The 217,245-nt window shown below is 52.2% G+C and overlaps 16 protein-coding genes across 23 annotated transcripts; 6 read left to right on the plus strand and 10 right to left on the minus strand.

Moving 5' to 3' along the window:
* Nucleotides 1-20,310: 20,310 nt before the first annotated feature.
* Nucleotides 20,311-28,437, minus strand: wdr3 (WD repeat domain 3). 2 transcript variants are annotated; one of them, XM_052082001.1, is made up of 27 exons: nucleotides 28,154-28,293; nucleotides 27,310-27,512; nucleotides 26,909-27,118; nucleotides 26,587-26,705; nucleotides 26,409-26,487; nucleotides 26,144-26,239; nucleotides 25,959-26,054; nucleotides 25,784-25,885; nucleotides 25,060-25,160; nucleotides 24,847-24,939; nucleotides 24,545-24,775; nucleotides 24,315-24,408; nucleotides 24,134-24,235; nucleotides 23,539-23,621; nucleotides 23,280-23,418; nucleotides 23,137-23,193; nucleotides 22,960-23,060; nucleotides 22,780-22,891; nucleotides 22,558-22,692; nucleotides 22,430-22,480; nucleotides 22,076-22,141; nucleotides 21,910-22,002; nucleotides 21,742-21,792; nucleotides 21,314-21,357; nucleotides 20,895-21,023; nucleotides 20,591-20,684; nucleotides 20,311-20,513 (listed from the first exon to the last, which is right to left on the minus strand). In XM_052082001.1, the coding sequence occupies exons 2-27, from the start codon at nucleotides 27,481-27,483 to the stop codon at nucleotides 20,358-20,360; spliced, it is 2,808 nt and encodes a 935-aa protein (XP_051937961.1). In that variant the 5' UTR covers nucleotides 27,484-27,512; nucleotides 28,154-28,293; the 3' UTR covers nucleotides 20,311-20,357. The 2 variants fall into 2 exon arrangements, with proteins under 2 accessions (XP_051937961.1, XP_051937960.1); XM_052082000.1 differs by having other exon boundaries at nucleotides 20,312-20,513; nucleotides 28,292-28,437.
* A 504-nt stretch (nucleotides 28,438-28,941) lies between these two features.
* Nucleotides 28,942-34,769, minus strand: zgc:136439 (uncharacterized protein LOC678627 homolog). Its single transcript, XM_052082050.1, has 8 exons — nucleotides 34,450-34,769; nucleotides 34,002-34,091; nucleotides 33,671-33,750; nucleotides 33,462-33,577; nucleotides 33,281-33,378; nucleotides 33,034-33,102; nucleotides 32,896-32,954; nucleotides 28,942-32,479 (listed from the first exon to the last, which is right to left on the minus strand). Exons 1-8 carry the CDS (start codon nucleotides 34,639-34,641, stop codon nucleotides 32,359-32,361), a joined length of 825 nt encoding a protein of 274 aa, XP_051938010.1. The 5' UTR covers nucleotides 34,642-34,769; the 3' UTR covers nucleotides 28,942-32,358.
* asnsd1 (asparagine synthetase domain containing 1) lies at nucleotides 29,311-32,788 on the plus strand. Its single transcript, XM_052082012.1, has 5 exons — nucleotides 29,311-29,358; nucleotides 29,444-29,519; nucleotides 29,730-31,257; nucleotides 31,328-31,509; nucleotides 32,040-32,788. Exons 2-5 carry the CDS (start codon nucleotides 29,512-29,514, stop codon nucleotides 32,284-32,286), a joined length of 1,965 nt encoding a protein of 654 aa, XP_051937972.1. The 5' UTR covers nucleotides 29,311-29,358; nucleotides 29,444-29,511; the 3' UTR covers nucleotides 32,287-32,788.
* Nucleotides 34,770-35,208: 439 nt separating the features above from the next.
* sympk (symplekin) lies at nucleotides 35,209-43,438 on the minus strand. 2 transcript variants are annotated; one of them, XM_052081981.1, is made up of 26 exons: nucleotides 43,326-43,438; nucleotides 43,000-43,117; nucleotides 42,805-42,870; nucleotides 42,527-42,580; nucleotides 42,374-42,447; nucleotides 42,146-42,272; nucleotides 41,669-41,918; nucleotides 41,222-41,392; nucleotides 40,896-41,135; nucleotides 40,576-40,727; nucleotides 40,346-40,496; nucleotides 39,982-40,192; nucleotides 39,749-39,899; nucleotides 39,386-39,621; nucleotides 39,228-39,309; nucleotides 39,041-39,154; nucleotides 38,733-38,880; nucleotides 38,474-38,634; nucleotides 38,143-38,251; nucleotides 37,968-38,068; nucleotides 37,724-37,814; nucleotides 37,266-37,367; nucleotides 37,001-37,188; nucleotides 36,604-36,780; nucleotides 35,948-36,295; nucleotides 35,209-35,623 (listed from the first exon to the last, which is right to left on the minus strand). In XM_052081981.1, exons 2-26 carry the CDS (start codon nucleotides 43,060-43,062, stop codon nucleotides 35,324-35,326), a joined length of 3,867 nt encoding a protein of 1,288 aa, XP_051937941.1. In that variant the 5' UTR covers nucleotides 43,063-43,117; nucleotides 43,326-43,438; the 3' UTR covers nucleotides 35,209-35,323. The 2 variants fall into 2 exon arrangements, with proteins under 2 accessions (XP_051937941.1, XP_051937942.1); XM_052081982.1 differs by having other exon boundaries at nucleotides 35,948-36,291; nucleotides 36,600-36,780.
* Nucleotides 43,439-44,803: 1,365 nt separating this feature from the next.
* On the minus strand, nucleotides 44,804-46,214 carry gpr39 (G protein-coupled receptor 39). Its single transcript, XM_052082020.1, has 2 exons — nucleotides 45,395-46,214; nucleotides 44,804-45,307 (listed from the first exon to the last, which is right to left on the minus strand). Exons 1-2 carry the CDS (start codon nucleotides 46,173-46,175, stop codon nucleotides 44,856-44,858), a joined length of 1,233 nt encoding a protein of 410 aa, XP_051937980.1. The 5' UTR covers nucleotides 46,176-46,214; the 3' UTR covers nucleotides 44,804-44,855.
* A 1,336-nt stretch (nucleotides 46,215-47,550) lies between these two features.
* LOC127611475 (solute carrier family 35 member F5-like) lies at nucleotides 47,551-53,600 on the minus strand. 2 transcript variants are annotated; one of them, XM_052082018.1, is made up of 14 exons: nucleotides 52,800-53,600; nucleotides 52,382-52,531; nucleotides 52,246-52,308; nucleotides 51,918-52,002; nucleotides 51,657-51,850; nucleotides 51,419-51,500; nucleotides 51,254-51,341; nucleotides 50,947-51,011; nucleotides 50,771-50,875; nucleotides 50,530-50,689; nucleotides 50,329-50,419; nucleotides 49,953-50,107; nucleotides 49,687-49,774; nucleotides 47,551-48,963 (listed from the first exon to the last, which is right to left on the minus strand). In XM_052082018.1, exons 1-13 carry the CDS (start codon nucleotides 52,935-52,937, stop codon nucleotides 49,699-49,701), a joined length of 1,452 nt encoding a protein of 483 aa, XP_051937978.1. In that variant the 5' UTR covers nucleotides 52,938-53,600; the 3' UTR covers nucleotides 47,551-48,963; nucleotides 49,687-49,698. The 2 variants fall into 2 exon arrangements, with proteins under 2 accessions (XP_051937978.1, XP_051937977.1); XM_052082017.1 differs by having other exon boundaries at nucleotides 52,373-52,531.
* A 561-nt stretch (nucleotides 53,601-54,161) lies between these two features.
* Nucleotides 54,162-66,591, minus strand: LOC127611454 (nck-associated protein 5-like). Of its 4 annotated transcripts, XM_052081986.1 has the most exons (13): nucleotides 66,373-66,591; nucleotides 63,729-63,819; nucleotides 63,486-63,638; nucleotides 63,256-63,324; nucleotides 62,876-62,914; nucleotides 62,667-62,786; nucleotides 62,108-62,281; nucleotides 59,571-62,026; nucleotides 59,317-59,431; nucleotides 59,156-59,213; nucleotides 57,195-57,566; nucleotides 56,840-56,935; nucleotides 54,162-56,258 (listed from the first exon to the last, which is right to left on the minus strand). In XM_052081986.1, coding segments are annotated over exons 2-13 (3,744 nt in total). In that variant the 5' UTR covers nucleotide 63,819; nucleotides 66,373-66,591; the 3' UTR covers nucleotides 54,162-56,256. The 4 variants fall into 4 exon arrangements, with proteins under 4 accessions (XP_051937946.1, XP_051937947.1, XP_051937945.1 ...); XM_052081987.1 differs by lacking the exon at nucleotides 57,195-57,566; XM_052081985.1 differs by lacking the exon at nucleotides 54,162-56,258 and having other exon boundaries at nucleotides 56,384-56,935.
* A 1,968-nt stretch (nucleotides 66,592-68,559) lies between these two features.
* On the minus strand, nucleotides 68,560-73,338 carry ftcdnl1 (formiminotransferase cyclodeaminase N-terminal like 1). The gene is made up of 6 exons (XM_052082058.1): nucleotides 73,223-73,338; nucleotides 69,899-70,017; nucleotides 69,623-69,718; nucleotides 69,391-69,546; nucleotides 69,128-69,316; nucleotides 68,560-69,023 (listed from the first exon to the last, which is right to left on the minus strand). The coding sequence occupies exons 1-6, from the start codon at nucleotides 73,309-73,311 to the stop codon at nucleotides 68,587-68,589; spliced, it is 1,086 nt and encodes a 361-aa protein (XP_051938018.1). The 5' UTR covers nucleotides 73,312-73,338; the 3' UTR covers nucleotides 68,560-68,586.
* Nucleotides 73,339-73,516: 178 nt separating this feature from the next.
* Nucleotides 73,517-74,671, plus strand: c12h2orf69 (chromosome 12 C2orf69 homolog). The gene is made up of 3 exons (XM_052081879.1): nucleotides 73,517-73,525; nucleotides 73,811-74,049; nucleotides 74,194-74,671. The coding sequence occupies exons 1-3, from the start codon at nucleotides 73,517-73,519 to the stop codon at nucleotides 74,669-74,671; spliced, it is 726 nt and encodes a 241-aa protein (XP_051937839.1).
* Nucleotides 74,672-76,608: 1,937 nt separating this feature from the next.
* On the minus strand, nucleotides 76,609-81,777 carry stk17b (serine/threonine kinase 17b (apoptosis-inducing)). Its single transcript, XM_052082037.1, has 7 exons — nucleotides 81,192-81,777; nucleotides 80,048-80,260; nucleotides 79,399-79,537; nucleotides 79,182-79,308; nucleotides 78,874-78,922; nucleotides 78,623-78,802; nucleotides 76,609-77,901 (listed from the first exon to the last, which is right to left on the minus strand). The coding sequence occupies exons 1-7, from the start codon at nucleotides 81,320-81,322 to the stop codon at nucleotides 77,658-77,660; spliced, it is 1,083 nt and encodes a 360-aa protein (XP_051937997.1). The 5' UTR covers nucleotides 81,323-81,777; the 3' UTR covers nucleotides 76,609-77,657.
* A 4,044-nt stretch (nucleotides 81,778-85,821) lies between these two features.
* On the minus strand, nucleotides 85,822-97,567 carry hecw2a (HECT, C2 and WW domain containing E3 ubiquitin protein ligase 2a). Its single transcript, XM_052081977.1, has 29 exons — nucleotides 96,485-97,567; nucleotides 96,015-96,122; nucleotides 95,669-95,763; nucleotides 95,461-95,527; nucleotides 95,091-95,260; nucleotides 94,505-94,644; nucleotides 94,302-94,402; nucleotides 93,281-94,080; nucleotides 92,736-93,030; nucleotides 92,511-92,603; nucleotides 91,787-91,937; nucleotides 91,276-91,382; nucleotides 91,076-91,200; nucleotides 90,597-90,782; nucleotides 89,885-90,019; nucleotides 89,170-89,275; nucleotides 88,991-89,087; nucleotides 88,824-88,907; nucleotides 88,677-88,762; nucleotides 88,462-88,582; nucleotides 88,243-88,356; nucleotides 88,006-88,158; nucleotides 87,839-87,937; nucleotides 87,354-87,483; nucleotides 86,987-87,133; nucleotides 86,782-86,896; nucleotides 86,511-86,596; nucleotides 86,075-86,187; nucleotides 85,822-85,970 (listed from the first exon to the last, which is right to left on the minus strand). The coding sequence occupies exons 1-29, from the start codon at nucleotides 96,861-96,863 to the stop codon at nucleotides 85,859-85,861; spliced, it is 4,515 nt and encodes a 1,504-aa protein (XP_051937937.1). The 5' UTR covers nucleotides 96,864-97,567; the 3' UTR covers nucleotides 85,822-85,858.
* A 2,241-nt stretch (nucleotides 97,568-99,808) lies between these two features.
* LOC127611447 (lactase/phlorizin hydrolase) lies at nucleotides 99,809-111,645 on the plus strand. 2 transcript variants are annotated; one of them, XM_052081975.1, is made up of 18 exons: nucleotides 99,811-101,812; nucleotides 101,893-102,246; nucleotides 102,588-102,655; nucleotides 102,785-102,862; nucleotides 102,951-103,044; nucleotides 103,319-103,403; nucleotides 104,074-104,746; nucleotides 105,233-105,878; nucleotides 106,365-107,915; nucleotides 108,112-108,380; nucleotides 108,634-108,924; nucleotides 109,093-109,291; nucleotides 109,608-109,810; nucleotides 110,015-110,121; nucleotides 110,193-110,324; nucleotides 110,415-110,638; nucleotides 110,712-110,948; nucleotides 111,236-111,645. In XM_052081975.1, the coding sequence occupies exons 1-18, from the start codon at nucleotides 101,575-101,577 to the stop codon at nucleotides 111,448-111,450; spliced, it is 5,664 nt and encodes a 1,887-aa protein (XP_051937935.1). In that variant the 5' UTR covers nucleotides 99,811-101,574; the 3' UTR covers nucleotides 111,451-111,645. The 2 variants fall into 2 exon arrangements, 1 of the variants encoding a protein (XP_051937935.1); XR_007965327.1 differs by lacking the exons at nucleotides 109,093-109,291; nucleotides 110,415-110,638; nucleotides 110,712-110,948; nucleotides 111,236-111,645 and having other exon boundaries at nucleotides 99,809-101,812.
* On the minus strand, nucleotides 111,641-114,918 carry faima (Fas apoptotic inhibitory molecule a). Its single transcript, XM_052082055.1, has 5 exons — nucleotides 114,814-114,918; nucleotides 114,171-114,379; nucleotides 113,719-113,947; nucleotides 113,345-113,394; nucleotides 111,641-112,630 (listed from the first exon to the last, which is right to left on the minus strand). Exons 2-5 carry the CDS (start codon nucleotides 114,282-114,284, stop codon nucleotides 112,481-112,483), a joined length of 543 nt encoding a protein of 180 aa, XP_051938015.1. The 5' UTR covers nucleotides 114,285-114,379; nucleotides 114,814-114,918; the 3' UTR covers nucleotides 111,641-112,480.
* A 7,636-nt stretch (nucleotides 114,919-122,554) lies between these two features.
* Nucleotides 122,555-128,954, plus strand: gjc4b (gap junction protein gamma 4b). The gene is made up of 3 exons (XM_052082021.1): nucleotides 122,555-122,865; nucleotides 126,581-127,760; nucleotides 128,010-128,954. Exons 2-3 carry the CDS (start codon nucleotides 126,614-126,616, stop codon nucleotides 128,021-128,023), a joined length of 1,161 nt encoding a protein of 386 aa, XP_051937981.1. The 5' UTR covers nucleotides 122,555-122,865; nucleotides 126,581-126,613; the 3' UTR covers nucleotides 128,024-128,954.
* Nucleotides 128,955-129,814: 860 nt separating this feature from the next.
* esyt3 (extended synaptotagmin-like protein 3) lies at nucleotides 129,815-138,147 on the plus strand. Its single transcript, XM_052082006.1, has 23 exons — nucleotides 129,815-130,339; nucleotides 130,991-131,032; nucleotides 131,218-131,352; nucleotides 131,744-131,820; nucleotides 131,886-131,955; nucleotides 132,125-132,214; nucleotides 132,316-132,371; nucleotides 132,454-132,574; nucleotides 132,642-132,818; nucleotides 132,981-133,063; nucleotides 133,133-133,181; nucleotides 133,285-133,374; nucleotides 134,531-134,593; nucleotides 134,723-134,779; nucleotides 135,487-135,558; nucleotides 135,824-135,910; nucleotides 135,995-136,144; nucleotides 136,274-136,566; nucleotides 137,042-137,140; nucleotides 137,257-137,388; nucleotides 137,482-137,587; nucleotides 137,727-137,776; nucleotides 138,046-138,147. Exons 1-23 carry the CDS (start codon nucleotides 129,917-129,919, stop codon nucleotides 138,095-138,097), a joined length of 2,574 nt encoding a protein of 857 aa, XP_051937966.1. The 5' UTR covers nucleotides 129,815-129,916; the 3' UTR covers nucleotides 138,098-138,147.
* A 1,200-nt stretch (nucleotides 138,148-139,347) lies between these two features.
* Nucleotides 139,348-192,792, plus strand: tns1b (tensin 1b). The gene is made up of 34 exons (XM_052081880.1): nucleotides 139,348-139,549; nucleotides 142,025-142,147; nucleotides 153,201-153,315; nucleotides 159,047-159,084; nucleotides 166,930-166,968; nucleotides 170,940-170,981; nucleotides 172,184-172,233; nucleotides 173,490-173,661; nucleotides 173,758-173,808; nucleotides 173,873-173,995; nucleotides 174,361-174,425; nucleotides 174,544-174,627; nucleotides 174,973-175,085; nucleotides 175,177-175,237; nucleotides 176,104-176,179; nucleotides 176,299-176,428; nucleotides 176,834-176,899; nucleotides 177,003-177,119; nucleotides 181,651-183,030; nucleotides 184,588-184,766; nucleotides 185,109-185,247; nucleotides 185,485-185,580; nucleotides 186,239-186,396; nucleotides 186,429-187,395; nucleotides 187,485-187,571; nucleotides 187,637-187,765; nucleotides 187,854-187,946; nucleotides 188,027-188,104; nucleotides 188,780-188,848; nucleotides 188,945-188,971; nucleotides 189,636-189,804; nucleotides 190,079-190,147; nucleotides 190,282-190,311; nucleotides 190,397-192,792. The coding sequence occupies exons 1-34, from the start codon at nucleotides 139,424-139,426 to the stop codon at nucleotides 190,533-190,535; spliced, it is 5,400 nt and encodes a 1,799-aa protein (XP_051937840.1). The 5' UTR covers nucleotides 139,348-139,423; the 3' UTR covers nucleotides 190,536-192,792.
* The last annotated feature ends 24,453 nt before the right edge of the window (nucleotides 192,793-217,245 follow it).

Consider the following 217,245-nt stretch of genomic DNA (forward strand, 5'->3'; position numbering starts at 1 on the left):
CGTGTCTAAATGAGAGAAGTCCGTTTGGCTGGGCGTTGCCCCGCCCCAGAGGTCCGGCGGATAGTCTGACCGAGCACGCAGGTGACCCGGATAAACCCCAACCCCCACTCGCAAACAAGGTGACACTTTGGAGCCGGGCTGCCAGTAGGAGTTGCTAGCTTGGAATGGCGGTCGCACTTCCATAAATGCGCTTGGAACCAAATTGGCCGACTTGCTGTTGCATTTCACTCCTTGAGAGTTTTTCCGTGCGGCCCCTTTTGATGGACGCGTCAACCCAATTTCAAGTCTTTTGGTTGAAACGGGTGTTTCAGGAATTGACGCTCAAAATGAAGCGAACCGAAACGGGAAACCAACCTCGTCCTGATGATTTTCCGGGCACGGACGGGTGCTTGCGACGTCCCGTTATGATAAGCAGGTCCACCAAATTTTGGAGGGCTCGATGAAACTGGTAGGCTGGGGGGCCATCTGTTTATTTCTCTCGTTTATTACTTGTCAGGAACTCCCGCCGCTGTTTTCGCACACCCGGCTAACAAAGCGTCTCACCGAAGTCGGTGTCTCGAGGGGCGTTAGCTTTGTGGGGTGCGAGCAACGGTAGCCGGCTAGCGCCCGTGTAAACCTCACACCTTAAGAGACGCGGCGGCGACATCCGCCGGTGCGGCCGCCGGCTTTTAGCCGCCTTGTTAACAACCACCCTGGCCCAGACGCCCGCAGCGCCCACGTTATCGCCTGGCTTTTCTCTTCATGCGCCAGGGTGCAAGGCCAACCGCCAACAGCCAGCAGGAAGGTTCGGATGCGAACGGCGCAGCCCACGGACAAAGTCAAATGGGTAGATTCCTGCATTTGGGGGTAGAGCGAGGGCTGTGGGGGCCACCTTGCAGAAAGTGCCCAAAATGGCCCTGTTACAAGGTCACTGCTCTGGGTGACCAAGGTGAAGCCGCCAATACTGCGCAGGAGTCGCGCTTTGGTCGTTATTGTTGGGCCTTCGGTTGGACTGCCCCATTCCAGGTCACATGCGCGCACGCACGAACGCACGCACGTGCGTATGATCCCCTCATCCTGCGGACAGACTGAAGGGCGGGCCGGGGGCCAACCAGGAAACAGGCGAGCGGTTCAAACGCGGCCGACACACTCTGCGGTCCAATTTTACGTGACAAGCGTTATAAAAGTGATTGATGCCGCGCATGTGTGCGCTCCTTCATTATGCCGCAATTTGTAACCGTCGGGGGCGCGGGGCTCGCTGTTGGCGTTGGGGCGACGCTGCGCTCAAACAAACTTCCTGTGATCATTACAAATGTTTTGAAGGTAAAAGCCCGAGCTGCCTCGGAGACCGCTTTGTTCGGCCTCGGATTCCTACGCGCCGCGGCCAATCGGGAAGACCGACTAGCCAAAGCCACAAAGCAAGCGACAAAGGTAAGCGACCACGGCGACCGAATCGAGACCAACAAACCCGCAAACCAAGCGCGAAAGAACTGAACCGAAACCAGAGCCAACCAAAGTAACAAACGAAACCAAATACTGCAACAAACTACCCAAGCAAAGTAGTCAAGCGACCTTTCAAGTCGCCTAGCAACCAAAGTAACAAGCCGGCCAACTTGCGAAGAAAAGTAACAAACTGAGCGAGCAAAAGTAGCAAACCAAAGAATGAAGGCCTAACCGACCGACCAAAGTAACCAACTAGTCCAACCAACCCAGGGAACCGACCAACCAAACCGCCATGGGAATGACCCCAAGTAACACAACCGGCCGACGAGCCAACCAATCCACCCCCCCCCCCCCCCCAAAATAAAAACTAAGATTCTCGTTCTACCGGCGCAGGAGGGCCCGATGTGTACTTGGATTGACTGTGGGCGAACAAAGGCAAGCGCCGGCTACCCACAATGCAGCGCAAGCGTTGCCGTGGCCGCGACGAGCAGGTGGCGCTGGGTCGACGTCTTCCGAGGACGCAGTTGTCGTCCATTTCTGGGCCAACGTCTTTCGGTGCGCCCCTACCACGTGAATATATTTATACGAGCGATGTATTTATACGGCCGGCCTTTTCTACCGTTCGCGGCGACCTTTGAACCCAGCGCGAGCCCCCCCTCCGCGTCACCTGCCACCGCCCCCGCGTCCTAGCGCTCCACGCTAATCCCCCCCACCTGCTGCGCGGCGGAATGTCAAGTTAAATTTACGAGCGCCTCAGAACGGCTTTTCATTTGGGGCGGCTAAGTAGTACCCCGACGCTTTAGTGGCCTTTGCACTTGTTCGCGCCGCTGCGGCGTAATCGCTTTTTCACGCAAGCGAGAAAAGTTACGCGCTGACGGACGGACCGGCATTGAATGACGAGCGACTCGGCAGCTCGAGACGGCGTGCCAGCTGAGAACTCCTGAACATAAAGATCAACAAGTGGAATGAGCGCGCCGAGCAAAGTCGGCCATCGAGCGTTGTCAGAAAGTTGCAAAGCCATCGTTCCCCCACTGGGGGCAAAAACGACGGGATTTGTTGTCATTTGTCGAGTGCAAAAGGGCCGCGGCGTTTGCCCGTGACGACATTTTTTGGCCGTGACGACATTTAGCGCCAGGCGATGACCCCGCCGCCCCCCCCCCGTTTCCCAGCACGGCCGCCCGTTACGGAGATGAAGCCCTTGCGGACGCCCTTCAACAGATGCTCAAAGGGGACAGCGACCGTTTGTTTATTTTTTTGAACGTTTTGCTCTTTTGACTCCGAGAGAGGACCCCCCTGACCCCCCCTGCACCGACGCGAGAGAAATGCCAAGTGGAATTCGCCGAGGCCAGAATTGTCCCTCGGAAGGAGCACGCGAGCGCTCGGATGGCGAGCCGGGCTGACAGCTGTGATGTTTATAGGCCGGCTTCGATGACAGGCCCGCTCGGCGGGGGCGGGGGCTCTCTCGGGGGGCTCTCGGCCCTTTTCCGACGGGAATTAGCTTTGTCGTCAGATTCGACAATCCGCCTGATTTATGACGTTTCCAAACGCCCGGCGGGGGGAAACCCGACACGTTTGGACAAATTGTTTGTTTGTATACTTTGTGGACTTTGGCCAGCCGGCCGCCGGCCCCCCCCAGCCCCAAAACGGCGACACTCAAGCAATGAGGCAACCGTCGCGTTAAAGCAGACAATCGTACTTGACACATAGCGCAACCGGGGAAGTCACAGATTAAGCAATCAAAGTCAAGGAAGGGTCCAACGAAGTCAAAGGAGGGACGGCAGATTTCAGACCCCGCTCCAAATATTTTCCAAATCCTTTACACAAAATTGTTCTCGACTCCAAAGAATATTCTGGGAAAAAAGGATAATGGCAATAATCACAAAAGAATGCAAAAAAAAAAAGGATCATTTTTATAAGGCTTGCAAAAGCAACTTTATACACTTCTATCTAAAATGTACATGTGGGTGTGTGTGTGTATATGTATTTGTCGTGCGTCTTAGTAAAAAGACCTGAAGGACTTGGAGTGCGAGTGGAATGGTGGGCTGCGTGTTTTTTTTTTTTTTTTTTTTAGGGGGTGCACCCTTCTAATTTTGTCTTTTTATTGGCGACTTTCAAAAGTTTACAAGCGCTGGCCTGCAGTCCACTTTTATCAACGGACCGTCACCGGCGTCGAAGAAGTGACGGCGTTCAGAAAAGCGACAGCTGTGTCATGTCCCCAGATGCCCTCCATTTGCGCCCCCCCCCCCTCCCCGGCTGGCCCCCCCGCCTCGTTAGCAATGTTACTAATTTAACACATCAAGCTGCGGAGATGCAAAGTGTTTTTTTTTTTTGTGGGCGTCACGTGCTGACTGAGCGCACGCCGTCCGTTTTTGCAGCCGATTTTCAAGCCAACGGAGTCGCTCGGTCCGCGTGCGTTCTTCCGCTTTGTGGTGGCTTGAGTTTCTGCGCACAAAAGTAGACGGCTCTCCCATGCGGTATCTGCACGAACGGAGGGGGGCGCCCGGTCCAATCTGCCGGTGACTATATTCTCCGTGGACGAACCGGTCTTGGGGGGGTGGGGGCATCCGAATCTGGCGCTGGCTCGGTTGCCGCGACTCTAGCTCAAGGGGGGGCGGGAGTGTGTGAATTTTGCGACCCGTTTGGTCATGGTCAGGAAAACCCTTAGCGGGCATGCGGGCATTTATTGCCGCCGCGTTGTCACGCCCACGCAAGCGGGCGACAGGTGCGCCCGTCCCTCCGCGCGCCGACCTTGGCGGACCCGCGGCGCTCTTCGTTGGTCTTGCGCAGCTTCGTAGAACCTCCGCGGCCGTCTTGGAATAAAGGGGGGCGGCAGGTGGCGGCCCGGCCCGGAATGCGGGAGGCGGGGCGGCTTTACCGACGCCGGGTTGAGGGGCAGGGGGGCCTTGAGGCCGAGTCGCTAATTATAGGAGCAAGTCTGACAGAGAAAAATTAGAGGGAAACGGGACAGCTGCGGCTGGCCACTCAGAAAAGGGGATTGAAAGGGTGCTGCTGCGGGGGAGGGGGGGAGGGTGACTCACCAAATCTGATAGCGGGACGTCTTGTCTTTTCCCTGAATCGATGGCAATTCCTGAGAGAGCAACGCCCAAGGGTTAGCGACGGCATTTAGGCTGGCGGCTAATCGCAATCAGGAATTGGCACCGCGGAGCAGCATTTCATCAACACAAATCGGGAGCCGCCGTCAATCGCCGAAACGTCGCATCTTACATCACGTGCAAAGCAAAGCAAAGCAAATGGACCATCACAAAAGTGCTTTTTCCAGCTCCGCATGCGCTTATTAATTGCGCCGCTGCACGCAGAACGGGAGCCCGGCGTAAGCCGACGCCACTTGGCGGTGGGGGGCAACAACGCCTCGGTTCACGAGTGGCTAGTCGGGGGGAGCCAAATGCTGAAGAACCGAATGACATCACAAATATGATGAGATGAGGCCACAAAATTGTCCTTGCCGTTTTGCTCAATTTGGTCAGCATCGGTTGGAAATGTGTTCAAAGCAAAAGTCCAAATGGATTCACGTGGGAAGTTGCACCGGAAACTGAAAATAGAACATTCCGGTCGAGGACAAAACAAATCAATAAATACACGAGGAAGCTGGTCCTTTCGCAAAACTAAGTTTGCGACCCCGACGGGGTGCGGTATTGTGGCGTAACCGATGCTAACGGTCGGTCCGAATTTATGAGCCGTCGGAAGGAAGCGGATCGCTGCGGCCTCGGGCGGGCCCGGCAAAGCCGCGCATAAAACCTAAAACCAGAACGTAACATAAAAGCCACGTGCTTGGACTGCAGGTGCCAAAGACCGTTGTTGTTCTCAACCCTCCAAAGCGGGGATGGGCGAGCGTCAGCAGGCGGCAGCGAGCATGCCTGAAAATGGCCCCCGGCTGGCGGACTTGTGGTGTCTTTTGGAGCACCACCAAGCCAAATTTGACCAAGGAATCACGTGAATTGATTTTGCGCTTCAGCTGAATGGAATCCAAAGGGCAGATCTGCGCAGTCTTTTCAGGAGACTTTTGGGGGTGTCTGAAAGTCAAAGTGACCTTGGGGGGTCTGGACTTTTGGACCCCTTCCATCTGGCCTCAAGGGAAGCGGCGGAAGCGCCGCTAGCGCACGCACTTGGGACTCTTGCGTTAGCATCACGCGGCGCGATCCGGTTTCCGTGAGAATGTCACAAGACGTCTCGGGCTCGGAGCTTAGCCGCCTTACAGCTGCGACTTCGCTAGCCAAGTGTGGAGCATTCTCCCCCCCGGCCCCCTTCGGGCCTGATTGACAGGTGTCTGCAGATCCCCTGGCTTTGCGCCGGAGATCCCGGGGCCCGGGCTGGCCCCGCTTGGCTCATCAATTGCATTCATGACTCCCAGGCTGAAGGCGACAGGTGCTAAGGCCCCAAAAAGTTGCCCCGGCCACCCCCGCGCCCCCTCAAGGTTTGAAATCCCGCTCCTCATTTTTTATTTGATTACCCCCTCTCGCCCCCCCAAACCTCCCAAAATGCGCCGAGCTTCATTAGCCGAGCTTGCCGTTTGCGCGGGAAGACGACAACGCGTGGAAAATTGTTGGACACCAGGTGAGGCCTTTGATTCTCTCGTCGGCACGTTCCCCCAAGGTGCCTGCGCGGCTTTTCTCCGGGTACTTTTCTCCCGCATTCCAAAAACATTCACGGCAGGTTGCAATGGTCCCTCGAGCGTGAATGGTTGGCGCCTCTTTGCCTTTGGGTGGTGCGGGACGGCCTCCCAACATCTCGGGGCGCCCGGTTACCTCCTGCGCCGAAGCCCGCGCGCGGATTGGATTCGACGTTCGGGTTAGGCGCGTCCACGTCGCGGGCGCATGCATGTGCGTCGGCGCGCTTGCGACGGTCGCAGGGAGATTTGAGAAGGCTTATCCCGGGACAGCTCGAGTGGCAGAACGCAGCTGCGCTGAAATGGTTTATGAGGGCAGACGCATGCACGCGGGACACCCATGCTTGGGTGTAAAATTGATTTGCACATTTGTCTGTGACCAGGATGGAATGACGTGAGCCGCTCGGTGTGGAAAAAGAGCCTTTGCCCTTTGCCACCCACTGGATGCGGGTGAGGGTGTTTTTGTGCACGCGCGCTCAAGGTTATTTCAGCTTACGAATGAACTCGGAGCCAAATTCAAATGAAAATGCTTTCGACGACGAACGGCGACCGCTCGTGACCTTTGCAAAACAAATTGAGAAAGTCAGACTCATTTTTGTCAAAGCTCGAATGAATACTCAAACAAATCCAAAGAGGAGCACGCGGCGCTTTTGCGGCACGTTGACCTTGCGTGTCTTGAGGCGGGTCGGCGTGACACAAATGCAAAGGAAAATGGCTTCCGTCCCGCGGCTGATGTCGTTGGCAGATGCGCGCGTCATTACGCCGCCGTAAATATCCCGCTGACGTTTATCGTCCTCGCAAGGGCTCGTGGCGCTAAAGCCGTCGGATTCGCGACCCTCAACACCCACGCCGGGCTTCAACCCCACGAGACGACCGATTAACTTTGTCCCCGCAGCGGTGTGGGAAGCGCCAACAAAAAAGACCACGCCACAATTGACCGGTCGGAAACCAAAACAACTCGGTTTTGATCAAAGCAATCCCAGCAAAAAAAAAAAAAAAAACCCAAATCAGACTTTTTCCCAGGATGTAGAGACCTTGCGCTCGCGACCTTTTTGCTTTGGTGGCAACGTATCCGAGGATAACGCCGGCCAAACGCGGGCGGCCACCGCGCGGCCCGTTTGCTGAGTGCCTTGGTGCGCGGGTCTCAAAGGGAGCGCGGCGACGGCCGCGGGCCCGGAAGGCCCCAAATAAAGGCGACAGATGAGACGTGAAAATGAAGCCGGGCGGGCGCGCTTAAAAATAGGCGCCGGCCGCCGTGTTGTTAGCGCGGATGCTTTTGCGTGTCAGGTGTTTATGTGCGGACAAGGCCGCGCCTCTCGCCGCTCTGGCAGCGCTCGCCCCTTGCGCTTCTTCTTGTCGCCTTGCGCCATTCCCGCTTCGTCTTCTTCGGCGTCGCTCACGTCCTCCTTCGCGCACTGATGGGGTTTCCGTGTCCTCGCGCGCCTTTGCTGGCGTGGCCTGCGTGGGTGCAGGCGCGGGTTGGCGTGTGCGCGAGGGGCCAAGCGTGCCCGAAGCATGCCCACCGCCCTCATCGGGATAGAAAAATGGATGAATATCCCCGTTCTCGCCGTCCGTTTGCCTCCGACGGGGTCGCCCGGGTCGCCTATCTCCGGGCGGAAGTCGGACTGCGCCTGAACACATCGCACACGCGCAGTCCAACATCGATTAGCTCAAAAATGACATGGGAAAGAAAGCTGGCAGCATTTTGGTGCGACTGCCTCGTTTCTTTCCTCGGCGGTTAGGACGGCGCGCACTTTGTTGAGCCAGCGCGGCGCGCGATGTCCTTCCGGGCCTCGTCTCCCGCGCTGAGCGAGCGCTCTGCGTTGATGGCTCCGCAGGGAGCGGCCTGTCATTGCCGGATTCCTTCCCGTGAAGTATGGCCGCGCTGATGTTCCCGCTCATCGGGGCCGACGGATCCGGCGCGGGGGCTCGGGCAGAAAGACGTCATGTCCCCCCCCCCCCCCCCCCGGTGTCCGCTTTGCCACCATCTGATTCGGGCTGTTGAATTGGCCCGGCCGCTTCAAATCAAAATGTCCCACTTCCTGTTCCGTTTGACACTTTAGCTTGCGTCGCGGCGTTTTGAGAAACGTGTCGAACGACCCGGTTTGGGGTACGCGGGCTAATTAAAAATTCCCTCCAACTTCCCAGCAAAGTACCAGAGCGAGAGTATATGAGGCTGCTGTTCTTGTTGTTGTTTGTTTTGTTTTTCCCAACCAGATCCGAGCAGCATCAACACACGTGACGGGCGGATAGTGTGACAAGCGCGCCACACGCGTGCACGCTAGTTGATTTACGAGGCGTTGCACCGTTGCCAGCCGGGCCCTCCGACGCTGCCTTTCTCTTTCATGTCCGACACGCGCGCGCCCGCGCTTGCCCTTTCATGTCTTGTGCAAGGGCAACCGGCGGGCCCGGCTGTTGAAGCCGATATCTTCAGCGCACGCGCACGGGTGACAACGCGGTACGGTGGTTCAAAGTCAGTTTGGACCTTTTTTTTTTTTTACTAGTATGTCCCCTTGTAAGGTTGTACGTGCGAAGTAGATGTCGAACATGCAAAAGGAGCACATTCCTCCGCAAGTACACCTACCAGCAGGCACACGCCTCTCAGCTCAGACTGTAATAGTGATGGATGAGCTGTGTGTGGATGCCCTTGTTATTCTTGTGTGTGTGTGTGTGTGTCCAGCAGGTGGATGGACGGTGGGCTTGTCCAGAGCAGCTGGATGCTCTGAATTGAGCTGCAGCAGGATGGGATCAAGCCACAGCTCATAAAAAACACACACACACACACAACCTTAGTAGAGGCAGCTCGTTCTGACAACTCTGTGTGGGTGTGTGTGTGGGGGGGGGGGGGGGGGGGTGAATACACTAAATGAAAGTGCAGCCCAAGGTGTCAGCCTCACGTCTGGATTTACTGCTACATGCCTTGTGCGTTTGCGAGTGTGTGCGCAAAGTCTATAAAGGTTTCTCACACAGGCCTGCAGCTGTGTGGAGTGTTGTGTGTGTGTGTGTGCGCCGCTGTGGACGCATGCCCCCGATTGGGAGGTGCGCACTCGGCCCCTCATAGGAAAAGTACAATCATGACAACAAAACAAACACGCCTTATCAATGGCCCGTCCGTCCATTTTGGACAGCGCTCATCCCGAAGAGGGTCGCCGGAAGCCGAGCCCGGCCGACTCGGAGCGGACGGAGGACTCCGCCCCCAAGCGCTCTCCAATCGGCAGCGGGGCGCGTCCGGAGAGTTGGGTAACGAAGCCGCGCTGCCCCGCGCGCAACTCGGGCCGGTGGACCACGAGATCACCAGCAAGACGGTTCACAATCAAACGCCAACCAAAGGAACAAAGCAACCAACTTAGTTGGACACACTCGGATGTCGACGCGGCTCTTTTGATGGGGTCGCCGTCCCGTGACGCGAGAGGTCGAGATGATTTTTGCTCATATTAAGACTTCATTGGAGCCAAAGGCTCACCTACTGCTCCCCTACTGCGCAACTCTGCAAAATCTATTTGCGGAATCCGCAGCCGAGGCCGCCCCGCACATGTCAAAGCCATCAGCCCGAGTGCACCCGCTTCGCCGTACCCGCCCGCCGTATCTGCGCTCCACTCCATCATGCCAAGTCGAGCGCACGCCGGGATCCGTGTCAGGGACGGAGCGGAAGATGGATGAACCCACCCCCCCACACCCCCTCCCGGCCCCCCTAACCCCGAGCGTCATGTAAAAAGTTCCCCTCCTGTAAAACGGACATGCCAGAGTGCCGCCGCCCGCCTTCAGCGACGTGTTCTGTCAAGTGACTTCAAAACGAGCTGCGCGTCGCCTCCGAAATGGCCTCCGGACGGGCCACCGGATCGGGTCGGCCTGCGCTAATGAGATCCAAGCAGCTTCTCCCAGGCCCAATTGTTGGCGAGTGTTTCTTTGATCTTGAAAGCCGGTGGATGGCGGGCAACGCTTTAGTTGAAGGGGGCACTGTAGCCTTCCCGGCTGAAGACCGCATTTGCCGAAATCCACCGACTTGACCCCAACGGCCAAACGGAAGCAACTGACCTGAGCAAACAACCAAACGAAACGGCCGACCGCCCATCTGGCCAAGCGAATAAATGAACCCACTCAAGTCACAAGTCAACCTAGCAAACACTCACCAATTCACCAATCAAAGTAACGGACCGAGCAAAATGGCGCAATCGATCGACCAACGTCACAAAGCGACCGAGCATGGCGAGCACACGTCGTCGGGCTATTTTCAACCGCTGTTCCCACAACGACAGCCACTGATTGACAATGGCGCGCCCGCTCTAAATCATCCAAAGAGGAAACCAGCTGCCAGAAACGGAAAGCATCCAAGGTCAACGACTCACCGGACGCCTTTACGGGACCGGTCGCCGCTTGACGCCCGGCCCGGGCGGGTCCGCCGGCGACCCCCCGCTACTCTGCGCCCCGTTTGGGAAAGCCATTAGGTGCTCTTTACACGGCTGACCTTCACGTGTCCGCGTGCAGTAAATAAAAAGTCTTGCGGGTCTCTGGATGAGCCTCGGAATGCCACGGGGGACAAGGAGATGGAGGTGTGGGTGGGGGGGGGGGGTAGTCCCTTGAAAGAACATCTGGAGGTCACGGCGCACGCTCGGCAATTGAGAGAGTACAGTAGCACCTTGGCAACCGACGCGCTGTCGTTGTTGAACGAGAATCTCCAACCAAATGAGCGTCCAAAGTAGCATAGCAAGCCATAACTCCAAACTAGCCAAGCAACGACTGACCAATAAGCAACCGGGGAAAGCGCCACAGCAAGCCAATTTCCACACCAATCCCTCCCCAGCTCCAAAACAACCTCGTTCACTTCAGATTTCACCTTGAGCATTTTCCATTCAATACAAAGCGCCCGTGCGGGCCGGCGACAAATCCGAGAGTTGATCTTGGAGTTAGATGGGGGGGGCTCACATCTTGGGCGTCCCCCTCGGCAAAAGAGAGCAGCTTGTTCGAATCCGGGAGCACCTGTGGAAACACGGCGGATCGAGATTTCCCTCCAAACAGCTGGACAAACAGCACGCACGCAAAGCCAAACGCACACCAGTGACCACAATTTGCTACACTAGGCACCGCGTGTGTGTGTGTGTGGGCATGAAGAATGCCATCACCCCCCCCCCCCCCCCATCCCTTGTGAGAGAGAGACAGACAAGCGCTCATCAGCTATCAGTCATTCACCACAAATGTCCTGGCCGAATGAGTTTCAAGTCATTAAACAAGCGCTATTCAAAACAACAACAAGTCAAAAAAAGCAAAAGTAGCAAAGCAATGTCGGCAAAGTAAGTGAGCAAGGCACGTTGCGCGCGCCACTGCAGATCGGCGAGGTGCCGAAACCTCGCGGCTTCACACGCTCGCGCGGAAACACAAAGCCGCTGGTAATGAACACATTAGCGTGCGTCGGCCGTGGCTCACTGGCTATTTCGGGGGCGGCTTTCGTCAACGCCCGCCGTGCGTGTCACTTATCTGAAAAGCGCCCGCTCGTCTTACAAGGTACGACAAGGTTGCCGAGCTTTGGGGAAGAATTCCACGCGAGGCGCGGCGAGCGCTCGCCTACCGCGCCGTTTGATTGTCTTGTCGTTTCAAAACATTTTTTTTCCCATGGAGGAATGAACCGAAATGAGCAGCGGCTCAAAGAGGACAGAACCCCCCCGCCCCCCTCCAAAAAAACATCCAATCGGGTCATCTGTTGTCAACATTTGCAGTAATCCTCGCTGGTGTTTCTCTCCGAGTGAGCAACTTTGCGGATTCAAGCTCAGCTGGTCGCTCATGTCTGTCAACGCAGCTATTACCATCCTCAAGCAACACACACACGCACGCGCATGTGTGTGTGTGTGTGTGACCTTGAAACTAATGCTTGAACATTACACCCCACACCTTGCCACATGCACAAACGTTAGCCCGAGCGAACGGGCCTCAGCGCGCTTCCAGCATCTGTAGCGCCGGCGACATGATAGGCTGCATATTATTTTTAACCGCGCAGAGCGAGCCCAGCAAAGTTTTTTGAGGCCTTTCTATAAACGGGGGGTTGTCGGGATTTATGCCCCCCAGGCCGCTCCCGGTGCGACGGCGGGCTCCCCCTCGCGGCAATCACCAGGTGGGATCCACTTTGGTGGCTTTGACAATTTAGCTGAGATTGAGCCACGTCAATACGTGCGTTTCTTTTCACGACTCGATGTCATCATGTCGTCTTGCCTCGTTGTTTGAATTTCTGCTCAGAAGCGGGCAAACGTACTTGGCAGCTTTCTTTAGTTCTCATCGCCGCGCAGTGTCACGGCGCTAACGCGGCTAGGACAATGCGCTAATGCTACAATGGCTCGCTAACGAGAGGGAGAGCCGCGCGCTAATTACCGCCTGAACAAAAGGGACAGCAGGTGTCTGTGTGTGTGTGTGTGTGTCCCACAGGCGCACACGCACGTGCGCCCGTGGGACACTTTTGCTGAAAAAGAATGCGCTAACTCAAAATGCTACCGTGCGCATAGCTGGCACGTAGCGCAGGGCGGTGCGCAAGTGTTAAAAATGTTGCGTATGACTTTTCATATTGGCGGTCAGCTCTCCTGTCGCGACGGCTACGACGGCTCGATAGACGGCAGATTGTCGGAGAATTCGAGTTCCATCGCGGGCGGGTCGTTCGTGACTTAAGTTGTTAGAAGCGTGATAAAATGCTAGATTGCCGGCATAGTCGGGAAGCATGTAGCGTAGCATGTAGATCGTCAAATCGTCGGAGAGTTGCGTCACGCCGCTCGGGTCGTTGCGAGCGGGCCTGCGAGAGCAAACGCATTTATTTTTTTTATTTTTTTTTTGCGAGCGAGGGAGATGTGGCGGTCTCCAGCTTAGCCCCCAGCTGTCACCCCCGACTCGCTCTTCCGCACGGACGAGGCGACCTTTCCCTTTCCGTCCCTCGGGACGGGCGCCCCGGCGGTCCGCCCGACACCCGATCCGCTCGACCCCCCGCGGGGCCCCCCCGCGGAATTCCCTCAACGCTCTGACAGGCCGGTGTCGTCTTTACATGGCGTTTATTTGTTGGCACTCGCCGATGAAAGGCTTGCCGTCAACTGCATGTTCATCTTGCCTTTTCCTTGTTGCCGCCGGGTTTTATTTTTTTTTTTTTGCCGGCCATCGCAAACCCACCTCCATAGTCAGCAGCAATCTACCCGCCTACGAGCCAACATGCGATCTTACCTGCTTTGAATAGCGCCAATTGCTCATGGCTAGCTACAGATCAGCCGTAGCTGCCTACCTTTAGCCCCTCTCGGAGAATATAGCTACTTAGCCGAGAGCCTTCCTCCCTCCTCTCGAGACGGTAGCAACCAAGCTCAATCTGCCCACAAAAGTGCCAAGGCAGCAGCCATCTAGCCGCCTCCACGCCCATCATATCATGACCGAGCTGAGACTCTCCTTCATTCCACTTCCCGAACGAGCAAGGAGCCGGCAATCCGCCCGCCTCCCTTCCCACTGACGATCGAGCGACGTCGATCCAACGGAGCTCCTTGCTATTGCGCTGCCCGCGCTCTCTAAAGCGCTCAAGTAGCATCAATGCTGGAGAGCTGGGAGCTTTGTGGCCTTTGTGGCCAAAAACCCGAACCGGGAGGGCCCGAGGCGGCTGCGAGGAAAAGAAAACAGAAGCGTAGACGCGGCGGGAGGCCGGCGCTTTCGCCCGCGGACTCAAAGATGCCCCAAAATAGGCCAATTGAGTTAGTGCGCTCGAGAGCCGACAGAGGTGAGGACAACGGGAGGCTTTGAACTCCATTCGAGGCTAATGCGAAGCAGTCGGCGCTTACACTTTGCCCGTTGTTTTCAAATCCTTTTCGCACCAGATCAATACACCCACTCGCCTTGGCAATGCAACGAACGTGTGCGTGCGTGCGCTTGTTTGATGTTGTCTTGTTTTGGTCTTTTAATGACACGCGTTTTACACGCCGTCTGGACCCAGACTACAGCGGGTCAGCGGGTCATGTTTGGGCTGAGCTGATGTTCAAAGTTTTCTGTGTGTGTGTGTGTGTGTGTGTGCATGGCCAGAAGGCTTATAATGAGGCCCGAGCTCAAGCCTGCGTGCTGACAGACAACTTTGCCCCGGAGACACACACACACACACACACAGGTGGTGTTTGTGCACGTGTGCGCCGCTCGCATGTGTTTATGAGGGGGGCCGCTTGAAAGCGGCTCCCTAATTCAATTAGCTCAGCTAAAAGTGCGCGAGGAAGCTAAAGCGATGCCGAGAGACGCACGCGGCTCTCGTCCATGGCAAGTCACTCGATCAAACCTTCAAATGAACAGCAAAACTAAGGCCCCCCCCCCCAAAAAAAAAGACTCATTCTGGGACTGACATGATTGACAGGCCGTGTCCTTCTGGGTGGTCTTCTTGTTTGTGTGCGCGCGCTCATGTGTGCTTCAATGTTCACCTCTCAGCTATTTATTGATTTTATCTTCTCACAAAGTCCCCCAAAATATATCGTCGCTGTCGGGAGGGATCCCCCACGTGTGCTTCTACGGTGACTTCTTTTTAGGATAAGGGGGGGCAGGGGGGCCTGAAGTCTTTTCTTTTCAAACATTTTGTCATTGAATGTGTGGAAAAGAAGCCGAAAACACGCCTGATTTGAGACGCGTCATCAAACTCCGCCTCGTCCTCGCTCGCCGCGCAGCGTGATGTCACCTCCGGATGGAAAGTGCGGGTGCTTTTTTTCAGGGGGTGAGGGGTGAGGGTTGAGGTCGGATGCATTGAAGTCAGCCCGCTTTGTCAAAAATGGATCCGCACTCAAGGCGTCGGTGGCGTCTGTGTCAGCGTCGCGCGCGTGCTGGAAAATACTCAGCTTGTTCGGGGCTTGACCAGGTGTTTGCAAGTGTGTGTGGATTATTGATGAGGTGCGCCCCGGCGCGCTTGACACAAAGCTGCGCCGACGCCGCTTATTCATTTTGACGGGAAATGATGAGTGTGTGTGTGTGTGCGTATAATTCTTTTTTCTTTTTTGGAGCGAGTGACAGCCGTCTGACATTTTTTTCCTGCGGTTGTGACAATGATTTTTGCGTGTCTTCTGTTTTTTGTTGCCGATTTTTTTCCTTGAAGTGTTTTCCGCTCTGCATGGATTGAGTGAGTGTTTTCTCGCACAGGAAATTGCAAGTCTGTCGAGGGGATCGTGGCGCACAGTCGCCCTCGTAAATCAAGACTTTTACGGCAGCCACTCTCGCGCATTCAAACTCGACGTGGAGCCGAATATTGGCGAGGGTTGTTGAGCTTCAGGCCTTCGGGTTGTGCCGCTTCGAATTACAGTTGGGCTTTCGCGAGGGGGCGGGGTTAGTGGATTGGGGCTCTTGCATGGAGTGGGAACTCGGGGTTTAGGGCTGAGCGACCCTTGCGAGGATAAGCGGATCCGAAAACGCACGGATGGACGCATGGGCTGAGTGTTGTGTTTTCAAAGAAGGGTTAGCCTTTGAGTGATTGGGGTTCCTGTTAGCGTTCCAAAATAGCCACGCTAAAATGATATCCGTGTTTTTAGTGCTGAAGACTTGGGTTTGGCTTTTGGGGTGAGTGTTTCAAACGAGTTGTCACAAAAACACATTTGACAAGCGTGCTGAAAACACGCATGACTCACTCGTGTGTATTTGTGCTTATTAGCATGCAACTTTTTCCCGATGTGGGGATTTTTCACCTTGGAGTCCGGCTCGAGTCAGTGCGCCTTCACAAGAATTTGAGCATCTTTGTTGACATTGGTCGGTTGCAGCGGTTGCAACGCGTGCTTATCTTGCTAGCTAAGCCCGCGTCTTCCCTTTAGATCACCAGCGGGAACGGCGGAGGCCCCAAAATGGAGCCCTGTGGAACACCGCGTGACAGTGGGGCTGATCGTGACTCAGGAACCAGCGCCAATGCCCAGCAGGTTCTGCAAAGGAGCCAAGAGAATACCGCGATCCACTGGATCCAATGCCGCCGTTAAATCCAGACACGCATCGTCTCCAGTGTCATTTTGCGTTGTCATTTGACTTCAAGGTTTGGGTTCAGCTCAATTGGTGGACTCTACTAGGCTCTGGTCTTCACGTTGGGCCTTGGCGGAGGTCTCTCGGCCTTGCGCTTCTGTGAAATGACTTTTTATTTTTGCTCATTCGCACGCGTGTTGAAGATATGCACCGTGGCGCAACGTTTGAGCCGGCAACTTGCTGTCAATTTGGCAGCCTCTTTTCAGGTTTGCAGGCTAGTTAGCCCGTCGCCGCCGCCGCCGCTGCCGCCGCCCTCGTAAAAAGTGTTTTTGGAGCAAGCGCGGGCCAGAACGCTCCATTTGCTGTTTATTTTTGCGTCTTTAATGGGCACAAATGAGCGGCATTGTGGGCCGGGAGCACATAGTGGCATTATTGTTTGGGCGAGAATAAACACAGGAGGCTACGGCGCGCGACTATAAAAGCGCAGAATAAACAGCCCCGGCTCCGAGGCGCGGATTGAATGTCTGTTTACGACTTGTCATGTGAAGTGCGGCGCTTTCAAAATCGCCAAATTGCATCGGCTATGTGCGGCCTAGTGTGCGGTGGTGGCCGGTCGCCAAGTTAGCGGAGCTCACCAGATTTTCCAGCGGATTTGTCTCCCCAAAAATCGAATCAAACCAAATCAAAGAAAAAAGGGGTCTGCGAACGCTGCGCTTGCCTGTACTTTTATTTTGAAGGGGTCCCTGCAACAAGAAGAAACACTGAAACCGTCCGGCGAATGTACAAGACAAGATGGCGAACGTTTCGCAAAGGTTTGCGTCTTTGAACGAACCCCGACGATGAGAATTTTCTGACAGCCGCAATTGTGGGATGCGGGGCTGAAAATTGTTGACTTCCTAGCCGTTGCGCTACGACCTTCATCTTGTCCACTTCACGCTTTGAGGTTTCTTTTTTTTTTCTTTACCTGGCTGACAGTTTTTTTTCCCGCTCTCCTTTTTTACAAAGTCAATTTGAGCGATGGAATTCTACTAACCGTGCCGCTTCAAAGCAAAATGTCAGACTTTGAGTTGAATTTTGGACATTGGGACCCGTGTGTGTGCGCGTTGAGCTCATTACAAGCCAGGAGAGGGGCGGGGGGGGGGGGGGGGGGTGGTTTCCTCCAGCCTGATCTGGGTCAAGTGTGCTTATTAAAACATGTTTCCCTCTTCCGTTCACATGAGGGGAGGTGTGACGGCCGAACCCCCCACCAGGACCCCAACACGTGTCGCGCACTGACCACTTTTTTAACAAGCCATCACTTCATTTGACCGGGGGGGGGGGGGGGGGGGGGGAGTTTGGCATTGATTATGCTCAAATAGGAGCGGATGCAAATTTGGATGTGCTTTTGTCCAATCCGCTGCGGCCTGCAGCAGTTGTGGTTGTTTTGCCTTTTGACACGGGAAGCTTTCAAATTCAGACTGGCCCTTGGAGTCCATAAAATGCGGTTTTCGCTCCAACAAGTCTCTCGGGGAGGAGGATGGGGGGTGGAGGGCAGAGGGCGGAGGCTCGGGTGTTGGTAGTTAGTGTCCGGCGCGCGACTTAGGTTAGTTAGGACCACTTGGGGGAGGTCAGTTCAGCCTTGCAAAGTGGCGTGAGGGTCGTGGGTCACGGTAGCCATCACCGGACCGGCTTTGAAAGGTGGCTTCGGGGCCGAGGCTTTTTGCGCTCGCCGCCAAAGAGTTACCATCGCGGTTAGTTTCCCGCTGCTGTTGGGACGTGGGGCTTCCAGTTGGGGAGTTGCAGCTAAGACTTGGGCTTGACCACTACCTGGTAACTGCCAGATGCGCTTTGCGGGACTCACCACGCCAGCCGCTCGACCCGCTCGCCCGCCCGCTCACTCGGTTTGAGTGGTGACATCAACATGCGTCCAAATGATAGAAGCACATTTGCATAAATGCTCCAAGGGCGTGGAAGAACGCCCTTGGAGTTTTTATGCCATCTCCTCGATCTATGCAGCTTAAGGTTGGACGAGGAGTGGGCCAAAGGTGATTTTTCAAAATGCCGAGAGCACCGGGAGAAATTTCAAAGAGGCCAAACTGGACAGATGGAGTGAAAGCCAAGACTGACATCTGCTGGTCAGGCGTGGACTAGTGATGGGATTTTCCGCTCTTTTCGGTGCTCCGTAGGACAAATTTAGCTTACATTTTGACAAATGACTTGGTGAACTAAACATTAAACTTTACTGACTGCAAATGGCAACAATTATCAAGCAAAGACATGGCTTTTTACTTATTTTATTGAACATTAAAAAGGCTCCAAACAATAAACAAGCCACAAAACTAAATACTTCAACTTGGAACACTTCAATTTGTCCAGTCTTTGAGAACACCCCCCTCTCTGACGGGACAGATGTTGCTGCAATGCACAATCTACTCTCCATAACTTTGATCACACGGGGGTAGACAGAAGCTCAGTACAGTAAGGCGTTTTTAGCCGAAAAAAGGACCATGTATAGTAAGCCGTTTTAATCCGAAAAAACCCCAACCATGTATAGTAAGGCGTTTTTAGACGACAAAAACAACCATGTATAGTAAGGCGTTTTTAGCCCAACAAAACGACCATGTATAGTAAGCCGTTTTTTGACGAAAAAAACGACCATGTATAGTAAGGCGTTTTTAGCTGAAAAAAAAGACCATTATAGTAAGCCGTTTTTTGACGAAAAAACCGACCATGTATAGTAAGGCGTTTTTATGTGAAAAAAAACGACCATGTATAGTAAGGCGTTTTTGGACGAAAAAAACGACCATGTATAGTAAGGCGTTTTTAGCCGAAAAAAAGCGACCATGTATAGTAAGGCGTTTTTGGACGAAAAAAAACGACCATGTATAGTAAGGCGTTTTGAGCCGAAAAAAACCGACCATGTATAGTAAGGCGTTTTTATGTGAAAAAAAACGACCATGTATAGTAAGGCGTTTTTAGCCCAAAAAAACGACCATGTATAGTAAGGCGTTTTTAGACGGAAAAAAACGACCATGTATAGTAAGGCGTTTTTAGCCCAACAAAACGACCATGAATAGTAAGGCGTTTTTAGATGACAAAAACGACCATGTATAGTAAGCCGTTTTTTGACGAAAAAAACGACCATGTATAGTAAGGCGTTTTTAGACGGAAAAAAACGACCATGTATAGTAAGGCGTTTTTAGATGAAAAAAACGACCATGTATAGTAAGGCGTTTTTAGCCGAAAAAAACGACCATGTATAGTAAGGCGTTTTTAGCTGGAAAAAAACAACCATGTATAGTAAGGCGTTTTTAGACGACAAAAACGACCATGTATAGTAAGCCGTTTTTTGACGAAAAAAACGACCATGTATAGTAAGGCGTTTTTAGCCGAAAAAAAACGACCATGTATAGTAAGGCGTTTTTAGACGGAAAAAAACGACCATGTATAGTAAGGCGTTTTTAGCCCCCAAAAAACAACCATGTATAGTAAGCCGTTTTTGGAAGAAAAAAAAATGACCATGTATAGTAAGCCGTTTTAATCCGAAAAAAAACCCAACCATGTATAGTAAGCCGTTTTTAGACGAAAAAAACGTCCATGTATAGTAAGGCGTTTTTAGCTGAAAAAAAAAACAACCATGTATACTAAGGCGTTTTTAGACGAAAAAAACGACCAAAATATATAGTATTATATATAAATATATAGTACAGTATAGTACGCCGTTTTTTTTCGTCTAAAAACGCCTTACTATACATGGTCGTTTTTGTCGTCTAAAAACGCCTTACTATACATGGTTGGGTTTTTTTCAGCAAAAAACAGCTTACTATACATGGTCGTTTTTTTGTGGTCGTTTTTTTCGTCTAAAAACGCCTTAGTATACATGGTCGTTTTTTTTCCAGCTAAAAACGCCTTACTATACATGGTCGTTTTTTTGAGCTAATTAGACAATATATTTGCTGTCACTGGACTGGCTTTGAACCTGCGATGCGTGGCCGGAAAGCCAGCGTTTATACCGCTACACTACCAGTGACTGTGACTTGCTCTCCACAACAGGCGTATTTGACATGCACTCAGGAGGGTTTGCAGGAAAAAAGTAACTGGTGTTGTATATTCACAAATCACTGAGCGGGGTTTGAACCAGGGTTGCTTGGGCGGAAAGCCAGCGTGCATACCTCTACACCACCAGTGACTGTGAGCTGCTCTGCACTGAAGTCGTATTTGACAGGCAATCTGGAGGGTTGCAGGTCGTTTTTTTCGTCTAAAAACGCCTTACTATACATGGTCGGTTTTTTTCGGCTAATTAGACCATTTATTTGTTTGTCCGGATGGACTCGTCTTAAGTGGGAACAAAGGGAAAAAAAACCGGTGGTACATATTTTATTGTTATATGGGTAGAATAAAAAATTTGCGATTTGCGTCAGGCGACGGTGAGGATGACCCTCTCGCGTTTCCGCCGCCGCTTCTTCTTGTCAGCCAGGCGTCCCGTGGCGTCGGCGAAGAACATCACTTCCTCCTTGCTCTCCAACTGGCGCTGGAGGAACTGCAAGGCGGCGCTGTTGAAGCCCATCAGGTCCTAGACCCGGGGAGCAGAAAAGTATGCGGATGAGGACGCGGAGGGGGCGGGGTGCGACCGGTCGTGGGTGGCCTTACGCGCACGTCCTGCACTTTGGAGATGGTGTTGGCGCGCAGGTCGTCCACGATAGGGAGAAGCTTCATGCTGCCGGAGATCCGACCGAAATGAATCCTGAGGGGAGAACGGTTGAACAAGAGGCCGTTCAAATACGCTGAAGCGGGGCCCTCGCTTTGTTGGTGAAAGCCCCCCCCCCCCCCCCCCCCACAAGCCTGCTTTTTGAATGACTGCGAGTCAGCCCATATTGTAGCTTCATCGAAAAGAGGTCACATTTCACAGTGGCTTGATGAGTGCAACGAAATGAGCCGCAGCGGTTGGACTGACTTGAGCAAGAAGAAGAGGCAGCGGCAAACCAGCTCCACCTCCAGACCCTGCCGGATGAAGTCGTTGAAGAGCTCCAACAGCTCCGGAACGTACGGGAAGGGTAACACCAGCAGAGACACCTCCAGCTCGCTGACGTGCGTGCAGAACACAGTGTGGTATCAGCAAGCATGCAATAAAAATTAAAAAAACTGACTTCAAGGTCTGTTTGTAGGTCTGGACAAATTTATCTTACAATACATTTCACAGAATCACTCCCGACACTTTTAATGTTCCTATCTTTAAGTGCAGTGTCAGTAATGTTCAAAGTGAGCAATTAGCAATTAGCCTACTCTGCTGTTGCGCTTTCATGTCTCTCTCGCTGTTGCGACATGGAGAGCTCCGTTTTTTTGTTTGTTGCGTTTTGGAGAGCGGCTTCTCACCTGGATCGGACTTTCTTGATGACGTCGAGAACGTAGCGGGACGGCTGGAAGTGCAACACACACAAAAGCGCGCAATGTCAACCCGTGGCTGTCGTCAAATCAGGAATCTGGCCCAGACTCAAAAATGAATCCATAAAAAGGGGACCAAAATACCAAGTAATAAGGTCAAAGAGCAAATGATGAGCAAAAACTGAGAAACAAAAGTTTGAAAAGCAATCAAGAAAAAAGATAACAGGAGGAAAAAAATAATAATAATAATCAAGAAATGGGGGGGGGGTTGGGCAAGAAATTCTTTTCATTCACTACTTGAGGAATGTGACGTCAATATTGGCCGCAAAGCTAACGCAAGGCGAGGATTTGACTCTGTCGGTAAAAAAAAACAACGGTTCCATTTCCATCATTTCCGCTTCGAGGATAAAAATACTTACCGCAATGTTTCCAAAGGCCACTAGGATGGGATTTGCTTCGGGGAGCGCCAGCTGCAAATCAAATGAAACGGCATCGACAACATTCCGCCTTCGCCAAGCTAACGCTCACCCGCGAACGGATCTCCCGGGAGGAGGCGCGTCCAGCCGACCTCTGGAAAACTCTCTCACCTCCTTCCCGGCTCGCTGGCAGGCATATTTATGTTCTTCCATCTTCCTGTTCTCGCCGCGGAGGAGCTCCAGAGCCTCCATGATGCGTTCGGCCTGGTGGCCAACACACGCGCGATCACATTTGGCGCCGGCGCGATGAAGAACGCTCGCCGTAACGTCAACTCACCGCTTTGACCGTCTCCACCGTCTTCTTGCCGGCCGGCGCCGCTTCGCTCGGGGTCTCTCCGGGCACCTGCGGTATGAGGAGGAAACGCACGATCGACTTCAGGCTACGAGAGAGACTGAATGCTAACGGCTAGCTTGAAGAGAAGTCAAGATTTGGCGCCATGCGGCTCAAATGGAGAATGGGGCGAATTCTAACAACCGGCACGCCGACGGCACCTGCGGGACGGCCCGGCCGGAAAGGCGCAGCTGCGCTGAATCCCGCCGAGAAGCTAACGTGCTAACAGTGGCTTTGCTCATCGGAGTCCGCAATAACGAGTGGAGGAGTACGAGTCGGAATAGCCAGATGGCAACTCACCACCGGCGCGTCACCTTTGGCCAAGCTGTCCTCAAACTCCGCCTCCCGCTCCTGTCACATGACAAAAAAGTCGCGTCGTCGGCAAGAACGTTGACAGCCGCTGGGGCTTCTTCCATCTTGCTGCTCACCATCTCGCGTTCCTCCTCCAGGATGATGGGCTCCCTGGTCCTCTCCCACAGGCGCAGAGACTTGTCGTGCGACGCCGACACCAGATGGTCGCCGTTCGGGCTGATGCTCAGACACCACACCTCGCGATGGTGGCCCTTGGGGGCGGGGGGGGGGGGGGGGGGGCGTGATTTTTACACCACGGAAAGGCAAACAAAGAAAACACGTTTGTAGAAGAGACTGACCTCCAAGGTCTGGATGTGTTCAAACTTGTCTGCGTCCCACTGCTTGATCTTCTTGTCCTTTCCCGCCGTGAAGAACAAATGCGTCTTGGGGACGAACTGCAGGAACATGACGCTGCGGGCGCACGGGAAGCGGCGTGAGGCCGCGGCGTCGCAGCGCCACCCGCCCGGCGCGCTACCCACCTGTCGTCGTGCGCAAACATGGAGCGATGGCAGTCGCCGAAGTCCAGGCCCCAGATCTTCACGTTGCGATCCGCCGAGCCCGTGGCGATCAGCTTGCTGTCCTGGGGGGTGAGGGGAGCATTTTTACAATTCCAGCGCTTGGTTTTTAAGTCTGCACCCCCCACGGCGGCTACTCACGTGCGTGATGTCCAGACAAAGGACGGGCAGCTTGTGGCCGTACAGCGACAAGAAGAACTGCAGAAGGACGACCACCGGACAAGAGAAATGAAAAGTCACTTTGCACGCCGGGGCTAACGGCAGGGAGTCCTCGTCTCCTTTACCTTGAGCGTGTCCACGTAGAAGACTTTGACGGTGCAGTCCAGCAGGGACACGGCTAGCAGGCGGTGATCGGGGGAGAACTTTACGCACAGGACGTCGTCGTCCAGCTGTAACGTGCGCCGATGCTTCAACGTCAGCCTCCTGCAATGTCAAACCGACTGTAATGTAATGTAATGTAATGCGCACGCCGGGCCACTAGATGGCGCACTCCCGCATCTTGTCCCAAATGGTCTTTGGAATCATCAGCGCATTTGAACTTACTTGTGTCCACTGGCCTCATCCTTCACCAACTCAAAGTCCCACAGCTTCACCGTCTTGTCCGCGCCTCCGCTCACGATGCCCCGCTACACACACACACACACACACACACACACACACACGATGTGGCAAACTACCAATGCCGTAGTAGCAGCTGTACTGACGTGTTGAGAAATCATTTTCATTTTCACCATCAGTGACTTTTGTGTCGTTCACTGACAAACTGAGAATGGAAGAGACAAAAAAGAAGGAAAAATGGAAAACAACAAAGGGGGGTAAAGAAAGAAAAACAGGGAAAAGAAAAAGTACAACAAAAGGGGGAAAGAAAAATCTTGAGTGAAAAGAGAAACAAGAACATTTGGGAAAAATGTCAAATAAAAAAAAAGGTTTAAAGACTGAGGGCAAATGTGGAAAAGGTACAAAGGGTAAGCAAAAAACAGAAAAAGCAACAAAAACAACAACCTAGAAAATGGCTTAAGAGAAGGAAGACGAGGAAAGATGAGTGAAAACAAAGGAAGGAAAGCATGGGAAAAAGAAAAATAGAAAGCAAAGCAAAAAGGGGAGGAAGACGGAGGGCGAGAAAGGGAGGACGGGCAACCTGGTCGGGCGCCAGGCAGAGGGACCACAGGGCCCCGTGGTGGGCGTCCAGCGTCTCCAGGAGGCTTCCCGACGCCAACTCGAAGATCTGCAGCTTGCCATTCTGAGGCCAAAGCCAGAGCAAAAGGTGAGTGGGCGAGTCCCCCCCGACCCCCCCACCGGTCCCAAAAGCCTCCCTTCACCTTGCTCCCCAGGATGATCTGCCTGTCGCCGGGCACAAAGAGGGAGCAGAGGGCGTACTCGCACGCCATGGTGCGCACCACCTGCAGCGTCGACCTGAAAGGCCCCAGCAAAAACAACGGTGCCCTTTGACCCTGAGCGCTCGACCGGGAAAATCATCATCATAATAATAATCATAATGATATCCATCCATCCATCCACGCGTGGAATGGGCACGGAAGGCGGCGCCAACCTGTTCCAGACTTTGACGGTGTCCCCCGACGCCGACAGCACGGCCAGGTTGTCGGAGCTGAAGGCCAGCGTGCGCACGTCGCTGCGATGGCCGCCCAGCGTCAGGCGCGCCGTCTTGCTCGCCGCCGCCGCCTTGTCCCGCGGCTTCAGGCTGTACGTCTCCACCGTGTTGTTCTGCAGCAGCAGCGCCACCTTCAGCTCGCCGCCGGCGCACGACAGGCAGTCGGCCCACCTGCGCGGATGAATCCGAGTCAGGTCGCCTGACCCGAGGGAGGGGGGGGGGGCGGGGCCCTGGGACGTCACCTGATCTTGGAGGAGGCCTTGATGTTGCTCAGGCGGACGATCTCGTCCCGCAGCGTCCTCTCCGGTGGCGGCTCCTCGCCCGCGCCGTCCTCCCTGCTTGCCCCCGATAAAAAAAAAAAAAATTAAAGAATCGATGGCCACTCGGATCACTGTCGGAGCCCCCGAACCGGCCGAGCGTTTGTCGACATGGACAACTCTTAGTTGGCAACTTACCTGGCGGCCTTCTTCTTGGCTTTCTTGAGCTTCTTGGCCATCTTCTTGCGCACTTCCTCCTCCGACCGCACGACAAACACCTCCAGGACGGCGTCGTTTCCCTGAACGGTCACCGCCCAAAATACATTTCTCAGCCGCAGCGTACCAAGCTGCAACTCAAGGATGGAGTTTCTCTTTTGGGACTTTTCAGAACACCACTTTTACCCCGGGCGGGGCAGGGGGGGGGGGGGGGGGGGACTTGAGCATGTGGAAAAGGGCAGCTTTGAGCAGGCTTCTGACTATGAGCGTCCTGTTTGCCCAATTGAATTTCAGTGGAACGATATTGCTGGGGCATTTGTTTTGGGGAGAAACACATTTGGGGGGAGCAAAATATCCTTTTTGTGGCGATTTTTTTTTTGGGGGGGGGTGTCAAATTTTCTTTCATTATTTATTTGAGAGCAACACTTCATGGCTGGATGTCGTTTCTCTTTTCCAAATTTCTAGTGCACGGTTGCCGGTTTTGGGACGACATGGTCTGATGGGGGTGTTATACAAATAACACCTTTTGTGTCCCAATTTGCTGTTTTGCCGCCTCGGCGGTACGAGAAGGCCTCGGAGGCCGATTTCAGATTTTTCCTGAAGAAACATGATGTTTTCAAGGCAAAAAAAAATCGTTTTGTGCAGTCTCATTATTCTTCGTATTATTTGAAGACGAGATGTGCCTCGGTGGCAATTTTGCACTCACGTGACAGGCGAAGACTCTGGCCTTGCTGTCAGCGGTCAGAGACACAACTCTGTCTCTGGCCTCGCGGAGGACGGAGCCCGCCTTCTCGCAAGTCAAGATGTGCTGAAAGATGGCGAGAAACGTCGGGTCGGTCAGCGAGTCGGTCGTCGAGACGCGAGCCCAACGCGCTCCTTACGTCTTGCGGATTCTCGTCGTCATCTCGCTCATCCCCGCGGCCGTCCTCCGGCGGACTCTTGGCCTTCTTGACCGGGGGCCGTCCCTCGGCCGGCTCCTGGACGACACGACACACACGGCGGCGTCAGCGAGCCGCGGCGGGGGGGCGGGGGGGGGGTTGACTTGTCGCCGAGCGTCCCGGCTCACCTCCAGCGGGTAGCTGATGTCCCAAGCCCGAAGCTCGCTGTCGGCCGAGCCCGTCAGCAGCCGTCGCTCCTCGTTAAGAAAGGTCATGGCCCACACCTGATCGTGGCGCAAAAGGTCAAGCGGAAAGCTGACGGCTGCGTGCCTCGGGCGTTTTGAAGAAGCAGCCAGTTGATAAGCGCAAGCGGCGGCCATTTGCTACTTTGGTCGGACGCGCTGTTCGACAACCGTGAAAATCAAGTGAGGCCGACACGGCGAGGACTCTCACCTCGCTGCGGTGGCCCACCAAGGTCTTGAAGCAATGCTGCGTGTCCAAGTCCCACCACTTGACAAAACTGTCCTTGGAGCTGCCCGCAAACACGTTTGGTTGACCGACGCGCACTCTCGCCAACACATTCATATGCGCGTAGAAGTGCTTCTGATAAAGTTCAGCTGTTCTGCGGTACCTGGTCACCAGAAGGTTTTTGTCTTTGAGGAAGAGCGCTTGCGTGACCTCGTCTTTGTGTCCCCGCAGTCGGTATAGGCCGCACTCGTTGATGACGTCCCACACGATCACGTCCGTGTCCTGCGAGCCAAAATGGATTCAACAGCTGCTTATTCCCATCCATATATTAACCTTGACTTTGTTTACGTGGCAGTCATGATCCAAATCAATCAATAAAACGAATGAATAAATATATACATTGACCCAGGGGAGGCCACACACAGGAATTGTTAAGGGAGTAAGAAGAATGACTATAACCCGACAAAATGTGTCGGCGGACTGACCTTGGATCCGGTGACGAGTCTGGCGCCCAGCGCGTCGTAGCACATGGCGGTGACGGCCGACTTGTGTCCATTGAAGCAAACGTCGCTCTCGCCGTTGAGCAGACTGAAGAGCCGCACGGCGCCGTCCTCGTAGCCCACGGCCAGGTGGACGCCGTCTGGCGACGGACGAAGGAAGGTCACCTCGTGTTTCTGCCCAGCGAGGATCAACACCTGCACCGGGAGTGGAGAAGGAAATATCAGATCATTTAGGAAAATGTCATAGAACAATAAAATGTGGTAAAATACTTAATACAGAAATATGTTTGTAGCGGAACGACCTCTGCCACAATTTGATTAAGGGAAAACCCCTGACTGTGGAAGTCATGAAAAGCATGTTTTTTTCCCCCCCTTCATCTGCTCACCTTCTCCGCCTTGCGAGTGTCCCAGATGAAGACGTGCTCGCACGCCGCCACGGCAACATAGCGCCCGCGCTCGCCGCCGCGTTGCATGACGTAGCAGATGTTAGCTTTCTGGCTGCCGATCACGCCAAACACGGCGCCGGCCACGTAGCGCAGGTACTGCTTGGTCAAGCCCATGACGTGCGTCCTTTAGGTGGCACCGATCCCTGCGAAGACAAAACACAAAGACACTTTTTGTCACCAGTTGTTGCATTTTTCTGGACCAATATAGCCAGCCTACTGTATTGGTCCTGAAAAATGAGCCAGCGTTGAGTTTCAATGCTTAACGTTGTTTTTTTTTTCCTGACCAGAGCAATGATTTGATCTTTGTGATGACAAGAATGCAGTATATAGAAATCAAACTGTGTTTGCTAGCAAAGAGGAAATATTTGTCAACAGCAAGGCAATAGTTGACGCATATGTTAGATAATTTAACTTGAAAAACATTTTTTTGTGGCCAAATGTTGCCCTTTGGAATCAAATTGCGTTTTAACAGCTACGTACTGCATTTCTGTGGGAACTAACCACCTTTTCATCAAAAATTCGGTGCGCTCCGTCTAGATATATTAATAGACGACTTTTAAACGTGACTCTCGCAAACAATTAATTCCACAAAATGAATTTTTGAATTCCTTGGTATATGCTAGTCTACCTTTAGCCCACAGACCGAGTGTTTAACTGTACACCACCTCCCGAAGGGGCGGAAACAGAGCATCGAGCCAAAGAAGCGCTCCTTTCCCTTCTTAACCCCGTCCGCCCGGGTACTACTGTGCAACAAACCACCACACAACGACACGCTTGCACCCACGTGTTGGCAATTCTGACTCTCGATAGATTCACAAAGTCACAACCACGTTGTGCATTTGTCTGTCAATGTAGCGCAGCAACCTAGGCGCCGTCGTTTTAATGAATGTCCTCAAGATTTCAGTTAATTCTGATGTCTTACCCCTGAGACGCAGTAGCAAGCTCGTTTCCTCTGGTTTCGTCGTCGGGGAATCGCTTCAGACTGGACCAATCAATCACAGAGTTACATCGGTCTCGTCGCAACTGACGCTGAGCAACGTTTTCCCCCTGTAAATAAATGTCATTTTCAGTCATATTAATTTCCCGATATTGTGTTTTCTGAGCAACGCACAATGTGAATTGAGTTTTAAACTGTGCGTTTGATAAGTCATCGCGTTCACTCGATTGCTTTTGACTGGGAACCAAGACAAACACGCCGATTTACTGCCGGAGCGAAACGTCATTAAAAACAAAAATAAGGATGGTAAATCAATTCGAGGAAAATAAATCGCCATAGAAATATACACATCCAACAATTTTAAACCACTTACGTTTCGAAAAGTCTGAAAAAATCCAATCCGGAATTGCGTAACCAGAGGTGTTTTCCTATTGCCCATATGTCGATAGTCGCTATTCACGCGGTGCTTCGGCTACTCTGACGCTCAGAGTTGTTAATTTGGGGTCCCAAAAATGTCTTCCAAAGTCAACAATAAAGACCACGATTTATCCGGACAGTCTACCGAACGCAAGGAGGAGCTAAACAAACAGGTACCATATCTTCCAAGTCAAGCACAAGAACTGAGAATACACAAACGTGTTCAGTATTCATTTATTGTACATTCGGAGCACCCACATGACTCATTTGATGGCCGTTTGTCGCAGAAATGCATAACTACATTAATTGGCTGATTACTAAAAGGCCGCATTCGTCCCCAAAGAAAACGGTATATATTGCACCCAAAACACAAAATGTTTTCAGTGAAATTATACTTACCCACAGAAATGCAACAATTAACCATTCAGTTTCCTCACATAAGGCTGTATTTGTCCACACAAATGTAATCCTTCACCACCGCAAGTTCGGTTTGGCCACAACACGTATTTATTGGGCCTGGAAAGTCATTTTTCTACTTTTTGTGACCTAATGCATTGGTACACGTTCCTCTTAACTGTCAGATCAATCAGCAAACGGTGGCTGTGGACGAGCTGTCTGGTTTGAAGAAGGACAGAGTGAGTTTGATTAAATGAATGTATTAGTTATCTGTGACTTAGATATTTGAATGAATTTCTGTTTCGGTTTCTGTTTTGCCTTTAGAAAGTGTACGTCCAGCAGAGGAACAGCAACATATTGTTCTTAGCGGACAGAGGACAGACCTTGAGTTCATGCAAGAGTAAGTTAATCCACAAGAGTTATTGTACTCCCCCCATTTTTGAGACGGTTTAAAACGGTTCCCTTTCCTTAAGAGTTTTTGCAACGTTCTAATCCTATTTTCAGAGCCTGGCTGAAAATGTGTCTGTTTTGAGGGGCAGTTCTGTCTCATGTAAAAGAACCAGCTATCACCCCACACCCCTCAAACGACAGCGGCTTTTCATGTCCACAGAGAAGCTGGACAGCCTGACGAAGGAGTTACAAGACCTGTGAAGCGGAGCGATCCTGCAACCATGTGCGGCATCTTCTGTCTTGTGAGTCCAGCGTCCTCTCGGTTCACGTGGGACAAAGGCATTTACGAACATTTAAAAAGAAGAGGCCCCGACTCCAGCGAGGATTTCATTGTCTCGGGCTCCGATCCTCCTTACCGCTGCTTGTTCTCGGCTCATGTTCTCCACATGAGAGGTCTCCTCACAACTCAGCCGCTCCGGGACCCTGCCGGCAACGTCCTGGTCTGGAACGGGGAGGTCTTTGGTGGTTTACAAGTCCTGCCACTTGAAAACGACACCGCTGTTGTTCTGAGGCATTTGTCTTCTTGCAGCGATCCGTCTGACATTTTGTCTGTCCTGTCCACCGTTCGAGGTCCCTGGGGGTTTGCGTACTACCAAAAGAGCCAAGATTGCCTCTGGTTCGGGAGGGATTACTTTGGGAGAAGGAGTTTGCTCTGGAAGTATGACCAAACACTGAAGGCCTTGACCCTCAGCTCTGTGGGGGCCAGCTCTGAGGGACCCGGTCAGTCCAGTCCCTGTGAACCCGGGCACCCTGACTCCTTTCGATCCCAGCAGTTCGGCACCAGTGGATCTGGCCAGTCCAATGCTTGTGGACCGAGTCAGTCCAGCCCTGATAATCCTGGATTGTGCGTATGGCAGGAGGTCCCTGCGGCCGGCGTGTACAGAATCGACCTGAAGTCAGTTGTAGAATCCGGCTCACCCACGATAGAACTTTATCCCTGGTCTCAGGGTGGAGATGATCGGGTTTCCGCTTGCCTGGAGACGACTCGGCTTCCTGGCCCGGGCACCTGCGTCATACTGAAGAACCCCCCGGGCCTGCTTCGATCACCCGTCGGTCCTTTGAATACGACGCTGAAAGAGCAGCGCGAAATAGAGCCCATCGGGGAGGATCCGGAAGAACTTCTGGAGAAGATCAAGAAGGATCAAGCGGTGAAAGGTCTGATCGATGTTCTCAGCGAGGCCGTCAGGAGACGCGTGCAGTCTTTGCCCAATGAATCACAAGTCGGCGACCATTCCAGCATTGGCATCCTTTTCTCAGGCGGCGTCGACTCTATGATTCTGGCCCTCTTAGCTCACCGTCACGTACCCGATTGTCAATCTATAGACCTTCTTAACGTGGCTTTTCCACACCGCGAGGCTCAGAAAGCCTCTGCCAAGAAACAAAAAGCCAGTCAGAGTCAGTCCGAAACCCAAACACGCATCACATTCAATGTCCCGGACAGAATCACCGGCAAATCCGGCCTCAAGGAACTACAGGCCTTGGCTCCGGAGAGGCGATGGAACTTTGTGGAAGTGGACGTGACGCAGGAGGAGCTGCAACAAGCGCGACGCCAACGCATCAGTCACTTGGTACACCCACTGGACACTGTCCTGGATGACAGCATCGGCTGCGCGGTGTGGTTCGCGGCCAGAGGCAAGGGGTTCCTGGACCGGGACCACGACCGGATCGGCTTCATGTCTTCGGCCAAGGTAAGCCAGCTCTGCTTAAAAACCGGGAATAGTTTGAGGGGCCGGATACTAATTCTAAGCCTTCATCCAGGTCATTCTGACAGGAATCGGAGCCGACGAGCAGCTGGCAGGTTACGCGAGACACAGGGTGAGGTTCAAGACATCCGGATACCAAGGACTGGTCCAAGAAATAGCCATGGAGCTCGGCAGGATCTCCTCCAGGAACTTGGGAAGGGATGACAGAGTGATTGCAGACCACGGGAAAGAGGCCAGGTTGGTCTTTTTTCTTTTCTTCTTTTTTTAAATAAGTACCGTTGGCGCGTACAAACCTCTGCAGACCTGCTTCGCGAAGCCAGTCTGTCGGACGCTTCCGGACCTGGTCGTCAGTTTGACATTTCTGGTCCTGGCCGAAAATTGAACTGAGCTGAAATGCAACTCTTGTGGTCCTACCGTCTGTAAATCTGGTCAGATAGGTACTGATGGACCCAGCTGTTATGAACCTGGTCAATCGCTGAAAAGACCAGGACCCCTCGTACCGGACTGACCTGAAATATTGACCAGGTCCACAAGGGCTGAATATTTGCAGACCTTTCATTTCTAAGACAACTGGGTGCTGGGCTAGCCCGGTGTGGTGTGGGGGATAAATCTAAGCTTCCATAAAGATTTAGCGTACTCTCCTTTATTGTAGTCTCGATGCGTCATTTGTTCATTGTGATGGTGGCACTCGGCGAGCTAAGATATTTTGACAGTAGTGCAAAAAGTTTGATATTTGTCGGTATTAATAAGTGCCTTTCCGCGGTCAGGTTCCCGTACCTGGATGAGAGCGTGGTGAGCTACCTGAACTCTCTGCCCATGCGTGACAAGGCCGACCTGACGCTCCCACGGGGCGTCGGCGAGAAACTGCTGCTGAGGCTGGCCGCCCGCCGGCTGGGCCTCGGGCCGTCCGCGGTCCTGCCCAAGAGGGCCATGCAGTTTGGCTCGCGCATCGCCAAGATGGAGAACGGCCGCGAGAAGGCGTCGGACCGCTGCGGCAGGCTGCTCGCCGAGTAGGCGGAAGGATTCGTGGTGTCTGTGGATCAAGTTCGCCAATCAAATTTGGAAGGATGTGCTCCGGTGCTCTCTCTACATCATGTATGCGGGCATGTTTTGGAGTTTGTCCTTGAAATATTGGTCGCAGTCCACGTAGGACCGCAAGTTGCCCACGTCGAAACGCCCGCCAATCTCGTGTACGAACACGGGTTTTCTGTGAAATGGGGAAAAAAATGTATTAAAAATCTGCCTCACAGAATACTGTCCTCAAATTCACGTTTCGACATCTCAAATTTCATGTTAGATCGAGCAATTATTAAATCCATTTAGATTACATCGAAAGAAAGCAGTGTTTTCTAGCATAAAATTAAGATATCTTTGTTACTATATTAAAAATGAATACATGATTGAAATGGACTATTTGTAATGCATTGGTTGAATATTAAAAGCCGAACTGGGTCCCTCATCGTAATTGATCAGGAATATTTCCGGAATACATTTGATTCTAATTCGTAACAGCAAATGAAGCATGTATTGAATTTAAATGTCAATGATAAGGGCTAAAGGGAAAGTATCCAGTCAATCAAGCGTCGTCTTTTCATGATTCTTACAAGTGTGTCTGTCGTTTACCTCGGAATGAGCCAAGACACAAAGTTTCCGGGGGCATCTTTTTCCTGGATAGCAGCATCCTGCCACCATGGAAATGATTCGTTCAAATCATAATCCTCGTTGATATGGGCCAGCGTGGATGATTAGCGAGAGCGCTACCTTCTTTTCCAGGAGGAAGGTGTCCAAGAGAGGGAGGCTTTTCTTCGACAACACGTAGAAACAAGGACACTGGGACAGCAAAACAAAACAAGAAAAGCTGCCGTGGCGAAGGGAAGTCAAGAGGCAGTCAATTTTTCTCCTTGCTTTTAAATGGCCAGTTTTTGTAACAGACAAACAAAGCATGTCGGCGTTTCACCTCCAATGCTCGAGACGGGCGGGTGAACGTCCGCTCGAGGAGTGAACTTACCGCTCTTCTTGACGCGGTCTGCGACGGCAGCGGCTTCTCTTTCATACAGACGGCTCGAAGCTCGTGATCGACTTCCACTATTCCGTATTTGGGAGTTTCTGTGCCACAAAGAAGCACGAGAAAAATGACACACTTGTTTTTTTTTTCACAGAATGGAGACCATCAAACGCCCAAACCTCACCGTCATCTCTGCACCTGTAGGACAAGACCACATTGTTGTCCTCGCATTCCGCTTGGAGTTCTGAAAACCTGGACTGGATCTGAGCCAGGCTGAAGTCTTCTTTGAAGAGCGTGTCACTTGTTAACAATGCGGCGACGACGACAACAAAAGAAACCCACCGGTCAGCGTTCCCTGAGCCAAAATGTTGCTGATAAATGATGTGAGCTCACCCTCCAATCACCATGACATGGTCCTGGATCTGGAAGTGCTTCACTGCCAGCTGAAGGCAGGCCACGGCACCGAGACGCTCCTGGTAAACAAAAAAAACAAAGGATTGACAATGGGAGAATGCTAACTCCCATTTTTGAATCGAGTTTTCTGGGTGCCGTCACGAGATGTGCGAAATGGGCTCTGTGATGTCAATTTGAGTTGCCAGCAGGTGGCAGTATAAAGGGTGCATTTTGCTGCAGCCTATCCCAGCTGTCCCAGGCAGGATCAACCTCTGCCCTGTGACGCCCTGTGAAGCATGTCACGAAAGAAAAAGATGCTTTTGATATTTACGTCATTGTTTGTGGTCTGGTCGCAGACAATCTTGACGTTTGGGAAGTGTGAGGCCCATTCTTGAAATGCGGACAGGTAAAGAGCGTTGCACTGTGGAAAGAGCGAGGACAAAACAAGTCACCATTTTAACACACCAAATGTCGGTGGGCGTGTCAATCACGAGAGGAGAAATGGGAAAAGTCTCAGGAACCCGAACGGGAGCTTGACCACTTTCGGGTGGGGACAGAAACGTGTCAAATAAATAAGTCGCCCCCCGGACTTCGCTTTCAACGCTCCGTTTGAAATAATGTTCGGGGCGCGTCTCCGTCAACGAGACTCGGCAGAAAAGGGGCATTCTGTCTTCGGACAATCGGCGGGTGTCCGACGCTACGTGAGCAAAAACGCTTTCTGTAATGGGAGCAAAGTCCATTTCCTCGAGTAGAAAACGGGACGCCGGTCGTATACTCACCACGACGTATATTCCGTCCGGCCCGTGGGAGGCGGACAGCGCTCGGATCCAGTGGCTGAGGAGCGCGCGGTTCCCTACCGGCAGCAGCGGCTTGGCCAAGCCGACCAGGTGAGCGAAGCGCCCGCTGCGGTCGGCCGCCACGTCCCGCTGAAGCCTGGTGCCGTAGCCGGCGGCGAGGATCACCGCCTTCATCGATACTCTCTCCGCGGTTGACGGTCGCTATTTTTTTTGGCGCAGGAGTGGCGCCTATCGGGAAAAAGTCGTCAAGTCGCCCGTTGAAGCGGCGGCCAAGTTGGAGCGCGACTGCACCACTTCCGGAATGCCTGTCACGTGTGGCTACAATAACCACGCCTCTTTTGGCAACGAGGGTGTCGATCCTTCGTGATAACCGAATGTAACCGGGCTGCAAATTGGTATCGGTGCCCTTCGATGACGCCGGGCTTGAAATCGTCTATTTCTGCAAGACATTTCTTTGCCTCTGTTGCTCAGTCGCAAGCAGTTGTACAGTATTTATATGTGCCGAGTGTCGAAATAGGAAAGTTTAAAAAAAAATGCTGTTGAAACGGGAATGTTTCGTGGCTTTGGGAATCCAAGTCTGGTTGATGGGTGGTCGGAGGGAAAACATGGACACGTGTTATTCGGCAAAACAAAGTACAATTTTGAAGGTTCAAATGCGACAGCCGGGGGCTGATAAACATGGCGCTCGTATGGCGAAAAACACGTTAGTCACAGTAGAAAGGAGTCGTGGGACGATGAATGTCTTGTGTTGTTCATTTATTGTCGCCTGCCGTGGCCCATGTGTGGAAACGTTCCCCAATGTTCAGCAAATACAAAAGAGAAGGAGCGGTACGACCGGCAAACGTTGTCACGCGCTTCATTCCGCTGCTTCACAGCTGCTCCCAATGTCCTGAACGGGGTCTTCGTCCTCATCCTCTTTCGGTGTCTCCCGGGAGTCCGACGGTGGCGCTTCAGAGGTCTCCATCGGCTCCTCTGCGGGTTCAGCTTCTGGCTTGGGGTTGGCTTGTGGTTCAGGATGCGGCTGAACATCGGGCTCAGGTTCAGGTTCAGCTTGCTGTTCAAGTTCCGATTCAGGTACAGGGTCAGGTTTGGGTTCTGCTTCAGGTTGCGGTTCCCCTTCAGGTTCGGGCGTTTGATCACCTCTCGCCATCTCCACCTCAGGGAATTTGAAATAGACAACGCGGGTCAAGTTGCGCCATCTTCACATGACTTCAAAATTTCTCATTGGACAAAACCAGTCTTTGCTCTGAAACGGTTGGTCCCGGTGTTCATGAGGGAGATCCATTTTCTGGTTTTTGACACTTGCGCTGGATTTGGCCCAGGGCACGACGGTTAACCATAGCAAAGTTTTAACGTCCAAATAGGGGACTTCAACTATTTCTTTTGGCGATGTTGATTGTATTTGCAGATTGGAAAACGACCAAACTCGTTTTTGTCTTTCCAACCGTTTGTGAAGAAAGCCACGTTTAGCAGACCTTACCTCCAAGGGGACTTGGACCGTCTCCTCACGTCTCACGATATCTGCTTGCTCCTGCTCCATGGCTTGCTCCTGGTCCTCCTCCTCCTCCAGCTGCTGCTGCTCCTCCTCCTCCTCCACATCTTCCTCCTCCTCCTCCATTGCCGCCGCCACCTCCCGCTCCTCCACCAAATGAGTCGTGACGGTGCGCGTTTCCTGCTGCTGGGCTTGGGCTTGCGCTCGCTCAGCGGCCGCAGAAAGGCCGTCTCTCTCCGCGTGGGGGGCGTCCTTCTTCGCGGGCTCCGCTGGCTTGGCTTCGGCTTTTTTGCTGGCTTCCAGGACCGCCATGATGGAGGCTGGGATGTGAGCTTGCTGTCGGATCAGAGCGCAAGAAATAAACGAATACTCATTAAATGGGCCGTTTGTCTCCTTGTGCCCCGACGACTGCATTTGAATTTGAAACTGGTCTCGGAGGACAGGCCCTCCATGCATTGCGCAATGCAAAACAAAATCATACATTGGACAATACACACAGAACAATAAGTGCCATCTATATTCTGGCTGGCAACCCGGCGAGGGTGTACCCCGACTACTGCCTGTTGAGTGTGTGTTAAAAATGGTGGACAATGGTGCAGTTTGAGGCCTTCCTAGAAGTTTCGGCGGGGACGGACGGTACTCGCCTGGTGCGGCGTGAAGGACCGGACGTGGTGCAGCAGGGGTTCCCTCATCTCGGGGCAGCGTTCAAAGACGCTGGCGAGCTGCGCGTGAGGCAGCTGCAGGAGGACGCTGTAGGACTGCGGTTTGGTTCTCTGGCAGCATTTGACGAAGCCCTCCCACACCTTGGGGTACTTCCACACCTTCGGGGGGTGAAAGACGCCGTCACGTCACCTCTCATATCATCCGCTCGTCGTCGGAAAGCTGACAATGGCGAGCGCGATGCCCCGATTGGGCTGGGGCGCAGCATCCGTCTCAAGATTCTCCATTGTCGGCGCGAGGCGATTCCGGGAGCCCGAAATTGAGAAGCGGGCCGAAGGAAAGGGAACAATGACGGCGGCAAAGGCGAGAGGCGACGTTGACCTGCTTGACGATGAGCCTGGCCAGGATGTTCATGACGAAGCCGCAGAGTCGCGGGTACATGGTGAGCGACTGGATGACGGTCCTCATCAGCAGGATGGGCAGCGGGCTGTGCTCCATCAGCTGCTGCATCACCACCGCCAGAACCTCCGACGTGTAAACGTTCTTCTCGCTGAAGCACAGGTTGGTTGCTAAAGGTTGAAGAAAAAAAAATGAAGGGGGGGGGATTTCAGAAATTTCGGGGTTGAACGTTCGATCAACTTTGAACCTTTTATGATGGACTTCATGTCGCATTTGATGGAGTCGATATTGTGCAAGGCGATCAGCAGGTCTCCTGGCGTCAGAGGGGACACCGATGAGCTGCCCTCACCTGAAGAACCACACACACACACGCGCAATGTCAACGTCATATAATAAGATTTTTTTTTAAACTTTATTTGTCTCACAATGGAGAAATTCTCAAAGCAGCTTCACTGCACTGCCAAATAATCTTGATAAAAATAAGATGCAATCCATGTGCCGTAACGGTGCAGATTCTCCAACTTGTGTGCTGTCCTGTCAATGACGCCATTTCCTTCTCTTCTTCTTGGGCTGGAGGCTGACCGCCGTGTGTCACACGCTCCTTGGGCGTTGGGCAAGATGCTCGCCAAGACAACTAAGCCGTGCCCGTTTGCCGCCGTGCGGAAGCGGGAAACTTTCCCCGTCGTCTGCGGCGCGAGCTCTTACTGTGCTGGGTGCCCAGGAGGCGGTTGAAGACCTCCTTGACCACGATGGGGTTGAGTTTGATCAGCTTGGGAAGCGCCTGGACGACTTCGTTCTTCCACCGCAAAACAAAGCAAAAAGTTGCAGTCGCGCCCGGAAACGGAACCATTTTGCACCCGACTCATTGAAGAACATCATGAGCGAGTTGAGGAGAAGCTGGTGTCCCTTGAGCGGCGCCGTATGCGAAGCCTTCCGTGGCTGGCGTTACCTTTTCAAGGCCGTTGATGACTGGGATGAGGAAGCGAACGTCCGGCACGCGCTTATGGTAAAGGTCCCGCACCCGCTCCACCAGCTCCGGAGACGGAGGCACTGCGCGCCGGGAGGGCAGACTCGGTCAATTCCCAGTTTCGCCCCATCCGACGCGGCGGCCGTCGGAGGCTTACCTTTGTCCGTCAAAATGTGCAGGCAGCGGGTGACGAGCGTCTCCGCGCCCTTGGGGCAGTTTTCCACCAGGAGCAGAAGCTCGGGAGAGTTCATGCCCATCCCGCGGATCTGTCGTTCAAACAGACGTCTTGCGCGCTTAACAGGAAATAACTTCACCGTCGTACGTGGCAAGTCTGTCTCGGTGACGTCTTGGGGACACACTTTGAAGGTTTGAAGCGGTTGCCACTCGCCTTCGCCGCGGGGGGCCAAAGACGAGCGCGAGCCGCCAACCCGTCCGCCGTTTGCGGAGTTGCCAAACACTTGCGAGGACTCGGACGGAAAGCCACTTACGGGGAGCTCGATGGCTCGAAGCACGCTGCGCTTGATGTCGGCGATGGCCTCCGTGTAGACGGACGCCAGCTCGTGCACCAGCTTGTGGTTCAACGGCAGCAGAGACAAGTAGAGGAAGAGGCACTGGCGCACCGTCTCTTCGGTCCAGGGGGACGCCACCTCTGCGACCCCCGAGCAAACAGGTGGCGCCGTTGAGTTTAGAAGCGCGCAAACGGGCCCACCTTGAGGAGCGGCGGCGGCGGCGGCGTCTGGCCCCCACCTGTGTCTTTGTCGGCCCCGAAGAGCAGTGACGGGGGGTTGGGGTGGACCAGGAGTTGCATGTAGTTCAGGGCAAACTTCTCAATGTAGTCCCGGAGGTGGTCTTTCTCGTACATGCGCTTCAGAAAGGCCAGGGCGGTGGAGCGCACCTGAAAAGAGGTCCAAAACATCTCCTTTCAAGTCAAGCGTGCTGCGAAGCGCGGCTGCCATTTTGTTTTTGTTTTTTGCCCACAGTGGCCAACAAAACAGCTCGACTTTGTTGACGGGCGGCTTTGAAAGGAGAGGCCGTTTCATTCAATCTGTTGCCACCTTCTCTTTTTCATGCGAGCTGAGATCCAGGAGCACGTGCAGGTACTGGAACTGCCTGGAAGGCCGCTTGACGATGAGTTCCTTCAGCGTGGTCATGCCTAAATACACCCGCGACTGCAACGAGAGAGGAACGGGAAACAGCTGAGTGCCACGCCGCCACGCCGCCGTCTTCCCGTCGGCGACGCACCTCGTCCTCGCAGTAACGCCGGATGACTTCCAGCGCCGACTCGGTGATGATGGGAGCCTCCAGTACCAGTTTGGTGAAGAGCCTTCCCCCCCGTGACAACAAATGTTGACTCCAGAGTTTTGTGAGCATTTTGTAGCGAAGGAGGGGCGGCTCCTCACCCGTCCTTCTGCTCGGGCTTCTCCTGCAGTCCGGAGAGCAGCGTGTACAGACACTGGTCGTAGCTGTCCAGCAGGCCCGAGGGCAGCTGGCTCAGGTAGGTGTTGTACTCTTGATAGAGCAGCGAAAAGGCCAGCTCGCTGCGGCTGCGGATGTCCTCCAGAATGAAGTGCAGCACGTCCTCTTTCATGATGCCCTCAAACTGCGTCACCAGCTTGGAGAGGAGCTTCACTCGCACCTGATGACGACGACGACAAAATCGCATCGGCTTTTCTTTTTGACCCCTTTGTGTGACTTCTACTGACGACCTACTACACACACACACACACACAATGGTCCATAAGAAATGGGGAGCGGTGGCTTACGTGGGACATTCCGCTTTGCGTGATGGTCTTTTCAGAGTGAAGGATGCGCTTGACGGTCTTGGACGTTAAGCGTTCAATCTGCGTCTCGGATAGAGGCTGGATCACATCCGCCAGCCTGAAGACTTTCTTCCTGCCGGTCAGGCCCGCCAATCTGCTCAACGGGGAAGGGGAGAAGACCGAGACGGTCGGGAGGCGGTCGGGAGGCGGCGATTGCCGGCGATTGCGGATCTGACTTGGTTTGCGCCGACGGAAGGATGGGCTCGGGAAGCCTCTTGACGGCGGCGAGGCTGGGAGCCTTTTCCTTTTCCGAGTAGCCGCCCACTACGGAGATGGCCTGGCCCACCATCACTTTGCGCTTGATCAGCGAGTCGCCGCTGCCCGCGTCGTCTTCGTTGGCGCCCTCTTTGCCCACCTCGTTCTCTCTGGCTTTGCACTCCTCTAGGCCTGCAGAGAGGGCGGGCGGGCAAAAAAGAAAAAAGAAAAAAGAAAGCTATGGCATATTTCCCAGAATCAAAGCTGTCCGACAAAATTCGACAGTTTTCTCCACGGGAAAATCAAAGACTTTCATTGCGGGGTTTCTAAGATTGGCGGACCGACCTGGCCCGATCCCGGCGGCGGTCATCTGCGTGGCCATCAGCCGGGCCAAATGCTTGATTTGCGCGTCGGTGCCGGCCGACTCCACGGGCGTGTACGTGGCCTGGAAGGACGCCGGCATGGTGTCGGGCAGATACACCATGCTGATCAGCACCTGCGCAAAGAGGCGGACGGGCGTCAGCGTCGGCTTCGGCGCGTGCGAAAAGCGCCCCCCACCCCCCACCCCCGCTCACCAGATTGGCGACGTTGTCGGCGTTGAGGAGCGGGCGCAGGAAGTCGGCGGTCAGGTCAATGGCGGACTGCGCCACAGGAAGCGCAGCGGGCTTGGGGGCCGAGAGAGGAGCCGGCTCCTCCTTGTCCTCGTCGTCTTCCATCAGGGTTTGCTCTGAACGCGCAGCAGAGGCCAAAGTCAGGAGTACGAGACGCACACACGGGGCCACGCCGTACAACGGGGCCGTGCGCATCCAAAGAAATGGTCGCCGCGCGACTGATGTCGCCCTGCGCCCCATGACCTCGCCGCACCGATGGACTCTCGCGTTTGCGCGGCGCTCACCCAACTTGACCTTCTTCCCCTCCGTGTACTGCTCGTGCCGCGGCCTCTTGCGCAGCTCCCTCGGCGGCGGCGTGCAGCGCGTGATCTCGCCCTGGGGCATGCCCAGGTCCAGCAGCAAGGTGCTGATCTGGCCCTGGAACTCCAGACTGGACGGATGCTTGAGCACGGCCACCAGGTGCAGCTTGAGGTTCTTTCGCACGCTGCTCACCTGCGACTTGGCCAGCGTAGGCGGAAGATTAGCTGCAAAGAAGGGAAAAAAAACACATCAACAACAAAAGGTGACCAAATGGAACCGGATGGTCCACGTCGGCCGCTTGCTGACTCACCGTGCAAGGTCTCGTACGCCTGAACCACCTTGGACATAAACATGGGCCTCTGGCGGGCGATGGTGGCCAGGGAGCCCAACGCGGTGGTCAGGTTAATGCTGGAAATGGCGGGATGCACCATGAACTTCAGCAGCTTGTCCAGAGCTGATTTTCCCTCCTCGCACAAAACATCTGCGCAGGAAAACGTGGACAATTGAGTCGTTGACGTCAATTGAGAAGACACGACTCCACTCGGGTAGACTTCTAACATTGTCGTTTGAATAGCACAACAATGGCAATATAAAATCAAATCAATCGCATCGGTGGGCCAATTGGAAATGTGACTGCTTCAAGAAACTGTCCCGTTGCTCATCTCGTTCAAGTTACGGGGGGGTCAATTCATGGCCCGATATGTCGGAATTGAGCCGTCAGTGCTTCGGGCCATGTTTCGCCTTCTCGTCTTCCTACCGTAGCGGATGTACGCGTGGTCCTTGGGTACTTTGTCCAAGCTGATGTCGCTCTCCTGCCGCTTGGGCACATCCGAGTCGACCACGCGAGGCGACAGGGTGACGATGAGCGACTCGGTGAATTTGATGGCGTGAGTGCGCACGCCGTCGTTCTCCGAGTCCAGCAGTGCCAGGACGTCGCCCTTCATCTGCGTCACCATCTCCCAGCAGGCCTCCTGCATATCTGACACGGCTTTGGCCCGCACCAGCCACTGGTGCCCAAAGATAAAACATGTTGTGGACAACTTTAAGTTCGACAAGGTCTCTCACCAATCAATCAATGATCATATATAGATATATAAATTGTTGCACCTGCTAAAATGCAAACATTTCCACCAAGCTACTCTTGCCTGTAAAGATTTTTAGTTTTTTTTTTTGGTGTAACCAGAGAGACATCTATATGAGTCTTTGTTTGTTTTTTTTTTTGTCGAAAACTTACCTGTAGCGTAACCTTGTACATCTGCGTGAGTGTGAGAATGGCTTTCTTCACCACGTTAACGCTGTCATCCTTGAGCAGCATGTTCAAGTTTGCGATTAGCCTGAGGAGCAGCTCATTGTCTCGCTTACTGGAAAAACAAAATATTAAAAAAAAAATAAAAATTAAAAAGAAAAACATGAGCAGAGCGCAAAACAATCGATCTCTGACTGGAGCTCTGACTGCACCCACCATGCTTCCTCGATAAAGCCGATGACAAACTTTCGTACTTCGATGGATTTGTCCGTCTGAAAGGCGATTATCTCCTGAAAGGTAAAGAAGAAGAAAAAAAGCTTCAATGCATGATGGCATCATGATATGATGCATGCTCACGTGCACCCTTACATCCAGGAAATTGTCAAGGAGAGATGGATCTTTGTTGATGATTAGCTCCTGGACCTGGAAAATGAACACACACACACATAAATTTTCTTATTTTATATATACACGGCTTTGTGCAAGCACCATTCATTTGCAGTTTGGACGCAAAAGGGTGCATCGGAATTGCAGAGAACACCTAAAGGAAGTTGCTCAGTATGGTACAAGTCACTTATTCTCAGAGGACCGGGTGTTCAAATGTGTGTAGCACCGCACCCCACTCTACTTCCCAGGGAAGAACAGACCTGTTTGAGCACAGCCAGCTTCGCATCTGTGGGAATCAAGGCAGCCTGGTTCAAAAGATCCACGACCTGAAAGCAGACAGAGTTCATTGCATGCTCCGGCTGCATTTTAGTATTCTAATCCTATGGACCAGTGTTTCCCAACCCTCTCTCACGGCACATTGGTTGGGAATCACTGCGAGAGAGACTCATGTTTACCCTTTCACTCGTGGTCATGTCGATGACATTGTGTGCGTCTCCGTCTTCTGCGGAGAACTCCATGATGCCGTCGGGCTTCCTTTATTTACTCGGCGTAGAAAACACCATAACCCCAATTCTGATTACAGGCACATAAAACTGACAGCCGTGAATCAAAGAAACACAACCACGAATAGGAAGTGACAATCTTGTTTACTGCTAACACGCTAACTAGCGCCATGCTAACTACCGAACACACTTAGCGATACAATTGGAAGAGTGTGACAAATGTGGATCCCTAAATAACACGCGCGTATCCTGACACATTCATTCAAAAGTTTGAATACCTTAAAGTCAATGAAAGCGAAGCTTAGTTGGCCGTCAGTGAATGAAGTGGCTTCTGGCAAGCAGCGGCTTTTTTTTCTTCTTCTTCGTGTTTTGAAAACGTGAAGTGCGCAGCCACACACTGCCCCCAGCGAGACTCGTTGCGCATTACAGGAGAGTACTTTGCATCGCTTGTTCTAGTTTAGGAAACTGTGAGAGCGGCCTCCTCTTTCCCGCGTGTTCCTTGAATTTCGGACGAGGAGAATGCCTTTATTTGGTTCTTCATATAAATGGAATCGATGAACAGTTTCTTCAAAGCTTTTAATAACAGAATATTCCGGGCACCCGCGAATTATAGACAATGTTGCTGTGCGTCACGAGTGCGAAGCAGGAAGACATTCACAGCATTTTTATACCATCAGAAGGGCGGCACCGGGGCACAAAGTGTGATAGAACTTTTGTTCCTCCGAAACCGATTCTCAGCTTGGCGCATTCCAAAGTTTGCGCGTCTTCAGTAGGAAGTATTCCAATTCTAGGTGATGATTGTTGAAAGCTACACTGCGGGCACGGGAAAGTTATACAGCATGAGCAAATATGAGCGCAATACAGACTTCAGTAGCTACACCCCATTCCGTTTAGCTAAAACCGTAACCCCCAATCATTAACACTCTGTAGAGCAAGCAGAGCGCCACTTTACCGCCGAAAACAGGGGTGGGCAATTATTTTTTGCATAGAGCCGCATGAGAACCAGAAAATATTATGGAGGGCCGGATCAAAAGGGTGAACTAAATTCAACATAATATTAAGATAAGATAAGATAAGATATCCTTTATTCGTCCCACACTGGGGAAATTTACAATTTATTAATTGGATTTCTTAATTTAAAAAGCAAGATTTCGCAGTTTTTGCCACGTTTAACAGACTTTAAGAGTATATTATTCCGTCGTATCGAACAGGATTTGCTTGACTTGGCGCTACTGCGGGCTTCCGTATCGTCTCCTCCTTCCTCCCTATGCTCTGCAACTTCAAGTAACTGTGCCAGCTGGCGTTGAAATGCCTGTCATCACAAGTCCAAAAGAAATGAATGCAGTCATTGACTTCGGACCTTGTGGACCAACCTTCGGGGGGCCGGATTAAAAAGACAAATGGGCCGGATTTGGCCCGCGGGCCGTAGTTTGCTCACCTCTGGCCTAAAAGGAGACTCAACAGAGAAAAATAACATAATCAGAAGGGGGCGGGGGGCAATCGATCGCGTTCGGCAACAAATGGAAATTTGAAGACCAGTCAATTCCGAGACTTTACCCCATTTGAGCAGCAAAAGATTAAAAAGAGTTGACGGCCCTTAACGGACTTTTTGCCGGTGCGGGAGGAAAGCCGAGCGTGAAAAGCGGGCCTGCTTCGTTGTACTTTGCTTTTGCCCGAGTGGCAAGATGCGGAGGCATCACCGGACCTTCTGCCCCCTTGTGGCAGAGCGTCCGATGGGTGCGCCTGTTCCAATGAATGCTCATCTTTGGACGGCCGAAGCCAATCTGGGTCATCTGCCTGCCGCCGCGTCACGCTTCCGTTGCTGACGGAATGCCCGTCTGCCTTGCGGAATCCGAGTCCTTGTTTTTGGGCCCTGCGCGCGCCCCCGAGTGGCTTTGCTCCTCTTTGGTTGCGCCGGGTCGGGTCCTCTTGCTCGGCCGCAGCGATTTGAGCAGCAGGGGCCGCAGCGAGCGGACGGATCGGGCGCCGGAGCTCGGCGCGGTTGGCTCGTTGATGTGCCGGACGCTCGGGCGGCAGCGCAGCGCTTGGACGAAAACCCGTCGGAAGTGGCGGGAAGACACGTTGTACAGGAAGGGGTTGAGGGCCGAGCTGAGGTAGAAGAAGGTGTCGGCCACCGGGTGCAGGGCCACGTAGCCGCGCAAGTAGGCCGCGCTCCAGCGCGACTTGGGCGCGCCGGCCATCATCAGGCGCCGCACCTGGCTGGGGAACCAGCACAGCAGCAAGGAGCCCACGATCAGGCCTGAGGGCACACAAACGCAAATGGCCTGTCAAAGTGAAGACGAAACGGTTTTCGGACTCCAAGGCTGAAGAGCGTGCCGAAACCTACCCAGGAAAATGATGGTCTGCTTCCTGGCCATCTTCATCTTTGTACTTTCATGCTTGGACGTCTTTGCATCTAGGCCACTTCCTCGGTCCGAAGAGCCCCCGGATTCCCTCAGGACCAGGATCATGGCCCGACACATGAAGGCCACGCTGGCCAAAACCAGCATGTAGACCACGAAGGCGAAAAAGACGCTGACTCGGTACATGAGCCAGCGCTCCCTCAGGTTGGTGCAGAAGGTCAGGTTGTGGACGGGCCCGTCCGCCGACGCCGGGATGTAGCCCTGGGTCCCCGTGGCCACCAGCAGCGGCAGCGCCACCAGGACGGACACCAGCCAGGCCGAGGCGATCAAGGCCGACGTGCGCCGCCCGCCCAGGGCTCTGAATCGGAACGGGTGGCAGATGGCCACGTAGCGCTCGAAGCTCAGCGTGGCCACGTTGAGGATGGTGGCGTAGCTGCACGCCTCAAAGACAAAGTTGTAGACCTTGCAGGCGGCGTCGCCCCCGGACGCCGAGGTGAAGGGGAACCAGATGGTGCTGTAGAGCTCCACGGGCATCCCCACCAGCAGCACCAGAAGGTCCGAACACGCCAGGCTCACCACGTGGTCCGTCACGTTGCGCTGAAGGTAGCCTTTGCGCCGGAGAAGCCCCGCGGCGCGGATGGTGGCGGAGTTGCCCACGATGCCCGTCGCCAGGATGAGGCTGTACAAGACGGTCAGGAAGACTTTGATGCCGGGGTTGGGCTCTAGCCGCCTCCAATCCTTCTCGTCGGGGATCTCCGCGTCCATGTGGCCGCGGGTCGTCTCTCGTCGGCTTCGGGGTGGAAAAACCGGGACCCAAGGCTTCTCGAGACTTCTCGCTCGAAGGGAGCGCAAAAGAAATCCTCACGACCTGGTTCCAATGCTATCCGGACCTCCGCAATTGACCGGCGACCTCTGCGAGGATGTGCCCGGCTTCTTCCGCCAAAGGTCAACTTCGCTAACCTTCGAGACTGTAAATTGTTCCGATTTTCTTCTCTCCTCTTTTCCTATCCGAATTTGAGAAGCTCAAATTCGGATGCCCTCCAGTTGACCTGGTCCAAAGCGCCAGCTACCCGCACGGATGGGATCTGGCAGATGTTTTATACGGCAGCGTGGCGGAAAGGTCTCAGGACTGTCAGGAGACGGAATTATCCGGATAAGAACCTGGTTGTGGAGTTGCAGCTGCTTCCGGTCTTTCTCATGGGCCGTCTCCTTTTCCGCGCCGGTTTGGATTTTGCTCATATCGATTGCGTCTTATCAGTTCCCGGCCGCAGTCGCTGCGATTAGAAGCGGGACCCGAAGGATTCCAAACCGTCTTTCTCTGTGAAGCCTATCATTCGTCTCTTCTCCAGAGAGAGCCCCCCAAGAGAGTCCTCGACACGTCCGCCGCCAAAGTCGACTCCTGTGAAAAAGCAGTGTTGAAACGTGCAGAGCGGAGGGGGGGGGCTGCGCTTAGACAAAAGTCCTCCGCCCCGCCACAAAGGCAGCCCAGTTAAACATTAAACACCATGACAGAGGTTTGCTGTCCTTTCTTATCATTAGCGCTAATGGGCTTGTCGCAGTCCGTGCGACGGGGAGACTTCTCTTCTACATGACTCCGTCGCGGTTTCATTCCCAACTGGATTCAGGTTTTTCCTCAAAAAGGCTCTAAAAGTGAAGCGCCGTCAACACTTTCCAGATGCAGCCATGTTGTACCAAGTGTCCTGAATTCCACCGAAAAGAAGACAGAAGTGATGGAAGTTTGGTGGCCTTTGTCCATCCCATCGTGTCTCCTTCTCGTAAGGCAACAACAGTCTCCGACTTGGCTCCCGCACTGGACAGCGATTTCAAATTGGACCGGCAAATCGGTGGCGTTGTTCAATTGCAGCCGGCTCAAGTCCAGCCTCACTTTGAAACACTCGCGTCATATTTGGAGTCCGACGATCCTCCATCAAGCGTCTCCAGTTGGTCCGAAATGCTGCCGCTCGACTGTGACTCGTAGAAAGAGGGAGCGCGTCACTCCGGCTCTGGCAACCGCTTCACCAGCTCATTTGAGACTTCTTTTTCAAGACTTCTTTGTTTTTAAATCGCAAAATGGCCTGGCCCCACCTCAGCCCTCTGAGCTCCCGCCCGCTGACCGTGAGCAAAAGCCCATTGACAACAATTTAAAAAGATATCTTTAATGGTGTATTGACCCCAGGGCAGGAGAATCTGTCCACTCAACATTTAAAAACCGCACAAATGACTTTTTTTTTTTTTTGGACCAACAATCAAGCCAAAGTACCTGAGACGTGAAACAAAATGGCCGAACAAACAATGAACATTCTTAAAGATAGTGTTTTCTTTGATTGTACCCAAAGCAAATAACAAACAAACAACATTGGAAGCCCCCCCCCCCAAAAAAAACAGGACTTCAGTACACCAAGTCACAAGAGCGGACGCGTTTTGTCTTTCAAGTCCTGAACCGACGCTGGCAGGTTCATTTAGCGAGCGCAACAACAGCAACGTCTGACATGTTTTCTTCTTCTCCTTACTGGGAAGTCACCGGCTCAATATTCATTCACAGAAGAACCCCCCCCCCCCCCCCAACAAAAACACCCGATTTGGCTGGTCGTGGAAGTGCTCAATGACAGCGACACCGAAAATCAAACAACAGGAAAGTATCTTCACCTTCAACGGACGTTTCTCAAAAGCGGCCGCGTAGCTTATCGTGGAAGCGCGAGCGACACAGTTCGGCGTCGGGCCGAGTCGACCCACTTCAAAGTTCACAAAATACAAGTTCAAAGTCCTTTTTTTCAATGTGAAACTTTTTCGAAACAACAGTGTGATCTACCAAATATTGGCAAATATCGGTTGTCAATTCTTTTACCTTTGGGATGGGTTCACATGGAAAAAAGAAATCAATCCTGAGAAAGACGAATGATGTCCTCCATTTGGAAACGGCGCTTACACTTATTAGGCCGAGCAGGAGTTTCACACTGAAAAAAAATGTTTTCTAACTTGAAAATCGGACCATTTAACGAGTACCGTCTGTAGTCCAAAAGTGCAATCAATGAAACCCCCCCCACCCCTCAAACATTTGTGGCATGCGCTGAGTAAACAGGTTAGGCTGAGCAGAAGTTTGCTACTGTCAATTTTTTAAAAAAACCCCAAAACGGGCCCATTTGAGCCGCGATGTAAACAGAGGTGGAACATAGTCTTGTGACATCCTTTCCAAGCTGCTATTTTTCTATCTCATCAAGGCATGAGAACCAAAGGCAAAAAGCAATTTAAAAAAAAAAAAAGAGTTGTGGCAAATGTGAAAGACTGCACCCCTGGTCACTTCCTCTGTCGTCAGCCCGCCCAACTGGAAAGGTACCTCTTCATTTGGTCACACACATCGCAGCAGCATCATCATCATCATCGGCGTCGTGATTGGCCATGTCCAGCACCTTCAGTTGCCGTCGGTTTTTAGAGAGACAATTTCAAAAAAAAAAAACTCCACCACGCCCAAGCAAGCGGAGCATTCATATAGGAGGCACGGGGGGGGGGGGGGGGGGGGGGCTGAGTCTCTCTGTCCCTCAGATCTCTTGGACACCTACCAAAACAAGAGAGAAGCCAGAGCTCCAGAACACCTTTGCATGTTGTTGATTCAAAGAAAGCTCGCCGCTGTTCTTGTTGGTCACCGCGAGCCTCAAACGTTGCATGCGGATGGAAATGGAAGCACCCCGCATTCGGGGGTGGGGGGGACAATAGGGGCTCCCGTCATAAGAGGACACCCGAAAACGGCTCCGGGGCCCAAGGCAGATCTTGAACAGCGACTTCACCATTGGGGCAAAATTCTTTGATGAGCTCTCCCAAGCGGAATTCGGGAAGACTTTTGGGCATCCGCCATCTCGCGCAGACGCAGACTAGCGTCAAAGCTTTGACGAACCTCATCCTTCTGTTTCTCTGCATGCGGCCCTCACTGACAACCCCCCCCCACCCCCGGTTTAGGGCGCTCGCCATGAAAACGCACATTTCACGAATGCGAGTCACTGACCCGGACACGACCCGGACGAGCGGTCTGCGGCGCTTTCCCGGTTCCCGAAATGTTTCCGCGCTGACCACTCTTGCCGCCAAGAACGTCAGCAACGGCGTTCTCGGCGCTTTCCTCCCCGAACAAAGGCTCACGTGTCTGCTGGGAGCGTTCCGTGTTTGGACGTGCGCTGCTGACTCAGCGGGATGACGGATGATTGGCGGACACGCGGCCCTGCCCTTATTTGGAAGCCTCCTACTCATTTTTGGGGGACGGGCGGGGTCACATACGAGTCAGACTTACTTGAAGCGCAGATCATGAGCTTCCTTGGTTCAGGGAGACGGCGTGTAACGGTAGAAGGCTTTCACACAGCTCCTGGTCATCGGGGAGCCTTGGGGGGGGGGGGGGGGGAGAAGGCCCGTCAGTGGTCAGCGCAAGGAAGCAACTGCGAGCGCTCCATCATCATCATCATCATCATTGGGGTTAGAATTATGATGGCTTCCATTCATCGAGCGGCCTTCGAGGGACGCGATTTCACATTCTTCAACCCCCCCCCCCCTTGTGCGTACCTCTGAGCACGATGTCGTCTAAAAACAAAGGCGTAGAGCCTCCTCAGCCCCACCATGACGGGATCCCAGTTGTTGTAGTGGCACAGCAGCGTGGTGATGAAGAACGAGAGGAAGACGGGCACCGCCCCGGCAAAAAACGTCCACGAGAAACGCACCTGCGCATAAACAAAGGAAGACGACATCTCGTGTGTCATTGGCCATTGGACACGCCCCCCCCACCCCCCAAAAAAAGACGCATTGAAATGAGGCCAATGTAAAAATCCCCAAAAGTTGCAAGTCACGCCGGTAACAATAATCACACCAAACTAAAAACGCTCGTTTCCGGCCGCAACGCGACAGGCCCGGACGAGGAGAGCAAAGGAGACTCGCGACGCACCTTCTGCATGAAGATGTCGGCCAGAATGGAGAGCGGGATGGTGAGGCTGAGGGCCAGGGTCCCGATGAGCGACGACGTGAGGAAGCAGCCCCTGCGGAGCCCCGCCCCCGCCCCATAAATATTCAATACTCTTGTTTTTGTTAAAGAGGTCCACGGCCAGAGGTGCTCAGAAAAAAACAAATTAAAAAGCAGGCGACCCACCAGAGCCAGAGGAACTCGGAGAGCACGGTGCCGATGAGGCCGTTGACGAGGATGTAGGCCCAAACCAGCTGGCTGGGCAGCTCGAAGGCCTCGAAGCCCGTGTAGTGAAGCAGCAGGAAGCCCGGCCACAGCAGCAGCAGGTTGAACAGACCCACAAAACCTGACGCGCACAAAACAAAGCCGCCACCCGTGTGAAAGGGGCTCCCCCCCGAGGGGCGGGGCCGAGGATTGGGGGCGTTACCGAAGAACATGGGAATGTCCAGCTTGTCCTCCCGATCCACCCATCTCTTGATCATCACCACGTAGACGGCGTAGAGGACGGCGCCGGCCAGGGACCACAAGGAGCCTGCGGGGGCAGCGGCACATTGACACACGCGCGCGCCTTTGCTTCCCGCTCTCGGCCGGCCGCAGCTTTACCCACGGTGCCTTGCTCGTCGGGACGCTCCGTGCCGGACAGGCTCACCGTGGCCACGCCTCCCATGCTGGACAAAACAAAAAAAATCACACACGGCAACTTGTCCGCGCAATATTCACCACCCGACTCGGGTGCGTTTCTCCCGTATTCAAACGAGAAATTTTCATCATTTGTAAGTGAGGCGGCGGAAAGCGCAAAAACAACACCATTGAAAAAAAAAAAGCGATTCTTGCCACGTTAGAATTTGGCCCCGCGAGTTGGAGGGGGCGGCTTCAAACGGGGGACCGGCGAGTTTGCCACACGTCTCACCTGAGCGCCACCGCAAACAACTTGGACAGAGTGAAGCGGTCGCTGCTGCTGCTGGGAAATACGGCGGCCAGGATGAGCGTGAACATGCCTGAGGGCAGACGGGGGGGGGGGGGGGGGCGTTAAACCGGCAGCGGGGCGCCGCTCGTCTCGTTGACGGCGACTCACCTGACGTGGATGACAAAACGTTGACGATGGCCACTTGTCTGGCGGAGAGCGCTTCCTGATAGGACAGGTTGGCCAGGAACCACTGCCCGGGGGGGTGGGGGGGGGGAAAGAAAGGCCAGGAGCCTCCGTCACTTTGCCGTCTCACAAACGGTTTCCGATGCCCTTCCGCCCCAAAGGCGCGACCGATCGAAACGCCGAGCCGCTTTCGAAGGGCTGGCTCGCTCGCGATTGGACGCACCACAAAGCAGAAAAAGAAGCTGATCTTGGCCACGTCGGCGACGGTCAGCTTGCCGGCCGTGCGCAGCGCCGCCTCGTGGTCCTTGGCGGCCGGGTAGGACATGCGGGACAGTTTGGCCTCCAGCGCTTGCGTGGAGGGCAGCTGGCGCACCTCCATGATGTTGCTGAAACGCACCCGCTGCTTTTTACAAGCCGCTGGGACAAAAGCGGCAAAAGTTAAACCCCCTCGCTGCACCCCGGCGGATGGGCGACGCCCACTCACCGGCTTTGCGAGATGCGTCCATCAAACAGTTGGCCGGATCGGCGGGGACGTCCTGAAACTTGACGGGCACGTACAGCGGCTCGCTCTGTGTGAAAAGAAGACGCCCCCCGCCCGCCGCCCCCCCCTCACAGTTGGTTGGATCAACTCTGCCAAAATCCACAACAACACTCGCTAGCGACGGCGCTACATCTTTTTCTTTTTTTTGTGCCTGAACTGCATTTTGCATTTCCCGATTTGTGTGCGTGATCAAGAAGGAACTCTCAAAGACGCATCGGGGGCGCGGATTCGAACCGGTTGGCGGGCCGACAACTTTGCCGTGAATACGTACCAAGCGGTTGTTGACGGGGGCGTCGTTGGCGCAAGGAGCAAAGTAGGCTTCCGCATCGGCAAACTGTGGACAGACGGACCGGTTAGGCGAAAAATGCGACGCCGCGGTTTCGGGAGACTTTCCCCACCGTGCGTACAAGCGAAGCGCGTCGACGCTTGAGCGAGCCGGTGCACTGCCGTCTCCAGGGCCGCCACAGCAGGAACCCCAGCAGGTAGAGCACAAACATGGACGTCTTGGCGAAGGTGCTGAAGAAGGGCTTGTTGTACTCCTGTTGCCGGAAAATGTACTGCGGCGGAATCGGGAGAGAAGACGACAAATGATTCGGTGGGAGAACGATAATTCACTCTCGATAGGTGTCGCCATAGATAACAATAGAAAATGCCCTTGAGAAGATCAAACGTTGCTGATCGAGAAAAAAAAGGAATTGCGCATCGTGCGTGTTGTAAATCTGTGAATCGTGAGCGGAGAAACTGAATTTGGGGCCGATTGGCGTTCTTAAATCGTCTTCCTGAATGCAAACTGATGCTTTGGCTATCGGCGTCAAGTTGTCTTACTGCTGTCAGCTCGGAGGAGGCCACCCAGATGACGTCCACCAGCAGGAGGATGACCACCCCCAGGGCCATCCGCCTCCGCTGGGCCGCAGCCGAGCTCCCCGCGGAGCCCATCCGGTTCATGATGAACATGCACTCCATCGTCACACTGCGCAGACGGACAACATGGAGAAATGATGGGCGCAAACTTCGAAATAAACAGGAGCGAGCGGCGACGGCCAATGGCTTGTCGTTTGGCTACGGGCGGCTTCCTTCCGCCGAAATGCCGTTTAGAGCGAAAGCGTGCGGCGAGCTTCGTGGCAGCGAGTTAGCGGAGCGGCCGAGCTGTTGTAAACAAGGCGAGCTGCTTCAAGGGTTGAAAACAGCTGTTGGCGAGAGAGAGAGAGAAAAAAGACACAATCGAGCCGACCGCGACTCACGTTGCACGGCGCCTTCTCCTCGGCCACGATGGAGAGCAAATATTGCTTCCCCGGAGATTGACAAAATAAATCCGCTGCCACTTGGATCGTTAAAATCAAAGTTGAGAGATTTTTGAATTCCTTCCCTGGGTGATTATGGTCGCCATTTTTTTAAACCAGTGATGTGTCAAGGTAACCAATAGCGGTGTGATTTCCGGGATGGTCCTTCAGGGTACAATTAAACGTACATGATTTTTTTTTTTTTTTAGTCTTGTTGGCTCAGTTTTTCGTTGAATAACACGTACCTTCCTCAATAAATCGAGGTTAATATGGCAATTGGTACTATTAGGAATGGATGTGAAAATATTTCTTGGATGCTCAGCAAAAGAAGGATGTGGGAGTCGAGCAACAGTGACAAACTTCCGAAATGGTCCTTCAAAATAAAGCAAATATATATACAGTACTGTACCGTACTTTTCTCTATTGTTTTTGCTCATGGATTTTCAGTTTTTTTCAAATACCACGGTCACATATGCAAAAATATTGCCAAAAAACACCTACCTTCTGCAATAAATGGAGGCTTTATAAAATTATTATATGGTGCACGAACGGGTTGTTCCTGACATATATTACCATTGCCTAACTTTAACTTTAACTTTGGAGCTGGGCTCGGGCAGCGCACACTCTGGATCTCCGTTTCTTCCGCCTAGTTTATGGTGACGTCAGAGAGAGGCGACGCACTAAAGAGAGCGCCCGTGGTGTGGGTGGACGCAATAAAGGGGCGACGCTCCCAAATCGGTCCGAAGTTCTTATTATGGTTGGTGAGGTCTGATAAAGCCCCTCAACTCGGACGTTACACGTTGTGTACAAATGTACTGTCCTATAGTGAATGTTCATGCCGTATTTTCAGGATTTGACGATACTCAGGGTGTTGTTGTTGTTCCATTACAACGCAAGTGCAAATAAATTCAAGTCAAAAGGACTGAAATACTTTATTCCTATTTTTTCCCCACGCCAACATAAAACAAAGCAATATGGAATTGTATACAAGTGATAAATGCATAGGAATCAATCACGAAAAACAAAAAACGTCACTGATTCGCAGATTATTACATAAAAAACATCGACGTCAGGCAGAATCACAATAAATGTGCAATAAATAAAAAATATTCACTAATCAACGCGGTGTGTAATAAATACAAGGTAAATGTGAAAAAAAATACAATATGCATACTCATTATAATGAGCCCCGGCCCCTAAACACAACAACAATGTTCCATCTACCCGCATGTCATTGTTGCCGGTGGTTTCCCTGATCAATGAAAAACCATCTCACTTATCTATGAGACCTTTGTGTTGCTACGGGTACAAACGCCACGGCGATATTTTTTTTCCTCTATCAACATGCACATAGCAAGTGAGCATAGTTTGAATAAACATGGTAAATAAGTGGTCTAACGCTACAGTTTGAATCTTCTCTCAAAATATCCATATGGCCCAGTAGTGACGGGATTGATATGTAAACGACACGGTGCCGAACAAAGTGATTAACAAAGTGAGCGGTGGCTGCCTCAATGACCAAAAACCCATTTCTCAAAACCCATCCATTTTCTCCCACTCCTTTTTCACATTGAATCTAATTTTCGATTCACCGCAGCCCCCCCCCCCCCACAAAGCTCACTCAGCAGTACCCCGTGCAAAGTTGTGGAAATTGTTTTCGCGCCTTGCCGGCTCTCCAGTTTCAGGCTGGCTACCCCAGCCCCAAAAACTCAGATTTTTGCAAGCAAGTGTATTCTGGTGAAAAAGTGTTTTGTAGGTGCTACAGTTTTTATCATGTGGAGGTAAAAGGTGGACACAAACGGAGAGAAACAAAAAAAGGACATTTAAATAAACACAAAGTTCCCCCAGAACGAAATAGGCATGTATCAAATATACAAAACCAACAAAGTAAAAACAACGACAAACGCACAGGTAAAAAAAAAAAAAAAGAAACAACCCACTGAAACAATATTCTGAGGAAACAACATAACTAAAACATGCAACAGCAACAGTGAAGTGACAAAGCCAGCCAACTAAACAGAAGCAAAGTGACACGTCGATGAGGGACACCTGGACAAGCTACGAGTCGCTGGAGGGAGCCGATTGGCTGATTGGTCGACACATGGGACAGCACTGACGAGAACAGGTGGAAACAAAAACCCGACGAAAAGACATGACAGCAAAAATGGGACACAGGGAAACAAAAAACATCCCCCGCCCAAAAATGTCAACGTAAACATAGACACGTGGAACAGGAAGTGGGCCAATTTGGTACAAAGTAGCCATGTTAGGCCTCCTACTCGAAACAAACTCGGAAGTGGATGCGTCTTCTGAGGGCCCACCTCGAGATGGACTTATCACCCAGGAATGAAAAACCAAAACATATCCATCTACTGAAATGTCAACTTAAAAACAAAAACTTGTGCACGGCGCCGCATGCTTTCCGAACAAGATACTTTTTTGTTGAGCGCAAGTCAGCAAAACAGGAAGTGACTGCAAAGCCCATAAAAGTGGCCACGGCAGCGACAAAGGAATGTAAATAGGAAGAGCGAAACAGCACGAGAAAGGAGATGCATATGGACGGACGTCATCAAGGGAGAAAGCGAGCAGACAGCCAGCGGCGGGCGTGCTATCCTTTCGGATCCGAGCGCGCGGCTGACGAACCCACGTGAGGTAAATACTGACATCAAGTCGTCACACATCCAAATGTGTGTTAGGAGACATACAAAAGCGCCCCAAATCCTCTTCAGTGTCGATCAGAGACATTGACCACGTTTTCCCTGAGCGAGTTCCGTAACGTTCCAATGCGAAAACTGTCCTCACGTCATCGCTGCGGACCAACAACAACAAAGAACACACTGGAGACATTTGCACGGCCCCCTTGGAAAGTGACCACGACGGCGGTTGCGATGTGCGATAGACGCTCAAGAGAGCAGCACGTGTCACGCTGGTATTTTCTTGCGCTTGTGGGAAGGAAAGCGGTCCCGATGCCAAAGTTTCCCATCGCCAAATGGAGTCCAAAGCTCTGAAAGTGAAAGAAATGAAATAGGAAGTGAAAAGCATTCAGGCAAAGGCTCCATCCTCTCAGAGCCCCCGCTTATTTCTCGGGACTTCTAATAGTCTCCGGTCCGCAGACCTGAGGCACTGGGCAGGGGCCGGGCCAAATCAAAAGAGCTCTCAAATGAGCCAAGGAGGGGATGCCAGTCTAGGAGTGACGCGCTCCCTCTGTATACGAGTAGCAGTCAAGAGACGAGCAGCAGCATTTTGGACCAACTGGAGACGCTTCGTGGAGGACCGGCTGACTCCGAAGTCAAGTGCCGAACAGTAATCCGGCCGAGATGTGACGAAGGCTTACATTACAAAGTGCTCTTGAGAAATTGAGAAAGGAAGGGCTAGACTTTAGTGCCTTCTACCATTTTGTTCCCGATGTATTGTTTTGTTGTTACAACACATGTTACTTGATCCGTGCACGGCACTTTGTACGCGGCGACGGCTGTTTGAAAGCGCTCGAGAAATACACTCGAGTTGAGCCGGCTGCTGTGGTTTTCTTTCATGCGGGTCGCACAAGCGCAAATTTGGAACTGAACGTAGAGTTTTTGGCCTTACAGTTGGCCAGCTGCAGCCTGGTCTGCTCCTTCTGCTGGCTGGCAGGAGTTCTGGTCTTTGTCTTGATGTAGGTCAGCCTCTTTGGTTCCATTCCACCTGGGAAAAAAAAAACAAACACCCAACAGAGGAAATGTGCCGTGTTTATAGAACAATCACAGAAAATCTGTCGGACGCGGTCGGAATGCGCCAGTCGACAACAACAACTTTGGCGGAAATCCTCGAAGGACAAGATTGACTCCCGGCGATCCATTTCTTTCCATCAGACTCATTGGGAGCAAGGCCTCCCAATTGTCTGTTGGAAGCCCAAATCCCCTCAGGTCTCGTGGCTTCCCGGTCCGACTCTGCTGTACTTTACCTTGCGGGGGTCTCTGGGTCACGTCGCGGGGATCAGACACACGGGAAGACGTCACAAAGGGTCGAGGTTGGGGCGGGACGGGCCGGAGGAAGGCCACGCTAGGGAAGGGCAGCGGCCGGACGTGGGACGGAGAAGGAGGCGCCGCGGCGCGATCGTCCCGAAAACCCGAGGGGATCCTCCACCGGGGCAACGGGGACGCCTCCTCGCCGGAGAAGTCGGGAAAGCGAGCGACAGGCGGCTCGGGTTCAGGTTCGGGGGTCGATGACGGGGACTTGGGGAGGAGGTGCAGGATGGAGGAGAAGAAGGAGCAGGATTCGGGGAGGGGGATGGTCCCGATTCCGCTGTCCAAGGTTCGCATCTGCCGGCCGGACCCTGAGGCACAAGCACAACGGTTGGCGGGGATGCAAGCAGGGCGAGGAAAGGGGGGGGGGGGGGGGGGGGACACACACACCACTGGGGCTGTAGTGGCCCTGAAAACCATTTGGAAGAATGGCGGGCAGGGATCAGCAAGGGGGCAAAGTTTGTAAGTTAACCTTAAGTGAGACTCTTTTTTTTTTGAGGAGGGAGTGGGGGTAGGGGGTGGGGCGGTCATTCATCAATGTCATGAAATAATTTGTCCATCGAATTAGTGTCAGTCATGAAATAAATGTATCTGAATAATTCATCATTCATTCATATTAGTCAAATCAAATAACTTCCATTTGTCATTTGAAATTGCTTCATTCCTCGTCAACACAATCAAATGAAGCCTCTTTTGAAGCCCCGTTTTAGGGGGGAAAACGGTTCATTTGAAGCTTCAAATTGTAATCCTAATAAATGAGATCTATTTGGAATCATTTGTCGTATTTCCTCCTGGCTTTGCTTGACTATTGACGGAAGAATATATTTTCAATGCCCGGCCACGCTTTTCCCGCTCCAAAGTTTTGGTCCAATTCCCGCGGAGGCTGCCGCGGAGTCATGCGCCGACAAAACAAGTTGCGACAAACGAAAAGAGCAAAAGAGCCGATTGCAGGGAGTCCACTTGAAGCAGCGCTGTCAATGTCACAAAGCGGTTGACATTCAACAACCAGCATGCGTCCACCACACTGACCATGAAATGCATCACGGGATGGCCCGAAAATACGACCGCTGCCTGCGCGGATTTCATCTCATCGTCCAACGACTGCCTAGCGTTGGGTTATAATGTGAGTGTGTGTGTGTGTGTGTGGGGGGGGGGGGGGGTTAGATTGAGCCATAAATGAACAATCTGGTCCAAATCAATCATATTGTACAAAAATCGTACAATCGCTTGTCGTGAAGCGTCTCCCCACTCGAGCACGCGTAACCTATTCCAAAGGGTCAAAGCCTGGGAAGACCGAACGGTGACGCGCTCCTGGGATGAGTCTCGTGCCCACTTTGAGTCACCAAACATGACGCACAGCAAAACACGAGCATATAAACAATGACTGGAGATCTAATTCAGACAATTAGATCCAAAATGGGGTCACCCTCTCAACATATGAGGACAGCGGCGACGGCAGCGTGAAAGCATGCTGAGCCGACACTCACGCACTTACACACTCGGGGGGAGCTTTACCTTCACAACGCCGACTGTCCGTATTGGTCCGAGGAAGCTCCTGTCACGATCACGGTACATCTTTTAAAGTCGGCATCGTCCGCGCGATGTCAATGAAAAGAGCGCGGGCGGCCCGTCGGACACGAGCTATTATTCGTTCGGAGGTGACGATGTCACGTTGCCCTTCCTGCAAAAACCGCTTCCATCTGGTCTACACCATTTGGAACAATGCACAAAGTCGTCGGGAGAGGCTTCGTTGAGATAGTCCGGAGGCCTTTGCGGGCTCGCGCGTGCATTTCATACGCGGTCTTTGCGACTCTCCGCAAACTGTAAGCTGGCAAATCCCAACTCGACTCTGAAAAGATGGCGGCCGTCGGCCGAGGCAGGCGCAAAAGCAGAAGCTTACCGATGACGGCATCCTGGAGGGTGGTCTTGATCAGGGCTCCGTTTCCAGCGTCCGTTCTCTGGCGCATCGTCGATGCGGTCGGGGCACAAGAGAAAGGATCAGCATCGGCGCCCGACGAGCGCGGCGGCGACAAGACAACATGGGCGGTGCGCGGACTCCACCTGCACGTCCCCGATGGCGTGGATGCGTCCTTGCGTGTCGTGAAGCGACATTCCCGGGCAAGGCACGGCGATGCAGGCGCGCACCGCGTCGTGCGACTCCCTCCTTCCCGCCGAGCTGAAACAAAGCAGGCGTTCGAGAACAAATTGCGACGGTGGCTCGGAATTGTCCGCGGTTGGACTTATGAGTCTTATTCGACGCGCGGCGCAGCTGCCAAAAAGAAAAACCCAAAAGAGAAGCGCGGAACGGGTCTTACCAGTCTTTGGGGTCACTTTTTCTCCGGTCGCTCTTCTTGTCCGTCTTGGTCTGCTTGCCCCCGAGCAGCGAGGTCATCTTCTGATCCCTCTTCTCTTCTTTCGCCTTGGCCGCGTCCGCCTTCTTGCCGCCGGGCGCGGGAATCTTCCCCTTGCGAAAGCCGAACCAGTTGGCCAAGGCGGATCCGGATTTCTGCTTGACTTCGCCGCTCCTCTCCTGCTCCTGAGACTTGTGCAAGTTCTCCTCGATGCCGAGCATCACCTTCTCCTCAATGGTGGTGATGGTATTCTGCCTCTGGGGTTCTTCGCAGACAGGTTCTCCAAAGGCGCTGCAGAACTGTTGCTCGATTTGAAGGCGTTTGGCTTGTTCCCGTTGGAGTTGAAGACTCTGGAGTCTTTCGCCGGATGAGCCCGGACTCGGGGGAACCGCCAGGCCTTCCTCGATGAGGAAGTTGTCCAGGAGGGATCGGTTCACGGTGCAGCGGTAGCTACCGGAGCAGCTCACGCTTCCCGGGAGAAGGTCGCCCAAGGAGTTGAGGGAGCTCCCGGAGTGCGTTTTGATCTGCGTTCGCACCTTGCCGGACCGATTGAAGCCGGGGCGGTCCACGTAGCGGGCGCCGAAGCTCTGGCTTCGAGCCTTGGCCCCGTTGGTGCCCATCACCGGCCTCAGCGGGGGTCTGGTGGACACGGAGACGGAACGCTTGAAGAGCCAGCCCTCCTCGTCGAAGCCCCAGTCCGGCATGGCCCCGCCTCCCGGCGGCCGGCAGGGCTCGGAATCCAGGGAATTGCAACGGGTCTCGATCTTCTGCCGGGCTCCGCCGCCTTCATTCATCACGCGGGGGTCACAAACGTACGTCTGGTAGGTTTGGATGCCTTTCGCGGATGCCCTCGGCTCATCCCCGTTCTGGCGAGCCAGCGTGACCAACGCGCCGCTTTCTGTTCCCGAGATGGCCTCGTGGGATCTCGCGTTTGCGGGAAGAGACATTTTTGCGGCCCTGGACCCGGAATTTTGGCACTTGTGATAGTAGACGTTGCAGTACGTCTGAGGCGGGACTTCGGAAAGTTTTGGCTCGCTAATGCTCTGCTGAGTGCGTTGTAAGACATTGGGACTTGGTAACAAAGAGGCTGCGACCATTCCGCCGCGGTAAGCGACGGCAGATTCCAAATCCCGCGTTTCGAGAGCGGGGACGGCCGTTTGGACGCCGAAGACCGGTTCGGCGGCTTGATTGTCTGGCGAAAAGCCAGTCGGTTGACCCGACAAAGTCTTTCCCACAGTGGCGCTCTGAGGACGATCGGCATGTCCGGAGTCCGACACGGTTCCGAGCGGGAGCGAAGTCGGTGCGGACGGAGAGCCGAGTTCCGGAGAGAACGGGTCCGCCGGCCGCTCCCGGTGTCGGATGTCGGCGCGCTCCTCCACGCCGGACGCAATTCTCGCGGATGGCGGCTGTCTCGCCGGAACCTTTGAATCTTCCTCCACCTCGACGGCTTTGGTCACCGAAGCGCTTTTGACAGGCGACGCGAGAGGCGAGCGCTGTTGTACGCGCTCCAAAGACTTGCAAGTCGGGGATGCCGAGTCATTGTCTTTTCGGGCCTCGTGGCCCGAACTGAGCGTTTTTCCGCGACCGGGCCTTTTGTCGGGGCTCCCGGATTTGTGCCCCGGGATGAGGTTTTGGTGCAGCGGCGAGCGGACGTGTTTGTGCTGTTCCGGTCCGGCGTCGGCGCTCTTGCTGCGCAGGATGAACGCCTTCCTGGCCGAGTCGCAGAGCTGCTGTTTGGGTTTCCTTGAAAGCCCGCCGTCGCTTGGGTGAGAAACCTCCGCCGAAGAGCTGCGCTGTCTGGCTTCGCTCACGCAGCTCAAAGCCCCGGCGGCAGAATGCCGCACGGCCGGGGTCCCGCCCCCCGCTCGGGATTCCGAGTCCGTGAGGTCCAGCCGGGATTTGCGCTCACTGGATCCTTCCCGGTTGTTGTTGCCGTCGCTCAACGTGACGGCAAAGTTCTGGCTTTCTTCTCGCGAGTGGAGACTTTCTTTTTCCAGGGTCCCGGGTGGGCCCGCAGAGAATACGAAGTTGTCCGAAACGGTGTTCCCAAAAGATTCTCTGGACCCTTCTTCGGTCAGGACCCCTCCTGCCACGTTGTCACCGGATTCCTGACTCAGCGACACACGTGAGTCGTTGCCGCTCTCAACGGGGTCCGCCACGACGATCCCCATGTTTGCGTTTTTGTCCGTCTCGGCCGTCGTTCCCGGCGGCTTACTCTTGACGCCCGGCGAGTGGATGCCCTCGTTCGACATCGCTCCATCCTCGCGTGGCGTGGCGGACCCGGGGTAGGGTTTCTCCTTCGAGACGCAGGTCTGAAGACGCTCGAGGCCTTCCGGGACGCGGTCTCCCTCCGAGCCGAGGTCCGTCCGATGGCCGGAAACGGCGGCCGCGCTCGTCCTCTTGTCCCGACCGGCGGCGCGCTGCGTCGCAAAGGGGCGTCAACATCTATGAATCGACAAGCCCCCCATCCTTGAGAGTTTTGAGAGGAGTAGGTGGGTCACCTGTTTGGACAGGCCTCGTCCCTCGGCCCACGTGTGCGAGCCGCCGGAGTGTCGGTTACCGGCGCCGGACGGAGACGGATCGCTACCGCTCGCGCTACTGCGCGGGCACGTTAGACTCAAGAGACTGGGCCACCTCCCTGCATCCGTAGACACTTTTCCATTCCTTGGCATTTCCTGGACAGAAGAAAACCATTTTGCTTTTCGGGTAAATGCTCCACCGCCTGCTTCTGACTGGGCCAGACCTTTTGGTCTAAATTTATCGGTGCGAGTGGAGTCGGAGGGGATTTCATTTCCACCTTTCTGACCAAATACAAGCCCTCACATTCACCTGAATTGGCTGCGGATTGTCACAAGAACAGAAGACGGATTGGCAAGAAACCTTTGCATTTGGGCCACCCCGACTGGGCAAAGCGTGGCGCTGAGGTTGGATGACTGGAGCTTTTGAAAAAATTCCACCCCGATTTGGCCGTTTCTAAGGTTCCACCAGCGACAAACTCGTCGGCCAAGTACGACATTGGTAAAAAAGAAACCAAAAGTCGGGCGAGTTTGGCGCTCTTACCTGCGCCGCGGGACTCGGCGACATTCGCAGGCGTTGTTGGAACAAGACGCTCAGTATGCGGTTCTGCTGCTCCAAGTCAAAGACGCGCGTGCGCAGCTTGACACATTCTTCTTTCAGGTCCTGCCAAATCCACATCGGCAGAGAGCGGGGGAGGGGGTCAAACACTTTACCGACTCCGGCATTGGTAGGCCGAGAGGATGGCCACGCACCTTTTGAGTGAGCAGAGCCTGGACCACCTGGTTGGCCACCTGCACCAAGAAAGGAGCCGACAATGAAGGCGCCCTCAAATATACCCTCCAACAAAAAAAGCCCCGGGGGGGACGCTCCGTTTAGTTCTTGGTGCTTCTAATCATGTCCGGTCCGCAGACCTGACCCTACGTGTGTGCTCCCTCTTACGAGGAGCGGTCAAGAGGCCAGCGGCGGCATTCTGGACGGGAAGTCAGCCATTTTAGTTTGAGGCGTGGCAATCTCGGAGGGGTTTTTGGTGGCGCACTTTGACAAACTCCCCACTCTGGTATTTGGGCCGAGAAGCGGGACCCTTTTGCGGACGAGACAAAGACGAGCCAAAGTGTTTTTGCCCATTCCTTACCTCATCCAGGCAGCGTTCGTATTGCCTCCTCTGGTTGTCGTTTTCCAAGGACAGAGCCGAGTTCTCAGCCTGGAGGAGACACTTGATGAAAAAGATGGTGCTCAACGCGATCGGCGGATGAACCGGAGCGAGACGACACAACACGGACGGGCAGAGGGCAAAACTCGCAAAGTGCCAATTGCGCCTTTGACGGCCTTGAGCAGCGGCAAGGAAGGCGCCCGCTCGCCTACCTCCAAAGCTCGGAGTCGTCGGAGCACGGAATCGCCGTCGGCGCTTCCCTCCGGGCCGCCGCCGGCCTCCGGCGCTTTGGACGTCTCCGTTTCCGAAGCCGGCGGACCCTCCAAACTGTCCCGCTGCTTCCACATTTCCTCCAAAAGTTTGTCCTGCGACACAAAGCGGAGACGCGCCGGCATTTACCGAGAGGACTTGAACCCGGCCCCGTTCTCACGAGAGCTTTGCCGAGTCTTTGCTACCTTGTATGCTTTCATCAGGTCCAGTGGGTCCACCTCGGGGCCATCCAATGAGTCCTGCTTCTGGAGTAGGGATCGCACCGTCTCCTCCATCCTGCATTTTGACACAAAGACTTTTTTCAACAATCTGACCCCGAACGGACTCAAAGCAACGGCTTGTGTGACGGCTTTGGTGCGGCTGGACACTTTTGAAGCCGTCCAGAAATACTTTCCCCGCAGCCGGGTGATATTTTTAGCAGTTTTTGAAGACGGTTGACGTTGCAAAGGTTGTTACCCCGCTGAGACGACGTTGTACCGTTCTGTCGCTCTCGCAGTCTAATCTGGTGCCGCGGCTTCTTTCTTTATTTTTTTTCTGAGCAGACGAGTTCAGCCTTTGAGCGAGAGCTATTTATTGCCGGCGTGCTTTTAAAAATACACAAATGTGCGTGCGATCGTTGTCCTTCATCCTGACAAGAATCAGAAGGATTTCGGTCGGAGACGACTAAAGACGTCTGATGGCGATTTCATTTTTACTTCTACGAACAAGCAAAATATAGATTCAGAGCATCTGTACAATTTCAAGACCATTTCAGAGTAGGAGTGAGGCGCTCCCTCTTTCTACGAGTCGCAGTCGAGAGGCGAGCGGCGGCATTCTGGCCCAACTGGAGACGCCTGATGGAGGATCGTCGGACTCCAAAGTCAAGCGCGTTGCAGTCATCCCAACGTCCAATTTGAAATGACTGCGTTTCAGAGCCGAGCTTGAGACCGTTTGCCGGTGGACAACCCTCCCTCACTTGTAGATCGCAAAGCAAAGACAAATTGTGAAGACGCCGGACGGCGCGTCGATGCCGAGCCAGCGGAACGAAAGCCGCCCCCTTCCCCCTTTCGCCTCCGGATGGTATCCATTGAAATGGGCCGCGGTGCCGTACAAAGCCACGGGTGGCCCTAATTGCGTCCGCTTGCCGGCGGCTTTGTCCTCGCCACGTTGAGTGGCCAATGGAGCCGTTCGCCACGGAGCGCCGCCTTCGACGAGCTCCGTGACGTGGATTGCCTCCGCCTTGGTGGGATCCTCCAACCTCTGGGCTAATGCTGACCCCCTTTTTTTAAAAACGTGGCTGCACAATAGAGCCCAACCGGTCCTATGGAATCCATGCAAACTGTGCGCAGTCTACGCCGAGGTCACGACAAACCCACTTGGGCTCAACATTTTTCCTCGTCCGTGACTCATGAAGCCGTTACGCTGACAAGCGCGCAGCAGCAGCACCCCTCCCCCTCCCCCCCGAGCGCCCAAACTACATTTCAGTGCGCTACGGTGGGCACAGTGACAGAACAAAAAAAAAAAAATGGGGCATCCATAGGAAGAAGACGACGAGCTTTCGCGCGTTTTCCAATCTGTGTTTGGAAAAGTATGCGGCCTGTTAGCATTAGCCCAAATGGGCCGCTATCGGCTACACACACACACACACACACACACATTTACATATAAAATGTGTGTAACGAGATCAACACAAGATCAACTTGTCCGGACGCAAGCCGTCAAGAGTTGATTTTTCCACTGGCACGTCTCGCTGGCGCCAGACAGCTCTTGATCTTTGGGGAGCGAGTACGCGCTACTTATTTGTTGTCTGTCGGGGCGGCATTGCAACGCTCGCGCGAGCCAAAGCCTCCCCGGAGCCCCCAGGAGGGAGTCAATTATGGATGCGGGACTGGGCTTAGCCTAGTTTCTCGGCTCCTCGCCGATTTGCCGCGCGTGCCGCGTCTCCCAATGTTTGCATTATGCATGCGGGCGCTGCGCAAAGCACGCTTCGGCGCTTCGGTCCTCCGTCGCTAGGAAGTACGGTCGCGACGGAGGCCGAAGCCACGGCCGAAACCCTCAACCGGGAATGAGGTTTTCCTCTGCCACCCCACCCGATTGAACCATCCCAGCACCGCGAAGAGAATCTGCCAGGAGAATGAGCTCATATTTGAGTGAAGATCACCAGGAGAAAGGCACATTTTAGAGGTTACGCTCACAAATTCCAAAGCGTTTCAAGCGTGGCGACTGGTTTTCAATTGCCATCACCACACAACTTGGAGGCTTGAAAAACGTCCAATCTGATGACAATACGTGTTTATTTATGACAGTATGGAAACGAGAACGAGGGTTAAAGATATCAAGTGGTATCGTGATGTCCCGACTTTTTTCTTGGGGAAAAAAAAAAGAGCAAGTCTTTCGATTTTTTGGTTTGCGGGGTGCACCCTGAACCGGTCGCCAGCCAATGGCGGGGCACACGCGGAAATACGAGCAATCGCGCGCACCGTCGGACCATTTGGAGCGCTAGCGGTCATATTTTTGGAATGTGGACGCAAACTCCCCGCAGGGGACCCGTGACCTGTCGTGACCTCTGCGCCGTGAGGCGGAGGTGCTGACCCGTCTTCCGCCGTGTCGCTCCCCGATTGTTCAGTCGTGAAAATCACCTGCAATTTTTTTCTCTCTCTCTCTCTCTAAACAACGGGCACCTTTTTGCTTTGCGTGACATACCGGCACGCTAATGATGGCAAAAGCACGCCGGCATGTCCGAATTGCGCGCGGCGGTGTCTCCCTTCGAAATGACCCAAAGCTAAGCTAAACCGAAGCGAGGGGCCGAGGGCGTTGGCGCGCGGCTCCTCCTCGAGTGCCACCGCTTACCTCGCCGGGGAGCGACGTCGTCACATCCCTGGAGCGCCGGTGAGCGGTGCGGAGCGGGGAATCTGGGTCGGCGCCGGCCGCCCATCCATCCCGACCTGCCTGCGCGGATTCCGGCCTCAGGTGGAGCCGCCAGGTTCTCGCATCCTCCTCTCCTCTCCGCTCACACGCACACACAAAAAAGGAAAAAAGGAAAGGGAGCAAAAAGAGAGGATCTTGAAGCAAGCGCGGCTCTGCCAAGGACTCGGCAGGCAGTTTTCCTCCTCCTCGTCTCGCCCCCCCCCTTACCGCCCCCGCCGCCTGATTTGTCGCTTTATGGCTCTATTTGCGTCTTCCTGTGATGCTCAGCCGCGTTTCCAGCTCGCTGCTCTTGCTCTCGCTCGCCCTCCCTCTCTCTTTTCTCGCTCTTTCGCTTTCTCGGCTGGCCAGAGGATGCTGAGCATGTGTCGGGGGTGGGGGGTTGGGGGGGGGTTGTTTGATTTTGTTTGTTGCAGGAAGATTTTGTTTGTTGAATGCGATTGGCTGGCGAGCGGTTCAGGGTGTCCCCCGCCGACTGCCCGAAGACGGCTGGGATCGGCTCCGGCGCCCCCCCCCCACCCCCCTTTGTAATCCTCTTTTTTTTTTGTTGCTCTTTTTCCGAAGCCAATGTTTCCTTGCGTCGAGACGCGGCACACATTGCTTCACATTGGATGACTGCGGCAGAGGAGAAGTGCGCAATTATGAGGAAAAATTGGACAAATTGGGGGCGGGTGGGGGGGGGGTCTTTGTAAAGCGACAACAGAGAGCTAGCTGTGTGTATTTATAGAAGGCTTGGCGGAGGAAGACGTGAGGAAATAAGCTGCTCTATTTTCACTACGCCGTCACCCACGTGCTCGCATCTCGGATGATACGCTGCCAACAAGAATTACGTCAAAGCAAGCGCATCGCTCACGCACGCATGCGGCGAGCAAAAAAAAAATGCACTCAAGTGTCTCTTTTAGGGTGGACGATAATCACGGGCGAGTGCGCTTTGTCACGCGGCTCTTGTCGGCTCACCTCCAAGAAGGCGATTCATATCGAGCCGCTCGCTGCCGAACGTGAGCGTTTGAAAGATGCATTCATATGTGTGCGCGTTGCGCGGAGAATACCTCTGGGCTTCCGCTTTGACCTACTTTAAGTCGTGATGCTCGGCGCGCGTGCTCACGCAAAGGCCTTTGCCCGGCAATGGCAACGTTGGAGGCAAGACGAAAAGAAAAGAGAAGGCCGAGAGGCTGCCGTGCTTTCTGCGGGACTAAAGCTTCAGTCGGATGGCGTACAAAGACTTACCGAGCGATGAAAGGGGCCGGGGAAGGGGGGTGGGGGTGGGGGGGGGTCGTCATCTTATGTAACGTGAAAAGCGACAACGGAAGCAAACGATTTCACAAAGACTGACTCGCGGGCCGACCTTCAGGAGCGTTGGATGAACTCACCCTCCTTTATCTCGCCCAAGCGGTCCACTGAAGCCACGGCGCGCTTGACGCTGGCCCTCCTGATTGAAAGAGTCGACAACTCACCGTTTGCTTTGTCTTTGCGCCCTACAACAGAACGGACAAAGAGTCAATGCGCCAATCAAAGCGCGTTGGCAGCCTCACCGGAATCGGTCCATGCGTCGCCCTTGAAATCCCAACAGAACAACATCCACTCAAGTTGGCGTCGACGAGCAAAAAGCCGCGAAAGGTGCTCAGTCCGGCCATGTTGGATTTGCGCCGACGCGCGATGGATGACCAGCCGCCGGTTGACTCGTGAAACGTTCACAACGAGAGTCGCGCTTGTCTCGGCATTTCCCCGCCAGCCACGAGCCATTTTCGTCGGCATCTGCTCGGTCAAATAGCAAAAGTCGCCCCAGCGCGCGAGAAGGAAGGTCTGAAGTTGGCCACTGCGATGTCGAGCGGCCATTTGAAGTGGATTCTTCATTCCTCCTCATTTGTTTGCGATGAGCCTTAGACACAAGTTTCACGGTTCAACATTCAATTTGGCCAGATGTCGATTAGAATAAGATGCCCCCCCCCGCTACGCCCCCCAAATAAAGATATAAATACATAAATAGTATTTGGTTGGAAAAGCTTGAAATTGAACAGGGTGTGGCGGCCATTTTGTTTTGAAGCAGCCATTTTGGCGCACCTTCCAGGTCACGTTCGCGTCGGAATCCTTTCAAAACAGAGTCCTCGGTGCGAGGCGGTCTTGACTCCAAATTTATTTTCACATGCGCACGCCTTGCCGCTCTTTCCAAAATTCCCCAACCCCCCGAGACAGAGCCGACTCGGCCAAGCCCCGACACTCGATGGGGCTGAAGCCCACCAAGGCGGCGCGCCGGGTGGCCACGCCGTGCCCGGCCGCCAGCCGGGCGACCCTGGCGGCGATGACACCGGCCGGAACGTGACAGTACGGCCGCCCCCCGACGCTGAAGGACGGCCAGGGCGCCGCGGCGTCGCTCGGGCAGGGCCCGGCCCCCGGCACGCTCTCCACGTTGCAGGCGATCTCCACGGCGCCCTCGTGCGGCAGGGCCAAGACCCGGACCCCCGGGAGACCCCCCGGTGCGGATTCCCTGATGGCGGCGGCGATGCGCCGTCCTACGGCCAGATCCTGCGTGTCGATAGTCACGTTGCAGTTCATGACGTAGGGGCTGGCCCCGACGCCTGCGACCACAGCAAAGGAAGACTGTGAGCGCACGCACGCCGCCCGACCGTCAAGTCGAGCTTCTTTCTTATTGTCCTCTCCAAGAAAATTTTTTGGGACCTACCGGTGAGGCCGAAGCGTTGGCGTGGCACGGGCCCGACGCAGGGCCTCACGCCGTTCAAGTCGGGCGTCTTCTTGAACCAGCCCATCTCCTTCCTCCTCTGCGCCAGTGCCCGCTGATGCGGGGCGTCCGCCCACCCGAAGAGGAAGACGCTGGTTCCCGGCACTCGCCGGGTCAGGCCCACCGCCACCGCTGGACGAAGCCCCACAAAGTCAGGAAGGCGGCAAAGTCGGATAAAAAGAACCTCCGCGCCGACGGGATCTCACCGCGAGACTCTCGAGCACAGTCGTCGGGGCCCACGTCCTCCCCCAGGGGGTAGATGGGGACCAGGTCCACGGCACCCAAACACGGGTGAACGCCCGAGTGGTCGCGCATGTCAATCAGTTCGCAGGCTTTCTCGCAGGCAGACAACACGGCCTCCCCTGAAAGACAGAAAAAAGAATAATCATTATATCCTTTTTTGGGGGGGGGCATCAGTAAATGTGAGTCCGTACTTACCGATGCCTTCAACAGTGGCCACAATTGTGATAACGGAGCGGTTGTAGTCACGGTCATTGAAGATGTTCAGCACGGCGGTCCCGTCTCTTCGAACGCCTGCCCCATCGGAATCAAGACATCATTTGCTCAAGAGTTTTTTTGCTGCTTCAAAACAAAATGGCTGACCTCCTCTTCACTTTGGGCCCTGGAGACTTTTCTTCACATCCTCTATCCATAGACACGTCCACCCAATTATTGGTGTCCGAGGGGGTACTGGCGCTTGCGTTCCACACTTGCCTTGAGAGTCGTATAAGGCGGCCTTGGCCACGCGTTCCACCACGTCCTTCCTGCGAGCCTCCGACACGTTGAGCAGGCACGTCACCAGGCGTCGTCCCATTGAAGTGGTCGTCATGTTTCTGCAATAATAGAATAATTCCATCAAATTGGGGTCGAAAACAGAAGCACACCAGATGTACATTGGGATTATTTTTTACGTAAAAAAGAAGACATGTAATGACATTTGGAGTCAATTGTTTAAAAAAAAAACAAAAAACAGGCAGTGGTTACCGATTGAGAAATTCCATTTGTTAAGTTTAAGTCTTTCAGAAAGTACATCTGCCTTCATGCTAGGACACATGAAGATTTACTCATGTCGAGGGACATGGTTGAGTGTTTAGGTGAACTAGCATGCATGTTTTTTGGGGAAAAAAATTATACTTTGCCTTCTCTTTGGGAGATTGAAATACAATGTGATTTGTTTTCAGGAAAGTGCAAGGTCAATAGTTTGTCTTCCTTATAGGAAGTCGCAAAAGAAACAGTTTGTCTTCTTTGTAGGAATGTGGAACGTCAGTTTTTGGTTCTCCTTTTGGGTAACGGCAACATCAAAATGTATCTTCTTTTTGGAATAGTCATAAATGTTCCTTTTTTCCGGAACGGTCACCACCAATATTTTGTCCTCTTTGTGAAATGAGTGTCTTCTTTTTCCGAAAGAGCAACATTACATGTCGCTGAGTTATATGTGCAAAAGAGGCCGAAGTGTGTGATTTTCACTTGTTACATTTAACAGTTAGCGCGGGTTCTGTGTTCTCTTCCCCCCATGCTCGATGTGTTGTTTCGTTCACTCCTAGACCTCTTTGGAGACAGGAATTTTTGAAAGTAAATACAGTTTATTCTCCGTTTCAGACGATTTGCTAGTGCCCTGAAGGAAAACATTTACTCTAACGCGCCATGGTGCTGAGCGCTGGGCAGTTACACTTCCTGTCCCTTACCTACTATGGTCCGTGTTATAGTGATGGGAATTCCGGCTCCTTTTAGAGAGCCGGCTCTTTTGGATCGGCTCCCTAAAAAGAGCCGGCTCTTTCGGCTCCCAAATGGCTCCTCAGTTTTTTTTGTTGCTTAAATTAATTTAATACCAAAAATAACGTAATATTATGTGTAAAATGAAGTACTAATGCAACAAATAGACATTATATCAAATATTTATTATTTATATGACTTTATTTATATTCTTCTGAACATACTCAACATGGAGTGCTACAAAAATAAAAACAAAGTACAAAGACCCATCTCAAAACAAGGTTGTCAAAAAGTTCCAATCTCTGAATGTGTATATTTATAAGCTTTTAACTATTTACAGTAAAATATAAGTAAGCTTTGAACACCACACAACAAATTATAAATTAAAAATTGTAAAACAAAAAGAAAAAAAGCAGCATCCAGGTAAAGGTTTTAGCTTGTCTTTAGCGAAGATTGGCATAAAGAAAAACCAAGTGCCTCAGCTTTGAGGGGTTGATCCTGTTTCTCCTCTCTGTTAATATTAGCCCTGTTTTGGAGAAGATTCTCTCTGAGGGGACAGATGTTGCAACAACACACAGCCAACACAAAATGGATGAAAATCCCTTGCAATCATTTTACCCAGTTCCTCGTCAAATGTGTTCTGTTTTGGTGGTTTTATAGCTTTTTGCATAAAGTGGCTCATAGAGCTCTGGGTTGTACATCTAGGCAGTTGTGACATTGCAGCAGCAACAGTTGCAGACACACTAGCACCTTCATTAATATCTGGTTCCCTTGCTTGTCTTTTCTCTTCAAATTGTACTGATGGGTGGACATTTCTGATGTGCCTGTGCAGGTTATTTGTGGAGCCTGATCTATGGGATATTTTAACCTTGCACAGTCTACACGCTGCCTTTGAACTATCGATTAAATTGAAATGAGTCCACATTTCACTGCGTTTCCTATCCATTTTCTCACCTTTCCACTTTCCACCGTGTTGTTTTTTTTTCACTAACTAGCTCTCTCGTCTCCTCGTCTGTCTTGTTCGCGTGCTGCTCAGTGTGCTGCTGTGTGTGTCTCTTCTCTAACCCCTCCCCCTTCTCTAAACTGCAGCGTGTGTGTGCGTGCGTGCGTGCGTGCGTGTGTAACCCTCCCCTCCGGCTCCCCAATGAGGAGCCGGCTCCCAATGAGGTGGGATCCGGATCCCATCGTTCACTTCAAAGAGCCGGCTCTTGGAGCCGGCTCGTTCGCGAACGACACATCACTACCGTGTTAGAACTAGAGAACTTAAGTAGCCATTCAGATGACAATCTCGGTTAGCACTCAAATAAATGTTGAATTTATAGTCACCGAGCGCTTGAGAGTCACTCGCTGTATCTGATCGCCGCTGGCAGTGCAGAGTACAGCGATTGGGCAAAGTCCAATCTGTCGCTAAATCCTCTGAATGTTTTTAAATTGCCATTTTATTTTAGATAACTCAAATAAAATGCTCACAACATAAGTGAATATCAAATGTAACCGTTCCTGTATTATTGAAGGAGTGCGTTTGAATGTGTTTGGCGAGGCGAGTGTGGCTCGTCTCGCAAACGAACACGGAAGTAACCGCGAGGGACACATCTTGGTTTACGTGCGCGCTCGGCTCTGCTCCGGGTACAGGGGCGAATTATCTTAACTCGTGACAGTAGTGCCTTGCGTGCGGTTTATTGTATCTTCGAGGCATCGCATTAAAACTTTATTCGATGCGAATGCAGGTCGTCTCAAGTTTTGTCGCCGTCAAGCGAAAACGGAAGTACAAAAGAAGGAATCATCGTGAGTGGGAACTTGCCACCCCGCCATTATTGCGTCATGACGTTCGCGCATGCTCAGTTGTGGTGTTGCCACGCGCAGTCAAGTAACGCCGTATACCGCGGTGGCGCGATTTTAATCAACAGCGCCTCTCTGTGGGCAAATCACATAAAATTGATCAGGTAAACGCAAACTGGCGACTTTTTGGGGCGCGCCCTGGAAAAACAAGAGAGGCGACGTCGCGTAACGTGTAGGGTCAAGTGCAAAAGCTGAGGAAGCTTACATCAAGGCCAGCTCGGAGCTAGATTTGCTGCTAAATCCCCCCCGAGGTTGCTCCTATGAGCTCGCAGCTAAATACTTGTCTCGCACCGGACTGAACGGACCGAATGACTTATTCTCTTAACGACAGCTGCAGCCGAATACGCGACGATGACGACTTCGGTGCCGCCGCCCTCCTCTTCCGCATCGAGCAGGAGCCCGGTTGGACACTCCAAAGGTACGAGCGCGCCCAGGCTCCACAAGCTACTGGCCGTGCCCGGGTGCAAACCAAACGCGCTCAACGACCTGCTCCTCCTCCGGCCCGGAGATGGACACGAGTCACCAGAAGACAACGGCGGTAGTAGCAAGCACGTGGTGTTTTTCCACGGGGACATTCAGGTGAGCAAAGCTATCGGCGACTCTCGGTGGGAAATCAACAGAGGATCTTGTGCCATGGTTGTAGTCTACTGCATTGAATGGTCTTGGGGGGTGGAGGGTGGGGGGGTCACAGAGTTGGCAACTTCAAGAAGGGAGTGAAAGTAAGTGAAACGAGAAAACGCCACGCGACTATCATCGCAGTGAGTGAGGTCAGATCGAAAGATGTGGCAGGTGGTTCACACGTGGCCGTCAGAGCGGTAGAAGTGAGAAACGGGAGAAAGACGCCAATGTCCATCGTGGCACCGATGAAACTGAAGACCGGGAAAATGGCCATTTGCAAAAATGAACCGCAACAATGAGAAAATGTCACAAAAAGTGTAACTGCCCTCCGTCATCACTAAATAAAAAGAGCGAAAATGTTCTGAGCGGCCATTATTCAATTGCGAAAACGTACTCGGCCGTCATCCAAAGGAGGAAACTGCAAGTCGCGTCCGTTTGTGTTGCGCTGTGTGGCAGAACTTCCAGGAGGAGATGGCCTCGCAGCCCGAGTGCGCCCCCTGGCTGGCGTGGAGTTTGGAGCAGGTGAGCGTCACGCTGGGCCGCCGCTTCCCCGGGCACCACGTGTGGGTGGTGCGCGCCTCGCGCATGTACCTGCACAAGTTCAGCGGCTACCGCCACTTTGTGGACAGCAACATGTTCGGCGCCCCGCAACACGCCCCGTACTCGCCCGACGGCGGAGCGCTGCGCCACCTCAGGTTGGAGGAAACTCGCTTTCTTCGCCCTTTCATTGGCTAACGAGGGTCACGCGTAGAAATTTACGTGTCCGCCACAAGGACCGGAGAAGCTGTGAAAACGTACATTTAAAAGCATTTGTGGACTAACCTCCACTGCGGTTGCAGGTCCCTGCTGGTCCACGGGATGGAGCGAGCCGGCCTGCCAAACGCCATCCGAGCTCCAGGCGACGGCGGTGGCACACACGCCGGGTTCTCCCTGACCCTGGTGGGCTTCAGTAAAGGCTGCGTGGTCCTCAACCAGGTGGTCCACGAGCTGGGCGGCGCCCTGGCGGATCCGCGCATTTCGGACTTTGCCGGAAGCCTTTCGGACATGTTCTGGCTGGACGGCGGCCACCCGGGGGGAAGCGAGACCTGGGTGACGGACAGGAGGGTGCTGGGCCGGCTCGCCGCGAGCGGCATCGGGATCCACGCCCACGCGACGCCGTACGAGGTCCGAGACCCCACGCGGGCCTGGGTGGGCCGGGAGCACGCGTGTTTCGTGAAGACCCTGGAGGAGCTCGGGGCGCGTCTGTACGCTAAAGTCCACTTTGCGGATGAACCGCCTTCCATTGAAAACCACTTTCGGGTCATTCGGGAATTCTGAGCCTCCTCGACAGCGTTCGACATCATCGGGTGGCTCTGGATCTTATTCGCCAAAAACTTGTGACAGATGGTGTATGCGCAGGGGTGCCCCGGTCCGGTCCTGGAGAGTTTTACACTTCTCCCTCCCCCAACACTGAAGTTGTGACCGCGGACGGCCGTTATTCACGTTGACTGCAACAAAGCCCATCATTCCGTTTCCTTGCCCCGTTCGACGATCTTGTAGCAAGCTGAAAATGAAAACTGTCCTATCGCGCTATGGATCAAATTGACAACAGCAGAAAAAAAAACAAAAAAATTTAAACTGTGGAAAAATGTAAGCAATTAAAAAGGTGCTGAAAACTTGGACTGGCCTTGTTTTGACAGACGTGCTATATTCCACAACTGGCAGCCAGAGGCACCAATTTCAGCTACGTACTTTTAAACATCCATCCATCTTCCGAACGGCTTCCGACGTGCCATGTTTAAACCCGCCAAATGGCATCTCAATCCCTTTTGCAAGCGCCTCAAGGCAAAAATCAACCACGTGGGACAAAGGAGTTTCATCATTTCTCCAATCTTTAATAAGCATTATGAAGCACCGCGATGCCTGAATCGGCATTAGCTTGTGTGCGCTTGATCACAAAACATGAGCTGGTTGGCAATCACATTGCTGGTACGTTAAATAAGAAACGCGGTCCAAAAGAAACAAACGAGGGCCGCGCTTCGCGTCTCCCGACTATTTCTTGACAAGTACTTTTTTTTTTCTTGCTCCAAGTCAACTTGAAGACATGGTGCCTTGAGATACGACTTTCATTCATTCCACGATCAGGCTGGTGACCCAAAACGCTGACTCGCAATGCCATTAATCCTCCAGCGCTCACGTTTCAATGAGCATGTCAAAGCAAAACAATAAAAAAGGATGCATCTTTTTTTAAAATGCAGAATGACAGCTCATATCTGGAAAACATCAAGTTGGTCGGCACCGTCGCGTCAACCAACTGGAGAAGAGCAGCGGCACTTTGTGCCCTCCGAGGAGCGTTCCGGTCGTTCCGCCCGGACGACAGCATGACGCACGACAACGCGGCCGCTTCCGCGCAAAAGGCCACCGTGTTGGCCAGCCGACAGCACGAGATGACGTCGACGACAAAAAGAAAACGATACGCAAGCTCGCGGGGAAAGACGTCCTTCTATTTGACGCCACCCGCCATCCCCTAGTTGCCACCTTCTCAACCTCTCCTGCACCGTGACCACACCAAAAGTCCTTCCTTCTACCTTCTCAATTCCCCGAATTCCTCACCACTCTCCAGCGATCCAACTTTCCCCGCCTCTTCATGACTATAAATGCCTTAAAATTGTTTAAAAATAATGTCATGTACAAGTTCATCGTGCCGATAAAAACAATAGGAATGATGCTAAAAAAAAAAAATAAGAAAAGTGAGCAGTGTTTTTTTTTTTCCTTTTCAAAGAAGAGCTTTCCTGACACACAAAAACCAAGCGTGAATGCATAAAGCGCCGCGTCGATGAGGAAGTTAAGTGCTCGACGGCGGTTCCCTTCTCCGCAGGCGGACCAGAGAGCGAGTGGTCTGCGCAACCGTAGCGGGACAATTCTGCAGCACGCAAGAACCGCGGCGCTACGTTCCGAGTGCGGAACGCGTCATCACCTGAGAGTCGGATAAACACTGATACTATAGAAAGGCCTGAAAGCGGTACGATTCAAAGAGAGTTGCTTGGAAAAACCCTGAGCTCGATTTCAACGCTCAAAATGTGCTTTTGTGCCGCACGCCACCATTGACTGCAAAATCTCCACGCGCGCAGATGAAGCCCAGTACACACATAGCGACGCTCGGGACAAATTGGCGCATTTTCCCGTCGGCGACGGCCAGATTACACAGGTCATAATAGGCGTTATGACTTTAAAATTCAGCAAAGGTGAGGTGGAGTTTTTTTTTCTTTTTCTTAAAACGTCAGCTATAAATTTCTACGCACGCTAAAACCTGCATCGCACAAGCTTTTTGGGCTCACATTTACAACAAATGAAAATCTCTCCAAAACCTGACCTGCTCAGGAAATTATTATTATTATTTTTTTAATTAGAGTCAAAAATACTTTTATGGAGACACAAAGCCGTCTCTGAATCAAATTAGCTGTGACCGACGATCCTGTTACTTACGTTAAGAGTCATTTTCTCTCCCCAATCTGCTGGGAAAACGAGGACGACGTCAATGAAAGGCGGAGGTCCAATGGGCGTCAGATGTCCATGAAGGATCGGCCCGCCATCCGGCGCGCGTCAGGACTTATTGGTCCTCCTCTATCTGCTATCTGAATGGGCCACAATCAAACTCAACGGTCACGACGGCAAATCAGTGTTTGGGATCGAGCTACTTTCAACATCTTTGGGTGCGGGGACGACACCGGAAAAACGTGAACACGGTCCGTCCTCCGCGATCGACGGACGTGACACGGCACAAGCTAACGGTTGAGTGATTTTGACCTCCCCGATCTGATCGGAAAACAGTTGACAATCGTAACTGTTATGCAGGCCCCCCCTGTTTCTGACTGGGATTCTTTGCGGCAGTGCGCTCAACACACTTGACACCGCGGCGCCTTGCGTAGCCCAGTCTCGGGACGATGACAAATATTGTCCCACACTGGTGTGGGCCGTTACGAATAACGAATAAATAAATAAATAAACAACGGGGTTGGGCTGTTAACCCGCGGTATGTGTGTACTGGCTTAGGCAAAACTGCCATTGAGCAAGGCGGAAGCACGGAGGCCATTTTTTGCACCGCATTGATCTCCACAAATAAACAAACAAAGGGACCACAAGCCCTCATCTGGCACGAGAATTCCAGTTCAAGACAAACGGGATCGCCAAAGCGGATCACGGCGTCAGTCAAATGATTATCTTTGGCTTGTGTTAATCTCACAATAAACAAATTCAGCGGGGCGTAAATGAGTCGCCCGTTGGTCTTAAAACCAATTTAAAAGCCATTTCCTTTTGGAGTTGACTAGTCACCGTCGACGAGAAGCGCCTCCTCGTCCAAGCGCAAGCGTTTGGCGTGGGAATGCGGCGGCGGCGGCGGCGACTCCAGGAAGTTCTCCTTGTCTTCGGGCGGAGGCGCCGCCCACTTGGCGCCGCAGCTCCGCTCGCGGGCGCCGCGGCCGGACGCCGGCCCCGGGCTGGCGTACGACTGCTGCTGCTGCTGCCACAGCCAAGGGTGGCCGATGCACTCGGCGGCGCTGGGACGGTCCCTGTCGGCAACAGTTACCCGTTAGCGTGGTGGTGAAGCCCACTCCAAAACCATACAGTTATATTAAGGTGGGAGTGGGGGGAAAAAAGTGGGCGCGGGGGCCCAATATCATCCGAACCATGGCACTTGGAATGTCCCGGAGAAGTGATAGGATGTGAAATGCACATGCCGAGAGAGGAAGAGATATAGCGCCTCCCTAGTGGCGCTGCGCTGCAACTGCAGTGAAAATAACAAGCCGCCGCAGAGGGACCTCAATGGCTCAATCAGGCCGGCTTCATCTTTACGCCGTGTTGAGCGATATCAATCTGTCTGGCTGCGGGTGACGGAAAATTAGCCGGAGGCGGGTGCCTCGCCATTTTGAACGCGGGAAACACCCGCCTCGTTTCCCAGATGGTTCCATTCGTTCACGACACACACGCTTGCGCTAAGTATCCCAAGATATACTCGGAATTCTTTTCATATAGGATGTTCCCCAAATGAAGTGGGGGGGGGGGGGGAACCTTTAATGTGGTTATGGAGGATGAGCCATTGGCAGGTGTCCCTAAATAATAAATCACAAAAGAAAAAAAAACTGCTCAAAAATAAAATATTGCAGCGGACTGAGTTCCGATTTCTTTTTTTTGTTGCTCTCCATTGGGCCTGGATTCAAAAACAATGAGTTCTATTCTGGGGGTGGGGGGGCTGAGCTCACACGCGCCGCTGCCACCGTTGTTGTTACTCACTCGGGCGCTTTGACCAGCAGCTTGCGGATGAAGTCCACGGCCAGCTCGGAAACCCTGGAGAAGGCCTCCCGGCTGTAGTCCACGTTGACCTGGGAAACGTTCAGGTACGTCTCCTGCTTGTCGTCGCCGGCAAACGGAGACTCGCCCGTCACCAGCATGTAGGCGATGACGCCCACGCTCCTGAGGGAAAGACGAGCCGCGTACTACAAACCGAGGCACAAAGAGAACTTCCCGTTCAAATCGCCGCTCACCAAAGATCCGTGGACGTTGTGATGGGCTCATAATTGAGGATTTCCGGTGCTGAGTGAAGAAAAGAAATTGCAATTTGCTCAAGATGGCTTACTTCCTGTTCAGTTTTAGGGATGGGCACTCGCGAGTTTTGCAATAGCTTTGCGCCGCCGCGAGTTGCCATGGTACCATAAAGCGTACTCTGCTATTGCAAAACACAAAGCCCCGCCCACTGAAGCCTGATACTAAAAGTGGATGCAAAATTCTTGTTTCTTTTAAAATTGTCAGAATGAGGTTTTACAAAAGTGGCTTTTTTTTTTTTTTAGCTTACCCACATACTCAGGTGTGCCAAGAATCTCTCGGAGCTCCCCAACCGCGCCCAATCTGCGTGCCAGACCAAAGTCCACAATTTTGATGTCCCCGGGAGGGGAGAGGCTGGTCAGGAGGATATTCTGGGGCTGAGTGAGACAGAAAAGAGGCGCGCCGACATTCATCACTGTCAGGCGCAAAATGGCCGCCTTGGGCCTCGGGTCAGTTGCCATACCCACCTTGAGGTCCAGGTGCACCAGGTTGCTCTGGTGGAGGTGGTGAACTCCCTCCAGCGTTTGCCGGATCAGACGGGTAATCTGGGCCTCGGGCAGCAGCTCGTCAGACGCGCAGTGGTCGAATATCTCGCCGCCTGCCGCGCTGGGAGGGAGAAAAGTGGACGTTGTCCATCGGAACTTTGAAACCAATCGTAGGCTCGAGTCTATCTTGGGGGCGCCTTCCATCTAAAAAGATGTCATCTCATTCACATCACCCTGCCCCCGCACAGCCCACGACCTGGTAACGACATTTCCAAGCAACAAACGGACTACACTCGTGGAAACATTTGTTTTTTTTTTTTTTTTTGGGTGACCGGAATTACAATTTGCCGCCCTGCCCGCCGCATGAACCACTCTCAAACACACATCAGCAAATTACATTTTCTTTGGGTGAATAAATATTTGTTTAGTTGAGGCTGCGCGAAAGGGAACTTATCGCTTAAGTAGAGGACGTGCATATTGTTGAACGGGCAATGTACACACACTTCAGCTGAAGGACATCAAGTGCGTATTCAAGTCCTTCAGGGCAATCTCGGTTTCGGTCATGACGGCAGCAGAACCGAGCCGAGAAAGAAGCAAATCCTTTCCGGACATGACCTGGATTGCGACTCACTATTCCAGCACGAGGACGATGTCGTGGTCCGTCTCGTAAGCGGCGTGCAGGTTGACCACTCTGGGGTTGTTGCGAGCAGTCTCCAGGACGGCCATCTCGTGGACCACCTCGGCCCGGCAGTCGCGACCTCGCCTCCTTTTGCGAAGGAACTTGGCGGCGAACACCTTGCCCGTGGCTTTCTCCACGCAGCGCTTCACCACCGCAAACTTGCCCCTTGGACGATAGCAAAGCAAACATGGAGTGGAACGTTCGCATTCAATCATTCATTGGCTTTATCAAAACCCCCAAATGGCTGCTTGCTACGGCACGCTTCCTAAATGTAATGAACCTTCAGTAGAGGTGCAACCACCATGAAAAGAAGAGAGCTCTCTAAAACGTGAACAACACCACATTTGCTCAACTTTCGAGTTGGCACTCCCGAGCGAGTTGCGAGATCCGATTGATAAAGCGGTACGTTTTTGAGTGTTTTCAGGCAAGAGAAATTCTCCCACAAGAGTTGGTAAAAATGTGCCACTCAAAAGTACGTCAACGGGATAAGAAGGTGTTCCAATCGAGTTGTCGTGAGGGCAGACTTTTGACGACAGAAATAACAGAACTGAGACAAAGAGGAGGCAAACCGCTAGAACTGGTTGGACAAAGTTCATGTTTACCACTCAGGGACAAGAACAGAGCGTAAAAGTGACCTAGATTTGGACGACGGTAACATGAAACCACCGCGTACTGTACCGCGGAGACAGGGCAAATCCGAACGATAACAAAATCTGTTTTCAGCATTTCCGGCACAGACTTTAAGCTCCACGCCCTCGTTTAGCAAGGGCTCTTCAAACTACGGCCCTGGTATTCCTTGTGAGTCTCGCCCTGGGGGTCCACAATTTGTGTGCGTGTGTTAAATTGGCTCGCGTTGTAAACAATTCCCAGTCTTTTGCTTTCAGTGATCAAGAGTAGCTTCCTAAATGGTGTGGATTCGAAAATGGGGATGCTACGCGTCAAACGGAGAGGCTCGCTCGAATAGTTTCGAGTTCAGAATTTCTTTAGGGGCATCATTTTTACTCCTGTTTAGTTGGCATTGGGATTATTGTGGTGGTCCTCGGGTCAACGCGTCCTATGAAAAGTTTGGGAAGCTTGCACAAGTGTTGCGACTCACCTTCCCAGCTCGCCGGTGACTTCGAAAACGGCGTCCAGAGGCTCCGCGCTGATCGGTGTGTGACTTTCGGTCAGGAGTCCGCCGCCGGCGGCGGCTAACCCGCTACGGCTGTCCAGCCGCCTCCGAGACATTTTCACCTCCAGTATCGGTCGCGACGAAATACTGAACGGTGAAAGGAGACTCGAAAGTGAGCAAAGCGAAGCTAACAGCGCCGGCCGCCGGCTCCTGCTTCCATGCTAGCCCGATTAGCTTCCGCGGTCAGCTCCACTCGAGATTTGGTCAATTTTACGCAGAAGGAGGAGGAGGAGGAGGAGGAGCTCGCCTACCAAAAAGAGACAATCAAGCACACGTCCCTTCATCTATTAGCGCTTCGAGCCGCTCGCCCACGGCTCAAGTCAACCATTTCAAGTTAATTTGAGAAACCCTTCCGTCCATTTGCCCCTTTTCACTTTTTTCCTCCTTATTTTTTAACGTCCTTCTCGTTTGACACTTTTCTCCACACGTCACTGCCTTGCGCATGCGCACCTTTGTTGTGCTGGTTTCATTTGAAACTGGGAGGCGGAAATCAATTTGAAAATGAGGACTAACAACGGCATTGAAACATACTTGAGAGTTTTAAAAAAGCACAGTAACAAATCTACAATGAATTAATGATATTTGTATCGTTTGTTATTTCCATTTTCAAGTGGCAATCAAACTTGAATGCGATTTTGATGCGGGTACTTTGATATTTTAATTTGAAATATTTTCATCTGTCGAATGAATGTGACTGATGTGAATGATTTTGCGTAACCCAATAAGTACACTACTTGGTTGTTTTTTTTAAGTCATTGAAAATCACGAATGCATTTACTTAAAAAGTTGCCATGCCCCTTCTTTACGAACGCTCCTTACCAAACTTGAGTCATGTAAAGCCAACCGATAAAAGATTAAAATCAAATACAGTACTCTTTTGACATTTACTGTTTGAAACGAACTTACATTTTGAATGGCATAACCTACCGTTTTTTGTGTGTGTTCAACGACAAAACAAAATAATGAGTCACTTTTTGTTTTTTGTTTGTCAGGTGAACATGGAAAGAGCAAAACATAAATTAAGAATCAACCAATCCAAAGTACCTCTTTATGTTAATAAGCAATAGATTTCGTGTTTTTTTTTGTAAATAAAAACATTTCACATCATGCAAAAACAACAACAATAATACTATTTAAAAAAATTATTTCAGCTGCAAACATCAATGATCAGGCCTTGGCACGCCTGCGCTCATCACAGTTATTAGTTTCCTCTTTAGTTTTTTTTTGTTCTCCTGTCAAGTCGTCAAGCTTCACTGCCGTGCTGCACCCACACGCAATGACGCAAACTCAAACGTTTTGCAATTTAGCTTTTGTTTGTCCTTCTAGGACACGTGTCCAACCCGAGGCCCAAGGGGCAGGTCCGGCCCCGCACTTGATTTTATGTGGCCATCAGAAGCAAATCTTGAAAGTCATCTTTGACGATTGTCGCTAAACTCTTGACCAGAACTTCAAAATGTCATATGAAGATATCATTCATAATTAACCTTGCCACGTGATTACAAAAGTAGTTATCCATCAGTTGTTTTGTATTTGGAAGTACACGAGGCAAAATGTGTTTAGTGTCACAGTCAGGATGGCCCTCTACAGGAAACCGTAACTAGAATGTGGCCCTTGACAAAAATGAGTGACACCCCTGCTCTAGGACATAAGGTTCAAATTTGGTCACAACTGAACAAAATCCAGCAGACAAAGTCTTTGGAGAATGCCTGGAAATAACCAAATTGACTCAAAAAATGGCCACTTTGATTAAAAAATAAAAAGAGTCACATTGGAATAATATCCTCCCATCACATGTGGAGCGACCTACGGCACGGCGAAGGATTCGAAATGAAAGTAGACCCAACCAACGCGAGACCTCTTGAGCTCCTTTGGTACATTCAGTGCAAAATATATATTTGTACACACAACAGGACAGATAGGCTGTACATTTACAGTTCTATACAAATAAGAGACAAACATGATGACTGCACACATGGTCCACATATGTGTGTTTTTCTATTGTTATTATTTTGTTGTTGTTGTCAAAACAGCCCTATGGGTTCACCGCCATCTCGCTAGCGATAACCATCGACCTATGACTAAGATAGGCAGGACACGCGGGGGAAAGTGACGTTTTGCGCTAACGTGCCATACGAGACACATTCAAGCCGCATTGCACATTCCCACAGCTCATTCAAAGTGACTGAAGCGCGCTACCATGCGAGCACTCCTTCTCAGGTTCAACCCTCGAGTATGACCAGGTAAAGCATGAGGGACTCATGACCGAGATTTCCACTATGGGGAAAAAAAAAAAACCAAACACCCCAAAACAACAATTCATCTCCATCTCTCTCTTTTTTTTTCTGATAACAATATCGTCATGCAGAAAAAGCTAGTAAGGACAGTCGAGTAAGTGTCTTGCAACAGCGGCGCATGCAATATCAAGCTAGACCACAATGCCGTCACAGGTTTTAACGGCCCCCGGCGCAGCTCACAGAGCCGACCGAGAACCACTCACATGCATGATGGGATAGAAAAAATCTTGCCGCGGCATCTCGCGGCACACACGTTAGCGCTATTGGAGCCGGCACTCGGCCGCTGGAGCCCCACCGCACTCGTTTGTACACTAAGGTTTCATTTTGCATGCAGCCCCGTATAAAAAAAAAAAGAAATGATTTTTGCTAGCGAGGAAGTGTAAGACTGCGGCTAAGGACTTTTAGCTGTGTCTCTTTTATCGCATGCTGTCAAGGCAAACGTAGTGAGCGGCGTGGATTTAGAAGTCACACAAGTCGTAAGTTAGGTAGATCCTTTTGGCGGATTGAATGGGTCTTGTTGTCTAGGCGGGAACATGCAACTCGAGCCGGCCGGAAACCGTACGCTGCTTCTCACGCAAAGTCCACGTCGGGGGTGCCCAAGTCTGGTCCTGGAGAGGCTGTTTCGGTCTCTACTCCGACAAACGTGTCATGGGGCTTTTCACAAGCCCGATGACAACCCTGATCATTTCAATGACCGGTAGGTGTGTTTGGAGGAGGGGCCGAAAACCGAATCTTCAGGACCGGACTTAGCCACCTCCCAGGTTAACGTCATTCATCATTCTTCACTGAATGACACGGTCAAGCTTCTTCTGAGCAATTTGTAGGGCAATCAGGGGAAAGGCAAAGGGCAACAGAAGCGTCAGCAAATTTGGCACGAAAAGTAAATAATGGCCCAGACGGCAAGCCGAATAGTTTTGACTTTTTGGGACTTGAAGTGACTCGTCCGCCTCTCCCGATCGCGTACGGCTCCAAAGCTGTTTGTGAACTCCTCGTGGAGTCTTCGAGCGCCTCGCTTCGTCGAGGAACTTGTGAAAGTCATACACGGAAAAGCGGTCCCGTCCAAGCTCCACACCCGTCACGGCTTGGGATCCCGGCCGAACATTGCATCCCGTTTGTAAAACGTTCACGTCTTCCATCGCGTACCTTTGGCCGGGCGTCGCCCGTCTCTGCAAAGCGACCCGCGCGAGAGCGGACCGGCTCTGTTGAGAGGGATTTAGAATTTCTATGGGGACCGAGAGGTGTGTCAGGCTCGTAAACATATCCGTGCAGTGGAGCGTGCGCATGTGGCTTTGTGGCAAAGCACGCCTTGAGGATCGGGTGTCTCTGCGTGTCTCTGCGCTGTTGCGGGAGTTGAAACGGGCCGGCGCTTATGTCGGGATTACAATACTGGTTAGGCGGGAGCCTTGATTGAACCCTCCTGAGACGTCAACGCGTAGGCACGCGATGGTCGAGTGGGAGCCTATCGGAGGACGAGCCCTGGAATTTGCTTCAGATCGCTGTGCTTGAAACCAAAATGGCGGACTTTGAACTCCAAACGTTTTCACGCGCCCTGTTATGATGGACACGCACGCTTCATGTCTGATCACAGGCGCGGGGTTCGATTCTGGCGACTGGACACTCTGGGTATGAATGTGAGCGACATGTGCCCTGCGATCGGCCGGTCACCCGCAGAGGGTGTCCGCTGCCCGAAGACGCTCGGGATAGGGTCCGGCGCGCCCGCGGTCCCTCCTCCTCCTGAGGAGAAGCCGATTGGAAAATGGACGCATGGATGAAAACGGCGAGGCGGATTCTAACTTTGGCGGGGGCGCAACCGAGAGGGCAATGGGCATTGAGTGCAGGCGGGCGTGTTTCTGGGCCCGTTATGAACAAACTCGTTGATCGGGAAACCAAAACGGGTCTAGCCAATCGGAAAACCGGAGAAGGAGCGAGACCGTTCCAGGAGGGTTGCAAAGCACATCCACTACATTCAGTCTCGAAGCAAAAGCGCCTTTGGCCGTCTCTCCTCTTTTCCGCAGCAGAAATGTCATTCTTCCGTGCTGTTAAACACGAGCGATGCGACGACGTGTGAATTTAGCAGACGCAGTTGAGAGGTCCCAAGAGGCTTCTTCATTGTCTCGCTTTAAGGTGCAGGAGGACACAAAGTGAATCCAGTAAACCGACCGCACTTCACCGGAGAGAGAATAATACCACCGTGCCGCTTTTGAAAAACACACTGTGGGCTTTTTCTCTCTTGGTTGGAGTGACATGTCTTTGTGTGTGTGTGGGGGGGGGGGGGGGGGGGGGATGGAGGAGGCGGGCTCACTCCAAACCGAAGGTGCTAGTCTCCTCCACGGCTGTCACCAGCTTCTCGTAGAGCATGGAGAAGGATGGGTAGGGTGGCAGGTCCAGCCGATTGAAGCAAGTGTGTGCTCTGGAAGACATGCAGGTAGATGGAGGGTTATTATTTTTTTTTGGGGGGGGGGCCTCGAAATTAGAACATTTCAACTTTTTTGTGGCCAGTCTGGGAAAAGCTACCTGGGTAAGGAGGTGATCTTGCCCCACTTCTCCACACAGAACCTGCGGGGTCCGTTGCTTCCACGCAGCGAGGCGAAGCCCTCGTAAGGAATACTGGACGTACCTGTCACAAACTACACACGCGGGGGACATTCTTCTAAGAGCTCGACGCCATGTTCGCAGCCATTTGCAGGAGTTTCATTTCAACGTGTGCAATTTTGGCCGGCTTTAACGTGGTCTCATTTGTACCTGCGCAGTATGGGGACGTCGGGGTTATTTGCAATTGAAGCAGCAAGCATTCGCTGGCCGCATAAAATGACTCGGCGGGCCAGCCACATCTTGCGAATGCCAAAGCAAATGAGTTGTTGTTGTTGTTTTGTGTCAAGGCAGTACAGCCTCATGGCCAGGCGGTGGCAGCATGTGCGCATGTGCGCATGTGCGGGTCCACGTGCCCCACCTGCAGTAGTCGCAGCCTCTGCTCATTGTTGAAGCGCTCCACAGCTGCCCAGAACCAGCGTATCACGATGTGGTTGTCATGGTAACCTGCGAGAGGGAGTGGGGGGGGGGGGGTGACGGAGCTTGCGTCAGAGGAATAACAAGACCCAAGTCGCGCCGTCATTCGTCTGGATCGACCTTATGGGTGTAAAATGATTCTGCTCCCGCACGATATTTTCCTCCGGCCTGATTTTTCCCCGCCAAATGTGAGCATTGGCACTTGCCGCACTGACCTCCTCTGTACTCTGTGTTGTTCCTCCAGTCGGCCAGGTCGATCTCGGCCGTGCCGGCGATGACCAGCTCCAGCTCTCTGGCGTCGAACACCGACACCAGTCGCACGTCCACCACCTGAACGGATACCGAGCGCAGCAGAAAGGCCATGCAAAAGTTGCCATTTGGATGCGGCGAATTTTGCGGCTCATCGGAAGTGGGCGGCACCTCGTAGAAGCCTCGGACCAAGCTTTCGGTTTGCTGAGCCACGCCCCTCTCTATGCGCCACTTGACCATGCGCTCGATGTACTCCTTCTTGTTCTTCTCCGTCACGGGGATGCCGGCCCCGCCGGGCTTCAGCTCTCGCTCGGTGATCTGCACGGTCAAACAAGTACTGGAATGGAGTACACCGGACGCACTTTGGGGGGGGGGGGGAATTTCGATAAATTGGTCTGGACCGGCGCAACGTGCCGGAATTACAGATGACTTGTGCATTAACCCGTGTAACGTGGGTGGATTTTCCAGTCAGTTGATTTCAAACGACGCAACTTTGGAGAGATTTTTAACCGTGGGCTGTTGAGCCTCAAGTGCGCACCTGTCCGAAGACCTCCTCGTTGACTGTGAACGTGAGATCCAGCATGTCCTCGATGTCGTTGTCCTTCATCCACTGCAGGCTCTGGTGGAATTCCTCGTCCAGGAACTCCAGGTCGCTCAGGTCGCACGGTCTGCATGAGTAAGCAAGTAAAACATCTCCAAAGTAGTGCGGGATCAAGTCCAGCGCAAGTTGCCCGGGTTAAATGAAACCCCCATCCCCACAATTGCACAGATTTGTTATTCGACTGCCATCACTCTCACAAATGTTGGCTCGGGTCAAAATGCAGTTCATCAAAACCAGCTTAAATTCCGCAGAGTTGCGCAAGCTGAAATGACACGACTGTCAATTCCAGAAAAAGTGGCGCACGTGGCCTGCGAGCGCATTTCCCCAAATGTGGGCAGGATGAGATACCCTAAACGACATCAAGATTCAGTTCTTAAGTGCTGGCATGCGCTCGTCGCAAAGCGTCCGGTTGCAGGACTTACATGCGGAGCAGCCCCTTGTAGAAAGGACGAGTAAAGAAGGCATCCAGCAGATACTGATGAACCAGAGCCAGTCCCAGAATGCGCCCGCTAAAACGAAACCTTGGGACACCAAACACACGCGTTTTCCGAGAGCTGCGACAAACGCTCGTAAAAGCTCACCGCCTCACCATTCGTGGTGATTATCCACAAAGGCCGACATGGGGCTGATTTGGACCGTGTACGTGTCGTTGGCCGAGTATTCAAACAGGCCGTAGTAAGGGTTGAAAAGCTCTCTGGACACCAGGAAGAAGAACTCTCTCGACGGGCCGCTGTAGTCCAGCCTGCCCCCGGCCCCCAAACGTAATCACATCATCCGCCTCCATTTCCGCCGGACCATAAGTCAGCCTACGATCGCTTATTCTCACCCGTCCTCGCCGACGAAGCTGACGTAAAGTTTACTCCTCTGCAGGTCTTTGCGGGAGTAACACATGATTTGGTTGAAGGCGTCCTCCAGGAGGTGGTCCCGCCGTATGATGAGCCTGAGGGGCACGTGCACCGCGCTTGTTAGCGTTAACGGCGTGTCGCGGCGCGGCGCACTATCCGTCCATGCGTTTTCAAATGCGCCTCCCCAAGGTTGCACATACTTGACTTTCCCCGGTCCCTGTCCATATCCTTTCGTCTCCAGTTTCCGATAGAAGTTCCTCAGTTTAGCCTCAAAATCTCGCTTGTAGGGCGCCGGAGCACGCGCGTTGGCTCGTTGGGTGCCTAACAGAGAAAAACATACGGGAGACGGAGAGACAATGGTGTCCAAAGTCCACAGAAGCGCCCCCGGTCCAGGCTGCTAGAAAAATGGTCTCACCCGGGGAACTCTGAGGAGATGAGGACAGGCTGTAATTTGGGTGGAGCAAAGGTGGCACGTACGACATCACCTCGTCTTCAAATAAGCTGCGGAGGGAAAAATCTAATGAATCCAGAGAGATCTCACTCAAAAGAGCACAGGACTGACCTGAGCAGCATGACAAGGTCGGCGTCCCCGGAGAGACGCACCAACCCGACGGCGCCCTCGCTGCGGATGAACTGCACCTTTTCCCTGCAAACACACCACAGACTCACTGAGGCTCCCCCCACCGAATTCAAGGTGGACGATGCTGATGCTGAGACAGCGGGACCCACTTGAGTGAGTTGTTCCTGGCCAGCTCCGGTTGTCTTTCCTGCAGTACCTCAAAGACGTTGGGCTGCCTGAGGAAGGCCACAATCTTGTCATTGTAGGCTGCGGGACCACAACGAGAAAGAAAGACGACATCAAAGGGGCGTGGCCGTGGCCCGGCGTGCTGTTTTTTCCGCTCACGTACCCACGGGCACGACGTCGTGGGACTGGCCGGAGCGACTGGACCCGCTGAAGGTGCTGGAAGGTCGCGGCACGGCGGGCGAGTTGCTTTGCCGCGAGTCGTCGGCCACCTGCGGCGGAAGGAGGCGCTGAAGGCTCAGATCGCATCCGAGTTCTGACACCCATGCACACACTCGCTCATTTTGTTCTATCATTTTGGCGGGCTACGCCCTCGACTGGTCTCGAGACACAAGTGACCCCCGCTCATGATTTTTCGAGATACTAGCCGACGATCGGGCGTTTTTTTTTTTAGTATAGTGGCCGCTGGCTCAACTCCATTCACGAGAAGCGGGGAATAGGTAGACACCAGAAGTCGAGGAAATGCTGACAAACACTTTTCCTTTTTGAGTCGATTGATTTCTGCCATCACGGTTTGATTTTGTGAAATGTGACATTTTGGAGCGCTATTTTTCTCATGACAAAAAGACGACAGAAATGCTTTGTTCTGTGTTGTTTTCTGGAGGCTGGAACGGATTAACGGCAATGCCATTCATTTCAATCGGTGATGATGACTTGAGATATGAGCGTGGTCGAGGGATCCATTCGACTCAAATGTCAGGGCACGACTGCAATTCTTTTTAAGAAACAAACATCGTCAACCGGGGAGTGAAGCCCAGGACAAGCCGGCCGCGTGCCTGATGACCACCGGGCCGTCACTGCGGTAACGCGCGGTGACTCACCTCGCCGGCGCTGTGGCTGCGTTGGCGGCTCAGATGCTGGCGGTGGGCCAGCAGCCCGGTGGAGCGCGAACTCTGGAGAGGCAGCCGTGGATCGATAAAGGTTGTGGAACGACAGTTGTGATCCACAAAGAAGGGCTGAGGGGGCGAGACGCAAATACTTTTAGTTCCGTTCGGCGCTCGCCTCCCGCACCGCCATCCTCCCAAGAACTGGAATCGCGAAGCCTACCGTGACAAACGACCTGATCTTTGGAATCTGGGAGGAAGCAATTATCCTCTTAGAGACAACTTGACACCACACTTCAACAACTGCAGCATGAGCTCATTTTTTCAACGACCTTTGGTATCAGAGTGATGTGTTCCCTTCTAGAGGACGCGTACACAGCGTGACACGATGCCAAAATGAAGCTCGTAGAGAGGCCAAGTCACTCTCCCGACCTAAACGCTATCCAGCATGCATTTGACCTATTCTTAGGGGAGTAAACACTCCAAAACACGAACAAAGATAACGACCCAAACCCACAGAGCATGCAATTGACCTGCAATTGACAATAAGTGGAAGGTCACGGACCAGACATGTCACACCCCAGGCTTAAAGCATAGAGAGCACGGCGCAAGTCGTGGCTATCGGTCAGGAGGGGAAAGTGTGTGGAAACTAGCACGAAAGGTCATTACGGGGGTCATTGTCAGATTGCTGAAAATGGCTCCCACCCACCTTCCCGGTTTGGTCGTGTTTCATTTCCCATCCCCGGGGAAGCTCCAGCTGCTTGTTGGAGAACATGTTGAGGAAGGTGACCAAGTCTCGGTTGTGCTGGTAGCGCTCAAAGTAGTGAGCGTCTCGCCGCACCTTGCTGATCATATGCTTCAGGCAGGTGTTGCTCGTAAACATGCGGTAGGCACTCTGGAGAGGAGAGAAAGACTGAGCTTTGAAGGCTCACCCACACGCGTTTGATGCTATTTTCTTCCCCCTGCCGAGCGGAGGTGATCTAAGTCTGCCGATTTGTTTGCTGTGACTAGGCCTCGTCATGCACCAAAAGGCTCCGAGGGCATCGAAGTCCTATCAGGGGATTTGTTCAAACGGGGCCCGGGTTTGCTGCCATGACTTAAAACGACATCCATGCAGAACATTTGGACACAACTAAGGACATGATGGGACTCGGCGTGCAGGTGAACTAAGCAGCGGAGGTCACTGACGGGGTTAGAATGCAGCACAGTAAAGAAGTCGGGACTGCACAGGAACTTGGCGCTGGGCGACTGGAGCAGCAACGACAGGCGGGAACGACCGTTCGAGTGAGCGACGACGCCGTCTCGTCTGTATTCTACGAGAGAGCAAAGGCAAAGGCATGCTGGTCGAACGCAGAATGTCAGTCTACCGTAGGTGTGTTCAAACCGACCGGAAATGGAGTGAGGGATCAGTTCGGGTTCTGCTTCAGGGAGCAGGTCAGCAATGCTTTCTTCTGTTCTATCACTGTTGGTTATGGTCCTTCTGATGCTCTGGTATCTGGTTCGGGAAAGGACAAAAAATACGGTGTCGAGTTTGAGCTGTTGCGTTTCCGAAAGAAAGAAAGAAAAACAGTTCCTCAAAGGAGTTATTCGTACTATTGAGACTCTGTGGAGCATCCTTTCAAGGAATGTCCCTGAGCGACTCTGGGAGACAACTCTTGGATTCACAGGCAGAAAATAACAATGACCTTACCAGTTCAATCCACGAAAAAGGTTTTAAATGACATACCCAGCAAGGGTGGCTCCTCGGATCTGTTTTTTCTTTGTTTCTTTTTTCACTTTTCTCCAAAATGATTCGTACAAAATGACGCAAATATGACTAATTTGGAATCTTTTTTGGGGTGGGGAAGAGAAAACATGATGCCGATTGCTGCACAAGTTCACATTTTTGTCAACGCTCACCTGCGGTTGAGTTGCTCCATCTGCTGAATGGAGTTGGACCGGGTCAGGCCCTGCGGCGCTGGGGGTCCAGTTGGCCTCTGCCACGTCGTGGTCCTGTTCACGTGGTCCACAAAAAAGATCCTGCCATGGCTGTCGATCCGGGCCTCCCAGTCTGAGAGAACACACGCAGGGCTGCGTTCAGTGTCAACTTCCAAAAGGAGATCCCATAAGCTGCACTTCATTGAAGACTTATTGAACAAAAGTGCGCTAGAAGATACCCGACAGAATTTTACCAGTTGGATGGAAAAGAAGTGGAGGATTTTTGACCGGTTGAGTCAATCTCCAGACGTAAACCCTATTTTACCAGCTCAACAGAAGACAGAACAGAGTAACACCCAAAAAACAACAACAAAAACTTTAACACAGCAACACGAAACTGGGTGGACCTCAATAACTCTTGCGGAGCCATGCCTGCATGGGAACAGGAAATTGACCATTTTGCTTCAATTCTAGGGCTCACAATTAGTTGGAAAGTTGGATCCAAACATCAGGTGCAAGACACAAGTTTCACCAATCGACCAGTGCACATGCATGGACGGAAAAAGTATCTAGCCTGACACAGAGCAAGAAGTTGGCTACTTGGGGTGGATTCAGCCATTTTGAGTGAATTTCAGGGCTTGCACTCGACTAGAGGATCCACCTAATCAGAAGCGGGTATCCCAGCCATCGAGACATAAAAGCTTACTCGGTGGCAGGGGCTCGTCCACTCGTTGGTAACGGTGAATATCATGCCGTACAGACGGAAGCGACCGAACAGGGTGACCGTTGACAGGCGTGCCTGGGTACAGACAAACGTAAACTGAGGATTATGTCCCAGTACAGTTCTTGTGTCTCATTCAGCTGGAGTTCATGTGAAGTTGGAGCCTAAGGCTTGTCATGACTGCGGAAAAGTCAAAAGACCTCGCCATACCTTCCTCTCCATCCGTTTCTGTGGTAACTTGCTCGGACTCCGCAGATCCCGTCTCCTCATGCGGCTTAGACTCATCGCCGTCCGGTTCTTCGGACATGCCGCCCGCCGCCCGCAGACTCAGCTTTCTCACGACTATCTCCTGGGATTCCAGAGCCGACGAGGCTGCTTCTCCTTCAGCCTCGGGACAAATGCCAAGCCCGTCATCCTCACAGCCTACAGGCGGAGTGGACGGCGGGGTGCCACCGATCGCATCTCCCCCCGGATCGATGGCTGCATCGGCCCCTTCATCTGTTTCCTACAAGGTTAGCGGAAAGGGAAAAAAAGTAGGACTTTTTCATGGGTGGAGGGAGAAAAGTCCGATAAAGAAATCCCCCATTAAAGTACAACAACCTGAAAAACATACCTCAATACAGAATGAAAGTATTTGTATTTTGTTACTTCCCAACACTGAAGAGTCCACAAACGTAGAGTGGCACTCCCAAAATGGTGTGAACAACAGCGAAAGAGAAGGAGATCACTGGGTTGAAAGAGTACCAAGAACTCACCAGAGCTGTGGTCAACGTGATCGGACAACTATCTGAGGAAGACACGATCGTCTGTGGGGCTGTGGCCATGGAGCACGTGTCCACCTCTGAAGAAGGCTCCTCGGTCGGTCTTCTCCCCGCCTCTCCACCCTCTGGCAAAGGGGTGCGGGACGTGGCCTCTGTGAAAAGTGCTTCCTCTGCCTCGGAGAAGACCTCTGCCTCCAGAATGTCCTCCTTTTCCAGACTGGCCTGCACCTTGGGGGCCACCTGGGCAGTCTCTGGTTCTTCATTGGCAGATTGCTCCGGGACCAGCTGCAGCTCAGGAGACGGCACGTCGTCATCGGGACCGCTATTATTATCCGGAGGGTCCCCATTAAGTAGCAGCGGAGAGGGCAGCATGGGAGGCATCTCTCCAAACCCGGAGCGCTCATCATCCTCATCCGAGTCGATGTGCAACATGTCGCTGAGCCGCGTGTGCGTGGGGAAGCTGGAGCGCAGTTTTGGCGAGGCCGCACCTAATGGCCTTTCCCCGGGACCCTTGGGGGCCTCGATAGCATCCAGACCCTCACTGAGAGACCTCTGGAGCAACTCGCCCCGGTCGAAAAACCTCGCCCCGGCTCTGACGAGTAGCAGTTCCTTTTCCGGGGAGGCTGCCGCTGCTGCCCCGCCTTCCCAGATACCTTGAGAACTCTGCGATCCGGTGGGGGAGGGCTCAGGTGAAACCACTCCTGGAAGGTGATGGGGAAGGTCCTCGTCATCTGAAGGCGTCCCCGGAGCTCCATTGAAGGTCGAAAGGCCAATGATGGAATCTGGAGAGGCACCTGGACAGGAGGAAAATCGTCTGTGACCCATCTATTTTCAAGGGTCATGTTGTAAGATTAGTTTGACGTGACTTTCAAATGCTTCGCATCGGAGATTGTGGTACATTTAGAATTGAAGACGTAAACATCGGCAGTTAATATATCGGGAGGGTTTGGCACAGGTCCAGTCAATTGTTTTTTTTTCTTCTATTCGCGTCGTGTCTCAGTCCCAAATGCCTTACCATCGGGTCCTGTCGAAGTGAGTTCAACTTTGAACTGTAGCTGTCCGCTGACGTGCTCCGTGGGGATCCGTCGGCACAGGGGAAAAGTCACAGGCTGGACTCTGAGACACAGAAAAAGGTCGGACTTATCTATGTATTATTTTGGCATAGGCCGGTATTACTTTTCAGTTCAGTAAGACCACATTTGGCCGGAGATTACCTACCCGGATATTTTCTCAAGAAGCCGCTGCACGGGGATGGTCAACTGGCCAAGGAAGCGCTTGATGATGGGTCGACTTTTGGCAAACTTGTCCTTGACTTCGATGTACAGGATGTCTGTCAGCAGCGCTACAAATGTATATTTCTGGAAAGAGAGACCCACATCGACCTGGGTTAGGAGTGTAGTTGGGGGTAGGGCAGGTTTAGGAAAACAGGGTTGGGGCTAACGGGTAGGGGAGATGGTATGGTGATGAACTCAATTGCTCTTTGGGTGAAGGTTTTGGTTCAAAGGCATGAGGTAGGATTAGTGGGTTATGGGGTGAAGGTTAGGGAGTAAGGGTTCAGGCTAAGGCTCCCCTTATGGGAAATGAACTGAAGGGTTAGAGGTTACGGCTTAGGGAGGGATAGGGTGGGTTTAAGGTTTAGGGCTTCGGAGTGAAGGAATAGGGCCGGGGTATGGGTTCAGCGTTCGGCTGTCAGGTAATCGTGAGATTATCCTTTCGGTATCGTGATGGATGAAAGGTTTGGGCTTCGAGTCAATGTTGCTTTTAGGGTTTGTTTGGGGTTGATCTGAAAGAATGTCATAGTGACCTCGCCGTGCCAAACCGGATTGACGGTGTTGGCAATGATGGCCGAGCGACGCTCCTGTCCGTGGTGGCTGAACACAGGAAAGACACTCCTCTTCCCAGGGTGGATGGACATCTTGAGGTAGGGATCCGGATGGAAGAACATGCCTTTCTTCAGGCCGGTGGCACGCAGATCTGCGAGCGCAAATCAATTTGCAGAACTTGGGACATTTCAGTAGCACGCCGAGTGGTGTCGGTGGAGGTGCCGTAATCCAAACCATTGAACACTTGGACCGCAGTTTGGGGGGATTTACTGTACAGTCATCTTATTTTCACACATATTTATCTGGTTGTGGGTGTACAGCACTGAAACGTATGAAAACATGTCAACTCACCTGTTAACGTGAAGCTTATCAGTTTCCGAGGATGTTCGACACCCACCTGCTCAGCAAGACCCTCCACCTAAAAAAAGTCATGATGATTCAAAATCGTGGTTCTATTTGCACGTGGGCAAAACAATTGTGAACTCTTTCAATTCAGGGTGGCAGGGCGGTCGGGGTTGCGGGTGTGGGAGTGGGGGGGTTCTCTGCAGAAGTGACACACCAGGACAGCTGTATTCTTCACAGTGATGCAGGGGGTCGTTGCTCTCAGGGCTCCGCTCACTCCGTGATAGTACTTGAAACAGATCCTGGTCTCCGCTGTGAGATGGGTTGGAAAAACAGTTGGTGCTGTGAGCAGTGTTGAATGAGCCCCCCCCCCCCACCCCCCATGATTTCTTTTCTGCCTCTTTGTCTCATTTGGGTGAGTGCCCTCCTTGGAACTTGCCAAAGAGCAAACCCCGGGATTCGCCCGAAATGGCTGCTTTAACTCCAAATGTTCATTCGTGTTCTTACTTCATGCGCCCTGTTATGATGCAACTGGTATCCATGGCCTCATCTGAGTTACTCACGTTCCATGAAGTAGGGCCCCACCTCCAGCCTCCACACTATCTGACCCTTCTGGGTGCCGTTGATCCCTCGGTTCTTACAATCCCACACGTTTGATGGACTGGTCTCATCTGGAGAATAATGGGAGACCAGAACACAACCTGAGAGCAGTTGGTGCCCCGAATGCTGATTGTCCAGGAACAGTTGAAAGAAGACAAAAAACAGTCAGACACAAATACAAAACGTCACACCCATTAAAGGCGTACATCCAACACACGAATAAGACAATGTGAACACATTTTTATATATATATACTGTATATATGGTCAAGTCAACCCTGTCCCTGACTGTTATTTGTTTACTTTTATTCATGTTGCATATCTGATCATCCAAGGGCATTGTTTGTTTTTGTTGTTTTGGAAACAAAATGTCAAACTTCATTCCATGTCAATATATTCCTTTTCAGAACAAAAATCCACAATTACAGTCTTACCGATATGGTAGAGGCCAATCCAGTCGGTGGCATCCACTTCCTCCTTGATGTCCCAGGATATGACGAGGGTCTGGCCCCGGTTCAGCGTGAAGTCCAGGGTGGACGCTGTCAGCGAGGACCTGGTTTGCGAGCTCACCAGGTCGGTGTCGCTGTTGGCGCGGGACAGGCCGACGGGGCCGCCCACCACAGACACGGCATCCAGTGAGGCCCCGCCCCTTTCCGCCAGACTGCGGAGGTTCTCCGGGCTGAGAGTGTGCCGAAGGTTGGGGCTGCGTCTCCGGGGCGCCGCGAGGTGCTCGCGGCCCCCGATTGCCAAATTGGGTGCGTTGTGGGTGCGGGTCCTGGCTGGGAGGACGGCGGTGGCGAGGGACGGACGCATGTTGTTTCTTGAATGCTTTAGCGAGGGAGGCGGCGGTCTCTAAAGACGGGACGCATATCGGTGACTGCCATCGACGTGGGACGCTTTTCGGTAGGACGGAGCAGGTTTTCGGGAGGGTTTTATTGAGAACGTGAGTCCCCCCATTGTAACCCAAGTTCTGTGTCTCTCCGGTGTTCTGAAATATTTGGTCAGGTCCTGGAGGCAAGGGAGGACAGGAGAACTCACGAAATGACAGAACCACATTGTCTGAGCAATGTGACTGATTAACTGGACTGAATGTGAGGCAGGTTTCCACACAACAAACGAAATCGCCCTTTTGGGGACTTTGGAGTGTAAACGCCTGGGCAGAGTAAAACAACACAAAAATGAAAGCATTTCATATTTCGGTCCATCATCTCAGAAAGGAAAGAATAAAATGCAATCGTCCGTCATCATCGAAGTGAAACCGGAAAATGTCGCTTTTCACGGAAATACAACAGAAGAACACTCACTCGCGATGAACTCGCTAAACATTCTCAATCTGGACCGTTTCCACGTTTTAATCTCTGTTCCGTTGCGGATTACAGATCAATTCGGGGGAAATGACAGGAGGGTCTGATTGCTTTGACGGTCTGAAAATAGCACCGCTGCAATGATGAGAATCCCTCCACGTGACTGAGACACCTGGAAGCAAAGTCAGAAGGCCAAAATAGAAGCCTGCCGTGCGGCGGGTCCACCGTCAAATTAAAGCTGAGTGCCAGATCGGAACCAATGTTTCAACCGTGTGGAGTAGCCGCTTCAATCGACGCAACTCTCTTTTGCAAGTTGAAGCTGCGGCGTTTTGGACCATGCAAAACAATCGTTCTTCGCATCAAGACATTGAAGCGCATGGCAAAAAAATAATAATAATAAATCCACACACGGTCCGCATGTTGCAAGACGTTGAATTTCCTTTCTCTCGGTACATCCCAGACTACACACAAGTTTATCGATGCTATGCTAAGTTGCTAACAGGGCATGAGGCGCTCCTGGATAAACGTCGGCGCAAGCAGTGATGTTTGGACACTTTACAACGACGTGGTGATGTCGCTCCCTCTCGGCTGCCGGTGGAAAGGCCAACACATTTTCCGTAAGGACTTGGTTAAGCACCAACTAAGCAGAGCGCCGGCGGCTCTTCGCCCAACGAGCACCAATTTCTGGGGATGGAAAAGGGCTATGAGTGACTTGTTACATCAGACGTGCATAACATAGTCTTGAAATCCTACTTTTAAACTTGGAAAACTCAAACCCAGGTTTTTTACGCCCTACTTGGAAAGCCAAACCCTCAATGCTGTGGTGCACATGGAGACGAAGGATCCCTCTGTGCCTGGCTGCAGGTGACCGCGGCGGCACTTGATTGCACGGCAGAACGAGCACCTTGGGGAGCGACTCGGCTAAAGGTCATTGAACCCTGTGACTAGTGGCCATTGCATCAAAAGCGCACGGGGAAAGAAGAAGACCAAAGTGGCGGATGAAGATTTTCATGTGGCGCAGTGGCGGAGGGGCCGGAAGCTGCCCGGCGAAAGGCCGCGATGACTTATGACGACGATCCGCTTTCCGCTCATTTGGCTGAGTGGCTATAAAAGACGTTTTGTTTGTTTTCTGGCAGCCGACAGAGGCAGGACAGAATCAGGAAATATTCCAATTTGGCCTCAAAAGGTCCACTCAGCACTTCAGGGAGGTCAAGTGTTGGGAACCTGATTTTGAAAGGCTAACGCTGGCTTGAAAACTTACCCTCACTCGATAGCTTCATTTGGAATCCTGACACAAGGCTGGCAACCCGATTTGAAACTGGAACTTTGGCTCGAAAACCGACATTTCAAAACGGAGGCTGGCGCTTGAAACTCGAAACATTTGAAACTCCGACCCTGTCCGGAAAAAAAGCCCAACTGCGCAATTCTGACCCTCGCTCGAAACACCCAAATTTAACACGCCTCAAATGATGTGAAATGTCAAATTGGAGGCGGTGCAAGTAAATGTATCATCTACCAATTGTTTTTAGGAATATTTCTTATCGCTGACAAACGCTTGCTCAACACATCGGCCCCATTGAGCAGTATACGCGTCACCGTGTCACGTGACTCGAGCTCACTCCAGTAAACAACACCCACGGATATGAACATGGGACGCGCATGCTCAGCTCATTTCCATGCTTTCCATTCCCGTTGATGGGAAAGTCGCCCCTGCTAGCTAGACCGTTTTGAGTGTTCGGTCAACCTGTCATGCATATTTTGGGAACGTGAGAGGAAACCGCAGTACCCGGAGAAAAGCCACGCAGGCATGGGGAGAACATGCAAACTCCACACAGGAACACCGGAACCGGAATTGAACCCTGCAGCCTCTTCCAACGTGCTCATTTCCTGTTGCTCATTGGCTAACAATCATGTTAACTATCACAAAGTGTTTTTGAATGCTCTTGTCATCACTCGCAGCAAAACATTGGAGAAAAATCCGGCCAGCCGTTCGGCCTGCACAAATCCACTGTGGCGGAGCCGCCCACTCGATATCAAATTGGGGCCAATGTGGCCCCTGAACTCCACTGAGTTTGAAGGCATGAATGTTCCAGTACTATTCGGGAGCGGGGGCAGTAGGTTGTGGGGGTGGGCGGGCTCCTTCCCTGACAGCTCATCCACAGGTTGGCGACCCTGCCATCTTTATTTACCTTGCACGCACGCACGCACATTCCTACTAATGAATACAGAGCCACTTATGCAAGACACTGAAGGGAGAAGGTGTGCGTTGGGGATTAAAATGGTGATTACACAACGACTCGCCCCCCCCCAACTTTAATTATTCTCCACGCTTGTAGTGCCTTGCATGCACGACATGCATGCATCATGCATCATGCATGATGCATGCGTGGCGATTGGATTACTGTGGGGATTCCCTACGTCATTTTCCACGCTCGGTGATCAGCTTGCAAGGGAACGCGTGCACGCCAACGTCGACGACACGACACCACCGGGAGGCCATCGCGCTTACCTTTTGACGCAGAGGCAAAAAAAACAGACACCCAAATAGCAGCAGGAAGACGAAGAAGGGATCGCGCAGGTTCTTCTCCCCTGCTTGCAGCTCGTTATCCCCGCAGTCCAAATGAGGCGAGACGGGCGGGGTGCAGCGGCGCTTGGCGTGGGCCCCTCCCGCACCCACGAGCACATCCACCAGCGGTCGGGGAGAGTCACGTCGAGCCGGGATGGATGAATGACTAGATGGCCGGACGGACGGACGGACGGATGAGTGGATGGTGGTCCCCGACAAGCAGACCGCCAATCCCCAAAATATACCAAACAAGTGGCTCCTCCTACTGCACTTTTGCGGTGGTTCTGTGATGAGCAGGCATGCATGGAAACTTGCCCGCGTTTTTGAGTGGCCACATGACGTCTTCAGGGGTTCCTGTGCACAGAGATTTGGGAGGCGGGCGGGGGGGTGGGGGGGGGGAAGCTGGTGCTTGCCGCAGAGCGCGAGGGAGGACGATTGCCACTACAATGGCGCCCCCTGGCAGGCCATGTGGACGACGTGTAATCACTCCGTTTTTGGCTTTGATTATCATGATTGAGTTGGCAAGTGTTTCATGTATTTGAAGTTGTTATTCTTTTTTTTAATGATCATTTCTGATATTTCTTTTCCAATTATATTCTGGATTTTATATACTTGTGGCTGCCAAAATGTACAACCATGTGGACCGGTTACATTTTTTTAGGCACTTCAGACTGTGGGCGACCTATTAGCATGTCGGCCTGGCAGTGCAATGCTCGAGGGTTCGAACCCGGGCTGCCTGTGTGGAGTTTGCATGTTGTGTGGCTTTTTTCAGGGTGTTCTGTTGCCTCCCACATTCCAAAACCACGCATGCTCGGTTAATCAATCACCTCAAATTGACTTTCGGTGTGATTGTGACTGCAAATGGTTGTCTCTGTGTGCCCTGCCATTGGCTGGTAGCCAGTTCAGGGTCAGGGTGCCTACTGCCCGAAATCGTGATTGTTTTTGTTATGCTAACTACTTGAAAGTGGTCCAGCTTTGTGCAGAATAATGAGTTGTTGTTTTTTTTGTTAAACATTCATATGATAGTTTTCAGGCATTTGATTTTGTTCCATCAAAGCTCATCACGCAGAGATCATCAGTACAAAAACAATACTGAAAAATACTCACTGACAACATTCTTCATCATGATTAAAATATTACACGATAAGCAGGCGGGTACAATCTTAAAACGCATTTACAAGCAAACATTGGTCACCCTCATATCACGACATTCAGATATGCTAAGCAGATAAAGAAGCAAACAATCGTATATTTTATCAACTTGAACAGGAGACGAGAGAAGCGTGGTAAACTCTGGAATGGTCGCCAATCAGTCACTCGGCACATCTGGAGAAGCGACTATTCATTGTCCCGATGTAACGGGGCATGTTTTGGGCCCAAATTCAAACAGCCAAAATCTCGACTGAAGACGCCAGAGTCGAGGTGGCCTATAGACGTCAATGGTTGTTGGACTACACGTGCCCGGCGGCCGGTGCGGGGCGCATCCCGCTTATGTTACCAAATCAGCTGAGGTAGGTCAGTCTTTGGAGGTTTATCACACAACTGCAATAAAACAATCCAACCAACATGTGTTATTGAGGGTATTGCGTAAGTGGCAGATGGGAGGAAACCATGAGTGGCGCGTTACCTTTCAGTCCGTTTGTTTGCAGCCAGCATGAAGCGCTTGTTCCTGGCGTCTCTGTGCCTCCTGTGTTTGTATGCTAGCCTGAGCAGTGAGCTGAATGGGGAGGAGGGCTTGATGCTTCTCGCGGGACCACTTCAGTCCCAGGAGAACGTCTTTCACTGCGGTGGTCCCATCCCTCCCGGATCCGGACGCTACTTTGACTCCCTGCGGGGAAGAGGTCTCACCCATTTCCAAGTGCCCCTGTCCTGGCACCGACTCCTGCCGTCAGGTAGATTCTTCTTCCCTTATTTACCTTTGGTATGTCTTGGATGGGAGAACCGCAGCCAACATTCCCAATACGTCCCCCAGGCCACCCCAGGCAGCCCCAACGAGCCGTGGTCAGCTGCTACCGGACCCTGCTGAAGCAGATCTTGAGTGCGGGTCTCCAGCCTCTTGTCATCCTTCACGCATCCGCAGTGCCAGAAGATCTGAAGTCACAGTTTGGAGGATGGGAAAGCCCGGATCTGCGGGGGATGTTTGCCCTCTACGCAGAGTTTTCCTTTCGAGAGTTTGGGGAGTTGGCCCGCTCCTGGGTGATACTCAGCCATCTGGGTGAAGTTTGGCGCGATGGACCACCACCACCCGATGAGACTTATCGGCAAGATCTCATTCAGTTGATCCGGAATATTTACCAACTTTACCATCGTCGCTTTGGAGACCAAGGTGGGTCAGTAACCCAAACTGGTTGACTTCCTGTTCAATTGTATGCGCGGGGTGTGAGAAACCTTTTCCATGTTAGGAAAGACGTGTCCACCCAGGTAGACAGTTCGATGTCAGAATGTGCTGTGACACTTGAAGGATAGCTGAAGCTAACCCCTTAGCGGGGTCCTATTCCTAACCCTAAAACAGAGTCCTAATCCCAACCCATCACCCTTTCCCAGGAGCTCTAAAATCTCCTCCCCTCTCACACCCTGACCCTAAAGCCTAATCATAAGCCATTACCCATAACCTTCATTCCAAACCTAATCGTAACCACCTCAACCTCTCCTCTTCCATACTCACAGGGAAAGTTTCTGTTGGGTGGAGCGCAAGTGATAACGGGCTTCTTTCACCGATCCAAACTTCACTCACAGTAAGAGTCATCTGCTCTCTTGTTTGCGCTCATCCTCCAAATCAGTTCCAGTCACGGTGCCATTGCAGTGCGCTCGTGAGCTGAGGGACACCATTTAGATTGAACTTTTGTCTCTGCCGTTTTGGATAGATGGACTTCCTGTCACTGCGTTTCGAGTCCAACTGTGCCTCCACGTTTAATTTGACTGAGGAGCTGTCCAAGTTGAAGGTGCCGTCATTGTACAAAATTGTTCCTCCCGGACCTCTTTCCCTATAATGGTCTCATAAATGACTTTTTGTGTGTGCGTGTGTCGTAGATGACCAGTCAGAATGTGCCCATCCTCATACACAAGATGACACTCTGTGATTGTGCTGACAGTCGCTTGCAGGTGCTCGGAAATGTCTTACAAGGTAAAAGTCATGCAAGGCTCCACGAGTTGTTTTGTCGTCGCTGACGGTGTACTGGTCCACTCGCCTGCCTTTTGTCCGGGCAGCGTTGGATCGGTTCCCGCTCAGTGACGGTGCGGATGTGGGTGCGAATGGTCATTTGTCTCTATGTGTGCCCTGCGACTGACTGGCGACCGGGCGAGTCAGCTGGGAGAGGCTCCTGCAGCAACTCCCGGGTGTCAAGTGTAAACTGCTTTCGATCGGTCCAATAATCATGAATTTCTTGAACTCTCGACAGTACTCCGTGGCAACAGTATGAAAATAGAAGGATGTGACATGATGGACGTGTTAGGCACGATGGAGACGGAGGATCTGCCTACCAGGTAACCCTTTGTACAGACAGGGTGGCCCAGACGTTTCCATGCAATGTCATGTACTCTCCATGCTTTCAGGTTTCAGAAACTCGAGGTGTCGGGAAATACTTCTGGCCCATCCCGCGTTGCGGGATTGCTGTATTTATTTGGGGGCATTCATGAAGGGCCTTTCGGGGGCCTAAATGTGACCGACACCTCACAAACCTTAGCAGATGTCTGCATCCACCAGGGAATGAAAACTCAGTGGCGCCCTCTGAAAATAAATCAGCCACGGAGAGCAGTTTCTGCGATCCGACACAAAATTGGTCAGTCATGTCCATGAGAACAGCAGGCGCAATACAGGCTCAGGGGACCCGGGCTATCCGTGCCTGAAATTGGACAGGCAGTGGTCCACGTTGGATTCAATTCCAGACATCGTACATCATTACGAGACACACAAAAACCTCTAACACATTTGTGCAACCAAAATCCAACAGGATGTCAGCAGTTTGATTCCAGGCCTCATACTTGAACAAAATCCAATAATGACAGACAAATGCTGGACAGATGGGCAAGGCTAAAATGCCAAGCCTTTTGATCTGGGAACAGTATGCGGTCAAGGTTTCCTCGTTCAAAGGATCCAGCGTGAAAAAGAAGCCCTGCTTGCAGTTGTCAATGTCTTCTTTTGTGTTTTCTGTAGCCCCGGCGTTCTTGGCTATTCCAGCGGAAGGACAAACAGTTACCAGACTGTCTGGGATAAATTTGGGGTCCAGCTTGAATCCGAACGTGACCTTTTCCTCAACGGATCCTTCCCCTCGGATTTCCAGTGGGCCACCTCCAGTGAGTCCTTCAAAGTGGAAGGAGGCTGGGCCGAAGGTGGCAAGGGAGAAACCATTTGGGATCGCTTCGGCCACGAAAATAAAGTGTTTGCTAATCAGACGGCCGATCAAGCTTGCGACAGTTATCACAAGGTGGATTACGACGTCTACCTCCTGCGAGGTCTCCGCGTCAACACCTACCAGTTTTCCATCTCGTGGGCCCGTGTTTTGCCCTCAGGCTACCGGAGGAGCCGGTCTCATAAAGGAGTGCTCTACTACCAAAAACTAATCGATGCTCTCATTGAGTCGGGAATACGACCGGTCGTCACCCTGTTCCACTGGGACCTGCCCCAGGAGCTCCAGAATCAGGGCGGATGGACAAACTCTTCCATTATTGAAGCCTTCAAGGACTACGCCGACTTCTGCTACTCCGCTTTCGGAGACAGGGTCAAGACCTGGAACACGTTTAGTAGTCCTTGGGTGGTGAGCCACGCCGGCTATGCCGTGGGCAAGCACCCCCCCGAAGTCCAGGATTATGGGATGGCCTCCTACCAGGTAAGAGAGAATTTTCTTTTTTCTTTTTTACAATTTCAAACGGTTCCAAAGGTGTTGCGATGCACGGTTTCGGACAGTCAAAAGGTCAATAATACATAGTGGATGAAGAATTAACACACAATTTCATCCACTCGTCCAGCTCTGGCCTGAACCGTTGTGTCGCACACAAATGCCTAGTGTTGTTACGAGCAAGACCGGGGATGAAGCGGAGGTGTTGTGAGGAAGCCAAGACTCCTCAGTATTCCTAATTTAGAATCTTTTTCGTGTGAATGTGGCTCTGGATGTTTGTCCAGTGCGGGGGTGGTTGTGATGTCACAATCCGGCAACATTTAGACCAGCTGGCTCCCAAACACATTTTCTGAAAGCGGTTTTGGTTTGGTATTTGGTATTGTTGATTTTAAACGTGACGACGGGTGGGCAGGCCCTCCAAAGATGTCTCGGGAGCTGGAAACATTTGAAATCAGCTGTCTCTCCTTGCTCTTCCAGGTGACTCACAACATAATCAAGTCCCACGCTGAGGCCTGGCACGTTTACAATGACAAATACAGAAGCAGACAAGGCGGCGAGGTGGGAATCGCGCTCAACTCTCACTGGGCTGAGCCCTCGGACCCCTCCGGATATCGGGACGTGGAGGCGGCCTACCGTTCCCTGGAATTCACGTTAGGATGGTTTGCGCATCCCATATTTGTGGACGGGGACTACCCGGCAACTCTGAAGAGTCAGATTGACAAAAAGAGCAAAGAGTGTCCTCATTCCAAACCTGCCTTCCTGCCAGGTTTCACTCTTGAAGAAAGTCGACGGATCAATGGAACAGCTGACTTTTTTGGACTCAACCATTATACAATGCGGCTGATCAACAGCAGTGACGGAGGTTGCGCCGCAAGTCTGCAAGGGGTGGGTGACTTCCAATCCCGTGTGCACCCATCTTGGTCTCCGACAACTTCGGACTGGATCTACTCTACACCCTGGGGACTGAGAAGGCTGCTTAACTATATCGCTGCGGAGTACCTAAAGATGAAAAAAGTACCTGTGTACGTAACAGGCAATGGCATGCCAGAGTATGGAGGGGACCCCCTAAATGACACCAGTAGGGTAGACTACTTAAGGAGGTACATCAATGAAGCTCTTAAAGGTGGGTCGCAGGAATCTCTTGACATATTTTTCGATTTATTTGCAGGGAGGCGGCCTCCCACGAGCAGCAGCCTCCCCCCAAAAACAACATCCTCCCTCAAGCCGTTTACAATTGTCCATGTTTGGAGCTTAAACCGCAAAACCGTCATAATCATCTCGTGCTCAGCTGACAACCTGACACTCTCAGAGTCCAGGGACTCTTTACGGGGGGGAACATTTTCCAAGGACCCCCCTCATAATCCTTATGCCAATGATTCATAACCACATGTGCCACTAAAAACCATAGGAACTGAAAAAAGTTCCCCTGCCATCAGAAAAAAGGCAAATTTTCACGCTTTAAAAGGGTTGCTGTTTATTTGGGGGAGGGGGGTGGGAGTCGTACATTTTTGCAGTCATTTCGGCGTACACCTGAAAAGGTGTATATATACTGTATGTATTTTTTTACTATTATTTTAAAGTTGTCCACTTTCTTTGCCTCATTTTGTAGCAAGACTCCTTGATGGTGTGGATGTGCGCAGGTTCACCGTGCAGTCACTAATGGACGGATTTGAGGGGAGACAAGGCTACAGCCAAAGGTTTGGGCTGCACTACGTCAACTTTGAGGACTCAGACAGGCCGAGGACCCCGAAACAGTCAGCATACTTTTACTCACAGGTTATCAAACAAAATGGATTTGCTCTCAGTCTTCCAGATGGTTTGGACGTGAGGCCGACACAGTTCAAGCCTCCCTCAAAAGCGTTACCTCCTTCAGAGGTTCCGTCCAAGTCCAAGGTTACGTGGGAGAGATTCTCCCACCAGTCCAAATTTCACCGCCAGACCTACCATTATGGCACTTTCCCACCAAATTTCACCTGGGGAGTATCATCTTCCGCTTACCAGATTGAAGGGGCCTGGAATGCGGATGGGAAAGGAACAAGTATTTGGGACACGTTTGCCCACAAACCAGGCAGTATACCGGGTAACGCCAATGGAGACGTGGCCTGTGATAGTTACCACAGACTCCAGGAGGATCTCTACATGCTGCGAGCTCTGGAGGTGAAGTCGTACCGATTCTCCTTGTCCTGGTCCAGGATCTTCCCGACTGGTCTGCGAAGTTCCCTGAATCGAAAGGGTGTTGACTTTTACAACAGGGTCATTGATGAACTTCTGCTCAACGGCGTCACACCGATGGTGACGTTGTACCACTGGGATCTCCCTCAGGAGTTGCAAAACTTGGGCGGCTGGGAGAATTCAAGCACGACTGACATTTTTGCCGATTTTGCGGATTTCTGCTTCTCCACCTTTGGAGACAGGGTGAAGTTTTGGTTGACTTTCAACCAGCCGCACACCATCGCATGGTCAGGGTATGGACTCGGACGGATTCCCCCAAATGTTAGGCAGCCAGGAAGTGCCCCGTATAGAGTGGCACACAACCTCATAAAAGCCCATGCCAAAGCTTACCGTATCTACGATGAAAAATATCGCAAAGCCCAGGATGGCCTCGTTTCGCTCGCCCTCGGTTCTGACTGGGTAGAACCAAAGGCCGTCAACGTTCTTCGAGAAGTGGTGGCTGCCGACCGTGCTATGCAGTTTCAGTTGGGTTGGTTCGCCCACCCCATTTTTAAGAACGGCGACTATCCCGACGCGATGAAGTGGCAGGTTGGAAACAAGAGCGAACTGCAAGGTCTGGCGGAGTCCAGGCTACCAGAATTCACAGAAGAGGAGAGCAAGTCCATCAAGGGAACCGCCGACGTGTTCTGCTTCAACCACTTCACCACAAAGACAGTAAGCCACGCCACGGCTCGGCTTGCGCCTCCGTCCTACGAATATGATCGGGACCTGGCAGAAGAAGAGGTTGGCGATGCACCGAGCACGGCCATCCAAAACCAGAGGGCTGTGGCTTGGGGCTTAAGGCGACTCCTCAACTGGGTCCAAGCTGAATACGGAGATCCGGAGATTTACATCACTGACAATGGGGTTGCCACGGACTCAAAGACAAAGTGGGATGATGCGGCAAGAGTGTTTTACTTCAAAACCTACATTAACGAGGCTCTCAAAGGTAACGTCAGCACTTTTTTCCTTGACGTCGTTTTGGTAGTCAAAGAAAAGGATGAGCAGAATAAAATAAAAGTTGTATCGTTTTTAGATTGGTCGTTATTTTCAAGATCTGCAATTGTGTCGTTTCACCTCTCCGAGGTAGCATCTTATGTTTTCTTGAAATCTGGCTTCCCGCATAATTTCCTCCGTGTTGCCAGCGTACGATCTGGACGGCGTGAAACTGAGAGGCTACACGGCCGCCTCTCTCATGGATTCATTCGAGTGGCTGGAAGGCTTCAAAGTAGGATTTGGGCTGCACCACGTCGACTTCCAGGATCTGAACCGCCCAAGAACACCCAAGTACTCCGCTCATTTCTACCATCGAGTGATCAAGGACAACGGATTTCCCATGCCAGAGGATGAAAAAATACTTTACGGAAATTTTGCCAAAAACTTCATCTGGAGTACTGCAACAGCATCCTATCAGGTAATGTCAAAAAGCAATATGTAGAACTAACCTTTGGGTGTTTTCCACGAATGGGAAAATGAAGCTTCAAATTATCGTCCCGAACTAGTTGCTTTCTTTGTTTTTTTACTCCCCATGATGGCACTGTTGGTCGGTGTGCTCTCAGCTCCATGTTCAACAAAGCGTGCCATATCACGAAGTGGCGAAGGAAATTTGAAGCTTCATTTTTCTTAACGCTCGTGTTTTCCTGAAGTTTCATACTGACTGCTTCTAGATCGAAGGAGGATGGAGGGCCGATGGAAAAGGTCTGAGCATTTGGGACAGGTTTGCCCACACGCCTCTACGAGTGTTCAATGACGATAACGGCGACGTCGCCTGCGACAGTTACAACAAAATAGACGAGGATGTTTCCATGTTGAGGCAACTCAAGGTGACGCATTACCGCTTCTCCATATCCTGGCCGAGGGTTCTTCCCGATGGCACCACCGACTACATCAACGAAGCTGGACTGAGTTACTACAGTCGCCTGGTGGACGCCCTGCTTGAAGCCAACATCCAACCTCATGTATGTAGTACTGCAAGTCGAAATGATAGTATAGATTTATATATATGCATATTAGTCCGGTGAAAGGACACCTTCATCTCGCAGCGTCATTTCATTCCCCCTTTGAAGTATTCCGAGTTGTTTTTGGCTTTGAGTCAAGCCATCGTCTGTTATCGTCCGTGTTGCTAGGTCACTCTGTACCACTGGGACCTTCCTCAAGCTCTGCAGGATATTGGCGGCTGGGAGAATGAAACCATTGTGCTCAAATTCCGGGATTACGCCAACCTCATTTTCAGACGCCTTGGTCACAAAGTCAAATTCTGGATTACCATTAATGAACCGTACAACATCGCCAATGTGGGTCACGGGTACGGAGCCGCTGCACCGGGTAAAAATACACCCTACACCGAATGAAAAGACATTTCTCTCCTTAAGATCAATATGACAAACCCAGAAGATTCGATGCGGCGGCAACTCAAAAGCAAAATCTAAGCAATGCGGCGCTGCCATCTACTGGTGCCTGTTCATCACGACAGTTATGTAGACGCTTGAGCTTTACAGACGAGCTGGGCCGGAGCCTCTTCGATGCCAACCTGTTGAAAAAGGCACTTGCTGAGTAAACGAGTGGAGCCCAGTCATCCGATGAAGACAGGCTTTTAAGATATGTTTGAAATTGTGAAAATATAACTTCAATTACTCCCCAGGAATTAGTTTCCGGCCGGGCACATTGCCGTACATCGTGGGCCACAACTTGCTCAAAGCTCACGCCGAGGCCTGGCACCTGTACGACGATGAGTACCGCAGCAAACAGGGCGGGATCATCTCCATCACCATCAATTCCGATTGGTCGGAGCCCAGGAACCCGTACAAGCAGGCGGACGTCGACGCCGCCAGGCGTGTGGTGCAGGTGCCGCGTTTCCTTTTCTCCATTATTCTTTGCCGCCGATCCGCACGAGGGTCGCGGGCGCCGTCTTTGCGTTTTAGGCTCATTGAAAGAGTGGAAAATGTCCACAAGAGGTAATGTGTGTTTTCCCACGTGACCTGCGATTGACTGGCGACCGGTCCGGGGCATTGACCGCTTCACGACACAGAGACATTCATGTTATTGCAGTTCTACATCGGCTGGTTTGCGCACCCCATCTTTAAGGGAGACTACAGCGATATGATGAAGACCATCATCCGAAAGAGAAGCCTGGAAGCGGGCCTGCCCAAATCTCGGTAATCTCAGGGTCTTTGTTTCAAATTCATCAACATTTAGCAGGCTGATCGCTCGGGGTGTCTTTCTCCAGGTTGCCGGAATTCACCGCCCAAGAGGTAGAAAGAATCAAGGGCACTTTCGATTACTTTGGATTCAACCATTACACTACCGTGCTGGCCTTCCCCGTGGACTTTGGGAACCTTCAGCATTACGATGCCGATCGGTAACGCAACCCCGGCTTCGTTCTCCTAGGTTTGGCCCGCATCTCCCTTCTCAGGCGCTAACGTCAGAAAGCCTTGTCCGATTGTCCCAGAGGCGCAGGGACAATCGCGGATCGTACCTGGCAGGATTCTGGCTCATCCTGGCTCAAGGTCTCTCCGTTCGGATTCCGGAGGATATTGAACTTCATTAAGGAGGAATATGGAAATCCTCCGATTATCATCACTGAGAACGGTATCTCGGAGCGAGGGCCCGTGGATTTGAATGATCTCCACAGGAGCCACTACTACGAAAAGTACATTAACCAGCTTTTGAAAGGTGACCGGCCGTGGCAACCATCCACTTTGCTTTTCGGATCGAGAGAGCTCACGCAACCGTAACGTTCTCCTAGCTTATGTGCTGGACGGCGTGGATATTCGGGGCTACACGGCCTGGTCGTTGATGGACAACCTGGAGTGGGCCACGGGATTTTCAGAAAGGTTCGGCCTCTTCTACGTCAATCACTCGGACCCCAAACTTCCTCGGGTGGCCAAGACCTCCGTGGCCACCTACGCCACCGTCATCGCCTGCAACGGATTCCCAGACCCGGCCACCGGGCCCCACGAGTGTCTCGACCACGAGGCGGAAGGTGCGTTTGATTGTCGGCCGGGCAATTGCCGGGCACGTATCGGCAACTCGGCATTGACTCCAAGAGTACGGTATTTGGAACGGCGGGCTCCATTCCTTTGTTTGCGTCGTACACTGAACACATGTTCACATTCGATGTGGCCGAGTTGGCGGGCAGTGAGCCACATGGTGGTGGCGCCGGTTGGAGACCCAAGTTGGGCGGCTGGCGCAGAAGCGCTACCGTGACGGAGGCAAACAACCGTTCACAGCCGCGGGCAAGACTGAGGTACTTTGTCTTCTTCTCGACAGGGACAACGAGTGCGCCCGCGACGTCTCTTCCACCCGTCGCCCCCGTCAACTTCCTGGGGATCGCGCTCTCTGCTCGAGACGCCGAGATCGGCCTCAACGCGCTGCTTGCTCTTCTCGCCGTCGCCGCCGCGCTCGGTGCCGTTTGCGCATCGTTTTATTTCTTGAAGACAAGGAGGCGTTTCGAGGAAATTTGTTTGACACCCAATAATGAATAACATTTGTTATCTACCGCGTAGCAAGGAAATCACGGTTTCAACTTTGGAGCGACCGGTCGAGTACGCAGGTCGTCCTTCCCGTTAGTTTGTTTGGACTTCAAGTTCAAAGCTTGAAAACTTGGCCCCGAATCCGCGAACGGCTTCTTCCCAAACGTTTAGTCCTCAAATAATGAAACAAATAAAGCAATGGTAAAGCGCTGAGGTTTTTATTTCGTTTCTTAGCAGAAATACTTGAGAAACAAAGTTGGCTATGTATTTATTGCATTTGGCGTAACAAAAACAATTGCTGCTGGGCTACTTCGCAGTAATCGACTTGTAAAACAACGCTGGTCCCAAAACTTACACAGTATCTCAATCTCTAGCTTATGTTGACTGGAAACCAGAACTATCTTCAATTCAAGTAACGCCACAGAACTGCTGGAGGTCAAACTTTGACATTCCAAATTTCAAAACACGAAATCTCAAAACAACATATCCGTCTCCTATAGGTACTCCGAAATGGGGAACAATTCAGGGGGAAAGAAATTTCTCTCCCTCTCGAGTTTGGCTTTAAAGGTCCCCTGGAAATTGTCCAAATGGCCCGAGAATGGCAGCTTAAAACGAACGTGGCAGACTTTGATTCAGGAATGGCTTCTTGAAACTTTTTTATGGGTCTACTCACAAGAGAGGAGCCAACCGAATTTGATGTTGCCATGTGAAAGCGCTCTCGGGAGTTTGAAATGTTTTCGTTCAATCCTGACACTACATTCACTGGTCGATCAAACTAAAAAAAATGCAATTTCTCTAGAAAAATTGCAATGGATGAATTGCTGAAATGTGAACAATTTCAGATCGGGAAGGTTTAAATCCAATGAGGAACGTGGAGGGAACAGAAGGACAAAAAAAAGAAATTTAAGGGGTGGCTCTTTGGCATTCAGGCGATGATGTTCCTGTTCCTGTTGTTGTTGTTTTTTCCTCACAATGCAGTACAAGAGGCTTTTCCAGTGTTTTCAGAATGTCTCCTAACAGCAGATCCACGAGACGTGAAAAGTCACTCGGTGCATTCGGCTATCTCGGCTCCGTCCACGAGAAGGGTGTGAATGAGTCCGTCCCGTCGCTTGCCGCTGCTCACCGCCTTGACGCAGCAGTTGTGCTCGCCCAGGGTGAAATGAGTTTCGGTGCCGTCGTCCACAAACTCGCCCTTGGAGACGGCAGAGGACGCAGTGAGAAGATGAACGTTTGTCAGGGCGGCTTGCTGCCTGACCTCATTTGCCGAGCGACTCCGTTCCTTTGTTTATCGTCTCAACTCAACTCGAGTGTATTTCGAGAAAACAACAAAGGCCGACTACAAAGTGCTGCACGTGGAGCAAAAAAAATTCGCAACAAACAATAAATGAATAACGGTCGAAAGCACAATAACAATCGAGCCAAGTCTCAAAAGCCACAGAATAAAGATGACGAGGTTGAAAGATGGGACAGCCAGGAGGCTTGCCGAACGTTCTTTCCAAAGAGAGAAAAAGCTCCGCCCCCTCGGAGCCTGCGCTTAGCTCTCGGAAACTCCCCTAGTGTCCGTCCGGTCTGCAGACCTCAGGCACCGGACGGGTGCGGAGGAGCATTTCAGACCATTTCAAGATTTGAAAACAAACCAGAGGATCGTAAGAACAACTCGAACATGAGCCAGTGAAGGGACGCCAGCGTCGCACTGATTTGCTCCCTCTTACGAGTAGCAGTCAAGAGGCGAGCGGCGGCATTCTGGACCAACTGCGGACGTTTTATGGAGGATCGACTGACTCCAAAGTCAAGTGCGTAACAGGCACCCGGCCATGATGCATGAATGACTGTTTCAACGTGAGGCTAGACTTGAGCCGGCTGCCTAAGATGAAAGAAGCTTCGATTGAACAACAATGGCACTTACGGCAGTTTCAATCTTCTGTCCATTGCACCAAACATCCATGGTGTCTTTCTCTGCAAGGCAAAGAAAGCAGGCGGCAGAAGGCAAAAAACAAAGTCAGCGTTTCATGATCATGAAAACCTGACTCAGTTTTTTGAAATATGCATTACAATATTAATAACATGCATGTTGATAGACAAATTGTGTTGAGGTTTTTTGCCCCCCCCCCCCCCTTCCTTTTCTCTTTACACCCCTCGAGGTCAACTTGGAACCTGTCCGCGGGTTACCGGGCGATCGCAATCGACATACTGGGCACCCTTGGTGGAGGTCAATCATCGCCACAATTCAGTGATTTTTGTACGAAAATATGAGCAGTTGCGGTAGGAGGAGGAGCTCACCCAAGACCACCCTGGAATCCATCCCGTCCAGGTTGAGGAGCCAGGTGCTGGTCACCTTGGCCCTGTTCTCCAGGTACTTCTTGAGACTCTTGCCGTTGATGTCCAGGGTGTACTCGTAGGCGAAGCCGCTGACCGCGTCGATGTTGATGGTGGCTTTGGTGTCCAGCTTGCCCACCATGAACGTCTCCTTGCCCACCAGCTTGAACATCCAGTCCCGCCTCAGCACCTCCTAGGGCAGCCAAATTCAAGGGGCCTAATGACTGACGGGTAGCTCTTGAATCCGCACACCGAGTTGCAACACCTGATCGCCTGATTCGCCATTGGCCCTGGGTGAGATTGGACCGCCCCTTCAAAACGGGCCGTAATCCTTGATCACTATTTGACAAAAACAGATTCCGTAGACACCCGGGGGCGGGGGGCTGTTTTCAAATGCCAAAAATGCCACCATGTACCTTTCCGTCGACGTAGATGACCCTCTTGCCGGTGGTGGTGCCGTGCTCGAAGGCGATCCTGTGGACCCCATCGCTCAACGCGACGTCCCATACGGCAGCGAGGTCGCCGGACATGCTCGCTGCTGCCGCTGCCGCTACTGATGACGACCGCAACACAACCTTGGCGAGGGCTTCACTTCACTCTGGACGTCATAGAGCGAGCTAAGGAGCTAAATTAACGCCGACAAAAGAAACGCGGTGAACAGCAATAAGGATTAAGAATCCTGCGAGTGATTGAGGTTGGTTTTCAGTGTCATTTGACTTTCCAGTGTGGGATTTGTTTCCTTTAAAAATAAAAGCAACCGCCCCTCGCGCAAGACAATAGTAATCCGTACTGTTCTTTCGTTCATGTCCAACAAACTTAACAGTGGTACTGCCATAACTTTTAATATTAAATAGATGCGCATCGATCGGTTTTCGCTCCAGGCAGCCTATAAATTACAAATATTTTGAAAGAGAACCGGAAACACCACTGCATGAACAGCCTTCAACACCGGAATCTTTGTTGTTAGCTTTTACCGCTAGCAATCGTCAGTGTGCATGCCTAGAAATAGTTTTTTTAGAAACCAGAATTTGACTATGGCTTTTATATTTTGGAAATTACCTTAAATATCTGGCCAGATGGGCTCAAGCAAGTATTTTCGACTTTTCGACACTAGTTTGCGACGTGAGCTCGAGCAACATGCTATTCTGTAACCATAGCAACATCCGCCCACGTGTAAACTTGGCCCCGCCCTTGTCAGTGGAACGCGGGTTTAAAAAAATCGAATCTCGTATTTGTCCGTGGCTAATTTACATGTTGTATCGCAACAGTGTTAGTCAGCAAGTGGGCTTGGTTTTGTGTGCTGGACAGTACGGAAAAAACAAACTATGTTGCTTGGAGCGTTTTAGTGTTGCATTTCCTTCTTCAGCCAGGAAGGGGCAGTAGTAGATGCAGAATCGAGCAACTTGACCATTTTAAAAAAATCTCTCAACATTCTTACCCACAAAAATGCATTCGGGAACGGACGCTGTACATAAATGGTTGAAAGTCAAGCCATATCGCCAAAACCAACGACATATTGCTTCAAATGGCCTCAAGGATCAAGCCCAAAAGTGTGTCCGTGCCCTTGGCGTGTACTTGGAGTGTGGTTTGGGCGCGACTCAGCCAGAGCATGTCAACTGAAGGAGGGAGCTGCATGAATGTCACTGGATTATTTCGATTTTTTTTTTGTAACCCTCGCGCTCATTTCATTCCAGCACTTGGGACATGTCCACTTGTCTCACGCGGCCTCGGTGTTTTGATTGTACGAAGGAAAGCAAAGATCTTTGTTTGAAAACGGGGCCAAGTTACAGTGTTTGCTTTTGTGCTTTTGATGGCCAGAGATTAAGATTGTGGACACGGGGCAGAAAGGTCCTGCCTATGCATTGCGTCTGCTCGCTGGCGTTTGACAACAATTCCCGTTTTTCTCGGAGAAGGTCTTTGTCTTTGCGGCACCTCGCACTGGACATTTCGAGTGTCTTCTGCAAACGCTATCGGCGTCGCAACGTTGTTGTTTCCGATATGTGAAGCACACCGACTGTCCAGGTGCGTATGGTTGGGCTCATTTTCAGGGCCTTCATTCAGACGAAGGTGCAATGGAGACGGGCTGGCCGGTTTGCATGACACTGGCTTTGACCCCCGACCTCTCCGCTGCATTTAGGTGAGTCGCAATCAAATAAGACGAGTATAAAGCAGCCATGGAAATGTGCAGCGGAGTGTTCCTCCGTCCAAAACAGAAGACGGCTTGTGGCGGAGAAAAGCCCAAAGGTATCAGTGTCACTGGCACAAAAGCACTCTTGAGGCCCCTGCCGCTTGCCGGCGTTCCTGTCAAATCAGCCAAGGCGCAGCTGGCTCTCGCTCGGAAGGCCGCACGGACAAAGATTGGATAATCGCAGGGCAAAACGCTTCGTAAACGTTGCTCGCTCGTCGGGCTTGATTTGCAATGACGTCTTGATCATGAGCTCCCAACTTTCTAGTTGGGGGCTCGTTCGAGCTTTACGAGCAGCGAAATGAACGGCGCCTCGACGCGAGCCCGCTCACGCCTACGTCGAAATGTCGAGATCCGTTCTCGGCGAAGGAGAAGCCCAGTGACTTGAAGACGGATCCCAAACTCTCAAAGATTAAATGCGAGTGACGCAGGCGTATTAAAAAGTTCACTTCAACGGCGCTGTGGGCGGGGACTCCTTCGCACGCCACTAGAGGGAGCCTCGCTCCCATTTCAAGATGGCAGGCTGACACGTGAAGCTCAAGTCCGTAAAGGGCAAGGCGAAGAAAATGCTGCGCCCGTCCGGTCGGCAGCCTGCTCCAACCGGTACTTTGCGCCGAGTCATCTGGGCCCGTTGGAACGCATAGCGAGTCGCTAATCAACGACGTGCCGTAGGTGTGACGAGAGCAATTGCGAGTCACAAAGTGCCTCTTTGTCCCTGGGCTGGCTTCTGGTTCCTGGTTTTAAAAGCAGAAGTGGCACCAGTAGCCATGCAGATGAACCCTGAACCCTTTTTGTCCTTCTCTAGTGTGCGCGAATTGCCCAAGTGCCTCGAAACTGCATTCACGCAAAACGCTGAGTGGCCCGAATGCCCGCAAACGGCGCATGAGTGACGGCCGTCAAAAGCGCGGTCAACCGCCAATGAATGGTATTTTGCGGCGGATGCGTTCTTAGCCTTGAGCAATCTCGTCACGGGATGTGTCACCCAGCCCCCCCCCCCAAAAAAAACTAAAAACTTGTCTTCTGCGCTGCCTTCACTCCAAGAGATGAAGGAAGGCAGCAGACAAATGTTCTTGTTTGTTTCGTTTGTTGACAAATGGATCCAATCTGAATTGATTTCCCAAATTTGTCAATGACGAGACTTCTAGCAAGTCCAAATTGGACCCAAAAAAAACCAAAGACCGTGAAGAGAGTTTGAAAGCTGCACCTGTGAGGTTTTTATATCGTGTGCCCCCCCCCCCCACCCCAAAGTGGTCCCTCCCTGCCTCTCCAGTTGCATGCCGAAAGCAACAAAGCATGACGTGTCTGATTATTTTTTTTTCGGCGAGTGACTCGCCACTCGGCCTCGACCGAGCGCGTTTCCGGAGTCTGCCTTTCTTTGGGCGTGCCAGCGCCAAGGCTTGATCGGCACCAACGCGCCGTTGCTCCTCTCAGACGGGCGGGCCGGGCGCCCTGGAATGCGAGCCGACGCTATTTAGCAGCTGCGTGCCGAATAAACACGGGTCCAGGGGGGGGGGCTCTCTTTTCCAAGCCTCCCGCTCTCAAACGGACGGCACGGCGGCTCTCTGGGACCGGACTGGCCGCGGGTCCGCCGCCTGACTTTTTCCCTTTTTTTTACGGATGCGGTGGAACCTCCTAAGTGGTTCCATGTGTTTTGTGTGGGTGTGCGTGCGCATTTTGAAATGTTTCTCAAGCATCAAACATGGAAAAGGAGTCGAGTGAAAAACAACAAAACGCCCAACGTGGATTGGAAAAAGGGATTTCGCCCCCCTCCCACCCCACCCGGCCTATCCAGTTGGCCTGCTCCAGCACGCAGCAAGGCGGCTCCTGTTCTGTCCCGTCCCATCCCGTCCCGTCTTATCCACCACTTGGCGCACCACCGACCTTGTTCCACATCCGAATCAAATCCAAGCCCCGTGGGGGGGCCAAGACCTTTCACACAAAGTTTTGGCGGGCATTCTTTCAACAGCGGCCATGTTGCCCAATGGCCGTCCCAAACCGGACTTGTGTCAATGAACTCACGTGGACGGGCCAAAGGCTTGAAATTGATGGTCACCGGTGGCCAAGCGGCGTCCTCGGAGCCGTTTTCGGTATGCGGAGCCGGCGGGAACGGCGGCGGGGGGGGGCTGCGTATTTGTCGTGGTGAATGTTGGGGACTGTGGATGAGTTGCAGTCACTTTGTTGACTTTTGTCGCGCCGAACTGGCGGCATTCATTTGACAACATGGAAAAAGTGTGCAGTGGCTTATTTCTCGTCACCCCCTTTTTTTTCTTGGGGGGGTGAGGGGGGGGGTAACGTGAGTTGGAATTCTCTTTTTCCGCAGGGAAACCATGTGTCATTCTCGCCAAAGGAAAATCCATGTCCGAAGGGTGCAAAAAGCGCCAAAGGACACGGGCGGAACGGCCCGAAGCTTGACGAGCTCGCCGACGAGGCGGAGGCACGCGGGCCGACTAAGGGGAAGGTCCATCAGACGATGTTTTTGCTTTGACTTGCGAGATCTCGTCTCTCGGCCGTAAATAACCCCCCCCCCCCCTCCAAACGTCACTTGTGTGAGAGACAAGGGCTGACTGTTCCAGCAGTTGAGAATTTCTTCCCCGAATAGCGCCTCTCTCAACAGCAAAACAGCAAAACATTTTTTTTTTCCCCTTCCAACGGGCCTCGTGAGAGACGACAACAACTGAAGAGTGCAATGTTGCAAAGCCTCGGCGCCAGATGTGGACGGCTGCGCACTTGAGGAACGGACTGCTCACACACACACGGACAACTCTGTGTGTGTGTGTGTGTGTGTGTGTGTGTGTGTGTGTGTGTCAGAAATGGCAAGTTTCCCTTCATTCTTCTTGAGAGCCGTGAAGCTTCTTCTTCATTCCTGAGTGTTGGGGACGAGTCGTGTTGGAGTTCGGGGTGGGGGAGTGGGGGGGTTACAGAGGCAGCACTCAATCAACACACTTCCTGCTCCTTCAACTTTCCCTCGGTCCGCTTTTGAAAGGGCCGCTTTGTCTCGGGATGACGGCAAACGTCTTTCGAAAGAGTCGCCGAGGAAGCGCTCAACAAGTCGCTTGGCTTCCGCTTTGATTGAAAACGGGGGCCGCAAATCATGAACGCTTGGAGTAGGGAGGGGGTCGAAAACAGGCGGGAGAGGGCTCTCCAGGAACCCCAACGCCCTACCCCGGTTTTCGGGTGGGGGGGGGGGTTGTTTTTTAATGTGAATCATTTGTGGGCCCTTGCTTAACATTTCCAAAACCTCCAAATTTCTCTCAAGAGGAAATCTGTGCTTTTACTTTCTGACGATGCAAAAAAAAAAACATCAAAACAATAAAAAAATATGGATCGCTAAATTATTTTTTTTTCCCAATCGACAATTGAAATAGCGAGTCGCAGCCCAGCGGCGATGTCGGCTAAACTAAGCGCAGCTTTCTTGACATGCGGCTTATGGCTTTGTAGCCAGTAAATCCCGCCCCGTCCGCGCCATCGCCATCTGCTGCCGGACGGGGGTCGGGCTGTAGTCTGTTTCCACGGCAACACTGGACCCCTCCTCCCAAGAAGCACAGGAGAGCGGGTTTTCTTGTTTTTGTTTTTTTTTTTGAGGCTCCCACGTGCAGGCTCGCTTCCAAACTGTAACCCGAGCGCACTAGCGAGCGCCGCCGTAAAGCGCGCGGGTGGCGGCCGTCACGCAAAACTTTTACGCCGAGCAGGGAATTCACAGGGAGCAAGGGGGGTGGGGGGGGGGGCAAATTGCGGTGAGGTCGGAAGTGAAGCCCCGCCGAGCGAGAATGTCATCCCATCCCCCCCATTTTGGTGACCGAGCAAACGGAGCCCACCCGCGCCTGCGCCTGCGCTCGACTGGCTCCCGATAACCTTTGGGAGTTTGTTTGAAGAAGTTCCTGCGATTTGTTTTCAACTCTTTGGAAGCTCTCGAGCTCCTCTGCCACAAGGCACCCGCCCGCTGCCTGCGAGATTTCCTCAGTCGACGACGTTTGTGCTTTGACACCTTTCACCTCACGCGTCCCAAACGCATGGAGGATCATCTAAGCCACGCCCCCCCAGAAATTCCGAAAAGTGCACGCGCGCATCTCCGAAGGCTGGCAAGTGCAATGCAAAAGTTGTGATCAGACGATGCCAAGAATTCGCTGGCACGGAACTGCGTTTCCCCGTCGCGCTCGCAGCCAAACCGGAAGGTTCGGCTTACCTCGTTCGATTGCTTTTTGCTCGGACGAAAAAAAAAAAAAACTGACACGTGGAAGCGCCTTTTCGCTCCCGTTTGAAAGCTTGCGCTTTGTTTAGTGATGCCCCGGTGGACTGGTTCTCTTCAGTCCTGTTTGGCTGGCCCCCGTGTCCTGTTCTGATGGGAGGGGTCCACCCAATTCCAAGTTGATCTGCGAAGCCACTCTATGGGGCTGGTTCTTTTTCGGGCCCAGGCAGCAATGGCTGCAAGGTCGAAACCGAAACAAAAACATGGTGCAGGCGGTGCCCCCCCCCCCCCCCCCCCGCAGAGGTTAAACGGCGCCCTGTTCCCATACGTGAAAACTGGTGGGTAGCGCCCGGAAACGCATCAAAAAGTCTGGGGAAGCCATGGCTTCAAATGGACAGGAAGTGAGTCAAAGTCCAATTTTGGCCCACTTTTTGCACATTTATGGGAGGGGGTGGGGGGAGCGTCATACTTTTGTCTCTCCACTCTTTTCTTGTGGATTCCGGATTACATCCGATGAATAAAGGCCTGACCCTCCCCACCCCCCTCCCCTACAAAGGGGGAAGGGCACCGCATTCCTCCGCTGACCCCCGCTTTGCAGCGGCAATTAGACAAGAAGTGCGGCTTTTTACGCGGCCAAATAGCAGCCCTTGTGAACCTCGTGTGCTGTGCTCTCTGATTGCTCTCATTTCTTGATTCCAAGTGGGGGGGGGGCAAGGCCATTTTAAGATTGGAAAACAAATCAGAGGATCTTCAAAAGAACTCCGAAATGAGCCAGTGAAAGGGACGTCCGAGTCCGAGTGACTGGACTCTTACGAGTCGCAGTCAAGAGGCGAGCGGCGGCGTTCTGGGCCAAGTGACGAACAGAGGATCAAAGTCGAGACAATAATCCAGCCCAGATGTGGCGAAGGCACCAATGACCGTTTCAAAGTGCTCACCGGAGGAAAGTTTGACTTTAGCCAGCTGCCGATCACGAAATAAAGTGGGATGAACGCGGAAGAGGTCAGCGGCCGGAAACGGAGGCCGTCATCAAAACCACAGAAGACTCACTTAGAACAGCACCAGTTTTAGTTTTGGCAATATGTCGAAAAGGGCCACGGTTTGGCAATCCAGCAGATGAGTCACATGGCGGAAGCCCCCCCCCCCAATGCGAAGCGCGCTTGCTCTTTCACATCATTCGTCAGCTTCTTCCAAGTCTGAGGAGAAAGTGCCGAGTCATCCCCCCGGGAAGAAGGCCGGTGATTAGGAAGACGCTTACTTTTTGATGGAGTGGAGTTTCAGGCTTTATGTTATAGGAGATAGGGGGGCGGGGGGGGGGGGGTTCGGAGATGGCTGATGCCACTTTTATATTGTTCAGAGTGCTGAGCTAAGGCGTCCGCTCAACTTGTGATTCACGGTCCGAGCCACCCGACGTCGTCACGGGGCATAAATCTCGCCGTGGAAATGCTTCAAACTCCGCAAATGAGTTGGCGACGTGCTACGCTTCATTCGGAAGGGCCAATTACGCCCGAGCCGGGAGGGAAAGGGATGCGCAGTCATGGCATTCGCGCCATCAACCTTTCATCCCATAAGCAAAAAGACCAAAAGTTAGGGGGGGGGGTGTTACTTGAGATTTTGGCCTCTCTCTCTCTCTCTCTCACACACACAATGTGTGTGAACTTGAGCGGCTAGCGATGAATGACCCCCCCCCCCCCTGTGTCTCATTTTTCACGGCGAATCTTGGGGCAAATTACGGCGACCATCAGTCACCAGCAATGAATTCCATTATGAATTCGGATGTGGATTCTTTCACTCAGATTGGAAAAAAAAGCGAAAAGAAGGAAAAAATCAATTTGCTTTTCTCAATGAAAAAAAATGGACAGTATTTTCAAATTAAGAGTGCAGGAAAATGCACAACTGTAAAGTGAGTGTTTCTGGTTTGGTGTGTCGCGTGTCAGGAAATGGGCAAACATGTTAATTTCATTTGTTTTCCAAAACAAAAGCGGGTGTTGGCCAATGTCTTCATTGCGACGATGGCCCCCGCTTTCAATACGTACCGCCCGAATGTGAGAACTTTCGGGAACTTCTCGGAATTTGGCAAATTCAATTAAATTCTGCCTTCACAATGTAGCATGGCAGCAGTATTACAACTGCAAATGTAGAAACGAGACAACCCCCCCCCCCAACAAAACTCATTTGTGTTGAAGAAATCCTTTCGCCTCACAAAGTTTTTTTGTCGTGTCACGACTTTAGGTCATACCGTCACGTCTTCGTCTACAGTTATACGTTGGCAGTTGTTCAAGATCGACCACGTGGAGGCTTTCACTGGGTCTATCTTGCATGGGGGGGGGGCGCATCGAAAAAAGAGGTTAGTGTTGCATCAGGAGCAGCCGATGAGAGCGAGACGAGGGGGTGGGGTGGTGCTGCAGCAGCAGCAGCAGCAGCAGGAGGAGGAGGAGGCGAAACGGAGGAATGGAGAAAAGGAGGAGGGGGGGGGGGGACACCCACCCTGCGGGACTCCGCTCTTTGTCTGTAGCCCGCCGCGTCCAACGCGCACAACACCTCACGACGCCGCCGCCGCGCAAGCTTACGAGCTGCTCCGCCACCCCGACAACGGAACATTCGGCGAATGGCTTGAGCGGGGACTGGTGGCTGCGAGCTTTTCGGTGGACGACGTTTTTGTAGAGAGAGAAAAAAAAAGAGAAAGAAGAAAGCCGAAAGCCGGAGCGGCGAAGCGGCGAAGCAGCAGCATCGCGACCACAAGGTAACCGTTGAACTACTTGCTGAACAAAAGCAGCATCTCTGCAATGTGACCAGCAGATTTAACGCTAACTTTTCAGCCAGGTAGTTGGTCATTTGTGTCCAAAGCGACTTTTTAGTTCTGTGGTAGCGCGAAACCCCCCCCCCTACAGCCCCCCACCCCGCTCGCCTTTGACTACGTGTGAATGGCTACGCTCGATGTCTGGCACCTCGCCGTAATTCCGACGTGTGCGCTTTTTTTCAAACAAAAATAACCCGTGTACTTTTCCAATATGTCATATAAAGTGAATTAAATCAAAGTTTGAAGGGGACGTTCGGAGTTTGTGTCGTAAAATGCGATGAAAAGGCGTAAAGGGGGGCACCTTTTTGTGTGCCCCAACTTTCCGGCTAATCCACGTAAATGTCTTCGTCGTCTCGATGGCACTTTTTCGTCATTTTGTGGAATTCTCGAGTGCGGGTAAAAACACGCCGAGTATCCAAATGGACCACGAGGAACATTCTCGTGGATAGGGAAACTCGCCCCCCACCCCCAAAAAAATCATTTCGTTTAATACGTATGCAAGATTGTTTTAGCTTCGACTCGCAGCAGTAAGGAACACGAAGTAGCCAACGAGCTTGGCTTCCAAAATGCAGGCCCCCGTTGAGCCTCTTAGCCTGCAGAGGAATTCCTAACTAACATCCCAGATGTGGAAGCCACAGCAGCCCCCCCCCCACACCACCACCCCTTTCCGTGTTTACTTCGTGATGCCTTCGTCAAGGCTCTGAATGTCCACTTAGTCATATTGACTGTCATCCTGAAATGTTTCACAATGTGTGTGGGGGTTGGTAGGTGGGAGTGCAAGAACATATCAAGGGTTTTTTTGTGTGTGGGGGTGTGGGGGGGGGGGGCGATGTAGACTAAGCGCTAACTCTTATAATCCACTTTCCCCACATAAATAAACGGAAAATTCCAGCCATCTGTGCCAGCTTAACCAAAACAATTGTTCACCAAAATTGTTTTGGTGAAGAAAAATCCTTTCCCACTTTAGTTTGGCCTCATAAAAACTAAAAAAGAAAGAGTTTAATCATGGATCATTCTCATTTTTTTTTCAAATCCTCCTTGAACCAAATCATGAACATTTTATTATTATTACAGATGTACGGATAAATAAAATGGTCGTCTTTTTCTGCTTCCAGGTAGTGGTACTCAAAGTATGCTCCCCACACGGGACTCCCTCTCGTGCTCGTTGTGAAAAATGAACGTTCCAAAGATTTTTTTTTGTTTGAGGAGGTCAATTGTATTTAACCAGAAAATGAAATCCATTGAAATGGAGATTGCTTTTTCATGGGTGGACTGGCCAAGAAGGCAGAGCATAACAATAACTTCAGAACAAAAACAACAGAAGAAAACCGCATAGATGGATCAAAGAACAGACTCGGGTTACTTAAGAAAAAGAAAAAAAGCGACTGAATTTCTGTCCCTGTGGACGACTGCGCCCACAGTGGCATTGTAAACGCTGACTAAACGTGCAAAAGGCAAGCGCAACGGCAGGCTCTCATTATCACAACACCGTGTGGAACATCTACAAAGTCACAGAAAGCATGAAAAGCAACCCCCCCCCCAAATAAAAAAACGTGTTCTTTATTGGCCGGCGCAGCAAGTCACGTCAGCGGATAGGAAGAAAGCGGCGCTCTATTGCCGTATCTCAGCTTGGATCTTTGTCGCGTGGTCATGCTAAAGAAGCGCAACATCTGTGTCGCGGGCTTTCGTTTGAAACCCAAGACTCCATCTTTGGCTTCCCCGCCATCCTAGCTGATAGTTTTATACCCGCCGACTCCTGCTGAGGAGCCCCGAAGTAAGATTTGGGCTCTTTGGTCTCCAATCAAAGCGCGGTAAGGCGCTATTGTGGTCATCTTGTCTACCTCAAAGGTTTCTTTTTCTTTCCAGTACACCCAAAGTATGTTAAGTCCCAAGCTGATTGGAAAGCCTCCGGAATGGAAACCGCCGTCTGCCGGGTTCCGCGCAGATGTTTGGATTTGCGGTGTAAACGTGAGCTGAAGCTCGTACAGCCCAACGGAAACTTGTACGGTTCGCTTTAGCGAGGAGGGCCGCTTTCCGACACGACTGGTGGGAAAATGTCACATTCATACCTTGGGAAGCGGGCCAGGACAAACGGTTGTTTTTCACGGCGTGCGGCTCAAGCCGCCGAGTGGCTTTTTCCGTATATGGTCGCCATTTCGAGTTGATGTTGATCGAGTTCAATGAGCTCAGGCGCCGGCAATCTGCGCTTGCACTAAAATCACAACGTTGTCTGTGTACAATCTGCCCCCCCCCACTTGGCTTTGGGAGATTGAGCCCGCAGGCTGTGTTTGCGTTTGGCACGGTACATAATCAAACCGGTTCACTTGACTTGGGGGTGGCACTGGAATTTTTTTTTTTGAACTTGAGTTATTCAATGGGCTGTTTTGAAAGCAACATTACGGTTTTGTTACCAAACCTGCGAAGTTGAGATTTGGAGCGGCAGAGCCAAAGTGAGAGGCAGCATAGGAATCTCCCAGGTGGGGCATTTTATCATATTCAAAGTACAATTTCCTTTGATATATTTGAATGAGATGTGTCACACTCATCAGACGGCTGGCTTTTCTTTTTCTTTTTTTCTTCCTTCACCTTAACCCGATATAGGCGTGAGTATTGACGTTTGAGCGCGGGCGGCGACCGATAATTGCGAATCAAAAGCTTTCTGTCTTTCTGACGCACACGACGCCGACTCATCAAATGTGTCAAACGGCCGCAGCGTCGCACAAACTACCAGCAAGGAAGAACTATTCTGTCTGATCCTCCGCAAATACCTCAAAACTCGGCCGATATCGGCCTGATATACGAAGCTACTCGACCTTGTTTGGGTATTCGCCTGTCCCGGATGGTTTTTAATTAAAACGGCGTGACATTTGCATCAAAAGTAAATGCGCGTGTCAGCTGATCTCCAAACGCACTTTCGACACCTCCCACACACAATGGAATACTGTATTTAAAAACGAGTCATGACAAACGAAGACAATTTTTAAAAAAAAACGGAAAAACACAAATTTATTTGTGGATCTGAAAAACAGGGGGGAAAAAATCACGGATGTACTTGTGTGAATGATTTTGAAATCTCTCCCCATCCCCATTTAGAGCGGCGGCTGCTCCAAACTCTCAAACGTCCTCGGATGGCAACTTTTCCAGCCTGCTTTTCGCATCCTCCTCGTTATTAGTGCAGCGTGCTTGACAGTGTAAAAGTTACGAGCTTGGTCACGGATGGCGTGAAGCCACAAGATTTGCTCTTTCGTTTCTTATCTTTCCGCTTTTGCCCCCCCCCCCCTGCGGTCATTTGGCAGCCTCGTACAATGTCGAATTCAAGCGATGGTTTGGCGCAAGACGAGAAGCCGATACGCGGGTGAAACCTGTTGGAAGGCAAATCAAAACACGCAGCAGAAATGCTCTTTCAGCCGCAGGCGTGCGACAAAGTGTTGAGGCCGCCGCGGATGACTTCACGGCTCCTTTTGGGCGTACACTGGCGCCCCCCGGTGGCCGTCGTTGAAAACGCCGCAGATGTGCTCTCCCTCCGTACTCGGGGCTGGAGATGAACAGCGACAAAGTCAAACGATAAATGTATTTTGTGCACTGCTTTTTCCGTCCGTCGTCGTCGATTTTAGCGGATGTTTCATCCCGGCTACCCTTTTCCATTCTTTGCGGACAGATCTGAGAAGTTGGCCGCAGCCGGACCGGCGAGATGAGCTGGAGCTTCCTCACGCGTCTCTTGGACGAGATCTCCAATCACTCCACCTTCGTGGGCAAGATCTGGCTGACGCTGCTGATCGTCTTCCGCATCGTGCTGACGGCGGTGGGCGGCGAGTCCATCTACTACGACGAGCAGAGCAAGTTTGTGTGCAACACGCAGCAGCCCGGCTGCGAGAACGTGTGCTACGACGCCTTTGCGCCGCTGTCGCACATCCGCTTCTGGGTCTTCCAGGTGATCATGATCACCACGCCCACCATCATGTACCTGGGCTTCGCCATGCACAAGATCGCGCGCATGGACGACGCCGACTACCGGCCGCGGGCCCGCAAGCGCATGCCCATCGTGAGCCGCGGCGCCAACCGCGACTACGAGGAGGCCGAGGACAACGGCGAGGAGGACCCCATGATCCTGGAGGAGATCGAGCCCGAGAAGGACAAGGAGGCGGAGGAGAAGCCCGGCAAGAAGCACGACGGCCGGCGGCGCATCAAGCGGGACGGCCTGATGAAGGTGTACATCTTCCAGCTGCTGTCGCGCGCCGTCTTCGAGGCGTCCTTCCTGTTCGGGCAGTACGTGCTGTACGGCCTGGAGGTGGCGCCGTCCTACGTTTGCACCCGCTCGCCCTGCCCGCACACGGTGGACTGTTACGTCTCGCGCCCCACCGAGAAAACCGTCTTCCTGCTCATCATGTACGCCGTCAGCGCCCTGTGCCTGCTCTTCACCGTCCTGGAAATCCTCCACCTGGGCATCAGCGGCATCCGCGACTGCTTCTGCGCGCCGCGGCCGCGGCCCCCCGCCCCTCGCCACTCGGCGTCGGCCAGCCAGAGGTCCTCCATCTCGCGCCAGCCTTCGGCGCCTCCGGGCTACCACGCCGCGCTCAAGAAGGACGCCTCGGGCAAACTGGGCTTCCGGGACAACATGGCCGACTCGGGCCGCGAGTCCTTCGGCGACGAGGCTTCGTCGCGGGAGCTGGACAGGCTGCGCAGGCACCTGAAGCTGGCTCAGCAGCATCTGGACATGGCCTACCACAACGAGGAGCTCAGCCCGTCCCGCAGCAGCAGTCCCGAGTCCAACGGGACGGCGGCCGAGCAGAACAGGCTCAACTTTGCCCAGGAGAAGCAGACCGCCGCGTCCGACAAAGGTACCTTTCGCCGACTCCGGCCTCGCGTATTAAAAACAAAACAAAACTATATGGCACTCTGTTCTCCCGGTGAATTGCTTTATTCAACAAGATCTGTCCAAAAAAGATAAAAAAGCAGGAACATGATTCCGTTCCTGATCATGTTCTTCCTAGTAGTTCAATCCGTACGATTGTTTTTCTTCTCCATTTTATGACAATTTTTGGTGATGGGTGCTGGCTTTTTTCCCCCCTCGCTCTCCCCCCTTGCAGGTATGCGTGCATAGGCAGTGGTCAGCGCCAGCCCAGCTGACACTGGAAACTGGAGCCTGGCATCAGGATCGCTGATTGGACATAAGGGAAAGCAACCGGAATTTGAATGCGTGTATACGTTTGTCCGTATGAAAGAGACGCGGCGACCTTGAGGCATATGAAGTCGGCCCCGAGCGATCGCAGTGTTACAGCCGCTACAAGGTCCAAAAAAAAGGAGGAGAACAGTGGTCTCAACCTGACATTACTTGAGACAAAAAAAAAGGAGATCCAAAGTGCTTTTTGCGATAAACCGTTACCATGAACATCTCCCTCAGGGCAGCTACTTATTTTTTTCTTTCTTTTTTTTACATTTCTATATATTATATATCTTTTGTTATATGAGATTTAGAGCTAGTCACAAGTTAAGAGTTGCAACTTTGGGAAGTTCAGTCAAATGCATCTCAGAACTGGAATTCCACTTTTTTTCTCTCTTTTTTGGGTGGGGGTGTGTGAGAAAAACCAGGAATAGTGTGAATGGTGAGCAAAGTTGAATGGATGAGGCACCGCGCTTAAAAAGGAAGGTACTGGACCAAGGCTCTCGAGTGTGTTTTGATACTGTTCTTGTTTTCTTGGCAATGTTGCACCAGCTTTGCAAACGTTCTGGAGGTGCCTCCGCCCAAAGACAAAAACAAACCTGGGTAATGCTTGAAAAATGCCGAACTCTTAATATTGTTCTTTATTTTTTTTTTCGATGGTCTTGTAAAAAAAAAAAAAAAAAAAAGGCGCATTTTTTTATATGTAAATATAAATAACTGCTGTCTGAGCTCCCCCAATGCCTGATTGAATCTGTGGGATGGGGCACATTTTGACCATTTCTTTTGGTACAATTTAAATTTTTTTGCTTCTTCCTTTTTATAACATCGGTACACACAGCCCGCATTTGTTTGTTTAAAAAAAAAAAAAGAAGAGCAAGGGATAGTCTTGTCGATGTTGCTGAATGACTGGTTGTAAACCTCGCAATCATATCAATGTGAAGCCAATGCCTTTTGATTTTTGGGTATGTGAAGTACACCCACTCAGTGCCATTTTGTGCCGACTCAAAGACATCATCTCAGTGTATTTTTTTTAGAAGGATGCTTTTTGTACGTTTTATACCTTTTTTGTAATGATAGTTTTGTGGTCGTTTTTTAAATAAAATATTTTAAAAAACTAATGTGTCCCAAGTGGTTTTACTCAGCTTCGCAAGTTTATTTTCACAACTGAAGGACTGATGTAAAAGGACAAAAGCCTTTATAGTAGTTTCACCGACTGTCAAAAATAGGTCTCTCGTTACATGATGCATGAAAAAGCCTCAAGATCTCGTGGTTGATATTGAACAGGAAGTGACACGCTTTTGTTTGAAATTTGAAATGAATATCGGAAACATGAAATATTGAACAAACTATAGTGTACAATGAGGACAAGAAAAAAAACCATCAGGGGTTTTGCGCACATTTAAATAGTTTTACAAATACATTTTTCAAATATGCGTCACATTTTTCCCCCCCGAAAATGTTGATTTGGTCTTGATGGACGTCATAACGCTGTCACACTGAAGGCAGGTGCTGCCGTGCTGTCCGTAGAGGGCCGCGGACAACCCGAGTGCAGCATCCAATCATGTTGTAGAAGAGTGGAGGCAGTAGCCAATCATATTTCAGAAATGGACTAGGATTCTTCGTAACGTGAGCGGGGTAAAAAAAAATCAAGATGGCGTCCATTACACACGTGACGTGGATTAGACCAATGCGGAGAAGTGCGGTGAGTTCAAAGCGTGTCCGCACCGAGTCGTTTTGGCCCGGCCCCACCCAATCGGGCTCAGGTGCGTCTCCGCCCATCCCTCGCGGTTCCCCGAGTGCGGAAGCGTCTGGGTCCACAACTCCGCTTCGTCAATGGCGTCCTCTTCGGTTCTGACGCCCGACGGCGGAACTTTGACGCCTCCCAGAACCTCGCAGCCCGACGGGCTTTCGGACCGTCGCGAGATGGCGTCCCCGAGCCTCCCCGCGAGCCCGGTCGAGGGACTCGAACTCGGCGGCGATGGTTCGGAGAAGCTGAGCGCGTCCGGCGTCAACCGCATCCTGACCGAGTTCTTCGTGTACTTCCTCCGCTGCGTGGTGCTCTTCTACCCGGTCTACCTGACGGGCTACCTGGGCCTGAGCATCAGCTGGCTGCTGCTGTGCATGCTCTTGGTCACCTGGTGGAAGAAGAATCGCCAGTGGAAGGACTCCCGCATCGGGAGCGCAATTGACTTTGTGGACAACGAGAAGCAGGTGGTGAGCACGGAGCTGAAGACCTCCCTCCAGATGGCATCGTGGGTACGTCCAAAGCGCCCCAAAACCGATCAACAAAGTTACTTCTCCTCGTCTTTTAGCTAGAAAGGACAGCGAAAGTGCTCATTTGGGGCAAAGGCGGCCGTTTTCGTTTCTGAAGCACACGCATATTATTCCGGCTTCACCAAGGTGCACATTTGACACCTCATGGCGCGTCACCAAACCAAAAATGTCTCTCTCGGTAGACCTTCTGCCATCTATAACGCGAGACCTATTGCAAGAATGGTTGAAAACTAATTGAGATGAAATGGAACGAAGTGCCGCCGCGCGCTCGTTGCGAATTGCTTCAGTTGAAGGAAAAAATAAAAATAAAACCCGTATGCGGTTGTTTTGAATGTATTCGCTTGGCATACCTGATTTGGGCTGAACATCCGAACTATCAGTGTGGCTGCACTTGCACCACCACAGCTCACCAGCAGGCGGCGCTTGAGCGTGCGGCAACGTCACCGAAGGTGTCATTCATATTTCCCATTTTCAAATGGTAATGATGGCGGATTGCAAATGAAATCCTTACCCCAAGAATTCTGCATTCCTGCAATGCTTCTGTCAAGTTCAGTGATTTGTGTTGTGGGGAGGAAAAACACTTTGGACATTAACTGTAGTTTTTTTTTCTTCTCTCCCCCTGCCTTCCAAAAGATCCAATTTGCTGACGTGGAGAAAGTTGAATGGGTTAACAAGGTAGGGTCTTAAAAGCACACCTTGAGCTTTGTTCTTCCTTCCGAACCAGCGCCGACGACTGGCGAGTTTGGCCTCAAGTACCGCTTGAGGATCATTTCAAGACATGGCTTGTAGTCTTTGTGCTATTTTTGTTTGTTTTGTTTTGTTTTTTTGCATGCGTTTCTTGATCTGCTCCGGCGCGGAAGGTGTTGGAGCAGGCCTGGCCTTTCTTCGGGATGTTCATGGAGAAGCTCCTGCGGGAAAACATCCAGACGGCCGTCAGGCAGTCGAACTCCGAGCTCAAGACCTTCACCTTCACCAAGATCCACTTTGGACATGTGGTGAGTCTTTCAGCAGGCCGTACGTGGACGAGAAAAGCACAGCGAGTGGCTTACGTTTTCCACAGATTGATTATGCTTTGCGTCAAAAGGGCTCAGATCGCCCCCCCCTCCCAATTCAAACACTTGACGTGTAGCAGAGGGCAAAGCTATCCATCGTTGGAAAAGTAGCCACAGTGCAAGGGGAGAAAATGAGCAATGTCGCCCTCTAGCGTTTGGAGGGAGGTTACTCTCGCTCAAAACTACATTTTTAATGTAATCGCTTAAAAAAATGAACTGAAACTACATGTCATATTGAGAAATAAGTATAATTACTGTGAAAATGTCTCTGGACTCTGGGGGGGGGGGGTCTCTGGACCCAAGCACGTCAGTGACCGGATGTTCTTGATCGCAGCCACTCCGCATTGTTGGAATCCAAGCGTACACGCATGAGGTGGATCACCGGGAGGTGGTCCTGGACCTGACCGTCAAGTTGGTGTGGCACGTTGCTCCCGCGGGGGCCCCCGGCCGCGTTTCTGACCGCTTTTGCTTCGCAGTTACGAAGGCGACGTGGACATCGACGCCGAGCTCAAGTCGGCCATCACGGCCGGCGTCAAAGGACTTCAGGTGAGTCGGCTGTCCGAGTGACATCCCCCGTGAAATGCAATCCAATCAAAATGGCAAGACCAAAAGTCCTACCTTAGCCTTTGGGCTCAAGTGTCATCCCGCCAATCAAAGTTGACGCTCGAATTTTGTTTTGACGACAAATAACCTCCGGCGTCTTTGAATGCGTCAGCTGCGAGGGATGATCAGGGTGATTCTGGAGCCTCTCATCGGACAAGTGCCGCTCGTGGGAGGAGTCACCTTCTTTTTCATCCGCCGCCCGGTGAGTCCGCTCCTGAAAAAATTATCTTCTGGATCTACGGGAGTTTTACTCGGAAGGCCATAAGGCCGAGTCCTAACGGCCATGGTTTCCTCATCTTTCAGACCCTCGAAATCAACTGGACGGGCATGACCAACATTTTAGACAGCCCCGCCTTCAGGTGCCTTCTCCTCTCAGACCTTTGGGCGCTCGCCCCGTCCGTCCTCATCGATCGCCCGTCTCTCTTTTTATTTTTTTTTTAGCTCCTTGTCCGAGGGCACCATCATGAACAGCATCGCCTCCCTGATGGTGCTGCCTAACCGCATGTGCTTTCCGCTCATCGACCAAGTCAAAGTGGACCAGATGAGGTTTCCGCTGCCCCGCGTACGTCGCCCTCGCCGTCGCGCCCGCCACACGCCGCCGGTTTTGAGCGTCCCCGTTTGCTCCTCAGGGAGTGGTGAGGGTGCACTTGCTGGAGGCCAGGGACCTGGTGGCCAAGGACACGTACATGATGGGCATGGTGAAAGGCAAGTCGGACCCGTACGCCATGCTGCGCGTGGGCGACCGCGGCGTCAGGAGCAAGACCGTTAAAGAGAATCTGCACCCCAAATGGGGGGAGGCCTATGAGGTAGGAGAACGTTGCGGCCGCGACTCAAACTTCTTTGAATTTAGAGCGCTGCTCCCCAACCGGCGACCATTTTTTTTCCTCACCATTACTTTTAAAGCACCGGTACTGCCAACAAAGATAATTCAAGTATGTGTGTGTGTGTGTGTGTGTGTGTGTGCTCAGTTTGTTGTCCACGAGGCGCCGGGACAAGAGCTGGAGGTGGAGATTTTTGATGAAGACACGGACAAAGACGACTTCATCGGAAGGTAAGAAGGATCGGACGGCCAAGCCAGTTGTCTCGATGCCTTCCTCCAACGTGCGCTCACCCCCGTCAGGTATGACCTCGATCTGGGGGAAGTGAAGAAGGAGAAAGAAATGGATCAGGTGAGGCCGCTTTCACTCGTCATTGGAATCAAGTTGAGCCGTCTTTTGTGTCCGCCGCTTTGTTTTTGTTTTTCCCTCGTCTGCTCCCAACGGTCGGCGACAGTGGTTTCCCCTGGAGGGCGTCCCGAGCGGAGAAGTTCATCTGAAGCTTCATTGGCTTTCGCTCCAAGATGACATCACTCTGCTGAAGGAGGTACGAAGCCGCCGCTCTCGAGGAAAAAAATATTTTCGAGCAAAGCCGCCACCCGTTAAATAGCGCCGCTCAAGATTCGATTGTATTTTCATTGGCGGAGGCAGAACTTCACCACTAAGCGTGCCATATCGCACTTTGCGCGGCTTATGGTACACTGCGGCTCTGCTCGCTTTTTGGCTTTTTCTGCTTGAAAATGGCGAGTCTTCAGCCAGCGTCGCCTCCACACCGCGGCTGCAGAAACGCACCGCAAGGATTTAAGATAAGATAAGATAATCTATATTTGCGGACGTTGTATCGGTCTGTCGTGGTGAAGAAGGAGCTGAGCCAAACGGCGAAGCTCTCAATTTACCGGTCGATCTACGTTCCAACCCTCATCTATGGTCACGAGCTATGGGTCGTGACCGAAAGAACGAGATCCCGGTTACAAGCGGCCGAAATGAGTTTTCTCCGCAGGGTGTCCGGGCTCTCCCTTGGAGATAAGGTGAGAAGCTCGGTCATCCGGGAGGGGCTCAGAGTCGAGCCGCTTCTCCTCCATATCGAGAGGAGCCAGATGAGGTGGCTTGGGCATCTGATTCGGATGCCTCCTGAGCGCCTCCCCGGTGAGGTGTTCCGGGCATGTCCCACCGGGAGGAGACCCCGAGGAAGACCCAGGACACGCTGGAGAGACTATGTCACCCAGCTTGCCTGGGAACGACTCGGGATCCCCCGGGGAGAGCTGGAAGAAGTAGCTAGGGAGAGGGAAGTCTGGGCTTCCCTGCTAAAGCTGTTGCCCCCGCGACCCGGCCCCGGATAAGCGGTAGATGATGGATGGATGGATGGAAGATAAGATAAGAACCCCTCTATTAGTCTCGCAATGGAGAAATTCCCAATTCACAGCAGCAACGTTATGAAAGGAAGAAGTAGAACAACAAAATATAGGAGCTGCTGGAAAGGCAGCCACTCTCGTGGCGCCATTTTGAAGTCAAAACAACCCAAAAAAACACAACACAACACATAGGACACAAACCGTCATGCAATCTTCACCAATTTTCTGCAGACACTTTGTTGTCTGAAGCAGTTGTAGATGAAAGAGGAGAGGTTAAATGAGCCAGGTTATGTGACTCTTCATAATTGATTATCCATTTTCCATATTCCATAATCCATTTTCCTCTCCTAGTCGTCCGAGGGCTACGCTTGTGCCATGCTTGCCGTGTATCTGGACAACGCCTCCAACCTTCCCGTAAGTCACCCGCGGCGCGGCGTTTACATGACGGAGAGAGAGATTGGCAAGCTCAAATGTGCTGCGGGGATTCATCCAATTGGCGCTTCTTTTATTTCCTGAACCAAAGGTGTGAATGTCTGCTTGCAGAAAGACTTGAGTGAGATCGAGCATCACCATAAAAAGAAACACGGGAGAGAAGGTCGGGTAAGTGTTGAGCATGCATTGTCGTTGCAATATTTCGTCCGTCGCAGTAGCCGGTAATTCCTGTCTTCCAACTGCATGCCGATCGTGTTTCCTGGGGCTTCCGCTTCCTCCTCAGTCGTTGGAGCTTTGCTGGACGTTTCAAAACCAAAAACGCGTCGCTAGCCATTTGCAGCACGCGTATTATGCGCTTATTTGTTTCTTGGGATTTTGTTATAGTCAAAAGCCATTCAGGCGAGCGTTTTTGTTGATTTATTTTTGTTGCTAAGACCCTATGCCACCTCTCCTCCTCTCTTGCCCTGAAACACACACACACACACACACACACAAAAGGCAGAAGAGACGCAATTATCATTTGACATTCAAGTAGCCTGCCTGGTGAATCTCAGTGCCCTCTTTGTTGCTACTGCCGCCTGCTGGACATTCACTGTAAGTACAATCAAAAGCACAAAATGGGAAATGTGGACGCTGTGATCCAAGTTATTATGAACATGGGTGTGTGGGGGGGGGGGTCAAAACATCAATGACATTTTCTGTCAATGTATATTTCAACAATTATTTCAGCGTCTAGCATCGTGATAATCCAATGCGCAAGCTATCAGAGTGACGCTTTGACAAGAGTGCAATTGTTAGATGCAGTTTGATTCATTTGATGATTATTTTGCATACCTGCCGACGGATCGGCTTGATTTTTTTTTTTTTTTTCCCAGCTCACCAGGAAGTCTGCGGGTCCGAGCTCCTATGTGGAGTTGTCCATCGACGACACGGTTCAGAAAAGCAAGGTACGCCACAAGATGATCAAATTTCATTTGAAATAGATTATTCGGGGTGTGCCCCACCCGCCGACCCCGATTTCAGGTAGTGGAGGGAAGAATGGATGGAGGGTTTTGATTTTTGCCAAAGTAAAGCATTCACGGGAATCGGATGGCTAAGTGCACATGCAAGGCTAAGCTAATGTCGCTACGTTGCTTCGACTGGTAACGTTCCCATCAAACGGAACGTTATGGCCAACAAATTCGTCCGCGTCTCTTCTTAATGTGTCCTCAGGTTGCGTTTTCCAACAAAGACCCCGTTTGGGAAGAGGGCTTCACTTTCTTTGTGCATGACATCAAAACGCAGCAGCTCATTGTCCAGGTCGGAGAGGCGCCGCCGTGGAAAGTGAAGCCGTTCCAAAGCGTTGAAGGAGGAACCTGACCGTTATGGGATTTGGGTCGGCAGGTCAAAGAGAACGAGAAGAAGACGCAACTGGGCATTCTGCGCTTGCCCCTGAGCCGCTTCATCAAGGTCTCCAACATGATGCTGGACCAGCGCTTCCTGCTGGAGCAGTCGGGAGCCAACAGCCAAATCAAACTCAAAGCCACGCTCAGGGTGGGTGGAACGGCACGGCGTGGCCGCCGCTTTCGGCCGCAGAGACTAACTTACCGCGGGTCACGTCGATTTTTATTTTTTTTTTTAATGGTCTGCGGATCTTGAAAAGACTCTTGCTGACCCCAACAGGTTCTCACTGTGGAGCAGCCGGCACCCAAACCCGTCATTGAGAGCCAAGAAATGGCGCAGAGCAACGCCAGCGTGTCCTCCACAACCGCGTTTCCTTCCAGCAGTCGGGCCTCGTCCGCGGGCGGGCCGGAGGACTACACCACCCACCGGCGGGGTTCCTATTTGGCCACGGAGGCCTTGAGGACCTCCCCGTCTACCGTCAGCACGGGGCGCTACGACTCGCACAGCCTCTTGTCGGAGAACGCTCTTGCGGCGTCGCGCTTCGATCTGGTGGATGGGGCCTCCTATCCAGAGTGAGTTTCGGGGACGTTTCAGCTGCACCACAGCAAAAAAAAAAAAAACTAATCGTGGGTTACGTTGACCCACGGCAAAATCAAAAACAAACGGCAGGCATGAACATTTCTGGTTATACCAAAGAAACAAAGTCAGAGGGCCTGACTTTGATCAATCCAAACCAAAGAAACAAAAAGCGGGTCACAATGACCCACTGAGTGAGGTCACAGTGACCCCTACCAGAGAAATGAAATGACTCGCATCAAAGAAAGAGGCTAAAAACGGGTCACGTTGACCCTTGGATATTTCTTGCATACCAAAGGAAGAAACTAACAATGGGGGGGGGTCACATTGGCTCATAATGGACCCAAAAATCAAAATCCGCCCACCCCCCATCATGTCCTTTTTCCAATCTTCAAATATTTGTTTTATTTATTCTGATGCAAAAGTTGTGCGTTCCTCCCCTCCGGCTTGACCGTTTGTGATGTTCCGTAGGGCCCTCCGCAAACATCGAGGAAGCTTGGGGGAGATTTGCCTGTCTGCGCGCTACGCCACCCTGAGGAACAAACTGGTCATTACGGTCAACGGCTGCAGGTACTGTATTGTCGCGCGCAAAGGAAAACCCGCTCCGCACTCGGATGTATTTTTGTCAGCGAAAAGAACGGGAATGAGCAAATGAGGGCGCAACGGTCGCTGCGCTCTCGTCACAGGGACATCTTCGCCTGTAGCGAAAACGGAACCGACTCGTACGTGCGGCTGTATTTGCTTCCGGACCAGACGTGGAGACACCGCAAGCGCACTCACGTCAAGAAGCGGACCGTCAATCCCGTCTTTGAGGAGAAGTACACGCTGGCGCTTTGCTTAATGACGGAGCCATGGCACTTTCTCCATTGTGGCCTGTGTGTGTACGTGTGTCTCTTCCCAACCGACATCAGGTTTGAGTTTGACGTGTCCCTGGCGGAGGCCCTAACGCGCACCTTGGATGTGGCGGTGAAAAACAACAAGATGTTCCACATGCGCGAAAGGAAGGACATTGGAATGGTAGGCGGGAAGACGAAGAAAGCATTTTCACTCGCGGACGCACCGCTTCATATGCGTCTTGCCAAATACAAATGTTGTTCGCTTTGGGTCGATCGATAATGGTGCCGAAAGGAAGTGTTCGTATGTGTTCTGCCCACAGGTGCTGATCAGTCTTGGCCAGCTGGATCTTGTCAAAGGTGTCAAAGACTGGTATGGGAAACTTGTTGTGAATTTAGTCGCTCTACTTTTCATTGGATGTGGAATTGCCGTTTTGGGGGCCTCAAAATGTTTGCACGGGCAGGGGTTCGAACACGACAGTGGTCTTTTTTTTTGTGTGTTTGTTTTTTTGGGGTGAAGAGAAAAACTCTTACCTGGCTGACAGTTTTAGCTTCCACATTAGATCAAACAATACATTATTTGTAAAGGACTCTTTCTAAACGTATTTCGGTGTCTTTCTTTCTTTTTTTTTCCCTCACAAGGTACAAGCTCTCGTTACAAGGCCAGAAGCGTCAAAGCAGGGGCGAACTCTAACATGCTTCCAGATCAAGACCATCTGCTAAATAAAGCACGAGGCCATTGAAGCTGTTACTGTATCTTGATTTGGATTGAACAACACAAACTAAACTGCGTTGATGTGATCAATCAGAGGAATATTTGTTGTGATCGACAGTATTTTTTAATGTTTGTTTGACAAGCTGTTGTTTTGCATTGATAGGATTTTTTTAAAACAAGAGATTTATTTGTAATGTGGTAAAAGGGAGCTTGAAATAAAAAAAATAAAATAAAAAAGCAGCGCAGGTTGGTTGTGTCACATTTGTTCACACAGTTACACAAGAAAGAGACTGGAGAGTCTTGAAACGGTTCTGGAGTTTCCATGAGTGAGTCCACATTTGACTTTTGGAGTGGATGACTTTAAAGAGGTTGATAGATGCGTTCATTTGTTTCTTGCAGGAAAATAACTGGCGTTTTTTTTAGTGTAATCCTACTTTATGAAAAGGCATTTGAATTGTTATTTTATTTATTTTTTAATGAATGGTGACATGGTGAAAGACTAATAAATAGAAATGTGACACAAAAGCATCGATTTGGTGCATCACGATCGTCGCAATCCAGTTCAATACGCTCCGCCCACCTTGGCCGTGGGAAGGCAGTAGCCGCAGTACAGCATAATACAACAAACGGAGTGAGTGACTCACAAAAAATGATGTAAACGAGTCTTAATTTTTATTTTTGACGGAGAGGACAAAACCCCAATACCTCTCGTTATTGTATGAAACATTTAAACGCTGTCAAATATCTGTTACTTAAAGGAAAACCGTCTTCCTCTTGATGCTAACCTCCGCGAATGTTTCCATGTAGGGTAGCATGAAGCTAAACAGACCGTGAGACAGCGAGTGTTGTTTGTTAGCTAGTTTTGTTTGTTTGGCAGTTAAACGTAAACGAGTGCCGTTTACAGCTTTTCGAAGAAGAAGAAATGTTGGCTATTTGCCGAAGGGTTGCTTTTTGAGTTCACTCCCGCCATACAACACTCACATGTCAAATTTGAGCCGACAAATCATAAATCGGGTCACTCGTATCTCAAGGCACCACCCGTATAAAATAAAAATGCGTAATATGCCGCTTTTTGCCAGACCTCAAATTTCAATTTCAAGGGCCTTCTTAAAAGACACCAGCAGAGGGCAGCAGCAGCAACTCCAAAAGGTGAGCGAGCGAGAGAGCGGCATGAAAAGTTTGCAGTTTTCCCTTCTTCGGCTCCTTGTCCAAGTTGTTGCTTGCCGTGTATGTGTAGCCACGGAGGAGCAGCTCACGGATCAACGCTGAGAGTCCGTCAATGGGGTCGCTGGCTTTTCTGTCCGGATGGGATGCACACTGAGCTTCGTGCGCTGTGAAGAAGACTTCCTATCCATGCCGGTTGAGCAGCATGATGACGACGAGGAAGAGGACAAGATGAAGAAGAAGAGGAAAGACTGCAGCCTCCTCGAGGTGAGTCATTCGGAAGCCTGCTCATCTTAGAACCTTACGACTATGTTACGGGTCCAAGTTACCAGTTTTAAATGAGGACAAACAAATGTGTCTTCATTAAAAAAAAAAAATCTCTTTTTTTGTGTGTGTCCGCGCGTGTGTTGAAACGTGAGTTTCTTGCGGTGGCATCCCGAATCCCAGTGGGCGCTTCGGCACTTGGGCCAAACAGTGCGTCCAGTGTGCTGAGCGCATGAGGACGGCCTATCATTTGACTCCTACCTGCCGCTCGGCCAGTGGGCCGGCGCGGACCTCGGGCAGAACAAGAGCCTCTCTGTCTCGTCTCCTTCTTTGCGGCGGTGCCCGGCGTGTTCTCGGTCTGGGGAGAGGCGCGTGACGCTTGAGCAAACGCCACCGCTGTCGTTTCCCACCATATCACCCTTCGCGTGACATGGCGCTTTGACTCGGGGTTGATTTCTTGACAAATGGGATTGTCTTTGGTTCATTATGTTGCAAATCACAATGACCCGTTTTGCATTTTTAAAACGCAGAACATATAGATTTTTAAAGATAAAAAGTGTCATCTCTTGAAAATGTATGCCTTTCATTTTCAAGAGAATAAGACCTTTTATAAATGGTCGCTAAAATGCCGGATATTTCCAAGATAAGACGAACCCCAAAATGCGCAAGCTGTATATTTCAAGATTCAATTCATAATCTGGCGGCCCGGTAGTCCAGTGGTTAGCACGTGGGCTTCACTGTGCAGAGGTACCGGGTTCGATTCCAGCTCCGGCCTCCCTGTGTGGAGTTTGCATGTTCTCCCCGGGCCTGCGTGGGTTTTCTCCGGGTGCTCCCATTTCCTCCCGCATTCCAAAAACATGCGTGGCAGGCTGATTAAACACTCTAAATTGTCCCTAGGTGTGAGTGCGAATGGTTGTTCGTTTCTGTGTGCCCTGCGATTGGCTGGCAACCGATTCAGGGTGTCCCCCGCCTACTGCCCGGAGACAGCTGGGATAGGCTCCCGCACCCCCCGCGACCCTAGGGAGGATCAAGCGGCTCGGAAGATGAATGAATGAATGAATTCATAATCGTACAAGAATAAAGTTGCTTGCGTTCCAGATAAAATGTTGTACCTGTTGTACCTGTACCTGTGATGAGCCGGGGACCCCGGTTTGAGATCCACGACAACGAGTCGGGCCGCTACCGCGTTGTCGTTGTGTGTGGGAGAGCGGCGCAAAAGCGAAAGCCAATCACCCGGCTCGGATTGTCTTCCGCGCAGCTGGCCAAAATCACCAGCATGTTTTCGCACCAGCTGCCGGTCAAAAGCTTTTCAAATCCAGCTTTGATCCTCCAGTCGTGCTTTATTCCAAGTGTGCTGATTTTACAGGGCCAAGAGTGGCCCGCATTTTTATGTGCACTTCCCGCTTGAATCGTGTTCAAATGTTTGAGAAACCCAAAACTGTGGCGACTGAAATGGGGATTATTTGCACGGCTGTCTGCAAAAGGGCCGTCTCCGCCTTGGACCGGCGGTCGCTTCTCCCTCCTACCTCATTCCGAGTTTTTGCTCGCCCCGTTTTTGCTTGTTGAAGTGATTCGCCTCCGCCGAGGGAGACCAACATCTTGGCGTGTGGGGGAGGAGCCAAATGAAGTGACGCCTGGGTTGTTTATGGAGAGGCTGCGGCGCAAGCCGGTCGAGCTCAACATGAACCGGTCGGATGAGTTTGAAAACGCAGTCTCGTCTCCGTCTGTGCTCGCAAACTCGGACCGCAGGCATTCATGCGACGCCGATGCATAAATGAGTCCAGCAGGGGGCGGGCTGTCTTGGTTTTTGGAACAATGTGGGCTTGTGCAAGACGGGCCTCGTGTTGTTTTGCAGCCTTATGTAGCGCCAGCGGCGGAGCGCAGACATTTCAGAGCACTCCCGGCGGCAACGGGCGTCACACAGGCCTCCGTCGAGGCTTGGCGCTCACAACCGATCATAGCAATCCCACTGAACCACACACACACACATGTTAAACGCTAAGCACACAACAAGCACTTTGATGTCGCGGAAGGAGGCTTTGGCGGGCTCTGTGGAGAATGAAGTCTGTGTCACTGGCCGTCTGGTGTTGACAACACGCGCAGGCACGCACGCTACAACGATATGCGCAGTCACATATTTCCTGTTGGAGCGTTAACATGGCTATTTCTTTTCAACGTTATTGCACGTGAAAGAACATTTGTTGAATCGTGACACGGAGAAATTGCACGCGGATGCCGAAACGCCGGAATGGAATCGTATGGAAGCTCTCTGCTCGCCCATGCTTTGGAGTCCTTTACTTGTCCCCCCCCCCCAAAAAACCCCCCAACCCAAAACAAAAGACAACATTTTTGCTTTCCATGTTCTGTTCTCCTGACACAGGCTTTCCATAGTTGGTGTGTTTCCTCTCCTCTGGCTAACAATGCTGCTCAGGAAGCATGTCAGGATAAGGGCTCGCTCTCTCTTTTTTTTTTCCGCAGACAGAAGAAGATCGAAGTGGGAAAGGCTCGTGCGGTGAAAGAACGCTTTGGATGTGTCCAAGAAGAAAGGGAAATACAACTTCTGCCGTGTGTTCCGAGACGACGGCAATGTCCCTCTTGTTGGTGAGTGCCACTGACCTTTGTTTTTTTTTTTTTTTTTTTTTAACATATGTGTGGCCGGCGACTTGCTTCCAATCACAAGGTCCACCTGGCAGATTGCGCTCTGCCGGTGGACTTGAGTTGACTTTATTTTAACGCTCTTGTCATGTCGTGGCTCAACATGACCTCTTTATACCAAAAGAAAAAAAAAAAGGACCGCAGAAGGAAGGTGCTTTTGCCTTTTTCTTGTTTGGGCTGTGGGGGGGAGGATACTTCGACTACTTCTCCGCATTGTTTTTATTTCCATTTAAATGTCATCTGAATAGATTTCACGGAAATGCTGTGGTTCCATTCAATCTTCCCTCAAAAATGTTTTGTCAAACAAATTCTCGAAAATATTGTTCTTTCGAAACGCCGGCGCTCGTAAACGTCATGAAATAGAACCGCAGAGACCGAACCGCTTTGTGCACTGTCCTGGAATGACGTCATTCATTGTGGTTCTTCCCGGTGTGTGCGCAACTCGGCCAATAGGGGGCAGTGTAATGCAGTCGTGCAGGCGCAAATGAAGAAGAATTTCACACAAAGCTGCTCTAAGTCACCACAAAATAAACACAATGGAACATCGTGTAATGCGATTATTACTGCGCCCTTTGACGACATATTTATACCTCTGGACTCTTTGACGATGCAATTTTTGCCCCGATCAGCCGAAACGCGATTGGAGCCGGACTGCGTCACGCGATGGGATCCCATCGGGTCGTCCCTACTTTGGAGTGCAAGGCCACCTTCATTGAGCACAGCTTGCTCTCAAATTCTGCCACGTGTGCGTCGATACCTTTCATGCTTCAAATCGGCATCCCGTTTTTTTTTCCCATCCATATTTCATTTTGTCTTGCAAAATGGACGCGGGACAAAAAAAAGGCTCCCATCTGCTGACTCAAGATGGAACCGCTGCTTCTTCGCCGCGCTCGCTAATGAAATGAGCCTTGATTTAATCCCTTGTGGCTTTCTGCCACGCACTCGCTCCGAAGGGGAGGGGGGGGGGGGGTTAATGGATCAATAGCAGGAGGGGGGCCGCAGCCAACTGAAGCATTTAGCAGAGGGGTCCGCGGGAAACAAAAATCAAAGCCCAGCGGAATTATATCAGCCTGTGGGCCGCCCCAACCCCCCCCCCCCCCCCCCCCACACGAACCGGAATGCCCGTATCACCAGCTGTGACCGCACCCGGAAAAGCAAGAGGAGCCAATTGGCTGATTGCTTTCCAAGGACCAAGAGGCCCGGGCAGACGTTCCGCTCCGTGAGGCTCGGCAACAAGACGGTTCGGTCGGTCGGCGGCGGCGGCGCACTCTGCTCGTGGTTTGCGCGCCCGCCTCACCGGCGAGAGGTCCCGGCAGTCGAATCGCTGCCATGTTTGCATGTTCTCCCCAAGCACGCCAGAAGCGGGCCTCAGAGGTGAGACCTGCGAATGCCCGTTTCCCTTTTGGCTCTCGCCCGCCCATCGCCCAAAGTCAGCCGGCCGTTTCCTGGGCGGGAGGTGGTCAAACTTGGGGGCTGCGAGTCATCTTTTGGCTCGGGTAAATGGCGATCAGGAACCAACTCAGATTCTTCAAATTAAAAGCTGCGGCAATCCCAAACCCAAAGCGGTCGTCTGCGGGCACCTGGGGCAGCCAAACCTGAAATCCACCGACGAGACGCTCTTGAAAATTTTCACACGCCGTTGGCAGTTGGAGTTGACAAATGTCGCCGCCCGTGGCAAAACGAGGAGTTGTTTTCTTGAAGGGAATGGGGGTGACTTTGGAGAATTTCCCACACATTCAATACGTTGGAGAAGCCTTGGGCGCTTGTCCCTTTCGGCGTCATGGGACCTGAGCCTGTTCTGGCAGACTGCGCTCGGGACCGGTCGCCGTTCAATCATCGAGTGGGCGCTGAACTGGGGAAATCGCATGGCTTGCAATGAATCGCCTCATCTGGTCGTTGGAGTCGATGTGAGTGCGGAGGAGGAGGAGGCCGCATCTGTCTTGCGTCAACAGGAGTCATTAGCCTGAAAAGCCTCCCTCCCTTTTTCATCACGCTAAGTTCCTCCCTGATAAGACGACTGGCCCCCCGCCGCCTCCCACTTTTCTCGTCTGTCTTTTTCTCCCGCTGCAAACGGAAGTCTTGCAGCGTCCCGCAAAGTGGACGGACGGACGGACGGACGGATGGATGGCGAGGATGCGAGACTGAAGGGAAAAGGATGTAACGCCACTCGTCGGGAGTCTCCGTCGGCAACTGAAAGCAAAGCCGACACGCGTCTGCCGTCTCTTTGATTGGATCAAGCGCCGCTCCGGCTTTGTCTGTGCGACTTCTCCGCCGAATGCTTTTCAAGGAGACGGCGGAAAACGGCCAAGCGAGAGTCGCAGTCACACGGTTAGCGGGCGGCGGGAGGAGGCTTTCGCGATAGGATGGGCAGACTGCGCTGGTGTCTCGCCACCATCTTCAGTTGGGCAAGGTTGCTCTTCTGCAGCGTCTTCCCCTTTTGGAAAGGCAGGAAAAGCCCGAAGCAGGTACATTCACAAGTTGGCATGGTCACTTTTCAAGGATCCAGGTTTTACTCTCAGAAAAACGGACGCTCATTGCGGATCGTCCAGGTTGTTGTAATTCAGAGGTTGAATTTGAGTCTCGAGCCTTTGAGTGGATGACGAGAACCTCCGGACTGGTCAACTTTGCTTCTTCGTTACGAATTTGTCGCGTTGATGAATTTTAGGTGGCGATGTGAAATGGCTTATTTCGAGCCTGGGGTCACAATACGTCGGCCCCGCAATGAAGGGGTGCCGCTTGAGCTGTGGCTCACTTGCACGGGACGGGCGCCCCCTCGCCATCGTCAAAACTGGCCGACGAAGGCACCTGGGAACCGATTTTAAATTGCTGGTGTACCTTAGAAGTAAGAGCACATGGGAAATGTATAGCTCGGTTTTCAGTGTGAATGGGAAACACAGTTGGGGTGAAGTGGCCCGCGTGTCCCTTGGCGAGTGTGCTTCTCGAAGGGTGGTCTGCGGCAAATACCGATGGGATTAATGCTCTCCGCTTGCTGCACGAGTGTGCGCGTGTGTGTGTGTTTCTGCACATTGGTGGATTTGTGTATTTAGGGTATGCGAGAAAGACGTTTGTGTATGTTTGTGTACTTGATGTTCACCGCCGTGAGAGACTCCCACCCCACCGTCGAATCTGCGATCCAGTCGAAACACGTGCCTCGCCAGATTCCGTCCAATCGATTGAATTTGCTGTAGATGTCCTGAAATAGGAAGAGGCATGAAATCGGTCACTATTATGGCCGGCGATTGCACTGAAACCGATGGGGGAGGTGAAGGGCAACGGATGCTGAGTGGTACGGCAGGCGGGGAGGGGCTAAGGGATCAGGGAATGAAGGACGTTCAAAGAAGTGCGGCCGAGAGGGGTCGGGAAGGGGGCCGGGGTAGCCTGAGCGAGGAAGAGAAGGGGCAGGGGGCGATGGAGAAGAAGACGACGGCCCACCCCCTACGCTCCGCGCCAGAAGTTGGAGCTGGCCGACCCCCTCCCCGGCCGGTCCCCCCACCCCCTCGTTCCCCGAAAGCTTTGTGAGACTTTTCCCCGGCAGAGTGACGAGAGAGAGAGAGAAGAGAGGCAGCCGGGATCCGATGAGAGGACATTGAAGGGGGACCAAGCGAAAGCCTCCTGAACGTTCCCTAGCGGCTCTGCCCCCCCAGCGCATCCGCCCCGCGCACGCTCATGGCTCGGCACGCCGGGGTCGGGCGCCCCGAAGCCCCGTGAGCGCGGCCGCGGCATCCCGAGCCCCCTCCGCCGCCAAGCATGCCGTCCGTCTCCCTGGGCTTGCCGGCGCTGTTGGCCGCTCCCGCTCGGACCTGGGTCTGCCTGTCCTGCATGTTCTGGGTGAGAGAACCTCGCCGTACTTCGCTGTGTCCGTGGCAACGTTGCGGACTGACCGCGCCTTCCGAGAAGGAACACGCGTCGCTCGTCTCGATGACATACCAGACAGACATTCGGGTATCCGGTGTCGTCCCGGGTCCACGGTCCCGCTCCACAAAGCCAGGCAACGTTCCGAGAAGGAGCTCGTTTGCGTTGACTTGTGGACATACGTCGTGAAATCGAAGAAGCTGATGTCACATTGGGAGTCATGCAGCGCGTTGGCTTTTGGAGGGATTTTCGCGGCGGACCCGGGAGTTGTTGAGCCTCGGGACTCGTCCCACACCAGAGCCAGATGCAGCGAGCCAAAGGACCTATTGGGTGGTCCGCTTGTCGGGGGTTGTGTGTGGAGGTTAGCTCCCAGGCTGCGGGGGGCCTTGGCACCGTGACACTTTGGAATGAGGGGACGCACAAGTAGGGGCGACGTAGAGCAGCCGCACGATTGGGTCTCGACACCGTCCCGGTGGCCCTCGCGTCGCGCTCCGGTCGACTCCAGCAGTGCTTGGGACAAGCACTGCTGGGTCCTCCAAGTTGTTATGTGCAAGCCCAAAAAAGTTGATGCGACACTCTTGTCGCGGATGCCTTTGCTTTCCCAAAAATGTGTCCGAGCGACCCGCCGCAATTTTGCGGCGTGTTGAGTTGTGGGTCAAATTGAAGCATGTAGTGTCTCGCTCTTCATTTCTGCTATGATGAAAGAACATGACTGGCTATTTTTTCTTTTTCAAACAACAATCAACTTCTGCAAGTAAACAGTGCTCTCTTGTGTCTTGTGGAAGCGAGCGATGAAAGAGGGCAATCCCTGAATAGCTCATTCAGAATCCATCCGCGCTCATTCTGCGCCGCTCCTTTGGGACGCCACTGCGGCCCGGATCATCTTACAGAGCTCTTCATCAGTTAATTACCATTCCTCCCGAGGCGAGGTGAAAGTGGGGGGCCTGGGTTGTAAAAGACCTTCAGAGCGCTCAAGCCCCCCCCTGCCCCCCACGCTCCCCACACAGCCACCGGCATAGCTTTGGGTCACTGATTGACTGCGTCACAGCATTGCGGAACAAAGATGTCTGATGTTTTGGTAACATGCTCAGGATGAGGTCTCGCCGTTAATTGGCCGTTAATTGCATCGTTGTTGGACGACAACTCTGGTCCTGGGGCCCCTCGCTTTACCGCTGATTTCAGGTCTTATTTTGGTGACGTGGCCCCAACTTGGACGTGGCTTCCGCTCGACACAAATTCATCAAAGCCACCCTCAGTTATTGGCCGGCAAACGACGGCGTTTGCCTTTCCTGCGCTCTTTTTGTAGCACCCTAAGGTGGCGCCAAAGTCCAGGCTGAAATGAAAGGCGGAATTGGTGTCAAGGACGTCAAGTTGATTTCACGCAAGCCTTCAAAAGGCGTTCAAAGGCCACAGGTGACGAATATGGACGACATCTCCCGATCGAGGGAAATCTCAAAACCCCATTTTGGGGGGGGGGAGAAGGACGCTTGAGAAGGGACCACAGATGGTCTCATGTCAAGTCGAATGAAGCAATGTTGCCTTCAATTCAACCATTTCATGGAAAATATGCTCGCTTTTTTTTTCTTCTTCTTCTGTCATTAATCACGGCGTCCCTTCCGCAGATCCATCTGTCTTTGATCCATCATCCCCTGGAGCATTCTTTGTTTGTTTGCCTTGAAACCAGGCCACGAAGGGGCGCGTCGCGTCGTCTTTGCCGGCCTTCCCTCTTTGCCTCCAGTTTTCTCTTTCTTGTCATTCCTGTTGGAGAACGGGAGAAAAGACGCGGAGCTTTGAGTTTGATGCCCGCATGATCGCATCTGGTGCAAGGTGAACCGCTAGCCACCCCGCCCTCTTGTATTCCTTGCCCGATTTTGCCCTCGACACCCGGCCAACGCAAATCTGGGTGGACGTGGGTGCACGGAAAAGTCCCCAAATGTGTAGTTTTGAAGGGAAGCCTCGAGGCCAACGGCGTAAGAACGCTTTTGATATGGTCGCGCCACGGACAACCAAAGGCGCTTCTGCGATCACAAAGCACGGGCGTCAAACCACCCACGTCGGCCACGGGCGCGACGGCCCCCCCTGGCCGTAGGCCATTTTGAATCGACTCTTGCTCCTTCCACATGTTTGCTTTGGATGACTCGCATGAAAACTCCCCGACAACAAAAGGGGAAGTTCACCCTGCGCTCGGTTGATTTATGAGAGAGGTGTCGAGCTTTGTGTAAGCCGCCCCCTCCCGGCCGGCCCTTTCGGTCGCCAAGAACCAAGCTTTGGCCACGCTTGAGTGGCCCCATTGGCCTTCAAGCTCCCCCTGCTCTTTTGGCATTTGGACCGCGTTGGCTTTTGCCAATTTTTTACGCCGCCTGATCTCCGAGGCTGCTTGAGTTCAGTTCGCGCGCACCCGACTGCGCACGCAGTTGAATTCTTTTCATTCCTTTCTCTCGTGTCCATTCTGATCAAAATGTATTTTTAGGCGGGTGGGGCTGGGGGGAGTCAAATATTGTAGAAATACTGTGCCGTATACACCTTGGTTTTCCTGTTTTACTCAAGTAAAGGACGGATGGCTGAACGTCGCCCAAAGTGTCCCTGCTGCGAGTCGCTAATCACGTTGCTCCCGTCCGCTGTTTTTTGTTTCATTTCCCCTTCGCAAACACCCGTGGACAGGCTCCAGAACTAACATGTGAAGGGGTTACGGTGTCAAGGCCCCTGACTGAGCGGGACTATTTGGGCGAGTTAGGGGTGGAGGGGGGCTGAATCCATGCCAGCTTTCAAAACACGTGTTGCGTGGACATTTCAAGAAATAATTACACCTTGACTTGGGTTTCTTGGTGAGGATTCAGAGGTGGATTGCGGTTGACGAAAGAAAGTCAGCAAAAGTCCAACGCCGTCGTCATTTCTGCATCCGATGGCCCCTCCGTCTTTGCAACCTGGATGACCGGCTCATTTCCTTTGTGTGATCCCACTCACGGAGATGAAATGGATGTGGAGATGTTGAGGGTGGGGCGGGGTGGCAGTAAGGAAGGAGGCGAGGCTGGAATGCCTGGCCTGCATTACACCCCCCACCACCGACCCCCCAAATGAATAGCAGGTGACTTTTCATTGGGCGGTGGGAACTGGAGAGTGCAAGAAAGAGGAGGAAGGGAAATGTGCCTCTGCGCTCAATTGTTGTCCCATTCCGCTCGTTGCTTGCCATCATGGGACACTTCCTTCTTCCGATCCAAAGGGCTTTCGTCAAATTGGGCCTTGGATGCGGCTTTGAGAACAGGGAAGGAGCACAGCGTGCCGTGTGGGGAATGGCCCTGTTCCAAGAAATTGAGTGCTCATACGAAGACGGGCCACAAAGTCATCCTTCTGATCGGGATCTGGAAGGTGGTGAAAAACCAGGAAAAGTTGTCGGGTTGAAAAGGCCTTTTCCAGCGGACGTTTTCTACGTTTTGCATTGGACATATTGGCCGGTTAGTACTTTGTATGTGTCAAGCAAATTTCATTTCATATCTCGCATGCAAAATTAGGCCAACATTCCTTTGGGCAGTCAAAAATGACAAATCGCAAAGAAAGCCAATGGTGGTCAAGTCCCGCCAACATCCAGTCACTTGACGACAAGCATGAGGGATGAAGGAAAAGGACAAAAAAGAGAGGGGAGACGGCAGACAGAAGTGGAGAAAATGCACAGCAGGTCGCTTGCGTGGAGTGCAAAGAAACCCCAGAAGGACGGTCGCCCCCACCGCGTCTGCTTCGAATGTCCATCCATGCATATGGCGTCCCATATGAGAGACGGCGGCACGCTAACTCGCCGATTAAGCCGGACGACTGGGGAGGCGGGGCTTAGAGAACAATGGCGCGGAGGTCGGCCGCCCCGCTCGTTATTGACTCGATTACCTCGCTCAGACGGTCGGGAATGTCCCATGCGGGCGCGCCGCCTTCTCTCAGGGGGGGTTGTCTGTTCAAACTGCCCGGCGGCGACGGGCCTGATGTCATTTCCATCATTCAATTCCGAGCCAACGGAAATCAGTTCTTCTTCTCTTCCTGCGACCTCCTCGGGGGTGATGTTCTTCGTATTTGTGAACTTTGAGACTTTTCTGTGATTGAGGGCTAATCAACTCAATTCCACTTTGGTGTGGTCACCTCCAAGATCCATCCATCCATCCATCCATTTTCTGAACCGCTTGATCCTCACTAGGGTCGCGGGGGGTGCTGGAGCCTATCCCAGCCGTATTCGGGCAGTAGGCGGGGGACACCAACGGTTGCCAGCCAATCGCAGGGCACACAGAGACGAACAACCATCCACACCCACACTCACACCTAGGGACAATTTAGAGCGTCCAATCAGCCTGCCATGCATGTTTTTGGAATGTGGGAGGAAACCGGAGCACCCGGAGAAAACCCACGCAGGCCCGGGGAGAACATGCAAACTCCACACAGGGAGGCCGGAGCTGGAATCGAACCCGGTACCTCTGCACTGTGAAGCCCACGTGCTAACCACTGGACTACCGGGCCGCCCTACCTCCAAGATGAAAAACTGAAAAATGGAGTTGGAAGAGAAGTTTGAAAGATGAGCAATATGTGGAATCTTTCAAATCTATCAGGAGAACAGTGGAGGGATGCCGGTGTAGTAGTGATGCGTTCCTTCTTTACGAGTACCAGTCAAGAGGCCAGCAAAACGGCCCTCTGGAACAACTGGCGACGCTTCACGGAGCAAATTGTCATTTGCAATGCCGGTGCGGCCGCAGACCGGAGATGATGTCATGGATACTTTGATTGCATGAATGTGGAATCAGTCTTTTTAAGGGTGTGTGTGTGTGTGTGTGTGTGTGTGCTCTTACATCACCATGAGTCAGACTTTCGGGGTCATTTGAGTGACGAGGAAGAGTTGCGCAGTTAGGAAAACAGCCCTCGGCTGACCTCACGCTGCTGGAATGTGTGTTTTCAAAGTCCAATATGGAGTCGTTTATCTTTACGTAGCAGTGTAAAGATAGCGAAAAACGGAAACGTCTCTTGTCCGTATGAAACTTAAGAAACTTGAGTGGTGCTCGAACTTGAACTGGACAGTGATTTCGAATTGGACCGGCCAATTTGTGCAACGGGAGTTACCGAGAGCTAAGCGGAGGCTCGGATGGGACGTTGGCGCTCCCTCGCTTTGGAAGGAACGATGGTCAAGCCCCATTATTTCAATCAATCATCTGGGGGACATTTTGCAGTGGCAATCTCAAATGTATCCCGCAAATTCCCCAAAAGATATCCGTCCATTTGCAAGATACTCTTCATACATGATTAAGATCACTGAGATAAGGCGGAAACGTGCACTGTTCGGATGGGGGGGGTTGAGTGTGGGCACACTTTTAAAGTATGAAAGCCTCGTTTGTGCGCATGAATGTTTCTGTGTGTGTGTGTGTGTGTGTGTTTTCCGCATTTCCATCTTCTGTTTTGACCCATGTGCGCTAATGAATGCCAAGCGGGAGATTATGTATGCGTCGCTAGGGGAAGACCGTCTGTTCCCAGGAGCTGCTCAGCCTGAGAGCTCGGGGATGGGTCGGGGGGGGGCTACGCGTGCACCCTGACCCCAGCGTCGGAGTCCCGCCTGACCCGTTTCGAGCACTTGCCTGCTTTGTGGCTCTTTTTCAAGTTTTGGGGTCCGAGATGCCGACGGTCCTGCGACGTCTTGAATTAAAAAAAAAAAAAAAACATCGGCAACGCCCACTTTGTTTACGAAGGTAGTCAAAGAATTGCTTTTAAAGAACTCATTAATTCTCCGCTTCTCACCCCCCGAGGCCCCCTCCTGTCCCCCCCCCCCCCCCCCCCCCGCACACATACACACAAGCGACTCGCCGGCAACCCCCCACCAAAAAACAATAAACAAACTCCTCCAGTGCCAGCTGCATTGCGAATGGTCGGAAACAATTACGGGCTCACAAAAGGAAACGCGGCACTCGATTGGCCGGCGCCGTCGTTTCAGGTTCAACGTCTCGGGCCGCGTTGCAAAGAGCCCATCTTGAACCCTTTTGCCCTCCACATTTAGGGAGGATGACCAATGTGTACCTTGGCCAAGTGCCACACCCTGCCCCTACCCGCCCCCCTCGTCCACCCCCTTGCTGGGCATAGCCGCTGTGCGACTGACTGAATAAGGTCTTGGAGGCCGAGAAATAGACTCAAAAGAATTTGAGTTTGGTCGACCTTTTCTGGCTCACTCTACGCCAGTGGCATAGATAGACGAACAAAAGTACGGCCGGGCCTGAATGCGACTCATCTAATGACCCAACAAGCCTTCATAACGACCGTTTAGCTTCTCGCTAACACCTTGTGTGATTCCCGCCTTCTCCCTCGGCCCAAGAGACGTTTTTTGCTGGCCGCGCCGGGCCAAGACCTCCGGCGCCGGGTAGAAAAGCAAGCCGGGCGCTTCCAGCGCATTCACGGGCTGCTCTTTCGGCCAAACCCGATTAAGCTAATCACGTTAAGTCATGGTGGCCAGCGGGGAAGAATGAACGAAGGCTTGGCCGCGGCGCTGTTGCCATGCGCCGCTCAAATGCGACCAAGCGAGCTGTCACACACGCCTCGAGCCACTTTTTGGCAATCTTTTGTCAGGGGCATGCGTGTCCGACGTAGGCGGGATCTTGATGTTTTTTCAGCTCCTGCCCATAGGCCAGGGTGGGAACGTAAAGGATCGATCGAAGTCGATCGAGAGCTAAGCACGGATCCACCTGCCCTCCCGAGATACTTCAACTCTCTTTGGTGACAATGAGATGAAAAATACACAGCGGTCATGGGAAAACAAGAGCTGAAGCTATTTCTCCTTCTAAGAACAATATTTTGGATATTTAATCTTTCCGGCGGCACAGTTTGAGCCGCAACATAACAGGAGGTCTGATGAGCCAAAGTGTGGAGGAGCAGCTGAACAAATAGACCACAGAAACGACGTCAGCTTTCTCTTCGGTCAGCCCTCGGCGGGAAAAGGCATACACACCTCGCGGTTCTTCAAAAGAGCCCAAAGGAAGCAGACGGTTGGCCCCCTCCCCCTCCGTCTGCCTTTTGCGTCGCTCACTCTGAGCCACGTCGCTCGGTGTGCGGCGTGCTTAGAAACGTGGAAATTCCGACACTCATTACCGACCGACGATTACTGACCGGCCACCTGTTTGTTTTGTTTTGCGCTTTGCAGCCCGAGGAATTGGAAGCCGTGCATTCTCACACGTTCCGCGAGAAGACTTTCAAGAAGTCCAAGACCTGCGGCGTTTGCAAACTCATCATCGTCCACGACGGACTCGTCTGCAGAGGTCAGTCACGTGAGCTCAAACCGGACGTGGCCTAATCCTAAGAATCGGCCTCATTTGCGATCATGTGACCACCCCGTAATCTTTTTGGGAAATCGGGTCTGACGCCGATTGCAGAAAACGTGCAAACGGAGAGCCGCGTTAGGAGTCCGTTGTGGAGATGAAGCATCCAACTGTTTTTGAGAGTTTCGATGGCCCCGCCTCCCAACACTAACAACAAAACTGGTATCCCCTTGATACCGATGTAGGAAGATGTCACCGTAGCTGGTTCCTGAGTCAATGTTTCCCCAATAATGATATCCTGTCAGATGAAAGCGCTTTGGCCAGATAGTGAACGAAAGAACGAATAATGTCAGACTAAGAGACTTCCATCTATCCATCCATATCCGCTTCGCCTCACGCGGGTCGCGGGGTGTGCTGGAGCCTGACAAAAGAAAGATGAAAAGTGAAAAAGATACGAGGTGCTCGGCAAAAATGCCACGACGGTGGAAATGTCTGTTTTCAGTCCGATAACGCTTGCCGGAGGCCTGGCGGAAACGTGGCCTTGTTTGGTTTGGCTGCAAAAGTGGGAACGCGTTGGGGACCTGGCCCATTGAGAGCCGTTCCCGCTCACTGGGATTGTTTCCGTGTTTTCATGTCACAAATTTTCCTCGAAAAACTCACAAATATGCTGAAAGTCAGAAACCAGACCCAGCTGGAACTGAACTTATCATTTCACAATCTCCAATCCTGCCCGCGGTTCAACACCAGAGAATGGACCGAGAGCCTTGACTTTTAGTAGGCCTAAAAAGCAGGATTGAAAAGGAATTTCTAATCGGCTTCTCCTCACAAGGGTCAAGGGCGCGCCGGGACCTATCCTAGCTGACTTCAGGCACGAGGCGGGCGGGGGGACACCCTGAACCGGTTGCCGGCCAAACTTGGGGCCCACGGTGACGAACAACCATCCGAGCCCACGATCGCACCTCGGGACAATTTCGAGTGTTCAATCAGCCTGCCACGCATGTTTTTGGAATGTGAGAGGAAACCGGAGCACCCGGGGAAAACCCCCGTTTTTTAAGAAACCCGTTTTGGGGGCCATCCTTCGTAGCGTGCCCGTTGATAGCTCCCCTCCGCCGCTCTTGTTTACCAACACTGTGCAGCCACATGTTTCTCCCCGTGACGCAAGCCTTTGGACTTCCTCCCAGCCGCGGGTTGCCAGGATACAAGGTGTGGGTTACTCTCACAAGAGGCGTGTTGACGCAGGTCAGCGCCGTTCTTACAAAACAAGGAACTGTGTTTGTGTGTATTTAGGGAGAGCGGGGGCCTCCGGGGCAGGAAGTGACTTTTATTTTCAGCAGCGGGCTCAGTTTGTGTACGGGCTGGATGAAAAACACACGGCAGGAGTCTGCCTGTGTGTATGTGTGTGTGTGTGTGTGTATATCATACATGGTTTGCCAGCAGTTAAAATGATGGCAGATCACACTGAGGCACGAGCATTGTTGGTGTTCCATAGCAACAAGACAAGACTGCTGAATGACTCCATCGCCGACGTCGACATCTTTGCATGTGATGCATAGTTGGCTAAAGCTATCGCATTGCATTGCGTCTCTTTTGTTCACGGGCGTACTTCATAAAGTGTCCCGGGAGTGGAAATGGTTGAGCTCATACAGCTGCTATATATGTTGCTCTCACTGAGACACAAACACACACTGATACCGTTTCAAAAATATTTGTAGCTTGTTTTGATGGGGTGTTGAGGGGACGCGGGGGCGGTTCTCACAGCGGGGAAATTTAATGGGAAGAGCAACATGTTTCTCATCCAATGTTGCCATTCATACAACAGTATCAGGGCAATAAACGAAACATTTCACACATTTAAACTCTGAGTAAATTTATTTCAGGAGATTCAAGGGACGGTTTTGTTGCTCTGAGATTTTTCTCATGTCAAATATGGGCAGTGGCTCATTCTCACCTCGTGAATCCTGATCTGTAATGTGAGGGCGAGCACGCCATCTCGTGGCCATATGACATCAGTACAACCATTTCCACTGCTGGGACACTTTCCTAGTGTGTGTGTGTGTGTGTGTGTGCGTTGCAAAAGAGATGAAATGCAAAAACAAATGCTCGTGTCTCAATGTGATCAGCCATCATTTTAACTGCTGGCAAACCTTGTATGGTACACTCACAGACGCACACACGCGCACACGTACATACTGTAGTTGGGATGTCATCCACAAGAGGGCGCTGGAATCACTGGGTCGGTCACGAGGGCCACAGCCCGCCGTCCTTGTCTGCATGCCGACCGCGTTCGACCGTAGCAGCTGTTAAACACTTTGAAGAACGTCCCATGACGAGCGCATCAGCTGGCCAAAGGTGGAGCTTTTCCCCCCTCAAGGATTTTTGCAGCTGCGGGATGAGCGGCGGAATGATGAAGCCCTCGTATGACTCCAGGTCATCAATCATATGCCTCCAAATGTCTTTCGAGGCCTACGGTATGCAACCGAGTTCAAAGGAAAATGGACGCTTGCGTTCAAAAAGTTGGCTCGTCGGCGTCAGGGGTGAAATGAAGCGATTCAGTACGTCTCGGGCTACGATTCAAATCGCACTCAATGTTCTGATTCATTTCATTTGGCGACGCATTTGGATAATCCCACACAACGCGGATCAAATTGATGCAGGCGCATGAGGAGAACCTTGCGAGAAATCGTCAGAGGTGCAACAGAAAATGATCCAATTTCTCTCGATCGCGCCGGGAATGCTTAGAATCCGATCATATTCTTCCACTGGCTGGCAGAGCGTACAACGAACCCGCGTCGGAACAGTCCTTTTTTTGTGTTCACCTAAAGCAACCGGCATTTTACAATGAGTAAAATAAACTGAGACGAGATCATGATTATCCGCAGTTCTGACACGAGATTTTGTGAATGCCACGTGTCGGCCGCCGGGTTTTGCGGCGTGTGAAAATACGAAGCCGCACCATGTAACGAGGTTGCAAATGATAGCCCGTGAAACGCGAGCGAGACGCAGCCGGCCGACGCCAAGCCAAAACATTACGGCATGCGCGCGGACGCATAGATTGTGTTGGCAGTAAAACGAGCCAAAATCCAGAAGTCGGGGGGGGGGGGATCGCGCAAGCAGCAATTTGTATCGTCGTGCGAAGAGTGCTCAAAATAAGTCAGGAGTCAAAATGTCAACATTTCTCCAGAGTTTTTCTCCCCCCCCCTATTTTCAAGAGCCGTGTTGTCCTAATGTTTGCGACATACTTTAATACTTTGCATATTATGAATAGGCGGCCCGGTAGTCCAGTGGTTAGCACGTGGGCTTCACAGTGCAGAGGTACCGGGTTCGATTCCAGCTCCGGCCTCCCTGTGTGGAGTTTGCATGTTCTCCCCGGGCCTGCGTGGGTTTTCTCCGGGTGCTCCGGTTTCCTCCCACATTCCAAAAACATGCATGGCAGGCTGATTGAACACTCTAAATTGTCCCTCGGTGTGAGTGTGAGCGCGAATGGTTGTTCGTCTCTGTGTGCCCTGCGATTGGCTGGCAACCGATTCAGGGTGTCCCCCGCCTACTGCCCGAAGACGGCTGGGATAGGCTCCGGCACCCCCCGCGACCCTAGTGAGGATCAAGCGGTTCGGAAGATGAATGAATGAATATTATGAATACTGTATTTTTAGGAATCAATCCGCAGCAAATAGCTTGGAGCCTCTTTTTCCAACAATTGCCCACGACGTGGCAAAAAGCTCGCCGGCAACACAAAAGTGTCCAACCGATGGCTTGCATCTTCATTTGGGATTGTCGGGATCCATTTTGGAGGCTTGTGTACACGAGCAGCGTGTCGGTGAGGGCGCGCACGTGGCCTGCGTACATGGCTTGGCGCTCACGTGTCGGTACAGCTGAGGAAAAGGACGTAAGAGGGTTGGGTGGGGTTGTGGGGGGGGGGGGGGGAAAGAGGAAACGCTCCGGCCCTGCCCTCCAATTGTGTTCAGCGTTGTATGTACGGGGAGGGGTTGGGCCCAGCCCCGTGGGACTGCACGCTCGTTGTTGAAGGAGCAGCGGAAGGAAAGGGCCCGACTCTCCATCCATCATATTTTCCCTCCTCGCGCGCTTTGTGCTCAACTCCAAAGTCATGCGCCGAGCGCTCGGGTCGTACACGCCCCTCTCGTCTTGTTTCGGACTATTTCTGTCAACTACGCCGTGCGATCTCGGCAAGATTAGAATAGTCCGCTGCCGCCATCTTGTGTGCCGGCGGCGGGCGGCGCGATTCAGAACCCCCGGGACTTGAGTGAGCCGGGCGCTTTCCCCGCCACTTATCTCGCATACTTTTCAGCGGTGTCCATCTTTGCGCTATTTTCGGGGACGTGATGAAAGCCGCAACGCATCGACGCAGGCCGGACAGAAGCGTGCGGCGGGTAACGCTTCGCCGTGGGAACATGCCGACATCCATCAGCCTTCGATGCCGTCCGTGGCTTACAAGCGACTGCGCTCATGTTTTATTTTTTGTTTCAAAAATGAGCCGTCGCTATGCTCAATTCGATGGGGGGTGGATGGGTTTCTCTTATTTGTAAGGAGAAAAAAAACCCAAACTAACAAACGGCAAACTCAACTAATATATCATACATGTCCTGTGTTTGAACCGCGGGATGGAAAATACAAAGAAGTGTGACGCATTAGTTGCAAAATGAAGAGCATTGGAACAAAAGCCGCTGCAAGTCAAGCGCGTTTTGTTTCGTCCCACGACCAACATTGGCACTTTGCTCTTTGGCTCTTGTGTAATCTGTGCCACCATGTGAAGACCTTCGAAACGCGGCTGGGGTTTTTTTTTTTTTTTTTTTGCTTGGATTTCCCGCCGCCGACAACTTTTAATGGCCTGTAATTAACGAGTCCAAATGACTTTTAACCACCCCCCCCGAGTTCACGCCAGTAGAAGAATGTCTCTCGAGGGTCGAAATAGGAACCAAATGTCGGATGATGTCACGGCATTTCTTTTACCCTCTCCGTGCTGGGGCACACTTTGACCCATTTTCCAACTTGTAGCCGTCGGTCTGAAACGGAGGATAGGTTCTCCAGGAGATGTCGTCGTCTTCTGTTTTTTGCGCAATGTAAGGCTTCCCAGCTGTCTGGGACGTTCTTTTGTGGTCCAAGAGTCAAGAATGAAAGCACGCTCGTTTGATGACATTTTCAAATGGCACACGTCGGCTATGTTAGTGACGCTGCAAAATTGCGATCCGTGCCTGGCGTCGACTTCATTTTGGTCACTTTTGTTAATGTTGGGGGGGCCGTGGCGATAACGGGTCGATCGCGGGAGGTGGCTCGCTTGAAAAGTAGATCTTTGTTGGACACCCCCCCAGACAAAGAGTCAAACGGGGTTGCCCAGCGAAAGACTCTTCTTTCAATTTCTCCCCCGTTGTGTAAATGAGGACAAGCCGTTCCGCTCTTGCGTGGATGCCGCATTCCTCGTAGCGCTCGAGACGCGCGATTGTTCCGACACGTTCTCAAATTGGCGCATACCTCAGAAATAACGTCGTCCGTTCTATCGCGTGATTGCAAAATGGCCGGCCGGCTCGTTCCCCCCCCCGCAGCGCCGATCACGGATCCCTCTGGTGCGTTGGCACGATACAACGAGGCTCCCTCCAGTGGCGGCTTGCGGAACTTTTGTTTCAGTTGCGTCCGCTTTCTTGGGAACTGACAATTTACGATGTCGCCGGCCTTATCCGTCCTTTTTCTCACTTTCTCTCGCTCTCTCTTTCTCCCCTAGTTTGCCGAATTCCCTGCCACAAGAAATGCGAAGCAAAGGTAAGAGCCACACACACTCGCAAACGGTTGCCGTCGCCGTGTGTCCTGCCAGAACATTTCAAGCAAGTGTGATGCGTAGTTTTATGCCTTTACCTTGGCGCGGATTGTTCTCAGGTCAGGAAATGAAACCAAAAAAAAAGAGAGAGAGAGAGCGTGACACAGGCCATGTTTGTGTTGAGCTGTTTTTGCCCCTTTTCAGTTTTGACACACTTGGACACGGGGCCCGAGTTGAAAATGTGAACATGCGCGTCTTTGTTTGGCCCAACGGTTACCTGGTGCAATTGTGACTTGCCGATTGTCCAATTGAGGTTTTTACCATCGGTCGAGCTCCACCAGCGCCCTTTGAAAGCGCTAGTGATGGGAAAACGAAGCTTCATGAAGCACTAGATGGTGACATTCGCACAGATGCCGACACTAATTTGAAAGGATTCGCCATGAAACGCGAGTGCCACGGAGCCCGCTTTTTGGAAGGGGTCCAAAACATTTGCCCAGGCCTGTTGTTGCCGTTTGCAGAGCGCCGAGGCTGGGGGGTGGGTGGGGGGGGGCGTACTTTGAGCGGCTCTGTATACAAAAGTGAAACATTCCATCCCCAAAGATCACAGCGGCATTTCCTTTTGCAAACATTTCCGAGGAACGTGTCACGGCCTCGACAGGAAACAATTTGCTAACGAGGTTGAGAGATGACAAGCAAGGGAGGGGCTCTCATGGCCTCCCTCCTGATCGCTATCGCTGCGCAAGATGGACGGGGGGCATTCTTGGCCATCATTTGCTGACCTTACGTGCCAACTAGGCTCATTGGCAAGTGCATCCTGGCTTGCTGGGGATTTTTTTTTTTTGGGGGGGGGTAAAACAACATCTTGAGTGCTCTTCTGATGGTCATCAAATATGCGTGGCTTTCCTCTCTTTGGGAGTTTTCCCCAGACACGTTACAATGTTGTTGTTTTTTTTCACTGTATCGGATGTGCTGTAACGTCGGCGTGAGTCACTTGGCACCGCGCGTGTGAAAATGTTGCTAACACGCACGTGTTTATTTGCGAGTGGATGTGAAAAACGCCTCGGGCATGTCGCCAAAGTTTCACGCGGCGATGAAGACGCCGATGGAAGGACGGAATTGAGAAGGCGGAGAGTAGGCGTTGTTGCAAATGGACTCCTTCCCATCTGTGACTTTTTTCAGTCGTTTGATTGTCATATCTTCATCTTGGAAAAAATCAAACTTGACTTTTTCATGGACTTCAAACTTTCCACTTCGTAGTTTTGTTTTTACTTTCCTCCTCGAAAATTGCCTGCTTTGTAATTCCTACGGCAGAACATGGTTGGTATTTTTTTTTTTTTTTTTTTTAATGTGAGGTTGGATGTTGGCCTCCTGGCTCGTTTGCCGTGCTTCTCACGTGTACGTACCCATCGGCGCAGCTTTTAGTCCACTCCCCGCCCCCCCCGGAAGAAAGTAGGAGCCCACCGCCGCCCAGCCGGCGGAGCGAGTGGCCCGCGCGAGGCGGCCCCCGCGGTCATGTCCGAGTGACGCGCTGCGTGGATACGCTGGAGAAAACAAACGGGAACACCCACGCGCCAGCATGACGGAGTGATCGGGACTTGCTGGCGGGAAGAACGTCAACGCCGGCCAACAGGGCGGAGGAGACGAGTGGCAAAGATGAGGCCAGCGCGGGCCACCGGGCAGGGACGGACGGCCTTTGGCTGACAAAAGTCATTTCGCGGGGTCACCGATGCTTTGTCTTTGACTTCACTGGCAAAAAAACGTTTTCTTCGCTTCAGAAGTATTATGATTATTATTTTGATAGTGCCCCCCACTTATTCGCCGTTCGGATTGTGCATCATAGAAGCTCGGTCTTGTTGTTCCGTGACTGCATCTTTCATGGACGCGTTTTGGGTCGTGAAATAGGTGGACAGCTTCGTCCCAGAATGTGCCCCCCCCCACCCCCCCCGACAATAAAGCAGAAAGAATATTCACAAGGAGTAGCCATTCAAAAATCCATTTTGTGTTCGATGACACATCTGGTGTGTCTGTTGGCGAAGGGGCCTGTCATCTGCTTGTGCTGTTGCTTGGGAAAGCCTGAGTCAGACTTGTGAAAGTGGACCTCACCCTAGACCTGCTTTTCTCCTCGTCAAGGGGGGGGGGGGGGGGGCGGCCGTTTGTCTTTTGACGGCGGCAGAGAGACATTGAGACATTGAATTTTTTTTAAAAACATACGATAGCCTCTCCATGTTACGGCATGCAGGCGCCCGACCAGTCTCTGGATAATGGCAAGTCCATAAGACGCATGACTTCCTTGACGTTTGCCAGGGGGGGGCTTTGGCCAAAAGGGGCCTTTTTGGGCCAAAGGCCTGGCTCGATGAGGCGCTTCACTGGGCACGCTCGTCTTTTCTCCTGCTTTCTCAAGAGACGGGAGACGGGAGGGTTCCGAGTGGGGGCCACGCAGTGAGCCCCCCCCCCCCCCCCCCTTGCCTCCCACTTGGGGCCGACTTATCTGCCATAAACAAGCATGTTGTTTTTGGCCCAGAAAAGGCGCGCTGGCCCACTTTCCTCCGCGGCAGCCCCTCGCTTCCTTCCTGGCCCTCGGCGTTAACAGCCAATGAAGCAACACTTTGCCGCCTTAGCATCTGGCGAACACCAGCGTCAAGAGGACGCCTCGCCGGCGGAGCCGCCGCACCTCTCGTGGCCCCAGGGGGCGCTCCTTCCGTTCCACGTCGAGGCGCCGCACTTACCAACTGCCATCACGCAAAATGTCTGCCCGTGTATCGCCACCATACAAGAAAAATAATTTTGAATCAAATGGCCCACTTTTTTTTTTTTTTGCCCTTTGTTCTTGGAACGAGATGCTATGCTAACACCGAAAGGGGGTTGGGGGGGGGTGTACAAGGTGAAGGTTTTTTAGTTTTTCCCCACATTCCGTCCTCTATTTGCGCCCATTTTGGACCATAATGGCTGCTAGAAGCGGCTCAAGGACTTTCAAGGCTTCCAACAGGTGCAATGAGTTCTCTTGCCGTCCGTGGCGGCGTTCCTGCGAAGGTCGCGACATTAAGGCGAAAAGGTGACGTGATGTGTCGGAGGGCTACCGGGAAAGATACTCGCCGCGCTGCTGTCGCCGCTCTTCCATTTGGATCGTCAAGTTGATGGCCGCGCGCGTGCGTGTTGGAGAAAGAGAAAGTCAGGGAAGGAACTTGGGGGAGGGGGGTGGGGGGTCTTATATTTAACCTGTAACTTGAGATGTTGATAAGAATGGACGTTTTCCCCCCTCCCTCTTACCCAAGTCCAAGTCCCACCATGGGAAATTCAGTTTGAATCTATTTTTTTTCCCTTGACTCTCTCTCTCTCGCTCCGTTTCTCATGACTTGTACGTCTTGAACAAGAGGGGAGGGGAAACAAGAGGGGAGGGGAAAGCCCAAGCAGGCCAATTCACACACACACACACACACACCGAGGTGGAGGGGGGGGGGGAAAATCTGTAACCCCGAGCGCCAGACTTTGCTCTCTTCTCCAGCGCGGCGCGCTGCACTGCCATGTTTCCAGTTGCGGGATGTTAGCATTCGCCTCCGGACGGACTTTTTGGCGCTCTCTTCGAGACCGCTCGGACATTTTTCTGCTTCTTTTCCAGCGGGGAGAAGGGGGAGGAGGGGGGAGGAGGGAGACGAGAGCCAGACCTATTAGCCTGGAGCGCACACACACACACACACACACACACACTCCCCCTTCACTCAACATCTGTGCGCCGCAGCAAGGTAACACTGAGCGGATTTAGCCTCACCAGAGCGAGAACATGCAGCACTAAGAAGGGTGGCTGGGTGGGGGTGGGCGGTGGGGGGGTTAAAGAAGAGCATCGTACTCAAGTGAAAGGCGGGACAAGAGAGGATGGCGGCCACCGCATTGTTTCAGGTGAGTGGTGCCAATTTGCCCCGAAATGGGGGGGGGGGAAGAGTTTCTACTTGGCGGCGTCAACTCCGAGCGCTTCATTGGAAAGAAGGAAAATGCTCCCACGTCGCTTTGGCTCCGAGCGGCATCATCAGTTGTCCGACGGAACGGCAGGAATTTTTCTCCCGTCGTGTTCGGCCGGCGCGTCAAGCCTCGGTCGGTTTGGAATGGCCGTCACGTGGCCGCGCGCAATTACGCGGCAAATCCATCGGCGCGTTTGCGCGACTTTGTGTGTTGCCGTCCGATGGCCGTGCGTGGACTGGAGGCGCCTTTGCTGGGGTGGCATGAGCGGCGTCTCCCTCAGGTGATTGAAAACCGTCTTGCCACTCGAATGTCCTCTGGTGATTAATTTACAGTTGATATTTTCAACCCCAAGGAGCTCTGTGATTTCACGTTGTATTGTTTTTTTTTGGGGGGGGGGGGGGGAATACTGTCAGCACAGAATTCAGACTAAGAAATTGGTCTGCTCTTTAAAATGACTGCCATCGAGCCTTTCTTGCCACGGACGGAAATATTCGTCCGTTACCTCTTTGAAAGCGTCGGCACGTAAGAGGGTCTGAATCGCCGTCGTGACAAAGAGATGCCAGCAGATGGTGCCACCGCGCCCCGGGATTTGAGATGGCGCAGCTTTGGGTAGCGGCTTCGGCTCAGTCGCAACGTCGACTGCGTCGGAGTGATGAGATTGAAGCGCTGGTTCCGGATTAAAGTCTTGAAACGCGTAATCGACCAAAAGTCACGTCACTTCATCATATTTGACCGGCTCGAGCGTCGAGCTCTCTTCGCTCGCTTCCCCTCGTCGAGGGTTTTCTCGGTGTCAACGATGACGCTCTCCACCTTTCAGTCGCCAACTTCAATGTTGCCGATTCCAGCCGGCCAGATTGGGAGTCCGTTTGGATTCAAGGGTTCTCTTTGGAGCCGCGCCGTGATTGGACGAGGCGGCCCTGGCTACTCGCTTTTTGGCTTCAAACGTGTCACCGATTTGAGTGGATTTTGTGTCGCAAAATCGGCTCCGTGTAGGATGCGTTGTAGGATGTCGACGACAGTTTGATTGACATCATTCGGTCGGTAGTTCACGTGAGTTGGGTCTGATTGGCATTCGGACGACGAGGGCGTTGTGGGAAAAAGGTCCCCCCCCCCCCCCCCCCCTCCGCTCGCCGACGCAAAGGTAGTCCGTTGACATGTCTTCATTTCCCACGTCCTTCTTTCCCGTCCGGCGGCGTCCGCACGTTCCTTTCAGCTCGCGAGCAGCTGCCCCGATGACATCACATGGAGAAATGTTTTTACTGGCCCGAGCATGCAAAACGGAAGATGTTTAAAGGGCTTCTTCATTTTCTAATGAGGCCCGCAAAGGGTGAAATTTCCACCGGGCCGGCTCAGACGGTCACTCTTTGTATCGCTGAGCAAGCTTGCGGGTCGGACGGGGGCGCTTGAAACCCCCGGAATGTTTTTGGAGAAGAGCGCCGATCGACTCCAAATCGTCTCTTTCACCAAGTGCCAAAGCCTGATTGGCGGCGGGCGGCCTTCTGCGGATCCGCCCCCGTCCGGCCTTGGCCGCTTGGCCGGCTTCCAGAGAGAACGTGAGCGCCGCCGACTCTGGAACAAAAAGAGACCGGCGAGCGCCAAGGCGAGTGGCACGCGCGCACTTTGTCACGTGACCTGAGGAGATGGCAGGAGGAAGAAAATGCCATCTGGCTTACGTTACCAAAACCGCATGGTCGGTGTTGGTATTCCTGCCAGAGCACCCACCCCATCAAAAGAGAGAACTGATGTCATGCGCTCTTTTCCCCAGCAGAACCCCCCCACACCCCCCCCCCCCGAACAAAACATGGCGCTTTTTCCATTCGCCGTTCTTCAGTGGTAGAACGTTGGCCGCTCTCTCCCACCACACCGGTTTCCCCACCCATAAAAGTCGAATCTGTCAAAGAAAACCAGGTTTTGACACAGAAACAAAGCTTCATTTGTTTTGGAGCCGTATCGCGTTGGAGCGCCGCGCGTGGCTCCAGATGAGCGTGGTGCCCTCAAGGGGGCGTTGACGTCGCTCTCCCTCGTAATTGACACGACGCCCATTTCGCCGCCTCCTCCCAATCCAAAGGATGCAAGGCTGCCATCTACTGGCCTCCATTCGTCATGAGAGTTTGGAGAAGCTGGAAGTTGACCGCTACCCTCTGGCGGCTTCTTGGAAAACGTTGTCGGCGAGCATAGCGGGCGGCAGGCAACCGTCGCGTTCCATTTGACCAATCGAAACGTCCACGGCAATGAATGAGTGTCGTCATGATCTGACCAGTCGCGTCGCGTCGCAATTCGATTTTCTCTCACTGAATGCTCTTCATGTTAGTTCCGCACCCCGACCGCACCTTCCTCCGGATGTTTCACAAGTGGAATTATTTCGGGAGTATGAGCAAGGCTTTTCCGGTGGCCGTTATTCAGGAATTCTGCCCGCAAAACACAAAGACGTCGACACAAATAATTTAGGAGGCCGTACGCCGCGCCATTTCGAGTCCTTCTTTCAGCTTTCGGCGAACCCTCAATCGGCAGCCTCGCCTTCAGCGTGGCCGCCACTGCGTCCAGCCTGCTCGAGCTTTCGGCGAGAAAGGAGAACGCTCCTCACTCACGCCGCCATCAATCAGGAGCGAAGAAGCTCGGATTCCTGTTCTCTTTGATGGTCTCCTGTTAGCGAGCCAATTTGAACCTGGCGCCATATTCAGCGGACCCGATGAGCATCGAAGCGCTCCGTGCGTGTTTTTGCCAGCAGAAGAAGACCAAGACGACGACGGAAAGTTAAGCGGCTGCGCGCGTTTGGTCGGGAAAGCCACACGCCGGACTGAATTTGGGGGGCAAAGCAGACATTTGACGCTTTTTGTTAGCGGGCGAGCTAAGAAGCGAAAGGCGTGACGTTGCCGGTGACTGGTTGAGACCGACGGGCAGTGAGGCAACGCCAGCGGCGTGGAAAGGACGAGCCCGGGCCGCCAGACCCGGACCTTTATCTGCAGGAAACGGGGCCCCCCGGGTTGACGTCGTTAACGCAAGCGCGCACGGAATGCAGCGCCGCAATTATCCTTGAGTATATTCCAGTCATCTGAATACTCTCGATAGCATCAAGCGGCGCTCGGAGCGAGCCTCCTTCCCACGCAGCGCAAAGACTCTGCTCTTTGTGTGTGGTCGCATGCACGCGTTTTGCATTGTTTGGGCCGAAAGGAGAAATTCGAGTGGGTGCTTCAAAGCAAAATGGCCGACTGTCCCCTTTCATTTGGGCCGCGGGCTCCTTTTGATGGACATGTTTCACGCCAAACGACTTTGCCGAATGGATGCTCCATTGATTGGTTTTGCTCATCTTAGCGCCAGCCGACAACGTACCGCAAATGGGATGGCTGGCTTGGATTTCAATCGACATGAAAAGAAAAAAAAAAAAAAAAAAAAGATGTTTCCAGACGGGAAACGTCGCTCGCTATTTGTCTTGATCATCCCGGCCGGCCGACGTCTCCTGCCGGAGGCCATTATCGCCGCACTCTTCCTGTCCGTCAATCCCGAGAGTCGCGCGTGCGTGCGCCGTCGTGTGGAAGGACGCTCGTCGCCTGCCAGCTTGCTTCCTCTTTTTGGGGGGGGGGGGGGGGGGGGGGGGCTTGATCGGATTGCCGATTGGGTGCAAAAAGTGGGCCCTTGTGGTGGTGTTGTTCAGAACGTTCCCTGGCCCCGTAATCACGCTGCGCTGAGGACAACTTCTTTTAAAAAGAGGCCGCAATGGCTTTTTTTGGTCGCCGTTTCTCAAAGCCGCGCGTCTATGAGAATTTTGAGCGGGTGGATATTGTCAGCCGGACACCCCCCTCGGCAACTATTTGGGCCGCGAGCCGGCGCCGCTGCTTTGCGGACTGAGAAAGTCCAGATGTGATTTTTTTCTGACAAGGTCCTCTTTCTTGTTGTAGGTGTCTTCGTCTTGCGTTCCTCTCAGCAACTACGAGCTGGTAAGTCAACTTTTCTTTCAAGTCGGGCTTTCCTATGCGCCCAAATGGGCCCCCGGTTCGTCTTCCCCTCGCACATTGCTCGCACGTTGATCGGCTTCTTCGTGGCGCGACACGCTCTCGGGTGCTTCGCATTTCCGAACGCAATGGTAGGAAGGATCGACGCTTTCATCGGTTTTCAGTGGACGGGCCGTTTAGAAACACCGATGACCTCAACGGAGTCACCGGAAAGGACTTTTTGGAGTTGTGGCACTGCATGAAAAAAAAAACAAAACAAAAAAAAATCTGAAAAGGGTTCGATCCGACCAGCCTTGCGTTTTCAGCAGCCTTGAGATGTTTCGACGGGCCGCGTTGGATTGAAGGGAAATGCTCGGACAGATTAACCCCCCCAAAAAAGGCTCGAGAAGCCGCGGTGCCGAAAACCCATCAAGTCAGCCCCCTTTTTGCTTTGAAGCGGCCACTTCAAGCTCCAGCGTGTCCGGCGTGTCCACGTGCTGCGTCGCTCTTTGCCAAGAGCGACGCCGTTTTGTCGACAAAATTCCAACGGCACTTTGTAAATCTGTCTCGCAAAGCCGGTTTGACTTGAGCGCATGAAATTTGGCAGGCCTGTCTGCGTGAGTAGAGCCACAAAAAGTCAATATGGAGAATTTGTGTGGGCGCTTGCTACCAAATGACCCCCCCAAAATTTTTTTTGTCACCTCAGAGTGCAGCGACAAAAAAATTTTTGTGGCGAGCAGTAGCGCTGTTGGAGACGATGTTCAAGTCGCTGTGCCGTCCTCGCAAAACTTATCGAATCCGTCCAATATCCTCGTCAAGGCGCTGGTGGAAAGCTTTTTGCCACCGGCGGGCCGAGCCACCTTTGTGGCGCTCGCAACTTTGGCTTTGAGCCGAGCGCATTCCGGGAACGCGGCGTACGCCGCCGACGTGTTTTCAACTCACGCTGGAAGCGGGATGGAGTGCGAGAATCAAGCACATTGGAAAGGGAGTCCAAACCCCCCCTCGGCCGGCCACTTTTGCCTTTTTTGGTCATGGCGCGGCGGCGATGCGAACCGCTCGCCCTCTTTCTTGCGTGTTTTGCATCGGAAAGCTTTTGGATGCTTGACAAAGGCGAGCAAATCTAGCCCTCTGCAACAACAACACGCTCGAGCACCCGCTGCACTTTTGCTTTGCTCCCAGGGAAGCCGTTTCCCAACGCGTCTCTTGTCCAAATAGCAAAATAAAAATAAAAACAAAGTTCTTGTGCCTACAAGACGGACATTTGCTGGTTAGTGAGTTGACGTGCGCACATTTCCTTGAGGGGTTGTCGTCAAATTCCCTTGGCGACTCCTATGGGGCTTTTCGGTCGCACAAGAGGACGGCCGAGTGCCTCGGAGGGAGCAAAAACAATCAAAGTTATTTTGGGGTCGCGCGTCCAGCTTGCCGCACTCCAGTTTTTTCCCACAGAGAAGAAGGCTGCGCTCGGTGGGAGGGATTCCAAAGTTGAACTGAAGGGGATGGGAACCCGACTCATGCGCGCGCGCGCCCGACTTGCCGCGTGGACGTTTTGCGGCGCTGCGGACGCACCAGAGGGCAGCGGCTGCGTGTTTATTGCTGTGGCGAGGCCTTCTTCTGCGCACACTCGGACAAACCCCGAATTTGCCCCAGATCGCATTTAGGCACGGCGGTCTTATAAACAAGAAAATGTTGGGAATGTTGACATTACGCTGGGAATGTTGCCTCTGCTTACTCCTTTGCCTTTTTATGGACAAATCTTCTCCAAACATTGCACGGAATCAGTCCCACTCTGGCAGCGCTGACAATGTATTGTCGCTGTTAAGTTGCCCTTTATGCTGTGTTAGCCAAACGGGCTTTAAAAAAAAAAAAGCCCGATTAACATGAACATTGTCTGTATTGCCCCCCCCCCCCCCCCCCACCACCACACATTCCTTGTAAAGTGGCTCCTGCAGAGTTCGCATGAAGCTAAAGCAGCCATTTTGGTGAAACCTCTCACCAAGGAGCCGCCCGCAGGAACAAGGCCCACCTTTCCGGAACAAGCCGCAGTTGCAGCGGGCCTCGCACACTGCAGTTTATTTTCCGTCCACTATGGGGAGCTCTTGAGCGCAATCGCAGATCCATACGCCGCCTCCATTCGGATGGAAAATACTTGAGCGTTGTCTAACTTTCTCGGGGTGTTGCAAACCCTTCCCCCCCCCAGAAGTGCGACGACGTCATCACTGGAATCGCCCGGGAGGCCGGCCGGAGGAAAACATGACTATTAGCCGCGCCCTCGGACGTATTCATTCGCCCGAGAGAGAAATATGGCAACAAGGCTTCCTTTGTGCCTGAGCCTAAAAAAAAAAAAAGAAGAAAAAAATCACATCCAGCGTTACCGCCCGCCATTTTGTTCCGGTGGCTTGTTGTCTGGACCGCTGCGAGAGCGACGCCAAACAATCACATAAGTTCCTCGTGTGTGTTTTGAATGAAGCAGAGAAAGGGAGGGGGGATGCCACGGACCGCCCTTCACCGTCGCTCGGCTCGGTCGCGGCAGCCCGCCGCCGCATTTGTCTTTTTCTAAAAGCGGCGCGAGGTTCGAGTCCACGGCCAGAAGGCGCCGCGTGTGGCCTTGCGGCGCCTTCTTGCGATGACAACATGAAACGCCAAAGGAAAGGTGTCATTATATCTAGCCCGCATTTTATTTTGAAAAGTTGCGCGCCTCAAAAATGAACTCTTAACACTTGACAAAGGGCCGCCGTGCGCCAGCCTCGGTCACGCCCACGCGGCCAGGCCCAAAGAGGGGATTTGAACCGCAGCGCCGGCTCAAGATGAAACGCTGTATATTTAGCCCCCCCCCCCCTCTCCGCCCCGGCTTGGTGTATTCCTGCAGAAGTCAGGGAGGAGGAAACTGCCGGCGTCTTGCTGCTGCTTTCTGCCCACAAGCGGGCTGTAATTTGCCCGCTGAAAGGAGCTTCTGTGTTTGTGTGAAAGGAAGCGCATGGCGCGCCGGCATCGCAAATCAAGATGCGGTGGCTGAAAGGCGTTCGGGACGGGACCCCTCCCCCTCATCCCCCCCACCGCTGTTGGTGAAAAACAACAGGGGTGGCACCTCATGCCACCCGTTTCAACGGGATTGCTCAATGGCAAGGCGGCATTTTCGACCTCTGACCGGCGTTTAGTTGCACGCGGCCTCGCCAATGACGATGCAACGGTTGTTCCCGGCGCGCATCAGAAAGTGGGTGGGTGGACGGCACTTGGAAAGAAGCGACTGGGTTAACGGAACCGTTAACCCAGAGCAGACTTCGCGGTCTGCTCTGGGCGTGCTAAAAAAAAGGTGGATTCCCGGCCTGCCTCGGCCAGACTGTAATTTGGCTCCTCGGTTTAGTCACCAAAGTCCCCGGTCGCTTTTTACACAAACGGAAATGCCGAGCGACATCCTCATTCCGGCGCTGCTCTTTCAGTGCAACTTTTCACGGCTGGCGAGGGCGCCCGAATTGGGCTTTTGGCTCGTGGAGCAAAGGTCAACTGTGAGGTCAACTGTCAGCTTTGCTACAGTTTTTTTTTCCCTTTCCATCAAGCAGTTGCCCAAAATAAAATAGTCTGGATCCAGATCTATACTTTCGACATCCACTTAAAAAAAAAAAAGCACCTGAATCCAGATGATTCAATTGTGCGAACGATGAATGTCTGGAGTTCTGCAGCGGGTTCTCGCAGCTTCGGCGTCGCCGCGCTCTCTCAGCGCCCGTGTCTGTATATGGCGTTGGAAAGCCAGCGGGGGCCTTCTGGCTCGCGCAAGCGGCCTTGTCTCGTTGAGTAAATATTTGCGCAGCGGGCTAAGAGACGGGCCCGAACGTCCCGTTTCGCATGGAGGCCACATTAGGGCAAAGAATGGCGCGCGGGAACGGCCCCATGCCGCGGCGCCGCGTCACCTCGCGTCAGCTTGTTGGAATGGGAAGCCAATGGGAAGCCAACGGTGATGTCATTGGTTTTCTTCTCAACAGGCGCCCACCGCCGACCTGCCTCTCAAACATGTCGAGACCATGGTGAGTCGCTCACTCTTTACTTTTTTTTTCTTTGTTTGGGTTTTTTATAGGGGTGGGGGGGGGCAGAACCCAGAAAGGTGAAGACTAAGTGCCCTTGGTGTCAGCCACTTGTTGCAAATCAGGCGCTCGCATCCCATTTGGCTTTTTTCTCCTTTGGAATGACACCCGCCGCCGCTATTGATCAAAAGACGTGAAATCAATGGCAGAAGAATTTGCGGGCCGGTCCCATCGTGGATTGGCACGTTGCGACGCGGTTCACGACGATGGCGTCGCGTGAGCGTGGAAGCGAAGCAAAGGCAAACTGGCGGCGGCGCAACCGCGACCGACGGGCTCGCTAACGCCATCGCGATACGACACGCGCCGCCGTCTGCTTTCGACCGCATAAGTTGGGAAAAGTTCAGCCGAGTGTCAAAGCCAGTTACCAACGTTCAGCAGGAGCATCGGAGGGCTAGTTTTTGTTTTCCTTCCGCGTGGATGCGAGCGCGCCGGCGGGTGAAGAGATAAAGAGATGCGAGAGCGGAAGGGAGGGGCCGGAAAGCGAGAGAGCGAGAGAGAGAGAGAGAGAGCGAGGGGTGGGCGAAAGCACAAGGGGTTGACGAGGAGCGTCCGGAGGAACGGCAAAGAAGGACGCGCGGCGACGGCCGCAGGATGCGCAGGGAAGCCAGCAAAATGGGGGGGGCCTTTTATGTCGCGTGAGTAGCCGCCACTCGCCGGAGGAAAAAGTTTAGCGGCCGGACATGAGCGGAGAAGGTTCCTTGAGAAGGCGGCTCTCCTCCCTCAGAGGGGCATGGCGATGGAGCACGGGCTACGTATTCCGGAAGGTGGGCAGGATTGTTGAAAGCACTCTGGGTCAAATTGACCCGCGGCACTGAAATACGTTTTTTTAACCTGCTAGGTTAACAGTCATGACACGTGATCGATTTAGTATTTTTTTTTACCAGTTTTGGACATCGCGGGTCAAAGTGACCCGGGATTTTATTGCAATTCACAAGGAAAAGTGATGAGGCAGGTCCATTTTTTAATGCTGTTGTTGTTGTTTCTTATCATAGTGTGATTTGACAAATGCAACATAACGGCAGGCTTTCGACCCAAGTCAATGCAATTTTGTTCCGTCGTCGTTTTTTTTTTTTTGCTGTGCAACTGCGTTAGCGTTGATGCCAAGGAAGATTGACGTGCTTTTTTCTTGATTTTGTGCTTTCCAGGGCTCGACGAAATCCTCCAAAAGCACCGAGTCACGCCGCAGGGCTTCCAGGTAGCATCTGTATTTTTCTTCCCCGTGGTCAATGGGCAGAATACACAAAAGGTCGCGGGTCAAATTGACCCCGAAACATCAGCGCTCTTCCCGAGAAACAAATCATAGAAAAAGAGATTATTTTGGATTTATTGATCTCTTTTTATTCACCGAGGCCTTTTTAGAAATATAACACCCGGAAGTGGAGCTGCAATTTACACGCTTGACTTTACTCGATGGTTCCTCGTGAAGTTTTGTGCTGAACTTGACTCAACGTTCTAATCAATGCGTTATTTCGCGCTTGAAAAACAAAGCATCGGACACTTCATCGTTATGCTTTCTTTTTAAGAGGATTCCAACATTGCGCGATGGTTCCTATGAAATCCCGTCGATGGATGAGAACGTCGGACAGCAATTGAATGCTCACCGGCATACATTCTTTGTCCTCTCCAAAGAGCCACGATGTTCTTGAATCCATCTCTGTCTTGCGTTATACTGCCCTCTGGTGGCCAAAGAGCAACAGATGAAAAAAGTGTGGCCAAAAGCGCTTACATGCTTTACATTAAAGCGCACGTGCCAAACTCGGCTCCTCCCCGGCACACAAAGCTCGTCTCTCCGTCGAGATGCATCACGGCAACGATACTCCCTTGACACCGGTTCAGACTTTCTTCTTCTTTTCCGCCATCTTGTGGCATCCCAAAGAAAATGTCCACCCGGTGACGAGCCAAGCGCCCGCAGGCGGCGGTCGACTGCGATCCGGCGGAAGAAAAAAATTCGGAGCAAAGCGAAAGGCACGAGGGAGCAAATTGTACTCCAATTTTGTCTGGCAATGAAGAAGTTCCAGCCGGCACTCGGAGTGGCTCCAGATGTGCAGCAGGTTTTGTTGGACGGTAAAACCGGGAGCAGCAATTTCCCGCGGGTTGCTCGCAGATGACCGATGTGGGAAAGAGCGAGCTTTCCGAGTGCCAAGGGTCTCCTCTTGCTACGCGCCCGCCATTCCAGCGCCGTCTCCAATTAGCTCGACTTGTAAACCTTCACGGTGGACAATAAAAATCTGGAGTCAACATCACGTTCAAGAGGCGACTGCCAGCCTCCGCGTTGTTATTTTAGCCCTCCTGCAAAAAGCATATTTAGACAATATTTAGTTTATTTGTCTTTTTTGGGATGCTTAAACGGAGCGGGTCATGTTGACCCAGAAATATTGCTGGTTAAAAAAAAACAACAGCAACGTCCAAATAGCGTTGAAAGCGCTTCATTTTTTTGGGGGGCGTGAGCAGGAGCGTGAGTCTGCTGCAGTCCCTGGAGGAGAGCTACGAGTTGGACCTGCTCTACATCACAGAGAGGATCATCGCCGTCTCGTACCCCAGCGGCGCCGAGGAGCCCGGGTATGCCGCCAACCTGCGCGAGGTGGCCTCCATGCTGCGCTCCAAACATGGCCACAACTACCTGGTACCGCGCGACCGACGCAAGCCTCAACCTCCGTCCCCAGACACCCCTCCCCCCCCAAAGTGCAATAAGGGCTCACTTATCTTCTCCCCTCCTTAGCTCTTCAACCTCAGCGAGAAACGCTACGACATCGGCCAGCTTCACTCCAAGGTAAACCCCAACGTTGCCCTTGCGTCCGACGCGGCCTGACGCCTCGCCGCCGCTCGTTGGACAGGTGTTGGACTTTGGCTGGCCCGACCATCACGCGCCAGCCCTGGAAAAGATCTGCAGCATCTGCAAGGCCATGGACACGTGGCTGAGCGCGGACGGCCGCAACGTGGTGGTCCTACACAATAAGGTAAGGTTGGGTCATCGCCGCAGGTGGGGTCATCGCTGCCCCGGCCCCCCTCTCCGGATCAGGAGGACAATCCTCTGCCAATTTGACACTCTGACGATGGAGCTGACCAATATTTTCCCGCGTCGCATCATGTTCATGCGCCAAAGGCCGCTCGTTGAGTCTCTGATTGGAGGATGTCATCGTTGGCACCGACATGGCAAACCGCTGCTCCCTTGTTCCAAGAAGCTCCCCGCTACAAACAAGGCGCTCGCCGTGGCGACTGGCCACGCAAGAGGATCATTGCGTGGCTTGCGCCTTTCAACTTCCACCTGGTTCAATTTGAGCCGCCGCATAAAGCATCTCTCATCTGTCTGATTTTTTTTCAGGGCAACAGAGGCAGAACGGGAGTCGTGGTGGCGGCCTTTATGCACTACAGCAACATCTCCGCCAGGTGGGTGCCCTTCCTTCGCTTCTTGTTTGCTCCAAATCCGTTTTGCATTGTGTGTCATGGTGTGTCATGGTGTGTCATGGTGTGTCATGGTGTGTCATGGTGTGTGTGTTTGATGCAGCGCTGACCAGGCTCTGGACAGGTTTGCCATGAAGCGCTTCTATGAAGACAAAGTGCTTCCAGTGGGTCAGCCCTCTCAGAGAAGGTCAGCTTGTCGATGCCGACGGAGCCTCCCGCAAAGTCTGTCCGCAAAGCTTGCTGCTACTCGCGGAAACGGCAATCGCGATCGCTTGTCGAATAAGCTGAAACGGGTTGTGAAATATTGAACGGCGTGGAGCATTTGCACAAGTCGGTCCAGGGCGGTCGGATCCGCTTCCATTGCCGGCGTCGGTCACTTGAAAACGCGGGTCACTTTAACCGCGACATCATAACGAGGTGAAGTTAATTGAGGTCTAAAAATAGCAATGGTATGAGCAAATGTGCCTGCCCGCCTCATGTCCGACACGCGTGTCACATGTATCATGGCTAACTGCATGCGCACCCTGCGCAGGTATGTGGAGTACTTCAGCGGCTTGCTCAGCGGACACATCAAGATCAACAACAAGCCGCTCTTTCTTCACCATGTCATCATGCACGGCATTCCCGACTTTGAGTCCAAAGGAGGTACACGACTCCGGCGCCTTTGCATGGAAAAAGATTGCGCAAATGCTCACAAATGGCTGCCACGCCCTTTTTTACCCTTCCTCCCCCCCAGGATGCCGTCCTTTCCTGAAAATCTACCAGGCAATGCAGCCCGTCTACACATCTGGGATCTAGTAAGTCATAATCCCGTTGAAATGCTTTTCGCAAGAATCCAGCTTGGAATGGCTCAGTCATCAGACTAATGACCAAGTGCTCATTCTCACTTTGAGCATATGCCCTGACTCCCATGTTTCAGACCCCCCCACCCCCCACCTCTGACTGCATTTACTCTTCGCAGCAGGCTCTTGTTTCCACCATTTAAAAATCCTGCAGTCTCGTTACTCTCATTTGTTAGCGCGGCAAAGAGGCGGGGGCCGAAGATTGTTTTTGGGGCTGGGGAGGAGCCCCCGTTTGCGATTGAGATTGGAGGATTTGCAGTGACAGTGCATGTGATGATGAGACGCTTTGGAAAATCAAGCGGCACTTTGAACCGGCCTTTTTGGGGACGCTGGATTTCTTTGGCCACCGGGTGGCAGCGAAGCGGCAGGAAGTGCCGTTGACACATCTCTCAAAGTGCTCACCGGAGAAAGGAGAGCCTTCACTTTAGCCTCAGACCAAAGAAGCCGGATTACACAACAGCACCGTTTTGCCCGTCCAATTTCAAATAACTGTACAGCCCAAGACCCAAATTGGAGCCCGAATATGGAATTTCCTCCAGATGGGGGGCACCCCCTCCCGCTTTTCTCGCTCACATGCTCCCCATTAGCAGTCGTCGGCCTTTGATCCGCCGCCGCGGTTGTTCCACGGCCATGTCGACACTAATGCCCCAAATTAGTGCGACTGTGATGACGCCGCTTCCAAAGGGGGAGGCGATTGGAAGCAGATGACGCGGCCTCGCACGGCGCAAAACGGAGGCGCGATTCCGATTGAGCGTCTGCAGTCGCGGTGCTCGGCAAGGCCACTGTGACGTGCCTTTCCTTTCCTCTCGCTCTTTTGCAAGCAATGTTCAAGGCGACGGTCAGACGAGCATCTGCATCACCATCGAACCGGGCCTGCTTCTGAAAGGAGACATTCTGGTAAGAAGAAGCAAATATCGCTAGCCAGCCGCCCACCTTGTCCAAAAGTGTTGCCAACGACGACCCCGAAGTGGCAATTTACCTTGAGAGAAAGCTCATCCGATGACTTCCCGCCGCAGCTCAAGTGCTACCACAAGCGTTATCGCGGCCCGTGCCGGGACGTGATTTTCCGGGTGCAGTTCCACACCTGCGCAGTTCACGACTTGGGAATCGTCTTTGGCAAAGACGAGCTCGATGAGACGTTCAAAGGTAGGCCTCTCCGAACTCGGGCTTCATTTTCTTGCCTTCAAGGACTCGCCGTAACGGGGACTTCAAAATCCCGTATCGTATCCCAAATCAGCCAAAACGATCAATAAAAATCACATCTGACACCTGGTTGACTAATCAACAGGAAATGAGGCGGACGTGTCCATCATCACGGGAACGCATGATCAAAAGTGAACAGTTTTGGTTTAAAGCCGCCGTTTTAGGAAAGTTCCCGGACTCGTACGTACCCGAGTGGGTCGAAATCGGAAGCGGGTAAGAAAAGAAAAAAAAAATGCCATTGCTCATTCAGTCGCGCCCCCCAGAAACTTGGAACACAATCTGATGCGAGCGTCGGGTGGCGGATCCACGCAACCGATGGGATTATTTTGGATGATTTCCTGTTTGCAGATGAGAGGTTCCCGGAATATGGCAAAGTGGAGTTTATATTTTCTTTTGGCCCAGAAAAAATGTATGGTAAGAATCAACTTTTTGACCCTTGGGACACCATTGTATTTTTTTTGGGGCGGTGGGAGCGGAAGATTCACGTGTGCTCTGTGTCCTGGTACCTCTGGTCCAGGTATGGATCGCCTGGAGAACGGGCCGAGCGTCTCTGTGGACTACAACACGCAAGATCCGCTGATTCGCTGGGACTCCTACGAGAACTTCAATCACAATAACGAGGACACTGCAGAAGGTGAATGGCGGACAAAAAAAATGGACGGATGGCTTTGCCGTCATTTGTTGCCTGCAAATGTATTTTGCCACTGCTCAGTTTTTAATAATCATGGTAATATGCTCGAGTCACGCTAGACAATCGATCACTCGTCTCCCTCGTTTGCCGAGGCAATGCCAACTTTTTGTCTGTTCCAAATTCCACATGACGTTCTGTTTTCCACTCCGTCCTTTGAAGCAATGTACTAAAAGGACAAGCCGGTCCGAGTCGAGACAAAGTTACAGTGTTAGCGAGGCCAAGATTAAGTTAGCACAGAGTTATTGTTTACCCGGCAGTCCGGAAAGAATTTGCCTTGTCAAGAAGCCTACGATCGTCCTGGTGTGAGTCTCGCGATCTCCTTGGGGGCGGGAATCCTGTCAATGTTTCCTTTTTGATCCACAACACGTTAGTCAGAAGGACACGCCCTTTCCCGCGCTTTTATCTTACCCAGTCAAATGTCCAGAACTGAGCCTGCCGAAGACGTTTGGCCTCTTTGGCGTTCCCACGAGCGGATACCTGACCGTCCAATCCGACTGTGGCCTCTCTCGGGGTACATTAGCTCGGAGTAGACGCGACCTTCGGGGACAGGGAAAGGCCTTTGTCATTGATCTGGGCAATTGAGCCCTTTTCGCTATCTGGAAAGCAGGCGACGTGCGAAGCCGCCGTCTTCCGTGTTCAATGAGCTCTTTTGGGTCCACGGGTGTGGAGTGGATCGAGGCTCGCGGGACACAAACGGGCTTCTGTCCGTCGGCAGTTTGGAAGCTGGCCGCAGAGAGAAAAAAGAAGGACGCGAAGCCACCTCCGCCCCCGGCCGGGCCTTTCCGGCTCGTTTTGAAAGGAAAAAAGCCCCTTTTGTTCCTTTGTTCCCTGTCCGCCTTGACTTGATCAAGGTGAGCTTTTTGGGCTGCGGCGTCACACTGACTGCCTCAGTGTGCCGAAGGGGCAATGGGGTTGTCGTGCCAACCGCTCTGGCTCCTCGGTGTCAGGTCAGGGTCGAGGCCGTGACGTTCCTTTGGCACGAAAAATGCTCTGCGGGTTGTTCAATACGGCTCTTCCTGGATTGCGAGCGTGGCGTTGCCCCGGCGAAACGTCTGGCCCTTTGTGTCGGCGCTCAGATTTTGGGAGAGATTTACTCACTTCTGACTCCAAACATGTCGTCGTTGTGTTTGCATGTCTGCCAAGACTGTAAATGAAATGAAATATGGCGGGGCGGCACTCGTTCTTCCCGTCACCATGTTGTTGCGCTCAGGCAAGCACTGCTCCGTGATATTTATAGTGGGACAATGAAAAGCAACGCTCGCTCGGAGATCCTTTTTGAACGGCGTCTACGTTCGCTCTCGGCTCGAGCTTCCACTTGATGTACCAAGATAAGTATTTGTGAGATTGTCCAGGGTTCGCTGTCGGGAATGCGCGAGTGGTCTGCGGCTTCCCCGCGGACGCGCAGCTGCGGGCCAGACGCTCTCCACCTCTGTCGCTTTTGCCTGCCGGTGTTGTTTATCTGGCCAATCTGTCTGAAAACGGCAAAGCCGAGCCAAGAGGATCTTTGCGCTTTGAGGGGGAGAACCGCAGACGGCACCGTACACACCGCCGCTTGGCGGGACGCTTGGCAGGGCGAAGCCACTCAACATCGCACTCGTGGGACAGCAGATTTTGCATGTTTGGGTCGCTGAGTACTTGGCGCGCTCCACAATGTGGGAAAGTGAATGCTTCTTCGTCTATTTGGGCGCCGTGGTTGGCCGGCGACTCGGCTTCCCGCCTGCGGTTGACCGGGACAGGCTCTCCAGAGACCCGAAAGTAGCACGAAAGTGGCGGGATGGATTCACGGACTGTCGTTCAGGTCTTCAGTGTTGGTTCTTGATCGACAGGAACTTGTCAAAGCCAAGCATTTTGTAAAACTCTCTCTCTCGACTGAAGCTTCAACTCGCCTCTTGCAGCCGAGTCTTGGGAGCCACCACCCCCCCCATCCGCGACTCCTGCCGCTTTTTCAAAAGACTCGGCGCAGCGAAATATGTGCATATTTGACATTCCAGACAGAGGATGCAAATTTTGGAAACCTCCAGCCCGTAGCGAAGCAACGAGGCCTGCTTTTGCTCAACGCCGATCGGCATTTTTCTTTCTTCTCCTGCCCACTTTCCACTTAACCTTCATTCCGCCGGCGTTGAAATCCAAGTGCGCTCGGACACATTGATTGACTGACGAATCTTGATGCATATTTAATAAGCTAAAAGAGCCCATTGATGCGAGTGTACTTGACTCACATTTGCCAAGGACCTTTTGGTTGGTTGCCGTTGCTTTTGTTTTTTGGTCCACAAAGCCACGATGGATTTCAAAGCACTTACCGGTAACCTCCTTTTTTCGAGCATCTCACACAGTTGCACCATCGGACCCCCCCCACCCCCAGACAACCTTAAAATATCCAACGACGCGCCACACTTTGTGCGTGGTGTCGGCCTTTCATCCTCAGTTGCTTTTGTGCGAGCGTTTTATCCGTAGCCGTCTAGACGGGAGGATGTAGGAGCTTCCAGGTGGGACGGCTCATCGCGCATCTGCAGATAGTCGCGAGGTTTGTTTTTCTTTTTTGGAGCCGGATGTTTCTTTGCCTGTCTGAGAATGAACATTCATCACCCAGTGGTCACTCCAGCCAGAAGCGCCACCGCCGCCGCCGCCCCTCTCCGCTCGTCGCGTAATGGTTTAAAGCCACGAGGTCAAAATGGGAGAGATTGTCTGCTTAAATAGTGGAGCTTGCATTGTGCAGAGAAAAGAAATGTACCCCCCCCCCCCCCCCCGGAGAGTATGAAAAGCACTCTTAACACATGCCACAATCGCACGCCTGTGGTGCTTGGGTCTTGGCTTCACTGCCTCCGACAAGTAAACAGTAACAAAGAACATAAATAGTCTGGGCGGTGAGTGGAGAGATTTCCTCAAGTGCAAATGGAGAAAGGGGGGGGGAGGGTGAGGGGGGGGGGGGTTGAAAAGTAAAGACATGTGCCCCATAACCAGGAATGACTCAACTTGGGTCTTTTGCTTGAACTTTTTCTGGAACTTTTCTCTCCTTCCTGTTGTCCCTCATTATGAAAGCGACCCCCCCCCCCCCCACACACACACCACCTCCCTTGCAGGGGCGACATTATCTTGGACAATGACAAAGGCTCAATTGTTCCATCTTGTGTTGGTCCACACACACGCAAAGTTCCTGCATGCTGATGTGTGCAAGACGTGGACTCAAACATTGAACAGTAGGGCATTGACAGAGCTGCCCTCCTATGGCGGTGACATAACCCCGAAGTGGGGACACCTTGTTTGACCGGCGTTAGCGCATTACCGTATTGCCAAATGCCACGCCATAAGGAGATGAATCCATGTTTGTTTCGGGCCATTTTGGGTCAAACCGACCCAAGAACATGATTTCTGTTCCTGAGAATTCACATCATGGGCGGGAGGGTTGGTTTTATGTCCGTGGGTCTCGGGGAGGGCGGATGGCGTTCTCCCCGCTCCGGTTGCCGCGATACGAGCGGGCTCCGTTGAGCGCGCTTAAAAGCCAAGGGCTCGCTTGCGCAAATGTCACTGCCGACGTTAACGTGCGGTACGCTCCGAGTCCTTCTGTCCTTCTCTCCAGTTGTCGACACGCGTTGCTTTCTCCGTGCCACACTCGCGCTTCCAGAGTAAAAAAGCTGTCAGGGACCTCCCACTTAAGCGGCGGCGCAGGTCAATGAGCAGGAAGCGAGAGTGCCGGCGCTCTTCATCCACGCAGACAGACAGCGGGGGGTGGGGGGAGCGGAACGGAGGGACGGGGACGCGGGGAGATCGCGGCCAACTCCCAAAGACCGTCAAAGCGCCCTTTCCTGACTGGGGTTCGGGACCACTTCCGCAGGTAGGGGCACCCGCTTCCATTGAGGCATCGGTGTCATTCCGAGGACTTTGCCGTCGAAAAGCAGATGAATGCTCTCAATCGTTTGAACTCTCTGAGACACTCCGAGGGCAGTGTCTTATACTTTGCTACAACGTAATTAACTGCAAAATTGGAAGACTTGTTTGTGAAGAACCCGTGCAGACGCATGGATGTGTGTCAAACGTCCACCATACGCCTGTCGATTCTCACGCGCAAGGCAGGAATGGGTAATTATTGTCCCGGCTGTAACTCGTTTGTCATTAGTCAGTATTCCCGGGTTCGCTTGTGTTGCAACGGCAAAACGGTGTCATATATTAGGAATCCTCAAATGATATTCTTGAATAATTTGCTCACAATGTATGAAAGGGTTCAGGTGGCACCGATTTTTCTCACTGGCTCGACCAAGCACAAGACGAACGACTGCGATTACGTGTTTTGTCCACGGTGAAGTCAGCAGAGTAAGTGGACATGAGGCAGGATTCGACTTCAGCCGTTCTGGCAACGCCCTCACACTTTCCCTCCCTGCGGTGTGTACCGTTGCGCAGGAGTTGTTTGAAAAGGAAACGTTTGAGAACCTCAGCGCCGTCTGACCATGACTGTGGTCTCTTGTTCTCGGTGTTGCAGAAGTCATCCACACTCAAGGACCCCTGGATGGGAGTCTCTATGCCAAAGTGCGTAAAAAAGACTCCGTTGATGGGACCGTCACGGTCAACGGGCTCGCACCCGCGGCTGACGAACACACCCTGCCCGCCGTCGACCACGCCTTGTCAGTGAGCAGCGACTCGGGAAACTCGACGGCCTCGATTAAAACGGACAGAACGGAGGAAGCGGCGGCCGTCCATCCGGCGGTCAACCCGCCAAGTGTTCCCACCGTTGAGGAGGTACCTCAAGTCCATCACCGCGACCGGCAAGCCATCAGCCCCCGGGAGAAGCGGGAGCTGGAACAGCTCCTGGGCGGACTGGAGGGGCCCATGCATCGTGAGACCTACCGCGCCTCGCCGACGTCCGCCGTCGGCGGGATGCTCCGCCTCGTGCCGGCTCAGGTGCACGTGAACGGTCACGGCGCCGTGGTTCGGGAAACGGATATTTTAGATGATGAACTACCGAGCGGCCAAAAGGCCAACAGCGTGGACAGCCTGGGGACGTTCTCCTCCACCGATGGCCGAGCCACGCCGGCGGATCTCTACTTCCAGGCGGAGTCGGTCATTAACGGCCAGGACCACGTGGCGTACCTGGAGCGCAGTGTTGCGGAAAGCCCGGTTGAAACGGCGCAGTCGCAAAGTTGCTTCACAGACCAACGGAATGATTCTTCGCCGCCCTCCAACGATATGGCAACTCCGAATCTGTCCCGTTCGCTGTCCCTCGGTTCGGATTCGCGGTCAATGCCCCCGGCTCCCGCCCGGACCACCAGTAGCAGGGACGCCGTCCAACGCGGTCTCGATATTTGGCAACGGTTCGGCGTGCCCGAGGAGCCTGTGACCGAGGGGCTCACTTTCGGGACGCCGCCTGCTGCGGTCAGCGTGCCGGTTCACCAGAGCCTTCCGCGCTTCCCTCACGGCCGCAGCGCTTCACAGGAAGAGATTGAGCGATCCATAGAGACGCTCAATCTTCTCATGTTGGACTTGGAGCCCGGCCGTTCTTTCATCCCCAAGTCGCAAAGCGCTCCTCTGAGGGACACCGGCGTCGTCACCGCGCAGCCCTCCTTCTCTCCGAGCCCGAGCCGAGCCATCTATGAGGTGGATACTCCTCCCACGTCCAGCCGGCAGTCACCCGTGAAACCCAGCACGCCGGAGCCCGAGCCCGTGTTTGGATCGCAGGCCACCGGAACCGGTCAGCCGCGGCCCCGGGCGGTTGACACCTTCCGGCCGAGCGCTTCGCCTCAGTCCGCTGAGGTCTTTCAGCAGCAAAGACGCGCTGGCGCTGGAGCGACTTTGCCCGCTTCAGGGGACGCCGACCCCGATGAAGTCTTCAACGTTGAAGGGCTGGTGGCTCAAAGAGTTGCAGGTAAGAACGCAAACGAGTATGTCTTCCGCCGCCTCCGGTAGCTGACCGAGCCATTCAAGATCGGCAGCGAACAAACAGCCAAGCAAAATATTGCTGTTCTAATCTCTTTTCGTAAAAATGACACTTGTCTCATCGGTCGGGGTCCGGCCGAGTGCACCTCAGGCATCCGGAAGGCAAAAGTGCCTGTGTGTACATATATATATGTAAATGTAGAGCACTCCCAACTTCACTTTGCCCATTTTCTAAGGACTTTGTCAGCATTTACTTTTTCATCGTCTGTTGCCTTTTCATTCATGTGTTTGCCCAGAATACTCGGCGCGTGCCCAACGGGTCACCTGCGGAATTTCGGGTTTGTTCTCTCGTCCTGTTGCGACAACTTTCTGGAGTGTTGCTGCAAGCTTTCGTCCGTCCATCTGCGTTTGAGTGTCGTGTTTGTTTCTTTGGAATTGCTTTTGTCTCCTAAGTCCTAACGTCTGAATGTGCGACGCTGCGGACGAAAATCATTCAAGTGTATTTCGAGAGCACTTCAAAACAAAGCGCTGTACACGGAGCAAAAAGAATAGAATCCATTCAACAAGAAACAATAGAACAATAAATTCAACAACCAAGAAAGGAGAACGAACAAAAAAGGTCAAACCAAAAAATCGAGTCTCTTGCTGAGTCAAAAGCTAAAGAAGAAAACTAAAACCGAGTTTGAAAGATGGGCAGCGAGGGGGGGGCTTGCGCAACGTTCAGCGGGAGGTCATTCCGGCAAAGGCTCCGTCCCCTCGCTGAGTTGGCGGGACCTCTAATAGTGTCTGGTCGGCAGATCTGAGGCACCGGGCGAGTTCGTCGGAGCTCCGAGAGGTCAGGCGGTCCATTTCAAGATTGGAAAACAAACCATAGGATCTTCCAAAGAACTCTAAAATGTAGCCAGTGAAGGCATGCCAGAGTAGGAGTGATGTGCTCCTTCTCACCAGTACCACTCAACGGACGAGCGGCAGCATTTTGGACCATCTGGAAACTCTTCGTGGAGGATTGGCTGAATTTATTGAGATGATTGCACACTCCTCTCTAGTGTACTGAATGTATCACACGCACACAAATGTAACACGTAACTGGTTTTCACCCACCATTTTAGCCAAAGAACCAAGCGCCACAGTCAGCTTTGCCGTGCCGCAGTTTGGAACTGAAGCTAACACTCACAGCAGCGCAGCGTCCGAGTGGTTGCTATGTTCACCCCCCGTGCTGGTGTGGCTTTTCCCCAGCCTCTCGGATGACGACGTGCCTAGTAGGTTCATTGACGACTCAAAATTGTCTTCAGCTGTCAATGCGAGTGGGTAGTTGCAGCGCCTGAAGGGCTCCCGCTCACCTAAAATTGGATGGATTAACTACTTTGTGCGCGTGTCGGTGTCTTGATGAAGCAATGGCGGACAGTAGTGTTGGCCACCGGTGTGTCTGCGGCAGCCTTAAGAAAGCAAGGAGTGCTCCCAAGAACTAACGACCCTCTGTGCATTCATGAGGCCCCAAGTGGGCCCTTGCCGAATCGTCTCTCACTCCGGGTGCCTCCCTTCCCAGGTGTCCACTCGCGTACGACGTCTCCGGACGAGCCGACGGTCGTTCCCTCCCGTCGCATCGCCAGCGAGGGCCCAGAAGACGGCACCTGCGCCGACGTCCCAGTCCGTTCTCCTGTTCGTTGCGTTTCTCCCGAGTTCGTCAACGCCATCGCCATGAACCCCGGCGGACGGCCCAAGGAGGTACGAACTCCGGTAGATGCGCTCGCTTCATGGATGGCCCGAGCACCAACCGGGGGAAAAGGCCTTCTTGGAGTCGTTGAGTCGATCGTTCTCAATCACTTTTCAACGTGCCCCAAAAGGCCCCGGTTTTTGCAATTCGAGCAAATGACTCCCAATGAACCCTGATTGTAAGCGGACATATTGTCGACGAGGCGGAGGAAAGACGGCAAATTGCAAGGACCTTTTGTCTTTGTGGATCATTTGGAGGCTTTGCGATGATTATGTGGGTGCGAGGGGCCGTTGGTCGTTGCTTGATTTCTATTTCCCGAGTCCATTTGTCTGTCTGGTCATTTGGCTCCTCAGAGACACATGCACAGCTACCGAGAAGCCTTCGAGGAGATGGAGGGTGGGCCCAGTAGCCCGACCCCCACAGTTGGTGGCGAGGCGCCTCCCGCGAGCCCCGCCTTCCCCACCTCGGCGCAAACCCCTTACTTCAACCTGTGTAAGTCTGCCCTCTGGCCGCCGCCGCGGAGCTCGGGCGCCGCTCGGACGTCGCTCGTCTTATTCAGGTCGGCGTGTCAAGTAATGGCAGAACGATAGGTCACTCAAAAACGCTTTTTCCTTGGAACTTTGCTATTTTTGGGTTTGTTTGAGGGTTTTTTTTTTGTTACTTTGAGCAATCCGCAGAGCGTGCGAGGCGTCTGCCGCTAAACGTTGATTTCTTTCCCTTTGATTTCAGGTCGCTCCCCTCCGGGTCTGGCCAAGACGCCACTGTCGGCATTGGGCTTAAAACCCCACAACCCGGCCGATCTCCAGCTCAATCAAACGGGCTCAGGTTTGTCCTCTTACAATGCAAACGTCACGGACGACGCTGACATTTCCAAGCAATCTTAAATCCGTCGACTCTTTAGCGTACACTCTCACGAGTTAACCGCTACCGCGCTCAAGCTTGAACTTGAGCTTTAAGTCTTAACTGACAGGCTAACGCGAGGAGAGGCGTGCTTAACATGTCTGCCTCACGCTAATGGGTTCTTGCTTTGACTGGAGCTTCAGACGGACTTTCAACACGGCTGGCAACAACCCGTCCCGTCTTGCCATTTTCATTTTTGTCAAGAATGTTGCAGGAATTAAATATGTGAAGCGCTCCCCCACCCTGCAACATCGTGCGAGACAATTGGCGCCGCTTCACTCCTCAAATTTTCATCGTCTCTTTTCAAGCGTTCAGACTTGGACTCGTGGAGGATTCCAACTCCCTTGTTTGACCTCGTACAATGTTTTGTTTCTCTGAATTGTTTCCAACAATGCCCCCCCGTCCCCAGATGATGAGTGCATTCCGGAGCAAGACGGTAAGCCTCTTTGACGAGGTGCGAAAGTGATCACGCCATTTCAGCCAAACGTCATTCGCGACTCGGTCTCCCATTTTTCCACGGCGTGCTCTTCTCCAAAGGCAACCCAAATGGACGTTAACCACGCCCCCTTTCTGTCACGTCCAGCACCCCGAAGTTACGTGGAGTCGGTCGCGAGGTCGGCCGTCGCCGGCGAAGAGCAACCCGCCGCGGCCCGCGGCCTTCCCGAGCCGCAGAGAAGTCCCAGTCCCGTTTCCCGCGCCCTCAACTCGCCGCCGTCCGGTAGCGGCCCCGCCCGCGGCCCACGGAGGTGAGTACGAGACACGCCTTCTGCCGGCGCGTCTGTCTGTCTGATGACAAAAGAACCATCTTTCAATTGGCTTCCAGCGATCCGGCCTCGGCAGAGAGCGACTCCGGCGCTCCGTCCCAAGCCGCGAGCGATTCAAGTTTGCACGCGCAGGCGGCAGTGGGCGCTTACTCCACCCCAACGGCCTCATACCACGCCGCTCTCGATTCCCTTTCCGCCACGTGCTCCTCCTACCTCGGCATGGCGACTCCCGGCGCCCATCCGAGGGGCGGCGTGGCGTCCTGCCCGGAGGCCTCCGAGACCGCGGCCAGCCCCGGAAGTCGGCGGGCTTGCGTCCCGACCTCGGCTGACGGCGCCGCCTCGGACGAGCACCCGGGCGCTCATCGGGAGGGCCGCTCGGTGGCTCACAACGGGTTTGAGACGGGCGCAGCGGAGTTCGGCGGCGGTCCCGTCCTCGGACGCCGTCGGTCTCAGGGAAGTCCGAGCGCTCAAGGGCTCGTCCGACAGGCCTCGACGGATGCGTGGTCTCAAGGGAGCCCGATCCTCGGCGGACGAGCGTCCTCGGGACCGAGCGTTCCCGTGCTCAGCAGGCATCCGTCTATTTCCCAATCGGGCGGCAGTCCCGTGCCGGGCCGTCACCCGTCGGTGTCGCAACAGAGCCCCTCCGGCTGCGCCACCCCGGACGAGTGGCACGGCGACCCGTCCGGGCGGCGCGGTTCCTCGGGCTGCCGGGGACCGCCGACCCCCTCCTTCCCCGTTTTCCCCGCGCTGTACCAGGACGCGGGGCCGGCGGGCGCGGCATGCTTCCGACAGGGAAGCGCGACGCCCGCCTTTCAACCTCAGCTTCCGGAAAAGAGGCGCATGTCGAGTGGCGACGGAGCAAACGCGACGCCCTCTTACGGCTTCTTGAACGGGAAGGTGGCGTCGCCGGCGAGCCCGGGAAGCAATCGCGGCTACTTCCACACGCTCTCGGACTTCTCGCGCTTCAACATGGCTGGTAAGGAGGCGTCTCTGAGCTCACCTCCTTCTCTTCCTTACGTCTTCCCACGTCCACAAAGACCGAGACTGTCACGTGTGCGTCGGCAGATGGCGGTCCCGAGAGCAGGCTGAACGTCAAGTTTGTCCAAGACACGTCAAAGTTCTGGTACAAGCCCGACATCTCCAGAGAAGAAGGTAAGCCACGCCAAGGGACGTCCAAAGAAAATCTCCAGACGTCAAAACATTCGCCTGCGTTGTAGCGATCGGCGTGCTGAGGGAACGCCAACCCGGGGCCTTCGTCATCCGGGATAGCCACTCCTTCAAGGGGGCTTACGGCCTGGCCATGAAGGTGGCCTCTCCCCCACCGTCGGTGCAGCCCAACAAGAAAGGTCAGCAAAGAGCAAAGCCGGCGGGGGGTTTTGCGCCGCTCGCGGACGCCGCCGGCTCTCAGCGGCCTTGTTGCTGTCGGTCCCGCAGGCGACGCGGCCAACGAGCTGGTGCGCCACTTCCTGATCGAGAGCAGCCCCAAAGGAGTCAAACTCAAGGGTTGTCCCAATGAGCCCTACTTCGGTGAGTGCCAACGCCAACGCGCTGGCTTGTCCAGAGGCGTACGGCGGCGCCCTAAGTCCGATGTGGTCGTCCACTTCCAGGTTGTCTGTCGGCCTTGGTCTACCAGCACGCCATCACGCCTCTGGCCCTGCCCTGCAAGCTGCTCATCCCCACCACAGGTCGGTGCTGGCCAAGTCGGCGGTGGTGGATACCCGCCGCCTGGACTCGGGTGGATTCAATTTCAAAGACCCCCCCCCCCCCTCCCCATTTCTCTAATCGCCTTCTGCGCATCGCCGCCACCTTCTTTCCGCCAGCTGCCGAAAAAGAAACGGAAGGAGACGCAGTCGAGCGTGACCGTTGGCGGCTGCTTTCTTTTTCGCATGCTCCACAAGGGGGCGGTCATGCGCCAAAAGTACACTCCTGCTGCTCCGTACTACTGCGGAGTGACGTCCACCCCAAAATGCGGTCATAGAACATTTGTAGGATTTTCTTTTTTTTTTTTTTTCTTTTTTCCGACGACCAATCAATGACCAATTTGGGGGCTTCCACAAAATGCAGCACGTGTTGTCGATCCGGGTGGAAATTTGTGCTTTTGGGGCTCCCAAATTGCCCTGGCCTCGAACTCGTTCAGGAGCGCAAAGTTTGCCCCCGTCATCCGTCCCCACCAATTTGTGAAGAAACGAGCATGCCGCCTCAAAAGCCCGTTTGGCTTTTGAGTCAGTTGTCTCCGCCCAATTCCAGGGTGCGTGTACCTCGGGGAAATTTGCCCAAATGCGGACTTTGCACGGATGACCGCCACGAAAGACCGAGAACGCCAGCCTCCGAGAAGCTAACCGTTTGCTTCTGCTTTGCAGATCTCGTTGAGGAAGAGGCCGACGTCGTGCAAAGCGACCCGCCGGCTGAGCGACTGAAACACGGAGCAGGTAGACCTCGGACACCCGCTTTGACACTTGCGCTTGGAATGCTTGCCGCCGTTGCTTCGGAATCGCTCTGACAAGCCGCCGTCTTTGTTCTTGCAGTGCAGACGGCCCCGGCCGAGTCCCACGGTAAAATCTCGTATGCCTCCGGTGCATTTGGAAACGTCCGTCCGTCCGTCTGGAATGTGCATCCTCCGTGTCTGCGCTTTGTACACGTTTTTCATTGAGGAATGCTTCCGTTCAAAGCACTTGACTTTGGATGGGGTCTTGTCGAGCAGGGCTTCTTCGCAAAGGGTTTTTTTTCCCCGGACCGATACCTCGGCAACTTCCAATCGGTATCGCTAGGAGCTGATTGGTATCAGCTCCTAGCGATACCTTCAACCATCTCGACGCTTGGGCGCTCGGGTATGATATGTGACTTATTTTCCACTTCTTGACGTCATTTAGTGGTCCCAAAGGCAAAGGAGGGAGGCGTCGTTGCTTTGGATATTTTTGGGGGGGCGGGTCTCAACATGTAAAAATGCAATTTTACAGGGGGTAGGTCACACAGGGGCCTGGGCCCAGTTTGAGTGGCACCTTTGTCTAACTCTTTTGTGGTTTTATTTAATTTTTTTTGGAGGCGGGAGCTGGGGGATAGAGTGGGGGGGGGGTTCCTTCTTGACAAATTGTCTTGTGACCTGAGCTTTGTCCCACAACGCATGCGCAACTAATGGCACGCAAGGCACAGGCGGCATGTTCAGATCCCGGCTCGGGAGCCGCTTTTCACTCCTCGCTGTCCTTTTTCCACCGGCAGCGTGCAACGTGCTCTACATCAACTCGGTGGACATGGAGTCGCTGACGGGCCCCCAGGCCATCGCCAAGGCCATTTCCCAGACCCTGGCCGCCGCTTGTCCGTCCGCCGCCACCGTCGTGCACTTCAAGGTGTCCTCGCAAGGCATCACCTTGACTGACAACCAGAGGAAGTACGCTCGCCGCACGTTTCCATTCACAGTTCAGGGTGGGGAGGGGGATCAGGGGGGTTCATTTAAAAACTCTGTTTACAGTTTGGGTGCACCCCCAAATGTGATGCTACATTCGCCCCTGACCGAAAATTCACCAATCACTGTTGTTCAATTGGTGCTCACTACGCGATGCCGACCCGCGACCATTTTTGGACGTGAAAAACCAACCCCGAGGGAGCGCGGGAAAGAAATTAGCTCGGTGACGTCATTCCGTCGCTGACGTGTTTTTTTGCAGGGTCTTCTTCCGGCGCCACTACCCCTGCAACACCGTCACCTTCTGTGATATTGACCCTCAGGACAGAAAGTGAGTACACGTTCTAGTTGGACCCGCACCAAGCGTCCGTCCGTTATCCGAGACGCTTTATCCCGACGAGGGCGGCGGGCGTGCCGGGGGCCTCGCTCGCATGTACGAGTCGGTAACATTTGCAATCCTTCCAGGTGGAAGAGGCCAGAAGGGGGCGCAGCCAAGTAAGTGATGGAGACGGATTTCTTTCTTTCTCCCCCCCCCTAGCCCCCCGAACGCTCTGTCAGCGGCATCCGTGTGTGTTTGCAGGTTGTTTGGTTTTGTGGCCCGTAAGCAGGGGAGCACGACGGACAACGTCAGCCACCTCTTCGCCGAGATGGACCCCCAGCAGCCCGCCGGCGCCATCGTCAACTTTGTCACCAGGATGGTGACTTTGCAAAAGCCATGAGCACCTTCGAGCAAACCTGGCACCCCACCCAAACGCGCCCCTCCCACACAAATGGCCTTTGCTCACTTCTTGACCTCCGTTGACGGACAGACGGGCGGACGCTTCATTTCACATTTGCATCTTGCTTGCAATTTTCTTTTGGGACGGACTCCAGAGTGGACATGCGGAAGTGTGGAAAGGGGACGGAAGCCGGACGGGACAACGGGACGGGGGGCGCCTTGGCTCTCCCCGCAAGGGAAAGACGTTTGGTTGGCCCGAGTGCCTGCCAAATGTTTGCACTTTGTTTGAAGCCAAATGTCATGCGGGCGGGAAAATAATGAATTGTGGCACACGCTGAAAAAAAATGCTGGGTTGAATTTCCTCAATTCTGTTTCATCAAGAATTTGCATGCAATAAAATCATCTGGGACCAGATTTGTTTTTGAAGCAGATGTATCGTCTGCTTCAAAAAAAAAAGATCCGGAAGCATCCAGACAATGCAACATTTTTTTCCAGTGTACAGTGAAAACACATCCGACCAAGTTGGACTGCAGCCATCCTATATTTTTACAGAATTAATTGGAGAAAACATATTTGCGGAATGTTGTGAGATATGCATTTTTTTAAAAATCCAAACTGAAACAATGTTTCCATTTTCAAAATAGTTTAATTTGGTCATTGCTTCATATATTTGATATCATTTTAAATTCCTTTTACTCAAACGTACATTGGCTCACAGCACAGAAAATGTCATTTGGGAGAAAAAAAAGGACCCTAAATATCTGCATCGGGGCTTCATTGCCATCTAGTGGCAACTAGGCACATTTCAGAAAGCAAAAAAAAAACAAACTGGAGAAAGTCATTTGCCTTATCGGCTGTCAATATTTCACTCTGACCACGATGTAAGAAGAAAAAACGACATAAGGACACAGGGCACATTTTGCGGCGTCTCACAAAGTTGCCCCCCCACAACCCACAAATGAGCCTTTTGCACCTTGCCCTCAATGTTTTTGTTTTCCCGACCTCTCATGACATGCCTGGGACTTTGGAGTTTTGCGTATTTGCGAGAAGAAAAAAGTCAAGTTGTGTGACCTCGGTGGATTGTCACTGGTAGCTTTTGAGCGCCCAACCAAAGACGGATTTTGTTCCTTTAGTTTGTTTTTCAGGAGTCACGAGCCTTGCGCGACAGGTGGGAGGGTTGCAAGTGCTCTTTTGTCAAAACACAAACGTGGCTGCTGGATTCTTGCGTTCTGTATCGACTGATACTGTCGGTCAATGACGCAGCATTGACAGCTCACGAAAACACCACGCTACAGGGATCCGGGCTTTTATCAGCCCGTTGTGTGCTGTGTGTAAATACTTTGTCTCTATGGGCAGGACTGTTGTTCCAAGTCTTCTGGCTGCCTGACATCTTTTTTTTTTTTTTTTTAACAGCTTTTCTATGAAAAAACAAAAGCAAACAAAAACCGAGGGAAAACGAAACATTCGGCGTTTCAGGATTTCGGAAGTATCAGAAATGATATGCAAAATCTCGATCCCCCAAAACGTAAAATCACGCAAAAATGTACCGCTCACATTTGATTATGTATTTTACATCATACACAAAAAAGAAAGTATTCTGTATTTTGTGTGTCAGTGGCTCGAAGAAAAGCAGTCCGCCAATTACACTGCCATGAGCTTCTCTTTTGTTTGTTTGTTTTAGTGCTGCACCAGCTGGCCAAAACTATACATTCACACCCCACCCAAAAGTAAGCTAGCTCGCTACATATATCTATATATATATATAGATATGTTATGTATACACAGATATAAATACAGAAGAAAACCTCCAGTGAAGATATTTATTTTTTGCTTTGTTGCTTGACGCTAACTTGTAAACATGATTTATGTGAAATGATGACTGATACTAGAACAGAATGATATACTGTATATACAGTATATATCTCTGTCTGTGTGATATAGGGTGTAAAGTGAATGTGTCACTGATTTATTTTGATAACACTCGTTCCCCCCCAGCATCAAATAATCCCATTTGAGATGGTTCATACGAGTCCATCATTGAGTTATTGTTTCCGAAATGGCAACATAATCTTCATGTCCAAGACGAGCACTTAACCGCAGTGAAAATGATGCATCCACTGTTGATGACAATGATGATGATGCAAAATATGAATAATAATTACCGTCCAAAGCCATCTGGTTGGTGTTGCGATTGCCGCCGCGCTGCCTGAGTGTGAAATGTCAATTTTATCGGTTTAAAAGTCATTTATTGTCCTACAGGTCATGTGTCTTTCTTTGTTCATCGATCGATGCCAGTGACGTACATTGACAGGCGGATGCATTAAACGTGCTTCCACGAGAGGGAAAAAGCTTTCAAGCAGCGTTTTTCAAAATACGCAAGCAATTTTTTTGTACACATATAGTTTTTGTGTCTAGTGTATTTCATGTATAGGAAGCCGTTTTTGGACGAAAAAAACGACCATGTATATAAGGCGTTTTTAGCCGAAAAAACCGACCCAAAAAAACAACCATGTATAGTAAGGCGTTTTTAAATGAAAAAAAACGACCATGTATAGTAAGGCGTTTTTAGACGAAAAAAACGACCATGTATAGTAAGGCGTTTTTAGATGGAAAAAAAGTCCATGTATAGTAAGGCGTTTTTAGCCGAAAAAAACGACCATGTATAGTAAGGCGTTTTTAGCCGAAAAAAACCGACCATGTATAGTAAGGCGTTTTAAGCTGAAAAAACCCCCGACCATGTACAGTAAGGCGTTTTTAGCCCAACCAAAAAAAAAAAAATAGCAATGGATAGTCAGGCGTTTTTGGGTCCAAATACAGGTTGGCGTCCCTTCCGCATGTCCCCTAAGTCTGGCAAAACAAATGTGGAAAGTCACACACTGTAGTCTATGAAAAAGTTACAGTTGTTTCTTTTTAATCAGAATCATCTTTATTGGCCAAGTATGTAGAACACACAAGGAATCTGTCTCTGGTATAACACGCTGCGTTAGTATCATCGTAAACAAGGACATGACAAATAGGTATGGAAGGACATTTCGTTATGTAAGTGAACCGTAGGGCGGTGGTACCACCCAGTGACAACCGTGAGACAATGTGCAAAGTGTGCAAATGAACAAAGTTACGGGTGCGTTTGGGGGAATAGTTTTGAAACAAATCTGCCCCCACGCCCTCCGATGTGAAGCCATCACACTTCCACTGTTGATAGCAGCTTTGGTGTGGAAAACATACAGAATAGTATTCAAGTCCAACGCGGTTCGCGATTGCTTTTCGATAGACAGCTGAGGTCGCTTTGTCGTCGGCGTGCTCGCTGCCCCCTTGCTGACGTTGTTTTCGACGTCGAGTCGCTGAGAAAAGGACTTGTGGACAGCGGAAAAACTTGGCTCTTTGAACCGGATGTGGTACCGTTTTTTTTTGTGTTTGTGCTTCTTCTTCTTGAAGAACTGGATGTCTTTAGTTCATATCGCCCTCTACTGTCCGGGAAACCACAAAGGCGTTTGGCAAGCAATCTGAATTTGATTTACAGTATTATTAATAATTGTTGCTATTTATTTGCAGTCAGTAGAGTGTAATATTTAGTTCACCAAGTCAAAATGTATGCTAAATTTGTCATAAATATTTCAAAGAAAAGCTAAAGTTAAAAGAGCCGTTTGCGTTTGAGAGCCAAAAAGAACCGTCTGTTTTCACTGAGCCGATCCAAATGAACCACACCACCGAAAATCCCATCACGAGGGCTCGCCGCCTTCTGCGTGCCATGCCGCATTTCAACCACACGGTGTCAGTGTTTCCCTTTCCTCAACGCACCGAGAGCATCCGTGCTTAGTCATATCTCAACTCTTGATTTGAGCAGAGACATTTCGACCTTGACTGAAATTGGAAGTCTCGCCAAATGAAGTCACTGTTTTAAGTGTGGAATTATGTCGCGGAGACAAGCTCACGCCACAGAAAAAAAGTGACTAAATAGCATAGTTGAAGCTTTAGATAAATGAGATGCGAGGTTTCCAGGCCCTCACCTCTCACAGGACCGAAACGAGTTGTGATTTGAAACCGCGTTTTCCACAGGGGACTGTGCTGGGAAACGGGGGGGATTAGATGGTCTATTTTGGGGCGGCAAGGGTGCGTGACAAGGGGGTAATCCCTTTAATCTGCGTGTGCCTCTGATTTCTGTTTTACGGCTCGCACCCTCTGTAATTCCTTAAAATACCACAAGATGGGGCAAATGCCATTTCATTTGAAATAGCAATTAATTTGACCGATCTTAATGCGGCGTGCAGTCAAGCAAACCATCAGGGCGTAATAAATCTCAGGACGTAAACTCTGAGCCGATGAAAAGTAAAGACATGACAGGCTCGTCATTTGTCCTGGTGTCAGTCGTTTTGCCGGGCAAAACACGTGGCGTGCAACCAACCGGTGCTGTAACCTAACGCTATAATGCATGCATGTCTGTCTTCAGAAGCTGTATTTAAAACAAGCTAACTGCCGCTACACTGAGACTGGCATGCTCATGTTAGCATCGATAATCGTAATTTTTTTCTTCTTCTTACCAACAGAACACATACGGCGGAACAACACGGCCCTGTCCGTTACCGCAGCTTTGCGGGAATGTGCAATTGAAAAGGCTACAAATGTTCAGCGGTTGGTTTTGTGCCAAGACATGTCAGGTGGGTGTCTTGCCTCTGCTTCTGGCTAAAATCAACACCACTCAAGTGGCTTGAATGCACTCACAGAGATGTCATTCATTCATCGGCAACCCCCAAAGTGTTTTCCCAAAAGCCAAGTCAATACACGTGCATACAAAACCTAGTCTGATGCGCATATGCCCGTGCTATTTTGAGGATATTTCTTTTGGGGGGGGGGGGGCGCTCTGATCGATGGCATACCGTGTGACTTTGTGATTCATTGTTCATGTCGCGGTGACGCCTGGGAGTGGAGATGGATGCCATCAACCCGATCAACCGACGTAAAGATCGTGAAAGCTGCGAGCCCCGACCAAGTTGCTCGCTTTTACATGCAAACCCTGAAAATAAGGATCACATTTTGACACCCTTGACACCTCATCCGGTTGCCTGCTCCAGGGCACGTTGGGGCAAAGTCCATCAACGGAGATGGGCCAAGAACCTGGCCTGGAATTGGCCCAAAAGGACTAATTCGAATCCAATTGGCCGACTTCCTGTTGTATTCTGGGCATGGGGTCTTGGAACTTCTTGGTTTGGTGTCAAGGGCTGATTTTCTTTCAATTTCCACTACCTAGGTACCTTTTCTCTCGGGGCTCCCGACTTACCTTGGCATGCAACTTTACCTACCTTGCCTTCCTCCTTGCATTCTTTCTCTTAGTGACCTTACCACCTAAGCTCTCGTCCATCCTTTGGCTTCCTTCCTACTTTCGCTTCCTTACTACCAGATTAGTGTGGCGCATTCTCACAATGGCTAACGCGTGTAAGGCCTGGAATTGCCCCAAAAGGCCGCTTCAAGCCAAAAGATGCATCGCAGATCTACAGGGAAAACAGCATGCAAAGCATAATAGGCGATACGAGCGTAGTGAGGGAAACCATCATCCATCAGCGGAGTCCAGAGACGGTGTGCCAAATGCAGATCGGCAAACTCGCCGGCAGGCTGAACCAATAGTCAGCGTTGCTTTGCGCATCGCTCTCCAGCAAATTCTATCAAAAGCTCCTCAGTGGCTATTAGCAATCTGCCGCCCCCCCCACCCCCCGACCGCATCTCTTCACCACTGCCCCCATCCCCCCAGCTAATCAACACATCCCAAAGCCCCCGTAACAGATGGCTGCGAGGGTCTCTGGGGGTCATCCGGAGTGGGTTGGGGGGGTTGGCGAAGGTCATGCAAGGGCACAGGGCTGTTTGGGATTGTAATGACACGGCCCGTCTGCCTGTCAGCGTGCAGGTGGATGAGTAACATGTGCTCAATCGGACCCCCCCCCCCCCCCCCCCAAAGTCAGGGGGCTTTGATTGCAGGTCAAGAAGCCCCGTCGCAAGGGTTCCATTGACATTCTTGAGCAGGCCCCCAAAAAGTCATCCTGTTTGGCTAACTCAGCAGCCCCCTCACACCTGCAAAAGAAAAAGTGCAGCGTTAAATCGGGGGCGGGGGTGAGGCATAGTGAAGGGCTGATCAGCCTTTGTCAGCGCAGTATCCATAATCCATCTGTTTCTTTTGGTGCTGGCAGTAGTTGTCCCAAGAGCATGGCACAAGCGTCCAGTCAGTGTTGATCGATGACACAGTCAAACGAGGAGACGTCGCAACTTCCCGTCCAACGCCCAACCCCAAAAACAGTTGGTGAGAGAGTCAAATGTGAAGGTCAGAACGGTTCATCCAATGTCGGAGACCAGGAACTTGCCTGAAAAGACACACCAAAAGTCGGACTCCAACAAACAGGAAGTCCCAGTGGAACTCGACCTGAGGGTCGCGGTTTTCCTACACGAACGCACGTGCGCTGCCTTCAAAACTGACATTTCTACCACAGACGGACACAAACAATGACTTCATTTGTGATCATCCATCCGTTGAGGTCTGTTTGCAGCTCCTCATGAACGCGGTTTGTCTGCTTTGATCTTCCGCGATGTCAACTGTGCTGACTTTAAAGGGAACGTGAGAAGCCACTTCCATTGGCCGGGAAACGAGCCGACTCTGTTCACTCCCACAACGGTGCAGTCGCCCTTATGTACAAAAATACCAAAAGGAAGAAAATTCACACACATTTTGACGCAATGTGTTTGCGCTGTCCATCCAACTTCACACATTGAAAACAGCACAGAAATAAAACGTCAAACCTCCGAAAAATTGAGCTGACGGACGCCTTGTAGCTCCACTTTGAGTTCCCAAGGTCTGAGGCAGCAAATCGGCAGGCAACGGTCACGGAAAAACCCACCTGCTGCCTGACCTTGACCCCCTGCTTCTAAATCACCCCCCAGCTGTGTGGACGTGAGCGGCTTGGCGTGCAGACTTGTGACACGGGTGCTGTCACACTACCCTGAGGGGGGATGAAAAGCGACGGGATGGGCCGTGCTGCTGAGAAGACAGAGAGGCGCAGAGGTGACGACCTTTGAACCTCAGGCCATTTCGGTGGACTTTGTGTGTCACGGGGGGCCTGCAGCTCCCGCCTCCGGCAGCAGGTGTGCTGACTCGTTTTCAGCCGCGGCCCGCAAAGCTGCAGATTGGTGTTGAGTGTCGGGGCAGGTGGAATTGCTGGTGCTGTGTTTGGTGAAAAAACAAAAAGAGCCAAATAAATGACGGTCATCACAAATTTAGGGAAATAGAATCTTCTGGAGAGTGGCTGCAAAAGACCGGCTTAAGTCCAACACTCGTTTTGCAAGTCCCAAGCTGGTAACGGGACACAACCGGGGAAAAGGGGAGGGGGGGGGGTGCTCGGCTATGCTTTCGCTCCCTTGTGGTTGGCAGACTACAGCAGGAGAAAATGCAATTTCGAATTGGACGGGTCGCCGACAATCCGGTCCATTCTAATTCATCGTCGTTGCAGCCAAAGTTGCGATCCCAATTGAAATGTGATTAATTGTGCATTGAAATTCGGTTTTGGACCCCCTCCCTTTGGTAAGGCTGCTTTTGACCACTAAGTAACATGACAAAGCAAACCGCATGAACACATGTCGAAAATATCCCCCCTGCTGGAATTGAAGCCCGAAAAGCTTTGGATTTCAATCCGTGTGTGTGTGTGTGTGTGTGTGTGAAACCCAAACACGTGGAGCTGTGTGTGTGTGTGTGTGTGTGTGTGTGTGTGTATGTGCGTGTCAGATGGGAGACAGTGTGTGCCAAGCACTTCCTGGGGCCTGTGCCGTGACCACAGTTGCAGTCGCAGAGCAGGTCGCCGCCTCCCGAGCACAACAGGCCAGCGCTGAGCGAGCACGCTGGCTCTTGGCTGACCTCGGCCTCCCTCCCTGCCTCCCTCCCTCCCCCGCCCGCCCGCCTCATTAGCTTGACAGGAGCCGCAAAACAAATTGGGAAGCATCGTGGCGCTTTCATGGGAACATGGGATATTGCAAAAAAAATGGGCGGGGCCGGGGTGGGGGTGCGCATGTAAACACTTGAGAGGTGTGTGGAGACTCGTGTTTGAGCAACCAGAGAGACAAGCAGAAGCAGACAGATGAGCCGGCTTTGCGTTTGGCCGCACGCGCCGTATTTGCTCTTGGAAAAGGGACGCTACGGATGGGTCATTCGGAAAAAAACAAACGGGGATTGAACATATTATTACTCAAGCGGGGCGCGGCCGATGACTGGCAAAAACATTTTGGGACAAATTGGCACGTGGACTTCAGGATACATTCTTCTCCACAGTTGCCCCTCACACTATCCAACTGCCCTGTGTCAACCGTCGAGACCTTCAAGTTCCTGGGAATCACAGTCTCCCAGGACATGAAGTGGGAAGTCAACACCATTTCCATCCTGAAAAGGGCCCGGCAGCGGATGTACTTCCTGAGGCTGCTGAGGAAGCATGGCCTGCCACAGGAGGTGCTACGACAGTTCTACACGGCAGTCATCGAATCAATCCTGTGTTCTTCCATCACCGGTTTGGTTTGGGGCCGCCACAAAAAAGGACAAAGTCCGACTTCAACGGACAGTTAGGACGGCAGAAAAAAATCGTTGGCACCGCCCTACCCACTCTTGAGGACTTGCACACTGCAAGAAACAAGACAAGGGCACGGAAAATCCTCCTGGATCCCCCGCACCCTGCCCACCACCTTTTTCAGCCACTCCCCTCAGGCAGACGCTACAGATCCATGCGCACCAAATCCAGTAGACACTTAAACAGCTTCTTCCCTCTAGCCATTAACTCCTTAAACAGTCACTGACGTAGTCACTCTTCTCTTCTTGCACCACAAAATGGTACTACAAAACTATTGGTATACTCTAAAATGGTTCCATGATTTTGTTGTTTACGATGATACTAGTGCAGCGTGTTATACCGGAGACAAATTCCTTGTGTGTTCTACATACTTGGCCAATAAAGATCATTCTGATTCTGATTCTGATGTTCAACGACCGTTTGCATCGGGTGCTTCGCCTTGGCGCGCGAGGGCCAAACAGGACGGAAAGAACTAGGCGCGTACATATGTACATACATCAAGAAACCGTTCCAACTTCTCATATTAGAATGCGGAACCGTCAATGCGGAGTCAACATTTTACGTTCAGATGTACGTTATTTGCACATATGATCCGAAAATGCCTTCCGTTAAGAAAAGCAGCTCATTTCAATCAATAAAACGTGACGACGCTCAACTTGCTGAACTTTGACCGTATGGCTAATTCGTGCAACGAACGTTACGCGATTGGATGTCGGTGCCAAAGAAGGTCCAGTTAGCGAGAACCTACATGCAGGTTTGGAAAGTGGTTTTGCATTCAGGTAGAATGCTAACGATTGCTCTCGCACGCGTGGTGCCCGTCGCTGCCAGATTTACAAACACATTAAAAACACTCTTAAATGGACTCAGCACGCTTGCCAAGACCATGTTTGCTTTTTGTGTGTGTGTGTGTGTTTGTGTGCATTTTTACCACCATGTTTGGACGGCGTCAATGAAGAATGAACTCACGCTAGATGAAAGCTGAAAATGACGCCATGCTCCAACGTGGTCATGACGCCCGGTTGAGGCGGGGGCGCGGGGGTGCGGGGGTGTCGGCAAACAGCCGCGTGATTTATGAAAAGCAACACTCCGCCGAGCTTTTTCTGCGAATTGTGATCCCTTGGTGACGTTCTAGGAATGGCGCATTCTTTGCTTTGTGCTCACGAGTCAAGTCGCGCTTGGTAGGCTCAAAGAAGTGCACATGCGGCTGGGAAAACAAAGGGAACATTTGGTGCACAAACTGCAAGTTGATCACACACACACATACAAAACGACAACAAATCTTCCATGAAATTCCAGAGGTGGGACTGTGGTTGAGGTTTAGGGTTAGGGTTTTAGGCTTGGGAGTTAGGGGTTAGGATTGGGTTAGGGGTTTCGTGGGTAGGGTTAAAGGTTAGTGGTTAGGGTGAGTGGTTAACATTCGACCGTAGGATGGCGTCCAGTTGGCTGTTCTCTGGCATTAAGAAAATCTTGGCGACATACGGTGGCTGCCAAGCCACAGAACCTCACTGCCTTCCAGTTTTTACTCCACTGCCCTCGATGGGATGACTTGGGAGTCTGGAGTCAAAAGCACGTTTTGGTTCTCTCTCCCTTGCCCATCACCTGGCCGCCATGAAAGAAAGCAACAAGAAGAGAGGCTACGACAAGACAGACGGATCGGTTGGGTGGAACGGTTGGCCCGTAGTGTACTGCTGATTTCGGGGATTGTTTTTCGTCAAGCGCGCAGGGTGCGATCACCGGAAGGGTTCGGTCATTTAGCTGCTTTGGTCCACTTCCTCGTTTCTGTTTTGCTTCTGTACCATTCAGGCACACGTGAGGCCGTCGGCATTTTATGGCTTGCCAATTTGACAAGGGAGAAGCGCTGCAAAATTCACATCCGGCGAGAGCTTTGTGGACATCACCATAATTCAAGCCGTAGTTGGCAAGTTTCCTGAACTTGTTCTTGACAAACACTGCAGCAAAAGGCCTGCTTACCAGTGGAAACGGCAAACACCAAGACATTCGCGCAAAGCCGAGCCGGAGGATTTGACTGGAACTCGATTCGGCGGATGCTTCAGAGCGTGATCAAGAATTTCCCGTACAGATCTCAAGCCGCTCCAGAAGCCATGGCATCAAAGTCCTCTTTTCTACACTGTTTCCTACAGAGCATCTGAAACGAAACTTGAGTGAGCCAAGGTACCAGTTTCACATTCCAAATACCTCATGATGCACCTCTTCTTCTTCTTCTTCTTCATGTTTTTCTACTTCTTTTTCTTCTTATTCTTCTTCTTCTTCTCCATCTCAGCCAGTGCTCTACCACATCAACTGCCCTCATCTGTCAGCTCCATGATGTTCATCTTGGCTACTTCTTGTTAAATCAGGTATCCAGACAACGTTTTGTTTTGTTTTTGGTTTTTTGAATGAAAAGAAGAACTCTTACCTGGCTGACAGTTTCGGCTGTCGATTCAGCCTTCATCGGAGCTGTCCGTCAAATGACGGCTGAAGTGACAGCTGAAATTGTCAGCCAGGAAAGACAACCCCCCCACCCCTGACTTGTCTGGAAAAAAAGGAAACCTTAAACCTGATTTGCCCTCATCTCGTCCCTCACTAAATCTGTCAATCTTCCTCGAGTTCTCTTGCTTGGCAGATCCCTCCTGATCCTCCTCCTGCCAAAAATATTCTGTCTATCTCTCGGGTTTCATCTCTTTGTTTCCAAAGCATCAGAACCTTGGCTGTCCCTCATTCCTAATCTTATCCAACCTGGCCGCTCCTTTCGAGAACCTCAAAATCATTTCCTCCACCTCCATGGTTCTTCATTTCTTCTGCGTCACTGCCTCGAAGCTGTACGCGATGGCCTCACCGTTGTTCAAGCAACCGATCCTTTCATCAGAGCAAAGAGCCTTTTAGCGCTTAACGCACCTGCCGCTTTGCCAACGTTCTCATTCATCCGGCTCGTGTCATTCTCAGAGCACTGAAGGATCACAACTGGACTGCTCTGGCGACAGATGCAAAGCAACCACATGTGGATGAACAGGAAGTCCAGGCTGGAATTTGTCTGAAAATACAGAGGCCAGCCTCATCAATTCCCGTTTTACCGAGCGATGACACAATTATGAGCCTTGTGGAAAAATTCGGTCGGGGAGCCGCACTCGGATCGATTTGAAATCAAGCAACCCTGGAACCCGCGCCGACGTCTCGCGTTACGCAGCTGAGACCCAACTTTTAAAAATGAACCGAGCCCTACAAAAATGAAACAAATGAAAGAAAACTTTTCCATCGGACACAACACAAATGAGTTCCTTCCATTGTGACTTGTCGGCTCGATGATTGGAACTTTCCTTTGTCGTAGTTACAAGGATCCTCGGAGGAGCCTCCATCTGGGCCGGAATTCGGCTGCCCATGTGCTTGACAGGAAATAGTAAAAGAGAGCCATTTTCTGCAACATTTGCTTCTTCACATCTGATCTCACTTTAAATTCTTTTTTTCGTCTACGACTTCATAAACTAGGAATAAAAATCCCGGCGGACGAGCGGCAAGCACGTTTTGGGTTCCGGAGAAAAGCCACGCAGGCACGGGGACAACGTGGAAAGTTCGCACAGGAAGGCCGGAGTCCGAATCGAACCGTGCACCTCTGCACTGTGAGAAAAAAATAAGTAAAATATGTGGTTGTTTTATTTTGAAAGTGGTGCTTTGATTGAATGTGGCCTCATATGCTGTACACAAATGGACACTTTGAGCCTACGTATGGTAAGTCGTCATTCTCCTTGCGTCTCTTTCGATGACCCAAGTACTTTCCACGTCCGGATGTACTGTATGTGGGAGTCCTTGCCGGTTCAATTTCCAGTGGATGAATAGAAACGTCCAGGGCAGTCAATAAATCTGGTGAAATTAGTTGGGAGTCGCCGGAGTTCAGCTGACTTTGGTTCGTCATGTTTTATGACAATGTGGCTCCGCTTAGCAACGATTAATAACTGATGTGATCGTTTCACGCAGTGGTTGTTTTTGTATTTACAAGCCAGCGATGGGCTTCGTTTGGTTCTGCAGCGTCGTAAATCCAATTTGCGAGTCAACTCGGATCGAGCCGGCCCCTCCTCGGCCGGGCTGGGTTTGTCCAAATAACGAACGGCTTTGACGATGGCCCGTTCTGTCCAATTCTGCGTGGGCGTCCGAATGCCCTGTGCCCTTTTGCGGGCTGCCGCGGTCTGTGCGGCACTTGCCGCGAGCGCCCCTCCTTCCAAGACCGTCGAGCCGGTGTCATGACTTTGGGAGCGGAGACGGCGGGGCTCGTCCAGATGCTTGTCCGCATGCCACAGCTGACGTCGCAGTTTCCCCAAGAGCGCCTCATGCGATCCCCCCCCCCCCCCCCCCCAAAAAAAAGGCCAGCTTGCAAAAAGATGCGCCGGGTGGTGTTATTTCACACTTGACGGATGGACACGGTCCCTCGCAAATGCGAAACAATGAAACAAGAAAATGTAGCGGACCACACCTCACCTTTTGAAGAGGAACGCGCCCACCAGCGGAAGCAAATTGCAATGTGAGAGCTGGCGGAAAATGACACCCGCTCTGCCCTTTGCGTTGCTCCCACGGACTCGATGGGATACAAAAGGTTCGTTTGAGTGCGGGGGGGAGGGGGTGGGGAGGCAAGAGTCGATGGGTGCTGCCGCGCGTGAGCGAGGATAAAAGCACGCGGTCGCAGAGGACACCGTGGACCAAACGCAGGTGTTCGACCTTGGTAGAGGTTTGTGCTCCACTGAAAAAAAATCTGTCATGCGCACGAGTTGTAAAACTAGTTTGCATACGCTGGCAAATACTTTGGCTGAGATTTCAAATTCAGATCACAAGGCCGCCCCCCTAGCCCAAATGGCATGAACCTGCGTCGGGCAATCTGGTCTGTAGTCAGGCTACCCCAAGCTTTGAATAATCACTATAAGCAGAGGTCCAGAATGGAATCCAAGTCCCTCAAGACATGACTTTTGTGTTGAAGTGGTTTTCTTTCTAGGGCAAGCCATCCATGACTCATGTTCTTCTGCACCGTATAGGCAGGCGCTCTCCTTATTTTGCCGTCTCTCTCTCTTGTTCTCCTATAATCACGGGGAGATGTTTGGACTGTCCCCATCCCAAACGTTTGAGCGCAGTCAATCAAGAAGGGCTTTGGCCAATCTTTTCAAAGAGCCTCCTGATCATGTTCCCCCCTGAATCCAACAGTCAGCGTCATTGATCCGAGTCCACCCTTCATAGGGTGCGCGGGCAAGTCCAGGAAAGAATTGATCACCTCGATGTTGACACGCTCAAGCGTATCATGCGCTTGTTTGGGGTGGGAATGAAAAGCTTTCTGGCATTTCTTGAAGGCGTTCCCTGCTTTTGTTAACGGCAGTCTGAAAAGCTGGCATGCCGGCGGCAGTATCGCGCAGAAAAAGAATGAAAAGGTTCCCGCCCATTGAAGCCAGACTGTCAATCGAGGGAACACCCGGCCTTTCGGATCGAGGACTTTTCTTGAGCCTCACCTTCTCAAAACACACCAGCCAATCGAGACCACGTGTCCTCCCTTGAAAGCAACACGGTTCGTTTGAATCATTCGTCAACATACTCAAACGGGGTCGAAGCTCACCTCGCAAAGTCAAACAAAATGTTTTTTTTTTCTCCGTCCGGAAAAAAGCGGGTCTCTTAATTGCGCCTTGGCAGCGAGACGTTTGCGCTCAAGTTCTCAAATGTAAATTTCCCCCCACATCTGGACAAAGCCGGCGGCCGTGCCAGTTTTTGTCGTCGTGAAGCCGGCGCGTTGCTCACGCCGAGTCCCTTGGCAACAAAAGCTACGTCAGACTCTAAACGCAACCCTTGAAAACAATCAAACATGTGAAAGAGGATTTAGCGGAGTGAGTCAGCAGGGCAAGGGCAACTTAAGGCAATCACGAAATAATCACCGCAAGAATGGACATGCGATCAAAACCACTGAACCATCAACACAGCAAAAACAAACAACCCCCCCCCCCAAAAAAAACCTGTATCATTCTGTTGACTCTGATGATACAGTGATGCTCTCGTCCACACCTACGCCGACGATCATCCCTTGTTTGCTCTACAATCAAAGTTCAGCACATCCGGAGGAAGGAAACGGCTCACTTTCCGGGTACTGAAGTCCGAAATCTTCAAGTTGAAGTCATACGAGATGAAGAGACTGGGAGGGGGAGGGGGAGATGCTTTAAATCACGTGTATAGAAATCCCGCCCGCAAATCAAGTGTGACGTGCTCCGGGTGTAGTTCGGCAGCTCAGTGATCAAGTTCAACGAGGGAGAATGCAAGGCACCGTGTCCGAGTGAGGGCTTGAAAATGACACCCATCCACGCATCTTTGGGGGTCAAGTCTGATGATAAATGAATGATGACGTGTTTGGAGTCTTTCTTTTTATTTTCATACGTCACTGAACGGGGTTCGATCCCAGGCTGCCTGCACCCAAAGCCAGCGAGTTGATCACGACACTACCCGTGACTCTTATATGAATCCAGATGATTGCAAAAGTCAAAAAGAGACCCCGAACATGGCTCGAAATGCCAGATCAAAGCAATTTGAAAAAATTGACAGTCGGTGCATGGCTCGGTGAGGCTGCCTTCGAGCACCAACCCGGTGGGAGATGGAGAGATCCATTTCAGATGGAGACTCCAGTTTTCCACGTCGTAGAATGGGCACATTTGATTGACAGTTGTGGCCGTTGTGCGGGCGTGGCCTTCAGTGGACCGCGGACAAGAATGTTTAGAGAGCAATGTTTCTTTTTTTTTTCTCCCGATGATGTTCACGCCTCAATTGAATGTGCCGGGCCAAGATTTCCTTTTCAGATTTGGACAGGTGGATAACAACCCTCTTCTCTGTGTCGTGTCAAATCCAGAAGACATTTATTTTCACTTTACAGGCGCTTGGAGGAGATTCTTGTCCTGCATAAGTTGGGCTCCGGTTTTGCAATATTAGGCCATCCCGCCAGCATGGGGGGAGGCATGGGGGGACAATGCTTCGGTCGGACAATATGCTGTCGCATGACGGCAACGCGCAACCTGCGCTCAGAATCCAAAGCTGGTTCGAAGCAGAGCTTGGCAACCGGGTGGCTTTTTGCCACAGCTTGTGGCTCGTTTCGAGCTTACATCCGTAACCGACTCATCGATCCTACAGCCGAATGGCCTTGTAGCGGACAGCCACCGACCAGGTACGGGTAGATTCCACGCTGGATCCTGATATTTCCGGCGCCCGTTGCCCCCCGAGGCGGCGTCAAGGGTTCAGACAAGATAGCAGGAGAAAGGCCAGTACACCGGGGAGGGCAACAACCCAGCGGTAGAAGGAGCGAGTTGTTCTTCTTTTCCTGGAAAAGGGGTGATTTATGAACCCAAAGATGACCTGGGCCATAAAATGAATCATCAAGTCAAGAAAATTCACTGCCATTGGACAAGATGATGGGCTCTTGGACTTGCCGGGTAACTAAACACGGACACCTCCCGGAATATATCCTGTAAGCACATCCGACAGAGGACTTAACTCGAGCAGCTGCTTCTAATTCCACCGCGAATGGGTCTGGGAAAAACACAACTGATCAATAGGCAAGAATAAGAACGGCACACCCAAAGTGCAGACAGACACCGTCAACATGGGCCCAAAGGGTGCGGCGGCAAGTCAGAGTTGCCCCTTCTTGCTCTTGCTCCGTCAGCCTGCATCCAATGGGTTCCAATGAGTTTGCTTCTGATGATTCAAAACACATCAGACGTCCCGCACTTGAAGAAATGAGGTGCGACTGCGCTATTTCAAGAGCTTCATGGACTCACAATGTCAATATTTCGAGGCAAACGTCAAATCTCTTGGCTCGCAGCGCTGCCTGGCTGTCAGCCGGAGCATCGCGGCCGGACGACCGTCGAGAAATATCCAAACCGTTTTGTGTTTGACAATTGCCATCGCCGACGTGGGATGCCGGCGATGGTTCCAGATGGGGGCAATGCGGCCTCAGAACATGAAGTCGGCCGGACTCCTCCATCTTTTTCCAGGATGGTTTCTGCTTCATTTCTTTCGGGGGTTGGCTTTTCCGGGGCTGCCCGGCGACATCCGGCACGGCGTGTCTTGAAGCTCGGCAGTAGAATGACGACGCCTTAGCCCAGCAAGGCATTCCGAAGCAAAACCTGCTGCCTTCTTTTCAGAAGGGTCAGAACTACTACGGCAGAGTGTCCTTAAAAAAAATGCCGGGACAAATTATAGGCCGGCCGAGGATCGACTCGGTTCTGACGACACTCAAGCCTAATAAGATCCAGCGATGTGGCGCCAGTCGAGAGTTTGGCGGGCTTGTACATTACGGTCACTCAGATAAATGATACAAGTGACGATGAAATTTCCCCAGTGTGGGACAAATAAAGGATATCTTATCTTATGAGTGAGTGAAGAATTGGTGGTGGGGGCTGAAAGCACATCCGAGGGAAGTCTTGGCCGTATGTTCCGTATGTTCGTTTTGGAGCGGGGGGGGGGGGGGAATAACGACGTGATTATCACATTTTCCTTTTGCCGAGTCCATCTTCCTTTCCACAGCAGGACACGCACAGGCCTTCCCAACAGCTGTGCTTGTAACCCAACATGACACCTGCATGATTAGCAACAGCTGCAAAAGCAAAAGGCATTTTGGCGCAGGAGCTGCGGGGATGGGCCGCTTTGGCCTCGGCCGCCTGTGCGGCAAAGCGAGGGGAGGAAACACGAGTAGGAAAGAAAAGTGTCGGCTGCCGTGACGTCAAGATCCAGAATTCAGTCAGCCGCTTCATTTCAGGTTGATTTTTGACCTGCCCAAGTGTCCTTTGACAAACGTCATGTGGAAAACGTTTTTACCCGCACCTTTAATTCAGCCCATGCGCAGACTGTATTTACATGCCACGCACACATCCCCCCCCCCCAAAAAAATAAAAGTGTATCCAGTCCACATCTCTCTACCCATTTCCGTTCAAACGCCAGGTGGCTGTGGAAGGCCCAATCGTGGAGATGCAGACAGCTTGGCAGAAAAAGGGAGGATTTGATTGGTCCAAAGCCGCTGGCAGTGGTAGCAGCGGTCCAGCGAAACCCGTTCCAGGTCGAGGAACGCAATCCAATGGGAAGCAGGGCACCGGGTGACAAATGATCGCTAGAAATTCGGGATCAAGTCGGAACCGTGAAACCACTTCTTGGAAAGACGAGGGGGGGGGGGGGGGGGAATGGATGGATGCACAAATTCATGATGGAGTGCATTGATCGGGCGACCGGGTGGAGTCCCTACTTCACTTCAAGATTGTTTGCACGCCACCACAGCGCGACTCGTCTCTCCGATCCTGCTAGTTGACACGCCGAGCCAGAGACACACAAAAAGGGTGGCGACGTTGTCTACCACATGATTGGTCGCGGGTGAGCTGGGGCCTTGCAAGCACAGCAATGGAAAGCACGTTTTTCAACGCAAGAGTACCTGGAGAACGCGGAGAACATGCAAGCTCCACACAGGAAGAGCGGAGACCAGATTTGAATCGGAGGCAGACGTGCTAACCGCTAATCCACACGCTGCCAATGAAACCAGGAGAAAACTGGAAGCACAAAACCGTGAACTGGCCAATTACTTTAATTACTTCTGTCCCCCTCACCCCCTTCCCCAATTCATCTTGTTTGAAAGAGATTTTAAGGCTCCATGCTTTCCCGTTGACCCCTCACAAACCCCGTCCTCGCGGTGCGTCATAAAGTCCAGCGACCTTTGCTTTCAAGTTGTTGACGTCGCATGGTGAGTGTTTCTAATGATACTTTCTTTGGCTCTGCCACCAATGGCCGCCCGCGCTCTCACTTCATGTCGGCTTTTTCAGCCATTTTGGTTTGATTGCGCTTCCTTTCGCTGGGCTCCAAAATGCAGCGCGGTTAAGAGGACATTCATCACTCCTCCCTCAATGGCTGCGCTTGAAGGTTTTCCAAGGGGGAAATTGTTCTCTTGCTTGTAAAGCAAAGTCAAAGAGCATTACCATCTGTACACACATCTGTCCATCCAGGCGGAGCGGCCTTTCCTTCTGTTGCCTTTCCTTTTGAGGGGTGGGTGGTGGGGGCGTGGATCAGTGGTCGAATGTTTGGGCGCTCAATCCATTGCGACCTTGACCAAGTGTCCTTGAGCAACACACTGAACCCCCAGTGCTGCATCATCAGCGCTTTGACTAGGCGAGGTAGAAAAGCGCTATACGAGCGACAGGCCGTCTACCTTTCCCAAACGTGTCTTTTGCTGCCCTGCACTGGAGTACGGTCGCTACATTTGAGAGACTGCGCATGGGTCGCAAAGTCCTCCTGCTCGTAGCTTCTCTCGCGAGCACAATGAATACGCATTGAAGCGTGCCAACCGCAAAACCGCCAGCTGACCTCGCCGGTCTCGCTTATATTTTCTCATCAAGATATTTCGGAAGGGTTATGATTCCCTGATTCCAAAGAACTTGAACATGCTGATCCAGCGAGCGGCCTTTTCCCTCTGCCGCCCGCAAACCAAACGGATTCGTTGATGAGCCGCCATGTAGAGGCGACGACGCGGATCCCTCCCGGAAGATTGTTTTGCTAAGAAATAGTGGAGGGGGATCGCTGAACCCGCTTCATATTGAAGACAGGGGTATTTGTGTGCACAAGACCGAACACGGCTATAAGGGAACATACGTTATCGCAGTCAAACATCTTATATAAACCAGACGCATGGGGCGAGTCAAACGTATTTTGTCCAGTGAAATATGAAAGAGCTTTTCATAAGTCCATGTGCCATCTGGCTGAACAGTTCTTCCACAGCCCAAGGGACATTGACAAAAATGGACTCTGTGACCGGTCTGCCTTCTTCAAATAACATAAGTAAAGAATTCATGAGCTCGTGGAGGCAGCCAACGAAGGCGAAGGGCGGGAGAGGACGTGCACGGCAACCTTCCCCGAAGAAACCAGCATCTTCTCATCGCACAAAAAGGCTCGTTTCCAGACAATGCAGGAAGTATGACAGCATAAAGCGATGCCATCGCCCGACAGCGCGTTACCGACTCCGACCGGCCTCGCTGTTTATTTATCCAGCGGCCTATCGGCTCATCGCTGCGCCACTTCAAATCTGGCGAAAACCACCGTGAACTGAGCGGGCGATGCCACTTCCGCCCCCCCGCAGGTGTTTCAAAGGGAAGGAGGCAAAGAGTCTGGAGACCGGAGGGGCGATGCTCCATCCTTTCATCACCCCGAACGTGGAACCCTTCAAGGCGCAACGCAGGGTTCAAACTTTTCAGCCAGCGACGTTCTGGAACACACGGCATGGGGGTGAGATGAAAGCCAAAGTGACGAGGAGGGCACGGCGGCAAGACTTTGTCCCGTTTTTCCTCTCTGAACGTAAACACAGCTGCCGTTGAGCAACTCGCGCGTGGCCCATACGCACGCCAGGTATGTCGGATGACCTTTGTCCCCGGAATGGGCTCGCTCTTGGACATGAATCCGGCGCCAGTCTCTTGAAATCCTCCCGCTCGGATGCGACAACCCAACGGGACGGCCTTTTTCCGCCGACCGTTCTTCCTTTCCAACCAACAAGCAAACTTTCTGGTAGCCAACCACCACAGTTGGATTTTCCCCACCAATGAATGCCTCAAATCAGGTAACTTTTCAACAACATTGGAGGATGACATCATCCCGTACGGAAAACAGAATGACTCATGCTCTTCTCCCCCGCCCCCACATCCACTCCCAAAAGAAGCATGGCATAACCTGTGTGTTTTTGCGCTCACCCCGAGCGGCATCTGATGAAGACGCCCCGAAAGAGAGATAAAGAACAGACTCTGGGAAAAGAAAAAGATGGAGCAGGAAGCAAAAGCAAAAAAATGAAAACAAATGACGTGTGCAACACTGGCTGAGAAAGGAAAGATGGGGCTTGCCTCATCATAAAACCTGTGCGAGCGCAGCAAGCGCAAAGCGACTTATTAGAAAACAGGCACGGTGGGAAAGCCCAACAAAGACAACAGTGTGAAGTTCAAGAAACATCGGGGCAGTGCGCAGCTTGAGCCGCTGTGTCAAAACACAGCAAGGATAACGGAGCGGCCAAAACAAATCCTTCTGCACGAACCGGAGAAATGAGGGGAAAGCATTTTCTGCAAGCATCGGTTCATCTGCAGTTTCAAACAGCTTCAAGGTTTGGGCTTCCGGGTAGTGTTAGCCGTTGAAGGGTTAATTGTGCATGGGGCTGACCCCCCCCCCCCTTCATATTTTCCTTCCATCTGATTTGATTACGTTGGCTGATTTGGATTCGGGTCAATTCTGCAACTGGCAGGTGAACTCTTGAGGGTGCACCCCGCCCAGCGCTCCGAGTCAGCTAGGAGAAGCGCCAGTAGGAGAAGCGCTACAGAAAATGGATGGATGGGTGGGTTCGGGGTCCATTCCCTTTTTAAATACTGCTTTTTTCATTGGAGCGGCTTTATTCTGAAACTAAATCTTTTCTGGAAAGACAGATGTTTGAAAGGAAATTAATGAACAGCGGAACTCCAAGTCCACCTTCTTGGAAAGCTGCTCTGATTTGGGTTGAGGCTTAGGCTGGCTTCTTTGTTCTGAAAACCCTCGAAAGACAGATGTTTGAAATGAGGAAAAAAAAAACATGGAATATACAATGTCACGCCCATATTCTCAGTTCTAATCCTTAGTGGGAAAGTCAAGTCTTTTCTTGAAAAACGGGATTGAAAAGATATTAAAGAACCACTTGGAAGTCCATGTCTACCTTGAGGGAAAAGCTTTGGCTTGAGCGCTGGGATTCAGTTCTTTGCTCCGAATCGACTCCTGAAAGACGGATGTTCGGAATAGAATCCAAAATGACAACTCACTGTCACGCTGCTTCATTTGTTTGGGTTAACCTTTCGTAGTTTAGGGTTCGGTTTAAATGCGTTGCTGAATACTGCCTCCAATGTCTTTCTTCTGAGACTGGGTGTTTTCTTGAAAGACAGGTGACTGAAAGAGACGTTGGAATGCCACATTCAGTTCTCGAGAAAGCCGGCCCGACTTCCTACTGCCCTGCAAGACCGTTATCCACGCCGTGCATGGCTCTTTGCAACGACATGGCTTGTGCCGTTCTTTCTCCGCACTGGAAAACAGTTTCCCGTCAGGGTTGTGACAAGGCTTATGGCAGCCAATAACAGGGGGGGGGGGGGGGGGCAACTTCCCAGCGTCCTGCGGTCTCGTGGCATTCAAAATATGGCCTAGCTTTGCACTTCTGCTTGAGATGGCCACAATTCTTGGATTGACTGAATTCTGACTGAGTGTCAACAGAACGTTTTGTTTTGAAATATTCCGATAAGAAACAAATCAGGACGGCCAGCAGAAATCAAACCAACAAAATAAAAGATGATGCAGCTGGAACACGATGCAGCTGTACTTTCTGGGCCCTTCCTTTCTTTCATAAGTCAAGGAGCATTAATTGGACTTGAGCGGCGGGCAGTGCCAAGGCCCTCTTGGAACCGGGTCAAGCATACAAAAATTCTTTACTGCAGACACAAGTCCATTAATAACAAGTACAGAAAGAAATAAAACAAAAAAATCATATAAAACGGTACACGAGAACAGCTTTTCATTGGGCTAACGGGTGGACCAAAGTCCCTCTTTGGTCCAAAAAGCTCGCCCCATCTGTCAAGCTGACCTAAGTGGGCAGTAACCGCTGCAGCTCTCATGCAGACAGTGCCCGCTTGGAGTGGCAACAACGGCATGCAAGCCAGATTGGAAGAGCTTTGTTCGAGAGAGGTTTCTGCACGAAACGACATGCATAGGAAGAGAAAAACATGATCGTTTGGTTTTTAGACTCGGTTGAACTGAGAGTTGGTGTGCGTGGGACAATGAGCGCAATATTCAATGTTGAAAATGACTGGCTTGCGGTTCCTATGCCTGTAGAAGTCCATTTCTGTCATTATCATGTTGATGTGTGACATTTACAATCAGTGTGGCTGAGAAGAGTCTCTCTCTCTCGCTCTTTGTGTGAGAAGAAGGGATGGGGTGATGTTTAATGTGTGCCCGTGTGTATGTGGGTGGCTCTGCAGTAAAACACAGTGAAAAAAAAGGGTCAGAGTTGGCCTTAGAAGTTGAACATCGTGACAAGGATTGGTCATAAAATTGCGGAGCGAGGCCCAGTCGCCCAGTCGCCGCTTGCTGATTTTCAAGTTGTTCACGCTCTCAGTCTCCGAACGCCTTTGCCGTTTTACTCAGCCGACTTGCCAAGTGACCTCCTCAGACGGAGTTGAGGCGAGCCGACGTGCTTCCAAGCTCGCCGTGGGGAGAAAATGGAGATGAGCAAAGTAGAAAAAAAGAAACGGAGCCATCGCCCACTCTCAGGCTTCCACTGAGATCCCAGAGCTGTTGTCCAATGTCCAACTTTTCCATTGAACTTTGGAACAGAGTCTTAGCTGTTTACTTTGCAAAGGTCAAGTTCTGAGCACATTCCGTACCTCTTGAAATCTCAGAGCGAGCTTGTTAGCGCCCGGAATGAAATTGATGTTAAAAAAGAAGGCTTGGCTGTTGAGTTTCAGTGGACTGCTTGCTGTCTTCTTTACTTTGTGGTGACTCACGTCGCTGTCGAGTCCCACCGACTTTGGTGGGAATCTTTGTCTCATTTGATCAATTCGGAACGTAGCCGGCTGTGTTTTTTTTTCGCCATTTAGTCCCGCTGCCAGGCTCCCGACCTTCAACCCGCCGCGTCCGTGGATTGTATGCGGTGTGTACCGTTGCGGGTGTAGAAATGGAGGCTGAATGGATTTGGCCTCCAAAATACACGAAACTCCTCTCCGTGGGATGCTGGGATACGATTTCACACCGACCTTTAATGGAAATTGATTTTGGCACGGCTTTGAAAGAGCGCTGCGTCATCAACACATGTTCGTGTTTGGTTCGTGAGAACATGCTCGTTGCTGTCATAGTCCTGGCAACGGACGAGGCATCTGCATTGCCGGGGAAGATCGAGATCCACTTCTTCGGTTTGTTTGTATGTGGCTCATGAATTCAGTCAGTCAGACTCGCCCCCAAACGCGGCACCCCGACTCAAGGTCAGGATACCCCGCGGAGGAGGTCAGCTTACAGTTGGCATTTTCTGAATGTTAGCCTCCAAACTGCTCATCGGATGGAGCGAGAACACAAAGATGGACCGGGTCAAAAGAGGCCGAGCCGGGGGTCAACCGTGAGCCGATATTTTCCTGCCGGATAATGCGATTGGTGGATCAAGAGAAAGCAAAGAGTTTGATCCGTTTTGCAGTGAGCGCGGCTCCCACGTTATTCAAGCCCCATTTGGGCCAGCGCTCGATTCAGGAAAGAATGTGATTTGGAAAGGGAGTTCTCTCCGTTTTTTTTACTGGGGATTAATGACTTCACCCTACTGGACGAGACCGAATTATGGTGTCGGTGTTTGGATTTTTCCAATGTTGAAGATCACTCCACTTTTTTTGGAGCTGACACCTGTTGCGATGGCTTTAGGCTTCATCGCAACACTTCAGTCACGTTTCATTGTCGAACAACACGCCGCATTCAAGGACTTGCTCAGTTGCTTGCCTCACGAGTTGCCTTGAATGAGTGCCGTGCCCTTCTGGTGGAACCGTGTAAAACATCCGCGCTTAAAAGCGTGACATCAAAAGCCACACGGCAATACAAGTGTTTTTTTTCTCGCAATTCAACCGGGGTTGTGTGCTCCGGTTACAGGGCACGAGCCAACTATCTGTGCAGATTTGTTTGAGTTGGAGAACCGCTGTGGAGGCTGGGTGATTTCAAAAGGAAGGGGATGTGAACAAAAAAAAAAAAGCAGGCATTCAGGGCGGAGGAAAAACTGTCGTTTAGAGGAAACGCTCTTTGAACTTTAGAACTGTGGTACAGTCACGCCCCCGTCTGTGGAGTTCATGGTTTGAATGGAATTTGGGTATGCATATTAGCGAACAAGGGAGCACACATGCAAACGCGACTCCGTGCAACATCACTGGAAATCTGCCTTTCAGACAATACAATCACACAAGTTTTAGTTCCAGGTACCAGCGAGACATGTGTCATCGAACAATGGTCGGCTTGACTTTTCCGGCAAACGTAGGAAGGCAGAGCATTACCCATTCTTCGATTTGTTATTTCTATTTCGCAGTTCGCAGCACTGAGAAAGACAAATAGGGCCCTTTCCGATTTCAATAAACAAACCACACAAGCAAGACCGAAGGCTCATACGCCGAGCAATCGGCCGAGGTTGGATGTTTTTCCCCTTGATTGAAAGAAAGTCGGATTCAAATTCGGTGCCAAACTGCGGGTACCTTTCCTTTACCTCCATGTGGGTTCACGGTGACACTGGGCCACATTCACCGGTCGGTGATCTGGTGCTAGGAACCAGGAAAGAGTGGACGTTGTGAGGTGAGGTCCGACAATAGCGGTACTGGTGGGCAAGCCCAGTGCGGGGCGGACAGGAAAGAACTCTCCGGGGCATGGTTGGGGCGTCAGACCCAAAGGGCTCGACAAGACAAGTCGGGGGGACAGCCGGGGTATAACGTCTGGGCCTCCCGCCGGCTCAAATGAGTCACTGGGCACGGCCCGCAGGACGGGCAGAGATGCCAGGCAGAGCAGGGTCATTAAGGCCACCGGAGGGGCCATCGTAAATGGACTCATACAGAAGCGCTTTCTTCTTTTTAGTGGCGCTGAATAATAATGGTCGACATTTACAAGGATATGGACAAAACACCAACCCCGGGGTACGCCCGATTCATCCAGCGGCTCGTATTTTAGCATCAAACTTGCAAACGGCACGATTTCGTTACCTGGGCTATCGTTTCATGTACTAAATGGGCCAATTTGTCAAATGAAAAACCTCGTCAGTACATGCACAAAATGACAATTAGCCACATACTGTAACTCTTGAGGTTATTGGTGCTGCAGTTTCTAAAATTAAAACGCGAAGGTATTTTGGGGTATGGCGTTCCCTGCAGTTGTCGGCTTGTAAAAAGGCTTGGCTGCCGCCGCAAAACCCTTGCAAATGAATCAACTTTTATGGCCTTTCAAGTACAGGCAAGCAAGCCCCCACGTTTGGTTGCTCTCTTTCCGAGCTTGTTTTCCAATCAACAGCGTCAGCCCTGAATTTGCTTTGAGTGAAACAAACGATGCCTTGTCCAACATACGGCCAAAGCGCTGCGCGAAGGTGGAAGACACCACGGCGGAAGAGCTCCAACGGCCGCTCGGCTGCTTCGATTAGAGGCCGCGTCTCTCATAAAAGACAAAGAGTCTATGATGAACCCCAGGCGAACGTAGACGCGAGTAGATGGTTTTGGAGGGGCCAAGTCAAAGTCCGGGTTTGAATCCACCCTAGGGAGGAAACTCATTTGGGGGATCTCGTTCTTTCGGTCACGACCCGTACGTAGCTTGTGACCAAAGGTGAGGTGAGCTACTTCTTCACCACGCCAGACGCATACAAAGTCCGCAATCGCACCAGACGTGGTGCCGATCCGCCTGTCGATATCCCGCTCTATCCTGCCCTAGCTCATGAACATTCAAAACAATGAAAGAAAATACACAAAAGTATCAGGACGCCCGAAGATTTGTCCTGTGATGGCTTCGAATTCAAAAGCACCGATGATGCAATGACATACTCGTCGTCTTGATTCAGAATGGAAACCACAAGCTCTGCTCTTCCACCTTTCTCCGGTAGGTTTGAACGCCGCGCGTTTATTTTTAGCCTAGAGAAAACAGAACATGAGCCACGCTCCAACACGTTCCACTCAAATCCACTCAAAGCCAGCGTTCGTTCGGGTTTCTCTTGTTGAATGTATCGGAACATTTTTGAGCGCTTGGTGTGAAGTAAGGTACAATATTCCAGTCAGGAAGAAGGCAAAGTGTAAACATCGTGCGGCTGCCACGGAATGATTCAGAGGCTATTTTAAGGGCGGGAGCGGAGATCATAGGAAGTGAGAAATTGTGACGGGAATGCTATTGAAGACGTACTGTTCGGGTCTTTTCTATTTTTGCAAGAAGGCATTCATCTCAACAGTCATAAAATCTCCTCAAACTGACCACGGCACGTGTGCTCCGCATGCTATTTCCTTGAGTGTATTTTGACAGAGTAGAATCGGACTTGGCTGCAACCTCTACAAGAGTCCACCCAGATGTCAATGTGTATTTTTGCGATGTAAAGAAAGTGGAACTGCTCTGTGG

The sequence above is a fragment of the Hippocampus zosterae genome, chromosome 12 (assembly GCF_025434085.1).
Source record: "Hippocampus zosterae strain Florida chromosome 12, ASM2543408v3, whole genome shotgun sequence".
In the NCBI taxonomy this organism is placed as follows: Eukaryota; Metazoa; Chordata; class Actinopteri; order Syngnathiformes; family Syngnathidae; genus Hippocampus; species Hippocampus zosterae.

Coding starts and splice junctions, on each gene's coding strand:
- wdr3 (XM_052082001.1), bottom strand. CDS start 27,483: ATGGGCTTGACCAAGCAGTACCTGCGCTACGTGGCCGGCGCCGTGTTT. Junction 26,488..26,586: donor AAAAACCTTCTGGTGACCAG/GTACCGCAGAAC, acceptor GTTTGCGGGCAG/CTCCAAGGACAGTTTTGTCA. Junction 21,024..21,313: donor ATCAAGAAAGTCCGATCCAG/GTGAGAAGCCGC, acceptor CACGCACGTCAG/CGAGCTGGAGGTGTCTCTGC.
- asnsd1 (XM_052082012.1), top strand. Junction 31,258..31,327: donor GCTTCATGTCTTCGGCCAAG/GTAAGCCAGCTC, acceptor GCCTTCATCCAG/GTCATTCTGACAGGAATCGG. Junction 31,510..32,039: donor GACCACGGGAAAGAGGCCAG/GTTGGTCTTTTT, acceptor TTCCGCGGTCAG/GTTCCCGTACCTGGATGAGA.
- zgc:136439 (XM_052082050.1), bottom strand. CDS start 34,641: ATGAAGGCGGTGATCCTCGCCGCCGGCTACGGCACCAGGCTTCAGCGG. Junction 34,092..34,449: donor CGGACGGAATATACGTCGTG/GTGAGTATACGA, acceptor CTCTTTCCACAG/TGCAACGCTCTTTACCTGTC. Junction 33,751..34,001: donor ACCAGACCACAAACAATGAC/GTAAATATCAAA, acceptor TTTGTTTACCAG/GAGCGTCTCGGTGCCGTGGC.
- sympk (XM_052081981.1), bottom strand. CDS start 43,062: ATGGAGTTCTCCGCAGAAGACGGAGACGCACACAATGTCATCGACATG. Junction 38,069..38,142: donor GCACATTTTGACGGACAAAG/GTAAGCCTCCGA, acceptor CCCGGCGCGCAG/TGCCTCCGTCTCCGGAGCTG. Junction 36,781..37,000: donor CCAGGCTCATCGTCAAGCAG/GTCAACGTCGCC, acceptor CACCCCCCGAAG/GTGTGGAAGTACCCCAAGGT.
- gpr39 (XM_052082020.1), bottom strand. CDS start 46,175: ATGGACGCGGAGATCCCCGACGAGAAGGATTGGAGGCGGCTAGAGCCC. Junction 45,308..45,394: donor GCAGACCATCATTTTCCTGG/GTAGGTTTCGGC, acceptor GTGTGCCCTCAG/GCCTGATCGTGGGCTCCTTG.
- LOC127611475 (XM_052082017.1), bottom strand. CDS start 52,937: ATGGAGTGCATGTTCATCATGAACCGGATGGGCTCCGCGGGGAGCTCG. Junction 50,876..50,946: donor CGACGAGCAAGGCACCGTGG/GTAAAGCTGCGG, acceptor CTGCCCCCGCAG/GCTCCTTGTGGTCCCTGGCC. Junction 50,690..50,770: donor GGACATTCCCATGTTCTTCG/GTAACGCCCCCA, acceptor TGTGCGCGTCAG/GTTTTGTGGGTCTGTTCAAC.
- LOC127611454 (XM_052081985.1), bottom strand. CDS start 63,818: ATGGAGGAGACGGTGCGATCCCTACTCCAGAAGCAGGACTCATTGGAT. Junction 63,639..63,728: donor ACCTGATGAAAGCATACAAG/GTAGCAAAGACT, acceptor TTTGTGTCGCAG/GACAAACTTTTGGAGGAAAT. Junction 62,787..62,875: donor AGGCTCTGCTCACTCAAAAG/GTGCGTGGCCAT, acceptor TGGATTTGGCAG/GACCTGAAAGAAGAATGTGT.
- ftcdnl1 (XM_052082058.1), bottom strand. CDS start 73,311: ATGTCCCCGTGGAAAAACACCACGTGCTTGCTACTACCGCCGTTGTCT. Junction 69,317..69,390: donor CTGTGCTCGAGAGTCTCGCG/GTGAGATCCCGT, acceptor GGCTTCGTCCAG/CGGTGGCGGTGGGCCTGACC. Junction 69,024..69,127: donor CCAACGCTTCGGCCTCACCG/GTAGGTCCCAAA, acceptor CTGTGGTCGCAG/GCGTCGGGGCCAGCCCCTAC.
- c12h2orf69 (XM_052081879.1), top strand. Junction 74,050..74,193: donor GGAGCGCTGCGCCACCTCAG/GTTGGAGGAAAC, acceptor CTGCGGTTGCAG/GTCCCTGCTGGTCCACGGGA.
- stk17b (XM_052082037.1), bottom strand. CDS start 81,322: ATGTCTCGGAGGCGGCTGGACAGCCGTAGCGGGTTAGCCGCCGCCGGC. Junction 79,538..80,047: donor ATCGTCCTCGTGCTGGAATA/GTGAGTCGCAAT, acceptor TCTCCCTCCCAG/CGCGGCAGGCGGCGAGATAT. Junction 78,803..78,873: donor ACAACGTCCACGGATCTTTG/GTGAGCGGCGAT, acceptor TCTTTCCCTCAG/GAGCGTGGGCGTCATCGCCT.
- hecw2a (XM_052081977.1), bottom strand. CDS start 96,863: ATGCGTCCGTCCCTCGCCACCGCCGTCCTCCCAGCCAGGACCCGCACC. Junction 94,403..94,504: donor CTTCTTGAGAAAATATCCGG/GTAGGTAATCTC, acceptor TCTGTGTCTCAG/AGTCCAGCCTGTGACTTTTC. Junction 90,783..91,075: donor CTGTGCTGCATTCTAACCCC/GTCAGTGACCTC, acceptor TCTCCTCTCCAG/AGTGCCTACCGCATGTTTAC.
- LOC127611447 (XM_052081975.1), top strand. CDS start 101,575: ATGAAGCGCTTGTTCCTGGCGTCTCTGTGCCTCCTGTGTTTGTATGCT. Junction 107,916..108,111: donor CATTAACGAGGCTCTCAAAG/GTAACGTCAGCA, acceptor CCGTGTTGCCAG/CGTACGATCTGGACGGCGTG. Junction 110,325..110,414: donor CAGCATTACGATGCCGATCG/GTAACGCAACCC, acceptor CGATTGTCCCAG/AGGCGCAGGGACAATCGCGG.
- faima (XM_052082055.1), bottom strand. CDS start 114,284: ATGTCCGGCGACCTCGCTGCCGTATGGGACGTCGCGTTGAGCGATGGG. Junction 113,948..114,170: donor TCATCTACGTCGACGGAAAG/GTACATGGTGGC, acceptor TGGCTGCCCTAG/GAGGTGCTGAGGCGGGACTG. Junction 113,395..113,718: donor GGATTCCAGGGTGGTCTTGG/GTGAGCTCCTCC, acceptor TTTGCCTTGCAG/AGAAAGACACCATGGATGTT.
- gjc4b (XM_052082021.1), top strand. CDS start 126,614: ATGAGCTGGAGCTTCCTCACGCGTCTCTTGGACGAGATCTCCAATCAC.
- esyt3 (XM_052082006.1), top strand. CDS start 129,917: ATGGCGTCCTCTTCGGTTCTGACGCCCGACGGCGGAACTTTGACGCCT. Junction 133,064..133,132: donor AAAGACGACTTCATCGGAAG/GTAAGAAGGATC, acceptor CACCCCCGTCAG/GTATGACCTCGATCTGGGGG. Junction 134,594..134,722: donor ACAACGCCTCCAACCTTCCC/GTAAGTCACCCG, acceptor GTCTGCTTGCAG/AAAGACTTGAGTGAGATCGA.
- tns1b (XM_052081880.1), top strand. CDS start 139,424: ATGGGATGCACACTGAGCTTCGTGCGCTGTGAAGAAGACTTCCTATCC. Junction 177,120..181,650: donor TAACGAGGACACTGCAGAAG/GTGAATGGCGGA, acceptor TCGGTGTTGCAG/AAGTCATCCACACTCAAGGA. Junction 183,031..184,587: donor GGTGGCTCAAAGAGTTGCAG/GTAAGAACGCAA, acceptor CTCCCTTCCCAG/GTGTCCACTCGCGTACGACG.